Source organism: Neolamprologus brichardi, chromosome 10 (genome assembly GCF_056152115.1).
Source record: "Neolamprologus brichardi isolate AB-2024 chromosome 10, ASM5615211v1, whole genome shotgun sequence".
NCBI classification, from domain to species: domain Eukaryota; kingdom Metazoa; phylum Chordata; class Actinopteri; order Cichliformes; family Cichlidae; genus Neolamprologus; species Neolamprologus brichardi.
In genome coordinates, this window is record NC_142113.1 from 26,007,316 (window position 1) to 26,270,923 (window position 263,608).

Here is a 263,608-nt window from a genome sequence, read left to right on the forward strand (position 1 = left end):
AAGCGGTGCCCTGGGAGATGAGGGACAAACAGAAATGTGATGATATCAGCACAGCCATAAAAATACTTCATTGTCACCAGAAAACGTCTGGCGTTGGAAAGAGGGCTCGGATTAGAGGACAAAGTCTGGACTAGAATAGAGAGTATGCTCTATTACCAGCGTAGTGCAATAATGTAGCAGGAGGCCATAAACTAACAGCAGTGAGGCTTCCTGTCACAAAATGGAGCAACATGCTAGGGGAAAGCTTCGGGCTGCTGTTAATGTAATTGATAGTAGAGAGAGGGGAGAGAGGGAGGAAGAGGAGGAGGGATGCTCTACAGCTTAACAAACACAAAGCCTCCAGGGCTTAAGAGAATAGAGGAATGTCAACAATGGGACAAACAGGGCATGTCACAACTTTACTGTCCATTAAAAATAGGACAGACAGTCAGAGGGGACAGGCAAGGACTCCGTCCAGCGGGGACGAGGGTTTGTCTGTTTGTCCTACACTTTGATCAAGAGCACCACATTCCTCTTGCGGTGGTTGGCAGGGGCGTGCTCGTCTCCCCTTAAAAGATTTATCTCAACATACCCATCTTGCCTGCTGATTAAGCTGCATGAATTAGGCTTTTAAAGAAAATCTCATTATATAAGAGGAATGAATTCCAAATCAACCAAAAGAATCTCTACTTTGAAAACATGAAATAAACAGAGCTGACACACAAAAGGAATGACTATACTGTTAACACAAAGGTAAAGAGGGGGAAGGGAGAAAAGCGCACTGCTCACACCGAGAACAATTTGACAGTATTAATTATACACAGAAGAGGGTACTTTTCACACAGAGGCATACGAGACAAGGTTACCTTCCACACATTTAAGAGCATTAATTATGCGCAAAAGAGAGCGTAGTTCAAACAGAAGCAGACAAGACAATGGGGCTATTCATAAATACAGCGATTTGAAAGCACTTGTTATTTTTTATTGAGTCAAAAAATGTATTTTGCTTACACAAGAGAGAGAGATTTTGACTCATGAACAATCTTTTTTATTGTGTTGTTTTCCAGGTTTTCATATTTGTAAGATGCAATGTTTACATATTTAGGTTTATTGCATTTCCCTCTCTTTAAACTTGGCTCTCACTGTCAAACCTGCTGAATGATTGAGGTGCATACCAGGCTGGTGCGGATACCCAGAACTGCAAGACTCTCATTTCAATTTCAGGCAAGCTGCACTTTTAGTGCATCAGGATGAAAATAGGGACACAATTCCATTTTGGTCTGGAAACTCAGCCACCAGCCTCTCACCTCACTGAACAGCTGCTCCTTGAGGCCTTGCAGAGCTAGCTGAGTGAAATCAAGTCCTGGAAATGCTCTCGTCTAATTGACTGTCACCCTTAAGGACAAATGAAGAGTGACAGACAAGTGGGGAATCGATATTTGTCAAGAGAATCTGAGGCTCTTTTCTACATAGAGGTATAGCAAAACTAGAGACCAGTGCAAGGATAAAAGGAACTCAACCATCACAGTTATCAGTGAGATGAATTGTTAATGAAAATGTTCTTAAGTTAAGTAGCTCTATATCAGATAATAATTAACTTGAGTTTTAGGACGGGCACAAAAATATAGAATAAATGCCTAATCTTTGTTGGGCTTCATGGACAGCAATTCATTTTTTCAAAGAAAATATGGGTTAAATATACAGGGTGGGCCATTTATATGGATACACCGTAATAAAATGGGAATGGTTGGTGATATTAAAGTCTTGTTTGTGGCACATTAGTATATGTGAGGGGCAAACTCCTCAAGATGGGTGGTGACCATGGTGGCCATTTAGAAGTCGGCCATCTTGGATACAACTTTTGTTTTTTCAATAGGAAGAGGGCCATGTGACACATCAAACTTATTGGTAATGTCACAAGAAAAACAATGGTGTGCTTGGTTTCAACGTAACTGTATTCTTTCATGAGTAATTTACAAGTTTCTCTTTGTTCACAGCCATTGACATGTCGAAGAGGTTAACACGTGAGGAGCGGATCGAAATTGTGTTGATATCTGGTGAACACAATAACCGGGTCATTGCAGCAGATTTCAATGCAAGACACCCTACGAGACCACCCATCTCCCATGCTACAGTTAGCAAACTGCTTGCTAAGTTTCGTGAAACTGGTTCAGTGTTGGATTTGCCAAAATGTGGACACAAGAAAACTGTCACTAATGACGAAACATCAGTGGCTGTTCTAGCTTCATTCAGCAAGAGCCCACAGCGTAGCGCTCGCCGCATGTCACTGAAGAGTGGCATTAGTCGAACATCCCTTCGGCAGATATTAGCTACTCACAAATGGCACCCTTACAAACTTCAGCTGCTGCAGCATCTCAACGAGGATGACCCAGATCGTCGCACAGAATTTGCAGAATGGGCAAAACAAAAATCGGAACAGGACCCTCAGTTCATGCAGAAGATTTTGTTCAGTGATGAGGCAAACTTTTATGTGAATGGTGAAGTTAACAAACAAAACCGCTATTGGTCTGACACTAACCCACATTGGATGGATCCCTCCGAGACTGTTGGAACAACAAAAGTGATGGTTTGGTGTGGTATATGGGGTACAACAATATGGGTCCATTCTTCATCAATGGAAACCTCAAGGCCACTGGATATTTGAAATTGCTTCATGATGATGTGTTTCCCTCTTTATGCACTGAAGCCTGCACGTTCCCTGAGTTTTTCCAGCAAGATGGTGCACCACCACATTATGGGTGCCAGGTCCGAGCATTCCTAGATGAACAGTTTCCTGGAAAGTGGATTGGTCATCGTGGGCCAGTTGAATGGCTCCCAAGGTCTCCCGATCTGACCCCCTTAGACTTTTATCTTTGGGGTCATCTGAAGGCAATTGTCCATAAGGTGAAGATACGAGATGTGCAGCACCTGAAACTACGGATACTGGATGCCTGTGCTGGCATTTCTCCTGCGGTGTTGCTATCAGTGTGTAAAGAGTGGGAGAAGAGGGTTGCATTGACAATACAACACAATGGGCAGCACATTGAACACATTTTATGAGTGGTCAGAAACTTGTAAATAACTCATGAAAGAATAAAGTTATGTTGAAACCAAGCACACCATTGTTTTTCTTGTGACATTACCAATACGTTTGATGTGTCACATGGCCCTCTTCCTATTGAAAAAACAAAAGTTGTATCCAAGATGGCCGACTTCTAAATGGCCACCATGGTCACCACCCATCTTGAGGAGTTTGCCCCCTCACATATACTAATGTGCCACAAACAGGACTTTAATATCACCAACCATTCCCATGTTATTATTGTGTATCCATATAAATGGCCCACCATGTAGATAACTGTCAATTGCTCTGATATAACACTAACACATCTAACACAGTGAAGATGGTTTGTGTTACATCTAGTGTCGTCTTTGTGAGTGTGGTGACAGAGATATCCTAGTTATTGGATGGATTATGATTAATGTGCTCCAGATACTCATGGTCCCCTTGGGATGAGTTGTGACCCTCTGGTTTTACATATTGGATTTGAGCTGAGCTAATGATACAAAAACAGCATTACTGTGGTAGATATTAACACCGGTGGGCATGTTTAATGTTTATTAGTATTAAGACAAGGATGGACTCTTTCTCTGCTGAATTTGCATGTTCTTCCCATGTTTGCGTGGATTCTCTACCAGTATTCCTGCTTCCTTCCACAGTCCAAAGACATGTATGGAGTTAGGTTAAGTGGAGATTTTAAACTGCTTGAATGTGAACATTTGTTAATGTGTCTTATTGGCCCTGCAATGGGTTGGCAGCCTGTCCATGATGTACTCTACCTCTCACCATGTAGGAGCTGGGATAGGCTCCAGCCCCCTGTAGCCCTGAACTGGAGAAGCAGAAGAGAATGGATGGATGGATGGATGGATGGATGGATGGATGGATGGATGGAGTCCAATAATTCTGTGAATCCTTCTTTTTAGCTGCTCATTGATGTATTAAAAGTTTAGATGGACTGAAAGTCTGGCTGGAGTAGTGTCACCTGTTCCTGACAAATCTCATGCTAGTGCACCCATTTCCCACCAACTCATTACTAGCACATATTTCCAGATCGTTCCATCTTTTAAAACTGCTATAGACTCTGTTATGTATTCACGTATTTAACTGTTTCCCCTTCATTCACCCTACATCACCTTTAGTACCTGCTTCCCCTCGGGCTCATAATCAAACACTCACTCAGGAAAAATTATTCACCTGTGAAGGACCTCAGCAGCCTGCCCACTCTTCACCAACCCCCTTCAATATTGTGCATTCTGGTCTTGTAATAAAAACCCTAAAAGTGTGTTTGTTGTTATTCTGTCTCAGTACCTGCCTTTCTTCTAGTTTCGGCTAAAAACATAACAATATAGAGAAGAGCATCACAGATCCTCTAAAGACTGTACAAATACTAAACACAGGCACAGATCAGACTCATACCTGATTAGTTAATGACTGATTAACGAGTGATTCTCACTGTTTTTTAAAAACCAATATAGAAAGGAACCAGCAGGCGAGTCTGTAATGTTGGTATCAGCTCAAAATAAAGTAATAACCTTTTGTAAAGCACATCAGTATAATTATGAATACTTGCAATAATTCAAACATGTGAGTGAGTGCCACAGCGGTGAGGCTAAACGCGACATGGGCCAAACTAATCAGAGAATAATCAGCTAATCAAAAGCTGAGGCCAAAAGGTACGTTTTAAGTTTCACTCTAAAGGGGAGCCCTCCTGATGTCATCAGAGAAATTATTCCAGGGATTATTTAATTATTGTGAAGTATAATGAACACTGCAGCCTCCTGGGTCAGTTAACAGGGCTGTGGTCTGCTGTATTCACCACTGAAATGCACATAAGGACAATTTTATTAAGGAAGAAAATGCAACACAGAACCTGGAGTCTTTATAGCTGCCGTCGGGGGTTTGGAGCCCTATCTGCGCACTGTTCCCCTCACAGGGAAACCTCAGACTCCCGCTCCGTCAGACCACCTACCAACACTTATTCACACGTAGGAGTGTTTTAAAGTGCTCACTCCAGCTGAGCTGCATGTCTGTGTGCTGGGGGAGGAAAGTGGAGCGCCTGGAGGACTCCTACACAGACACACGGAGAACATGCAAGCCCCACGCAGAGAGCATCAGTTGCTTAGGAACAGAATTGTTCATCTGATGTGGGTGTGATCACTTTTACGTAGGGTGTGGGTTTTATTCATGCAAACTTGCGTGAAGCAGGGGTTTCATAACGCTCATAATGCCTGGAGGTGGGTGGAAAAGGTGAGCTGCTGCTTATGCGCTATCCGCCAGCTGAACAACCGGTTGCTATAACAATGCTGGTGCAAAGTGGAGAAAAGGATTGTTTTAGAAATTCAAAGCTGTATGAAATATTTATATAAACACTTTTACTGTGTGATTCACCCTTCACTGGTGCTCCCTGCTGTCATATCTTGCTAAAAAATTAGTTTCACTAAACTAAACCTGCTTCAGCCCCCTCCAGCTCAATCCTCCAGCGTTATGTGGCTCAGTTTGTGCCCAAATTAGGTACAAACTGAACCAGCTGAACTGACATAAAGGTTTTAAAATATTGCCTTTGACCACTTACCCTTATTCGTACTGATTATTTGTCATTATGTCCTGATTGAGTTGAAGTTATGTTTCTGCAAAGTGTTGTCGTCTCTGCATTGTAATTTGAATGGCAGGCAATTCAAAGAGCACACATGTGTATGGCTACCAGCTGAATAAAGTAATCCAGGGTTGCAGAAAACAGTCAAAAGTTTAGATGCTGTTAAAAAATTTTTAGAGTCTGTTAGTATCTGTGCACAGAAGGTTACCATCCAGGAATGGTGACTTTTTTTTCTGCACAGAGGATTGGTGATTTAACTGTCACACCTCACACAAACCCTGAACAGGAGCAGGTTTGGTCTGCAGCAGGACGTGAACCACCTTAATATCAGTGAAAGCTCAGGCTTAACCCTGATGTTACCTGGATAAGCCCAAACCTGCTTCCTTTATAGGTCTCCTGCTATGCTGGCATGTTATATTTTGAAGAAGCTAAATAAGTTAAATAAAGATTCTGCAAACTGTGATGTACAAGGATAAATATATTGATTTAAATTGATAAAATACAGGATGATTGCATTTACAGTGTAGATTACTTGCTGACTTGTGTAGTTTAAATGATTCGTTTTGGCATTACTCAAAAACTTTAAGTGGTATTTTTAGTGGTATTCCAGTATTCCAGAAATATCTCCCTGTATATTGTAGGTTGAGAAGTTTAACTCTAAAGGTATTATCATGAGGCGTAAAATTGCTAAATTTCGTAAAGGAATTGTATCTACATTTGTTCAGATGCATTCCTTTCTTTTTCTTTTTTGATGATGTATGATGATGATCATACATCATGATGTATGATCATTTGATGATGATGTTCACTGACAATGAATAAAGTACAAAAATACCTTCAGCTATGCTCCTTCCCATTAAAATAGTGTAGGTCCCTGCTTCAGATTTGTGCCCACACTTCCTGCCTTCCACCATTGGACTACCAGTCCAATCAATTTCCAGCCTATTTACATTAAAGCAGGGCTGCCAACTTTCCATTTGTTGCATCTGTGTTTTAAGGTGATCAGTCTAACTTTGCATCTGTAGTGCAGGAGAACATGCAGAGGGTTGGTGTGAAGAAGACGCTACGGATCGGGTGAGATTGAGGCAGGTGGTGATCAGCTGTGCAGCTCCTAAAGGGGCATAGGTTAGAGAGGAGATGGGCATAGAAAATGTGGGTGTCCTAGTGTAGCCCTGCTCTTGTCATGTGTGACCCCCTCGTCTGTCCCATTTTCTGTCCATGGACTCTAATGTGATTGGACTATTATATATCATAAATCAATGTTTGAATTTAATTTTATGTATTATGTTGTATTCATACTTTACCGGTACTATATCCAGTTGTCAAGTATGGCATTGTTTTTTCTTTCAGTAAATCTTTTTCTAACTGTTTGATTTTCTTTACACAAAAATGTGCTTAATTTAAATCCAATGTATTTATTTTGTTAACATAAGACATTATCAAGGATCAGGCAGGTATAGCTGTGTGGGAAGCAGCACCCAGAACTCAGGATATAGGGTGAGGTAATAAAGTGAGCCTTTAATATTGTGCTAAAATAACAGAAAGTCCAAGATAAACCAAAAGTTAAGCTCAAACAAGGGAAAGCACATATTAAGGAATACCATGGGGAACACGCAGCAGTGACTGATGACACAACATTGGGCAAGGAGAGACTCAGACAATATATATACACAAATACAGTTGGATTGATGATTGAGACGTCCTTAGGACATGACACTTTACCACTCTGTCAAACTCAATTTCGTCATTATCACTCTAGTCCAACAGTTTCCTCAGGCGCCATCTGCACGCCGATCAGCCTCTGTTCACTTTAAATCTGTCTGTCATTCTGCCTTTCAGAATCTCATTTGTGCGACCCGCCTCTTCCTGGTCACTCAGAGAACCTCTCCAGCTGCTCCATCGCCATCCCCACCAGCATTTACACTGCAGGCGGTCATGTTCTACTTCCTGCCATCATTGCACTCTAATTACCAGTTAGTTCATTACTCAAACTTTGTGCTTCCGTAAAGTCTGTTCATTTCCTTAATATGATCTCTTCTTATTGAAGTGCTGGCTCAGTTTTGCTTCTATAACCTGTTTTCTTTCAGTTTGACACAACTACCTAAACCTGGAGACTGCACTGGGTTTAAATTTAAGTTTAACTACAGAAGCTAGGTCTAATTTTGGTCTTTTAGAAAAGATTATTTCAGTTAAATTTCTGTTGCTCGTGGTTAAAAAGTCATCTTTTGGTTTGTTTGTTTGTTCTTTTGTTTTTGTTCTGAGCTCAGTATTTTTTTTTTCATGTTCTGTTTTCTCTTGTAAAAAAAACTCCATTTAAACCTTTTAGCTGTGAATAAAGCTTCTCCACCTGCATCCTTAATCCCGTGCTGGGATGTAACTGCTGAGCTGTGCAGATTTTGCTTAACTTGCTTGACTTTTGTTTTAAAACTGTTAAGACATTTGCTATTTGTGAAAATAATTTTCTATATTTTTCAATTCAATTGTATTTATATAGTGCCAATTTACAACAACAGTCACCTCAAGGCACTTTCTATGGTAATACAATAACACAGAGGAAGATAAGATCATTTCTCATATCCTTTGTTTCTCAAGTATGAAAAGATTAAAAAAAAAACTTTTGGATTCCACTTAAAGACTCTTTAAAGTTTTTGTAAAACTGGAGAAAACTGTAGGTGGTGAGGGCAGAAGAGCGGGCAACTTCCCAACTTCACTAACCCCTCTCAGAGACATTTATACTGGCAGACTTCAGCAGAAAGTCAGTATCATCATAATGCAACCAACATTCCTACCTCTATTTATAAACCGTATTTATTAGAATGCAACCTACCTCTAGTCCTACCTCTTACTCAGTGTGCGCTAACATTGATCACATCGCTCCCCATATTGCACCTGCTCCTTTATATGGCATATATAACTTGTACATATCTGTGTAGATACTTACGTTATTAGATACATTCCCTATGTAGGTGCCTCTTTAACTTTAAGTCTATTTTTTGGTTTCTCTTTTTTCTTTTCTTTTTTTCTTTTATTCTAAAGGAATTTCAATGTAAAAATCTACATGCTGCTAACGGAGATTTGCTAAAATGTGTTTCATTGATCTTGCAACAGTAACAGTAAAGATCTATTCTAATTCTAATTCTTAGCTGTGTTTGTCAGTAATAACACAGTAATAGTGCTCACTAGCCCAGCCCTGAACCAAACTCAGCAAATCTCAAGGTCTCCAAAATCAAAGATCAGCAAGTCAGACTCCCTTTAACAAAAACGTTAGTCTTAAGTATAATTCAAAGTTTTTGAGAAAGGATCCCCCAAACCATCAGGCCAGATAACCAACCTATCCTGGGCTTGGTTCCGGAGGAGACTTGTTCCTATTAAAAGGGAGTTCTTCCTCCCAACCATCACCAAGTCCTGCTGGCAGGGATCGTTTGATTGTCAGAGTTTTCTGTAGGGTATTTACTTTGAATTTAAATGGGTAAAACTTCCTTCTTACCAGCTTTTGTTCGCAAAGAAAAATAAACTAAGTTCATATAAGAAATCATTGTAGCTTGATTGTCTGCTCTCTTTTTTGGCGTCACTTGCTGTCTGAGTTGTCTTTGCTTCAGGACGACCTCACTTTACCTAAATGCGTCTTTCTTTTGGATCCTCAAAACAATTACCAGATTTGTCATTTGAGCGCTGGATGACTGGGCATATTTGGAGAGAACTGTCAGAGATGGTGAATTGCAAGAGGGGACAGAAGAGCTTTTGGCAGGATGAAGAGTGGGGTGACTAGCAATGCAGTGGATCTAATATAGATAGTCTACAGTATTAAATCAAAGCAGCAAATATGCAAATCCAATTAGGGAACTAATTTATTGTTGTTTTGAAGTAACAACAATAAATATAGCAACTATACACAAATGAATCACTTATTTGAATCACATATCCCAAATGCAGTCGGCATCAAATACAGGCAGACTAACTGACACTGACAGCAAAGAATCAGACTGAGGCCAGTTTTGGGCTCCAACTGGTTCAGGTGGAGCTGTATTAGTGTTGGGCAGGAAGCTGGATTTCAACACTGGTAGTATAAGTTTATGTAGAACTACAGCCTTGTAAAAGGAAAGTTTTAATGCAGTCCTGAGGGAAAAAAACAAACGCTTATTGCTTCCATAGGAAATAAGAGGGTAAACAGCAGCCAGGTGCTGCTAATCAAATGCAGCTGATTAACTGATCATCAGCAGGTGTGAGCACCTCCATAACTTTTGGACAGTTTTTTGCATTTGAACAAACCACAAGATTTCTGAATGAATCCCCTCTGGAAAGATGTGGAGTGAAGATGTTTGGCCATAATGTGCAGTTCCTTTGCTGATATGATGGGCTTGGTTGCTATAGCCAGACATGGGATCCCCAATTTGGGGTCATGTGACAGGACGATAACTCCCAAGCACAGCAAATCTACAACAGAATGGCTGAAAAGCAACAGAATCAAGGTGTTGGGGTTTATGGAGTTCAAAAATAAATATGTACAATACATTATGTTGGAAAGAAAAGGTGTTACTGATCATACTGCCAAATGCTAAAATGGTAGTAATGAAAAGCGGACTCTTAAACAAGGCCCAACAAAAGCAATTTCACAGTTCAAAAGGTTCATTTTCACAGGAAAAAGTTTCACAGGAGTGGATGCCAGCGAGGAGGGTTCCAGGAGACTGAGCGAGACTTCACTGGGAGAGAGGACAGGCAGGTTAATCCAGGTGAGTTTGTACATGGAGATTTTAGCAAGCCCTACCTACAATTCCTGAAGGTAAAAGGTTTTTAACTGCGAGCAGCAGCTTACTTTGAGGTGCCACTGGTTTGCTCTGAAGCAGTAATGGAGGTTGGAGGAGGTTGTGTTGGCAGGTGAGAGGATGCGATGATCATTTTGGTGAGCACTTCCTGAAGAAATGAACCAACTCAAAGACGATAGGTGAATTTGCCTGAGATGAAAGCCGATTCATGGCATTTAGGAAACACTGGAAGGCAGTTAAATGTACAAACTTATAGGAACACACTGTCATTACTTTAAGAAAACAGTTAGTGATTATACTGCATATCGCCTCCACACCAGCTGTAAAAAGAAACAGATTGTGCAAGTGTTCATGGTATTGTGCCCAAGCAGCCACCATAGTAATGATTCATTTTGTTTTAGCTAGCCATGATTCACATAGCCCTAAAGCATGTAAAAAGTCTATATGCATCTTCATTTTCCAGGAAAAGAAGATGCTTCCTGTCTCCACCACTACCAATACTATCCAATAAAGGCTGCATGTAATAAACCAGGACAGTTCCAAAAAGATGTGAAGTTCTTCTTTGCTACATGCTAATGTGTAGTGACAGGATCTTTTTTTTCCAAGGGGCAAAAAAACTACTTATGCATGATATTTCCCTTCTGTGTGCATGAGAGCCTCATTCATTCTTTCCCAAAGCCATTTCTGTTGTGCACAAAAAGAAAGTTGGCCTGTGTCTGTTTGTGTTTGTGTGCGCGCGTGCATGAGTGCAGGCATAGTAAACTGGCTTTTGTGCAATTCATTAGAAATTCTGCTGACAGAGACTTGCAGAGAAAGCAGTTGCGCGCGCGTGAAGGGAATAACAAGAGGACCACTCCTGCCCAGAGATGGCCTGCAGCTTTAAAGATATCAGCTCCCTCATATAAAGACTTATAACGTCTCACACACACACACACACAAACGCACAAACACTGACTGGACATCGATGTGTGGTTAGTATTCGGGCCCACAAACTTTTCTCATTACAGTTGGTATTTCTGATTAACACGGGCTGCAGTGAAAGAGAATAATGTGGCTGAATAATAGGCAGGAAAATGAGGTACAGTGTCATTAAGAAACAGAAAAATGTAGTTTGAGCCAATGTTTGGGTTTTCTGGCTGTAAAAGCATTTTATTGCAAGTTGCACAGGTGCATGGTAAATTCACAGAGGAACTTCTGGAAGGTTAATGCAGACTAGTTGAAGAAAATAAAAGAAATAAAACCAATAAAAATGTGTTTTACAATAAATTTTAAACCTAAGTGTCATGATATAATTAAATATTCAAGAATCTAGAGTTTTTATCACGTCCAAGATAAATTCATTTATTTCATTTGCAGAATCAAATCTTTCTCAGTCTTTAGATGATGATGTCCTCTAGTTATTGCTGGTATTTTTTTAAAAGAACTGAGCTCAATATTAAATATTTAAAACTGTAATAATTTTTACATTAAAAGTCAGTCACAATATATATTGTTACTTGCTGCATCAAACCCACTGAGAACGAGACAATTGTTTCAATCAGTCCTCATCTTTTCTCTTTTGATTCACTGCCTCTTCTCCTGTCAACCTTTGTTTCAGGTTACTTAGCCTGGCATTTAAAATAAAAGGGCTATAAACTACCAGATAAACACAGCAAGCATCTGAACTTAAGAGGGACACAAGTTTGTATTGATAGACACCGGAGATAAAAGTATAGAGAGAGTGTCACAAAACAAGTGACATGGCCGTGAAAAGAAGCGAGCTGCACACACAAAATGACAGTTAGTAGTTAATGAGGAATTTAAGCTAACAATGATGTGTGTGGTCGGTGTGGTTAATGCTGTGAGTGAGTGTACGAGTGCAGTGTTTTATATGAAAACAAACCAGACAGCAGCAAAACTCCAAAAGGGTGTCTCAAGGATTAGAATCACCCACAACTGAACTCTAAGGGCTTTCATAGAACACCAGTACACTGGGTCCAGGGTTGCCCGTGCTGGTTGTGGGCAAATCACATCTCCTTTCCCAATACCTGCAGAAGAGAGCGGCCACACAGGTAGCTGGAAAGAAAGGTGAATGTACACTCACCTGACACTTTTTAGGTACGTCTGTGTAATCAGCCAATCACATAGCTGTAACTGGGTGCAACTGAGCAATTAGACAAGGTCAGGACGACCTGCTGAAGTTCAAAGTGAACATCAGAATCGGAAAGAAAAATGATTGACGTCTGAGTGTAACTCCAGGACTACAGAGAATGCCCCGAAAAAAAGACAATATCCAGTGGGCAGAAGATCTCTGAGTAAAAATGCCTTGATGATTTCAGAGAAAAGTGGCCAGACTGCTTTCAGTTAATAGGACACCAACAGAAAATCAAATAACCCCTTGTTATTTGATTTTCCTTAAGACCACACTTCAGCCAGCTAAGAACAGGAAATTGAGGCAGCTATTTGCTCAGTCTCACCAATATTGGACAACAGAAGTTTGGAAAAATTGCCTGGTCTGATGAGTCCTGGTTTCTGCTGTGACATTTAGGTGGTACGGTAAGTATCTATGTAAGCCTTTGAAAGAAAGCATGGATCCATGCTGCCTTGTATCAGTGGTTCAGGCTGCTGCTGCTGGTGTAATGGTGCGGGGGATATTTTCTTGGTACACTTTTGGGTCCGTTAGTACCAACATGGCATCATTTAAACTCCACAGCCTGCCTGAGTATTGCTGCTGACCTTCCTGTCCATGCCTTAATGACCACAGTGTACCCATCTAAATGCAGAATGATGATTAGACATCACTCTGTATTGGATAATTAGTTATTATTAATCTCTGGCTCTCCTCCACAGTGTCTTTTCCCGTCTTCCTCCCTTCACTCCCAAACTGTGAGAGCGGGAAGACAGAAAAAGACTCAGGGAGGTGGCCTCTCCCTGAGCAACAAACAGTGTTGCTCATCACAAATCTGTAGCTCTGTTTCCTAAAATCTGAGCCCCCTGGCTGGGCTCCATATGGATCACCAAAGTTTCTAATCTACCCTTTTCATTGTTGTAGTTTGATAATCAAGTTACCGCACAATATTTAATTAAATTTTGACCATTTTAAAGAGTAAAAAAACAAAGCCACAGGGTTTAAATTAGGCGTTAGTCTTCCTTTATTGAAGGGGTTTTGACCAGGAAATGTAAAAATTAATACTTGGAAATAAGATGTTCTAGTGGCTATCTGATGTCTTAAACACCACAAAATACTTCACCTCGTGATTAAAGGTTTGAGGAGTCTTCCTTTTCAGACTTCAAATTGTGACTCAGTATTTTTACCTTAAAGAATAGCTGCCATAAAGAACCGTCACCAACTCTGCACTTCTACTCGGTGGCACGGAGCATCTCACCATCATCCCATTGTTGTGGTTTTATGGCTCACAAGCTCGCTGTTGTAGTTCATTCTCTCATCAGCCTCATTTCCAGCCTCAGCGGGCAGTGAAAAAACCCTGCTAAACCGACTGCTGTTTGGCATAAGGGCTGACAGCATACAGTGTGCAGAGGTGTGAAATTGGACAGGGTTTAAACTTCTCACTGGAGCTCTCTTTTCATCCATCACACAACCTCTTTTTGTGTGTACAACTGAGGGAAAACCAAAGGCTTCTAAGAGAGATGGTCTGAATGTGTGCACCGTAATCTCCATCCTTATGATTCATCAGGAGATAACAAAGGCACACAAAAGATAAAGCCAAGGCGATGCCGAGTGATTTGCACCACCCCCGAGTGAGCAGGTGTAAATGTTCCTGCCTTGAATGTGACTACATGACACTTTGTATTTGAAAAGAGACCCTCTTTCTACTCTTCTACTCCAGGATTCATTTTTTAGATTCGGTCAGCTTGACCTAGACAGCTGGGAGGAGAGGACCTGTATGAATATTAAAATAAGCGCTGTAATCACTCTCCATTTACCAGCCCACAAACATATGCCATGCTTTAAACTGTGCCTGAATAGCTGCATTAATCTTTCAGTATGCACTCATCTACTGTGAGTTCATCATCCAGGGACCCTCACTCCCTCCAAGGCCATTCATTTTTCATGGAGCCCCGACGGTGATGGAGCATGTCCACGAGTGCAACTGGGAAATTACTGTGAGAATCTTCAACACTTTGTGGCGTGAACGCATATTAAAAGAAAATCACATGGACCTTAATCTAACTAAATGTTGCTTTCTGCTTTTTTATTTTTTGTTGTTGCCACTCATCTCTGTTTTATATCCCAAGCTGCATGGGGACTGCTTGAGTTGAGGTGCAAAACATCCATTATCCATCCGTCTCTCCTTTTGAGGGTACTGGAGCCTATCCCAGGTGTCATATGGCCAAAGGCGGGGTACACCGTGGACAGGTTACCAGTCTAACACACAGAGACAGACAACCATTTGTACCTATGGGCAATTTAGATTAATCAATTAACCTATCCACACAAACTGCATGTGGTTGGACAGTGGGAGTGCTCAGAGGAAACCCACACAAACACAGGGAAAACATGCAAACTTCATACAGAAAGACCTCAGTCTAATGGTGGAATTGAACTATGCAGCAACAGTGCTAACCACCGTGCCACCGTGCTGCCACTACCATCAAATCCTGAATTTTCCTTGCACATCTCTGCTGCTTGTTTAAGACTCTTAAAGCCTGTAAGCAAGTTTCCAAACCATCGGGAACATCTGCTTTATTTATTAACCCTCTCAGGCTCAAATTAAACTTTTTGTTGCTAATGCACAACCAAGTCTTGCAGTGGTACTTCTGAGTAGAAAAAACTCATAAAATGTGTATGTGGGGTAATCAGGTTGTTAGTTTTTAACTGTTGCAAATCAGCAACGTCTGCCTCGAGAGGGTTAAATCCAGAAAGTTAATTTAATTTCAGAACAAAAGATTTATGGCTTTTCAGAAGCATTTCAAATCCTATATTTCTGATGAGGGGCTGACTCCCCAATAAATGGCTGATGAGCCTTTACAGTGTAAAAAAAACCACCCCAAAGCTCCATCGTGATTAATGATAAAAAAAAATATCGGGACATGGATATGAAACCCATTTGTTCTCATATTCATACCCAGCTCTTTTGCTTTTATGCTTGTCAAACTTTAGTGAGTATTTCTTAAAAAAAAAAAAAAAGTATAATGTTGTCAGAACCCTCGAAAGAAAAGGAGTTATGACTTGTGAAAAATACATTTATTAAGAAGGAAAATGTGAAATATCAGCTCATATCAGCTCATCAGTAATGTGTGTGGATCTGTGATCAGTGCAAAAAAAAAAAAATCAAAGCATAAAGTAAACTAAACGACTTGGAATGAATGCAATGGAGACTGATTGCAAAGGTCCTCAGTTGAACAATTAACCCAGGTGACAAACATTACTCTAAATAAGCCACACCTCTAATCCAGGTAGCCGCCACAACCTGTGAGTGGATACAGAAGCCCCATCACATTAATGTTAAATGATGTTAACATGTTTTCCCTTCTTTCAAGAGGTTTCTGAGAACTTTGGAGATTATTAAAAGTCACATTAAGCAGTGACAGCTGTGCAGTTATAACACACTCATTTCTACTTAATATCTCAGATTACTCTGCTCTTATGATATGCAGAGACCAATGCTTTCAATACAGCTGCTGTGGTTGCGTTTCAGAGAGGTGTGGGCTAAAGTGTCTGAAAATAACCAACCAACCAACTCACACCTCTAGCTCACCTCTACCTAAGGCTGTATAGGACTAAAATAGCAAGTATTCTGCACATGTAGAGCATCATTTAACCTTTAATAGGTTCTTCAAAGTGTTTCAGAGGAACGCACATGCAGCCAACTCTGCGATTAGCGAACACATGGGTCTCGGCCACCCACTTGTTGGCTCTAAGCACAGCAATTTCCTGTTGATGCTCTTATTGTTTCGTAGGCTGTGTAATATGACAATGATTTACATTCATACTGGGCAACTCAGCATCTCTTGTACTGAAGTTTAATTCCAGTGTGCAAACCCTGTGGTTACGATAATGAATCCAAACAGATTAACTCTATTCAATTCAGAACAATTTAATTTTAAATACGCAATTTTAAATCATATGTCTCTCAAATGAGGTCAGCGCTTTAAAACTAAGAGAAACCAAACAAGTCTCCAGTGAACATGGACTCAGAATTAAAACTGTCCTTTATTTGTGGAGTTTCTTTTTAGATTCACTTACAACTGGGGTGTCAAACATAAGGCCCGAGCAGGCTGAAATTACTCAAATCTGGCCTACTGGTCAGCTTTGTAAAGTCTAAAGGACATTTAAGTGTATTGTCATAGGTTTTATAGCTTTTTCTGTTAATAAAGACCTCCCCCATGGCCATTCATACTGTACCAAACGAATTAAGTAATTACTAATTAGTAAGTTATTGTAATTCCAGTGCTAAAACATTCATCTTTCCTATGAGATATGCCCTCCATACATTAAAAATAAAAAGACCAAAAATAAAAATAATAAAAATTAAATGTTGTCAAACAATAAAAACTAAACTTAAAGAAGAAAATGCACCCTGGAAACTAAACTGAATTAAAAACATATAGTCAAAGTGGAATAAAAGTAAAATCTAATTAGAAATTCCCAAACTACAACAACACTAATTTGTGGCAACCCATAGTTTTACAGACCTGCCAGATATTGCCGATCCTGCCTATTGACAGAATCGATCACCTGGTTACTGTGTTGCTCTACGACATGCTGAACCAGCAGCAGCTGACACCATCACAATCAACAAGACTCAACATGAGGAACGCTGGCTCTGTCCAGGCGGTGGGAGGGGCAGGCAGCACTGGATCTTCCAGTCTGCTTGAGGTATCACGAACAATGGCTCTCAACCCTTCGATGAATGTAGGGGCTATAAACTAGAACACATGAACTCCACAGAAGCTCCTTTTACGCTTTTCCTTATCTTTTGTCATATACCTATATACGGCTAAAATGGTGGATGCTCGTGAAACATTGTTGAAGATTCAAATAATGAGTTCAGCGTATGTAAAAGTAACCTTTGCACTCTAATTGCTCAGTTTCAGACAGAGTTTGCTACACTTGGCTTTGTATCATGTTAATGAGAAGAAATATAGTTAATATGGGGCATCACTTTAGCTCACTGGTGGCCCAGGTTCAAGTCTGACCTGCTGCCCTTTGCTGTGCGTCTTCTCTGCTTTGACCCTCCACTTCCCTGTCTAATCTTCACTAATAAAGGCAAAAAATGTTTTTAAAAAAACATACCTAATATGGTTACTTCACTCAAAGCTCCAGCTGTGAGCACAGAAGCCCCACCCACCTGCAGTTCAAACCTTCTCTTTGCAAGAAGCAGCCAATCAGAAGAAAGCTGGCTAAAAAGAAGTAACAACAACTCCTCTAACAGAGGGGACAATGATGAGTTGGATGAAGGCCTTGAATTATATAAATAAAGATTATTAAAAAATGTGTCAATCATGCAATCATGCACAGCTACTCCAGTAGAATTCAGGTATAAATATGGAGCTGGAAAATATTAATAAAGGTTCCCTTTATAAATAATAAAACATTTCATTTCCCCTATGGGGCATCCTGTTGACGTTATTAGCATCCTTAATAAAGCAGTCTGCAACACTCTGACGGCACAGATGTAATCTGAGGTCTCGAATCAAGTTTGAGTAACTGACCCCGCATCTCAAAGGTTAATGAACACCAAAGGGCTGCACAGCAGCTCCTGCTTCTTAATATTTTTTTAATCATTCCAGTAATCATTTCATCGTTCCTCTCCCTGCCTTTGAGTTGAACAGCAGACATATGGTGATTACATTGCAAAATAATGTACCAGCCTGGCAATGATATTGTAGCAAAGGCTGAGTGACTTTTAAAGATGTGTTCACACCAATTTGAGAACAGTGTGAAAAAGTGAAGCCATCTCATTCATTTGAATGACAACAGTCTAGCAACACAGGGAGGGTGTGAAGTTTATTGCCTGTTAAACCTCACAAATAGACAGCATAATGTTTACTGTGCATAAATTACCACTTTTCACACTACGAACTCAAACCCTCAAGCTGAGATACAAGGCTGCAGATTATCAGCGTTACGAAACAAAAGAAAAATGGGACTACGCTCATCATGAAATAAAATAGAAGCCCACTGTTTGCATGAGAAAGCAGTATTAGTGGCATACGGCATATTCTCACAACGCTTTAAAGTCTCAGTAGGTCGAGGTGTTCTCGTTGTAGAAGCGTCTCCTCACTTCTCCTTCACCCACACTTCTATATTTGGAGTTTGTGTCACAATGCCTGCAGTAATCTTCCAGTCAGGGAGTTGAGCTTATCTCGGTCGTGATTTCAATTAGAGGCTTTTTTTGTAAACTGTTTCTACAGTCATGTGAAAAAATAAAAATATATATTGAACTAATAAACACCTGAATTTCTTTGAAACAGTAGTAGAAGGTGTCAAAAATCAACAAAATGTTTGTTTTTTTAGTATGTAAAAGAGTTATTACATAGATAAGAGTGAACAAAAAAGCCTGACGTTTATCACAAATTCAAATGCAGAAAGTCTGAATCAAAGGTTCAAGAGTCTGCTAAACGTTTTTTATCAATAACCTCCAGACAAAATGAGCTGTGGGTGTCTTCGTGGATAAATCATTCTACCCAGTGAGGTATATGATTGTCTAATAGCACGTAAATGGCAAGAAGAATCTACCAGAAGTGATGAGCAATCCTAAATGTCTTCATGGGTTGTGCAGGTATCTCAATCAGAAAGACTGTGCACAGATTTTATTGTCGTGGGAGGCGAGCCATTAAGAAGCCCATTATGAGAGCTGGACAAAACCTGAACTGGAAAAGTGTCAGTCTCTGATTGAACTACACATTCTGCTTGAGCATAATGAGATTATATCTGTATCAAATTAAAGCTGAACCAGAAAGTGAACTTTCATCGGGATAATTATGATCCTAATTGCACTAAAAAAAAAATCCACAAAGAAATACACTCGGTAGTCACTTTTATGGTGAAAAACTTGCAAAAAAAACGTACAAAAATTGTATTACTTTATCGTAAACTTACTCTTATAGTCAATGTGAAGGCCACCAGGGGAAACGGTTTTATGTATTTGTGACACTGAGGGGCACTTTTTGTTATTGATTAGGGGGTCTTTAAATGTGCTTATTTATACACTGACTGGAAACTGTATTAGGTACGCCTTGCTAGCCTCAGTCAGGCTCCCTTCTGCCTTTACTTTTCATGCCACAGATTTAACAAGGTGCTGGAAACCTTCCTCTGAGAATTTGATTCTCTGTCATGTTCCTGGGTTTGTGAGCCAGGGTTTATGTATTTGGACAATTTGATTCCGGATTATCTAATATTCTGAAGTTCCTTTGATGTTCCTGGTTTTGGTCCTCATTGTTGTGTTTCTGCATTGTGTAGTATTTCTATATTGTGGTCTTCGTTTTGTCATCTAGTCTTTAGGTATCTGTTTCCATGTCTCCCCTGTGTTCCACGTTTAGTCGATCTTGTCTTCATGTTTGTTTATCTCTTTTCCCCTGTTTTATGTTCCCTTCTGTCTCCCCGGTCTGTTGTTTCCCCTCGTTGGGTTACTCCCAGTCCTAGTGTCAATTTCAAGTGTCTTAGTCTGTGTCTCGGTGTTCGTTCCAGTTTTACTTTGATAGTCTCCGTCTTGTGTTCAGTTTTGCTTCCTCTGTCTCGTCAATCTGATAATGTCAGTTGTGTTCCCCCTCCTCAGGCCTGTTCCCTTGTTATCCTTCATGTGTATATATTGTCTGCATTCCTCTGTTCTCCGCTGTGTTTGCCTTTATTGTAAGCAGTAGTTCTGTCTGTCTGTTTTTCTTCCTGTCAGTCAGTTTATTTTATATTTTGTGTCTGTTTAGTTGGGGCTTGGGGCTTTTACCTTTTGTCATCCCTTTTTTCAGCATTAAAGCTGTGATTTTTACTTCAGTTCTGTGTTACTGAGTCCTGCGTTTTGCCAACCACAGCGCTGCCTGCCACACACTTACACCTGCAGATATGAAATAAAATGAAACATATCTACACTATTTCAAAGAGGATAAAATGTTGGCTTATGCAGATTTTTACAAAACAATTAAATCTCCATTTAGAACTTTTCTTACATTTCTGTGGCGTTGACAAGTTTCTCTGTCAAGGACAAAAGCAAAAAAAACAGTTCAGTGGAATTTTGGTCCCTCGCCACCAAAACCTGCAATCCATATTTAGAGGGCTAACTGTACCTGGCTGTTCTAGGCTGATATAAAACTTCAGCAGTGTGAAGATCACGTATTTGCCCCCAGAACCCACACACTGAAGCAGATATTGATTTCCAAAGTGTTTACTTAGCAGAGTTACACCTGCGACGGCTTGATTTAATGAAGAGTTAAACTGATTTTCAGCTGTAGATCTGTGATAAATGCACAGAGGTGTTCTCTGAGCACAAATCCCATAAAGTCTCTGGTAACAAGTGTAGGTGTGGAGCTTTCTAGCAACTTTAGAAGCAAATGAAATCCTCACAGCATGCACAGACCTACAAATGAATGCAATTTCTGTTATTATAATGAAGCTTAAAATCTTCATAGCATGTACGTTTGCAGCATTTGACTGACCACACCCTCAGGAATGCCACTGATAGCTAATTTTCCTCCTTGTTTAGTAATCAGGATGATTAGTGTTTATTAGTTTGCTTATTGGAATGAAGCGCACGCACCGGGGTCATGTTAATACATAAATTACATCTCAGGGTGAAAAGAGGGGGGGGGACAAACAACCCTGCCAGCTGACTGGTATAGGAGACCTTTAATGCAGCTGCAGCTCTTCATTCAGATGCTGAGTGGAGCAGCGGACGGCTGGAGGAGGAGGGACGCTTTTCCAGGAAAACCAGACACAGCTCTATTCTAATCGCATTTTTGAAAAGCCCACTTTGATGCATAGTGAGGGAGTTTCCCTCTCTACCTGAGATATTTAGCTGGGGGAAAGAGCCGTCCTAGATGCAGACTGAGTGGATTGCGGCAATCAAAGCGTCCTGAATGATCGGAGCTCAGCAGCAGCAGCAGCAACAGCATCACATTGTATGAAATGCGTCACCGCGATCCAGTTTTCCCATTTACACACATCGGCTCGCCACTCACGGACCGCTTCCCGCACTGACTGTTTTATCAGGTAAGACTCCAGCATTTTTCCTCCTGCTGTTTAAATATAGCCTACCTGCCTGAGCTGATGCAGATTATTATACTCTGCGTAAAGCTGACATTCTTATCGTAAAACGCTGCTGCGTGGAGCGCAGAAAAGGGCTTCTGTTGGGGCTAAATCTCGAAGGCCTACACATTACAATAGCTGATGTATTGTCCCGACTTCTGCTGTGTCTTATATTCAAAGCAACGTCCGAATTTAATTCATTTATTTATTTTCAACCTGACCTGGGCGTATTATCTGTTAGGAGTTGGCACATTTCATCTAACACTGTGATTCAGTGCGAATCACAGTACCATCACAGTGCCACTTGCCATCTTAATTGTCTCGGTTTGGTTTTATTAATGTAGAATGGATCAGCTAATGGGGAAACTGGAGGGCGGGTTTCTAATGTTCTGCCTCCACTGGAGCTGATCAAGCGGGTCTCGTGTGTCTTCTTTTCGGTGCAGGTAACCACATGCGCGGGCCGGTGTCACCGCGCTGAGCCCGGAGAGCACGAAGGGTACAGGGGTCAGTGAGACTTGGAGTGGCCGGGATGACAGCCAGAACCGCCGAGGCCTCGGGGCTGTCGGTGCCGCTGCACCGCTGTCACGGGGGGTTCCAGGCCAGTAACGGCACCTGCGCGGAGCAGCTCAGCCTCTTTCCGCCGTTCTCCTCCACCCTCGCGCTTCTCGTGCTGGTGGCCGTGCTCGTGGGGATCGTCCTCGTTTCCCTGGCAACCTTCCACTTCCACAAGAGGAAGCTTCGGAATAGGAAGATCCAACGCGCGCAGGAGGAGTACGAGCGCGACAGTCGCAACCCCGCGCGCGCCGGGGCGAGCGGGGAGCCCGTGAGGCCGTGCGTCATCGTCCGACCAGTGAGATGTGAGGAGAAGCTCTCGTGTCAGAGCGCGGAGAGCGCGGAGAGCGGGGACGTGGAGGCGGAGGACAAACAGGCGCTGCACGAGACAGTTTCTCTTGACTGTTAACTTAGTGCAACTTCAGGGAACGAGACTGTGGAATAAACAGGAAAAGCAATAAGGCACAAAGAACTCCCACACCCCTCTCTGCTGCTTGTAGATGAATTAGGAAAAAAATGCAGAATACTGAGCAGAATAGGCCTAGAGGTAACATTTCACGGACACACAGATTAGCTGTGATGCCACACTCCTCCCTAAAACACCACTATTTAGCCAACTCCTTTTGGGACTATGTAAAGTATTTGCCTGCTTTGACTTTTGGGCCTCCCTCTTTCTCCTTTCCCTAAAATGTTGTTTAAACCTCAAATATGTTGAAACTTTAAATCCTCCCAGGGATGTGCACATGGTTGTGCTTAAATTATTGAGAGCTGGTGAGATAACACAGACCATAATGGCTCGCTGATCTTCCTTGGCATGTCCTCTGACACACTACCAGTATGTAGTTAGTCTATAATGGATGTTGTGGTGCTGTTAGGCAGTGCAAAGCTGCACATAGGCTATAGACAACGGCTTATTTGTTTGCTGTAGTATTTTTCCTTCAATCAAGTGACTTAGCATATTTGCATAAAGTACTGTCCTCCAATGTCTGTTAGACATCTGTAGGTAGCTCTAGTTAGCCTGACAGGATGCAAAACCTTTTTGCTGTAGTTATGCACATAAGATAGTTTCTTTTTTCCTTTCAAGTGTCTTTAACGTAACTCTTTGGCGCTAATACAGTATTTTAATTTTTGAGTATTTATAATGTATTCTCTGAGATGTAATAAATTGAGAAATCTTCCAAGAGAGGCTTTCAGTTGAAGCCAGTCTTTTTTCTCTCTCTCTTTGTCTCTCCTGATCCTTAATATTGTATAATAGTGGGCCTACTAGAAATTCTGTGTCATTTATTATATGAATTCACTGTAAATGTATGCCATTATGAGAGCTGGAATGTTTGCAGTAACACCATCTTTCTGGAGTTCATATAACCTGCCTTATCAAAGGAAAATGTGTAATATTCAAAGTTTCTAAATAAATACATGATATATATAAATACTTTATGTTAATCCCTTGAATGTGTCAGGACTACTTTTACTACTGAAGGAAATGTACAACTACACTGGAAACTGAATTGACAGGTACAATTTATCCTCATGATTGCAGTACTGTATAGGTGACATTATGAAAATGTTTACATTTACATTCTTACCATTGCCCAATCCTCTTGGAGTGAACAAATGACCTTCCCAAGGGTCTCTAAGAACCCATGAGTCGTGAACTACTGGTGCTGAAAGCTGTGTCTACTGAATACAAAATCACATTCACTGCATATAGGGCAATATCGTCCATACAGACCCTATCAGTCTTGTCCACAGACACACCATCGTTGAGCTCAACTTCTTTCTGCAAGCCCCATCACGTCTTCTTGGACATCGGTGGCCGTGAGTCGGCATCAGACGGCATGTTGGCTGGGTACCAGGACACCATGTTCCTAATTGTCCCCAGCAAAAATGCTTGGAAATAAGAAGCAATCTTTGGCAAGATGCCCCTTCTGGAACATGCACTGACAGCCCGCCTATCTATCTTATCTCATTGGCATAAGTGCAACAAAATGAAGCCATTTATCCTCACAGGAAAATTGGAAAAAGTTAGTAAAAGATGACTGATGCATCCTACATTTAAACATATGTTTACTTCACAGCAATTTATCGATTTGAAACCAGAAGGTCAAACGAATTATTGACATTTAAAATAAATACGTAATAATTAGAAGGATACGGTGCATTAAATGTTGCAATTCTATGTAGCTAGATCAGGCCACAACCCGCAGCAATCATACTCATAATTACCATGTGCAATTCTTGCTTCTGTTAAATGTGGATCTAAATTTTATTTATTTGGACGTGCAGGAATCTCTTGCCAACAAGGCAGGATGAGGAAGTACACTGACTTGGTGTCAGTAGCAGTGTAAGAATGAATGTGAGTGGGCATGGGCGGATGTAGATCAATGATAACTAGATTGTTTAAATGATTGAAGGTCAGTGTCTCAGAAGAGGTGGAGGGAAGTGGAACACAGTAGCTGGGGAGGGAAGTGGGTTCACCAGCCAGGACTCTATTGTGCCCAATGACTACAAATTAGTGGAGGTCTGTGGCTAAGTCTTTTATGATGATTAGTCCCTAAGAAGGGGAAGTCTGTGGCTGTCAGTTGTGGGCAATTCGTGGGAGTGTGTGTGTTGCAGGTGTAGGTTACTTGTGGGGTGCTACTACAAAAAGAATAGGGTGACTGGGCTAAGTACCCAGGTGGAAAGAAGTAGCAAAGGGTGGATAAAGGTGATTGACTAATGGTAGAGTTCAGTATCTAAGAATGGATAGAAGGCTCTGGCTATGAATGGACAGAGAAATGGAAGGAGGTCAGCTGCTATAAAATGACGAAGTATGTAAATAAGAATGAATAGAAATGCATGGGTCAAACTGTATGAAGTACTGGAAGAGCTTATCAGCTAGACTTGGCTAGGGTTGTCAAAGTTCAGTGACTAGAAATGGTTGGAAGCTTTGAATCTTTTAAAAATCTGAGTCTAGGAACTGACAGTGGAATGGTAGCTGGGGATGGATGGGAATCAATGGCTAGGAATCATTTGAGTGTCTAGGAATGGACAAATGAACGGTGGGAAGCTAGTAACCATAAATGGATGGAGGTTACTAGATAGAAATGGACAGATACATGGAAAGATATCAGTTATAGTGAAAGAATAGTGAAAGTCCATGGATACAAGTTAATAGAAGTGTCTGGCTCAAAATGTACAAGGTAATGGAAGAGCTCAACAGCTAGGTTTGGATAGAGCTGTCACTGTTCTGTGGCTAGAAATAGTTGGAAGTTAAGAATCTATTAAAAGTCAGAGTCTGGAGTTGACACTGCAATGGTAGGATGGCAGTAGCTAGGAATGGATGGAAGTCAGTGGCTGAGAATCAGTTGAGTATCTAGTAATGGACAAAGGAATGGTGGGGGGTTAGTAGACAGGAATGTGTTGAAGTTACTGGATAGTAATGGACAGACAAATGGTGAGGGATCAGCAGCTAAGAATTGATGGAGGTCAGTGGCTAGGAATTTACAGAGGAGTGGAAGGGGACACTAGGTAAAGATGGAAAACGGTTGGTGGCTAGGATGGAAGTCAACAGCTGTACAAAAGGAAATGGAAAAAGGGCAGTAGCTGTGAATTAAGTAAAGTCATTGTCAGTGCCTCCAAGTCACTGAGGGTTGTCAGTCTGGAAAGATTTAAGGAATTATGAGGTCTGTTTTGAGGAATTATTTAATCAGTGGGTTGAAATGGATAGAGATCAGTTCACGAATGTAAGCTGGAAGTCAATAACTTTGAAATGGAGGTCAGAAGCCAGTAGCCGGGAATGGATTGTGATCATAGTCAGTAATTGGGAATGGATGGCGATAAGAGGTCAATAATCAGTAATCAATTATGACAGCTATTATCTATTATCAGACATATAGCTGCATTAGAAAGGCAGAAACAGAGGGCAGACAGAGACTTTTGTGACATAAGTTCACTTTGGGAATAGCCTACTTATCGTGTATAACCTAATTTAAAATTAATGGGGCCAGTTTTCACGGTTTTGTTGTCTCAGGAGGCATGCTCATCACCGCTCCAAATAGACTCTGCAAGGTGCGCTGGTTGGCCAGTAAGTGGAAATAGGGGCTCTAGACATTGTTTAATGTCTCAATGATGGTGCCATTATGGTTGTGAGCACTGTGTATGTCACCTAAGGCAACATGCCTTCATACAGGTCTACACATCAAAGTAAAATTATCTATATTAGCTTGCACCACCTTCTCAAAGGAAATGACTGCATTTTTTTTCTTTCTTTTTTGTCTTGTGGGATGATGTCCCAGCATAATTAGTAACTAAACATAATTTAAGGCTAAGTGGATAGAGAGCGACATCATCCAAATGATGATTTATAAATTCAATTCTCAGTTGTGAAGTAAATGAACTGAAAATAATACAGTAAAACAGCTGCTAGTTTCACTTCTTTTAAAACATTAAAGTGACTCTACTAGGTCAGCAAAAGGGGCGTGGCAGTTGGTATAATCGTTGCACAGAGTGTGCGCTTGTGGATAAGTGAACTTTGTGGTGTAGGATGTAGCACTTAATGGTATAACTCAAAGATGCATGGCGGGAGAGGGGAGAGAAAGAAAAAGAGCTCTATTCAGACGAGGGTGTGTGTGTGCAAGGATTTATGGTATAGAAAGATGCAGTCGCTGGTTTGGCTTGTTTCTCTGTTCCACACTGAGACATTGTTGCAAACTGTGTAGCTTGATGTTTGAAAAGAAAACCCAGAACATAAGGAATATTACCTCTGAATTATCATGCGAAAAACAGGAATGTTTCTGCAGTGCAGGTGTAACATTGCATTGAGACAGTGTGAAGATTTGGACCTTCTCCAAGCGGTGAAAGAACTCAGCTCTGGTTGTTCCTACAAGGCCTGGCAAGTAAACTACTGGGCGTGCCAATTAATGGGCTTCCGGTTGCACTCAATATAAAACCAACGCTTCTGCCAACCTGCCTGCTGTGGAGCATCTGATTTTAAAGGGCTACACATTAACAGAAGCAGCATGAGTGGGGGATTAAAAAAAAAAAAAAATTGAGTGATAAACACTTCACAGTCCACTGCGTCAGAGATTGGAAGATTTCTCAGTCTTTGATATGCAGCAGGAATTCACTGGAATTAAAACATTTCTCAAGGTGAAGGGAAGAATTAGACACGCGTCCGGTTACAGCTTTCTCATACTGATAAGGCTTTGCCTGCGACTTTACAGCTCGCTCCGATTATTCCACTGAGCTGCATTAGCAGATTGGTTCTGGGCTCCATATCTCGGCTCAGAGTGATGACAAGTGTCAGTTCACTGTCAGGAAGAGAGGGAACCACTGCTCCCGTTCTCACCCCTGCTGTCAGGGTTTGAGGAGGATGATTTGTCACCACCAGTGTCTGTGTATATGCTTCATTACTGCGGGTTCAAGCTGTGACTGTGAGAGTACATTACCAAGAACTCAGGCAAGTACCTTCATGGCTCTGTGGGCAAAAAAGAAGGAATCGAAAATAAGATTTGTTCAAAGTGTGTATCATTTTTGATGTGCTGTACTGTTCTGCCCTCATTCTCCTGTAATTCATATAGGCCTCAGTTTAACTAGAACATTACTAACAGAGATGCAGTGGTCTCTAAGGAAATGGGTGTTTTAAATGGAAGCCTTAGAGTCATTGAAAGAGTGGAGTAGTCGCATGTATGTGTGTGAACTACAACACAGTGTTTTCTGACCATGTTAGTATGTAAGATGCTTGGTCCATAATTTGATCTAGACTAAAATATATAAACTACTGGCTACAATTGTAGCGACCAGATGATGACTCCAAATGTCTACATTGTCTCATGCAAATTATCTCTGCTGATCACAAAATGACAGGAACGCTCATGTGGTTATCAAAATATCATGCAGGGAAAAGGGCAAAAATAATCCTTATGGTCTGCATCTAGTTAAGTTCCTTAAGAGAGGTCTGTGATTTTTTTTTAATGATTAAAATATATTTTTCGCTCAAGTAAATTATATCCATCTTATAAAAATAACTTCAAGTTAAAAATCACATTCGGTGGAAAACCAAAGCCTCTTTAGTGGGAATCGAAAAATTTTTATTTTTGAGAAAAACTCAACCAGTCCAGTTAGCTTCTATCAAAAGATTGTAGGGAAAAACAAATAAACAAACCCCAAAACAATGGCCTAAAAGAGACAAAAGTTCTGCAGAGCTGTGGGATTTGTTACTATGACTGATACAGGCAGTCACGTGATCTATAGTTAGTAAATAATTCAATAACAACATGTTATTGATCCATTGTGAGCTTTTTTTTTTTTTTTGTTTCTCCTGATGTTGTGTATGGCTGTGTTCCTCTTACCTTCACCTACATAAAACTCATGATGTGTATTGATTTACTGTGTGTTCACCCTGCTTGGGTATTACAGTTGGTGCATTTTACAGCCATCGAGGCCCCACAGGACACCAGAATGTGAGTATAGGCCCGAACAGCAAATATGTTTCTCGAATGTAAAACGGCTCCAGTTGATACCCTCCACTGAATTTTCTCGCGGTGGAGAGGGGCTTTAAGATGAGATTACTGATGGATGGGGCTGCTGCCTGTTCACACTTCTGGAGATTAATGGCTGCATGGCTTCATGTCCTGTATAGTAATCCATTTGTGGGACACTGCATCATTTTCTGACAGCTGAATTAGGGTTCTGTGTGATTGCTCACCTTAGTTTACAGCACAAAGGCTTGGAACATCATATCCTGTGAAAAGGACAGTGACATTTTTCCTTATAAGACTGTTATGCAATGGATACACATTTCAGTCTACACACGGTGAAGTGAATTGTCAGAGGTTCTCCATTCCACAGACGAAATTAAACTATCCTAAAAGAAAACACAGATTATCGCGAAAAGCAGGAGTCTTTGATGATTTTCATGACCGGACTACAACCAGTAGTGAATTGGTTCCAACGCTAACGTTATGCTGAACATTTTGATGGTTTTCTTAAGTCAAAATGGATGTGCTGTTTTTTGTTTTGTTTTTTTGATTAGGGCATTAAATAATGTTAAAAATGTTCATTTATAAATATGTGCACTCTGTGACACAAATACCTCTTCTCCACTGGCACACTGCACATCTGGATCTGGTTCTAGCTTCTGAGAGTGAGCTTACAGCTACTTGTTTTTCTCCCAAATATAATTTGGCTCCTAAAAAAAGAGGCTTTGGTCTTCCCCTGAAAGAAAATCCCCAGGGCTGTGATTTATAACTGTAAGGTTGTTTTTTTTTGTCGTTGTTTTGTTTGTTTGGTTTTTATAAATGAATATCATTTACTTAAGCTTAAAAATATATTTTGTTCACCCCCCAAAAAATTCACAAATCTCTGTTAAGTCCCAAACTTAACTCTATGCAACCCAATCAAGCTTAAGTGCAAAGCTACTACCACAAAGACCCATTTTTCCAGCTGTACAAGCAGAAGCAGGGAACTACACTACCTGACCGATAAATAAATAAATAAATGAATAAATAAATTATCTGGAACTCTGGGTTCATCAACATTATGTGTCCCAAAATGAGGTCAACTAACTGCCTCCTTTTCTTCCTTTCTCCTGGTCTGTCACTTTAACCCATGACACACTTTCTTCACTACAAAAGCAGTAAATTCTTTAAAGATTTAAACGTCTTTTTAAAGTAAGGTCTTATATTGCCATGAATACAAAAACAGCACACTGTCTTATTGAATCACACTGTTGTATTAATCCCCCAGCTACAAACAGTCCCCAACAAATGCACCATTTAGTCCTGCTGGAGTAATGTTTTCGAAAACTCCAGTGCGCAGCTGTTTTAGGAAAATTATTGAACCTAATAAGCCTGGAGTACAGACATAATGGGGAAATCTCAGTGCACCAAGAAAGAAACGAACATATTTTGATGCCAGAAGAAAATCAGAACATTACCATAATGCTGATTCTTTATCTCTACATTACTCTGTGAAAGGGCTAAGTTGTAGTGATAAGCCTCAAGATTTATTAGTATCCTGCTGTTTAGTTTTTGTTCTCAAAGTCTTTTTTTTGTTTGTTTCAGCCTGAAAATCTGCTGCACACTACCTGCTCTGCACCAAACAGAAATGCAGCAAAAGAGCCCAACTTTGTGGAACAGCAAACCCAAAAGAGAGCTAAAAGAGACACAAGCTGGCCACAAAAATGTGTCCAAAGTAATGACAGTGGGGGTCCATAAGAGTAGGATGAGTTGCCAACAAGCTCATCATATTAATGAAAAAAAGGCAATGAGATGTCAAAATTGCATTCTCAACATACTTTTATAAAAATTTTACAGGTTTAAGATTATTTCACAAGCCCATGACTTTCCAGTATACAATTGGTTTGTAGATCAGCCAGTAATCAGGAGCTCCACAAACATTACGCCAACACCCCAAACCTGAACGTTTGATCCAATGCATGATGGATCCAAGCTTTCATGTTTTTCACACAAGTCCTTCCTGTTTCTTTTTAACATTTTACATACCTGAATAACAAAACTATATAACTGTTCTGAAGTGGAGGCCAAGTTGATTAACTTCCAGGAGGAAAATCACATTTATTTTTCTCATAACAGCAGTCATATACTGGGAAAAAGATAGTCTTTCTTAATTCACTTCCCAAACATTAAAAGCCTCGTAATTTGACATAGAAAGATGTGAGAACCAGAGAAAGACGAAAACAAAGAGTCTTTAAAGGAAATTACAAAAACGTTTCTGTGTCCATTTAAATAGGAGTCTCCACATTACATCTGCCCTCCTCCCTCTTTCTTCTGTTTGGGCTTCTTCTTCTTCTTCTTGGCTGCTTTGCTTTCAGACTCCGTTTTACTCTTTTTGGCTGGGTTGGGCTGTGATGCTGTCGCGCCACCATTGGGTCGTTTCTGTTTATTTTTCTTGTCTTGCTTCTTTTTGCCTTGTCCTTTCTCCGTCCCTGGTTTATCTGTGGAGGCCGTGTTGCCCGCTGCCGGCTCCAAAACAGGCTTATTGCGCTTCTTACGTTTTTTGGTTTCTGGCAGAAAACCCTTCTTCTTTGCGGGGCCCGACTCTTGTTCTGTCTCCTTCTCAGGCTTCGTTTTTTCAGCTTTAGGTTTCCTGCAACACACACAAGGTCAACATGACAGATTTTATTTTTAAAAAACAACTGCTGTGGTCAAGAAATAATTTGTTTATGTAACGGGCAAGGGGGGGGGGGGGGGGTACTTCTACTTATATGGTTGTTTTCTACTCTAACTGTGCTCTTCTTCTATGCCTTTAAGCATGGCGTGTTCAGCACCATCACCTCAGCAACAAAAAAAAGAAAAGAAAAGGACCTGGCTGTGTGTGGATTTCGTTCTCCCTGTGCCTGCCTCGTCCTCCCTCGGGTATTCAGGCTTCACCGGCAACCCCCAAAAGCAGGCAGGTTAGGTTAGCTGATGATTCTAAATGTTTGCACAGTATGAGGTAGATAAAGTGCTGTATGAATCTACAGTTAAATGTGACTCGTTGTCTAAACTGTCGTCAGCAGGACTAGAAAAGCACTACATAAACACACATTACGTATGCTAATGAATTTATGGAGTGCAACATTCGGCATCTTTCTTTAAGACACCTTGAGGTGTGGGCTGGAGTACCCAGAGATCGAACCACTGATCCTCAGATTTGCAGTCAAACTGCTCTACCTCCTGAGCATCGTAATCAAAGCACCGAAAACTGAATCATCAATCAATTTGAAACTCTATTAAAACACAGATTAACTACCCCAAACCTAAAACTTCAGAACAGTTTGTCCTTTAAATGTCCTTTACTCAGTATGTGAGGATTATGGAACTGAGGCAGGAACTTCTAACGGACATGGACAAAATTCAGAACAATCTAATCCAAAGAACGAGAAGACACTTAACATTCGTCCTTGATAAAATGCTGCTACTACTAACACTTCAAAATCCTTCCTAGTTATGACTTCCCATTTATTTTTACATTTTATTCTAGCAGAAATTACAGCAAGTCATTTATACCTGCAGCACACAAAAGAAAGGCTCAACTTCTTTGTCCTAGATTGGATCTTTGGATATTAAATACCATCACAGGCTGGCTGGTTTACATCCAGAATAACCCGAGGAGATATAGAACAGATGGAGGTTTATTTAATCAATACTGGATATTCCCTTTGAGCAAAAAAAAAGAAGAAAAAGTGGATACTTGGCTCAAGGTGTAGAAAAGGAAATAGTGTTTTATCGCTCAGACAGGAAATAGTGTTTCTATTACTCAGTCAAAGGGTTTCATAATGGCAGAGAGAAATGTGTATGCTCATCATCTGAAAGTGGAAAAGTGATTTCTCTCTCCCCGTCTCTGTGTAAAAGTGTTTTGTTCTTTCCTTTTTTTCCCAATAATGCTGGTTATTCTCATTTTTTATGCTATTAAACAAGACGTTTGTATCTTCAAATGCCTTTAAAGACATTTGAAAATAGAGCTTTAAATCACATCAAACGATACTGGGGTATATTAATAAATGAATATGAGTTTTTACTTTACCATCTTTTCCAATCTGGGCATTTGAACTGAATATCAATCTTATACAGACTCAGAAATTTAGATTGCGGATGGCTGACAACATGATCCATTTATTTCAGTGTTATTTGCTATGCTTACTATTCAGCAGCAGTGCGAGAGCTAACATAGCTTGGAGCAAGCATACCACACTGTTTTCCTTATCCTGCTGTCGTAAGTGTAAAGCGACTTGTTTCATGTCTGCTCCACTCCACACAATAAGGAAGAGAACTACTGCAACCATGATTAAGAGCAGAATGCAGGAGATACTCAGAAGTCAAGATACATTTGGTGAATAATAATGCATACATGCATGCATGCATTATTTTTACACTTTCATGCATTTATCTTCCAACAGAGATAGTAGCTGGGGGGGGTCACATCAGGAAGAGCATCTGGTGTAAATTCAGTGTCACATCAAACATGCAGAGCTACCCGCTGTGACGACCATTTGTGAATAATGGAGTAGCTGAAAGCCAGGAAAACAACTGTTATTTGAGCCTTTATTTGATACCGGATCAGTACTCGGTCATCGGTAGATAAGCTGAGCTATCAATATGAGGATCCAAATTGAAAAAGTTGGATCCCCGAAACTTTAAAGTTATCAGCATATGAAAGGAAACGATGGTGCGCAGAAAGGTTTTGTGAGGTTACAGTCAGCTAGACCTTCAAACACCAAAATGTTATCAGTTCATCTTAAACAAGGGAAGATTTTTGCCATTTATTAACAAAGACGACCCATAAATCAGAACTCCTGCCATCAGTGCAGAAGCAAAATCATCTTTAAAAAAAAATCTCTGCCACTAAATGAATCTGTGCTGTTTAATACGTGTCAGTATTACAGGTTGAGAAAGTCTGCAAACATTAAATAACTCAAGAAATACGACTTAGTGCACCGATCTTTCCCACTGAGTCCTTCTTGGGTGTTGGCAGCTATTAAGTAAAAGCCTGAGGATTACAATATGCACCCAAGCATGGTGTGATTTATACTTGTGAGCTCCTGGCACTCATGCATAGCATTTAACAGAAGAAACGAGGATCGAGAACATACCCTTACGCTGAGCTTCATTAATACGAGTTAAAATAAGCGACCCCTGGCACCAAACTGGTGTGTGTGGGCGAGGAAATCTGATTACTCACAATATCTCAAAGTCCACGGACACAAGGACTTTGCACAAACCTGATTTCTTCCTTTAATCTGATTTCTGCACAAGAATCACCTCTATAGCTCTTCATTTCAGAGATGCCGAAATAACTCACGTTACTCCAAAGTGTTTCATCACAGCCCAGTAGGTGTCTTCCAGCTTGCCGGTCTTCTTGAAAGCAATCACGCTGGTCAGGGACTGCAGGACCTGCTGGAGGGGCTCCAAATCCACAGACAGCTTCTACACATAGCATGCAACAGAGTCAGAAACTGGAAACGCGTTACCTGCTTCTTCTCATCTCAACACTCCATGCAAACCTACCTGCTGGCGAACGTGCTTGACTATAAACTGGCAGAGCTCCAGAGTTTTCACCGCCTTCTCCTTCACCACCTTGCTCTCAGCATGACCAACTTGTCGGAGACTCTAGAAAGATGATAATGGGATTAGACTCATGTCCATATTGGCCTTAACGCCTGATCCTGCTGTTTTCATTTGCTTCTGATTTGACAGCTTGGCCCATTATGTAACTACTGTTTATGGCCACTGATTTAAACCTCTCGGTAGGTGAAGATGAACCTAATCAGTCAGCGTTATCTTAACCATGTCTCCTGTGTTTATTTAAAACATGAGCTAATCACATATATACACTATACTCTGGGACCTTTTTCCTTTCAGATAATGATGAATGAAGGCAAAAAAAAAAAAAAAAAACAATCAGAGCGGTGTACCTGAGAGGACCATTTTATATTAGATCCACTCTCTTGGATCCAATAGTGGGGAAAAAACCCAGTCTGAAAGTGAGTATTTGGCACACTTGCACATGGCTTCAGTATTTGAACTCCAGCCATGATTAATAGGAGCATCTACCATTATATAGGGCAGAAATAGAGGGGAAAACAGAATAGCTCCACTCTCTCTTTAGTTTCTCAACTCGAAACTGTCTTTTTATTCTATTTCTGCCACAACAAAACACAGTACAGACTATAGAAACCACCCGCATCTCAAACCTCCCCCCACCTCCCCCTTAGAGTACCAGATGAAGGATATAAACATAATCAGACGTCATCGAGTAATATATAAAAATAAGTGGTCATTTTGTTGCAAACCTCACGTACAATAACGACATTGTGGTTGCGTGTTAATAATAGCCGCTGCAATACCTCCAACAAAGGATATAAATGGTAGGATATAATTTCCCAGCAGATCGTCTAATGGTGAATCTGATCTTTTCTAAATGAATATGACACATAACGTCTCTAACGGCCAAATGTTAGAGACAAAGAGTCCTTTTCATCTAGAAAGAAAACAGAGAAGACATCACATTCATAACACGCTCACAGTAAGAGAGATATCTAATGGGATCTATGTAGCTTTGTACATAGCCAACATATGTAACAGTGCAGCTCTGGCCCATCTGCATTCGTCACATGTAGGATCCACGTCTATCTGCATTTCTGATAACCTGACCAATAAAGACCGTGTGCAACCTCAAACTCCATTACCGCGTGTCAAAGGCATGCTGAAGACGTACATATCCTCGTACACAGACTTTTTTTTGCCAAATTGGATCTGGGATGTCTCCAGTTTCCTATTTAATTTAAAGAAACTACACTGGTGAGCTGTGCATTGAATAAACTATACATTCTGCTCAAGATTTGCTTAGAGTCAATCTGGCCTTTAAAAATCAGATCTATAACTGACATCTGAGGACATAAAGGGAATCAATCTGAATTAAATGAAACAACTCAAAAACATTTTGACCTGACTTCATCTGGACAGCTGCTTTCTGTGGCACTGAACACTTCTGCTACACTCAGTCTGGCTACATGTCACTGCCTACCCCTTCATACAGATGGAGGTGGAGCTGGAAGGTGTGCGGGGACTTCTCATGCTAGTAGTGACAAGAAAATTAGTAAGGAGGTAAAAGGACAGAGCAATGGATGGATGGATGGATGGTTGGTTGGGCCTCTTCAGTGCAGTTGTTATCACTTTTATTTGGAGCAAAGCAGCTGAAATGGACTCAAAATGGTTTCTGCTTCCAAACTGGATAGACTGATATCTCTGAATTTTAATCAACTTTGTGTTATACTCTGTCAATTGAGTGTTTCCTTAATTTATTTTAAACAGTATGCATCGTGGTACTGTGTTAGTTCAATTTTGTATTCCCCTTAAAATACACACAAGATATTCTTCCTTATCTTGTGTGTATTTATAGTCTTTGTCATGTTTTGGATTTTTGGGATTTGTTGTTTTTCACCAAAATCCACTTAAACATTCCAGAATATCCAGGTCATCATTATTCTTTTAACTGAGAATAAAAGCTAAAGACTGTATGCTGTGCCTAGAGTAACACCATTTCTCTCCTGCTGTCAGAAAATAGTTTTAAACATGTGAAGGAGGACCAAACCCTGAGCTAAAACTGGATTACTTAATGGTAGTTCAGACATCAGCTAAGCAAATAGTTTAAAACACATTATAATGTAAATGTAAACAGCTAAAAGGACATTTTAATGTTTGCTCCTGTACTTTACTATCTATCAAAATAAAAGCCGCCAAGAACAGATTGCAGAGGGTTTTAATTTAATAGACACTTATATTTGAGTACAACTGCATCATGTTCCATTACGTATTATCATAAATGTTTAAACATTACTTATAAATATTAAAACAGAGGAACAGCTGAGTTGGATAAATGAAAGCCTACACCTGCATTTTTGAAATATTGTTATTATCTGATAAATAATTCTCGATGGAAAAGAAAAGCTGGGATTTATGTGCAATTTCTTTGAAAACACTTTTTTTTCACGACTAAGTTTCTAAAGTAGTACAGCTGGTCGCGTCGTTTCGTCTGGGAGGAAAAAGACAGGAGGTGGGGTTATTTGCAGAAGACCTGCAGAAGCATGCAATTAGGCATGTCTTCACCCTCCGCTCTCTGGAGGACACACAGAGGACAGCGAGAGGAGCAGCGGCTCTAATCATCATTTATCACAGGACGATGCAATCTCATAAACCTTCTGGAATAATATAATAAAAATGCGAACAAGCCTGAAGCATGCTGGTGTATGAATGCCTCTACTTACAGTGAGGACATGATGTGCAGCTATGGCCTCATGCTGCTATACTCAAGGAAAAATGACTTTCAATCAGTTCCACAAGCAGAGGTTTACAGAATTTAAATGAGGGAAAAGGCCTGCCATCGGGTTCAGTGTCTTGCCTGGGGAGGCTTCGTCATGTGAGGGGCAGAAGATCAAATCGCTATCTGTGCGATTAATGGATAACTCGCTCTACCACCTGAGCCCCGGCTATAATGCAGGGGTGTGTTGACTCACCGCTGCCAGCTGACCTTTGACCTTCTCGCAGAGCTCGGTCCACTGAGGGCCGCTCAGCTGCTGCTGAACCTCCCTGCTCTGCATCGCCCGCAACACCAACACGCACGCTTGGCCCTGAACACACACACAACCAAACACAAACACACAATGAAGCAAGTAAGACAAAGAATTTAAAAGTTAAATTGAGCACTTTAATCAAAAATTAGCATTTATGATTTTTTATAATGTGTCCATGGAATAAAAGGCAGCTCAGACACAATGCTGCCAGAAAAATCTCACCTCATCTCATTTCGAGATAAGAATAAACATGCTGAAATGTCTTTTAGTTTATTTTAAATGTGTCAGACGCCACAGAAACACATTTCTGAGAAATTTAACAGTAAAACAGGAGTGGACAAAGGTGTGTAAATGGGAAAAAATTGCCAGCAAATGAATAACATTAAGTCTGAGGTTGTTGTTTTTTGTTTTGTTTTGTTTTTTTTTAAATCTCTTAGGATGCAGACAGTAAGTTGATGAACAAAAGCAGATTGCTGTTGTGTTTCTCTTTCGGTTACTTTGCTATTGTTGTTCTAAAAAAATGTGTTAATGGAAAAAAACATTTTGACATGACAAACAAGTAAAATGCATAAATTTGGATAACGGCTCAGTTGCTTGAATTTTTTTCTGTTGGAAAATGACTGCAAGTACTTTGCGGCAACCAACTGGTCATCAAAGGTCAAGCGTGCAAAACCGTCAACCTCTGAGGGACATATTTGGATTGCAGGGCGACTGCGCTGGTTGCTTGGTGGGAGATAATCTGTCTCCAAACAATTGCAGTCTGATGCAGACAGACTGGTGAAGTTTAACAAAATAACTTTCAATTCAGTTCAACTGTTTTTAAATAGTGCCAAATCAGATCAACAGTTGCCTCAAGGGGCTTTATATCGCAAGGTAGAGACCCTAAAATCATACTGAGAGACCCCCTTGGAGCACCAACTTGTCGACAGCGGGAAGGAAAAAGTCCCTTTTAACAGGAAAAAACCTCCGTCAGAAGCGGGCTCAGGGACGGGCAGCCATCTGCCGTGATCGGTTGGGGGTAAAAGACAGAACACGGGACAAAAAACATGCAGCTAATTTCTCACATAACTGCTGACATGTCATATAAATGCAGACAGATTGACTGATTGATGGCAGCATGTTGGCAGCCTCCACTGATGAGTGCAACTCGTTTGCAGAGAGTCCGTTTGCAATAGGGGCCTGACTTTGCAATAGGGTTCAAAACTATGGTTGCCAGCTGATTGTATTCTGGATACATTCCTATATAAAAGTAAGGTTACGCTTATGTCATTTTCTAGTTAAATCACTGTTTTACAGCTACTTTGTCACTATACTTCTCTTATCCTTAAAGGAAACTCTTTAAAGGATAACTCTGGTGATACTCTAGGAGCAAAACCAGCAATACATTTATTATAAAGCAAGTAAACCCTATATGGTATGGAGTCTGTTGGTGTATTAAAATGATTTGTGATGTCACATGCTTCTTAATGTGCATGAACATGCTGTCCTGCTGCTGTAAATACTTAGTAGAGCAATAAATGTAAATTAATGCTTGCCAAAAAAGTGCAGTTTGCTCCCAGCTGTTTCAGTCTTTATTTATTATAAATATTTGTGAGCTATTTTTTTAGTTTTATATCTCATTAAAGGAGGAAAGGCAGGGAGCTACTAAAACAGTTGACTTTATTGCTTTTATGGAATCTGTTGACAATATAATAAATACAGAATATCACCAGTGCTATGTTTTAATATTGAAACACCATATGGCACAATAAGTCAAGGATCCAAACTCATGAACAGGTCTACTTTATTCAGAGCGACGCACCAACCGAGGACTGGGCATCACAGCTTTATTTGAAACTTTACTCTAGCAGACAGCACCATATGAGCCATATGTGCTCTAATTGTTTAACTTGCTCATGTGGGAGTTTTCCCAAAGTGAAGATGATCTTAAGTTCTCAATTAGTACATGACATCATCTTTCAGTTTTATTCCCATGGCATGATGGGAGAAGAGAACTCTTTCATGTTTGTCATTCAGGATTAGGCTGCTTAACTGTTCCTATAGTAAAAAACAAAAACAAAAAACAAAACTGGGGGGGTTCAAAACTTTTTACCTGCTGATGTTCTCTGACTCCAGATGTGATGTTCTGCACTGCTGTGTCCAACAGCTTCACGCATAAAACCTGCAAATAACACACAAGTGTCAGTTACTGCTTCAGAGGCGAGCGGCTGCACTCGGACTGAGGTGTGCGTTTTTACTCACGGGGAATCTGACGAATAAGTCGATGAACATCTGAGCAGTGAGTGGGCTCTTCCTCCGGCTCATGAAGGAGCACAGAGCATCTCTGAAGATAGTGGAGACCCGATCCACGTCGACATTACCCATGAACTTCAGCTGCACACATCAAATAGCAAACAGCAGACATCGGGGTTCAGATGCTAATTTAAAGCAAAAAGAACAAGCCTAAATAATAAAATTAGTCATGGCTGGATTCCAGTTAGCTATTTGTGTTTTTACTGGTAAAGCATGTGATTATTCAAGTAGACGATCACTGCTACTCTTGCTACTACAAACACTTTACTACTACAGGGTTGGAGCTCCTTTTGCTTTGAGCACTGCTTTAATTCTTCAGCGTAGATCAGTGGTTCTTAACCTTGTTGGAGGTAACGAACCCCACCAGTTTCATATGCGAATTCATTGAACCCCTCTTTAGTGAAAAATAAAATATGATTTTTTTTCAAATTCAAGACGTAGATATGTTTTTTACTGGTGCACAAAATGAGCCGTGCATGTCACGGCGAAGGCTCTGCCCAAACCCCTGAGACCGACTCACCGAACCCCTAGGGTTCGATCGAACCCAGGTTAAGAACCACTGGCGTAGATTAAACAAGGTGGAAACATTAAATTTTAGTCGTTTTGATATGAGAGCATCACACAGTTGCTCAATATTTGTCAGCCGAGTACAGTGAACTCACTGAGTTCAAGAAACAAGTTTGAAATTAATGCTGCATCAGAAATCCAGACTCATCAGACAAGGCAACTTTTTTCTAATCTTCGATTGCCTAATTTAGGTAAGGCAGTGCAAATATTAGCCTCAGTTAGCAGCTGAAGAGAGAAGCTCCTGGTGTGGTCTTCTGCTGCAGTATCAGAGATGCTCTTCTGCATATCTAGGTTGTAACGAGTGGTTATTTGAGTTACAGCTGCCTTACTATCAGCTTGAAGTACTCTGCCCATTTTCCCCTGATCTATTGACATAAATAAGGCAATCAATAAGATGGGTATGTGGGAAAATCCCAGCAGATCAGCAGTCTGTGGAATACTCATACCCACAATGATGCCACATTCAAAGTCACTTAAATTGCCTTTCTCCCCCCACTCTGATCCTAGCAGTTGTCCAGGTGCATCTAATGAAAAGCAGTCAACTGTTTTATGTAGCCACTTGCCGCCAGACACCTCTCTCCATGACAGGAATTTGTATGCAAGCAAGACTTAAAATAAGACATGACAGCACGACTAACTGAAGCAGCTTTGCAGTACTTTGATCTTGATTATGAGCAGCTGTGTGTAGGCTGCCTACTTGAATATGAGTAACTACATTGTGCACAGGTCTGTGGAGGGAAATCTGCAAGAAAAGAAATCTGCCGGTGCTACCACGGCTAACGTTAGCCACTCAGCAAAATAATATTTGTTTAATAAAGAATGTGATTAATGGCTTCAATTAAGACTATTTTCTGAGTGCTTTAGAAAAGGTGATTAGTTAGTAGTTAGTTAGTAGGTAATTTATTCATTTTCTTAATTAGTTGCCAAGAACAACTATAATTTTCACTTTAGGTATAAATGTGAGGAAAAAGTTGTGAGGTGAAAAATGTGGTGTATAAAATGATGTCAGAAAGAGCAGTATTTCAGTGTACAGGGACAAACAAACAGAAACACACTTTCGTTTGCATGTTTTAACAGATATTTGCGCATCATTTAGATTGAAACTTGATTACTGTCGTGTCTGCTTGAATATTTGAAGAGAGAAGAGCCATCATTTAAAATGAAAGGCAAAAAAACCCCCAAACAGATTAACGGTAACACTATTTGTGGAAAAAGAACATCCACTCACTGGTGTGGAGGCGTGAAGAGACAGATATGTCAAAACTGGGACAAACAAATCCCAAACTGTCTGCTGGAACAGAAGCTTATTTAAGGAATCTTTGTCAATACACTTTTAATAACAAGTCTTATGAAAACATCTGACAGCAGCAGCATCACGCAACGCTGGCGACGTGCATGGAACATCTGGTGAATGCCCCCCACCACCACACCACCACCAATCAGCCTGTCATTAAACTGAGAATTCACAGGACTCATTTCATTATTAACAGATCATTTTCTTAATTAAAATCAATATAGACAAGTTGTTTGGATTTAATTTAACTTATTATTGTCAAGCAGTCACTGATTTCATGATGTCATCGCTACAGTTAGCACAGACAGCGCTGGCATTAATATTGGCTTTCTGTAGGGCTCATGTTCGTGCTCTTCTCCTGCTGGTTATTAGCTCTCTTGGGATAACGAAGGCTTGACTGCACAACCAAAACAGGAAGAGGAAAAATGCTTTCGTCTTCTCTGTAGCTATCAGTAGATTGATTAATGATCCCTCCTGTATCCTTTTTTACGGCACGAGCTATTACCCTCAGGGAAACAGTACAAAGCAAGCAGCTATAAAACAAACCGCTATAAGCTCTCGTTGCTCCCAGTATCTATTGCACTTTTAAATAGGACTTAGCCCAATTTAAAAGCTCTGGAGCCACATCATCGTGTAATCGAATGTTTGCTGGCGTCGTATTATGGGATTTATTGTGGGAATGCTGCTATGTTTAGCACTGTTTGTCCAAAACAAATTTTCCCACGTGGGAAAATAACGTTTATTCTTATCTTCTTATCTTAAAAGTTGAGAAAAACAGAAAATACTCAGAAGTGAGTAAGGACAAAAGTTTGTTCAAGGACGAGAGAATAATCTGGTCAAAAGGGGGCCGCGTTATCCAGGACACTCCTCTAACCCAGTAAAGTCCAGAAACAGGCCTGGAATCTGGTGCACAGCTGAGCACAACATGAGAGAAAACATAAGAACAGTACCTGCCTGTTGTGTAAATGTTTAATTACCATCTGTCTACTGACCAACTGTGTGACCCACAAGCAAAAAAAAAGAAAGAAAGCCTGTCCTGTTCTTTATGTGACTTGTTTTGGGTAAAACTGGAAGAAAAAACACAAAAAAAACAAAACGCACACATTCTGATCTAGACAGGCAACCCCCTGCGAGCAGGTAAACATGATGGTTGAAATTAGTGTGTGTGTCTGTGTACTTGTGTGTGAACATACGTCGGCCTGCTCCTCTGTGGTCTCAGCAGGAGGGGCTCCTCGCAGCACTTTTACCACATACAGAGAAGCACTGCAGGGAGAAAACAACACACTTAAAGCAAAATAACTTTCTCACACATTTAGAAATACGGTGGTGTCACATCATCTTCTCTTCAGCTCCGTAAAAAAACATCACTGCTGTACCTGAAGTAGTAAAGGGAGACTGAGGAGTCAGACAGCTTCTGGGATTTGGTGACCAGCTTCTCCAGCAGGTCATGGAGCTCCCCCTGTCTGTCACCGGCAGTCCTGCAGTAAACCTTGGACCTGCACAGGTGGTTCCTATAAAAACAGAGACATCAAACACTCAGGAGGACCTCAGGGGAAGCTGTCATTACTCATCCATTCATCCACTTTCTTAACAGCTTATCTGACTTACAGATGTGGTCAGAAGTTTACACGTACTCATCATGGGCATGAATGTTATGGGAATTTTTTTCCCTTTGAACTGTTTTTATTTTTATTCAGATGATTGTGCAGCCTACATCTTTAAGACTTTGAAAACAACAACAGGGAATTTGAATTTAATATAATTAATTTGGTCAAACGTATACATACACCCAGAAATATGTGGTTCAATGTCCCTTTGATGAGAGGTGCGCATCAACCAGATGCACCTTTGTCGGTTTCCTGGCACAGACCTGGCTTTGTGGCTGAGTTGACAAAACCAGTGAAGGCTATTCGAGAAACTTAATGTTAGCCTGCTTTATTTATTCCAAAACCAGTTTTAATGTGTTTTTGGGTGCATTGCCTTGTTGGAACACACAAATGTTTTCGAGTTTCAACCCAGCTATTCATTTGAGGTGAAACTGAATTTTAAGGTACTGCTAGTCCTTCTTCATTACTCCATTCCAGTATCACTGGCAGCAAAACAGCCACAGAGCATGACTCTACCTACACCCTGCTTGGTACAGTGGTAGATTTCTAAAGCCTCACCTTTACTCTTGTCATTGTGGCCAAACAGCTCAATCTTTATCTCATCTGACCATAAAACATTTCCTGGGTCGTTCCTGAACATCCTAACCAATTTCCTCTCATCTGAGGATGACGCAGTTTGGATCTTCTTCCATACGTTGGCAAATTGGTGAAACATAAGAATAACTTGTACTTACATACAGTTGTTTGAGCTAATGATCTTGAAATCTACAGTTGTTTTAAAAAAAAGGCTCCAAGAGACCTACCCAACTTCTGTAAATCCACATAACTCCTTAGATCACTAAGTTCCTTGAACTTTCCCATCTGAGTGTTGGTCAATCCAATGAGTGCTGTAACTGCAGGTTTGCAGGAGGGCTCGAGCAGCCATGCCAGTTCAGAACAGGGTTCAAAGACAAACACACAGAGGGCTGAAACCCTGACTGACCTGAACTTAGTACTTAGATTTAAAGACATGAGCTTGGGCCATGTTAAAATGTATCACCTTGTCTTTTAGATACAAGCTGGGTACCTGAAACCTTCAACCTACTACTTAGCAAGGTAGGGTAAGAAGTGGATGTATGCACACCCTATTAATCTGTGTGTGGTGGGTTTGGAAGCCATCTGAAACCCCAGAGCAATAAAGTAAATTTTATGAATTTGAGAAAATCTGTTTTGTCCAATTCAGCAGATTAAATTGAAATTTACCACACTGATGTTCATAAAGTCTGTTATTGTAAAATTGTTCCTCCAAACTGATTTGCTCTGCCCACGTCAGAGATCTAATACAGTTAGAGAAACTAAACGTTCAAAAGCAGCAATAGCCACTGTTGAAAGAACATAAGCTATTATCCTCTGAAATTCCTGCCATCTATGGATTTATAAATTGTCTCTCAGTTTCTCCAAATACACTCGAATCACCAGCTTTGAACTTGAAATTTTTACAAATTGCAATAAATAAAATGAAGTAATACAAGCAAAAGTGTTTTGTAGTTGATCTCCAGTGGATAAAAACGCTGACGTGAACATTTCAAATTGAACATGAGACATAAATCGCAACACCAAACATTTAAAATTAATTATGACACTAACAGTCAGCTCAGTCCACGGCTCACATGTGTTTACCTGAATATGTCTGCTGTCCGGCGGAGGAAGTCCTGCTCCTGCTGGTCACTGCCGGAGCTCATTCCTCGCTCGATAATGGCGAGCAGAGGCTCAACCAAGCCGAGGACGAGAGGGCTTCCAGCCTGCCGCGCCACAAACACTTCAATCAGGTCCAACACCTACAAGAGCAAAACAATGGGATGAGAAAGGTCTGTATTTTACTTCTCGCCGTCTCTCCTCTTAGTGTCATGCTGTGCTGGGTTAAAGATGTGTTTGACAGGACTGAGCTTAAGCTACCTTGATCTTAAACTCTCTGACCAGCGTCTTCTCCTTTTGTAGTTTTGTCTTCTCATCCTTCTTGGCCTGGAGCTTTTTCTTCTGCTCTGAGAACAGCGCTGACAGACTCTTATCCAGCTCCATCATGGCTTCATCATCCAGATCTTCATCACTGCTGGCATCCTCCTCTGTGGCCTGAATATGAAGTACAACTGTGTTACTTTGACATTGAAGCACTGAATTATAGCTCTAGCCTGAGGTCTCTGAGGTGAAACATCTTCTGTTAGGCTCCACCTAAACTTAAATTATTCTAGCTGAGCTTCAAACACATGTAGTAAAATTAATAAATGGAACTGGGAGGGAGGTGGGTTGCAAAGGGGCTTGCAGTTATGCTGCAACTGAAGCTGTGCTAAAAGAGCTTAAACAGCACACAAAATACAGAATACTTGCTCAGTTTTTATTGCATCTTTCTAAAAATTAGCTGTTAAACAAGTTACTGGTGACGTTCTGTTGCAATTTTATCTTCCTGCTTTAGGCTAAAAGATGACGATCGCATTACAAAATACAGCCCAAAATGTGGTGCTGAGGAACGCAATCTCATCATCCTAATCTCTAATGAAGAGAGAGGTGGACTAATGACAAGATGTATGATGAATATTAATTTGCAGGATTTTGCTTTTTTGTAGATTTCATGCCGGCACTGTGGACGATGCTGACTTAACGGATGTGAAATTTTAATTTTGGTCACGTTTTCTATTTATGCACATAAAATTTGCTCCCAAGATGACAAAGATTAATGCACTTAATGACCACGGTGTCTTTACACAGAACACTTTGGTGAATCCTAATGAACACTGCTGCTGTGATGAGCCTCTGCTCGGCCTTAGTGAGCTCTTTGTATTAAAAGTTCAATTGAAATCAGAGCGGACAAGCTGAAAAGCCTGAACACCCACCAGAGCATTCTTCTGTTGGAGGACCTTCATGAGCTCTATGCGGAAGTTCTGGTCCACTGGTTCCTCGTCCATCTTCTCATCTTCCCCTTCCTCCTCCTCCTCCTCCATTGCTTCATCTTCAGAGTCGTCATCATCGTCCTCGTCGCCGTCATCGTCATCATCATCATCATCATCATCATCAGATTCATCAGATTTGTCATCCTGAAGAAAAAAAACAACAAAACAAAACAAAACTGCACATTTTAGAATAACTAAAATAAACAACGTTTTGTGTCTAAAAGAATAAACTGTAACTGTAGAGATAGAAACAATTGGCATGTGAAAGATAAATAATTTATGTTTGAGTAGAATTCAGTGCATAAGACAGAAAAAGGTTGATAACAGAAAATACGTTTGACAACAACTGACCTCCATCTCCTCATCATCTTCCTCGTCATCCTCCTCATTTGTTTTCTTCTTTTGTGTTGCGTTTGAGTCATCTTCGACAACCACAGCGGCGTCCTCTTCGTCATCCTTCTCTGGGTCTAAAACCTACACATAGTACAAAATGTTGTTGTTACAAATAACACCGACTTTGTGCGGAAATCACTGATGCATTCCTTTTTTGGCTGTTTGGCAAAATTAAGCAGGAAACTCATTTTTTTAGGCAGATTTTACAAAAAATAAAAATAAAAAATTACCATGGCTAACCAACACATTACTCTTCACACAGACTGTTTACCTGCAACCAAAGCCTCCACAGGTCAATAGCACAGGTGCAAAACAATCGTAAACAAAAAGCGTCCACTACCAGAAATCTGTTGTGTTTATAGATAAAGGTATAAAATAAATTTGCTCCATGGGTTTACTTTTTCAGGTCTGTGTAATCAAAGCCAAAAATAGATATTTGGCCTAAAATTAGAATAAAATTGCTTATCTAGTTCTCTATGTAGCTATTACATAAATAAATAGCTACAGTTAAATAACTGTTTAAAAATGGTTCCATAGAAAAGGCTTGAAAACACACTAACTTCATTGCAAACACATGTTTTGATTTGGGGGGTTTATGAGCAAACTAATAACTGTAGAAAGCTGCAATCTGGCAGTTTTCCTATTAAGATGTGTATCACCACCCTGGGAATTTTTTTTCAGGGGAATTGGAGATGGTCAGATTGGAAGCATTTGCTCAGTTAATGTGGAATGAACCAAAAGTTTAACCAGGAAACCCTGAAAAATGCAGAAACCCCACAGCACTCTTGGTGTATCTTTGTCACATGACAAAAAAGTGGCCATATTTAGGTCATGTGATGAAAGAAGAACAGAAAAAAAACTTAACTAATAAAAGACCAAGCAAAGCTCTGATTAAAGTTACATTACACTGATAACCTGACTTATGTTAATTTCACGAGTGTCTACAGGGAATCCTGATAATGACCCCGTATGTGTTACTTACATCTAAGATGGCGGTGAGGGCGGCTGCAGTAACGTGGGGGCAGATGGAGGAGAAGACCGTCTTGCACACCTGTCTGATATGTCTGCTCTGCTGGGAGAGCAGCGACAACAAGATGTCCACCATCACCTCCACCCACTCGGGCTCCTCCTGTTCTGTGGCTGCATTTCAAAACATCCAACACATTCACACACTTAAAAGCAGCACTCGCTTATTCATTCTCTGGCTTCCTAAGAGAAAGCACAATAAGCTAAGGACACAAAATTCTTTTTATTTTAATTGGAATCAGCCGATTATTAAGAAATTCTGCAGAAGGTGAACAAAATTATGCAGAATAATCTGCTTTTAGCTTCGCTTATGGTCTCCACCAACTGCATGGACATTTCTATAGTGACTATAAATGAATTTAGTTGGTTAATTTGATCAAAAACGGGAGTAATTACTGATACTTTAATACGGAAGTTCAGTCTTAACTCTAGTTTAAAAAAAAAAAAAAAGGTACAGCTTACAGATCATCAAATATGACGCTAAAATATGTTTGGATTTGTAGGTTGTTCTGCTCACTTTCATTTTCTGTGAGGCATATTTCAAAAGTTTGGGCATAGCGAGGTTGTCTGTGTCCTGCTGCTTCGAGTGTAGGAAGCAGTGGGAAGGTAAGCACAGACATGAAAACAATATTGACCTTCTCATAACTCCTGGCATTGCCAAAAATGCTGAAGCATTTCTTTATATATATATGAAAAGAGATGTGATAAAAAGCAGCAGCATCACGAAGCACAAGGCCTGACCTTCTTTTTTCTTTTTCTTTTTGGCCTTCTTCTCCTGAGCCTTCTCCATACAGCTCTGCAGGTCTTTCATGATGTCCAACAGCTCCTCAGGGGCCTTTGGGAAGAAAAGTATTACAACGCTGCTCTTATTCAGCTAATTTAGGTTTAATGGGTACAAATAACCAACTGTTAACAGGCTGATGGATGCTGTACCTTGAAGAGGTGCATGCCGACCAATAGGAAGAGCTGCTGGAACGCGCTGCTCTCTGCTGTTTGGCTTTTCTTTGCCTTCTTCTTCAGGTTTGCCACAGACTCCAGCATGCTGGAAGAAAACAAATCAAAAATGGCACAGGTGAATAAGCAAAACTCCTTTAAATGTAAAGATTACGTCATATTCCAGCTTCCCTACCTGTCCCAGGCTTGTCTCTGCTCAGGGCTGAAGGGCTGGCTGCTCTGGACGTGTTTTGGCTGGTTAAGCAGGGCTTGCGCGTACTGAACCAGGTGGTAGATCCACATGGTGCCGTCAGCCGTCACACCCAGAACCCGCTTTTGGCTGACAGCTGCGCCTTCGGTTGCGTCCTCAGTGAGCGGCATATGGTGCATGGACAGGAGAAGTCTGGGTGGCGGAAAGACAGAAGACAGCTGAACAATTTTTCTTGAAGAAAAAGATCAGAGAAATAAAGTACAGCCATCAGCGGGTGATATTTAAAAGCTGCAGAGAAAATGTCGTCTCTCACCCGAAGAAAGAATTGACGAGCACGGCTCTGGTTTTATCGTCGATTGGGACAGAAAGCTTCGTCTTTGTCTCCGAGATGTCGGCCGAGGCCTTCTTGGCGCTGAAGAAAGCATGGAAAAAGACAAACCTGGGGAAAAAAAAAACACTAGTGAAAAACCTCCTCCTCATCAAACAAAGAACTTCACAGCGCTCAAACAAGTCTTACCTGGCCACATCCATGACGAGATCCTCTTGCTTCTTCACCTGGTGGTTGTCAATGATGGAGGCGAGCCGGGAAACAATCCACTTCCTCAGGCGGAATACAGATTCCTCCTTCCTGAGGAAAGATAATCAACAAGTTGCATCCATCCACTTTCCGTGCCTCTTTTGCCCTGTTCGGCACACATTCTCTGCACGATCTACCAAAAACAACAGCAGATGCACTCACTGATCTTGTCCTCCCTTGCTGTCCTTCTTCTTGTGAGTACTGATGTCCAGCAGCTTGTCCAGCTGAGGCTGCAGGAATATGTCCTTAAGCCATTCCACATAGCCCTGCAGAGCTGCAGGCTGAAGGTGCTGCACCACCTTCCACACTGACGGCACCACGGGGTAGCCTTTGTTGGTGAGGGAGGAGAAACCCACCATGACTGCCAGCTGTTTGTCTGAGTCCCGACAGCCTTCCAAGAAATCCGACACAAAGACGTCCATCTCAGGGGCCAGCTTGAAGCGGTCCGGTTTCTAAGAGTGAGAAAAGATGGAAGCGGACCTACATTAGCTTTAATATGTGTGAGCACAGCTTTAACATGGTGACTTAGCACTGATTCTACAGGGAAAAAAACCCTCATCAACAAGCTGGAAGTGCTACAGTGCTTTACAAACCAGTGATATTGCTGCTTGGTGTCAACTAAAGTAAAATGATCACATGACCTCTGTGTTCGGTGAAAGACTGTAGGTCATTTGCTGGGAAATTTTCACTTTATGAATTATAGGCATGGCAGATTTGTATTTGATTAAGATCAGAGATAACATCCGCAATTATTCTAAATTACTACAAGTACAGTAACACTAGGCTCATTTTAGCAGGTCTTGTAGCAGAAAGCATTGCAAGCAAGATTTTATTAGCTCGTCCCATTAGATGACATTGAAGAGTGGAAGCTGTTCTTTATAGTCAAGTCTAGACGGTGGCACTGACCTGAGCAGACACTACGTGTTCCCCATAGTTTATCATCACCTCTCCAGACAAGACGTCCTTCAGCTGGGCTGCGGACAGCAGAGGGAGGGCGCTGCCCAGCAGACGGAAGCTCATGTAACTGGACACAGATGGGAAAGCAGCAGAAGGGCTGAGCACAATGACATAATAAACAGGACAAATCGAAGAAAAAAGAAGAGTAAATCCTGCAGAAACAGGTGTGCTCTCTCCACCTCTGTCAAGTGTTACTAAAGCAAAGCAGCGAAGTGAGCACTAAACACAGCGACAATATAGTGTCAGATTTGCTGTTGCAGATTAAATCCTACACCCTCCTGCTCCAAGTTTGACTTTAAAATCAACACAAACTGCTGAGTTATTAATTTTCATGCTAAATTCCTGACATGAAGATGTCTGCACTTACGTCTGATACAGGATAACGAAGTCGGTGGTATTAAAAAAAGTGCTGTTTCATCTAGTGCAGCACTCAGTTGTCTACCACAGTTAGTTCACATCTGATAAAACCATTTCCAGTGAGCATAATAATATTTAATTACTTCATTTTTAAAGGACTAACTGTTCAACGGGCTGCAGGCACCCTCTAAAGCTGACAGGACTCACTGAGTTGGCCCCGGCTGTTCCTTTAACATGCCGTCTGTGATGGCTTTATTCCAGAAGAGCTCAAAGCTGTCTTCCTTCAGAGAGAGCTTCAGGAGGTCCAGGACCACTGCTGGGAGGATGCGCTCCTTCTTCACAGCGTGGGCTGCCGTCTTCAACACTTCTGTTATTCTGCCAGACATCACATTAGACAGTTCAGTCAGAAGCTGCTGATTAGCAGACCCAGAAGGGGAAAGTGGTGCATAATTATAGGATGCACTTACAGTAGTGTAGCCAGCACAGAGCGGTGCAAGTTAAAATGAACATTCAGATCAGCAGCAGAAGATGTGCGTGTTTGTGAAAGCTTCTTACTTGGGTATGTTGTCAGCGTTAATGATGGTGGAGGAGCCCAGCAACTTCTTCAGTTTCTTGGGTTTGAGGGTTTGTGGGAAGCGCTGCAGAGCTACCAGCAGCAGCTGCAGCTGCTCCGGAGTCCTGAAAGCAGATTCCAGGTCAGTCTGCAGGGCTCCCATGAGGACCTCCTCAAACACCTCCTCAGGGACCTGATGGACAGGATGACATACACTAGAGTCAGAAAACCCCTGAAAATACTTGAAAAACACTATTTTTATAGCAGTAACTAGGCTGCAGCTGTCACCTCAGTGAGGATGTCCATCATGGTCTTGGTGGGTAGGTCCTTCAGGTGTTGTTTGTGCTGACTGAGGCTCTGCAGGAGCTGCACACATCCCAACACCACCTGCGGCTCCTGCACAGAAACAAGACAGAGAGCTCAGAGACCACAACGTATTTGACAGAGCATCAGCTGTCCTGGATCTCCTCTGTCACCTGGATCTTAAATCTCTCGTGAAATTTACAACCGTACAAAGACCTGAAAGTGATGCAACCACGATCTTTTTTTTTTCCTGCTTTCCCTACGATTGGTATCCCTTAAATATTTGCAGGCATCTTCAGTATATTGTCTCAGGCACATTCTCCTCTTTAATGCAGTGAAATTTTTTCCAAGTATGCTAAAAATGTGAGAAAACTTACCTTAGAGAGGCGGTTGGACTGATGAAGGGCAAGAACACCAAACAAGTTTCCAAACATAGCATTTCTGGCAAATTTCTGAAAGACAAAAGATGAAACAAGTTCAAAGATTGCATTCATCAATTTTGGTGCTAAAAAAGACCAAACACCCAAAACTCACCTTTTTAGCTCCTTGCAAGTTGTGCTTTTCTTTGATGCTGTTGAGTATTCTCTGCAGGGAGACATCTTCAAAGGCACTCAAAACCTAAAAATAAGGGAAACTTTACTGATTAGCTCAGTTATTATAGAGCACTTTCCTAACACTAGCAGCAAAACAGCATTTGTACACACACCAAAACCCACATTATGACCAATATATTCAGTTCAATACTCATCTTAAAATAAGGCAAAACTAGCACTTTAAATTGCATGACGTCGTACAGAAGGTGATACACAAATAAAGGGAGACTGTCCATGCTAGACAGAAAGCAAAGGATGATTCATTCAGGACTTTGAAGCATAGGTAGACAGAAGGTATGTCCATGTTTGACAAGGGGGAAAAACAAATTCCAGTGTACGTAATGACACCCTGGAAACTTCTGGCTACCACCCTAATTTAAGATTAATATAAAGCTGGGCTTTACAGCTGACTGGTTAGCTTTTAACATGATCACATCTACTCCTTAGACTTTTGAATTTGCTCTTTAATGAAGAGTAACGGCAACACATCTTGACCACTTTATTAGGTATATGTGTACATGCTGATGTCATAACCTATTGCTATACAAAGCTTATAGTGACACTTTTGTACGTACAAAACTGTGCCAAAAAAAGGTGTGTATAAGTCTTTTACACACAAATCATCGCTTCTCTCTCTATCTTCTTTGTCTTCTTCATCTGCTTCTGTGACTTTGTCATTTGCCTCTTTCTCCTCATCTTTATCTTTGACATCTAAAGGTCATCACGGCACATCATCTGAACATCCCCCCCATCCCCCAGCATCTTCCTCTGTCGTGCCAACGCTCTGCAATGTCTTCCTTATCTGCACTCATGAACCTGCTCTCTGGTCTTCCTCTTTTCCTCCTGGCTGGCAGCTCCGTATTAAACATCTGCTATCCTTCCTGTCTACATCTCTAAACCATCTCAGCCTCACCTCTCTAACTCTTTAACATCTTTGGTTCTGCTACCCCCAACTCAGCTTCCTATCGTTTTGTCAGTCGAAGTCTCCAAACTATACATCATAGCAGGTCTCACAACCATCTCTTAGCACATAAAAGCCACATCCAGGAATTTTATCACTTATGAAGATAAATAAAGAGGATTTTTGTTATTAAAAGTAGTGTTGAACTCCTGCACTGTGTTTATTAACCCCAACCCTGAAACAAAGAGATGTGGCTGAAGCTGTGGATGTGTGCGCAGAGGCAGGGCTGCAGACAAAGATAGATGGGGATAAACTCCACTCACCTGCCCCAGAGCGAGGCTGAACCCAGGTCTCGCAGTCTCCCGTGTGTGAGCCAGTCCATCCACCAGCCTTTTAAAGGTGTATTCCAACTCATCCTCCTGCAAAACATGAAGAAAGATGATTTAAAACTTTGAAACTACAGACACTTTAACACTGTGTGGAATCATATATATGCTGGAATATACTTATACAAGAAATACTACATACTAAACTCAGACATTTTTTATAAGTGCACTCTTTAATTTTTTTTTTTTTTTTAAGTGTTGGGTTTAGTTTAATGAGCAACAGCAATCAGATAAAACTCTGATTCCAAGGATTTCATTACTGGTAATGGAGTTCCACAGTAAACATGCCATTAAACCTTGACCCTTGACAGTAAAATACTTTACTGTGCTTTACAGTGTTTCTAATCAAATCAAATCACTTTTGTTGTCACATCACATGTGCAGGTACACTGGTACAGTACATGTGAGTGAAATTCTTGTGTGCGAGCTTCACAAGCAACAGAGTTGTGCAAAAATACAATAACGTAAAACAAGCAAAATATAAGATGGCTAAATCTGAAACTAATAAATATATATACAATATATAATAGTATATGCATTACTGCTTGCTGTACGGTAAGAAAAGGTTTACTATATTATTAAGTCATTTTATTTAATGTTCTGATTCCTATATTGTATACAAAGTATTTTAACAAGTTTTGATAAAGTAGGTAGTTACGGTAATAGTGCCTTGTGTTAATAATATAGGCCTGACTCTGTTATATGAGTATTCAGTGTGTCAATGATATCCTGTATGATATCCAGTCATATAATCAGTTACATATGAAAACATCTCCCACCGCTCCATACGACACTATGTGTACAACTACTACTTCTAAAACTAGTAGTGGAAAACGTCTGAGGAGTACATGTGCAGTGGGACCACGCTCCGTCTCTCAGTGACACCGATCGCAGTCTGCCTCACCTTGTTGTTGGTTTTTAGGTACTGTATCAGGTTTTCCACCGCCTTCAGTCGGACCTCTTGATCCGGTTTGGCCAGGTCCCAGAAGAAGTCGAGGAAGACCCGGTTCTGCTGCAGGTTACCGGCGGGCCGGAGCGGTTCCGCCGCCTTCACTGAGAGCTCCACCATCTCTACAGACATCTGTTCCAAATGCCACCACCACCTCTACTCATGCTGCTGCAGGGGGAACACGTGCCTCACTCACGGAAACTACATCCGGGTCAACTCACCAGCCATGTTTTTTTTAAGAAGAAAAAAACTTTATTGAGCGATTCACAGAAGGGAATATAATATAATATAATATAATATAATATAATATAATATAATATAATATAATATAATATAATATAATATAATATTGTTAAAAGAGTTGTTAGAAAATGAGCATATATAGCCACATATTAGAATAATAATAATAATAAATAATAAAAATGTATCAATGCATTTATTTATTGAATTACATTTAATTAATATCATAAAACATGTTTTTGTTACCATGAGCCTTGTTTTAAGATTTCTTTCATCCAAATGGTTAAAATAAATGGTGACACTTTTTTCATTTGATTTGCCTTTATTTGTCCATCCATTACATTTTCACTAGAATTGGAACATTTTATTTTAATTTAACATTGCACTTTGTGTGCCTTTGTTTGAATATAAAATTTTCACTTTATATTTTCAATCTTTCATATTTATATTTTCAGTGTGAGTAACAAAACAATTTCCCTCTGGGATCAATAAAGTATTCTGGATCTGTTCTCCACCCTATAAACGACTTATAATTTTTTATATAAACTACTCAAGCCACACATTACACTGGATCACCCAGTTTTTCTGATTAATATAACAAGCCCATGTCTTGGTCTGAAAGACTGGAAAATAACTGATTAATGTTGTTTAAGGGAATATCATTTATTTTTTTGGTGTTGTTTTACAAAATATTCATTCTGACAGTCTTAAAAAATACTAAAAAGGGCACAGAGATTCAGGATGTCTTCTATTAAAGCTACAAAAATTAATCCAGACTACACAATTGAATTAAGATACTTAAGGCCTTATTTTATACCCAAATCCTCATACACAAGCACACTGTAATCAAATATATGCCTTTATTCAAAACAAGTTACAAATTCTGCAAATCCTGAGGATTATTTTGATATGCTTTGACTTTCTGGGGATTATAGGACACTCCAGACTTCCCCGCTACAACTCTGGAAAAAAAAAAATCTGTTTGTGAGGATCAAATACACCTTCAGTGGGCTGAGGAATAAGCTAGTTTTTCTTCCCCAGTTTCAGTGACTTTGAAGGTTATTTTTATCACTCTGACAGATCCGAAGAGGTGGTTTCACCTGTGTTTTGAAGATGCCGGACATCTTGCTCACACTTCTTTCAGTTAGTTGTACTTAAAAGGCACCTCACAATTTACGTTCTGCTCTGAAGTCAAATCCTCTTATGGTATTTGCACTGAATTGTACACCCATGTGAGAGTGCACAGGTGTCAACTGAGGCCTAATTTTTAACTCTCAATAGCAATGCCATTAGATAAAGTTTTAAGGATTTCAAAGAGGAGATTTTCAAAGATTTACTTTGGATGTAATAAGCAGAAAAGGAATTTTACTGCAACACCACCCTCTGGGAAAATATTACACTTTTAACTTTTTTCACAGCAGAAATTTTGACCTACCACAGTAGGAAAAGCAAAGGTGGACATTAACATTAGTTTGTGTTCAAAGTTTCACAGTGAGTCAGCACAGACAACACCTGGACTTGGAAATGAAGCACCCAAACCGACAGTGGCCATTAGATGTTAAAGGGACTGTTAATCTGTTCCTTTTTCCACATAGTGACTCTGAAGAACTATGAGACCAATTTCATAAACTATGACAAATCAAACACAATCACAGCACATCAAACTCAGAAGTCCAAATGTCTCAAATCAAACGAAGCACTTCCATAAAAAGATACCTTTTATTAAACTGCATGCAAATCTCATCTTCACAGTCCAGATCATTAAGAGGCAGAGGTGACTATGCAAACAAATGATTAGCAGAGTCTGACACTGTCACATTCAGAGTGTGATTTCCTGTTATTTCTGTTTAGTTGGAGGGGGCAGCGAGCACAGCGTCCAGGGCACTCTGAGCCTCTTTGATCTGCTGCTGCAGTCTCTGCTTCATGGCCTCGTTCTGAGCCTTCTTCAGCATGTCCTGCATGTCTTTGATTGCAGCCCGGTAGCCCGGAGCATTGTGAAACACTCGGATAGCCTTGTCGCCACTGCACACCAAGAAGCGTCCGTTAATGTCAAACCTAAGGTCCGTAATCTCCACGCTGTGGACGCCGTGCATCTCCTCCTCCAGCTTTCCGCTGGCAGCATCGTACATGGCCACGTTGCAGCCATCGCTGACGGCCACCACCCGGCCGTCTGGAGACAAGGCCACCCGGCTGCCTTCAGACGAGCTGCAGGGAACGGTTTTCAGGAGGTAGGGATCCTGCTGCTTTTTGTACTCCACGTCCGTGTTCCATAGCTTCCACGTGCCGTCTTTGGAGACGCTCACCATCCTGAAAAATGAAAAGAAAGTATTACTGCTTAACACAGCAGGCTTCTTTACTCTCAGCTTAACGTTTATATGCCATTTTATGTTGTCTCAGCTTATAAACAACCATTTATTTTCCATCTTAAATATTTCAGCGTATTACCTGCGAGAGTCGTTGGAAAAGGCAAATGCGTGGACTCCAGCAGAGTGGCCCTTCAGGTCAAAGGCTCGCACCACCTCTCTGAAGTCTCCTCCTTTGCCGAAGCAAATCTCCCACACCTTCACATCAGGAGTGAAGCCGCAGGATGCGACAAACCTGAGCAAATAGATGAAGCAGGATCAGAGCTCCCAAAGAGTGAAATGCAATTCAAACACTTATTTTTATTTCGATTTTTATTTTACTGAATGGAATTTAAAAGTAAAAAACAATATGAAGAAATCGTCTTACATGTGGGAAAATTACTTTTCAGACATTTACTTTTCTCAACAACAGTTTAAAGCAGAAGAACCTACAGCTCTTACTGTAAAACATCGCTTATAGACACTTTTTCTGTTTTAATGTCATGAAACAGTAAAACAATAAACTTACAGAGTAGATGTATATCATTTCTAAGCTTTCAAGTGTAAGCTGTGCAGTAAATAAGGAGTGGGACTGACCTGCCACACGGGGAGATGGCAGCATAAGAATTGGTTATCTGGTTCGTGTTGATAGAGGCCAGCACCTCTCCTTTCAGGTCCCAGATGTTGATACAGGTGTCGGTGGAAGCACTCATGATAAACTTGCCTGTGGGTGAGAAACACAATATCAGCCTCATAATCTGGTGACAAATACTGAAAAATAAATAAATCAATAAATAAGGTTTTAACAGATGTTCCCTTTTTTGACAGCTTTCTTCTCATGTGAAACTAGAGTCAACTTTTGTTGCTTGTTGGTGGGTCGATTTTTTTCTTAAAACAGGCTGTCAAGAGGCTGACTAACCCAAAGACTGCACAAATAATCAAAGAGATGGAGCAGATGAATAAAAGAAACATTGAAATGTATTTACTGATTGTTAAATACTAAATCACAAATGGTGTCACACTTTCAAAAACCCAGCTGGTGATAAAAACAAACCCAGCTGTGTTAACTGCGTTACTAGCCGATACTATAAGTAAAAACTTTAAGTTATTTCGGCATTCTGTACCTGTCTCTGCGATGCCAATGTTGAGGATGGTGGCCTTGTGCTTCTGTGGGAAATCCTCGGGAGCAGCTTTGAAGCTCATGGAGCCGTCATCCTTCTTTGTCATTTTGAAGATTCGTATGCAGTCTCCGTTGGCCAACCAGGTGATAAACGCCCTGTAGAGAAAAGGAGAAAATCAGTGAAGGAGGCGGCGCTTGTTTCTGAAGATTACCTCACCATAACTCTGGCTGTGTACAGTGCTTTGAAAAGGTATTGGTCCACTTACTGATTACTTTTCTTCATATTTTACATGCTTACATGTTTCAGATCATCAAACAAGTTACTTCACAAGTCTTTTCTAAACCTCTTTGACCTGGTTTATGTTAAACTTACACTAGCTCTTGTGTACAATTCACTTTCCTTAGGAAAGAGAAGAAATGCTTTATGTCAGTAAGTGTAGTTAAAGACCTGGAGTCAGGGCTAAACCGGACCAGCGTAGCGTGATCCAGCTCCACATTGGCTCTCAGACACTTGTGTTCGCGGTCCAGGAAGTCCTTGGTGCTCCAGATCCGAACAGTGCGGTCGTCAGCACAGGACGCCAGGTACTTCCCGTTACTGCTAAAATCGAGGCACGTCACATTTCCACTGTGGCCCTAAAAGGCACATGGAAACAAATACACACATGCTGAAAAATGGCTATGGAGAGGGTGCAAGTGAAACCTTGTTAAATTATTTCAGAACAGCTCACTGAGCTGAGCTGTATCCATACCAAAACAAAAGTAACTTGCATAACCTACAGTGACTTAAAACAAACCAAACTCCGGTCTCTTATGAAAACTCTTCCTTGTCCTCTGAGGCTTTTACAATGTGTGTGTTTGATGATTGTTTCAGTTTACCTTCAGAGAGGCTGCCAGCAGCGGATGGCTGAAAGTGTGTTGTGTAGGTTTATCCTTGCGGCCACGCTGCTTCTCCTGCTTCTGCTTCTTGGATTGGGAACCCTTCACAGCACTGGCTTCAGCTGGAAGACACACAGGAAAAACATGCTCATTGATGCCCACTAAGACTATTTTAAAAGGATATATACAAACTATTACTCAGATGGCTGTATATCAGGAGAATAAGCAGTTCTACTAATTGGAACTTTGCTGCTTTGATCACTGGCTGCCCCAGTCTGCATGCCAAAGTATCCTTGGGGAAGATAGTGAACCCCAAGTTGCTCTCCGATGGGCTCATAGAGCATAAATATTAGGTAGTAAGTAGTTAGGCATAGCAAAAAAGGGCTTGTGTTAATAAGTCTTGTAGTACAAAGCACTTACAAAACAGAACCAGTTCATTTATAATGCTATATGTTTAGCATTATATAGCATATAACATATCATATAGAATTTGTAATTTTGCACAATTTCTAACATAAATATAAACAAAATAAATATATTTGTTTTGTTTTTTAGGTTTCCATTTTATTTCTTTACTTTTTATTATAAGTTTTTCTATTATCATTATTTAATTAAGTTGTGTGGTTTGTGTGGTTGGTCTTCTGTAATTTTACTAACAATATAAGTGTATCTAACTTTTATAAGCAGTCTAACAATAACAATGTACTCTTGTGAGCTGCTATGAATCAGTTATCTCTGGGGAAAAATTATTGATGGATAGCTCTTGTTTATGGATCTTCTTCAACAAGCCTGCACATTAGCATGTATGTCAAAGCCCAGTCATAAGGAAAAGGCTAGGAACATAAAAAAAGTTTTATTTCCACACATTTCATTTTAGAATAAACTGTTGGTTATGCTATTTCTGAACATGATGTGGGTGTTATGAAGCATTAACAAACAGCTAAAAGATAATTGATGTGTAATTTTCCAATCCTTGGTATCATGACAATCCACCCCCCAACACTCTGGAAATCAGGGAATTAGCTCTGGGAAGTTTTCTATTCACTGCATGCAATAATGTTAACAGAATGTGGAAAAACACTCTCAGCATGATTATTATAGTGAACTAAAATTAAATTAAAAGCCAAGAAAATTGTGGAAATAAGCTATATGACTGGAAACTAAGAAAATGAAAAAGTAATCAAAAATTTTTTTTTTTAAAACGAATGACTTAACTTCCTCCTTGAGTATAAAGACATACACATTAGGTTAACTGGTGACTCTTAATTGGCCATAGGTGTAAATGTGAGTATGGACAGTTGTCGGTCTCTAAGTTAACCCAGCAACAGAGTGGCAACCTGTCTGGGATAAGTGGAAGAAAATGGATGGATGTGATGGATAAAATTTTAAACTAAAACATCCAAAATAACTCAAACTAACCTCAAAAGAAAAACAAAAAACAAAACCCATTTAGACAACACAAAACTATAATAAGTTACTATTAAAGTGATTAACTCCAAGGTTAGAAAAATTATGCCGAGGTACTGTATTATTAGTCAATTATAAACTTTGAATCCTATTACCTGGAGAAAAAATAATAGTCGTCTTTACTAGTCCAAAATTTAATTTAATGTAAATTCTTCTTCAAACATAGTTAAACAGACTCAACATCAGATGAATGTGCTAACCTTCCTCTGTTTTATAACTTTTAAGTACTATCTTTATACAGTGAGCTATTCTACTTTACGCTGTAAAGCGCTTTGGGGTCCTTAGGGACTAAGTAAAGCGCTATACAAATACAAGCCATTTACCATTTCCATGTATAAGAGTCTTAGTGTTGCCGTTAATTAATGTCACGTGCTACAGATACCGATTTGTCATCAATGAAGCGTTAAAAAACAGGCAGTGACTCGACAGAAAGCAGTGCACCCATTGGTCTGTTAATGTGACAGTGACAGCCAGTCAAAAGTTACCATAGCTTGTACTTCTAGCTCTGAGTTCGTGTTAATATCGTTGGCACGGAGCTCTTTTGTTGAATGAATCAATTACTGAGTAAGTGAATGAATGAATGAATGAATGAATGCAGTATGACTGACTTGCCGCCTTCTCCACAGTCTCCCCTTCTCCAGCTAGCTAGAGTTACGTTAGCCTGAGTGGCTCTTACCGGTAAACTCTGCTGCCTGCTCCGTTTCCTCTCTTATTTCTTCTTTCCGTCTGCCCACCGCTAACGCAACGAGAATAACCAGTGCACCCAGTAACAAAGTTAACGCGGCCAGAGCAGCTATCTCCATGTCGACACCCTTCTGCCACGTATTTTACAACGCTAACGTCTCCTAAACTAACCCCGCACGACTGGGGCACCGCGCATGCGTCCTAATAGTACGCTTCATCTGAGGCTGCGTTCACGTTTACGACTGCAAATAGTAAATACGAGAACCCCCAGCCCCCAAACATTTTCCATATAGTTTATTTTAAATGTATAAACATTCTGTTTCCATTCAGTTTGGCTTGCATGATTTTAACATGTCGTTAAAAGACAACTTAATCTCTTAGATTATTCGTTTTCGTTTTTTTCTTAGTTAAAACGGCGTTACCTAGCGTAACTGCCATAATTTTCACATTTCCTGTTCTGGGTGTAGTCATGAATGCAGCACAATCCGGGTATCAAACCGTCTCTAATGCCACCTAGCGGACTGGCGTGTGTGGAATGTTTGAAAACTTTTCAGGAGAAAAGTTGGAGCCATGCTTCCACGATGTTTACACCAAAATTTATATCCTACCATCTGAATGTTGCTGCAGAAATCAGGGCTCACCAGACTTTTTCAGGCAAACTTTTTCCAGTTTTTTACTGTCCATTTTCTGCGATCCCATGTGAAGTGTATCCTCTGTGTCCTTTTCTGAGCTGACAGGAGTGGCACTGATTGTGGGGTGTCTGCTGCTTTAGCCCACCTACTTCAAGGTTTAACATGCTGTGCATTCAGAGATGCTCCTCTGCATTCCTGTGTTTGTAACAAGTAATTAAATGAGTTTTCGGATCAGTTCAAAGTTGTCAGGCATTTTCACCTTTCAAAGTTTCTTAAATTACCCATCCCCATGCTCAGTTGAACTTCATTTTGACCATGTCTACAAGCCTAAATAAATGTGATTTAGATATTTGCATCAAGTATACCTGAAATATTTAAAGTAAAAGCATGTATTCTTCAGAAAAGTAGCCATTTACTGTTCCGTGGCAAGTGGTAATACTTCCAAATATGCTTTAAAATGCATTGTGATTATTTTCTGAAAAGAAATAAAATACAAAGTTTGGACTTGTATCTAGTCTGACGTTATATTGAATCTGATTTCAACTCCAGCTTTCTTGAAATTAAATCACTTAAAATTATTTATACAGTGCCCAGTAAAACACTACTTAGATCTCTCGGAGTATGTTGGATATCAATTCTTGACATTCTTGTTCTGTAAGCAGCGTGTCATTAACAAAGCATTTTTCCAATGTGTTTCATGTTTTTGGCAGGGGAGAAACCAGAATTTAGAAGAGAAACCCACAGAAGCTTGGAGAAAAAAATCCAGACTCCATAAAGAATCACTTTCCCTTCTTGCTCTGCTGTTCATCCACCATGTGAAGCCAACCCCTCTTTAAGGGGCTCTTCTGATTGGATGCCCCTCACAAAGAGAGGTGTTAAGGATTACTCCTCTCATGAAAATCATACAACCAGAAGTAGAAGAAAAAAAAAAACTACTATCAGAAACTGTGCATTTGGAGAAGTTTGACACCTGACAGGGTTTACTTGTTCATAGAGTGAACAAATTACTTGAAACTCTGGCCAAGTTTAATATGAGGACTATTGTAACAGTATATACATGACAGAAAATAAGAACAATCATAACAGGTCCTCTTTAACTTCCTGCAACATTACTAAGCAATACTTGTATATCCACTACAAAAACAGCATACTGCTAATATACAGTATGAAGTATAGCCTCCACGTCTTGAGAAGAAAATTTGGCGATCTTTAAAGGTTTAATGTGGAACATCCACAACTCACATTTTTATTTATTCAAATTTGACCATCCAAATAAAAATAAAAAAAAAGAAGAAACAAAGACAGACCCCCCCAAAAGAAAAGAAAAGAAAAGAAAGAAAAAAAAAAACCCCAACTGGTAACGGCTCACTTTTCACAATAAGAGGTGATTATTACTGAGAACAGAGATCATTTGAATAAAACAGCTGACATCAACTGCTTTACTGTCCATGTTTGCTGCACGCTCAAAAACAAAAATAATAATAATAAAAACAAAAACAAAAATCCCTGTATCGCTGTGAGAGATCCAATAGAACAGACTGTAATTTTTTAGTAAATCTGACATAAGGTAGCAGTGACATTTCTGAAGTGGGGATAATGTGTTGCTGTGCAGATATTTAAAAACTCACCATTTATCACAGTTACATGTGCATTAACAGCAGGTAGGCTGAAGGTAAAATGTAACTGATTCTAGCAGATTTGTTACGTTTCAGTGAATTAACAAGGATTCAGTGCCTGGGCGCAAAGAGAGGTAGTCTGGCACAACAAACACACACACAAGCACACTCTCATCTCAAGATTCTTTTCACAGGGAACAAGCTGAAGAGTTGGCTTTGGTTTGTCAGAGCTAGTCGAGTACTCATCCTACTCACATACTGACCTGCTAATTCAATCAGTTGGCAATCACTATCAAAAGAAGGCCATCCACAGGAGGACTCTGGGAATGCTTGCAATGACAAAGAGTACGAAACAAGAACACAAGGGTCTGCACAAACTACGTTAAGACATTTACTAAGTCACCCTTTTAAGTGCAGAAACACATTATTCATTTACAGGGTCAGAGAGCCAATTAAAAAAATAATTTAAATGCAAACTTTACATTTACACTGCAGTGTTGTGTACCTTATCTGAATTGACTGTGCATTTCATCCCATTCAGATTCAGTCAGAGAATGTACTCAAATATTCAGGTAACATACAAACCAGCGAGCGTTTCACGTAAAAAAATAAATGTCTGAGCCGCAGCTCCACCTTTAGCTCGACTCAACTTTCTCCTTAAGACGAACCAATGGGAGTGTCCGTGTACGGTAAAAGGAAAAAGAACTTTGGATATGCTTATGTTCAGCATCTATCAAATAGTCTTTTCTCTTTCTTCAAGTATAGTACATCATTGTGGTTTCTCTCTCCTTACTGCTGCATTCCCTCACTGGGTCATGGACTCAGTAGGCTAATGTGCTCTTTCTAACTCGTCTGCAAACTTCGGGCCAGCACAACCCACTGGAGGAGAAGAGGGAGGAAGCAGAGGGCATGGTGGTAGCCTGATGGGGTGGGATGTTGGGCTTAGAACAGAGCAATGTTAGCCAGGTTAGCCATAGCAGCAACAGCTGGAGTCCTCCGAATGCGTTGTTGGAACGACGTGGCAGGCTACTTCTTCCTGTTGTGTTGTCGCCTCGCCTGCAGCCTCTGCCGTGCTCCGGGTGTTTTCGATCCAGCTCCGATTGAGAAGGAAGGAGTTGCTGGAGATCCTAAACAAAATAAAAAATATGGATATGTAACAATTTCTGCTACAAAGTATCCAGTTCTTAACAGTGGCATCAAATTTTCAAACTTCAAAACTTCCTTTTAATTTCATCTAAATTAGGATCAATATCAGGTCTGACAAGGAATTCTTATAGTGAGGCAACATGCTTTTAAGTATTTGGCTCCAATAAAAATTCCCATAAGCTTGCCTCAAGCCCACCTTTAATAACAGAACCCATGTGTTTCCACTTTGGTCTCACAGCAGTAGATAAACAGGCTAAATCCCACTACATTGCAATGCACAATGCTACAGTATAGCATCCTATTACCAACAGAAGAGGTATAGAGTAATTTAACAAATTTATTAATAAAACTTTGTGATGGTGCTGCTCTCTCACTAAATAAAATCAGAAGACTAATTTGTTTAAATCACTGGGTTACAGCTCCTTGAGAGCAACAACATTTTAAACATCTAGCCACACATCCCTACTGATGCCTCACCAAACTGAACAGCATTGAAGCCTTGGAGTGGAGTTCCAGGACTTCCAAAGGGAATTGGACCTCCAGCAGCACTCTGGCCAAAAGATGGTGTTGACGTTCCTGCAGGGAAAACAGCATGCAACTTCAAACACCCAACACCTAAAATTCTGATAGACCAACATAGTAACCTAACCACAGAGATCTTTCTGTCAGTGTGGCACAGTAGGAAACCAGCAATCACACATAAGTGCAACCATACAGCGATGTAAACAAACAAAAATGCAGCCCACCCTCCCCACCACTGAGACCCGTTAATTCAACTACTGGTTATGTTTCACATACCAATCATTTCAATTAATTCATTTACTGGTAATCAAAACTAAAATTATTTTAAGATATTCGCAACAGACAAAATTAGTGTAGTGGTTAACATCTTTGCCTAACACGAGAAAGATCCCTGGCTTGAGACCAGGAGGAGACACAAAAAGGTCACCCGGAGTAAAATCTGTGCCAAATCAAATGTCTGGTGTGATAAAAACCCTTTCAAGCAAGGGAACAGCCAAAAGAAATAGCTAGCCAACATTACATTCATTGCTTGAACCGATCTACAGGTGGGCTTAAGACATAAACAAGCAAAACAACAACAGTCTTAATTCCTTACCAAAAGCTGGTTTGTCTGTAGCAGCAGCCCCAAAGTTGAAGCTTCCCATCTGTGGTGCAGGATTATTGGAAACTGGTGTTCCAAACTGAGGGCACGGCATTCCAGAGCCAAAGTTAAAACCACCGGATGCTGGCTGAGCTGGTCCAGAGGGAGCCGGCTGAGGAGCTGCACTGCCAAATCCGAAGGTGGGTGTGGAGGAGCTCTGAGCCTGGGTTGCTGCACCGAAACTTGGTGGAGCTGAGGGTGCAGCTGAGGGAGCGGCAGTGCCACCGAAAGCAAAACCAGCAGTGCTGGCTCCAAATGCTGGTTTAGCTGGGGTCCCAAAAGTGGCTGCTGTGGTGGTAGGAGTTGCCCCAAAGTTGAAAGGAGCTGGGGCAGGGTTAGAAGCAGGTGTGGATGATGCTCCACTGCCTCCAAAAGTGAATGGCTTTGGTGCTGCTGCTGTGGAGCCAAAAGTTGTCTGAGCTGCTGGGGCTTCAAAAGATGACTTTCCAAAGTTGCAGGTCGACTGTGTGGTAGCAGGAGCAGCAGTGGAAACTGTGTTGCCCATGGCAAAGCCTCCAAATGAAGCAGTGGTTGTGTTCTGATTGGGTGCTGCCTGGCCAAATGTAAATACTTTCTGGCTGGCAGCCTGAGCATCTGGCTGTGTGGCACCAAATGCAAAGGTACCCTGGCTGGAGGTTGTGGTTGAAGCAGTAGCAGGTCCTGGAGCTGGGGCCGTGGCTGCTGCTGTAGTAGTGGTAGCAGTTCCAAACTGAATTGTTCCGACAGCATTCTGAGCCTGATTCAAAGCTGAGTTGGTGGTACTTGTTGTAGATGTTGTGTTCCAGTTTCCAAAGAGGGATTTCATAGCTGGCTGTGGAGCAGGCTGTGAAGTGGGAAGGGAGCCTGTGGATGTGCCAGCTGTGGTGGTTGTGGTGGTTAAGCCAGAAAACAGAGATGGGCCAGCTGTGTTGCTGCTTGTTGATCCACCAAATACTGAGGCTGTACTGCTTGTGCTTGAAATTGTAGAGGCTGCCTTTGCACTTGCAAGGGATGGAGGCTGTCCAAAGCCAGTAGCCGCAGTGGCATCTCCAAAGATGGGTTTGAAATTCTGGACAGGTGGTTTGTTTTCTGAAGCGGATGTAGCTGAGGTGGTGGTGGTGGTGGCGGTTACAGCAAAGATGGGCTTAAAGCCTGAAGCCATTAGTGGGTTGGTGTTACTGACTGATGCAGAGATGCTGGCTGGGGCTGCAGTAACAGCAGTTGAGTTAGATGTTGAGGAAGCAGAGGAGGCGCCGACCTGGCTAGCCACCCCAAATAGGCTTGCCATAGGTGGGGTGCTGCTGGCAGCTTGGGAGACCTGACCCAGCAGGACCTGAGCAAAGGCTGAGGACTGCTGCACACCTGCAGAGGAGGACTGGGAGACTGCAGGGATTTGTGGGGAAGCCACTGTTGTTGATGCCTTCAGGATTGAAACACTGGGTTGTGCGGGTGTGGTTGATACAGACACTAAGGGCACATTGGGAGGAAAAAAACATGAGTGTACAGAACAAAGAAATTAGAGGTAGTCAAAATTAAATCAAGTGAAGAGCAGTTGTACCTGAACTTGCACTGGTAGCGGATGTGGGAGAAGGAGCGCTAGCTTTCTTCAAAGCCTCCAGCAGTGGGTTGGGGGCTGCAGGCACTGTACCGGCACTGCTCACTGGATTGGGATCCAGGTTAATGACTGGGGTGGCAGAGCTAGATGTGGGCAAGGGAGCTGCCAGAAGGCTGCTCAAGGTTGTGGTGGAAGTCGTAGCAGTAGCAGTAGAGCCAGCAGAGGGGGCAGGCAGGGTGGAAGTGGTGGCTAAGGGGGAGACAGTCTTCTCAGGCTCTGGAGCTAAAAGAAACAAGAGGGTCACAGACATGCTAGGGCTCATGTTTTCCCTCCATTTTGGTTGAAACACATTTATGTAGATTGACTTCTTTCACAATGGCTCTATAGTGATATAGATATATTTTATGTACATTTTATACATATCTCCATGCGATTTTTCTATACACATTTCTGTACATTGTTAGCTGTATATACAGACTTCAGTTGCTTATGTATATAGGACCATTTTGTGTCTTTGGTTTATATTTTATATTCCCCTTACTATAAGAGCTGTGTAACAACAAAATTTCTCATCCGTGGGATAATAAAGGTTTATTCTTTTCTATTCTATAAATAATTTTCTGGTGTTTAAATCTTTACATGTGAAGGGTTAACGATTGAACTGAATGCAACTTACCAGGTGTCTCCAGGACCTTCTGTATCTTACTTATAGCAGCCCTTTTCTCCTCATCTAGATCTTTAACAGTAACTGTATAACCCAGTTCAGGAGGTGGGGGCTGCAAGGAAGCACAAGGAGAGACTAAAAGCACTGTAATGGCTAAGCACGAGAACAGAGGTTTCTAATGAGACTGTAGTAATCCTTACCAGAGAAATGTGATCATCCCGGTTGCTGGACACCAGTTGAATCTTCCTTTTTCTTTTCCCACTACCACCAGAGTCTGACGAGGTATTGAGTTGGACCTTGGGCAATGGAGCCAGTTTGACTGGAACATCATCATATAAGGCACAATAAATAGAAAGCAATTTAATGTCTCTGAAGGTTTTTTTTTTTTTCAAGTCAACTGCATTCATGTTAAATTTTTGGGGCACACAGATTGAACACTGCACAAATCCCAACTTGTTGTTCATTCATTCAGACCCACTAAATGAACGAACATTTGCCACAAGAAAAAAAACAAACAAAAAACAAACAAACAAACAAAAAAAAAAACCTTTCTTGGGATGTTTCTGGAAACCATTTTCTTAAACCGAGTAATGAGGGGTCAAACTGGCTAATCAATTTCTCTAAAAGTAAAGAAGCAATCTGAATTAAGCACAACTGAAATGATAATGCTCAAACGCATGGGTTTGAGACCCATTTGAAAACTCTGATAATATTCTTCAACAGTCTTAAGAGTTAACTTAACAGTGGAGGGCAACTAAGATAAACCCCATGCTGGAAAATGGGTCTTTAGGGTACAAGTGAATGAGTTTCTGGGATAAGAAATGACTTTGTGTAAATAAAGTCTAACTAGCATTACCTATGATCACTTCCCAGCAAATTAGCTCTATGGATTTTTAATTAGTAGTAGAACTTTTCAGTCAGTGTTGCATAAATCTAAATAATCTGCTGCACAGAGCTGCATTTCTAAGACAGAAGAACCCCTACACAACAACAGCCACTCAAGGTATGACACTCACAAGAGACGAGTGTGTTGTCCATAGACGTGTGATCTGACTTTGCAGAGGATGCTGAGCTGGGAGACTGCGTGTCGTCCTCTCTGGAAATGAAACTTAAGGTTACAATCCGCAATACAGGATTAAATGTCAACAACTGATCAGAAACCTAGCAGAGACACACCTGGGTCTTTTTGAGATGCCCTCTGGAGTCTGACAGCGAGATGATCCAGGGCTGGACAGAGGGGAGCTGGGTGCTGACGGCTTCTTCCACTGTGAAGGGAAAACAAGATTTAGAGTGTCATAGTTCCACTGTTTCCTCTAGAATCCTGTGCGTCCTTTAATGCAGCAGAGAAGAGTTACCTGGTTGAGACCCAATGAAGAGCTGTAGGAACTCTGGATGGCATTTCTCCTGGTGCCCGGGGTTCCTCTTGGAGCATGAGCTCCACTGCCAGAGCTGATTGAGGATGTCCGAGACCTCTTCATAATGGACTCCTCAGTCACTGAAGTCATCCCTCTTTTCAAACTTCCTGGCCTGGGAAAAGGAAAGTATTTCTCTTAAAGCACAGGTAGCACCACACTATACTTCACCCTGCACCACAGGCTTTCATAAGACATGATCTAACTGCATGAAAAGTTTAACTTACTTAGGAACCAGCTGTGACGGCGTGCCATTGGGCAAAAGGGGTTCAAAAGCAGAGTGTGCACTTCCACCGCTGTCATTACGTCTTAGGGAGTAAAAAATTAATTAAAAAATAAAATGGAAAAAACCAACAACCATTTATTATTTTGAAATATAACAATAGAGAAAACCTATGTAAAATGTGCTGTGTTAGGTTTTAGTGATATTTCCAATTTTCTTGGCATCCATCAGTAACTCAAAACTGCATTTGAGCTTCGGTAATGTATTTATAGAAGACTTTAAGGCCACATTTGTATGTGTGATCTGTATCTATTCAAATTATTGGGGAAAAAAGGGAAGCAATGAATACAGCATTATAATGCAGATGTTATATGCATTCATAAGAATGCCTGGCCCCATGTGGGAGTGTATATTTTGTTGGAACATTACATTAGAAGAGTGAGCTTTCCAAGTGCACCACAAATGGACTGGGAAATGGTGTTAATAGGAAAAAGCTATTCATCCATTCTGTTTGCAGCTGTCCGTAAAGCTAAGGGAGCAAGACAACTAAAAGCATCAACAGGCTGTTTTTCTGTAGCCTTGCTAATAACCACACTATGCATTACCTACAGACTTTTTATGTCTTAGGTTTGCTGTGTGAGTACAGTAATTTCTTTTTTTCCAGTCTATTTTTTTCACAGTTATTTCAGTTTAAATGTTTTTATACCTACTTTTAGTTTACTATAATAACCTTACAGCTGTCAGACAAAAAAAAAAAGTGTCGCCAAGCTATATAAAATATATAAAGCTTGTCAGCATTCACGTGCTGCCTCATACCTTCTTTTGCTTTTCTGCTCAGTTGTAAAGCTCCTGTCCTCATCGTCCACTTCTCTCTTGCGGCTTTCCTTCAGCACCTTGAGGACACTCTCTCTGGAGCACGGATCGGCAGGCGCTCTGGGGAGAACGGCATAACTCAAATGGTCCATGCTGAAAAAAAAAGAAAGGTAAACAGCCATTACATAAGTTTTATCAAAAGGGTTTTGACATTAATGTTAGAGTTTAAAGAGATCTGACTCAAGCTGATGATCTAGATTGAAACACTGTAATGAATAGTTTGCGCAGAGACCTGGGGGAGCTGTGGTCAGGCCTGGCGATCTTCACTGTGACAGGACTGAGGGCAGCCGGGGAATTGCGAGGGCTGAGGATGTTTTTCTTTCTGAAACCATCCCATTTGACAGGAGGAAGGATTCCCACTGACGAGACACCCGGCTGCTGCAGGGGGTAGTGGCGCTGGGGTGTGATGGTGAACCTGCTCGCTGCTCCCGGTGTCTCCCTGCAGGACAGAACAATTAGAGGCCAAGGCAAAATGAAGGGTCTGAAAGTCTGCTTTTCGTCTGTGTTTTTGTAATCCCACAAATGGCCATAATAGATTTTTCTGGGAAAACCCAAACATATAATACTCACTAATATTACAGAAAACGTGAACTTTTGTTCCTGTCTCTGATATTTCATGTCAGATACCATTTGTCAGTCTCTATAATGGTTGGGGCGATAGCGGAAATAAATCCCATTATCAGGTAAAAGTCTAATGCTTTCTAAATACATTACTACATTGCCAATACAGCAAACCTGCTAAATATGCTTTTCAGCTCTAAAGTAATTTATATGGCCAACAATTCAAGTTTTCTGCCATAACTGTTCACAGATTGGAAATGCCGGTACTATATTAGTAGTAAATTACTGTAATGAGAAACTCTTGCACATGACATAACCTGTACAGATATATACGCATGGGGTTGCAGTTACGTGTAGCACATTTGGATAGCTGTGTGGAGCTACAGAGATCGCTCTGACGACTCGAAGGTTAGTCATTAAAAACCGCCAAGCTGCACCTTTAACCTTTTGAATCTCAACAACTTAACCGCCTCCATTCAAAAAGACCGGGCTGTATTACGCCGGTAAAACCGTGATGTGATTGATTTTGAACATACCCAGCAAATGAAAGCCTTCTGTTTGGAGTATAGACGGCGTGGTTGGGTCTGGCCAGCTTTTCCCGGAGCTGCTCTCGGGGATTTCTCACGGCTCTCCGCCTCCCCGAGTCGGCGGTTGGGCTCTCCGGTTTCCCGATGTAACTCCCCATGAGAAAATCCCGGGGGCTAAAAAGAAAAGACTCGCTTGATAAGGATTCCTTTCGATAAACTCCGCTTTCAGCGAGTCTTTGACTTAAGTGTCCCTCTGATTCCCGGAGCTCGGCTCTGTTGCTGCCGCTGCTCTTCGCTCTCCCCCGTGCGGGTACCGAGACGCCGGTCGCCTCCCAGCTCCACAGCCAGCGCCGCAGTACGGCCGGAACGTTTAGCCCACCCCGAGGATTCGGGCCTAACCTGGCGGGAAGCGGTTCTCCGCTATGATAATAACAGACAATACAACAAACTGCAAGAATTAAGGTCACATAAAGAAAAGTGGGAATATAATAAAAAGCGAGAGTAACTAGGCCTAGAGCAGAGAGAAGCAATAAATGTTTTTCTCTAGGAGACATGGCGGCAACGCGCCGCCGGAGGACTCTCATATCCCATCATGCTGTTCTTCCGACATTACTTCTTGGATTTATATTTGTATTCACGCGCATTAGCGCCATCTACCGATGTGGGGCTGTTAAACGCCGCCAGTGTTACTGCTCATTAAATTAATCTTCCTTTTGCTGAACCTTGGACGAATGTAATGTAAACTCTTGTGTAAAAAATATGTATGATTATTATTTTTATTTTTTGCATATTGGTCACACTTAAATGTTTCAGATCATCAATTCAATTTTAATATTAATTTAATTTATTTAGGACAGTGCATGTTAATGAACATAAATGTAAAACAATTACATGAATGTAAACATACCAGATTATAGCCAAGGGCTAATTTCCATATGTTGTCCATAAAACATAAAGACAAAGATAACTGGAGTAAACATAGCATGCAGTTTGTGAAGGGGATCCTGATAATAGTTTGGGAATGGTCAGGGATGAGTCTTTCCAGGGTCTGACGTGGGAAGTCAGTGCCACAGGTCTGTAATCCTGGGGGCCGCTGTGACGCCTTCCACACTGGGACCCTCTGCGGGCTCAGATTCACCATAAACAGTTAATGAAAGACTCCACAAAGCTGGGGGCACAGGCCTTGAGGACAAGGGGACCCCCCCTGTCTGGTCGAGTAGACTTGCCTGAGTGGAGTCTTCTCTGTTCTCTTTGAACCTGGTCACGAGCGAAAACGATAGGTGTGGGAGGGGTGTCAGGATTTTCTCAAGATTTTATGGTGCAATGTGGAGAGAGAAAGAGAGTGAGTGGCTTGGCTGTGGATTGCAGGCTAACTACAGGCAGGTCAGTAGGGGGGGTGAGCATTTACTGCAGTGCCAAATCTGTTGAAAACAAATTCAACTCATGGGATCTGCTCTCACTCAGGTGCTGAGTCTGTAACTGGGCTATGACAGAGTGCTAATGTCAAATGCAGCAGTGGGGTTAGCAGAGGGAGGAACATAAACAGCCACCAAGATTACATGGGTAAAGTCCCTGGGCAAATAATCCGGCCTGAGTCCAACAGCGCACAGTTCAAAAATCACCAAACAACGGTGGATCTTTAAATTTAGATTTGCCATGCTACTCCTCTATTCCCCTAGACAAGACCACAGACAAGTGTTTTTAGCAGAATGTTAATGATATTATTTAAACATGTTTTTTCTTGGAAGGAGTGCTGTGGGGACTTCTGGGTGGAGAAAATGAGAGTGAGAGCAGGACATATGAAGCAATGTTGGTGAATCATTAGTAAAGAGGAACTGAGGGCAGCTATGAAAAGGATGAAAGTGGAAAGCCGGATGGTCCAGATGACAACCTGTAGAGGTATGGAGATGTCTAGTAGAGCGAGCAATGGACTCTTTGACCAGACTGTTTAACAGAGAATACCTGGATGAGGTCAGATACCCGGGGTCAGCCATCCAAACCAATGGAGAGGGGACAAGAAAGGTGAAAAAAAGAGTGCATGCAAGGTAGGAGGCCAGTGTTAGGGGTGATTTGTGACAGAAGGATAGCAGCGGGAGTAAAGGGTAAGATTTACAAGATGGTAGTGAGACCTGCTATGATATATGGCTTGGAGCTGGTGTCACTGAGAAAAAGATAGGAGGCAGAACTGGAAGTGAGACAGCTGAAGATGTTAAAAATTTTCTTTGGGAGTGAGCAGAATGACAGGATTAGAAATGAGAATATCAGGGGGGCTGAGCAGTTTGGAGACAAAGTTGGAGGCAAGTCTGAGATGGTTTGGACAAATGCAGAAGAAGGGACAGTGGGTATATTGGACAAAGGATGCTGAAAATGAGGAAGCGCACAGAGAAAATGCATGCATAGGGATTGGTGTGACAGAAAAGGATGCTATGGATAGGGTGAGATGGAGGATCCACTATGGTGCCCCCAAAAAGGAACAACTAAAAGATGAAGAACAAAAAAGAGGATAAATTTTATTTTACTTGATTTAAAATAAATCAGACACCATGTTATGTCAAAACATACAACAAGGAAAACAACAGAAATTATGGCCTCCCTGAGATTTATATTCATGAATATGATTGTCATTACTTCAGAGAACGTCACAGCTGGTGTACAAAAAGAGGTATGAAAGCCATGTTTGTCTTTAAAATTTAATAGATCATTGAAAATTACTCGGTTTACCTACTTACATAGCAAAATAATTAACTTTCCACATCAAGAAAGTAGATAAAATTACTACAACTGCAGATTCTTAGTTTCCACAAATAAGACCTATTTTCAGTTTCTAAAATGTAGATTCCTCATCCTTTGCATGGCTTCTGTTTCTTGCACTGAGTGGAGACATTTCGACTTCAAAGGTTTTGTCAAACGCACTGCAGTCCACGAGGAATGCTCCTTTTTCCAGGGAAATGCACGAAGCAAATCGGTGACCCCACAGAATCTCATCCTGTGTGTAGGATGTCCTTGCCTGGCATGTCATACCTGCAGAAAAGCATCAGCGGGTTAGGAACCGGTCACTTTATTGGAAAAAGATCCAACAGATTTTATCAGGACATAACTTTATTGTGTGCAAGTTTTCATGAAAGCACATCTTTTTCTCTGCATTTATGCACTTTAGCCAGCACTGAGCCATAAGAATAAAGTTTTTTTATGAACACAAATTTGTTAATATTTTAGATAGTGAACAGTAACAGTAACCTTTTTCTTAGTTGGTTTCAGTTTGCCAACCACTCAAACAACGCCAAAAAACTACCACAAAGCAGCTTTATGAAGATCTATGCTACTGTACGTGTTACTGTAACATTACAAAAACAACCAGTAAACATCACAACAAGCAATAAAATCCCAGTTTAATAATAACACACATACTTAGCTCTTTTCAAAAATGACAAACAATCAAAGTTGTAAACGTAGCTGTATCCGTATTAAACAGCACAAGCACAACATTTCTACAAACCTGATGCCTCCACAATGCCTTCCAGGATAACGATAATCTCCAGTGTCTCCCTCTTCAAGCGCTTGGCCCCCACCTCCCAGAAGGGACTACTGTCATTGATGATATGGGCAATGGTTTGGGGCTCTACCAGGAGAAGCCTGTCTCCTCCAGTGTCATAGCCCAGATTGATCTCTGTCTGCTCCAGTGGGATGAACTCTCCCTCCTTGGTCTGCCTGGATTTGATCAGCTTGGCTCGGATCTTGGCGTCCACCATGTGGCTCTCTCGAAGGTCACCTATGCGGAAGAGCAAGCAGAGCTTCTCGTCACGCTCGCAGATGACGCAGTGTTTGCTGAAGATCAGTGTCTGGGCCCTCTGCTGTGGTCGGGAGATTTTAACGAACATACAGCCCACCATCACGGCATCGATAATGGAGCCGGTGATGGACTGGACCATCAGGAGCACCACACCCTCAGGACAATTAGCTGTTACCCTCCTGGTGCCGTACCCAATAGTCCTCTGGGTCTCCAGAGATAGCAGCAGGGCTGAGAGGTAGCTGTCCACATTTTCAAAGCATGCCTGCCACTGGGAGTCGTGGACGTGTGCAATGTCGTCACGTAGCCAAGCATCTAAGAAGTAGATTGCACCAAAGGACATCCATGTGAGGATGTAACAGGCAGTGAAGACGAGAAGGAACCAGAGATATTTAAGATCTACTAATGTGGTGAAAATATCTGAAATGAAGCGACTCTTGTCTTTAATGTGCCCCAGATTAACCCTGCACTTGCCGTCCTTGGTGACGTAACGCTGGCGCTGATTGTTGGTAGTGACACATAGAGGCTGCTCGTCTCCCAGCAGCTTGCAGCGCCTCCTGAAGCTCTTTGCACTGTGCCGCTTCTCTGTTGGAGAGAGAGCAATGTTGCCCCTGAAGGTTGATTGCCATTGAGAGCTCAAACGTTTAAAGTGTTTGTTACGATGCATGTGCAGAGATTTCGATGTGTCTTCTACTGATTCTAGAGGAGTTTCTTGGATGACGTCCTGTTGATGAACCTCATGCTCAGCTGGAGTGAACACCTGAAAGGAACTCTCAGGTGGACACTGAGGGCCCTCTTGGGATGGTGGGGGTGATGAGCAGTTAGTGATCATCATGGATCAAAGTGAATTTATCTGCAACCTGAAATTGCAGAAAATATTACATAATATTCACAATATTCCAAAAATATTGCAGAAAAATGTGGATATGGATGATGTGATGTGGCCAACAATGATTCAACATTGCACACAGTTCATGCTTTATTGTCGGGGAGAGTTAGTGGACACAGAACAGAGTGGTTGAGTAAACCAATGGCTCTAGTTGTGTAGACGTTCAGAAACCAAACCAAGCATCATAGTGAAAAAGAAAGGTAATATATGTGACTTCAGACATGACATGGTTGTTGGCTGAAACCACGGGAACGAGTGTCACAGACAGAGCACTGAGGTCAGAAAGCATTTAGTCAAAGTTTACACAGGATTTGTTACAACAATCTTTTAATACTTACAAACAGATAAGTAGGTTACTGAAAATGTTCATGTAGGTATTTTTTTAAACCAACAAGAAAGTAACTATTATTCTTTCCTGGCACGATAGATAAATAAAACATGACTCAGTGTCGGAGCTACATTTTAAACAGGGCACAAACAGGTTGTGTGGAAAAAAGAAAGGAATTGGTTTTCAGTAGCAGCAACATTTCTTCTAGTACTTCCTTAACAGCATTTTCCACAGGAGACACTTTGGCATGTCACAGTAAGAAAAGGTCATGGGTAAATGGTTAAGTAAAAGGGGTATTGAACTTAATGGATCCCTGTCACACTGTCAAGTCATAGTATGAGACTGGGACACAAAATTAATAAAACTATTGTTAACAGTAAGTGTTTGAATTGCATTATTAAGCGTGCAGTGATGCAAATGTCTACATTGGTGAGGTTACATATCCACCTCTGACTGGCTGACAAATGTATTCAGTGCAACACGTGCAGTATATTAACTTTTCACTTTGTGTATGTCGTGAAAAGTTCTCACCCCTAAACTTGTGCACTTGTTAGAAGTCTAACTTCCATTCTAAAGTAATTTAAATTAATTTAAAACACCAATCAAAATAATAAATCTGGTTCTTGTCATTCTTTTACTGAATCGAGAGAACATGACTTAGTCAAACTATTTATAATTATTTTATTTAATCATCTTCCGGAAGAGAGAGACATGCACAGCCCAAAGCCATTTTGCAGATCTCTAGCGTTAGAAACCAAAAATGGTTTGTGTTATTTTGGTCCTTTCACGTCACACATAGTTTCGTTAAAAACAACTCCTTCCGTGTTACTTAGTTCCTACTTAGTTCTGTCTGGTTTCCTGTATATGCATCTGCAGCTCTGCACTAAACTTCCTGTTTTTCAGTCTGGCTGAGCACTTGGTTTATGAGTCAAAGCTGCCTTGCTTTACAGGCCTTTATTATTAAAATACATAAAACAATATAATCTAAATAAAAAAGGACTAAGAACATATATTTATTCTTTAACTATATTTACTTATTCATGCTGCCAGGTCATCCTCTATTTATATTAAGGTGATTCACGAGGTGACCTCACATGCAGATCAGCATAACAGCAGGTTTCATCTGTCTGAAGTGGGCTGATCAGTCACCGCTGCAACTTGTTGCAAATGCAGGGATTGTCCTAATCCTTAAAATTAATCTGAACTTCACCAAAGAATACAAAGGATTTGAAAAGATTACCAACTGTATTTGCCTGAAGGCTTAAATCTAGAAAGTAGTGTCCAGATGTGGCCAAAATTCATCTTGACTACACGTGTGCCCCATCTGTGTAATACATTTACAGCTATCAACCAACATGAGTCAGGGAGACAAGATTTTACTACAAGGAAACATTCCAACACAAATAACAACTTACAATCTTAAATCTTTTTAGCCCATTTATGCTTTAGAGTTGCTTAAGGATTTTGAGCAACTAGTAGCTGTTTGTAGATGAGGGTGTCGCATATCTCACGTGTTGTATTGATAATATAAACACACTTAGCAAGATTTTTGTTTTAAAAATAAGCATCAGCCATATGTGATAATTGTTAAATAAGATGTAGTCTATAAATAAAAAGTAAACTATTATAAAATATAGTTTATATAGTTTAACAATGATAAAAAAAAAAAAATACTGTGTTACAATAGCCAGTTGCATAGAAAATGCAAAAAGTGCCAACCTCAATAAATCAATATAATTTAATATGAAGCTTAATTATGAACTCAGTCCAGACATTTTGTAAGGTGCAACAGTGTAAACAAGTATGGTGGTAATACAGATTGATATTCAATTAGTATTATCTTCTACAACTTTGTAACTTTAGAGGTTTTATATAAACAATAGTCATTTCCATACATGTTGAACTGTTGTGGATGGGTTTTAGTTTTTTTTCTTCCTTTTTTGTTTCATTTTCAATGTAACCAGTCCTTGTGATGTTTTTTGTAACTACATTTACAATACGTTAATACTTAGTCAAAAAATATTTTGAGTAAAAAAAAATTACATTGCCAAATATTCCATGTTATGCTAAGCTGACCTCATGGTACACTCAGACTGACAGCTACTCCAGGCAATGAAAACCTGAAGTAAGTCGACAAGTACAGTATGCATGTATTATAAAAAATTTAATGAGTTATGTATATGTAGCGTAGTTTAATCAATAAGGGTACTGCCAGAAAATAATTCACCCACATTAGACTGGTTTTTTGTTGTTGGTTTTGACAGGTAATCTTTGATGTTTCCCTCAATTTTCACTTTTTTTTTTTTTTTTTACATTTTCCATATCCAATCAGTTAACCAAATTAATCCAAATGTATCATCATGAATAAAAATTAATTTAATTTAGATTCCTGTGAAAACAAGCATTACAACGTTATACCACACAACAGTGTATCAGTTTTCTATTGCTTAAAATACAGGACAAGTAACTGAGTAAGTTTAGATAAAGAAAGCAAAGACAGTAGTAATGTCTTATAGATTGAGTTCACATGTTCAGATTTATTTACTGAAAATGTGAAAACCCCACATACCTCTGCAAAGCATGTCTTAAGATGAACGCTGCTGCTGGTATAATGTAACTTCCTTCAGCTCATCGGGGTAATCAAATGGAGGAGGAGAGAGTTTAGAGTGAAGAGCTGCTGCTGTGGAGCTATGCAGCTGTTTGTCTCCTCCCCCTCAATCATTCAGACCACAAACACTGACAACAAAATGTTTTTTCATTCTTACAGTCTGCTTTCACAAACGTAATATGATTCACAGTGCATTCAAAAGCCTGCAACAGTTTTTGGAACATTTCAGCCCAGATACTCTCACCCTAGTCAGATAATTTAATCAGCCTTGAACACAATAAAACCTGGGTGTATTCTTTAACTTTTGTAAAGCGATTTGTTGAAATGAAGCTGGAAAAAGTTCCACAAAAGCATGGACACTTAAGGCTGTTTTATAGGTAATCTATCAGTGGTGGCAGCTGTAAATGAAACACAGACCTGACCGAATACAATACAGGGATCAAATTAACAAATATAACTTACAAAAATAAGCTGCTACTATATTCTCTGCATACTGAGCATTATGAAGTTGCATGATGGCAAGACCTATCACCAAGAACGCTCATCATTTCTATTCATCAAGAACAGCCTGGACAAGGTCTCGAAAAAATTGAGTGTTTTGGTTTATTTGGTTAAGTTATATCAGAACACACAGACACACATGGAAAAATTCAGTTTCACTGCTCGAACAAGAAAATTTGCAATACTAAGTCCAAGATCCAGAGCAGGTCTTTCACAACATAATGGTCCTTTAGAGGCGCTTAGGTTCAAACAAATAAACTCCTGAAATCACATCAGTAAGTTTGATTAATGAAGTGCAGCAAAGTTACCCTGAATACGGCATCATGTGTCAACGGAGGACAAGTTTCTGGTTACACAACCTCAGGGGGCTGGGGAGTAATAAATCCCCAGTGACAACACCTCAACCATTTCTGTGATGAGCTGTTCAGCCTGTATACATGTAAATGTTTATATTTTATGCAAATAACAGAAAATAGAAATGAATAAAGGCAAAGAGTCCTTATTTTCCACAGTGGAAAAGTGCTCAGGTATCTTGTTGGGATTTTTTTCTTTCCAAGAATCTATTTGATTTTGGCCAAAGCTGCAGCTCTCCTCTCCGTATTCTGAAACAAAGCTCGGATCAGATTCTTCACCTCCGAACTGGAGAACTCCAAAGCCAGCGGACCTTTACTGTCAGCCCACCTATGGAGACGAATCAGAGACAAGTCAGACAGCCACACACAAGAGAAAAATATAGTAAGATAGTTAGATCTTCCAGTCAAAGACTATTAATGGTCCCACAAAGTCATTTTAAGACCGGGGGGATAAATCCTTTAGAACTGTGGCCCCCTCCAGCTTTAAGAAGCAGCTGAAGAGTCATTTATTCAGACTGGTTTAACTAGTTTTAGGCAGTATGATGTTTTATGTATGCCGTTATACATATTATGTGTTTATCTTCTGTGCTTTTTTTTTTTTAATATGCCAGTTTTTACTGTAAAGCACTGTGGATCCCCCCCATGAAAGCTACTGGATAGATAAATAAATAAATAAATATGCATGCATGCATGCATGTAAAAGCAGACTTATAAAAATTTATTGATGGAGAAATATCACTGTAAATTCCTACATACTAACTTTTTTTTATAGCTATAAAAATATGACACCATCACACTTACAAACAAGCCATTAATTTAAAGGCTGAATGGATTAAAAGTAATGACAAGCCACTGTTACACCACACCTTTCTGTTATTTTCTGTGTTGTGAAGTTTCTTTCTTACCTGTCAACGATCTCCTGCAGATTGGCCTGCAGCACGATGACGAGCTCCTTGAAGGTGCCCCACTTCTTCACATAGAGGGGCACTTCCTCCTGATATTTCTTATTCTTCTTTTCCTCAGCCAGAGGGATAAAGACCAGCGGGCCTTCATCAATTATAGTTTGGCACAAAGTCTGGAGATGGTTCCCATCCTCAGAGGAAATGTCCTATAGTGACAAATACAATCCTTATTAAAGATTAAATACGTCAACTCTGAGCATGTAACACACTAGTATTAGAACCTGAATATCATATTTCATCAACCAAAGACAGCATCTTATTAGGGCTTTATTATGACAAATGTTTATTTGCTTGATTCGTCAACTTTAATTTCAGTAACACAAACCTCTAGCATCATGACTTTGGCAGTAACTTCTGTGATGGCTGTGTTGAGGAGGTTGCCCATGGCTTTACAATAGATGCTGACCGGAAGGACATCCTGCCAGACTGTACCCAACTGCTTCAACTGATGAATAACCTGCAATCAAACAAACAGATGAGTGGAGCATGAGTAAAAAGCACTGCACAGCCTTAGGGGTGAAAATAGAAATGGACTAACATGTATGTAGTGCTTTCCTAGTCTTACTGACCACTCAAAGGACTTTGAATCATTATTTACATTATACTCATTAACTATTTAATAAGGATATCAATTAAGAAAGCATTTCAACTGCCCCGCATGGCTCTGATGGAATTGATCCCCCCATTTAGACACCCCCATTTACCACAGTCTTTGAAAAGCCTTATTGGAAGGTGTAACTTAACCTCATACGCCTCTTTTCCACTAGCACCTATCTGGCTCAACTCAACTCCTAGTGTTTTCTATCAGGTGGTACTACCTGGAACCGGGTACTTTTTAGTACCACTCGGCCGGGGTTCCAAGCACCCAGGAGTCGAGCCGAATGGCTCTCTTCTTTTTCCTTAAGCCAAAGACCCAGCAGCAGACATTCCTCAGTGTCCTCCATCGTTGTGTTGCATTTGTGTCACATACAAATAAGGTCACGGGCCTCCTTGCTCTAATGACCCCAGCTACACTGAGGTTATACTCAATTATAGTTCTTAAACTACAAAACCGAGTTTAGTCGCGTAAGAACAAGTGGAAAAGAGGCCTGATGTTGATATACTTCTATTCAAACCTTCTTCTAACAACAGTGCTAACCACCACACCAGCTCGGTGCCCAAACTCTTTTTATATAATGAGCATTTCTCCCCACTCACCTGCCGTACTGCTTTGCTAGCTGCAGTGTAGTTATCTTCATCATCCAGGTTGCAGAAATTGTGAGCAGTGGAAAGTCGCTCCAGCAGTTCAGCTCTCTGAACATTCAGCTGGGCTAAGAAGCATTGGGCACCTGCAAGAAAAAGAACAAAAAGGGATAAATGTTTTTGGAGAGTTAAGTGTGCTCATATTTCAAAGCAAACTGTAGATTGAATGCTGGTCCTTGGTAGGAAACTTTTGCCCCGATTTTGCCATAAAACCCCTTTCTCTCTTTGGTCCAGCGTGACAGAAACTTGAAATCAAATCTTGAGTATCTGAATCATTAATAAATTGCATCTGGCAACAACAGAGGGCAGTTCATAGTACAACAATTCATGACAGAATGCTTACCCAGTTTCCTGAATCCTGGCACCATGTCAACAAAAGTTGCGACGCCCTCGCTGAGAGGCTGCGGCAGGTGGTTTCTGAAATGGTGACCCAGGGTGAGTAGATGATGGGCCAGGTACATGCAGTTGTTGTGCTGGATGGCAGCTAGGTGAGGAAATTTGAGCAGGTTTTCCCTGAGTAACAGAGAAACAACAGTTACTCATTTACATTTTCGCAGTACATCTACTGCTTTTGTCCGTCACATGTTACGTGATGGAAACAGCCTTACTTGTGGTACGTTGGCACAACATCGTAGAACAGCTGGAAAATGTTTCTCACAGTGAAGAAGAGCTGCAAAGCACTGCAAAGAAGAACAGTTTTCAAATTGAGTGCGTAAAGAATCAACCTTCCCTGTGCAGTGTATAGTCTATATATAAATAAAAGGATATTTTGACCTATTTTGGACAGAGGTATTGAAATCACACTGAAGCGGCTACAGCTAAGGGACAGTCTTAGATTTCTCATTGTAGAAAAGCACAGAAGGATTATTATCAGGACTCAAGCATACATCAACACAAAACACAGTGAGCTCTCTCAGAACTGTAACAGACCTTTGTGTTGAGCTCCCAACAGCTTCACACAGAGTGTCGAGTGCCAGCTCCATCAGCTGCTGCACTGACTCACTGATGCGACAGGCTGGCAGCCTCAGACTCCACGCAGACAGCTGCTTTGAGTTCTCCATTGTCACCTCCTCCTTTAAGCTCTCTGGCTTGACCTTGCCCTCTGAACTTGGAGCTGGCAGCTTGGGGAGGCGAAGTTTTGAGTCTGGTGTGATCTATTAGATAAAGTTTGTAAGAAGGAAATAATTTGCAGCAGGGGTAATTACAAGGGTAATCACACATGCATGTAATTTTGTACAACTCAAGTGGAATAGTTATTTAAATGCATCTTCACACAACAGTTTTTGTAGCATATTTAGGAGGTGGCCTGATGAAAACCATTTAATCATTTTTACACAAAGATCTTAATAATAAGGAAAACTTCACAATATTAGCTAAAAATTACAATATAATTCCCTTTTTGACGTTCTGTGGAATGTTTTTCACATTATGATAAGAGAACACACAGACACTCAGCCTCACATACTTTGACTGTGTTATGCATCTTTGAGGTCATGAGTTTACGGGCTGCTACAATGACGTCCTTGCACTTCTTGCTGGCAAAGTGACAGTTAACATCTCTGGCATATTTGAGCAGGTCTGTGGAATCACCCTGCAGATACTCCATCTCCTTTAGAGACTTCTCAAACTCCTCTGTTTCCTTTATCACCTTCAACACGAAAAGAGAACAAATACATAGTAAAAATGTAGTTGCGTGTATTATAATATTATTATACTAGACAAAGAGCTGTTAGGTCCATACAGTGTTGTATTTCTCCAGCTGGCTGCTGTTGGTGGGAATGGAGTGGACCAGGCACTCATGTATGATGGTGTGGGACATTTCCTCCCAAATCAGCTCCCCCAAGATAGCGGACAACTTTTTATCACCAATCGACACGTCTGGAAAATAATAAACAAGTGACTTGCCTCTTCAACAAGACTCAGATGCAATATTTCAGGTTAGCATGGATAATTTCTCCTCATATTCAGTCTGTCATTGCTTTCTATGTAACGACCCCAAAAGATGTAAAACCCAGTATGTATTTTACAACCAGTACGTGCAGCCATACTGTACCTAGGAGGTGTAAATGAAGCGTCTTGAGCACCAGCAGCAGCTTGTTGTAGACCTTTGAAGGTGCGCATCGCTCCTCGTCGCTCTCCTCCAAACACTGCAGGGCCAACGTGGTTCCCTCACCCTGCTGCTCAGTCACTCTCACAGACAGAGACGCGTACATCACCAACGGCTTCAACATGTTCTTCAAAAGCACCTGACCTGAGTATCAACAGAAAGCATAAGTGAGCGGGGTTCTGACCTCAGGTACATTGTGCTTCAGAGCTAAATAGATTAACCTGGCTGACTCACTTGAGAAACATTTTTAACAAGGAAAATTATGTTATAAAAATTGCAGCGCTGTACCACAAATATGGTATAGAACAGTCACACATTTACCATAAATATTTTAAATGAAATAAAGTACATACAAGGTATTATACACATTTTAAAAGAACACAAAAGCACTGCTGCTTTTTCTTACTGAAGAGTTTGATCTTGTGCTGAAGGTCTCCTTGGATGGCCAGAGCTTGCAGGACAGAGCTCAGTAATGTAGGTGGTTTCAGTTCGCCATCCTTACTGCAAGCACTGCTCAGTTTCAGCTCCACCTTCAAGAAAGACATCTCCCCTGCAGGCTCTGGTAACACACACCCAAAAGCTACAGCTCAAGTATACTTTAAGATTTGCTTATAAAATCTAACTAATGTGTTCAAGCCTTTTAGGCACAATCGTGGATAACTTTCTCACCTGGAAAAAGGTGAGAGCTAGTTAGCAGTAGAGCTTGGCTTATTTATTTAGCACATGAAATGTGGAAAAGAGCTCACACAAAGAGTGGTACCCTGTTCTTTCAGGATGTCTTACCCTTTGTGGATGGTAACTTCCAGATGACGAGGCGCTTCCATTCATCTCCCAGGTGGTAAATGAGGTTCTCTCTCTGCACTGTCAACTCAGAGCTGAGAGCACTGAGGAGCGGCAGCTCAGAAGTCTTCCAGCGCTTCAGTGACCCCACACTTTTCCTTGCCTTCAATAAAAATATGACCCATGAATTAGTCTGTTTATGTCCACTCAGCTACCGAGAGAAAGCATCTTACACAGGCAACAAGACAACAACTGTGGAACAGTAACCAGGTCACTTTAGGGCAACATTTCCCCTCTTCTTCATTTAAAAGAGTCACATGTACGCAGGAGGCATTTCAGCCATTTCTTTCAGTCTATTTAACACAGTTGTTTGGGGTTCTCTTTTTGTATAACTGAACAGCATTGTTAGTGCAGTGTATCCGGTCACAGCAACTGACACACACAAAGACCCCAAAGGAACTAAAAAAATCTTTTAACAATGGCCCATTTTATCATGGTATTTGTGTGATTGTAATTGTTCTGCCTCATCTTTACTGACACAGTCATGCCTTTTCTTTTTTTTTTACTTTAGTTTTCCAGCTGTACTTCACTTAGCTTAAAACCACTGTATAGGCTCACTGGGGTGAATTGCACATTGGATTAGTTATGTCACAAAAATACCATTGAGTGAAAAGGCCAAACATAGCTACCTCTGTTTGAATTAACTACAAACAGCATACAACACTGACTGGTAGTGCTTTGTTCTTTTTGGAACAGCTTTTATTATAATCACATTTATTTCAGATATATTGTAAGTGAACTTTCTGAGGAAGCAGGTAAATATGATTAAGTCATTACACCAGTTTTCAGTCACCCTCTGCTTTTTTCACCTCCACATTTTGTATCACTAAATATTTTAACTTGTTTTTTAAACATTAAAACAAATTTCTGTTTATCAAAATGAAAGGAAATGAAAGAACTTGTTAAGTAAGGTAACACAGTTTTATTACCTTAACAGTAAGTAGAATAAATTAAATAGTACTGGACTGATGGTTAATGATTGCCTTTCTAGTAAGTTGAGCACTCAAAAAGTCTCAGAAGCTCACATTTATCTATGCCTAAGCACCAAACTCCAATGGATGCTATTCACAACTCAAGGTTTGGGATCTTGCTCAAGGACACTTTGGCATGCGAACTGGAGGAGTCCGCGACTAAACCTCTAACCTGCTTTACCAACTAACCTGGGGCTCATGTGTGCAGTCACCTTAAAAAGACCAATTTTTGAGGCAGATAAATGCTGGTTTAGCGCTGAGTATTGTTTAAAGTAACCTAAGGCTGTGTGGACATGAATGAAGCAGCTCTTACCCTTTCCAGCCGGTTGGCAGCATCCACATACTTCTTCTCCAGTAAAGCCTTGTTGAATTCTTCCATTGCACTGTGAAACTGAGTCACACGGCAGATACGTCAGTCACAGAAACATCTATACCGCCTTACAAACAAACAAAACCACACACACGCACACAAAAAACTGGATCTTTGCTAATAAAACATTCTGTCAAGTGACAGAAAAGCTGGCCAGTTCACCAAGTTGTTCAGGATAATTTACAATTATAACTCATTGTTATTATTTTTTATCATTCTTATTATTATTATTATTATTATTATTATTGCTGTTGTTGTATGAAAATACATATATGAAATCCAGGAACTGTTAAAAACAAAAACACTACATAGAAAAACAGAACACACAAATTCTCAAAAATTATAAACACAAAACATACAAGAGAATTAAAAACGAACATACAAGCAATTAAAAACCGATAAGAGATGATTAAAGGATCACGAAAAGAACACAAACGAGAGAAGCAGAAACGCTATCACATCAAAGCAAATAATTAAAAATGTGTTTTCCGAAGTTTCATGAGGAAAAATTGATTTTGCAAGTCTCAGCTCGTCATGCAGGATTGTTCCACGCCAAGGGGTCCTATTACATTTAAGTGATGCTAAAACTAGTAAGAAGATGAACTTCTGCATTTTGAAACAGTTGGTGTGCTTTTCTCTTTATATAAAAAAAACAAACAAAAAAACAAGAACAGTAGTAAAGTATCCTAGAGCAATAGAGACCTTTATTATGGGAGCTGTTTGGAGAAAGGACTGGTTGGAAGCATCCATACAATTATTTGACTTTAATATAAAAACTCAAGAATAGTGTACCTCTTTTAGGTGTCCAAGCATTGTTATGATGACTGTATTTTTCTCCAGCTGTTGCTTCAGCTTTGTATATTCAGCCACGGCTACATGGACGTTCTGCACCTACGTCCACATCAATAAATACTTTAAAAGCATGCTACTAAGTTATACCACAAGAAAAACCTACTTCATGAAACAGAATGAGACCTGGTTCAACTTTCACTACATACTTCATTCTCAATGCAGTTTTTTAGAGTGTCCATTTCTTTGGAGACTGCATCAACCTGTAGCATCAGCTCCTCTGATGACTGGAGACTGGGCAGGAAATCGTTGTATCGCTTATTTATCATGTCGCACACTTCTTCCTGGAGAAAACACATAAAGACAAACGAGTCATTTATTTCATAGTAATAATTATGAGACAACCATTTAACTTTTACTCATCTATAACCTGCTGAATAAGCTCAGATAGCACATTTTTGAAGTTTCTTAACGATTATAATTATTTGTGTGTTGTTGAAAATAAGCCTGAGGCTTAGTGTGTAGTGTAACTCCTAATAAACTATCAAAACACACAACAGTTGATATAAATACACTATGGTGGAAATCATGCAAAACCCAAATAAGAGCAGTTAAATTAATTTAATGCGGCAGACAAACGTGGAAGAAGGCTGTCAGAGCTGGCTAAAACTTCAGCAGGTGTCCTGAAATCCTGTTAACTACAGCCTATTTATTACTATAAGCAAAGATATTAGGCCTAAAAAAAAAAGTCACCTGGTGTTTGTATCACCTACGATGCCCAGCCAGAAACATTAAGCCTGTTTAATCACGGCACGGCAACTCACATCATTCATTATAAGATCTGCATCAGACCAAAAGTCGTCTCTAAATCTAGAGAAAGCATAACTTATTTCTTAAGCTTACACACCTTCTCCCGTTGTACAGTAATATTTACAAGCCACGTAACCTAGGTGTCAGTACTGAGTCTGTACCACAGATAGCTTAGTCCAAATCTTGCTAAACAAACGAAGTTAACTCGCTTTGAGCTTTACTGACAGTCTGCATGTATTATCAGATTTTCTGGTTAATTTCTACATGCAGCTGAGTGTAACTTCAGGTAGTAAAGTTAAAGCAATGACGGGGAACTAACAGTAAACCCGCTAACAGCTAAGAGTTGGTTCAAACTTTGCGTAGCGCGACGTTAGCTGATGCTATGACGCTAGTCGGTGGTTACCTTTGTGTCCTCCACTTTTCGCGACATCTTGCTTATTTTTCCAGACAGATCCTCCTTCTCCAGTTTGCCAGAGCTGGCTAGAACTTCAGTCACAAACGACGCCATGCTTTTTAGTAACGTTATATTGTCCTAGCAAAACTGTGACAGGTCAGCACAACAGCAGCAGCTCAGGACCCGCCGACCGCTCTGATTGGTCCTCACTGTCGTCTTTCATTACGCCTGCAAACTGCTACGAGATCAAACCACTACCGCCCCCAGGTGTTCCCGCGGGGTAGATGTAAATATTTTGAAAAAAAGAAGAAGCTGACGCAAAAAGACAGTCATAAAAAAATCTTGTTAGTCTTTCATCATTATTAAATTAATCTTTAATCTTTTCTCGTTTTAATTTTAATAAACTTTTAAAAACTGTTTTAAACAATTTTAATTGTTTAAAACATATATAAAATACACACAAAAATACTGTCTGAAGCTCAAATTGTCTGGTTTATATGTGGAAATTTTGACTCGATTTTAACTTTATTTTATCCATGTAATGTTTTCTTTTTCATTTACCTTTGGTCAATGAGCTGGTTTCAGTTTTTGTGCAAATGTACTGTTTATAAAGTTGGGGGATCCTGCAGTCAGGTGAGACTGAAAAAGTCACTTGGATGAGTGACGAAACGTTTCTCCTATTGAAAACGCTATGTCCAGATCAACACTTGTTTTGTTTCTTTAATTACCCTGCGGGCAGGGCAAACAAATCTTATTTGATTAACTTACTTATCTTAATGGTTAAATTTCATATTCATAAATCCAAATTTTCTAACGCAAAACCATACTTTCAATGCTTTTTAAATGAAACCAAACTATATGTTAAAACTATGCAACTTTCCCAAAATATAAAAGCTTTTAAAACCATAAACTAATGCTTCCTGTTAAATATTATGTGATTTTTTTTCTTGACTGTATCTATTTGTTTTTACACTAAACCCCCTGACATTATGTTTTGTTCATTTATATATTTACTTTGTGTTTTGTCAATAAAGTCTATTTAAAAAAAAACAACAAAAAACGTCCAGATGAACAGACTCAACGCTTTGGAGCTTTGGTCCATAGGTGGCGATAATGCTGCTGTAATCTGGTGTTCAAACCGCAAAAAACTAGAAGAAGAAGAACATCGTTTATCTCTATGGCAACGACAACTACCAATTTGCCTCGCTTTGTCCACAAGTGTTTCGATTTATATTTTTATACACATATATATATACATTTTTACTGCTTACATTTACACCTTTGACTAATGGCTTTCTTTACGAAATGAAAGTATCTGCACAAAGGCGTGTGTGTGTGTGCTAACTGCAGCTAATAAAAAGTGCTACGGGAGTAGCTAACATCTCACCGCTAAATAGTCATGACAGATTGCTGGAACACAGACACCGGAGAAGCTGTCTATCGGTCCCGGGATGCTATCAAAAACTTGAAAATAAAGTAAGTAGCCTATGGTTGTATTAGATCTTATTTTATACGAGTATTGAAGGACAACTCATAAAGAAAATGAGTATTACTGAGACCGAGATGAGAAATTTTTGAGCTGTTTTTTTCACCAAACTATTCCGCTACTTTCACTGTTTTAAGGAAAGAATGTGAAGATTAGAAATCTACGTCTACAAACATATGTGTTAACGTCAAGACACGATGTTTCCACGCTTTATTTCCATTTGTTCACGTCCTTTAGGGTGCGCATAGAGAGAGTGACCTCCACATCAGCTCTCACACAGCATCTCCAGCAGCAGTTTCTGTCCCGGCAAGACAGAGGAGCAATTGAACTGGAAACACTGTCATCACAAGGCCAGACAGGTAAAATTACAGTGAGAAACTACTTATTTTTTGCTTGGTTAGTGTTGAGTCAACGTGTGATTTCCGGCTTTCCAGCTTGGTTTTAAAATTTATGTTCAAGCTGTGATCATTTGCAGGCCTTGAAGTTTACTGAGGATGTTGCACGAGTTATTATGGCTACACAGCTCAAACCTCTAGCCAGTTTAAAGCTGGTATAAAGGTGGACTTTGCATGAAATAAAAAAGAGTGCTACATTTAAATTGGCAGTTAGTCGCCCTGAGTAAACTTTAATACTACAGCCTGTTCTGCACCAGTCCAAGCTGTTCTACAATACTTCCAACTACCCCATTAAGCCTTCAAGCTTAGCCCATAAATAACAACACAACATTATTATCATTCTTTCTGTGTTTCAATGTCATTTGCTGAACAGTCCTTGGTGTTGAAAATGATCAGTCATCTTTCCTCATTTTCTCTTTCCTGTCCTCTTGTTCTTAAATTCTGAGAACAAAGTTCTCTTATTTTTCCTCAGAAACTGGCTGTACCTGCAAAAAAGTATAACTAAATAGTATTCCAACCATAACTTAATTCACATTCTGCATGTATTAATAGCATAAGTTGTCTGGAAGCAACCTCAGGCTGCAGCACCTGAAAAATTGACATAATTGATACAATTTCTTCATTAAAGCCTCTATTATAATTAATAATTTATTTATTAATGGTGTTCTGAACTGGGGCGTGGCACTTGTATTTGCCCATATTAGGATGGCTCTTTCCTTTGAGGCTTATTTTAATATCTTGACATTTATGCTACTCTGACATCAGGTGATAATGAAGAGGAGCTGGTGGTTGGCTGGCAGGAGAAATTCTTCAGTCAGGTAGAATTTTGAATATTTAACATCCTACTCTCACTGCAAATTATATTGAAAACAATTGAAATGTTTACTATTTAAAACTGGACACTGGACATTATTACTTTACATTTCTGTGACTGTCTGTAATTCCAGTATGAAATGGAGCTGTTCCAGAACGAAGCAGCATGTCAGACCCCTCTGGACCGTCAGTACCACACAGAAGTCAAAGCCCTCAACAGGGGCAAAGGTCGACGCAATCGCAGAATTTTCACATACACCGATCATGACCGCTACACCAGCTGCCTTCCAGTACATCAGCTGGTAGGTTGCACTGTATTCTCACTGTATTTGTCCAACACGACAAGCATATTTGCAGAGGTATTCCAAAAGTAATGTTTTTTTTTTTACAAATATATTTAAATGGAACACACTAAAGGCTAGATTTGGACCAAAAACATGTTGTAGGTTTAGAAGCAGTTACAGTATTTATCACCTATGAGTGTATCCCTTTATCATGTGACCAAATGGATGTGTTTACTGTAAAGGCTTTTTGCAGTCCTCTGTGTGTTGTGCTTGGTATTTGTGGCATAGTGCAGTCTAGCTATCCTTAAAAACCTTACAAAGATCTATCAAGTAAAGTTTTGTGGATCATCACGTCTCATAAGACATGCCTGCCAGCAAAGTTCAAAAGCAATCCTTTTAACCACTCATTTAGTGGCCACATTAGGCCCTATCATGATTGTTTTTGAACTTTTTCTGCCCAATAATGGCCATAATTTCAAATTTGCAGGGAACATGCAACACATTAAATATAAAAATGTAGTGCAGTGTATCCAAAGTGCAGGTGTACCTATCTTTAAGGTGTATTTTTAGTACAAGGACGTATAGAGTACATCATACAGTTCATAATGCAGTTCATAGTGCAAATGAATGATACATCCATATAGTTTCAGTGCATAATGGTGCATAATTGCTCATACTTACTGAGCAGGTGATGTTGAGGGTGGGAGAGGTTAGTGATGATGATGCTGGCAGCCTTCCTCATGATTCTGGTGGCATATTGTGACGATATGGAGGGCAGACTGCAACCAGTGTTCTTGAAGGTTCTCCATAATACTTCTCAAGCTGCTGTTTGTCCTGACTGTTTTACCGTACCTGTCAGGTCTTTCTCAGAGTTTTTTGATAACTCTGATAACTCTGATAGTTTGACACCTTATTTGCTACACATGGTCTAGACCAGGGGTCGGCAACCTGCGGCTCCAGAGCCTCATGCGGCTCTTTAGTCCTTATACTGCGGCTCCGCGTGGTTTGGGAAAATAAATTAGTATTTAGCTGAAGTGTATTTTATTTGTGTTTAGTTCTTTTTTTAACTTGTAGTTCTAAATTGGAAGATTATTGTGATATTGAAATATAAAAATAAAATTATATTCTATTATTTTTTCATCGCTCAAAATAAGAGTCACACTCGCGGAAGCCGGTATACCCGCCGAAACGCCGTGCATTTATCGAGACTTTCAACCCCAGGTAGGCCAATTATGGATCTTCGGATCCACATTATGTCAGCAGCTATTCTCCACCATGAACTATGTTAAAGACAAACACCGCTCACGCCTGACAGATGACAGCTTACAGTCCTGCGTAAACTGACTTTGTACAGCCCCGATTAGCAGATGCTGTGCGCAGAGGTTCGGGACCATAAGTCTTATTGTAAACATATCACGGCAGACCGGCGATGTTTGCATGAACACGCTTTTCAGCATCTCTTTATTGACCACTTTTCACACACGTTTGCTGTACGCATACAGCCGGCTATAGCTTTTCACCTCACAGCCCGACATACACCACCAACACCACAACAGCACAGATAGCGCAGACGTAAAGGCAGCGAGGCGTGATTGCGGGTGTGGCTCAGGTGCGTCCGCCTCCCCTGCAGCAGCGCTGCAGACCACGCCCCACCGCACGCATTAACCTGGTAAAATACATATTTAGGCAGAATTTTGCAAATATCTATTTTTAATTTTTCAGCAGCATAGTGCTTTTTTACCAATTATTTTTTAAAAGTCAGGTCAAGGCTCCAACAGCCCAAAGGCGATATAAGGGTGGTGGCTGACAACAGTTTTTGTTTGCTACATGGATCATTTTAGTTCAGGTTGGTGTCTTTCCTTTTGTTATATTTCTTTAAGAGTTCAAAATGTATTGATTACATAAATAAAATGTAATTTTCTCTGTAGCACTTCATGGATTTCATAAGCAACACACCTTAGTTGTTCACACAAAGCATAAAGGTAAAAAACAATATATACAGTGTTATCTTCATTTTAGATGTCAAAAAGTATTTGCGGCTCCCAGTGTTTTTCTTTTGCGTGGAAACCGGGTCCAAATGGCTCTTTGGGTGTAAAAGGTTGCAGACCCCTGGTCTAGACTTTTCTCTCCAAAAGCAACCAGCTTTGCAGATTTCTAATTTTTATTTATTTGTGCAAAATAAATCTAAAACTGTGCAGTTCCAGCTTCTCTAACTGTGTTTGTGTGTTTCTTTTAACCTTGTGGCCCTCGCAGCAGCATGCTACCGACATATTCACCACCAAATCCAACCCAACCTTCCTGGCTGAGAGGATGGCCAGTGTGAGACACAGACGTCAAGAAAGACGCACCATGTGGGTGAAACTATGTTTTCAGATTGATTAAAAGCCTACTTTGTCTTTCCTCATTACATTCTGTGTATTATTTTCTATTTATCTTCCTGTCTAAATCCATTATAATCCACCTAACGATTCTTTTCCTAATAAGTCAAGACATAAAAATAGGATATAAGCCTAACTCTAGGTATAAACATGTAAAAAGTAATGCTATATTATTGGCTGGCATGCTTTGCAGGGATTCCAGTGTCCCAAAGTCAAAAATCATCAACTGGGAGCCAACAGAGGAGTTTGTGAGGAACAGGCATGTGGTCAATAATGTCATGCAGACCATGCACATCATGGGGGACCTGGGCGCCAGTGGAAGGTAAGGGAGTTGGCTTTGTTCACACTTTTGATCTCTCATAGAAAATGCAGAAAAAGTTAGTCTTCATTTATTAGGCTTCACTTTCTTAGAACATGTAGTCTGTACTCTGTGTTGGTGACTTTGCTGTCTCTCAGATCTTGAAGCACAAAGTGAAGGAGTTAGGAAAACTTTCAGTCTGTCAGGCATATTTCTTCTTGTTCTCCTATTACTAGGGTTGATTTATTCAGTGTTTCTTATGTGATTTTTCTGTTTGTGTTTTTTGTTTCCTCAGGCTGGGCCAGAAAGAAAATGAATGTTTGCTGGCAACTATAAAAACCGATGGCTGTGGAACAGTGATTGTAAAACCTGATTTTAACAAAGGCAAAGAGCCCTACAGGTAAGTCTTCAGCATCAGTGGAGATGCGTAGCTCAAGTTCTCACTGATAAATTATTATTATGTTTGATACTAACTGAAAAGACAGCAAAAGATCATGTCAGAAGGTGATGAATTAAATGCAAAGCTGGTGTGATGTTTGTGTTGTTGTGCAGGATTGTAACAGAGGGGGAGAGGAGAGAAGTTTGGCATCTCACTGTTGAGAATGTATCGGCATCTATGAAACCTGAGGACAAGGTCAGGGAGCAGAACATGTACAAAGATGTGAGTTCATCTTCATGCTTATTTTTTTCAGGCTTCAGAAAAAGTATAGTCAAATAACAGGTCTAATCACACAAATACATCAACCTTTCTCTCTTTGTAGCTGTACATAAGGCACAAGGAGTACTTAAATAGCCTCGTGGGACAGGACTTTGAAATGGTAAGACACCTACGGTCAAAGGATATAGTCACAAATTGTCTTTGTTCTTACTAGATTTTATTCCCGTAGCCTCCTCTAGGTATTCTGCGTTACATGACGAATGGAGAGATAGGTGAGTAGAAATACCGTGCCCATTTTTACAGATACTTTAGGAAACTAACAGACTTCATCATTCAAATGTCTTTTTTTTGTTCTTCTCTCTGCCCAGTCTCAGCTCAAGGCTTTGAATATGATAACTTGTACATCCACTTCTTTATGGAACTCCCCAACAGTGAGTAACATGTGATACTTCCAGTATGCAGATGCACTGTGCACTTTATAATGAATTCATTGCATTTAATTTGCCAATTCAGCCTAAATTATTATTATTATTATTATTATTATTATTATTATTATTATTATTATTATTATTATTATTATTATTATTATTATTATTTATTTATTTATTTATTTTATTTTATTTTTTTATTTAAGATTGGTCCAGTCGGCCATTCCAGTCTATGTCAGGGGTTACCCAGACCTGTCGGACTAAAACATTAGGGAAGGTGTGTATTGAAAAGATTTGTTCAATATATTGACAGCATGGCTGTTTGATGAGATATGTATAACTCTGTATGTTCTTTCGGCTAACAGGAAAACATAGCTTTCTTTAGCTACCCCTTCAACTTCGAGGCTTTCTACATGACCGAAAAAGAGAGTGACCGTTAGTATCAGTAACAGATAATTGTCTTTAGGTGATTCACTGTTTTAAAAGGTTAAACTGACACAAGTTTCTTGTTTCTAATTTCAGACTCAGTCCCTCAGTGGCCAGTGCTCTACTTCAAGGTTCTTTCACTGGACTCCTGGCAGCGTTATCGAACTGAAGGCTATGGCCATCTGCTGTTTCCTGCCATGCCTGGTATGCTATGTGTACTGGAAAACTGATGGATTGAAATTAGGGAAGAAAATATATTAATAATTTCTCATATCCTAAGATTACACATTCAGAATAAACGGCAGTCCCAAACCCAGTTCAGTTAATTTACCCTATATTATAAATATGCATGCCCTTTGTATGTAGCATTTTTGCTTAGAAATTACTAAAATGAATAATCTTTGGTTAAGATGTCCTGTTCATCAACTTTAATCAGCCAAATGTTGGAGCTTAAGTTAACATTTAGAAAATATATTTTTCCAATTATTACAATTTTACATTTTAAATATTTTATTTCAGATAAAAATGATTTGATTAGTTATAAAAATTACAACTTTTTATTGTCCTGCATTATGTTTTGTCTGCATTTACGTGTGTGCACGCCAGGTAAACACACGGTGACGTGCCACACATGGAGACCCCTTCAGATGGGGACGGTTTCTGCGCTCAGGCGCTTCTTTATTGGAGGTTCTCCAGAGCTTGAGGACCACAGCTACGTCAGAATACCAGGGACATTCAAGGTAGGGTCAAAACTCTGCTGAGGCTCTATGGATCTGACAAATGTTTACACATAATTTAAGTGTATGATTTTTCTGTTTTGCTTAAAGAGGATTAGATTTAAAGATTTTTATTTTTTTTAAATTTTTTTTATGAATAAAAAAGTGCAGAACTTAACAGCTGCTTAAAATGCCACACTGGATTATAAAGAAAATACTTAAACATTGATTAGAATGTTTGCCTATTCAAAACATATTCTAATTCTTGATTTAATAATTAAATTATTTACATAATACAATTAATAAACCCAGTAAGCTTACTGCATTACTTAATTAAACAGGGAATGACTTATTTGTTAAACTACAATTTGTTAAACATTTAAATGTACCGTACAACAGCTTAACATAAGTTCTGGTTACATTTATTCTTTATCAAAAGCAATGTGTGCATACATGAGACCTTACAAATGCAGTGGATAAATTTAACTTCTGGTACAATTATGAAGGCATTCTTTAACCTTCTAGTTTTATATACATGTTTTATGTTATGTTAAATATGATCATTTTTATTTTATTTTAGTTTTAACATTTTTTAACATGTCTGTATGTCTGTGTGTGGCTGCAGGGGGAGAGGCTGAGTCGCTTTGGCTTCTGTACTGAAACCACAGGAAGTGTCACTTTTAATCTTAACTGTATTCAGCAAGCCAGGTAAGTAAAGCCTGGCTTCAAAAAAGTAGCCATGCATAGAGTGCCTAACAAATTTATTACACCACCACACAATGTAAGGTTTATGCCACAGCTGCCCTAAATGAACTGTATTGGTAATTACCAAGATCTTTCTAATGTTTTGTAATGGTTAACCACCAATTTACGTGAGCTATTTAATTGAAATTGAAAATAGTAAAGCACACTATTATTGTTATCATTATTATTATTATTATTATTATTATTATTATTATTATTATTATTATTATGAATGAATGAAATGAAAACACAAATTCCAGTCTAATAAAAAGGAATTTGATTTTTAGTTTTAAACAAGTGTTTGACTGATTTCTAAAATATTTGTTTTCTTGTATTTATGACAAGTAGTCTAATAAACTTGTTAAGTATTGTTCCGAACATTTAATAGAAATATATGTACTACTTATATGGTTGGTATGCTCTACATTATCTGCATTGTTATAGATTATCACATTTCTTCAGTGGCTAGACTTTATTAGTTTCAACACAGCAGCAAATCTACAACTTCACAACTGTCTCCTATTTCACAGTCCCACAATACACTGTAATTTTATTTTTATGTTAGTGCAGGTGTGGAAAATATAAACTTCTGTTTGTTTGCATTCAGATGATCATCAGTGATAACATGAAATATTTTAATTTCATGTGCAGGGCCTTTGTTGATACTGCCATGTTGAAGAAGAGGAGACAGAGAGTTTTTGACCAGCTGGGAGGATTTAGTCAGCAAGGAGCTGTTTGCACCATCCTGGGTAAGAAGTCTGGATTTTCAGGACCCACTGAGCTTAGGCTATTAGTTTGAAAGCTAAACCCTGTGGGAGATCAACTCGCTGAGATACAAGTTTCTTTCAGCACTTCAGTCTGACATATGTGAGATATGGATGGATTGGTTATAGCTTGGTTTGTTTTCTGAGCTATAAAATGTAGCGTATTATTTCAGACCAGTTATATGTAAAATCAAGAAAACAGTTAACCTTTTTTTTCTTTGTTATTTCTGTTTGTATTCGTTATAAATTGCTATGTAAGCCTTCTCTGTATGTGTGTAGTATTCAACTGGTACTTTTTTCCTTTTGCAGAGGCCTTTCAGAGGGCCAGGAAAAAGATGCAAGAAGCCCGAAAAAGTCTTCCACAAGACCTGATCAGCAGCGCTTCCCAGCTACAAATCGAATCCTCTGCTTAAGTCTGAAAAATGGAGTAGGGCTGTTACTGTTATTTTTTGAAGTTTAGATTATAGATTATCACTGGCTGTAATATAAGTGAGTTTTTCCTCACAAAGAGGAAAACCATGTCTGAATGTTTTAATCTTTGTATTTATGGCTAACATAGTGGATGGTGTACTAATGAAGTTACAATATGAGTGAAGCTGGTAGTTAATAGAGAGCAGAGCCATTATACCTGCTATGTATGGTTGTACCTGGCAATGCATTTTTTATAGTCACTGTTTATATTTGATTTCAATAAACGGTCCGATTGTTGGCGATAACTGAGGCTTTTAAAAACTTGTGAATATAAAGTAACGTTTTGAAAGTTTGGTTTTATATTTTCAGTTGGTTACTTCAGATATCAATGTAGTTGTCATATTTGTTGTAATATAAACATTTTATATCAACTATTACAATTATCTTTAAATACTTAAAAAAACATCTAAATCTTTTTTCTTCATGCACTATATTTTATATTTGGTATATGATATTTAGGGGGATTCATACAGTAGTTTAAAGATGTTCACACAGTCTAGGTTGTATGCAAAAGTAGGTTTGTTTGTTTTTCCACTGAAGCACAGGTTTTGCTTAGTGCAGTTCAGTTAAGATCAGCATCTTAACTGATGCTGAATATAGGATTTCATGCTTTCATTACTCAACCTTAGTTATCTGTAAGGTTTAGATCAGGTGTTGGAAATAAGCAGGACAGCAGCCCTCGAGGCCTGGAGTTTGACACCTGCGCTTGAGATAGTGGAATTGTAAAATCTCCTTCGAGCCGGAGTTGAACCAGCGACCTAAGGATTTCTGTTCCCATACACCTACAGTCCTCCGCTCTACCAACTGAGCTATCGAAGGGATCACATGTGCACTAGCTGGTTTGTTGAACCATCGGATACATGGTACCTAACAGAGTCTGTGTTTTGCAAGAATTCCATGTTGCAAGGACATGGACTTGAACATAACAAAACTGTATCTGTCTGACTCTACATGTTCCTTCATGCCTGAGGCACAAAACATATTTCACATCAACATGAGTTTCCTTCCTTTTTCCAACTCTTGGGCTGCGTTCAGACGCAGGCGAGTACAGGGAGCAATTTTGAGAAATTGATACTAGAGCATAGGACTGTTTTTTTGAATGTCACTTACCTTACTGTTGGTAGATCCAATGCTGTTGGACCATGGGATTGCACCCAACGTTTTCTGTGAAAATTGTCCTAACCTGTCTGGAACATGTCTTATGTTCGCTGTGTGTTACACTGTATGGGCACCCATAGCTACTGACTTAGAAGCCCTCACCTTATCAAGTCAAAGGGAGTACTTGGCCCTACTTTCTGACTGAAAACTAGAGTAAAGTGGGAGGAAACATGTCTTCTTCCAACACACAGAGAAGTCTTTGCTTTTCCAACTGATCAATCAAAGGAGTACAGCGATACTATGAAATGGTAGTAAACGCCATTGCAATTAAGTTTTGTTTTTAGCTGCGTTCAATCAGTACAGACAGAAGGTATTGTAAAATCTCCTCCGAGCCGGAGTTGAACCAGCGACCTAAGGATTCCTGTTCCCATACACCTACAGTCCTCCGCTCTACCAACTGAGCTATCGAAGGGATCACATGTGCACTAGCTGGTTTGATGAACCATCGGATACATGGTACCTAATTGAGTGTGTTTTGCAAGAATTCCATGTTGCAAGGACTTGAACATAACAAAACTGTATCTGTCTGACTCTACATGTTCCTTCATGCCTGAGGCACTGAACGTATTCACATTAACATGAGTATCCTTCCTTTTTCCAACTCTTGGGCTGCGTCCAGACCCAGGGGAGTACTTTACAGCCCCTGATTTGAAACTGCTTTGAAAAAGTCAGGACTGTACAGTGAAGGTGAAACGCTGATGTTATGGAATTCTTTTCCTGGCTGTGAGGACACGGCGAGATCCCTACCAAAAGTTCCCTCCAGTGTTGCATTCATCGTCATAGGAAACCGTGGCGTCATATAGAGCCATTTATTATGTAATGTAAATTTCCCCTTTAAATACAAAAGTTTGCACTTATTTATATTTGCCTGTAAATCCAATTATAAAGAAAATATAAACCATACAGACCGATTTGTACACATGACCTCGAAACCGTGTGGTGTCATTGCCGTTGGTGGTTTCCTGGATTTGCATATACATTTTATATAATACATCATTTATATTCGCAGATCTTAACTATACAAACATCTACTAACAGCCGTTATAAAATCAACCAAATGTGTTCGCTGCAACAACGCATCCTGGTATTCTTTACCTCAGGAGGGAAGTTGTCCAGTTTCCGATGAGTGTGAATGCACCATCGTTATCCTGGTTCTCCATCTTCCTCCAAACAGACGAAGGAGCACCCTGCGTCTGACACCCAGTGGAATATTTTTCTCTTCTCACGTATACTCAGTAAGGTATGGGCGATATTATACAATACGGGACCTTCTTTTAACCTTGCTGTCATTGTGGTGTGATTTTGCATCGACTGTATTTTTGCAGGGCTGCTCATCGTTTAGCTACCGTAAAGGCAGCTCCTGGAAACTGGGCCGCTGCTCACGTTTCTATTTTGACTCCAGATTTAACATAACGAAATCTTGTCATATCGGACTGTAAACCCAGGTTGATGTTAGAAGTTGTCTGCGTTTGGAGTTTGTTGTTAATATTTGTGGTATCGTAGGAGGGAGCGGATGTATTTAGCATTTAGCTAACGCTAGCTAAGTGGAAGTGCTGTGCCTCCCGGTTAATTAAAGCTAACCTGATGTTTGTTGAGAGGTCAAACGTCGTCACACCCAGAAACACAAAGCAGTTAATGTCACAGTTAGATTACAGTAGGTAGGTTCCTCTTCACCATACAGATGAAGAAAATGGTTAATGCCGGCTAAAGTAAAGGTTTAATTGTTTAAGATGTAACGCTAAGTGCGTTTTCTTCAATGTAATAGCATGTTTTGGCTAGGGCTGTACAGATACACAAATGTGTGGTCACAGGTTTACATACAGCCATTATGGACATCGATATCATATGTCTGTGCTTTTAATGATTGCTCCGAACTTCGAATTCTTTTCCAGGTTTACATGATTGTAGAGCTTACATCATTAATAACTCTGCAAAAGTTTGAAATTATGTTGGATTTTCTCTCATCCACACAGATTCAAATATATACATAAACCCCCATTCATATTTGGTTAAGTGTCCCTTAGTAGGTTGCATCTTCCCCAGATGCTTTTGGTAGCGATCAACAAGCTTCAGCCATAATTCTTGACCACTCTTGGTAAATAAATCTACCACCACCGTGCTTTACAGCTGGCACTCTGTTCTTAGATTTGATAGCCCTGCCATCATTCCTCTAAACATATCTCTTGTCACTGTGGTCAGATAGCTCAATCTTTGTCTCATCTGACCATAAAACCTTTCTCCAAAAGGCATTTTGCTTGACTATGTTTCAAATTGCAGTTGAGCTTGAAGCAAGGGAGCAGGTGAAAGAGAGCCTGGAGAGGCGGAGATATGCTCTAGTGGCACTGACAAAAAAGATGGAAGGCCGAGCTGGAGCTGTCAAAGCACAATATGCTTGGACCACACTGGACAGGATTAGAAATAAGTACAGAGGGACAGCACAGGTTGAGTAGTTTGGAGACAAAGTTACAGAGGCAAGGCTGAGATTGTTTGGACATGTGCAGAGGAGGGATAGTGGAAATACCAGACAAACAATGTTGAATAGGAAACTGCCAGACAGGAGGAAAAGAGGAAGACTGCAAAGAAAATAAAAAAATAAAATCCATGCATTTAACAAAGGAGGGCATGCAGAGGATTGGTGTGATAGAGGAGGATGCGAGGGATAGGATGGCAGATGATCCTTTGTGGCGACCCCTAAAGGAATCATCTGAAAGAAGAAGAAAGGGGAATGAATAATAACAAAATCAAAAATTAAACATAATAAAATTGCATTCTGTGCTTCCCTAGTGTGGTGCATTATGATAAAATTAAGTTGCCTATTTCAGAGTTTACTAGAGCTTCATATAGTCTGTAAAACAGTTGGGAGTGTATAATTCAAACATAAATGGTTCTTCTAACCTGTGCCAAACCCAGGATCCTCCATTACAATTCCTGAAAATAAAGCCATATTAATGAATCCAGACTATGCGATTTCAGTGCTCTGTAGTCCACTGGTTGTGTTTAACACCACTCCAGCTAATATTTGGTATTTTGCTTGGGGCTCATAGGCTTTCATTTCCACATCACCATGCAAACCAGTGTCATGAAGCCACTCTATTAGCATTTGCTATACTGCTGTACGGATTTTGCTCAGTTATTTATTGAAAGGGGTGTTCTCCATACTTGTAGTGTAACCTTGTATATTTGTAAGGCAGTTATTCATACATTCATTTAGAAACTAAACACATCAGGTTGGTCTGTCATAGAAGAAACCTGTAACATTTTTAGATTGGTTACTGGCTGTTGCAGTGTACTATGTTGGAGGCAAACCTGATGACTGAATTTCATTGAACTACTTTGTGGCTTGTCACCACGCCACTTAGTCATATGGCAGCCTCACTGAATAATTATGTAAAAAATTTTTTAAATGTATTTATCTATTTCTTTTTTACAGAACTAAGGACCACAGTCATGACGGACTCCAAATATTTTACAACAAACAAAAAAGGTGAGTATGATAGAGAAATTGTTTTTGTTCATTTAGGCATGTTAGAGATTGGAAATTTATGGCAGTGTATATATAAACAGTACTGCTGTCAACTCTTCATCTGATTCATCTTTCAGGGGAGATCTTTGAACTGAAGGCAGAGCTGAACAATGAGAAGAAGGAGAAGAGGAAAGAGGCAGTGAAGAAGGTCATTGCTGCCATGACTGTTGGCAAAGATGTCAGGTACACTGTATTTATGACATGCGCCACACAGGTCTATAATTATAACAGTGTGATAAGATAAGCAAATCAAAGTGACGTGGCTTCTGTGATTTCTCAGTTGCATTATGTGTTGGCACCAATTATCTTAAACAAGAAGAAAATTGTGTTGTGCTCACTGACCAACAGACAATTGGATTAAAGTCCTTCACTCTCCTAAGTAATTCAGCTGCTGATATTTAACTCTGAGTTTTGCTTTTGGAAAGCTGATTAGTCTCATCCTCAGTAGACTGATGTGTGGTCATTGTTTCTGGCTCTGCTTTTGTTTCCGCTGCTCTCTGCCAACTCCCAGGATATGTTCCTGGAACTGTCAGTGCTGCTAAGAGAGTAATAGTAAATAAAAGTCTCAGTATTGTTCAGGGGGCTCACTGCTTTGCTATTGATTGCCATCGGTCAAGGAAATCAGTCATTGCAAATGAAGAGAACACAGTAGCAGAGATTAAAAAATAGGAGAGAGCAGTTGCTAAGGTACTTGGAACTCTGGCCATTTTCACTCTTTTTATATATCTGACTAGTAGCCTCAGAAATCAGGGGGTAAAAGTGTGAATGAAAGGACGTTTTTACTACTTTCAGGCTATTCAGACATCATTATTGGACTTTTGGGATGATCACTTTGCACACATTGTTTTTTCACAGTGTGCTAAAGCTTTACAGACATTAAGTAGTCATACTACAGTTGTATGATATGTCCGTTAAGCCGATTTGTACTGATGTGAGTTCAGCACAGTTACTCATGCAGTAAATTCACAGCTAGTGTGAGAGAACATGACAGTGTCGCAGCATTGTCTGGTACTCATTTTTGAAGTCAATTTGCTTTGCTCTCAGTTCTTTGTTCCCAGATGTAGTCAACTGCATGCAGACTGACAACCTGGAGCTGAAGAAGTTGGTGTACCTCTACTTGATGAACTACGCCAAGAGCCAGCCTGATATGGCTATAATGGCCGTTAACAGCTTCGTCAAGGCAAGACAGAGAATGAACTGTTGATTAACGGCATCCTGCACTAATCTGCACTAAGGCAGTTAAATCTAAAAATACTTTTTATTGCTTTCCTGCTACCATACTTTGCCCATGCTGTTTCACAGGATCGATCCATGGGTTTCTTACATGCCAATAGGGATTAAGATTTTTGTACAGTTTTCAGATGTGTCTTGCACACAAGCTCATGATTTGCTCCAAATTACAAAGTGAGTTCATTTTTTAACTTTGACGCCCATTGTACCTATGTAAAATCTTTCTTTGCCTATTCCTCCTATTCCTTAGGACTGTGAGGACCCCAATCCTCTGATCAGGGCTCTTGCCGTCCGCACCATGGGTTGCATTCGGGTGGACAAGATCACAGAGTACTTGTGTGAGCCACTGAGAAAGTGCTTGAAGGATGAGGACCCATATGTGAGGAAGACTGCAGCTGTTTGTGTAGCTAAACTTCATGACATCAATGCCCAGATGGTGGAAGACCAGGGCTTCCTGGACTCCCTGAGAGATCTTATTGCTGACTCCAATCCCATGGTAGGTCTCAGTACTTTACACCTCTATCTGTATCTTTTCCAAAGTTGCGTTAGTGCTTTAAAATGCTGTTAGTTTCCTTTGGATTACTATTAAAGAATAATTAAGTTAATATAGAGTTAATTATTGTTGAAATCATTATTGTTTCATATCTTGCGTTCTAGGTTGTGGCCAATGCAGTTGCTGCGTTATCAGAGATCAGTGAGTCTCACCCCAACAGCAACCTGCTGGACCTCAATCCACAGAATATCAACAAGCTGCTAACAGCCCTCAACGAGTGCACAGAGTGGGGACAGACCTTCATCCTGGACTGCCTGTCCAACTACAACCCCAAAGATGAGCGTGAGGCTCAAAGGTAGCAGTCCTGTCCACTTTTACTTAAAACTACACCATTTGTGATATTAACTAGAGTTACAAAAATCCTTTTAAGACCAGAGATAAGCCCAACATTATCACTACATGACACCACTGAAAATGATGGGATTTCTGCTTCTTCTCCTCAAAGCATCTGTGAGCGTGTCACCCCCCGGCTGTCTCATGCCAACTCAGCGGTGGTGCTGTCAGCTGTGAAGGTACTGATGAAGTTCTTGGAGCTGCTGCCCAAGGATTCTGACTACTACAACACTTTGCTGAAGAAGTTATCTCCCCCACTGGTCACCTTGCTCTCCGGGGAGCCAGAGGTCCAGTATGTGGCTCTGAGGAACATCAACCTCATCGTCCAGAAGAGGTATATTGTCAGAAAGGACAGAGAAAGGTTCAAGTTGAGCTGCTGGGTTTAATATTAACTCTAAAAACATTTTTAATCTATAGATTTAGAAATTTGGTTATTTTCTTATTGTAATTTCTTCATATTTTACTGTGTTTGTTTGTTTACACACTCTTATGACAAGCAATTGGAAGCTGGGAAAGACAGATTTCTATTTTTTGTGTGTACACACTGAACTGAACCTTAGCACACACACAGGATAAACCTTCTTGTCTAGCAGCTTAAGGGCTATAGCAGCCTACATTACTCTATGACTGACACTTACATGCTTAGTTACCTGCAACTTAAAAAGCATTAAATCCCTTTGTGGGATTTTTCTTTTGGACTAGGTGCCACACTATAATGTGTCATGTATTGATTTTGTGCAGGCCTGAGATCCTGAAGCAGGAGATCAAGGTGTTCTTTGTCAAATACAATGACCCCATCTATGTGAAACTGGAGAAACTGGACATCATGATCCGTTTGGCTTCTCAGGCCAACATTGCCCAGGTACTTCACAGAAAACAAGACTAAAAGTATATTGTAGCAATTAATTGTTCGAAAATCTTTAACATTATTTATAGAAAGTAGTTTTAAAATGATTCACTTCTGTTCTGTGATTTGCAGGTTTTGGCTGAATTGAAGGAGTATGCCACAGAGGTAGATGTGGACTTTGTGCGTAAAGCTGTACGAGCCATCGGACGCTGTGCCATCAAAGTTGAGGTGAGAATTATGGGCCCACTGAGCTAAAATAATGATGTGTCATTAGAAATTTAAAACTCTTTTCTGGTAGTAAAGGTGACAGATGTTTCTGTCCTGTTTCCCTTCAGCAATCGGCAGAGCGCTGTGTCAGCACTCTGCTGGACCTGATCCAGACTAAGGTCAACTATGTGGTTCAGGAGGCTATTGTGGTCATCAGGGACATCTTCCGCAAGTACCCCAACAAGTAGGTTTCTCATTGAATGCGTGAAAAGTGTTTATCAAGTAACTATCCAGTGCTCTATATAAACCTTTTTTAAAAATTGATGGACTGTGTAGCTCACATGTGTACATGTCATTTCATGTGATGTGTAGTGTGTAGTCCGATTCTGACCTTAGAGATATGGTGTTCTTTAGGTATGAAAGCATCATTGCCACACTCTGTGAGAACCTGGATTCCCTGGATGAGCCTGACGCTCGAGCTGCCATGATCTGGATTGTTGGCGAGTATGCTGAGCGGATTGACAACGCTGATGAGTTGCTGGAGAGCTTTCTTGAGGGCTTCCATGATGAGAGCACTCAGGTAAGTTTATTTAAAAAAAAAATACACATGTAAGATAAAATACACGGATTACGATACAATATACGAGAGCAGCATTACATATTTCAGAAAGGCTAGTCTTACTTACAAAAAAACATTGAGTTGAATTTTAACAGTTTATCTAGAATAATAAAATGTTTTCATGTATTTTTTTATTTTGACTTTTTTAACAATGTCAACAATGTTCCTATGATTTGTAATTATATTGTGTATTGTTATGAATTAAATAAGAAAGGTTTCAATAATCTTATGTTTCTGTAAATATCTATGTGTTTTAGTCGGGGATCGACTGTTTCAAATATTTTTTGACCTACCATAGCTTTGATGAGGGGTTAGACTTTTAAAGGCATTGCATATAAAACACAGCCATATTGCAATGGTGTGTGTGTGCTCGGACTTGCAGGTCCAGCTTACTCTGTTGACCGCCATTGTCAAGCTGTTCCTTAAGAAGCCATCAGAGACTCAGGAGCTGGTGCAGCAAGTCCTCAGCTTGGCCACTCAAGTGAGTCGTATATTTCATTCTGAAGAAGCTTTGCATGATTTTGATGACTTGTTCGGTTTCCCTCTCTCTCTGAGAAGTGTTTCTTTCTCTAACATATATGAAAGTATTATTCTCAGATATGTAGCTTTCTTAGCTGCCACTTTTGTAACGACTTGTGAAACTGTGGTCCTCACAATCTTCTAGTATGTGATTTCTGCCTATGTTGAGTATAACTTACACAACATGTTGACCTCCTATGCAGGACTCTGACAACCCTGACCTGCGTGACAGAGGCTACATTTATTGGCGCCTGTTGTCCACTGACCCCGTAACCGCTAAAGAGGTGGTGTTGTCAGAGAAACCCCTAATCTCAGAGGAGACCGACCTAATAGAGCCCACCCTACTGGATGAGCTTATATGCCACATTGGTTCTCTGGCCTCTGTGTATCACAAGCCCCCCAGCGCCTTTGTGGAGGGAAGCCATGGAATCCACCGGAAGCACCTTCCTGTTCAGCACAGCAGGTCAGACACTGTTTTTAGTGCCATACCAGTTCTACACAATGTCACGTCAGCTGTTTTTACCAGCTGTTGTTCTGGGTGCAGGACGCCATCATGCAAAACTTTTAGTGCTTTCACTACTAGTCCATTGTACTAATACATAGAGCTCATACTTTAATATATGGCTTTTTGAACATGATGGCCTGAAAGATCAGTGTAATAAAACGGTTGAATTTTTGAAATTCTTGAAAGGAGCTTAACTTTAATAATCACACTGGCGTAAACTGATTATATTCAGATATTTCATATTGGTCGCACTTTGCTTTGCTTCCATTTTCCATATATAAGAGGAAGTATTTATCCCTTCAGTAGTTCAGTTCTGTTGCATGGCAAATTTGCAAATTGGCCAGGAAGGTCAGTTCATGAAAATGTGTCTATGTCGAAATTGTGAGATAAAATCACACAACCTGTTATTGTTGAGGAGTAGATTTTGCTTGATCCCTGGTGTTTATAAGCAGAAACACTATAGTGGCTATCGTTGTACTTGTACCACTTCATAATTTCCAGGAATGTGGCCATGTTGATCTGTTTGACAACAAGCAGCTGAGTCTAAAGTCTAAACTGTTAAAATTAGTGCTACTTTAAAAAAAAGTAATTGGTTTGAGTGGTTTGATGTTTTTTCCACATAAAAAATTAAGATAAAGACAGAGTTTCTTTATTCATCCAGCAGTTTAAAATGCAGTCTTCTGGTCTCAAAGCATTTGGTTTGGTATCAAGAAAATGTTGGATAATACTTATTAATGTGATATTGTGTATTGTATATGTGAGCTGAGAACTCTTCAATTTGTTAATCATAGCTCAGTTTATGCTTTACACTAGTTTCGAAAACAGGACATTGCCCAACTCTTAAGATATTGCCTCATGCCCCAATGATGTTGAAGAGTCAGGCAAAATCTTGTGTGAAAGAAGAATCTACAACAGGAAGTTGAGGACTTTTAGATGAATTTCCGTTGAAGTGGATGTACTGTATTTATCCCAGTTTAATAAGGAAATGTATTTACATAATGGAAACAAGTTTTATGATATAAAAAAATTGACATTTCTGTTTATTCCTCTTTTAAACTCACTACGTCCAACACAGTGCTGTAGCACAAGGCCCTGTCTAGCAGTGTGCTTGTTTGCTGCCAGTTTAGCTCACAAGGTGAGATGGAAATCTCATGCAGCAGTCTGGACCCAATGGCCCTTTACTGCTCATCTTTGCCCACCTGCCTTCTTGTCTACTCTCCAGTAAATCTACTAAATGCAATAAAAACCTCCCCCAAATATAATGTTTAACCTCCTAGGACCTGGCGTCCACATATGTGGACATCACATTTTGGGTTATTTCGACCAAAATACTTAATTTTGCTCTACAAGGGACTGACATCCACCTACGAGGACATTATACTGCCACTGTTCTATCAAAAATATAAACGAATATCCTCATATGTGGCTCTCATTTTTCTTAAAAACAAAAATCCGATAAAAAAAAACAAAAACAACAATAACTGGTAATTCTTTGTTTTTACATTCATTGGGTCCCAATATGCCCAAATATCAAAGTTAAATTAAAAATGTATGCCATGGAAGAGCTCAGGTCTTAGGAGGTTAAAGAAAGTTGTTGCCGTGCTTCATAACTAAAGATTCTACTATTTTGCATTCTTTCATAATTTTCCAGTGATCTGTGATACTTTTGGAGCTCTTAGGATTTGAGTTTCCAAGTACATTTCATTTACCAGTCTACTGTTTTGCCTTACGACAGCATCGACACAGGTGAGAGCCCAGTGAGCGGTGGGCCAGCAGCAGCCATGGACCAGCCACATGTCATTCCCAGTCAGGGTGACCTGTTGGGTGATCTGCTGAACCTGGACCTGGGTCCTCCAGTCAATGTGCCCCAGGTCTCCTCCATGCAGATGGGTGCGGTGGACCTTCTGGGAGGAGGCCTTGACAGTTTGGTGAGCATGAGCATATTTATGCACACTTACTTTACTAAATTTGGGTAAAGATCCACTGAGCGATTGCACTTTATTGTCATTGCAGCAATGGGTCTTACGTGTTTGGCACATTGTATGGAATAATAATAGACGTTTATAGTGTATTCAAGCTTTGACTCCCATTAGATCCTTCTATAGTTTACCAGTGGTGGTTACGTGATGCTACCTGGTGGTTATTACCATTCATTTTAATGACTCTGCCATCACATTAAGGAGGAAAGAGGCTGTGCAGGCAGTTGTAAAACATCTGGAAAGCTGAAATTTTCCCAAAAGAAATGGGTATATGATGAAAAGTTAGTTTTTCTTTGTTCCTCCTTGAGATTGTTATAGTTGAAGAAGACCTGTTCAGATCTTGTACCTGCTGACACCATTTTCTTTTCTACTGGGTTTTATGTGTTCATGCAAGTGTGCTTGTGACAAAAAGTAACTGTTATGCTCATATGCTGTATCTTGCTGTAACACAAATTTAAAATGTTTTAATACCGTAACATTGGCTCATAAACATGTTACTAGGTATTTGTCTTCTATTACCACTTCTCCGAGCTGCTGGAATATCTGGATTTCTTCATAATCTCCTTGCAGAGTGATTTTTTTTTTTAATGTCTAACCTACAATGCAGAGATTAATATTTCCCAGAAAGTGAGGGCTCCTCTTGATGGGTTATGGTTGCTAAGAAAGTCTCTGTCTCTGTCTTTGTGTCTTTGGTCTGTCGGTAATGTTTGGATGCTGTCTTTGGTGGCCTCTCCTCTCTCCTGTAGCTGGGGGGAGACCTGGGCGGAGGTGTTGGGGGAAGTCCAGCAGTAAGTCAAGCCCTTCTGTTTGGCCGTCTGCATGCTGCATGCTTCCTGAATTTAACCCACCACACTCGTCTTACTCACGCATTTTTCAACAAGATGACCACATGGATGTTTTGAATGTTTTTGCCCATTTAAGTCTTTGATGGGACACACAGAGGCATACAGGGGCAAACTGAAAGCCCTCTCCTTCCCTCAGACATCAGGATGAATACATCACTTAGTTCTCTTTCTCACTTCCTATTAAGACCTTTCTTAAATATTCATAGTGTGGGAATGCAGTAGACATTATATTTATGGTCATTTTTGGGGGTGGGGGGTGGTGGTGACATGGCCACTGACACCATTTATAGGCTTTAAAGAAAGGAAGAGGTCATAATTCTGTAGTAATGAGGACACAACAGATTATGAAAATAGTAGATTTTCATATTTTCCATCAATATCAATTTCAATATATCATAATTTTTTCCATCAATTTGAACATATAAAAATATACACAGAACTGATATATTTGTTTATGCCCTCTTTTCCATACTCTTGTATGATTTTATACATTGTAAGAGGCTTAGTTAATATGATGTTAATTTGGACTTCTAAAGTATTTTTTTATATATATATATAACAAATGGGCCCAAACAGGCAAAACAAAATTTTTACTCTTTTAAATTAATCTCACATTTGATTTTTTTGATTTGGCTAATCGTGATTTTGATGTGATTGAAATCTTGTTTTTGTTTTTTTCTTCATAATCACAAAGACCTAAATCAGTTGCTTCTTCCGTTGTTCTGGTCTAAAATTTTATTTTCTGTGTGACCCGTTTAGTAGATTTTAGTAAATTTCTCAAGTCTTCTGCGATACTTCATAAAATTATACTTTATTAGATTGTGTTTTGTGTGTGTTTTTGTTGTGATTTTTGTTGCAGGTGGGACAAAATTTTATCCCGTCATCAGTCCCCAACACTTTTGCTCCTTCACCTACACCTGCACCTCCTGCCACCAGCAGTGGCCTCAACGACTTATTTGAGCTTTCCACAGGCATGGCCATCACCACAGGAGGCTATGCAGTCCCCAAAGCAGTGAGTTCACGCAACTTTTTCCTGGAAGGTGTAATGTAAGTAAAACACTGTCTGTGTTATTGACTGCAGTTGTACTTTTTACCAGGTATGGCTTCCTGCAGTGAAAGCTAAAGGGCTCGAGATCTCTGGAACATTCTCTCGCCGCCAGGGTCACATGTACATGGACATGACTTTCACCAACAAAGCCCTACAACACATGACCGACTTTGCTATCCAGTTTAACAAGAACAGGTCAGTGATCTGACTCAACAGGAATGTCGTGTCATTGCTTATTGCACTCTTTCAGAAACGTTTTAAAACTAACTTTAATATTAATATATGTTTCTGCAGTTTTGGGGTGATCCCCACCAGTCCTCTGCCCGTTCATACTCCACTGATGCCCAATCAGAGTATTGAGATCTCTTTGCCTCTTAACACAATTGGGCCAGTTATGAAGATGGACCCTCTCAATAATCTTCAGGTACAGCAGCACACAGTGGCCACACATTTTATCAGCAGTGGAACACATTTAAAGACCTGGCCAGGGACAGGTGTCTTGCTCTTTCTGTCTCTCTGAAATGTGTGTTTTGTTTTGTTTGTTTGTTTTTAATTATTATTTAGTGTGACATGGCCATTAGTTCAGAAATAATTTCTTAGCGTCTTGCAAAAAATGAAAATTCCAGTACAAGAATTGGAAACTGAGAAAAACAGCTAGCCCTCATAAAATATATTTAGGAAACTGATGTTTAGTTTACAGTTTTATCCTGATTAAATGCAAATGTTGGTATATTGCTTGTTATACTCAAGATGTCGAACTCACCATGTTCTCTTGTCTTTCCTATAGGTGGCTGTAAAGAACAGCATTGATGTGTTCTACTTCAGCGTACTCATCCCTCTCAATGTATTCTTTGTTGAGGATGGAAAAATGGGTAAAATTCTTAAAACCTTTTAAAACAGCAACACCAGTGTGGTACTATTCCTTAAATGGCTAATTATATTCCTCACAGCTATTGAAGCTTGACAAACATTGCTGTTACTTGGGAAATGTATATTCAGTCTGCTTTTGGGCTGTAAAAGTATGTTATAGGCAACTGAAACCTACCTTATTGTGAAGTGTAATTTCTATAGAAGAAAATAATTCCTTCATCCCTAATAATAGATCTGAATAGAATCAAACAAAAAACAGTAAATCGTTTAAAGGGCTTTGAATTTTCAATGTCAGTGGTTTGAAACATCCAACACTTTCTACATCACCGCTGTCGGATATTTTGTTTTTTCTTCTTCAGAGCGACAGGTGTTCCTGGCTACTTGGAAAGACATCCCCAATGAGAATGAGCTACAGTATCAGATAAAGGACTGCCACCTTAATGCAGGTAGACAAATTTGTCAAAAATCTCATGAGCATGTTAAATTATTTTTACCTGCTTGTTTATTGTTTTCTTTGGCTCTATACTTCTTTATTTGGTAGTTTCTCTAACATATCAAAATATTAGACAATGCTTTTACTCGTGCAAAATATGGCGCATGGCACAATGATGCATTTTTCAAGTAGTTGTTCTTTGTTTCAATGATTGAATACAATTTAAGCTAACCATATCATCAGCGTGGTTGCATTAAATATATAGATGACTGATTAACACATTCTCAGCTCAGTATTTAAAAACCTCTGTTATTTTTAAAACATCAAAAATACTCCAACTTATCCAAAAAGCCTTATTTCTCTCTGTTTTCTTTCTCCACCCGCATGCTTATCTTTGGATACTCTTTCTTTTTAACCAATGCTGAACATCTCCTTTCCTTTAAAGAAGTTCACAATATTTTTGCCACTATAATCCTAGCATTCTGATAGCTAAAAGTTGACCAAAGCAGCACTACTTTCAGAATATCTGTCCAGCTTTACTGACATCTGAAGGTTGAAGTTGATTAAAATCCTCACAAACCTAGTTTACCCTTTGCCAGTAGTGGACTTTGTATTAGCTCATGCATACATTAGTGTGAGTTCCTTTAAGTGATTATGGTTCCAGTAGTGATAGCACCCTCTTGTGTGTGTTTTGATGTGGCTTCTGAAATGTGAGTGAGGTGTAATCATAATCTGAGAAACCTTCCGGTCTTGCAGACACAGTTTCAGGGAAGCTGCAGAATAACAATATCTACACCATTGCCAAGAGAAATGTAGAAGGCCAAGACATGCTGTACCAGTCACTGAAGCTAACCAATGGCATCTGGATCCTGGCTGAGCTCCGCATTCAACCTGGCAACCCCAACTACACGGTATAGCATCACAAGATTTACATTTTGACACGCTGTTCTGGGTTTTAAAAAGTAATGAGGAAAGTTTCACCTTTGCTTACAAAGATTTTCTTGTTTTAGCTGACCACCAGTTAAAAGTTTAAAGTAACTATAAATACAGTGAAAATCAGTAAGTCATGGTATAGAAGATAGTGAATCCAGAAAATAACCAGTATTTATTTATTTTTTTAACTTGTACTACTAAAGCAGCCAATGATTTTCAAATAATGACCGGTTATTTGTGTTAATGAGCTGATCATTTCAGTTGTGGACAAAAAGTGAGAATGCTGTAATAAAATGGTAAGGGAATACAAGTATACAGCACTACCCTACTTCAGTAGGGGAAGCACGCTACAATACTCATACAAGATCCTGACCCACATGTTAGCCTTCCTTGTACACAGCACAAATCCTCAAAGTAAAATGGGAAAAGCACTGTCAGTAACATCCCTCGTTCCAGTTTTACTCCTTTATTCCTCAGCTGGTCAGTATAAGCAGCGTAAACAGAGCTGTAATTGAGCATCTTTATAAATGTGTGAGTGAGTACATTTATAATTGCTCTCCTTTTGTCCACAGCTCTCTCTGAAGTGTCGGGCTCCAGAAGTGTCTCAGTACGTCTACCAGATGTACGATTCTGTGCTGAAGAATTGACGCACTTCACCACTTGCCGACTCTGCTTCACCCTGACAACAAACCGCAGTGTTTTTTTGTTTTTGTTTTTGTTTTGTTTTTTTGTATGTGCAGCTGACTGCCAAAACAAGAGAATCCAAACAGTAAAAGATGGATAGTAAGCAATTTTGGAGGTTGTGTTTTTCCTCGAAGTGATCAACAGGGTAAATGTGAGATGAGACAAAGGGTATTGGGAGTGATTATCAAGCGTGCTGTTGACATTTCCTTTATTTTGGCAGTTGAAAGCATCATTAAAATCCTCTTAATTCTACCCCCTATTTTTACGTCTCAGTGAAAACCATTCCATCCTTAACATTACGTCTTATTGTTGTGAAGATGTGATTAATGATGAAATTGTCCTGAGTGGGGACTTGCTTTGTTCAGCTCACACTTCTTTTAATTTAGATCCACTTTTGACGCTTTCTTTGCTTCAGTTGTACCTCCAGAGTCACAGCAGTATTCTGTTGTTTTGAGACCAGAAACGTCTGTCTGACTGCTTCTGCCACATCTGGTGGGATCACTTACAATTTGTGCAATTTGTTTAGAAACAAATGTCAACTTTTCTCCCCTTACTGTGAAGCATTGTACACTTAATGAGAAACTTAGCGATAAGTTAGCAACCCTATAATTGAAAAATCCAGGCATTTCATTGTTTCCTTATGCCGTTTATGGTCTTTCTGGCAGAGACGTTTACAGCCATCCGGTCTTCACAAAGCTCTAAATCCTTTTAATGACACTCCACCTTCTCCTTTTCTTGTTAAATCGTTCGTAAGCAGTTTGCTGTGCTGGTTCTGATATTAAATGACTTCAATATAACATTTTATGAAGTGCTCTTCAAAAATTAAATCCATAAGCAAAGGAAAAGTTACGCTGTTTAGAGTCTTCTGATGAGCAAGTGGCATAAAGGACATTGATGGGTTTAAATTCTTAAAGTTTTACAACCACTACACAAGCCACAGCAGCCAATTTTGTGTTCACACTCCAGTGCCACTCTGTTTCCGGTTATTTGCTTGACATGATTTTTTTTTCTTCTCCTCTTCCTCCTTTCTGAAACGGTCCCATTTACTGCAGCCACACGTTTCACAACTATATTTTCATTCCTATTTATTGTGCATCTACCTCTGTGTGTTTTCTTTTCACAGGTGTTATTGTTGCATTAGTTTCATTTCCTTGATGTGCTTTACATGTCATTTGAATGCCAGTGTTTTTATTTTTTATTTTCTTGGGGGGATTTTCATGTAATGCTAAACTGTGGGAAATCCGCCAAATCAGACTCACAGGACCACACATTTACAAAATGAATTGCCAAGTTTATTTTTATTACTCTCAAAAGAATCCTTATAAAGTTGGCATAGTGTGAGCTATATGAACATTAGAGTACATATACCCAAACCCCCAGAGTTGTACTGTAGGCCAGTAATGGTGTAGTAAGAAAATGTTTAGTAACTATGTATAAAAATGAAGCGAAAATGCTTTCTCCCTATCCCAGTGTGTCAGTTGTGTTGGTGACGTACATGAGATGAGAACATTAATGTGCCTGCATGAGCTCGCTGTCATTTTACCCTTTCTTAATTTCAGCTGTGGATTTCCTCAAGTCTGAAATTCTGCTCCTAACCTACGTTTCATTGTAGATCCCATTAGTTTTTTGTTTATTTGTTTGTTTTTTCTAAACACAGCATCGTCTTAAACACACTCCTGCAAATAGAAATGTTTCCAGCAGCACAGAATGTGGGCCGAGGTCGGTCACGGCATCTTATGAAATGGAAAAGTTTGTGTCATTGCTGTAAGCTTGTTGTAAATGATTTGTTACTGTCACAGTACCACATCTTGTGTCAATAAATCGTCAAACCCTTGGTGGTGGTGCATGGTTGTTTTTTTTATTTTTATTTGTGTGTTTTGTAAGTCATATGCAGCAGAGCAGACCTGAGACAGGGGGTGACTGGTACAGAGGACTGCAGGTGGAAGATAAAGGGTATCCTTTCGTTACCTTTCATCTCCATGTTGAGGGAGTTGCCTTGGCTTTCTGTTTGTCAGAAACATGAGAGCAAAGAGGGCTGCAGCTCTACTGTGCTGTGGATTCTTGCTCAATGCTAAGAGACTTAATCACACTCAAAAGTCTCCCAGAATTAAATAGTTGCCCCAAAAGTACACTATTATTAACCTTTGCCTACATGACCGGTTGCAGCAGATATCCGCCCCTCCGTCAGCCTTCCTGGTAAAAGGAAGTTTTTCCTTCCCACTGTCGCCAAAGGCTTTCTCATATGGGGTCATATGATTGTTGGCTTTTTCTCTACCTATTATTCTTTGATTTGCTGTACAATATAAAATGCCTTCAGGCAACTGTTGTTGGGATTTGGGGCTATTTAAATAAAGTTGAATTTAATTAAATTCACCTTGGAAATATCAAAACAGCTTCCTGTACTCCCTTTGACTTAAGGTTCTAATTCAGTAGCTATAGGTGCCCATACAGTGTAACACACAGCGAACATAAGACATGTTCCAGACAGGTTAGGACAATTTTCACAGAAAACGTTGGGTGCAATCCCATGGTCCAACAGCGTTGGATCTACCAACAGTAAGGTAAGTGACATTCAAAAAAACAGTCCTATGCTCTTGTATCAATTTCTCAAAATTGCTCCCTGTACTCCCCTGCGTCTGAACGCAGCCCAAGAGTTGGAAAAAGGAAGGAAACTCATGTTGATGTGAAATATGTTTTGTGCCTCAGGCATGAAGGAACATGTAGAGTCAGACAGATACAGTTTTGTTATGTTCAAGTCCTTGCAACATGGAATTCTTGCAAAACACAGACTCTTTTAGGTACCATGTATCTGATGGTCCAACAAACCAGACACTGCACATGTGATTCCTTTGATAGCTCAGTTGGTAGAGCGGAGGACTGTAGGTGTATGGGAACAGGAATCCTTAGGTCGCTGGTTCAACTCCGGCTCGGAGGAGATTTTACAATACCTTCTGTCTGTACTGATTGAACGCAGCTAAAAACAAAACTTAATTGCAATGGCGTTTACTACCATTTCATAGTATCGCTGTACTCCTTTGAGTGATCAGTTGGAAAAGCAAAGACTTCTCTGTGTGTTGGAAGAAGACTTTACTCTAGTTTTCAGTCAGAAAGTAGGGCCAAGTCCTTAGGTCAAAAAAGACTCATCTACATTAAAGGTCGCTGACATTAAACCCCCACCGTCCTACAATCAAGTATACATTTGAGGGACACTGTAGGTGTATGGGAAATATCAAAACAGCTTCCTGTACTCCCTTTGACTTGATAAGGTGAAGGGTTCTAAGTCAGTAGCTATAGGTGCCCATACAGTGTAACACACAGCGAACATAAGACATGTTCCAGACAGGTTAGGACAATTTTCACAGAAAACGTTGGGTGCAATCCCATGGTCCAACAGATAAATATATTGAGAAGCATAATCTCCTAAGTGATAACCAATATGGCTTTAGAGTGAAAAGGTCCACTTCGATGGCAGTGATGGAACTTGTAGAAGGGATATCTAATGCTATAGATAATAAGGAATATACTGTTGGTGTTTTTATAGACTTAAAAAAGGCGTTTGATACGATTGATCATTCTATATTAATGAATAAACTAGAGAGATATGGCATAAGAGGGTTAGCATACAAGTGGATGAAAAGTTACCTGGATGACAGATATCAATATGTCGAATTCAATAATGTAAAATCTAAGCAGTTGAAGGTAACTTGTGGTGTTCCTCAGGGCTCTGTGCTGGGCCCTAAATTACTTTATATTATACATAAATGACATATGTAGCATTTCCAAACTGTTAAAATGTGTATTGTTTGCTGATGATACCACTCTGTATTGCTCAGGTAAAAACCTAGAACAGCTTCTGACTACAGCGGAAAAAGAGTTAAATATATTAAAAAACTGGTTTGATGTAAATAAGTTATCATTAAATATAAAGAAAACAAAATTGATTATTTTTGGCACTAGACAAATGAAAAATGTATCTAAAATCAGGGTTAATGGAATTGAAATTGAAAGAGTGTACGAAAATAAATTTCTTGGAGTGATAATTGATGATAAGCTGAGTTGGAAGTCTCATATAAACCATGTGAAAACAAAAATGTCAAAAACCATTGCTATTCTCTATAAAACAAAGCATGTCCTGAACAAAAAATCATTATACACACTCTATTGTACTCTGTTGCTTCCATATATGACTTACTGTCTGGAGATATGGGGTAATGCATATAAAACGAACACTCTTCCTATTTTCAAGTTGCAAAAAAGAGCTATAAGAATTATAAACCAATCAAACTATATAGAACCAACTAACATTTTGTTTATTAATCTGAATACCCTGAAATTTTATGATTTAGTTGAAGATAAAATGGCACAGATAATGTATAAAGCACAAAATAACTTGCTTTGCCCCAGTACTCAGAAGCTGTTCAAAGTCAGAGAGAGTCAATATGACTTAAGGGGAACAGATTTCTTTAAAAAAAACAAGATAAGGACAAATATAAAGCAGAGATGTGTTTCTGTTAGAGGAGTTAACCTGTGGAATAGTTATGACAGTGATTTAAAAAGGTGTAGTTCATTTTCCTTGTTTAAAAATATGTTTAAAAATAGAGTATTAGAAAAATATATATATCAAGAATGAAAAGAGCAAAAAAAAAAAAACAAAAACAAAAAACAGAAAACCTCTTGATTCTTTTGCTTTGATGTAGTTACCTACTAAGGTGGTGGTGTTTTTTCTTGTTTGTTTGTTTGTTTGTTTTGTTTTTGCTTTGTTTGCCTTCTCTCACCCCAACCGGTCGCAGCAGATGGCCGCCCCTCCCTGAGCCGGGTTCTGCCGGAGGTTTCTTCCTCTTAAAAGGGAGTTTTTCCTTCCCACTGTCGCCAAAGTGCTTGCTCATAGGGGGTCATATGATTGTTGGGCTTTTCTCTCTGTATCTATGAAGTGCCTTGAGGCGACATTTGTTGTGATTTGGCGCCATATAAATGAAATTGAATTGAATTGAATTTTATTATTTGCTTCGAGCCCTGTGTACAGGAGCTGCATGCTAAAAGATCTTTTGTTAAAAGGGTTGGCGTAATAAGCAAATGCTTCAGCCAATACCTTTTGATTAGCCTTGTCTCATGCTTTCTTGCTTTGTGGTAAATCTTTGTTCTGTCTTCACTGAGATATTTGAATGCTAATCAATAAACATAAACATAATAATAATAATAATAATAATAATAATAACAGCGTTGGATCTACCAACAGTAAGGTAAGTGACATTCAAAAAAACAGTCCTATGCTCTAGTATCAATTTCTCAAAATTGCTCCCTGTACTCCCCTGCGTCTGAACGCAGCCCAAGAGTTGGAAAAAGGAAGGAAACTCATGTTGATGTGAAATATGTTTTGTGCCTCAGGCATGAAGGAACATGTAGAGTCAGACAGATACAGTTTTGTTATGTTCAAGTCCTTGCAACATGGAATTCTTGCAAAACACAGACTCTGTTAGGTACCATGTATCCGATGGTCCAACAAACCAGACACTGCACATGCGATCCCTTCGATAGCTCAGTTGGTAGAGCGGAGGACTGTAGGTGTATGGGAACAGGAATCCTTAGGTCGCTGGTTCAACTCCGGCTCGGAGGAGATTTTACAATACCTTCTGTCTGTACTGATTGAACGCAGCTAAAAACAAAACTTAATTGCAATGGCGTTTACTACCATTTCATAGTATCGCTGTACTCCTTTGAGTGATCAGTTGGAAAAGCAAAGACTTCTCTATGTGTTGGAAGAAGACTTTACTCTAGTTTTCAGTCAGAAAGTAGGGCCAAGTCCTTAGGTCAAAAAAGACTCATCTACATTAATGGTCGCTGACATTAAACCCCCACCGTCCTACAATCAAGTATACATTTGAGGGACACTGTAGGTGTATGGGAAATATCAAAACAGCTTCCTGTACTCCCTTTGACTTGATAAGGTGAAGGGTTCTAAGTCAGTAGCTATAGGTGCCCATACAGTATAACACACAGCGAACATGAAACATGTTCCAGACAGGTTAGGACAATTTTCACAGAAAAATTTGGGTGCAAACCCATGGTCCAACAGCGTTGGATCTACCAACAGTAAGGTAAGTGACATTCAAAAAAGCACAGTCCTATGTTCTAGTATCAGTTTCTCAAAATTGCTCCCTGTACTCCCCTGCGTCTGAACGCAGCCCAAGAGTAGGAAAAAGGAAGGAAACTCATGTTGATGTGAAATATGTTTTGTGCCTCAGGCATGAAGGAACATGTAGAGTCAGACAGATACAGTTTTGTTATGTTCAAGTCCTTGCAACATGGAATTCTTGCAAAACACAGACTCTGTGAGGTACCATGTATCCGATGGTCCAACAAACCAGACACTGCACATGCGATCCCTTCGATAGCTCACTTGGTAGAGCGGAGGACTGTAGGTGTATGGGAAGAGGAATCCTTAGGTCGCTGGTTCAACTCCGGCTCGGAGGAGATTTTACAATACCTTCTGTCTGTACTGATTGAACGCAGCTAAAAACAAAACTTAATTGCAATGGCGTTTACTACCATTTCATAGTATCGCTGTACTCCTTTGAGTGATCAGTTGGAAAACCAAAGACTTCTCTGTGTGTTGGAAGAAGACTTTACTCTAGTTTTCAGTCAGAAAGTAGGGCCAAGTCCTTAGGTCAAAAAAGACTCATCTACATTAAAGGTCGCTGACATTAAACCCCCACCGTCCTACAATCAAGTATACATTTGAGGGACACTGTAGGTGTGTGGGAAATATCAAAACAGCTTCCTGTACTCCCTTTGACTTGATAAGGTGAAGGGTTCTAAGTCAGTAGCTATAGGTGCCCATACAGTGTAACACACAGCGAACATAAGACATGTTCCAGACAGGTTAGGACAATTTTCACAGAAAACGTTGGGTGCAATCCCATGGTCCAACAGCGTTGGATCTACCAACAGTAAGGTAAGTGACATTCAAAAAAACAGTCCTATGCTCTAGTATCAATTTCTCAAAATTGCTCCCTGTACTCCCCTGCGTCTGAACGCAGCCCAAGAGTTGGAAAAAGGAAGGAAACTCATGTTGATGTGAAATATGTTTTGTGCCTCAGGCATGAAGGAACACGTAGAGTCAGACAGATACAGTTTTGTTATGTTCAAGTCCTTGCAACATGGAATTCTTGCAAAACACAGACTCTTTTAGGTACCATGTATCCGATGGTCCAACAAACCAGACACTGCACATGTGATCCATTCGATAGCTCAGTTGGTAGAGCGGAGGACTGTAGGTGTATGGGAACAGGAATCCTTAGGTCGCTGGTTCAACTCCGGCTCGGAGGAGATCTTACAATACCTTCTGTCTGTACTGATTGAACGCAGCTAAAAACAAAACTTAATTGCAATGGCGTTTACTACCATTTCATAGTATCGCTGTACTCCTTTGAGTGATCAGTTGGAAAACCAAAGACTTTTCTGTGTGTTGGAAGAAGACATGTTTCCTCCCACTTTACTCTAGTTTTCAGTCAGAAAGTAGGGCCAAGTCCTTAGGTCAAAAAAGACTCATCTACATTAATGGTCGCTGACATTAAACCCCCACCGTCCTACAATCAAGTATACATTTGAGGGACACTGTAGGTGTATGGGAAATATCAAAACCGCTTCCTGTACTCCCTTTGACTTGATAAGGTGAAGGGTTCTAAGTCAGTAGCTATAGGTGCCCATACAGTGTAACACACAGCGAACATAAGACATGTTCCAGACAGGTTAGGACAATTTTCACAGAAAACGTTGGGTGCAATCCCATGGTCCAACAGCGTTGGATATACCAACAGTAAGGTAAGTGACATTCAAAAAAACAGTCCTATGCTCTAGTATCAATTTCTCAAAATTGCTCCCTGTACTCCCCTGCGTCTGAACGCAGCCCAAGAGTTGGAAAAAGGAAGGAAACTCATGTTGATGTGAAATATGTTTTGTGCCTCAGACATGAAGGAACATGTAGAGTCAGACAGATACAGTTTTGTTATGTTCAAGTCCTTGCAACATGGAATTCTTGCAAAACACAGACTCTGTTAGGTACCATGTATCCGATGGTCCAACAAACCAGACACTGCACTTGTGATCCCTTCGATAGCTCAGTTGGTAGAGCGGAGTACTGTAGGTGTATGGGAACAGGAATCCTTAGGTCGCTGGTTCAACTCCGGCTCGGAGGAGATTTTACAATACCTTCTGTCTGTACTGATTGAACACAGCTAAAAACAAAACTTAATTGCAATGGCGTTTACTACCATTTCATAGTATCGCTGTACTCCTTTGAGTGATCAGTTGGAAAAGCAAAGACTTCTCTGTGTGTTGGAAGAAGACTTTACTCTAGTTTTCAGTCAGAAAGTAGGGCCAAGTCCTTAGGTCAAAAAAGACTCATCTACATTAAAGGTCGCTGACATTAAACCCCCACCGTCCTACAATCAAGTATACATTTGAGGGACACTGTAGGTGTATGGGAAATATCAAAACAGCTTCCTGTACTCCCTTTGACTTGATAAGGTGAAGGGTTCTAAGTCAGTAGCTATAGGTGCCCATACAGTGTAACACACAGCAAACATAAGACATGTTCCAGACAGGTTAGGACAATTTTCACAGAAAACGTTGGGTGCAATCCCATGGTCCAACAGCGTTGGATCTACCAACAGTAAGGTAAGTGACATTCAAAAAAACAGTCCTATGCTCTAGTATCAATTTCTCAAAATTGCTCCCTGTACTCCCCTGCGTCTGAACGCAGCCCAAGAGTTGGAAAAAGGAAGGAAACTCATGTTGATGTGAAATATGTTTTGTGCCTCAGGCATGAAGGAACATGTAGAGTCAGACAGATACAGTTTTGTTATGTTCAAGTCCTTGCAACATGGAATTCTTGCAAAACACAGACTCTGTTAGGTACCATGTATCCGATGGTCCAACAAACCAGACACTGCACATGTGATCCCTTCGATAGCTCAGTTGGTAGAGCGGAGGACTGTAGGTGTATGGGAACAGGAATCCTTAGGTCGCTGGTTCAACTCCGGCTCGGAGGAGATTTTACAATACCTTCTGTCTGTACTGATTGAACGCAGCTAAAAACAAAACTTAATTGCAATGGCGTTTACTACCATTTCATAGTATCGCTGTACTCCTTTGAGTGATCAGTTGGAAAAGCAAAGACTTCTCTATGTGTTGGAAGAAGACTTTACTCTAGTTTTCAGTCAGAAAGTAGGGCCAAGTCCTTAGGTCAAAAAAGACTCATCTACATTAATGGTCGCTGACATTAAACCCCCACCGTCCTACAATCAAGTATACATTTGAGGGACACTGTAGGTGTATGGGAAATATCAAAACAGCTTCCTGTACTCCCTTTGACTTGATAAGGTGAAGGGTTCTAAGTCAGTAGCTATAGGTGCCCATACAGTATAACACACAGCGAACATGAAACATGTTCCAGACAGGTTAGGACAATTTTCACAGAAAAATTTGGGTGCAAACCCATGGTCCAACAGCGTTGGATCTACCAACAGTAAGGTAAGTGACATTCAAAAAAGCACAGTCCTATGTTCTAGTATCAGTTTCTCAAAATTGCTCCCTGTACTCCCCTGCGTCTGAACGCAGCCCAAGAGTAGGAAAAAGGAAGGAAACTCATGTTGATGTGAAATATGTTTTGTGCCTCAGGCATGAAGGAACATGTAGAGTCAGACAGATACAGTTTTGTTATGTTCAAGTCCTTGCAACATGGAATTCTTGCAAAACACAGACTCTGTGAGGTACCATGTATCCGATGGTCCAACAAACCAGACACTGCACATGCGATCCCTTCGATAGCTCACTTGGTAGAGCGGAGGACTGTAGGTGTATGGGAAGAGGAATCCTTAGGTCGCTGGTTCAACTCCGGCTCGGAGGAGATTTTACAATACCTTCTGTCTGTACTGATTGAACGCAGCTAAAAACAAAACTTAATTGCAATGGCGTTTACTACCATTTCATAGTATCGCTGTACTCCTTTGAGTGATCAGTTGGAAAACCAAAGACTTCTCTGTGTGTTGGAAGAAGACTTTACTCTAGTTTTCAGTCAGAAAGTAGGGCCAAGTCCTTAGGTCAAAAAAGACTCATCTACATTAAAGGTCGCTGACATTAAACCCCCACCGTCCTACAATCAAGTATACATTTGAGGGACACTGTAGGTGTGTGGGAAATATCAAAACAGCTTCCTGTACTCCCTTTGACTTGATAAGGTGAAGGGTTCTAAGTCAGTAGCTATAGGTGCCCATACAGTGTAACACACAGCGAACATAAGACATGTTCCAGACAGGTTAGGACAATTTTCACAGAAAACGTTGGGTGCAATCCCATGGTCCAACAGCGTTGGATCTACCAACAGTAAGGTAAGTGACATTCAAAAAAACAGTCCTATGCTCTAGTATCAATTTCTCAAAATTGCTCCCTGTACTCCCCTGCGTCTGAACGCAGCCCAAGAGTTGGAAAAAGGAAGGAAACTCATGTTGATGTGAAATATGTTTTGTGCCTCAGGCATGAAGGAACACGTAGAGTCAGACAGATACAGTTTTGTTATGTTCAAGTCCTTGCAACATGGAATTCTTGCAAAACACAGACTCTTTTAGGTACCATGTATCCGATGGTCCAACAAACCAGACACTGCACATGTGATCCATTCGATAGCTCAGTTGGTAGAGCGGAGGACTGTAGGTGTATGGGAACAGGAATCCTTAGGTCGCTGGTTCAACTCCGGCTCGGAGGAGATCTTACAATACCTTCTGTCTGTACTGATTGAACGCAGCTAAAAACAAAACTTAATTGCAATGGCGTTTACTACCATTTCATAGTATCGCTGTACTCCTTTGAGTGATCAGTTGGAAAACCAAAGACTTTTCTGTGTGTTGGAAGAAGACATGTTTCCTCCCACTTTACTCTAGTTTTCAGTCAGAAAGTAGGGCCAAGTCCTTAGGTCAAAAAAGACTCATCTACATTAATGGTCGCTGACATTAAACCCCCACCGTCCTACAATCAAGTATACATTTGAGGGACACTGTAGGTGTATGGGAAATATCAAAACCGCTTCCTGTACTCCCTTTGACTTGATAAGGTGAAGGGTTCTAAGTCAGTAGCTATAGGTGCCCATACAGTGTAACACACAGCGAACATAAGACATGTTCCAGACAGGTTAGGACAATTTTCACAGAAAACGTTGGGTGCAATCCCATGGTCCAACAGCGTTGGATATACCAACAGTAAGGTAAGTGACATTCAAAAAAACAGTCCTATGCTCTAGTATCAATTTCTCAAAATTGCTCCCTGTACTCCCCTGCGTCTGAACGCAGCCCAAGAGTTGGAAAAAGGAAGGAAACTCATGTTGATGTGAAATATGTTTTGTGCCTCAGACATGAAGGAACATGTAGAGTCAGACAGATACAGTTTTGTTATGTTCAAGTCCTTGCAACATGGAATTCTTGCAAAACACAGACTCTGTTAGGTACCATGTATCCGATGGTCCAACAAACCAGACACTGCACTTGTGATCCCTTCGATAGCTCAGTTGGTAGAGCGGAGTACTGTAGGTGTATGGGAACAGGAATCCTTAGGTCGCTGGTTCAACTCCGGCTCGGAGGAGATTTTACAATACCTTCTGTCTGTACTGATTGAACACAGCTAAAAACAAAACTTAATTGCAATGGCGTTTACTACCATTTCATAGTATCGCTGTACTCCTTTGAGTGATCAGTTGGAAAAGCAAAGACTTCTCTGTGTGTTGGAAGAAGACTTTACTCTAGTTTTCAGTCAGAAAGTAGGGCCAAGTCCTTAGGTCAAAAAAGACTCATCTACATTAAAGGTCGCTGACATTAAACCCCCACCGTCCTACAATCAAGTATACATTTGAGGGACACTGTAGGTGTATGGGAAATATCAAAACAGCTTCCTGTACTCCCTTTGACTTGATAAGGTGAAGGGTTCTAAGTCAGTAGCTATAGGTGCCCATACAGTGTAACACACAGCAAACATAAGACATGTTCCAGACAGGTTAGGACAATTTTCACAGAAAACGTTGGGTGCAATCCCATGGTCCAACAGCGTTGGATCTACCAACAGTAAGGTAAGTGACATTCAAAAAAACAGTCCTATGCTCTAGTATCAATTTCTCAAAATTGCTCCCTGTACTCCCCTGCGTCTGAACGCAGCCCAAGAGTTGGAAAAAGGAAGGAAACTCATGTTGATGTGAAATATGTTTTGTGCCTCAGGCATGAAGGAACATGTAGAGTCAGACAGATACAGTTTTGTTATGTTCAAGTCCTTGCAACATGGAATTCTTGCAAAACACAGACTCTGTGAGGTACCATGTATCCGATGGTCCAACAAACCAGACACTGCACATGTGATCCCTTCGATAGCTCAGTTGGTAGAGCGGAGGACTGTAGGTGTATGGGAACAGGAATCCTAAGGTCGCTGGTTCAACTCCGGCTCGGAGGAGATTTTACAATACCTTCTGTCTGTACTGATTGAACGCAGCTAAAAACAAAACCTAATTGCAATGGCGTTTACTACCATTTCATAGTATCGCTGTTCTCCTTTGACTGATCAGTTGGAAAAGTAAATACTTCTCTGTGTGTTGGAAGAAGACTTTACTCTAGTTTTCAGTCAGAAAGTAGGGCCAAGTCCTTAGGTCAAAAAAGACTCATCTACATTAAAGGTCGCTGACATTAAACCCCCACCGTCCTACAATCAAGTATACATTTGAGGGACACTGTAGGTGTATGGGAAATATCAAAACAGCTTCCTGTACTCCCTTTGACTTGATAAGGTGAAGGGTTCTAAGTCAGTAGCTGTAGGTGCCCATACAGTGTAACACACAGCGAACATAAGACATGTCCCAGACAGGTTAGGACAATTTTCACAGAAAACGTTGGGTGCAATCCCATGGTCCAACAGCGTTGGATCTACCAACAGTAAGGTAAGTGACATTCAAAAAAACAGTCCTATGCTCTAGTATCAATTTCTCAAAATTGCTCCCTGTACTCCCCTGCGTCTGAACGCAGCCCAAGAGTTGGAAAAAGGAAGGAAACTCATGTTGATGTGAAATATGTTTTGTGCCTCAGGCATGAAGGAACATGTAGAGTCAGACAGATACAGTTTTGTTATGTTCAAGTCCTTGCAACATGGAATTCTTGCAAAACACAGACTCTGTTAGGTACCATGTATCCGATGGTCCAACAAACCAGACACTGCACATGTGATCCCTTCGATAGCTCAGTTGGTAGAGCGGAGGACTGTAGGTGTATGGGAACAGGAATCCTTAGGTCGCTGGTTCAACTCCGGCTCGGAGGAGATTTTACAATACCTTCTGTCTGTACTGATTGAACGCAGCTAAAAACAAAACTTAATTGCAATGGCGTTTACTACCATTTCATAGTATCGCTGTACTCCTTTGAGTGATCAGTTGGAAAAGCAAAGACTTCTCTATGTGTTGGAAGAAGACTTTACTCTAGTTTTCAGTCAGAAAGTAGGGCCAAGTCCTTAGGTCAAAAAAGACTCATCTACATTAATGGTCGCTGACATTAAACCCCCACCGTCCTACAATCAAGTATACATTTGAGGGACACTGTAGGTGTATGGGAAATATCAAAACAGCTTCCTGTACTCCCTTTGACTTGATAAGGTGAAGGGTTCTAAGTCAGTAGCTATAGGTGCCCATACAGTATAACACACAGCGAACATGAAACATGTTCCAGACAGGTTAGGACAATTTTCACAGAAAAATTTGGGTGCAAACCCATGGTCCAACAGCGTTGGATCTACCAACAGTAAGGTAAGTGACATTCAAAAAAGCACAGTCCTATGTTCTAGTATCAGTTTCTCAAAATTGCTCCCTGTACTCCCCTGCGTCTGAACGCAGCCCAAGAGTAGGAAAAAGGAAGGAAACTCATGTTGATGTGAAATATGTTTTGTGCCTCAGGCATGAAGGAACATGTAGAGTCAGACAGATACAGTTTTGTTATGTTCAAGTCCTTGCAACATGGAATTCTTGCAAAACACAGACTCTGTGAGGTACCATGTATCCGATGGTCCAACAAACCAGACACTGCACATGTGATCCCTTCGATAGCTCAGTTGGTAGAGCGGAGGACTGTAGGTGTATGGGAACAGGAATCCTAAGGTCGCTGGTTCAACTCCGGCTCGGAGGAGATTTTACAATACCTTCTGTCTGTACTGATTGAACGCAGCTAAAAACAAAACCTAATTGCAATGGCGTTTACTACCATTTCATAGTATCGCTGTTCTCCTTTGACTGATCAGTTGGAAAAGTAAATACTTCTCTGTGTGTTGGAAGAAGACTTTACTCTAGTTTTCAGTCAGAAAGTAGGGCCAAGTCCTTAGGTCAAAAAAGACTCATCTACATTAAAGGTCGCTGACATTAAACCCCCACCGTCCTACAATCAAGTATACATTTGAGGGACACTGTAGGTGTATGGGAAATATCAAAACAGCTTCCTGTACTCCCTTTGACTTGATAAGGTGAAGGGTTCTAAGTCAGTAGCTGTAGGTGCCCATACAGTGTAACACACAGCGAACATAAGACATGTCCCAGACAGGTTAGGACAATTTTCACAGAAAACGTTGGGTGCAATCCCATGGTCCAACAGCGTTGGATCTACCAACAGTAAGGTAAGTGACATTCAAAAAAACAGTCCTATGCTCTAGTATCAATTTCTCAAAATTGCTCCCTGTACTCCCCTGCGTCTGAACGCAGCCCAAGAGTTGGAAAAAGGAAGGAAACTCATGTTGATGTGAAATATGTTTTGTGCCTCAGGCATGAAGGAACATGTAGAGTCAGACAGATACAGTTTTGTTATGTTCAAGTCCTTGCAACATGGAATTCTTGCAAAACACAGACTCTGCGAGGTACCATGTATCCGATGGTCCAACAAACCAGACACTGCACATGTGATCCCTTCGATAGCTCAGTTGGTAGAGCGGAGGACTGTAGGTGTATGGGAACAGGAATCCTTAGGTCGCTGGTTCAACTCCGGCTCGGAGGAGATTTTACAACACCTTCTGTCTGTACTGATTGAACGCAGCTAAAAACAAAACTTAATTGCAATGGCGTTTACTACCATTTCATAGTATCGCTGTACTCCTTTGAGTGATCAGTTGGAAAAGCAAAGACTTCTCTGTGTGTTGGAAGAAGACTTTACTCTAGTTTTCAGTCAGAAAGTAGGGCCAAGTCCTTAGGTCAAAAAAGACTCATCTACATTAAAGGTCGCTGACATTAAACCCCCACCGTCCTACAATCAAGTATACATTTGAGGGACACTGTAGGTGTATGGGAAATATCAAAACAGCTTCCTGTACTCCCTTTGACTTGATAAGGTGAAGGGTTCTAAGTCAGTAGCTATAGGTGCCCAGACAGGTTAGGAAAAGTTTCAGAGAAAAAGTTGGGTGCAAACCCAAGGTCCAACAGCGTTGGATCTACCAACAGTAAGGTAAGGGACATTCAAAAAAGCACAGTCCTATGTTCTAGTATCAATTTCTCAAAATTGCTCGATGTACTCCCCTGCGTCTGAATGCAGCCACAGAGTTGGAAAAAGGAAGGAAACTCATGTTGATGTGAAATATGTTTTGTGCCTCAGGCATGAAGGAACATGTAGAGTCAGACAGATACAGTTTTGTTATGTTCAAGTCCTTGCAACATGGAATTCTTGCAAAACACAGACTCTGTGAGGTACCATGTATCCGATAGTCCAACAAACCAGACACTGCACATGTGATCCCTTCGATAGCTCAGTTGGTAGAGCGGAGGACTGTAGGTGTATGGGAACAGGAATCCTTAGGTCGCTGGTTCAACTCCGGCTCGGAGAAGATTTTACAGTACCTTCTGTCTGTACTGATTGAACGCAGCTAAAAAGAAAACTTAATTGCAATGGCGTTTACTACCATTTCATAGTATCGCTGTACTCCTTTGAGTGATCAGTTGGAAAAGCAAAGACTTCTCTGTGTGTTGGAAGAAGACTTTACTCTAGTTTTCAGTCAGAAAGTAGGGCCAAGTCCTTAGGTCAAAAAAGACTCATCTACATTAATGGTCGCTGACATTAAACCCCCACCGTCCTACAATCAAGTATACATTTGAGGGACACTGTAGGTGTATGGGAAATATCAAAACAGCTTCCTGTACTCCCTTTGACTTGATAAGGTGAAGGGTTCTAAGTCAGTAGCTATAGGTGCCCATACAGTATAACACACAGCGAACATGAAACATGTTCCAGACAGGTTAGGACAATTTTCACAGAAAAATTTGGGTGCAAACCCATGGTCCAACAGCGTTGGATCTACCAACAGTAAGGTAAGTGACATTCAAAAAAACAGTCCTATGCTCTAGTATCAATTTCTCAAAATTGCTCCCTGTACTCCCCTGCGTCTGAACGCAGCCCAAGAGTTGGAAAAAGGAAGGAAACTCATGTTGATGTGAAATATGTTTTGTGCCTCAGGCAAAAAGGAACATGTAGAGTCAGACAGATACAGTTTTGTTATGTTCAAGTCCTTGCAACATGGAATTTTTGCAAAACACAGACTCTGTGAGGTACCATGTATCCGATAGTCCAACAAACCAGACACTGCACGTGTAATCCCTTCGATAGCTCAGTTGGTAGAGCGGAGGACTGTAGGTGTATTGGAAGAGGAATCCTTAGGTCGCTGGTTCAACTCCTGCTTGGAGGAGATTTTACAATGCCTTCTGTCTGTACTGATTGAACGCAGCTAAAAAAAAAACTTAATTGCAATGGCGTTTACTACCATTTCATAGTATCGCTGTACTCCTTTGAGTGATCAGTTGGAAAAGCAGAGACTTCTCTGTGTGTTGGAAGAAGACTTTAATCTAGTTTTCAGTCAGAAAGTAGGGCCAAGTCCTTAGGTCAAAAAAGACTCATCTACATTAAAGGTCGCTGACATTAAACCCCCACCGTCCTACAATCAAGTATACATTTGAGGGACACTAAAGGTGTATAGGAAATATCAAAACAGCTTCCTGTACTGCCTTTGACTTGATAAGGTGAAGGGTTCTAAGTCAGTAGCTATAGGTGCCCATACAGTGTAACACACAGCGAACATAAGACATGTTCCAGACAGGTTAGGATAATCTTCACAGAAAACGTTGGGTGCAATCCCATGGTCCAACAGCGTTGGATCTACCAACAGTAAGGTAAGTGACATTCAAAAAAACAGTCCTATGCTCTTGTATCAATTTCTCAAAATTGCTCCCTGTACTCCCCTGCGTCTGAACGCAGCCCAAGAGTTGGAAAAAGGAAGGAAACTCATGTTGTTGTGAAATATGTTTTGTGCCTCAGGCATGAAGGAACATGTAGAGTCAGACAGATACAGTTTTGTTATGTTCAAGTCCTTGCAACATGGAATTCTTGCAAAACACAGACTCTGTTAGGTACCATGTACCCGATGGTCCAACAAACCAGACACTGCACATGTGATCCCTTCGATAGCTCAGTTGGTAGAGCGGAGGACTGTAGGTGTATGGGAACAGGAATCCTTAGGTCGCTGGTTCAACTCCGGCTCGGAGGAGATTTTACAATACCTTCTGTCTGTACTGATTGAACGCAGCTAAAAACAAAACTTAATTGCAATGGCGTTTACTACCATTTCATAGTATCGCTGTACTCCTTTGAGTGATCAGTTGGAAAAGCAAAGACTTCTCTGTGTGTTGGAAGAAGACTTTACTCTAGTTTTCAGTCAGAAAGTACGGCCAAGTCCTTAGGTCAAAAAAGACTCATCTACATTAAAGGTCGCTGACATTAAACCCCCACCGTCCTACAATCAAGTATACATTTGAGGGACACTGTAGGTGTATGGGAAATATCAAAACAGCTTCCTGTACTCCCTTTGACTTGATAAGGTGAAGGGTTCTAAGTCAGTAGCTATAGGTGCCCAGACAGGTTAGGACAATTTTCAGAGAAAAAGTTGGGTGCAAACCCAAGGTCCAACAGCGTTGGATCTACCAACAGTAAGGTAAGGGACATTCAAAAAAGCACAGTCCTATGTTCTAGTATCAATTTCTCAAAATTGCTCGATGTACTCCCCTGCGTCTGAATGCAGCCACAGAGTTGGAAAAAGGAAGGAAACTCATGTTGATGTGAAATATGTTTTGTGCCTCAGGCATGAAGGAACATGTAGAGTCAGACAGATACAGTTTTGTTATGTTCAAGTCCTTGCAACATGGAATTCTTGCAAAACACAGACTCTGTGAGGTACCATGTATCCGATAGTCCAACAAACCAGACACTGCACATGTGATCCCTTCGATACCTCAGTTGGTAGAGCGGAGGACTGTAGGTGTATGGGAACAGGAATCCTTAGGTCGCTGGTTCAACTCCGGCTCGGAGGAGATTTTACAATACCTTCTGTCTGTACTGATTGAACGCAGCTAAAAAAAAAACTTAATTGCAATGGCGTTTACTACCATTTCATAGTATCGCTGTACTCCTTTGAGTGATCAGTTGGAAAAACAAAGACTTCTCTGTGTGTTGGAAGAAGACTTTACTCTAGTTTTCAGTCAGAAAGTAGGGCCAAGTCCTTAGGTCAAAAAAGACTCATCTACATTAATGGTCGCTGACATTAAACCCCCACCGTCCTACAATCAAGTATACATTTGAGGGACACTGTAGGTGTATGGGAAATATCAAAACAGCTTCCTGTACTCCCTTTGACTTGATAAGGTGAAGGGTTCTAAGTCAGTAGCTATAGGTGCCCATACAGTATAACACACAGCGAACATGAAACATGTTCCAGACAGGTTAGGACAATTTTCACAGAAAAATTTGGGTGCAAACCCATGGTCCAACAGCGTTGGATCTACCAACAGTAAGGTAAGTGACATTCAAAAAAGCACAGTCCTATGTTCTAGTATCAGTTTCTCAAAATTGCTCCCTGTACTCCCCTGCGTCTGAACGCAGCCCAAGAGTAGGAAAAAGGAAGGAAACTCATGTTGATGTGAAATATGTTTTGTGCCTCAGGCATGAAGGAACATGTAGAGTCAGACAGATACAGTTTTGTTATGTTCAAGTCCTTGCAACATGGAATTCTTGCAAAACACAGACTCTGTGAGGTACCATGTATCCGATGGTCCAACAAACCAGACACAGCACATGTGATCCCTGCGATAGCTCAGTTGGTAGAGCGGAGGACTGTAGGTGTATGGGAACAGGAATCCTTACGTCGCTGGTTCAACTCCGGCTCGGAGGAGATTTTACAATACCTTCTGTCTGTACTGATTGAACGCAGCTAAAAACAAAACTTAATTGCAATGGCGTTTACTACCATTTCATAGTATCGCTGTACTCCCTTGAGTGATCAGTTGGAAAAGCAAAGACTTCTCTGTGTGTTGGAAGAAGACTTTACTCTAGTTTTCAGTCAGAAAGTAGGGCCAAGTCCTTAGGTCAAAAAAGACTCATCTACATTAAAGGTCGCTGACATTAAACCCCCACCGTCCTACAATCAAGTATACATTTGAGGGACACTGTAGGTGTGTGGGAAATATCAAAACAGCTTCCTGTACTCCCTTTGACTTGATAAGGTGAAGGGTTCTAAGTCAGTAGCTATAGGTGCCCAGACAGGTTAGGACAATTTTCAGAGAAAAAGTTGGGTGCAAACCCAAGGTCCAACAGCGTTGGATCTACCAACAGTAAGGTAAGGGACATTCAAAAAAGCACAGTCCTATGTTCTAGTATCAATTTCTCAAAATTGCTCGATGTACTCCCCTGCGTCTGAATGCAGCCACAGAGTTGGAAAAAGGAAGGAAACTCATGTTGATGTGAAATATGTTTTGTGCCTCAGGCATGAAGGAACATGTAGAGTCAGACAGATACAGTTTTGTTATGTTCAAGTCCTTGCAACATGGAATTCTTGCAAAACACAGACTCTGTGAGGTACCATGTATCCGATAGTCCAACAAACCAGACACTGCACATGTGATCCCTTCGATAGCTCAGTTGGTAGAGCGGAGGACTGTAGGTGTATGGGAACAGGAATCCTTAGGTCGCTGGTTCAACTCCGGCTCGGAGGAGATTTTACAATACCTTCTGTCTGTACTGATTGAACGCAGCTAAAAACAAAACTTAATTGCAATGGCGTTTACTACCATTTCATAGTATCGCTGTACTCCTTTGAGTGATCAGTTGGAAAAGCAAAGACTTCTCTGTGTGTTGGAAGAAGACTTTACTCTAGTTTTCAGTCAGAAAGTAGGGCCAAGTCCTTAGGTCAAAAAAGACTCATCTACATTAATGGTCGCTGACATTAAACCCCCACCGTCCTACAATCAAGTATACATTTGAGGGACACTGTAGGTGTATGGGAAATATCAAAACAGCTTCCTGTACTCCCTTTGACTTGATAAGGTGAAGGGTTCTAAGTCAGTAGCTATAGGTGCCCATACAGTATAACACACAGCGAACATGAAACATGTTCCAGACAGGTTAGGACAATTTTCACAGAAAAATTTGGGTGCAAACCCATGGTCCAACAGCGTTGGATCTACCAACAGTAAGGTAAGTGACATTCAAAAAAGCACAGTCCTATGTTCTAGTATCAGTTTCTCAAAATTGCTCCCTGTACTCCCCTGCGTCTGAACGCAGCCCAAGAGTAGGAAAAAGGAAGGAAACTCATGTTGATGTGAAATATGTTTTGTGCCTCAGGCATGAAGGAACATGTAGAGTCAGACAGATACAGTTTTGTTATGTTCAAGTCCTTGCAACATGGAATTCTTGCAAAACACAGACTCTGTGAGGTACCATGTATCCGATGGTCCAACAAACCAGACACTGCACATGTGATCCCTTCGATAGCTCACTTGGTAGAGCGGAGGACTGTAGGGGAACAGGAATCCTTAGGTCGCTGGTTCAACTCCGGCTCGGAGGAGATTTTACAATACCTTCTGTCTGTACTGATTGAACGCAGCTAAAAACAAAACTTAATTGCAATGGCGTTTACTACCATTTCATAGTATCGCTGTACTCCTTTGAGTGATCAGTTGGAAAAGCAAAGACTTCTCTGTGTGTTGGAAGAAGACTTTACTCTAGTTTTCAGTCAGAAAGTAGGGCCAAGTCCTTAGGTCAAAAAAGACTCATCTACATTAAAGGTCGCTGACATTAAACCCCCACCGTCCTACAATCAAGTATACATTTGAGGGACACTGTAGGTGTATGGGAAATATCAAAACAGCTTCCTGTACTCCCTTTGACTTGATAAGGTGAAGGGTTCTAAGTCAGTAGCTATAGGTGTCCATACAGTGTAACACACAGCGAACATAAGACATGTTCCAGACAGGTTAGGACAATCTTCACAGAAAACGTTGGGTGCAATCCCATGGTCCAACAGCGTTGGATCTACCAACAGTAAGGTAAGTGACATTCAAAAAAACAGTCCTATGCTCTAGTATCAATTTCTCAAAATTGCTCCCTGTACTCCCCTGCGTCTGAACGCAGCCCAAGAGTTGGAAAAAGGAAGGAAACTCATGTTGATGTGAAATATGTTTTGTGCCTCAGGCATGAAGGAACATGTAGAGTCAGACAGATACAGTTTTGTTATGTTCAAGTCCTTGCAACATGGAATTCTTGCAAAACACAGACTCTGTGAGGTACCATGTATCCGATGGTCCAACAAACCAGACACTGCATATGTGATCCCTTCGATAGCTCAGTTGGTAGAGCGGAGGACTGTAGGTGTATTGGAAGAGGAATCCTTAGGTCGCTGGTTCAACTCTGGCTCGGAGGAGATTTTACAATACCTTCTGTCTGTACTGATTGAACGCAGCTAAAAACAAAACTTAATTGCAATGGCGTTTACTACCATTTCATAGTATCGCTGTACTCCTTTGAGTGATCAGTTGGAAAAGCAAAGACTTCTCTGTGTGTTGGAAGAAGACTTTACTCTAGTTTTCAGTCAGAAAGTAGGGCCAAGTCCTTAGGTCAAAAAAGACTCATCTACATTAATGGTCGCTGACATTAAACCCCCACCGTCCTACAATCAAGTATACATTTGAGGGACACTGTAGGTGTATGGGAAATATCAAAACAGCTTCCTGTACTCCCTTTGACTTGATAAGGTGAAGGGTTCTAAGTCAGTAGCTATAGGTGCCCATACAGTATAACACACAGCGAACATGAAACATGTTCCAGACAGGTTAGGACAATTTTCACAGAAAAATTTGGGTGCAAACCCATGGTCCAACAGCGTTGGATCTACCAACAGTAAGGTAAGTGACATTCAAAAAAGCACAGTCCTATGTTCTAGTATCAGTTTCTCAAAATTGCTCCCTGTACTCCCCTGCGTCTGAACGCAGCCCAAGAGTAGGAAAAAGGAAGGAAACTCATGTTGATGTGAAATATGTTTTGTGCCTCAGGCATGAAGGAACATGTAGAGTCAGACAGATACAGTTTTGTTATGTTCAAGTCCTTGCAACATGGAATTCTTGCAAAACACAGACTCTGTGAGGTACCATGTATCCGATGGTCCAACAAACCAGACACTGCACATGTGATCCCTTCGATAGCTCACTTGGTAGAGCGGAGGACTGTAGGGGAACAGGAATCCTTAGGTCGCTGGTTCAACTCCGGCTCGGAGGAGATTTTACAATACCTTCTGTCTGTACTGATTGAACGCAGCTAAAAACAAAACTTAATTGCAATGGCGTTTACTACCATTTCATAGTATCGCTGTACTCCTTTGAGTGATCAGTTGGAAAAGCAAAGACTTCTCTGTGTGTTGGAAGAAGACTTTACTCTAGTTTTCAGTCAGAAAGTAGGGCCAAGTCCTTAGGTCAAAAAAGACTCATCTACATTAAAGGTCGCTGACATTAAACCCCCACCGTCCTACAATCAAGTATACATTTGAGGGACACTGTAGGTGTATGGGAAATATCAAAACAGCTTCCTGTACTCCCTTTGACTTGATAAGGTGAAGGGTTCTAAGTCAGTAGCTATAGGTGTCCATACAGTGTAACACACAGCGAACATAAGACATGTTCCAGACAGGTTAGGACAATCTTCACAGAAAACGTTGGGTGCAATCCCATGGTCCAACAGCGTTGGATCTACCAACAGTAAGGTAAGTGACATTCAAAAAAACAGTCCTATGCTCTAGTATCAATTTCTCAAAATTGCTCCCTGTACTCCCCTGCGTCTGAACGCAGCCCAAGAGTTGGAAAAAGGAAGGAAACTCATGTTGATGTGAAATATGTTTTGTGCCTCAGGCATGAAGGAACATGTAGAGTCAGACAGATACAGTTTTGTTATGTTCAAGTCCTTGCAACATGGAATTCTTGCAAAACACAGACTCTGTGAGGTACCATGTATCCGATGGTCCAACAAACCAGACACTGCATATGTGATCCCTTCGATAGCTCAGTTGGTAGAGCGGAGGACTGTAGGTGTATTGGAAGAGGAATCCTTAGGTCGCTGGTTCAACTCCGGCTCGGAGGAGATTTTACAATACCTTCTGTCTGTACTGATTGAACGCAGCTAAAAACAAAACTTAATTGCAATGGCGTTTACTACCATTTCATAGTATCGCTGTACTCCTTTGAGTGATCAGTTGGAAAAGCAAAGACTTCTCTGTGTGTTGGAAGAAGACTTTACTCTAGTTTTCAGTCAGAAAGTAGGGCCAAGTCCTTAGGTCAAAAAAGACTCATCTACATTAATGGTCGCTGACATTAAACCCCCACCGTCCTACAATCAAGTATACATTTGAGGGACACTGTAGGTGTATGGGAAATATCAAAACAGCTTCCTGTACTCCCTTTGACTTGATAAGGTGAAGGGTTCTAAGTCAGTAGCTATAGGTGCCCAGACAGGTTAGGACAATTTTCAGAGAAAAAGTTGGGTGCAAACCCAAGGTCCAACAGCGTTGGATCTACCAACAGTAAGGTAAGTGACATTCAAAAAAAGTCCTATGTTCTAGTATCAATTTCTCAAAATTGCTCCCTGTACTCCCCTGCGTCTGAACGCAGCCCAAGAGTTGGAAAAAGGAAGGATACTCTCGTTGATACGTAATATGTTCAGTGCCTTAGGCATGAAGGAACATGGCATAAATTACACCATTTCTTTATGTATAAAGAAAGCAAAACTGTTAAAAATACCACATTTTTCCTCATCCTGCCCATGCTGAACATTTGAATTTTACCTCTGTAACAAGGCCTAGGTTCTTCAAGACCGATTAGTATAGACTTGCAAGTAAAAATTAGACACCCATGTCCTAAAATGGGAAGATGGTTATGATGAAAACTTCTTTTTGATCAGCGGTAGTGGACATCAATGACAGTTGTGTCACTGTCATCTGATGGGATCTTCCCTGTTTTCTCTGTATTATTGTAGAGGTTTTACCTTACAATATAAAGCAGCTTGAGGCAAATGTTGTTGTTAAAAATTAAATCTACTAATCTATCTATGATAAATGACAAGCAAACAAGGACGCTACTTGTTCAAGTCAACTGGCACAGGTCAGTCTTTCCAAAATACCACAAAGACAAATTTCTGATAATTCTACATTTTTATTAAAGTATGTATAAAATTCAAATACCATGGCCCCCTATCCTACCCCAACATGGTTTCGTCACTGTATACACATAAATTAAGCAATCTAGTAGAACTAAAATACTAATTTACATTATTTCACGAAGTAATCTGTATTTTTATGTATACAGAAAATTTCACATAGCAGAGAGACAACAAGTCAGTTATATGTCTGGAATTGTCTGGAATTGAATGTAACAAACTGCAATGGTGTTGAGTAACAAACCAAATAAAAATTTTAAATCATAAAAACTGAAACATTTTGACTCTAATGTCAAACTGTCCTCATATTTCATTCCAGGCTGTGCTACTAAACTTTAAAACAACTGTTATTTAAGTTACAGTGTTTAATTCACAGCATTTTCTTCACTTTACGACACTCTCCAGGATGTCTAGAGTACTTTGCATTTTGGAGCAGTAGAATGTAGAGCATGTAACCTTCTGTTTGTTGTATTGTGGACTGTTTAAACCGATGACCCATCAGGTATGCTTACGGGAGATGCGAGCAGGGGAGCCAGCAGTAAGAGTAATAGGATCAGTATATGTGGGGGAAGTGGTGTAGCATGGTGGGTTGTCAAGTTCAGATGGAGATCCAATACTGTTGCTGGAGGAGTCATCTGTGGAAGGGTCCTGCAAAACACAGTGACATGAGCCCAACTTCACTCGCCAAAAGTAATATTTTACTTTTATTAAATTTCATTGTGGCTATTTGTGTAGATGGCTCTCAGATTACCTAATAGCGAAACTCACTGGTTTCAGTATACTGAGCTTAGCCTGTGAGACTGATAAACTGCTATTAAATGACCAAAAAGATTTGGATAGCTTGGTTTTGAAGTATCTGCAGCTAATGAGACAGTTTATAATGAGCACCTTATAGCTGGTCTGTCTGTCCATGCAGCTATTAAACTGGCTAGCCTTGAGTTTTATAAACGTTCCTTAGTACTTTTTTGCCAGAACATAATGTTGCATGTATTCCTTGTAGTGACTTGTGGGTTTTATGCCTAAAGATTATACAATAGAAGACAAAATTTGTTAGATGATAGTTTCAGATTGCTTTAGATTTGTTGTGGTGTTATTCACGACTCACAGAATGTAATAAAATAAGACTGTTAATGAAAAGTGTTACCTTTTGCTGGAGGATGTAAAGTGAAGTTACTGCATTTGTCCCATTGTGCTGTGGCATTTTTGGAAGCACACAATCTGTGATGAAGTAAAAAAAAAAAAAAAAAAAAATTGTATTCAAATTTATTATTATTTGAATAAAAATTCACACTTCGTTTTCACATTTCATAACTGTCATCACAGCTATACTTTACCTGTGTGATTGATTGGTGTTTGGTGAGAGCGCTTATAAAACCTGGAGAGGTGCTTTCTAGGGGGCTGTCTTGGTCTGTGTAGACAAAATATTTGATCAGTTTTGTGATACTTGGCATTGAATTCAATTATTTAATAGCCAGTCTTACTTTTTAGAAGGTGTCCAGCAGGCACATATAGTCACCAAGGTGATCAAAAGAAAGATGCCTCCAGTAGAAAGGATGATATAAAGGGAACTTCTTTCTGGTTAGAATGTACAAGATTACAATTAATGAACAACACAGGCACTAACAAAACAAAATGTGCAACTAGAGCTAATGGTATTACACACAGTATTCCTTCTCTTTATGCCCATGTGACACACATATACCTTCTGGGTCTTTTTCACTATTTTTGTACTAGTTTGTACCAGCCTTTCACATCACTATCACATTATCATTGATGAGCAATTTATATGTTGTCAACCCTGCTTAAACTTGATCTTTTTAAAAAAAACAGTCAACTGTGGCCTAGCACCGTTCATGTAGTGTTTTTTTTATATTACTTTCCTGCTCCTCCAGAGATCTGAGTCATGAGATGTTATTTATTTACTGAGCTGTGTCTTTGACGACCTGCTCCATGCCTCATGTGTCTGCTGCGAATGGCAGATACGCAATGCATTATGCAGGTCTTTCAAAGACACCTTTCTTTGGCTTTCAAAAACCTCAGACTTTTCCTCCATCCCTACCAGAAGACAGACATTTGTAATTTCTGAGAGAAATCTGTCAAAAGATTTAGGGAAAATTTAGCAATGTAGAAAAGCATCCTCTCTGATCAACTGAAGGAACTATTTTCGTTACTTTATGTTGACCTGCTGTGTTCTTACAGCTGCATAGTTATATAAGTTATGTCACCCTCAGGACAGCCTGAACCAGTCTTTCAAATGAGCTATTAAACTGTTAACGGAACAAAAACTAAACACCTGAAATTATACAACTGAATTTAATATTTTAGGCAGTGCACTGCAATACTTTGTAGTCAAAATCACCACCTTTATTAAATTATGCAATTATTTATAGGCCTTGAGATGAAACTTGTTTTGAACTGAGGCTATAAAAATAAAACTGAATTCAACTGAAATCTGCTGCCCATGTCTCTGTGTCTACCATGATGTTTTTAACCCTTGTTGACATTGCAATAACTAACTAAGGCAGTGTTACTTACTGTACACAGTCAGTCTAATTGGCAGACTTGTCATATTTCCCACCGGATTCTCCACTGTGCAGCTGTAGACATCATCATCTGCCATCAACACCCGCTTGATGGTCAAAAGCTTCTGATCAGGAGAAAACACGAACCTTGTCTCATTGGTCAGGAGTTTTCCGCCTTTGAACCACCTGTATGTAGTCCTGGTTCCATTGTCATGAGAGCAGTTGAGGACAACATTTTCGCTAAGCTCCAGTAATGATGAAGACTCCATGTTGATATAAGGCCTGGATATAGGTTCTGGGTACAAGAGACAGTAGATACAATAGTTCAGGATATGTTAGCAGATAAAAACAATAAACATGCTGCTGTCCTTTTTTGAAGTTGTGTCTTTCTTGTAGTCTTTACACATGCAAGAAACACTGAAGGAACTTTTGAAATAAATTATGCCAAGAATATTAGTTTTTTTCTACAGGGTGGGCCATTTATATGGATACACCGTAATAAAATTGGAATGGTTGGTGATATTAAAGTCCTGTTTGTGGCACATTAGTATATGAGAGGGGGAAAACTCCTCAAGCCATTTAGAAGTCGGCCATCTTGGATACAACTTTTGTTTTTTCAATAGGAAGAGGGCCATGTGACACATCAAACTTATTGGTAATGTCACAATAAAAACAATGGTGTGCTTGGTTTCAAGAAGTAGGTCTATTACTTATAATTTCTCAGGGAATAACTTCTATCATAACATCAGACAATATATTAATCTTCTCCTTTTGCATGGTCCCTTTAGGGGTCGCCACAGCCTCACACTATCCCTTTTCCACTAAAGGCACAAATCTTCTTTGTGGTCTAAATAATAATAATAATAATAATGATAATAATAATGGATTGGATTTATATAGCGCTTTTCAAGGCACCCAAAGCGCTTTACAATGCCATTATTCATTCATTCATTCATTCATTCACTCTCGCATTCACACTTTGCCTCCTGCCTGGCAACTTTAATATCCTTTGTGCAATATATCCACTATCCCTCATTTTGCACATGTTCAAACCACCTCAGCCTTGCCTCTTCAACTTTGTCTGCAAACTGCTCAACCTGAGCTGATGTGAATGTCTCTGCTGGCCACACCTATACTCACTATTATATATTTGTTTTACATACACAGATAAAAGGTTTGGTGTGCATTCATTTAGTTTGGTTGACCTCTCCATTCCTGTTATCGTCACCTTTTACTGTGAGATAAATTAAGTCTTTTATCAGTTTATATAAGTGTTTTCCAAAACCTGACAAGAACTATCCATCCATCTTCATGCGCTTTATCCGTGGCCGGGTCACAGGGGCAGCAGCCTAAGCAGAGAAACCCAGACCTCCCTCTCCCCAGCCACCTCCTCCAGCTTATCCGGGGGAACACCAAGGCGTTCCCAGGCCAGCCAAGAGATATAATCTCTCCAGCGTGTCCTGGGTCTGCCCCGGGGCCTCCTCCCGGTGGGACATGCCCGGAACACCAACCCCAGGAGGCGCCCAGGAGGCATCCTTGTCAGATGCCCGAACCACCTCAGCTGGCTCCTTTCGATGTGGAGGAGCAGCGGCTCTACTCTGAGCCCCTCCCGGATGGCCGAACTTCTCACCCTCTCTCTTTTTTCTTTATTCAAATCAGGCAACAAAGTATGTATCTCATTTACAGTGACATAGTTTTTGTTTTTTCTTCCCTTCCCCTCTCTTTCCCCCTCCCTTCCTTCCTCTCCCTGTCCTTTTTACATAAAATATAATTACCATTATATAAACAATCATATATCTATGTCTATACATACACATTTATATACCTAAATAAGTATATGCAGAGGAGGGGGAGAGGAGAAGAAAAAAACAAACAAACCAAAAACCCCAAAACACCCCCCCCCCCCCAAAAAAAAACAAACAAACAAACAAACAAAAAAAAACAAAAACAAAAAACAATACACCTGCCCAGACCAATGTATATAATCTTGGAGCAGATATGGGAGGAGGCCATACCTCCCAGTTTTACTTATTAAAGTAATCTATAAAGGGTTGCCAAATTAGGTAAAACTGTTTAACATTATCTCTCAATGAAAATTTAATTTTCTCCAACTGTAAATGATACATTGTGTCTCTTAACAAAGCAGAATAAGTTGGGGGGGGGGGGCTTTGTTTTTCCAATTTAGAAGTATAAGGCGTCTTGCAAGCAATGTTATAAAACTCAGAGCACGAATTTGTTTATTATTTAAGTATTTAACTGTAGCTACACCAAATAGTGCCATTACTGGGTCTGGGGGGAGCTGTTATTAAAAAATATCAGACAAAGTTTTAAATATTTTAGACAAGTAGGTAGCGATATTAGGACATGTCCAAAACATATGTGACAATGAGGCAGAATTCTGGCCACATCGATCACCCTATCTCTAAGGGAGAGGCCAGCCACCCTTTGGAGGAAGCTAATTTCCGCCGCTTGTATCTGCGATCTCGTTCTTTCGGTCACTACCCACAGCTCGTGGCCATAGGTGAGAGTAGGGACGTAGATCAACCGGTAAATCGAGAGCTTCGCTTTTACACTCAGCTCCCTCTTCACCACGACGGACCGGTGCAGCATCCGCATCACTGCAGCCGCCGCACCAATCCGTCTGTCGATCTCCGACTCCCTTCTCCCATCACTCGCGAACAAAACCCAGAGATACTTGAACTCCTCCACTTAGGGCAGGAACTCATCCCCGAAAAGGGTGGGCACTCCACCCTTTTCCGGCTAAGAACCATGGCCTCAGATTTGGAGGTGCTAATCCTCATTCCTGCTGAACTCTCCTTTCCAGCACCCTGGCATAGACTTTCCCAGGGAGGCTGAGGAGTGTGATCCCCCTGTAGTTGGAACACACCCTCCGGTCCCCCTTCTTAAAGATGGGGACCACCACCCCGGTCTGCCAGTCCAGGGGTACTGCCCCTGATCTCCACGCAACATTGTAGAGGCGTGTCAACCAGGCCAGGACAGCCCTACAACGTCCAGAGCCTTCAGGAACTCGGGGCGGACCTCATCAACACCAGGGGCTCTGCCACCAGGAAGTTGTTTAACTGCCTCAGTGACCTCGCCACCGGAACTATTTATTTATTTTGTTTATGCCAGTGGTTTGCACTCCATTTAAATTCAACAAGCAAAACAGCACTTGCTGCTCATGCCAGCTCAAACTATTGTGGAAAAAGTTTGAGCTGGCATGAGCATGTGCATTTGCATGCTCATCTTAAATAATATAGATGAAAAAGTCTCAACAAAATGTCTCAACAGAGCCTAAAAAGTAAAGAAAAAATAAAGTTAAAGTTAATTATTGTTCCATAAAATTATGCTAATAAAAATTAGATGAATTACATCTGTGTGCCTGTCTGCTAACACCCGACATATCAGTACAGCCAAATAATTCATGGAGTGACTTCATGAGATTCCCGGCATTCTTTCAGCCACCTACAACTTGAACAGTAGCCCAATCAGGCAAAGAGAAAAACATGTGGATGTGTAAGGACTTTAAAACTGTCCGGAAAGAAAGCTGATTACAAAGCGTGAACAGTGCAGTACAGTTTAATAAAATCCTTTTGCATTGTGGGATAAAATGTTTGCAGAAGCGCCTGAGTGTTTGAGTACGTCTGAAACACACAATGATTCAGAAACCTGAACTCAGAGCAAGACTAATGGTGTGCAAGATGAACAAAGAGCCACAAAGACTCATAGGCAGCTTAGCAGGAGGAAAGAAAGATAAATATGAGTGTTAAATTATAGTTCAGCAGGTTTAGCTCCAAATTTTCATGCTGAACAGATCACTAATGGCTTTTTTATAGTCTAGGTAAGTGTTTTGAATCATCATGGTTTAAACTTATAGTTCAGACAATAAACACATCTCTCTATATATATTAAAACTGATAGTGTTGCATTCTGCAACAGCAGACAAAGGTTAATAAAATGTGCTTTTACACCTGAAAACATTACAGAATTGTACAAATGGACATGTCCTCCTACCATCCACAGTGAGTGTGATGCTGCCCTCTCCTGGAAAGGTATCATCTGTGATGGAGATCTCTACGTCATATGTTCCATCATCAGCAAATCTGAGGTTGTGGAGAAGCAGAGTCCCATTCCCAAATACCAGGATACGATCCCGGTACTCGGGCCTCAGCGTCCCAATGATGTCCGTTCCAATCGACTGGACAACCGTGACAGATTTTTCTCTTTTAAGTAGCCACTTGATAACTGGCAGGTCTAAGCTGAAACTATCATAGCGGACTGACAGAAGGGCCTCCCCTCCTAATTTCCCTCTAATGAGAGTATTTGGGATAGTCATATTCACTGCCAACACTCCACCTGCACAGAAACAAAGAAGAAAGGTCCCTGAGAAGTTTCTTTTCCATTTTAAACAAATTGTAAAAGTTAACTGATACTACAGAGTTTTAAGATGACTGGTTTTTTGGGGTGCCAGATTTTGGGGAACAATGTTTTTCCATCAAATATTTCTAATGCACTTTACAACAACTACACTGGCATGAAAAATAGCATCATGCAGCTCTACACCAATGACTGTAGAAAACAGTCATTGCTCTACACCAACACTCTCCACCATTAATTACAGGCGCCTACACCCAGATGATCAGAACTCAATCAGCAACTCTGAAAAAAGGTAAAACTTTTTCATCTTGTTTGAAAATCTTTTTTAATAATAATATTTTAATAATATATAAGTATAGTTAATAAACTGGTAACTGAATACAGAAATGTTGTGTAGGCTACTTTAAAATCATCCCACTCCACTATTTCATAGCCATGAATTTCAACAGTGAATACTTTAAATACTCTAAACACTTCAAAGACTACAAGAGTTTCTTGTTAGTTTTAGGTCATCTGCTTAAGAGAACAAATTTCGAATGATTGGGTTTATCTGGGCAGCATTATCAGCAGTTTAAGTTAGTTGAACAACAACTAATCATGTAAAGCATCATAAAACAGATTATGTGACTGCGCTTGTTGCCACACCTCCGTAACTGGTCCTGTAGTTTCCTCTGTTGTAACTGCAAGCAGCGCAACCTGTAAATGGGCTTCCCCCCAAATAAAGACTGGAGGTTGCATAACTGGTATGATATTCCAGTCACAACTAGATGTGAGAATCTTTCTAATGTTTGATGCTTTTCAAATATTTCAGTGAAGGTTTTTGCTTCAACATGTAATTTTTAGACTTCTTTCTTTATGCTATTCTTTTGTCTGCTTACTTCCCTTGGCTGCCCTTCTTTAGCTTGGTGGTTGAGATACTGTTGCCTCCTAACGTTTCCCAGAGAGTTATTTATATGACCCTGAATTCATATCTACAACAATGTAAGGTTGACCTTACAACATAAAATGCTACAAGACTGCTTTGTGATTTGGTCGTATAAGATTAAAATTCTATTTAAAGTTTAAGATTTTTTTTGTGGCTACTTTACATTTGTACCATAAAAAGAAAAAAAATGTTTTTAGTGTTTTTTTTTTTTACTTAAAATGTCTTTTTAAAATAGTTGAAGTTATTTTTCTGCTGCTGTGAGTTTCCTGAATTTTACTGATTAAAATAAAGATAATGAAGCTTTAAGTTGAAAATCTTAGAAATATGGTACCAGATTCTTGCTCTGGATGGCATTACCTTGGCCCCCAGTAACACTGTGAGGAACCTTCATAATTCATTTGACCAGGATATGTCCTTCAATGCACATATTAAACAAATATGTAAGACTGTGTTCTTCCATTTGCGCAACATCTCTAAAATTAGAAACATCCTGTCTCAGAGTGACACTGAAAAACTAGCTCATGCATTTATTACTTCTAGGCTGGACTGCTGCAATTCTCGATTATCAGGATTTCCTAAAAACTCCCTGAAAAGCCTTCAGTTAATCCAAAATGCTGCAGCAAGAGTACTGACAGGGACTAGAAAGAGAGAGCATATTTCTCCTGTATTGGCTTCCCTTCAATGGCTCCCTTTTAAATCCAGAATTGAATTTAAAATCCTTCTCCTCACATACAAGGTCTTAAATAATCAGGCCCCATCTTATCTTAATGACCTTGTAGTACCATATCACCCCATTAGAGTACTTCGCTCTCGCACTGCAGGCTTACTTGTTGTTCCTAGAGTATTTAAAAGTAGAATGGGAGGCAGAGCCTTCAGTTTTCAGGCCACTCTTCTATGGAAGCAGCTTCCAGTTTGGATTCGGGAGACAGACACTATCTCTACTTTTAAGATTAGGCCTAAAACTTTCCTTTTTGCTAAAGCATATAGTTTGGGCTGGATCAGGCGACCCTGAATCCTCCCTTAGTTATCCTGCAATAGGCATAGGCTGCCGGTGGATTCCCATGATGCATTGAGTTTTTCCTTTTCAGTCACCTTTTTCACTCACTATGTGTTAATAGACCTCTCTGCTGATATTAATCTCTGTCTCTCTTCCACAGCATGTCTTTATCCTGCCTTCCTTCTTTCACCCCAACCGGTCGCAGCAGATGGCCGCCCTCCCTGAGCCTGGTTCTGCCGGAGGTTTTTTCCTGTTAAAAGGGAATTTTTCCTTCCCATTGTCGTCAAAGTGCTTGCTCATAGGGGGTCATATGATTGTTGGGTTTTTCTCTGTATGTATTATTGTAGGGTCTACCTCACAATATAAAGCGCCTTGAGGCGACTGTTGTGATTTGGCGCTATATAAATAACATTGAATTGACCCTAATTTAACTAAAAAAAAATGATACTCTTGAGATAAGAAATGTTCTGAAGCAAATGCATGAACCTAGAAAAAGTAAGTAGAAAATTAACACAAAAGAATAGCGAGGCTATGCATAATCTTAAAATATACATTTATATTATATCTATGAATCAGACAGAGTTATCTTAACTTTTTACACTCCAGGTTGCTGAAAAATGTAAATTCTGCAAACTATAAATATGTAATATTCATATAACCAGCAGTATTTAAAGAGGAAGTGCTGCCACTGGACAGTCCTGAAAGCCTAGTGACTTTTTTTAAGACATAAAAAACCTTAATACACCTTCCAGCTTGACAAAGTTGACAATGAATGTATTGTTTACAGTTGGAAAGCTTCAATGATTTAAAAGTAACTACACATCCATGCCTTTTTGAATATTCTACCTATCTGAATAGAATAAGGGCCCAACTAATCTACTGCCAATGAAGAATTTGTGCACAATTAAATAATTTATATAAATATATTATAATTTATCAGTATTTTAACTTTGGGAAGTGATACAGTGGTTAGATGAAGACCAAATACTTTATCATTGTGGGAAAGCGGGCACTGCACCCCGTCACTGTTGTATACTGGAAGCCTTTGCATGACAGATCTATATTACCATGGTGATGGCTTTTAGACTTTGGGATGGGCCAGCATGAACCAACAAAAGTGAGGATTGTTTGTTGAAATTTCCTTCTTGGCAGTTCATGAAAAGAGCAATGGGAGCAATCCAGACACCACGCTAGCTCTGCAGAAACAGAGCAGCTCAGTAACTCTGTTGCTAACCACAACAATGGCAGGACAGTGATGACACCCAGCCACAGCTGAAAACAGCTGAAAACACTGGCTCTAGTCTGTGAGCCCTTATTACTTAGAAGAATGGGCACAAAACACCTCCAGAACCTCATGTAATCAAATTTAAATCTATATTCTCTGAAGCCGTACTTTTTGTAACACCATTGAAACATTAAAATAGGCAAAATGTTGCAAAAATGATCAGAAACTAGTGATCATACCATATTTCTCAATACTATTTCTAATTAGATCAAAGTACGCAACCGTATCTGGAGCTGTTGTTGCCATTTCCATCCACGCCACAGCTAGCAATTATAAAAACTCCACCTGCTCCTATAATTCAGTTATTCTGAAATGTGTCTGTTAATTTGCAAAATCTACTAGAAGCATCTGTTCATTTAATGACTTGGTGATGCAATAACATGAAAAATTACATTAAAAAAAGAAGCAAATTTCAGTTTTCTAAAGATTTGCAAATGTCAGCGGTACATGTAGACAAATGTATCTGCTACACACTGTTTTATGCACAAATCCTAATAATCCAGTACATTAAGAATATATAGACTTGTACTAGGCAAGTATTTGCTCTTCTGGAGAATAAGATTCAAGCACCCATATAAAAGAACAAGTAACATACCTGAATTGTAGAAACCAAAACACACAAGCAAAAAAATCTGGTAAATTATTTTGTTTTTCAATGGAGCACCCTTCTCTTCCTTCATCTTGGGTCTCAAGCTTTGTTTTCCTCCCAGACGAGCAGCATGATTTGTGCTTCTGGGCTGGACGGAGGACACAGTCATTCATTCAGGCTCTGCTGGAACTGAGTACATGTTGTTCACAAAAGCCACTGTAGAAAGAGGACAAAAGCGTGTGTGTGTGTGTGTGTGTGTGTGTGTGTGTGTGTGTGTGTGTGTGTGTGTGTATAGATGGGTCTACATTTTTATTGGGAAAAACAAATTTCATATCAACAATGCTTCACTGTGGTGAGATTTCAGAGTTCATAAATTAACAAAATACAAACATTGAGATTAGGCATCCTGGACCAAACATTTATCATTGACAAAGCGCCCAATGTGTAGCCTAGACAATTTTATCCATTGTAATCTGCTTCCATCGAAACTTTTAAAGACAATGCACATATAATCTACAATCATACTAACATACACTATTTTTAGACAGAAAGATACCAGTGGTTTAAAAGAGAAGTAAATAAATAAACAGAGGTGCTTTCTGTTTTATGAGAAAATGCTGCATTGTGTAAAATCCTGAAACTCCTTTTCCAGTCATAGTCACATTAGTCATGTGTTACAACCTGTGTGGGGGCCAGGAATTGACCACAAGAAGGCAACCACTTCTTGACCATGTCAACCACTGAGAAAAACCATAGTTGCATTTATTACTCAAAAAAAAAAAAGAAAAAAAAGAATCCTGAACAAATAAACTGGTTTTTCGGTTCAGTTCAGTGCAGCACCGTCTGCTGGCTTGTGTGTTTAAGTTTTAGATAAAGGGTGACTCATCGTCCGTGTGTGTGTGTGTGTGTGTATGTATGATTGATATTCCTTGGTTTTGTATCGGTTGGTTGTTGTGTTTATGTTACTGTTCCGTCCCTATTTGACTGTGTTTTGGGGTTAAAAGAATATTTAGTTTAGGTTCTCTGAGTGGTTTATGTTAGGCTGTTTAGTGCCTTGCCGTTTCTGATCATGTTTTACCTCCCTAAGTGTCTAGTCGGGTCTTGTATTTTGTGAGTCTTGTCTCTGTTTCATTCCTCCAGTCCCGAGTGTTAAGCTTACATGTCTTGAGTTCAGCCTGTGTGCTTCCTTTCTTACTTTGATAATCCCTGTCCTTTGTCAGCATGTTCTGCTTTGCTTCCTTGGTCTCGTTATGTGTAATTAGTTGTTTCTGTTTCTCACTCCCTCATTACCACCTGTGTATTTAAGCCCTCCCCCCCGCTTGTTGCTGGTCCACCTGTGTATAATTCTTTGCGTCATCGTGTTCTAGCTGCAGGTTTGTTTAGCTAGCTTTCCCAGTTTAGGTTTTTCTAAGTTTCGGTCCTTGCCATTTCCGCTTGTTCGAATTGTCACTATTTGAAAATAAAAGTTCACTCGCAGTAAAGCCAGTGCCAGCACTTGGATCCTTCTCTTGTAACTCCACACATCTGTTGCTGCAGCTGTGACAAAGGGTGGGTAATTGTATGATCATTATTAGTTTCATTGCATTGTCTTTTCTTTCATTATCTTGTATTCTGTTTTCCCCCCCTCATTGTGCTTTAACAGTTGCAATATAGCATACTGATTACATTGGTGGGCCCAAGGAAAAATATCTTTACTTTTGCAGTGGCTTAAACCACTTAAAGTCACTCTTTAATATATTGTAATCTATTTGGAATAAAATGATGTAATACATAGTGGAAACTAAAATCAACCATTGGAATTTAAAAATGACCAATAGATAATTAAAAACCGTTATCACTATGGAGCCTGAAGACATTACAATAGTCAGTCTGGCAACCTAAAAAGAGATGAACAGAAACTAACCTGAAACTTTTAAATTCAATCATGATCAAAAGGCATTGCACAAAAGCCTCACCCTGCTCCAATTCCCTGAAAAGGATTACGGAAAGTGTGAACAGAACCCTGTAATCACTCATGCTAATGAGCCACCTGACTAATCAGGTAGGCTGAGCAGTCGCTAGCAATGCAGACAATGGCTACAGGTCACTATAAATTCAGGGTCATCTGTAGTCTACCTTTATTTCAACAAACAGCACCATGGCACCACAGAACACATCAGTCAAGCTCTGCAAGGCAACCAAAAGGAAGGCCAGTTCTGAACAGGCCTTCAGCAAAAAGACAAGGCTGTCAGAGTCTGTGACAAGCAGGGGAGTTGGTGAGGGGCCTTTGGACTACAAGGAGAATGATCCAACTTCATCCTCGGTGAACACTGGCGGAGGTATGCTTGAAATTCTGAATCCCTCAAACCACATTTTGTGCTTAATTTAACACTCAAATACTTAATCTTAGACATTCCCTTATGTTAGAGTTCAGGTAACACTGGTACCATATAATCATTGTCCTTTCTCACACGTTATGAAACCAAATTGGTTCTTGTGTCCGTTCAGCTGAATTTGAAGCCAGATACGTCCAGGAGCATCAACTTGGTGAAGGAGGATTTGGATCCGTGTTTGCTGGCTATCGTAAAGCAGACAATTTACCGGTAAGGATCGTTACATGCTTTTCATGAACAGAATGCAAACTATATCATCCTGAAGCGCTAAAATCCTGTTTGTTTCTTGTAGGTGGCCATAAAACACATTCCAAAAAACAAGATTTTTTGGGAAAACAAGGTAAGTGAGCAACACCAGTTACTACTACTGATTCATCACTGAAATAACTGATGTTTATTCATGAGTTTGAGTTTCTGTAACACTCAAATCTTTTGATTTGGTGGCGATACAGGCTGAGGATGGAAAGTGCCTTTCAGTGGAGGTGGCCATTATGTTGGAACTCCAGGATGGAAAAACTGGACAGCTGCTGAACTCGACATCTGTGTCCTTGCTGGATTGGTACAATCTACAGGAGGAGCAAATTCTGGTGCTTGAGCGACCAATCCCTGCACAGGACCTCTTTCAATTCATTGAGGTCAGTGGAGGTTGTGTAAAGGAGGGCGTGGCCAAGGTAAGATGATTGGGGGTCTTTATAAGTGTGTATTAAACACTTCTATTGCCGATACTAAATTGCCTGTAACCTTTCACCATTTCTATTTTGAAGGCCTCAGACAAAATTTACCTATAATTCAGCTATGCTGAGGAGGAGAATTAAAAAGTTATTCACCTCCTGAGCACCTAAACAAAGTGTGAAATTGGCAACATGTCCTGCAGTTTTCATTTTAGTCCTGTAAATGCCATCTTTATACAAGTAATTACAGTAATAGGACTGCCTTGTGGGGATGGCAGTATGGTACTTTGAACTAGCAATGCATAGAAACCCCCCAATCCTTACACAGCATGTTTATTTGCCTCTTTCAGATCATACTGAAACAGCTGGTCGCTGGAGCATTGGCGTTTGAGGACAAGAACATTTTTCACCGTGATATTAAGGTGGAAAATGTTCTAATAGAGACTGGCTCAGCTGTTCCACGTGTTTGGCTGATTGACTTTGGCCTTAGCTGTTTTGTGCAGGAAGACTCCTTCAAAGTGTTCCGTGGTACGTTGTCCTGCTTCAGCCTACCTATTTGTTTACCAGTTTACCCATTTGCTTTAATCCTTTTCTTAATGAGGTCTAATTCCTGTATTTTGCAGGCACAGTTGCTCACGCTCCTCCTGAGTGGTACAGCTGTTGCAGCTACAGTGCTGGTCCTACAACAGTGTGGCAGCTGGGAGTGCTACTTTATGAAAGCCTCCACAGAAAACAGTTTGAGACCCAAGAGTTTATCAGGCACAAACTAAAGATCAGCAACAGGCTCTCAAAAAGTAAGAAACACACTCTTGCATGATGAACTGTCAGCACAGGTCTGGTGTAGTTCACCTTCTTAAATCACTGTAGATCTCACCACATTTCCTTTGGTTGCTCCTCAGATTGCCGTCATTTCTTGAGAACTTGTCTAAATCAAGTTCCTGAGCAACGTCCCACTCTGAAGCAACTCTATCAGCACCCGTGGCTCTCAAACTGAAATGGTAACACACACACTATAATATTGAACAGAGTTATTAATTTTTAGCTTTCTGTTAAGGTGACGTGTAATATAAGCTAGACAGTCTCTTATGTTCTTTCCCCATGTTTCTGTGACCATCAGGTAAAATGGGTAGAGTGGTACATTCCATTCACCTGCGGCACTGGTTCTGCTACGGTGTGGAGAGGACTGAATACAATCACCAGATGGAGTACAGCGAGCAGAGAAGGCCCAGAGTCTGGAGACCAGGTTTGGGCCAATAGATTAAACCAGTTCTTTAACAGGTTTGACTCAGAAGCCCTTCCCTCCCCCATCCAAAGCTTTTCACAACTCCCCACAACCTCAGTCTGGAAAGGGTCCTCAGTCTATGGAAAACCTCCTGCATGGTGCCAGTTCCAAAGACAACGTATACAAAGGAACCGAATCACTTCAGAACTGTTGCCCTGACTTCACACTTAAAAAAGACACCTGATATAAGAGTCATGTTTGTAATTTCTCCAGTGCCTTCAAAACAATCCAGCCCGCAGTGCTTAGGGGGAAGCTGCAGGGAGTGCAAGTGGACCATCTGTTGTCCACATGGATTGTTAACTACCTTACTTACTAGTAGACCCCAGTATGTGAGGCTGTGGGACTGAGTGTCTGAGGTGGTAGTCTGTTACACAGGGGTCCCACAAGGAACAGTACTTGCCCCTTTTCTCTTCACTGCGGACTTCAGTTATAACACAGACACTTGCCATCTCCGGAAGTTTTCAGACGACACCGCCATTGTGGGTCGGGTGTCAAAGGGAAACTAACTGGAATACATGGAGTCATTAATGACGTTCTCAGCTGGTGTGAACAGAACCATCTTTGCATTAAGCCAGCAAGACAAAAGAGCAGGTGATTGACTCCAGCAAGAAGTCATCCCCTATTACACCAGTGAACATCCAGGGTTTGGACATTGAAATGGTGGGGGAGTACAAATACCTGGGTGTTTACCTCAATAACAAACTAGATTGCTCCATGAATACAAATGCTCTTTACAAAAAGGGTTTAAGTCGTCTTCGCCTGCTACGGCGGCTGACATCCTTTGAGGTGAACAAGACTTCTAGGGACGTTTTACGACACTGTTGTGGCATCTGCCTTTTTTATTATTATTATTAAATGCTGTTGTCTGGAATGGCAGAGAGGGACTGGGGAAACTAAGCTAATATCCATCATGGACAACACCTCCCATCCCCTGCATGAGACTGTATGAGCAGCTCGTTCAGCAGTAAACCCACAGTGAAGGAAGGAGCGCTACTGCAGGTCATTCTTGCCAGCAGCTGTTAGACTACCAGTTTAACATGGTTACTCATCATCGGTTTAATTGTTGCCACTCATTGCATCTTGTTTGTACACTGTATATTTCACCAGTATTCATACATTCTCTCCCCCCCCCCCCCCCCCCACACACACACACACACACACACACACGTGTACATATCTGAACACTTATTTATGCATATGACTTTCAGTTGCTTATGTCTATATTCCTCTTGCTATAAAAGCTATGTAACACCCAAATTTCTCATTCGTGGGATAATAAAGGTTTATTCTAACTGAAGGTGGCCCTGTTTGAAAATCTCTACAAAATTGATGGTTTGACACAATCACTCATCTCAATCTGAAGAGGTACTGCATGAATTGTATACAACTGATAAGGCTGTAGTGATTAAAGATGTCTGTACAAACTGCCTTTCTTCCCTTTCAGGAGCAGCAGGACTTCTTGATATTTAACGGTCTCCTGATGGAGCAGCTCCAGTATCATAGCCCAACCTAGACACAAAAATAAGAAATCATCCAACTTAGTCGTGTAAACTTAAGTAGATTTCTATTGATACCTCCACCCCAATTAGACTCTGCTTTCTGTTTGCCTTCCACAGGTTTCATACTGGCCTATTTGTCTTCATTGCTTGCATAAGGAGAAACTACTGAAGGAAAAATAAAAAAAAAAAAACAACCCATATCTGTGCTTTTTACACCCATGTTCCACATGTCTTGCTGATTGACTTTGTCTGAGCAGTTTTGTGCAGCTTCCATAGCATGATGCGTTAACTGGTATTTTACCAATTTATTTCCCTCTCTGTTGCTCTTATGGGTAGAGCCATTGTGGAACTGAGTGCAGCAGGTACTTTGATAGAACAGATCTTCTAGTTCCAAATTACTTTATATTCTTTGAGAGATACGATAGACCAATTTGTCAGATTTTAGGTCAAGTCATTTGTAACAGTTTAAAGTCTCAACTTTTTGACACAACACCATCACTTACGGCTATGAATGGACGTCATGGTCCTGAGTCTGAGGACTCTGTGTTTTTTGTTTCTTTATATTCTTCTATATTCTTGTTTATTCTGCCTTGTCTTTTGTTTAGGTTTGCTATGTGCCAGTGTGTGTGTTGCATGCCTGCCTGTGTTCCCTCTGTCTGTCCATGCTTCTGTGTCTGTTAGTTTCCTGTTTTATTCTGAAAGTTCATGTCTTATGTCAATGTGTTCAGTTTTACCTTTCTCCTGTCTCGTTAACCTAATTTCTCCCAGCTGTGTCTCCCTCCTGTTGTCCATTTCCTAATTACTCCCCTGTGTATTTAAGCCCTGTGTTTTCCTGTGCTCCCTGTCGCGTCGTACCCTCAACTTGCTGTGTGTTCATGATTTCCAGTCCTCCTGCACCTCAGTTTAGAGTTTTGTTTGCTTTTGTGAGTTTTATTTTATGTTGAAGTTTTGTTCCAGCAATAAAGCTGCATTTTCAGTTGAAACCTCGTTTCCTAAGAGTCCTGCATTTTGGGTCCACCACTCCTGCCTGCCTGCCATACAGCCAACCATAACAACAAGCACTCCTGATACAACTGGTCAAATCAGATTCAGAATTTATAAGAGTGCCATCTGTCAGAAAGTGACATTGCAGGCAACTGTCAGTATGGGACATTTAAGGTAGAGTAAAGGGACAAACCAATTTTGCTCATTATACAGGATGTCCTGCTAAAACAGAAGAGTTCACAACCTTCGAAACAGCCCAGCATGCCTCTCTTGCACCACCATTTCAGCATGAATAAACTGTCCAGATTTCTAGAAATGAGAGCTACTCCATCCAAAGTAGGATGAATGCCATCTCTCCTAACAAGACTAGGTTCCCCAATCTATAAAGGCCATGTCTTTTTAGACACCACTCAGACTGCAATATGAGAACATTCAACTAAACATGTCACTCCTGGTCCGATTTGGGAGGGGACAAAAAAAAAAAAAAAAAAATCCTGAACATATAAACTGGTTTTTCGGTTCAGTTCAGTGCAGCACCGTCTGCTGGCTTGAGTGTTTTAAGTTTTAGATAAAGGGTGTCATGGTTCTGGGTCCGGTGACCCAGTGTCCGTGTATGATTGATATTCCTTGGTTTTGTATCAGTTGGTTGTGTTTATGTTACTGTTCCGTCCCTATTTGACTGTGTTTTGGGGTTAAAAGAATATTTAGTTTAGGTTCTCTGAGTGGTTTTTGTTAGGTTGTTTAGTTCCTTGCTGTTAGTGATCATGTTTTACCTCCCCAAGTGTCTAGTCGGGTCTTGTATTTTGTGAGTCTTGTCTCTGTTTCATTCCTCCAGTCCCAAGTGTTAAGCTTACATGTCTTGAGTTCAGCCTGTGTGTTTCCTGTCTTACTTTGATAATCCCTGTCCCTTCGTCAGCATGTTCTGCTTTGCTTCCTTGGTCTCGTTATGTGTAATTAGTTGTTTCTGTTTCTCACTCCCTCGTTACCACCTGTGTATTTAAGCCATTTTTCCCCCTCTGCTTGTTGCTGGTCCACCTGTGTATAATTCTTTGCGTCATCGTGTTCTAGCTGCAGGTTTGTTTAGCTAGCTTTCCCAGTTTAGGTTTTTCTAAGTTTCGGTCCTTGCCATTTCCGCTTCTGTTTGAATTGTCACCATTTGAAAATAAAAGTTCACTCGCAGTAAAGCCAGTGCCAGCACTTGGATCCTTCTCTTATAACTCCACACATCTGTTGCTGCAGCTGTGACAAAGGGTGGGTAATTGTATGGATGATCATTAGTTTCATTGCATGTCTTTTCTTTATCTTGTATTCTGTTTTTCCCCTCATTGTGCTTTAACAGTTGCAATATAGCATACTGATTACATTGGTGAGCCCAAGGAAAAATCTTTACTTTTGCAGTGGCTTAATCCACTTAGAGTCACCATGTCATTATCTTTGAGCAGTTTAAGTTCACCTATTCAATCCTTTGTGTTCTAATCATTTGTATAATGGCCAGCTACATCAATTATTCATGTGTACGTTAAGCCGCCAACTGATTGGTAAACACATGGAACTCAAAGCTGAGTCTTGCACTCAAGAGTTTTTTTTTTTTTTTTTAAAAAGTCATTTAAATGAAGATAATACTTAAATATTTGCGATAAATTGAAAATCTTTAATATATTGTTTAAGGAGCTCGGAAAGAAAAGCATCTGGACTTCTTTAAGTTGGTCGAAGATGTTTCACCTCTCATTCGAGAAGCTTCTTCAGTTCTGAAGAAGACTTTTGCAGTGGCTTAAACCACATAAAGTCACTCTTTAATATATTGTAATCTATTTGGAATAAAATGATGTAATACATAGTGGAAACTAAAATCAACCATTGGAATTTAAAAATGACCAATAGATAATTAAAAACCGTTATCACTACATAGAGCCTGAAGACATTACAATAGTCAGTCTGGCAACCTAAAAAGAGATGAACAGAAACTAACCTGAAACTTATAAATTCAATCATGATCAAAAGGCATTGCACAAAAGCCTCACCCTGCTCCAATTCCCTGAAAAGGATTACGGTAAGTGTGAACAGAACCCTGTAATCACTCATGCTAATGAGCCACCTGACTAATCAGGTAGGCTGAGCAGTCGCTAGCAATGCAGACAATGGCTACAGGTCACTATAAATTCAGGGTCATCTGTAGTCTGCCTTTATTTCAACAAACAGCACAATGGCACCACAGAACACATCAGTCAAGCTCTGCAAGGCAACCAAAAGGAAGGCCAGTTCTGAACAGGCCTCCAGCAAAAAGACAAGGCTGTCAGAGTCTGTGACAAGCAGGGGAGTTGGCGAGGGGCCTTTGGACTACAAGGAGAATGATCCAACTTCATCCTCGGTGAACACTGGCAGAGGTATGCTTGAAATTCTGAATCCCTCAAACCACATTTTGTGCTTAATTTAACACTCAAATACTTAATCTTAGACATTCCCTTATGTTAGAGTTCAGGTAACACTGGTACCTTTCTCACACGTCAAATTGGTTCTTGATTGTGTCCGTTCAGCTGAATTTGAAGCCAGATACGTCCAGGAGCATCAACTTGGTGAAGGAAGATTTGGATCCGTGTTTGCTGGCTATCGTAAAGCAGACAATTTACCGGTAAGGATCGTTACATGCTTTTCATGAACAGAATGCAAACTATATCATCCTGAAGCGCTAACCAAAATCCTGTTTGTTTCTTGTAGGTGGCCATAAAACACATTCCAAAAAACAAGATTTTTTGGGAAAACAAGGTAAGTGAGCAACACCAGTTACTACTACTGATTCATCACTGAAATAACTGATGTTTATTCATGAGTTTGAGTTTCTGTAACACTCTAATCTTTTGATTTGGTGGTGATACAGGCTGAGCATGGAAAGTGCCTTTCAGTGGAGGTGGCCATTATGTTGGAACTCCAGGATGGAAAAACTGGACAGCTGCTGAACTCGACATCTGTGTCCTTGCTGGATTGGTACAATCTACAGGAGGAGCAAATTCTGGTGCTTGAGCGACCAATCCCTGCACAGGACCTCTTTCAGTTCATTGTGGTCAATGGAGGTTGTGTAAAGGAGGGCGTGGCCAAGGTAAGATGATTGGGGGTCTTTATAAGTGTGTATTAAACACTTCTATTGCCGATACTAAATTGCCTGTAACCTTTCACAATTTCTATTTTGAAGGCCTCAGACAAAATTTACCTATAATTCAGCTATGCTGAGGAGGAGAAGTAAAAAGTTATTCACCTCCTGAGCACCTAAACAAAGTGTGGAATTGGCAACATGTCCTGCAGTTTTCATTTTAGTCCTGCAGTTTTCATTTTAGTCCTGTAAATGCCATCTTTATACAAGTAATTACAGTAATAGGACTGCCTTGTGGGGATGGCAGTATGGTACTTTGAACTAGCAATGCATAGAAACCCCCCCCAATCCTTACACAGCATGTTTATTTGCCTCTTTCAGATCATACTGAAACGCTGGTCGCTGGAGCATTGGCGTTTGAGGACAAGAACATCTTTCACCGTGATATTAAGGTGGAAAATGTTCTAATAGAGACCGGCTCAGCTGTTCCACGTGTTTGGCTGATTGACTTTGGCCTTAGCTGTTTTGTGCAGGAAGACTCCTTCAAAGTGTTCCGTGGTACGTTGTCCTGCTTCAGCCTACCTATTTGTTTACCAGTTTACCCATTTGCTTTAATCAGTTTCTTAATGAGGTCTAATTCCTGTATTTTGCAGGCACAGTTGCTCACGCTCCTCCTGAGTGGTACAGCTGTTGCAGCTACAGTGCTGGTCCTACAACAGTGTGGCAGCTGGGAGTGCTACTTTATGAAAGCCTCCACAGAAAACAGTTTGAGACCCAAGAGTTTATCAGGCACAAACTAAAGATCAGCAACAGGCTCTCAAAAAGTAAGAAACACACTCTTGCATGATGAACTGTCAGCACAGGTCTGGTGTAGTTCACCTTCTTAAATCACTGTAGATCTCACCACATTTCCTTTGGTTGCTCCTCAGATTGCCGTCATTTCTTGAGAACTTGTCTAAATCAAGTTCCTGAGCAACGTCCCACTCTGAAGCAACTCTATCAGCACCCGTGGCTCTCAAACTGAAATGGTAACACACACACACTATAATATTGAACAGAGTTATTAATTTTTAGCTTTCTGTTAAGGTGACGTGTAATATAAGCTGGACAGTTTCTTATGATCTTTCCCCATGTTTCTGTGACCATCAGGTAAAATGGGTACAGAGTGGTACATTCCATTCACCTGCGGCACTGGTTCTGCTACGGTGTGGAGAGGACTGAATACAATCACCAGATGGAGTACAGCGAGCAGAGAAGGCCCAGAGTCTGGAGACCAGGTTTGGGCTAATAGATTAAACCAGTTCTTTAACAGGTTTGACTCAGAAGCCCTTCCCTCCCCCATCCAAAGCTCTTCACAACTCCCCGCAACCTCAGTCTGGAGAGGGTCCTCAGTCTATGGAAAACCTCCTGCATGGTGCCAGTTCCAAAGACAACGTACACAAAGGAACCGAATCACTTCAGAACTGTTGCCCTGACTTCACACCTAATAAAGACACCTGATATAAGAGTCATGTTTGTAATTTCTCCAGTGCCTTCAACACAATCCAGCCCGCAGTGCTTAGGGGGAAGCTGCAGGGAGTGCAAGTGGACCATCTGTTGTCCACATGGATTGTTAACTACCTTACTTACTAGTAGACCCCAGTATGTGAGGCTGTGGGACTGAGTGTCTGAGGTGGTAGTCTGTTACACAGGGGTCCCACAAGGAACAGTACTTGCCCCTTTTCTCTTCACTGCAGACTTCAGTTATAACACAGACATTTGCCATCTCCAGAAGTTTCCAGACGACACCGCCATTGTGGGTCGGGTGTCAAAGGGAAACTAACTGGAATACAGGGAGTCATTAATGACGTTCTCAGCTGGTGTGAACAGAACCATCTTTGCATTAAGCCAGCAAGACAAAAGAGCAGGTGATTGACTCCAGCAAGAAGTCATCCCCTATTACACCAGTGAACATCCAGGGTTTGGACATTGAAATGGTGGGGGAGTACAAATACCTGGGTGTTCACCTCAATAACAAACTAGATTGCTCCATGAATACAAATGCTCTTTACAAAAAGGGTTTAAGTCATCTTCACCTGCTACGGCGGCTGACATCCTTTGAGGTGAACAGGACTTCTAGGGACGTTTTACGACACAGTCGTGGCATCTGTTTTTTATTATTAAATGCTGTGGTCTGGATTGGCAGAGAGGGACTGGGGAAACTAAGCTAATATCCATCATGGACAACACCACCCATCTCCTGCATGAGACTGTATGAGCAGCTTGTTCAGCAGTAAACCCACAGTGAAGGAAGGAGCGCTACCGCAGGTCATTCTTGCCAGCAGCTGTTAGACTACCAGTTTAACATGGTTACTCATCATCGGTTTAATTGCTGCTACTCATTGCATCTTGTTTGTACACTGTATATTTCACCAGTATTCATACATTCTCTCCCCCCCCCCCCCCACACACACACACACACACACACACGTGTACATATCTGAACACTTATTTATGCATATGACTTTCAGTTGCTTATGTCTATATTCCTCTTGCTATAAAAGCTATGTAACACCCAAATTTCTCATTCGTGGGATAATAAAGGCTTATTCTAAATGAAGGTGGCCCTGTTTGAAAATCTCTACAAAATTGATGGTTTGACACAATCACTCATCTCAATCTGAAGAGGTACTGCATGAATTGTATACAACTGATAAGGCTGTAGTGATTAAAGATGTCTGTACAAACTGCCTTTCTTCCCTTTCAGGAGCAGCAGGACTTCTTGATATTTAACGGTCTCCTGATGGAGCAGCTCCAGTATCATAGCCCAACCTAGACACAAAAATAAGAAATCATCCAACTTAGTCGTGTAAACTTAAGTAGATTTCTATTGATACCTCCACCCCAATTAGACTCTGCTTTCTGATGTGAAGATGGGGTTTTTGTTTGCCTTACACAGGTTTCATACTGGCCTATTTGTCTTAATTGCTTGTGTAAGGAGAGAAGGGAAAAAAAAAAAAAAAAAAAAAACAACTGCTTTTTACACCCATGTTCCACATGTCTTGCTGATTGACTTTGTCTGAGCAGTTTTGTGCAGCTTCCATAGCATGATGCATTAACTGGTATTTTACCAATTTATTCCCCTCTCTGCTGCCCTTATGGGTAGAGCCATTGTGGAACTGAGTGCAGCAGGTACTTTGATAGAACAGATCTTCTAGTTCCAAATTACTTTATATTCTTTGAGAGATACGATAGACCAATTTGTCAGATTTTAGGTCAAGTCATTTGTAACAGTTTAAAGTCTCAACTTTTTGACACAACACCATCACTTACGGCTATGACTGGACACAAGCACTCCTGATACAACTGCGGTCAAATCAGATTTAGAATTTATAAGAGTGCCATCTGTTGTCAGAAAGTGACATTGCAGGCAACTGTCAGTATGGGACATTTAAGGTAGAGTAAAGGGACAAACCAATTTTGCTCATTATACAGGATGTCCTGCTAAAACAGAAGAGTTCACAACCTTCGAAACAGCCCAGCATGCCTCTCTTGCACCACCATTTCAGCATGAATAAACTGTCCAGATTTCTAGAAATGAGAGCTACTCTATCCAAAGTAGGATGAATGCCATCTCTCCCAACAAGACTAGGTTCCCCAATCTATAAAGGCCATGTGTTTTTAGACACCACTCAGACTGCAATACGAGAACATTCAACTAAACATGTCACTCCTGGTCTGATTTGGGAGGGGACCAAAAAACAAAAACAAACAAACAAACAAAAAAAAAAAAAAAACACCACGAAAGTCCAACAGCGTTTGGCAATGTCACACTTAGATTCAATATTAAATTTGGTGAATTCCAAATGACATAACCAGGTGTCATTACTGCAGCTACATGCAGTGTCTGCAATGCAGACAATGGCTACAGGTCACTATAAATTCAGGGTCATCTGTAGTCTGCCTTTATTTCAACAAACAGCACAATGGCACCACAGAACACATCAGTCAAGCTCTGCAAGGCAACCAAAAGGAAGGCCAGTTCTGAACAGGCCTTCAGCAAAAAGACAAGGCTGTCAGAGTCTGTGACAAGCAGGGGAGTTGGCGAGGGGCCTTTGGAATACAAGGAGAATGATCCAACTTCATCCTCGGTGAACACTGGCAGAGGTATGCTTGAAATTCTGAATCTCTCAAACCACATTTTGTGCTTAATTTAACACTCATTAAATACTTAATCTTAGACATTCCCTTATGTTAGAGTTCAGGTAACACTGGTACCATATAACAATTGTCCTTTCTCACACGTTATGAAACCAAATTGGTTCTTGATTGTGTCCATTCAGCTGAATTTGAAGCCAGATACATCCAGGAGCATCAACTTTGTGATGGAGGATTTGGATCAGTGTTTGCTGGCTATCGTAACGCAGACAATTTAGCAGTAAGGATCGGCACATGCTTTTCATGAACAGAATGCAAACTAGATCATCCTGAAGCGCTAACAAAATCCTGTTTCTTGTAGGTGGCCATAAAACACATTCCAAAAAACAAGATTTTTTGGGAAAACAAGGCAAGTGAGCAACACCAGTTACTACTACTCGGATTCATCACTGAAGTTTATTTATGAGTTTGAGTAAAGCTCATCCTATCTTGATTTGGTGGTGATACAGGCTGAGGATGGAAAGTGCCTTTCAGTGGAGGTGGCCATTATATTGGAAACTATCAAAAAAAGGAATTACAAAAACAAACCCCCCCCCCCCCCAAAAAAGTTTTATATATCACCCTGGGTCAACAAAACTGAATCAGTAAACGTGGTCATCCCAGCTGGACATTTGTCAAATCTGGGAAGGCGCTTAAAGCACCAGGCAATCAGGGAGAGAAGGACAACTGGTGCCCAAGCGAAAACCCCTTGTGATCCGTTGTGTCAGGAGTATCAGAACAGTTGAGACATTTTTTCTCAACACAATGTCTTTGTGCCTTTTAAACTCCAAAACACACTGCACCAAAAATTGGTCCACCCCAAGGATCAGGTCCCCCAGTACAAACAGTAATGTAGTGTACGCTGTTAAGTGCCAGGAGGATTGCCATGATCGGGGAAGCCAAACAACCTCTGGCAAAGCAGATAGCACAAGACAGAAAAACGAACTCGTCAGGCCAAGACTCTGCAGTCTATTTAGACAGCGGCCACTGGACAATTCTTTCGATGAGGATGTACACATCCTGGACAGAGGAATGTTAGTTTGAGCAGGGAGTCAATGAGGCCACTTATGTGAAAAGGGAAAGACCATCTCTGAATCGAGGATGGTGCCTAAGGGTACATCTGTCAACATCTTACAATGCTGTGATTGCAGCCATTTTAACTCTGAATGGTACTCATGGCCACTGATCAATGGTATTTGATCAATGTCATGACAGTTTGCATGTTAATGATCAAGGAGTTGACCTCTCAGCCCATTGTTCATTTAGTGGGCTAGTTGTGCAAATGTACTGTTTATAAGGTTGGGAAAGCCTTCAGTCAGCGAGACTAAAGTAGTCACTTAGATGACTGAAGAAACATTTCTCTCACTGAGAACACCCGTCCAGATGAACAGAATCAACCTTTTGAGAGTCATAAATGAACAAGTGGACTTGTATTGAATGAAAGCCTTTCCCTTCACCTATCCCTGCCAGCCGAGCTAGAGGCTCTTGTTTGACTTCCATAGGTTTCACACATTTTCAAACTTAACAAAATAAATAAATAATAAAAATCACCTTAGTGGGCAAGTCTTTGGATCAGTGTTTTAATTTGCATGCATGCTTATAATTTGATTTTTTGAAAAAAAAAAATCGTAGGGATTATTAAAATATTCTAAAATAAGCAGTATATCCATGTTTAATTCTGAAATAGTGTGTCAATTTGAATGTAATAAAAAGGCCAATATGTCAACCAATATGAAATTTCTATTTCTACCTTGCAAGCATGTTTTGCTAGTTTTTTGTTTTTGTTTTAAATAGGAGACTTAAGATTTTGATGAATTTGTTTATCAGGGTAACAAAAAACCAAACACAATTACCCCCCACAAAGGATAAGCAAGCATGATGGCAAAAAACTGAGCACTAATGATCCACATTGACCTGATAAAATTTGATATCAGACCTGTGTTCTGCATTCTCTTGAACACCGAGAATAGAACATCCAACCAGCATAATGGCACCTATCAAGGTTTGCAAGGACACCAAACCAAAAGGCCGAACTGAATTATAGAATTTAACATTCTAAATTTTAGAAAGGAACAGTAAAAGTGCAGGAGTCAACCAGCATGCAGCCCATTTCAGTTGTCCCCGTTGTCTCTCCACACTTTAACTTCTTATTTTTCCTTTGTTACTTTATTTTAACAGCCTTCTCTCAAACAGGTGGGTTGACAGATTTTGTTCTTGGTGCAGTGGCACTGTTACTGTCATCTAGGAACGGGACCATGGCACAATAATTTAAAAAAAAAAAAAGTATTTATTTTTATATTTAATATCATTAATTTAGTTCAGTCGGTTACTGTTCTTATTGTAACTATCACCACATGATTAATAAAGTATTCTGTTCAAATGCAGGTTAAACAAAGCTAGCCTTAGAGAACAGCAGTGATCCATAATGTGCAATTTAATTAGAGCTCTCCCACTGACTGCTTACCAAGAAACTAACTAATCTCAACCCTAGTCTTCATGCAGTTACTTGCAGTGGGTATTTATGCACTGAAAACCACAAGAGTGAGAAAGGCAACTGTATAAACAGCAACCCCCTCGAGTCTAGGGATGTGCCCCCGAGACAACTGCTCTGACCACTTTCACTGCAACACTACCAAGAGTTTATGAATGAATCCCAAAGGAGAAACATTCCTTCATCCTACCAGGGAAAGCTCCAATTCCTACCTGTGCACACCAGACAATCCATGCCATCATTGTGGTATTAAAATCACCAAGTCTTAAGGGAAGAGGCAGAGATAAGGTAGGGTTGCTTTTTGCCTTCTAAGATCAGCATTGTTTTTAGGAAATATAGAAGGACGGTGAGCAACATAGGAGTTGCTTTGAATCACGTTAACATCTCAAAGAATAAAAATCCCTCTCAATTTCTTATTAATTGCCCCTCATAATTTTAACAGCAGTGTTAGCTGAAATGGCACCAATATTTGCCACTTAGCAAGCTTAGAGGGTAAATGAACGTTTACCCTCAATTTTAATAGTCCAGAAATGTTTTAGAAAGATTTCCAAACGTCACTCCAAACAAGTATATTGCAGAAGGATTCGTAAGACTTCTCAACACACTGATGTTAAGTGAAAGCAAGAAATAGACATTTTAAGATTAGCTAACAGATTAGCTAACACTTAACTTCAGATTAAAGGGAGAAACTCTTCTTTCTAAATGCCTTTGTATGGACTCTGTTTGCATTTGTACTTTGGGAAATCATTAAAAAAGCTAGTCGGTGAAGCTAAGATACTGTTAAGCTACTATTACAATAGATGTTTAAGTCCTTAATTTTTTCTAGAAATAACATACAGAGACAGATAACTAAGAGTCATTAAAAACACTTAACTCTTCCTGGGTTAAGCATTTCCCCAAGGGTCAGCGGTTCAACGGACTCCCAAAACAGTGGAATCAGGATGCAACTAGAACACGTCTCCCAAAATTAAAAGTAAAATAGGCTGCAGCATGCTTGGCTGAGTCACGAGCTACACTCACCAGCTTCCTCACTCCAGAACAATACACGCCTGTTCACTGAGCTCCTTTAAATACTTTCAGGCTCTCCCTCCCACAGGTGCAGTCACTTACCGTTCTACACTGCAGAATCTACATCATCGCCAACGCCCAATGAGCGATAACGCTGAATTGCTTAGCGACAGAACCCATACAAAAAAAGCGGAAGCGGACGTGCTACTTGTATCTGCGTTTACCTGGCCGGTCAAGCTTTTCGGATCTCTTGCAGACATTAGTTTTCCAGTTCAGTGTTTTCTTGTTATAGCTGTCCGTGTGATGGCTAAAATCGTGATGTGTGAGACGCTTGAGCTCTACAATATCCTCAATCAGTGCCGACGTGTGCCCAGACTCGCAGAGATCAACTACCTGTGTTTGATTGGTAAGAGAAAATTGGCCAGTACCAACATTTGTCTGGTTAGATAAGTCCTATCCTTAATTACTCTATGTGCTTGTCTATGGGTATGAGTGCTATAGCACATGCTTTTTGTTTCTTTAGGAGACTCATTCTCACAACTTTCTGTGCAGATCTGAAAATAGTAACAAAGTCTCAGAGAGCAAAAGATATTATACCCAATTTTGTTCTGGATGATTTTATACTTTTATCAAAACCTTGCCCATTAGCGCAAAAAACAAAACAAACCCGCAGGCTTGATTTAGAGTAAAATGTAAAAAGTGTTCAAACACAAACATGACACTTAATGGATTTACTTGTAACTTTATACAATATTATATTTTGCAAAATAATTTATTTTCTTATTTCACCTGCTCCCTTTAGCAGGGGCGCCTCCAGTCTTTTTATAGTGGTGGCCATATGGGGGCCAACAAAAATATTGGGGTGGCACATTAAAAAACGGAATTTCCAGTTTTATTATGTTGTTGTCAAATATAGGCAAAATTACATATATCTCAAAAAAAAAAGAGAGAAAGAAAAGAATTGATAATGATTGACAAATACAAAAGTTGATATCACTAAAAATATGAAAACCAAATAAGATTGTGAGATTGATAATAATCTGTTTTAATTGATTGATTAATTGATTGATAAACTTGATTCCGTTAGTTGTAACTTTGTTGAGTGTTGTATGTCTCTGTTCCAGATGCTAATGAAGCCAAAGATTACTACAGGAGTCACATCATAACTGCTAAAAATGCTAAAATGGTATGGCTATCATTGGGTCCACAGTTGACATGTGTCTGTCTGTGTGTGTGTGCAAAAACCCAGAGCTCAAACTACAAATTTCTCCTGTACATTTAGTCAGGCTTTAACCTTTCCTCTAAACTTTTTGCACACGACTGTACCAAAACTTTCAAATTGACTTTTTCAAGGACTCAGAGGGGACATTCCTTCTTCCAGAGCTGGTGGAGGTTGAAAGTATGCGGCATGTGGTGGTCTACGACAACAACACAAGCTCTTTACAGGAGCAAGGTTAGAGTGGTATATAAGAGAGATTTCTTCAGAGCAAGTCCACTTTTATGCATTTTATTTGCATTGTTGTGCCAAAAGAAAACAACTGGTTTCCTGCAAACAAACAAAAATAAATAAATAAAAGCTGTATTTCAGCCTTAAAAGCAATGCTTATTGTTGCTCTCTCCCTGTGATTACAGGCAGAGCAACTTCATGTGCCCAAGTGTTCGCTAAGGCTAGCCTCAATCCAGTCAAGATATTGAGAGGAGGCTTTCAGAGATTCTCAGCTCAATACCCTTTTTTGAGGACTGAGAAAATCCTGAACACCATCATGGTAGAACTCTCCTAAAACACAAACATTCCTGCCATCATTTTTTTTTCTCACTTTTTTTCATCAATTTAAGATTATGTTGACACCTATATACAAATCTTCCATCAACATTCCATTAATTGCCAAATTACATATGTTGCAATATAAGGTAACATAAGGCCAGTGTTTAGCGGCTACAGGGCAGTTTCTTACTCATATGTGTTCCCACATATCCAGCTAAAGTGAACTGATTCCAGTTTCTGCCTAATAAATATAAAATGTGTCAGGTAATTATTGCACTGCCACCTTGCATGCAATAAGTTTCCTGTTTGACACCTACTGGTTAACCTGGATGTTTACCCTTTTCCCAAAGTACTCCAGTTTCCTGTCATGGTCCAAAGACATGCATGTTATGTTAACCGGTGATTATAAATTGGCCTTCAGTGTGGATGGTACCATTGAGTATTTCTGTTAGCCCCATAACAGCTGAGATAGGCTCCAGTCTAAGCAGTTTGGAGAATTGTTGTAATTGATTGTATATATCTGTGGGCTACCTCAGGAGCTGGAAAGCCTTAAGATTTACCCAGTGGAGATCTTAGCAGGACTGCTGTACATGGGTGATGAGAAGCAATCCATGGACTCCACTCTTCTCAAAGACCTGAAAATCGGTGCTATCGTCAGCATCTCAGAGAGTAACACTCTCGAGTAAGGCTGGGCTGGATATTGAGTATTAGAGAGAATAATTAACATATTGCTTTATAGATCTTATTTGTTGTTGTTTTTTACTCTTTTAAATTCCTTCAAATCAAGGTTCATGAAGGAGATCCATACCTTGCTTATCACCCCTGTGGCTGACTCAGTGCGGTCTGATTTATATTCAAGCTTTGAAAGGATCTGCAATTTTGTTAGTAAGTTGTTCCTTTGCTTTCATTAACAAGACGTTTAAAAATCTGAATTTTATAATTTAATTCATAGAAGTCAGAAACCAGTGAATTATAGGTGTCTGAATTTCTTCAGTTGGGCAAACTCGAGAAGGAGAACAGAAATAATTATATAAAATGCAGTTGGCTGTCTTAGTTCAGGTAAAAATTTCAAGATCTCAAACTAAAAAACTGATTGCATATTACTCAAATTCTGAATTATTTTGTTATTAATATGTAAAAATGCAACAGCTTCAAGACTGTCCATCTGAAAGACATGCATCATGTATCATGAATCCAGAAGTCATAGCTTTAACTTAAAATCACAGAGTGTAACGTTAACTTACTGAATGTATTTTAAAAAGAAAATTATTATTTGAGGCAATGTGTATTATGCAATGCAATCCATCCACCACAAATTGTAATGAGTGATTTCAGATTTTTCTAATTTCTGTCTTTTGTTGCTATAAATGTAGTAAGTGTTGCACAGAACAGGTGTTGCAGAGGACTTTCTTATTATCTCCTGCTTTCAGGTTCCCACATCAACATGGGCTCTCGTGTCCTGATAGTTTCCAGGCAAGGCAGAAGCCGCGCCAGCGCAGTGGCCATTGCATTTCTCATCCATAACCTCAAATACACACTAAAGGCAAGTTTGTTTCGTTCAGTTTAGTGGCAGTGTGTGCACAAAGTGTGGCTCTTGTGTCCTCAAATGGCAAGAAAAATCTGATATTTTCCAAAATGGCACCAAGAAAGAACTGATCCTAGTTATAGAAAGTACAGTAAATACAGTGCATAATGATGTTGGTTTAACTTTTTCAGGAGGCCTGGACGCATATGCTCAAATGTAAACCCATCATGAGGCCAAACACAGGTTTTCTGCAGCAGTTGTCCAACTGGGAGCTTCACACTTTGGGAACAACAACGACTGATTTTGTCTCGATCACATTTTTAACAAAAGAAGAATTTTTTTTAGTCATCTGAACTCTGGATTCTGTATATGTGGCCCATGTAACATTTAAAATATCTGATATACCTACATTGACTGCATGTAAGTCTGTAACTTCACAGGACCTTGGTTTTTAATCCATCCATCCCTTCTCTTCCGCTTATCTGCGGGGAGGTCGTGGGTGCAGCAGACTAAGCAGAGAGGCCCAGACCTCCCTCTCCCTGGCCAGCTTGTCTAGGGGAACACAAAAGCGTTCCTAGGGCAACCAAGAGGTATAATCTCTCCCGCATGTCATGGGTCTGCTCCAGGGCCTCGTCCTGGTGGGGCATGCCCAGAACACCTCACCCAGGAGGCGCTCAGAAGGAATCCTTGTCAGATGCCCAAACCACCTCAACTGCAAAGCACAGGCAGCATCAAAGCAAACTCCAGACTGGAACAAGGTCAAGACCCTCTCCAGGAGACTGGTTCGAGAGACCAAGCTGTGCGTTGAGGTCAGCCCGACTATATCTAGCCAGTACCTCTCAACTTCACGCACTAGCTCAGCCTCCTTCACCACCAGAGAGGTGACATTCCATATCCCAATTGTTCGGTAGCCCGGTGATTGTTCTTTCAGGGTCTCCGCCCCTGCACACACTGCACCCTACCCCATAGCACCTCCTGTGGGTGGTGTCCCCTCTTTGGGCTGTGCCTCCACCACTACCACCACTACCATTACCACCGGGGCTGGCTCCAGGGCAGGGCCCCAGTAACCCTGTAACTCTATCCTGGGCAGGGTGAACTGTTCCCTAGATTTCACACTCACAGGGGTTTTTCAATCGCTCTTTGTCTGGTCACTCACCCAGGAACAATTTGCCATGGTAAACCCTACCAGGGGGCAAAAGCCCCCTGACAACATAGCCCCTGGGATCCCTTGGACACAAAAACCCTCTACCAAAATAAGGCAGCAATTCAAGGAGGGGACAGGGGAATTGTATTTTAATTAAGATACAAATTAGGTTCATTCAGTATTAGTTCATATTGGATTGAACTGTTTAAATAAATACACTGAGATTTATTGGAAATGTTGAAAGTATTGAAATGGCCAGTGACTTTAAGTAGAAATTTGATCCAAAGCAATAAAATCTCCAAACATTCCCTTTCATCACAAAATTTAGAGTGTAATTTAAAGGATCAATTTCAAGTAAATTACTTTCTTTCCTTTTAAAACTGCTCATTTAAACAGTTCAGAAATGGTTAATAAAACTGTGTTTAAATAAACTTTTCTAAATAATGAATTTCTCCATTCATTATTCATTATTGCCTTAAATGCAAACATAACCTTTTCACCATTTTTATGGATTTTTAAGGTTAAAAAGCAAACATTTCAATTTCAGGTGTTGATATAGTTTTACAATACACAAGGATTTTAAAAAAAAAATCTTCTTTTTTTTTGTTTTTTGCTTTCTTTCTTTTTTTTTTTCTTTTTTTTGTATTTTGCAGAATTTAAAGGACCTGGTTTGTATTGACAAAGGTTTTGTTGATTTAGGTTCTTAAATGGCCCTGCCAGAGGCGCTTACATTATTGACGGTAACACTTTCCCCTATTTGCACAGTTGCACAACGTCACCTCTAAAAATACAGGCCACAGGCCAAGTGGTGTGCAATTTATAACCCTGGATTTTACCTTTCTGGTGAGAGAGTGCCTTCTCTGTAAAATCCCAACTGAATAGTAACATATAATATTATTATCTGTGTTTCTGTAGTTTCTAGCATGGCTAGGATTAGATGACAGTTTAGGGTAATGTGGCAAACCCGGCTTATTAGCTTGGTTAGTTTGGATGGATAAAAAGCTGTTGTATTGCCTGAAAGATATAACTCAGGGCACTATTTCCTGATGTGACAAAGCGGCTCTAAAGATGCTAGAGCTGATTGGCTGAAAGGGGAAACCGAAATGCCAGCCTGACATCTGATTGGGGTAACTAGTTACAAGCCTATGATTAACCGGATGGGACATAAAAAAAATAAAAGCATACATTTTTAATCCTTGAAATTAAATAGTACTGTTGTTAGTGTAAAGTGGTTTTGGAGTGAACACAGTAATATATTTGGACTTTATAGGATTACTGCTATCTATACTATTTGAAAAAAAGATATATATGAAATTATTCTGTAAGCCACCATTCGAATACATTATGTTCATAACAGAGCAGCAATGAAATAAGTAAATGAAATTACAAATGAAGTTAAATTAAATTAAAACAAAATCATGTTAAAATAATAGACTTACAAATAATGGTGGTTTAAGCCAAAATCAGACAAACACACAGACACACACACACTATAATTACTGTGTTTACATAATGTGTGTCCTTCTACCTTCTGTTTTTATTTATTTATTTATTATTTTTTATTTATTTATTGGGGGGGGGGGGGGGGGGGTTGGACCATCGGTGTCAGTAACAAAAACTCACTGAAAGTACCCCATAAATCACTTATTCATTGGAAACTAAAACATAAATTAATAAAATATTAAACCGCAATTAGTTACATCACATTTGTAATTATGTTTAACTAATGCCAATTTACGTATTTTATTAATCATCCGTTTTGAACTGGGAACGTTAAAATACCTCGAGACCTTTATTTTGAAGGTGCTTGCAGGAAGTAGCGCTTGTTTATCTGTTAAGCTTTAATTCTGTCTGGTGGTACAACTGTTGCTCACTCGAGTGTGATTATTGACCAACTCCGCGAGGTTTCCTGATGCCAGAGGGAAAAATGTTGTTCAGTCCAGGTGGTTTATCTGAGTGCTTACACGAATGGGAGGATTTAGAGAAGGACTACCAACAGATTCAGGTATTTTAAGTAAATGGTGTGTCCACCCCTGGTTACCCCTAAGCTAACAGTCGGGGGTAGGTGGGGGAAACTCACAGGCTACAGAATGAGGGGCTCGCCTTCAGCAGCTCAAGATAACTGTCTTGTGACAGCCAAGAGATGCAGAAAATGTCATTGAAACTTAAGCTTAATTCCTGCGAGGACAACAGCCTCTTTTTTTCCTCCACCGTGACAGCTGTCACACTGTTAAAGGAAGAACCTCGGGCTATGGGTGTTGGTTTGTTGTTATCGTTGAGAGCTTAGATCCGTTACAGTGCGCATATATTGATATAGGCCTGGTTAGTTGTCGTTTATAGGTGTGGTGTTAATATATAACTAAATGGCAGGCACTGAAATACGTATGTCACTTGTCAAAGGAAGTGTTCAGGTCCTAAACCAGCATCAAGGAAAGAAAAACTACATTTAAAAACACAATTGTTGGAGCAATATACTGAATGTGAATTTTGGTGTAACTGGAAATTTTACATTTTAAAAAGGCGAGCATTTTAACTGCAAGACAATGATGCAAACACATAAAATAGATTTTATATATTCAGTGTGTCTTTGCTAAGATTAATACATTGAGACAGAGTTTTTTGAGTAGGTCTGTTTATGCTAGTAAATGTAGCACAATACACAAATATTTTTCTAGGTAACTTGTCTTACCATGTCAATTTACACATCATATTAGAGCAGCTGTGGCTTGGGTGGTACAGTGGGTTGTCTACTAACTGGAAGGTTGTTGGATCAATTCCTTTCAAAGTATCCTTGAGTGGGATACTGAATGCCAGATTGCCCTCTATCAATATGTGTGTGTGAATAGTAAAATGCAAAGTAGTAACTGCTGTCTGCAGTTGTAAATTCTGCGTAAAATTGCATCACTTTCCGTCATATACAAGAGGGCACAACCATTTCTCTGTCTCTTGTGCAATTCTAATTGCTCAGTTCTGGGAATTTGCCACAATATGAAGCCAAGGGGGAACATTTTTATTCCTGTGCCCAACTTTTACAGAATCAGTTTACAGAAAAAATTGGCAGTTAAAAGTGTCTCAAACTTGTACAAACTGTGATAACCAGTCACATGTTTTCTGGAAAGCAACATACTGATTATACCTACCTCAAATATATAGTTAAATAATTAAGGTACAATAACTTATTTAAATGCTTTGGAAGACAGATTTTCTCATGTAATAATTTAAAATATCTATGAAATGCCAAGAATCCATTAACAATAAATCAATGATTATTACATGATAACCCATTTAGTAGCCTGTATTACCATTAAAGAAAAAAATGCAACAGCATCAGAGTCTTTGGTTAATTGTTAATTGTCCCTTGGGGATAAATAAAGTCTTTCTGATTCTGATTCTGATTGGTTAAAGCTTTGGTTGGTTTTTATCTTTTTGTGCCCTTCCTACCTCGCAGATTTCATCATAATTAAAACTTTTGCATTACACCATACATATTTATATTATCCTCTGGATTTTTTTTCTTTTTAACCCCAGGACACCCATCGTCTATATAAACAGAAACTTGAGGACGTGACCAAACTGCAAGACAGCTGCTCAAACGCTATCGCACGTCAGAGGAAGAAACTGAAAGAGCTCACTGTGTCCCTAGAAGAGTAAGTATTGATCAGAAATGAGACAAGATAACTTGTGTGTGTGATGTTTTTGTAAAAGCATTTGTGTCATCAGCTCATTCAGGATACAGAAGCCCAGATTGTTGCTGGGACAAAAAATGAATTGGGTAGGAATTTATTCTGGCTTTTTAGTAGCTGGTTGTTTTCAGGGACTTTTTTCCATTTTCTCCAATATTACCAGACATGCTTTTTAAAGAGTAACTGCAGCTTTTTATGTTTAGTTTTGCAGTTCAGTATTAATTGGCATTTAAAGAAGCTTTGTTTCTTTTTAAAAAACTTCAGCTGGGTGTTGGAAGACTTTGTGCTCTACAAAAAAACATGAACTTAGTATGACAGATATGGTCAGTGGGAGTATAAATACAAAAAAATGTGAGGACTTTAAAAGTCAAGTAAGAGTTATATTTGAATGTACTTCACATAATACTTTCTTCAGATACTAAGGGTTCATAATTCAGACTTTTTAAGTTCATGGATATATCATTGTTTGATTTGACACGCTCATAACATGGAGAGTGTTACTATTAAAGCTGGGATAGGTAGTCATTTTTGCCATCACTGAGCAAAAAATTTATAATCTTTCAACATATTATAATCATGAGTGCTAAGGAGGAAATTAGACTCCTGCACCTCCACTGAGTTCTCAATCTAGCCTGCAATAGGAGGATCTGACCAATTGCAGGCATTTTCCAAAGGAGGGCATTATTATGGATTATAACTGCCACAACAGAATCACAACCTACCTCGTCCACAAACTGGATCTAAAATCAAAAGTGACTCTGTGAACATCTCCTTACATGCATGAAACCTAACAATTGGCCTAACAATTTTTTTTTTTCCATTAGATGCAAATCAAATTCTTCAACAGCCAAATTAAGTCCAGAGGAGAAGGATGCCATCGCAGAAATCGAGGACTCCATCAAAGACAGAGCACATACTTTCTTTGAGATGGAAGCATTTCTCCCCAAGAGGAATGGGTATGATTCTAAATGAGAATGATAAATAGCTACAATTTTTTGTCCAAATGGAAGTAAACAAGGAAAATGTTTAAAGTAGAGATGGCCCGATATCACTTTTTTATGTCCGATACCGATATCATAAATTTGGATATCTGCCGATACCGATATGAATCCGATATAGTGCATTATTTAATCAATAAAACAATAAAAAAAGAGAGACGGACTCGCGACAGAAAAGCCAATCAGCTGATCATTAAGCAGTTTCATGATTGAAGTAGCAACAGGAGAGGGAGAGAGAGGCAGTCGCTCCTTATATCGGTTGTTAAGCTTAGCATGGGAATGCTCCGACGTGCTACGGTTATGGGCCGAGTTACGCCGTGTCGTAAGTTTTGTGAGGTGCTTTTTTGATATTTAATGGATCGGATTACATTTTTTATTTCTCCGATATCCGATCCAGTAATTTCCGTCAGTATCGGATCGGTCCATCTCTAGTTTAAAGTGGATGAGTTTTGCGTTTTAAAAACAAAACATATTTATATAAGATTTGAGGACATTTTGGATAACTAATACCTTTTCCTGTTTAGGTTATATCTCAATCTTGTTTTAGGAAATGTCAATGTAACACTCCTCAACAAACAGTCAAAGTAAGTCATAAGGGTCTTTTTCTTCTTCTTTCAAACCTAAAAATGCCTCTTAAAGTGCGGCCACATGAGCACCACAATAATAATCTTTTCTATTTTTTCATGAAACAGATTTGCCTACAAAGACGAATATGAGAAGTTCAAACTGGTCCTCACTGTCATCCTCTTTGTATTCTCTTTTACGTGTCGCTTTTTGTTAAGCTACAGGTATGATTTCCCACACCTTATTATTGTTTTGTTTCTTTTGAGTTGGTTTTCATGAAACTTGTGGATGATGTTGTCAGCTCGCTCATTATTGGCAAATGTTTGTAGCAGCAAGTAGTAAATGTTGAATTATCTGCAAATCCACTACAGGTCCCATGTTAATGTATAAAGGAAGATAATCATCATCATGTTTGTTGTTTTTAGAGTCCTAGACGCCCTGTTCAACTTCCTGTTGGTGTGGTACTACTGCACTCTCACCATCCGGGAGAGTATCCTCATCAGCAACGGCTCTAGGTCTGTGACCGTTTTATTTCCTCTGTCTCCACTGTTTTTGTTTTAATGATAATAGGAGATTATATGCAAAGGCTTTGTAATAAAGCAGGGCACTGTGAACTACAGAAAGCCTTATTCTTAAGCCTTCCTGTAACTACTGTATGTGACCAGTTATAATGACTATTATTTATTTATTTATTTTGGTTTATCTTATTTATGAGATGTTATTTTCTTGTTGGTATCCCGTCTGTAATCCTTCAATCTTCCAAATTGTTTCAGGATCAAAGGCTGGTGGGTTTTCCATCACTATGTGTCAACCTTCTTGTCTGGAGTCATGCTCACTTGGTGAGTGATGTTTTTGCACTTTTATCACAGTTTTAAATTATTCAATAATACAATAACTGTTTGCATCCCTGCTATCGAAATCCTTTCCTTTTTAAATGACATACATATTATGTGGGTGTGCTTTGTTTTTATGTCCTTGTTGACAGGCCTGAAGGTGCACTCTACCAGATGTTTAGGAACCAGTTTCTAAGTTACTGCTTATACCAAAGTAAGAGACTGCCCCTGTTTCATTGACATGCTTGCAGTATGAGTTGTCAGGTGATGATTTTGTCTTGCAAACTCTTAAAATGAAGCTGAGCCTTCCTAGCAGAACTGCATATTTCAATTTAAGGATTCATTCAGGCCTAAATTATCCAATAATTTACAACTAATGCAAACAAAAACTGAAAAAAAAAGAAAAGCATAGAAAGCATATTTTTCCTATAGTTATTTAAATATCTTGTGGGGACTCGATTCTCATCATGGGAAGCATCATAAAAGTGCATAAAAGCTGTATCTGTCTCTGTGCTAGTATAGAGACCGAAACATTAGATCAGGCACCTGGAATGTGGAAATGAATGCACTTTAATAAAGAATTTTATACAGTTAGGGCTATATGCACAAGCCTCAATCAGGAAAGCTATATGAATGTACTCATTCTGATGTGTTTCCTGCATGCATGTCACTCTTACACGGTTAAAGTGTGTAAACTGTTGATAATATTCAAAGTAAGCAAGTCTGTTTGTGGTTTGTCCTCGTCTCACTTGTGTCACTGATATCTTGCCCAACAATGAAGTCATACATGCACTTCTCTTTCTTTTAGGTTTCATTCAGTTCCTCCAGTACTACTACCAAAGTGGCTGTTTGTACAGACTCAGAGCACTGGGAGAGAGACATAATATGGACCTTACAGTGGGTGAGTACACCAGCTTGTTATTTATATTCATAAATGACTTCGAAATAACGCAAGCCGAAGAGGAAGGTAGTACAGAACAAGATAAAGCATGATATATTTGTCTGGCTGATCTTGGCATCTGACTTCAGGGTGTTACAGGTGGTACATTTGGTAATTTGCTAATAAATTTACTGAATGATAAAGGTATGTCTGAGGCAATGGAAACAGTTGAGATTACATTTTAGCATCACCACCAGGTTGGTTATGCTGCCTGACTAAAAAGTTTAAGCCAGAAACTGAAGTTCCCGGACTGGCCACTTGAGGCAGGTTTCAAAAGCAAGTTTTCACAAAAAACCCCTTTGTTCTTTATGGATTAGTGCCTTTTATCAGATAAATAAGGAGTTTTGCTTCAGTTTAGGCAAGTGAAATTCTCTATGTTTACATTTATTTTTGCATTGTAGTGTTTAACTTTTATCAATGCAGTTTACTTGCTTTAACAGATAACTTATCAGGGTACCCTCACATAAAAAGACAGTCATCTCTTGATCCTAAAAAAGCTAGCTTTAAGACTTCACAGTGTAGAGTCCAGAAACAAAGGGGTGATTTGATTGGCATGTTGGGAACTTCCATCGTTGATATACAGTCTGTGATCTAGATGTGTATTTTCTGCACCAGCAGCTGGTTTATAGTTAGACTTGTTCAAATGTAAAATGTTTAACTTGGCACAAACAATATTCTGATCCCTGTACTATCATGTTTGTACATGATAAGTATTTTTAAATCCCAGTGTCTCATTTACATATTAACATCTTATTTTATGTCAGCTGTGTACTATGTCAATATTCCTCCTACACACATGCATCGTCTCAGCGTCTCTCTTAAACGAGTGCCTCTCTTCTCTCCCCTCTTTGTGTTCAGAAGGTTTCCAGTCCTGGATGTGGAGAGGCTTGACCTTCCTCCTGCCCTTTTTGTTCTTTTATCATGTAAGTGGCTCTTTTCTGTAATACTGTGAACTCTTTACTAGATTTTTCTTTTTTTAAACACTAGATACTAAATTAGAAAATTCTTGCAGGAACATGTTTTAGGACATTTTTGACTGTTAACTATTTGTTCTGTTACAGTTTTGGCAGCTTTACAACAGCATAACACTCTTCAGGATGTTTCAGCTCCCAGAATGTAAAGAGTGGCAGGTTTGTACACCAGAGCTTTCACAAGTTTGTTTTTTATTTATTTATTTATTTATTTTATAAATGAGGTCATTAAGCAAAAATCATAAAAGGCATACATTTTCTGTATTTAGAATTATTTGTGTGTATTATTTTTGTTTATCTTGCTAGGTTTTCATGTGCGGCTGCTCTTACTTGGTCCTCTTCATGGGAAACGTCTTCACCACGCTGGCAGTGGTTTACCAGAAATACATGAACAACCAGGACAAGTCTAAAAACGTGTAAGACAGTAATCCTTAATGAGACGGCTTCTCCAATTCTCCAAAACTCCGTCCTATATATGGAACGGTAAATTCATATAATTACAATCACTTTAATGTTTTCTTAGGAGGAGCACGTGGTCTCTATTATTGCCCATGTGTTTACATATACAGCTTCTTCTATTAATTTGCATCTGATTTGTAGTCCCTTTCATTTCATATTTCTCCAAATGTTGGTCAGACCACCATGTTAAAGTATTGTCACAATGACTTACTTAAAAAGAAGTAATCAGATACTTTGGTGGTCTTAATAAGTTACACTGTGAGATCGTTGAGGCAGAATTATCTGTCTCTCTTGGTTAAACAGCTTCTTATTTACATTGTATTTATTTAGGAAGCTCTAAAGTTTCTCAATCCTGAGCTGCTTTGTATCTTAGCCTTAAAGAAAGTGCATTGCTGAATAAAAAACACTCCGCCATCCTCCACGTGTTTTGGGTTTTAGTACTATGCAGGGCTCATAACACACAGTGAAATATTAACTCTTTATTATGCTGCACTATTGTCTCTGTGTACATACGTGCCTCTAACGTGTCTTAGGTACAATTTCATCCTGTAGTTCTGTTTCTGACATGTACTTTTAAACATTTTAATGTTTTTAATTTAGCATTTTAATTGTAACAAGTTTAAAGGTTTTATCACTTAAGTTAGGTGCATTTTTTTTCCTTGAATGATTTATATGACAGTGTTAAGTCACTTAACAAACAAAGAATGAAAGTGATCAAGTGCAAGGTACAAATAACATTTTCAGAAAGCTTGGAGAACTATTGCTCACAAACACTTAAAGAATAAAACCATCTGGCTCCTGGAAGCAAAAAACGAAGGATGGTTCAAGACTGTTGCAAATTTCTGTATGCTATAAAGCAAAAGGAAGCTCTCTTACCTGAAAATTGAAACAGATTGCACATTTTAATATGGTGACAGCAATGGTAATGTTAAAGTGTACAGCTGTTGTTTGAGAAGTTTTGTTTGGTACTGCAATACCTAAACTGACCACAAGATGGAAGCACTGAATTACACTAACTGATGGTGAACACACTGGACCCAGCTGCAAAAAGACTGCATACATTATTTTATTTTATTTTTATCTTCTTTTTTTTTTTAAATTTGGACAACACACCCATCTTTTGAGGTGTGATCTTTCTGTGCCTTCTGGGGCTGAAGTGTTGTTTAGGTGCTGTCAACACAGGCACATTGTTCAGAATCAGTGCTTTAGGTGTAACACTGGACTCAGAGATAAAGAGTAATGTCGACAGTAGACTGAGGACTCTTTTCATCATTAGTCTGGCTTCTTTAATGCTAGTCACATAAAGATCCTCACTGATAATGCTCCTTTTCAGGCAAAGGTCATGCTGTGAGTTCACCTGTGGTGAACTCTGACGATTTGATCTAGATTTGGATCTTATCCTTGATTTTGAAAATGGAAAAATGGAGTGGTTCAATAAAAAAACATGTTCTGTCATTAATATATATATATATATATATATATATATATATATTATTATTATTATTATTATTATTATTATTATTATTATATATATTTTTTTTTTTTTTTTTTTTTTTTTTTTTTTTTTTTTTTTTTTTTTTAATCCAGAGTATACTGATTATTTTTAATGTAGGGACATTTAGAAAACCCTGAAATCCCAAAAAACGATATTGTAACCAAAAATAAAAAAAATTAAAAAGTAGTAGAGCCACACTTTTCCATTGCTTTATGATTAAAACATGTCCACAGCAGAACCAAAGAGCCAGGGCACGAGAAATAAAGGCTGGAAAGAAATTTGCACGTAAGATCAGAGGGAATAATACCTGAAATTTTAAAAGAAACTACCCTTGTTCCTGATTTATCACAGTAAAACTTCCCCCACCCCAGTAAAAAGTCTTAGATGAGTTAATGCTGGAGGGCCAGTGAGCGCGAGGTTGTACTGAACAAATGGGACGAGGAGCAAAGTGAATGGGGTGGTAGAAGGAGATGAGGGGAGGAGGGTTGGGTATTCTCCCAGCCTGCATTTCTTTCATCTTTCTCATTAAAGCTGAAGCAGTAGGGGCCATCAAGAATGAGCCCAGGGACATGGGGATTGGGGACTGAGCCTGAGCCTCACATCAGGAGGTGGAGGAGGTGGGAGGAAACAGCCAGCGCAAGCAGACGGCGGCCATGTCAAACCTTCACCTTAAACTTAACCTGCCTTCCTTTGGGGCCCAGATAAAGACCTCTTATCTGTGCTCACCTTCTCTCCCGGCCTGGGAATGGCTGGCAGCTGCAGAGAGGCCGAGGGGGCGTCTCTGGTTGAGTAGGTCCGAAATGCACAAGCTTTCTCTCAGGGACTGTATATGAAAGAGGAGGGCAGCCTTGATGAGCCTCCATCTGGGAAAGACTGATTAAAAGAGAGGCGAGGAGAGGAAGTAGTTCATGACAGAAGGGTTGATTCTGAAGAAAAAGGCTGATCCACATGGGGTCTTTAACTGGAGCGTTTCCAGTGATACTCCCATGTTTAGGTTTATGGTGTTTAAAGCCTGTTTTTTTGTTGTTGTTGTATTTTCTCCCACAAAGCTTATTTCAGGTTATAGTTTAGTTTAGCTGTATAGAATTTATAGTTGCAGATGTTTGATGCTGCCAAGAAAGTAGTTTAAGTTTAGCTAGCAACAGGCCACCATCACCAAGACTTTAGAGAATAATCACTTCCAGCCAAGCAGAAAGTCTGGTTTTGAAAAATGGAAGTGGCTAAAACCAAAGTTCCTGCAAAGGCCACTGGAGGCTAGTGAAAATGAGCCAGCCCCCACTTACTCACTTTCATGGTAAAATGCCCAACTTTAGCCATGCAATATATTTTTATATCCTGGTTCAAGAAACGTTCATGGACTTGTCTATTTTCCTCCTGTGTACTTTACAGAGGTGGATTTTATACCTTATCCATTTGGAAATTGTTAAGGCCAATGCGGTAGATAGGTGTTCTGACACATACAAATAATACTCTACAGATACTATGAATGGGGAAACTATCGATAAAACAGAGGTGTTCTGTCAGGGCAAGCAAGGCAAGCAGTGCTTGTCCAGTTAAATCTGAAAGTGAAATAAAAGTCAAAGTGAAAGTGATCTCTCTCTCTTTACGTTTGAAACACTGTTCCATTCCAAAAGATTCTCTCATTACATTCAATCATTTTGTGGCAGCAGTTAGCAGTTATTGTAGCTGGAAGAGAACTTAACTCTGCTTCTCTATGATTCCACTGAAATCTGTAGTTGCTGGAATTGTCCAAGTCCTACCAAAGGCTTGAGCTGGACAAGCTAAATGGTCGACAGTTTGTTCTGGTTATTTGCGCATGCACAGTATAGACAAGCATCTGATCTTGAAGACTAGTGTGTTACAGCTCTGCTTTTACTGCTCTGAGAACAGTTACAATCTACACATTTTGCAGAAACTGAGCTAGAATTAACAAATAAAATGCCCCCTGTTTTAACATCACAAAATATAAGTTTTCTGTTACTAATCAGTTTGACCAACATGTGTAATGTAAGAAACTTTAATAATTTCTTTAGCATGTTAGGAAGGAAAGCTTTGGTGATAGGAAGGAAACATAAGGCTCCTGCTTTTACCAGTTAAATAAATAGACAGAAAAATACATGCAAGTTGAACTGGTGCAGGCTCAGCCAGCACCAGAATGTACATCTGTGAGAAATCACTTGGTTGACTGAATGGTTCAATTTTTTTTATTGTTTTTAATCCCCTTGTAGATTTTATCAGTTAACAATTTCATACACTGCTCAAGATTGTTTATTCAACAGTTATTTTATTTTAATATAATTTTGTTAGTCATAACTTAATCCTGTTATAGCCTATATAGCTCATGTCAGCCACCACAAACATATGATTTTGTAGAATATGATGCATTACTGGAGATTAAATAGAATGTAAAGTATTTAAAATTTGTTCCTTTTTAAACATCTGCACCAGTAATATTGATCCATATAACTCTGAAAATGGGTAACATTTTTAAGTACTTTACTAGTACTTAGCTAGTAGTACAACTATCAGTGAATATTCTAATGATAAATATAGAACTAATAACATTTAACAATTCTTCAGCCATGCCGAGTACAGCATTAATAAAAGCAAACAAAGGACTGGTAGAGGTTTGGTTTCTGCTTGGCTTTCTGTAACTGCACACCGCTGAAGACCAAAAACATTTATTAGTCTGTTAGTACTAATTGCCAGGTATCTGTGTCTTCACCCTGCACCCCTACATCCTATGGATGGAGCTTGGTAACCAAGCGTGCTAGCGTTAGCTGATAATAAAACTACAACCTCTCTTCTAAATAATGGCCACTAATTATCACTCCAAAATAACAAGTCCATCAAATTCATAACAGGTTAACAAAGACAGGTATCTCACCAATTTCAGTTCATTTACGTTTTTAGAGGTGTGTTTATATTGTTTTCCCTAGTTAATTCCACATCTATGGGAATCACCATCAAGACTAAGAACAGCCAGCAGTCTGTCAAAGATTTTCATTATACCTGCATATGGATGGCATTATATAGCCAATCAGAGGAGAAGGTGAAAGACATGTAGATCTTCTAAGTGGATCAACAACTAAATCAGCAAATTAAGACTTTTGTAGAAACTCCAGCCTTATGTTCTTACACTTATAAGATTCAGCTCTTTCCCCTCTTCATTAGTAAATTAAGCCCCATGACAGCAACTCCTTCACCTCTTGAAATATGAACTGAGAGACAAATTAAACATGCATATTTAATAGGAGGGGAACAGGATTGCATCCACTTGTTAAATGAGAGCATGAGCACTGAGGAAATCTGACTGAGAGAAAGAGGCTGAGTTTTATGGCCTGCAGAGTTTGAAAGAAAAAAGAGAATTCATCTTTATTTCAGCACGGCTCTTTGGGAGCAACCCTAGCAGGACTCCCCCTGCCTCCTCTCTGTAGCGCTGATTACATACATTCTGCCTTTCTGGGGGTTTGGACTGCATGTTTCCATAGCAACCGCAAAAAGCAGACAGTGAGGAGGAGACTGCCTTGCCATGCGCCTTTACTACCTCTTGAACCTTCAAACAGCATTTTGGAACAGGCTCTGCGCTGCCAAGTGTCTACTTCTGCTCAAGTCAGACCTTAAAATCCAGCCAATGCATTGCTGATAAAAAAGAATATCTTACTTAAAGTATCATATATTTAGTACAGAGTCAAGATGTAGGCCTGTTTTGATGAGTGTGTGACAGTAAATTATTTTATTCTGCATAAATAAAATCCTTTTCAGCATCCAGGAGTACCCAGTAATCTCAGGAAATTGTATTAAATTTGTCTCAGTTCCGGGTTCTCGTTTAGTGTTTGCTGAGTTTTGGTTACTGATTGGTTCCACCTGTGTCTTCCTTTCATTGTTTTCACCAGTGCCCTACAATCAGTCCTCTTTGTATATAGGGTATAATGTAATATTTCTTTTTGTGAGTTCATCTATTTGCACGCATGAGTCTTCTTCTCAGGCTTCATGCACCTCTATGTGGGTTCCCTGCAGCCCTACTTTTTATTTATTTTTGCCTGTTTTTCTGTCCAGTGTTTGGGTATTCCCTTTGCCTCCTACCTGCAGGATTACAATATACCATCACTGTAAAACTTTATTGGGTACAGCTTGCATTAGGAAGTTGGATCCACTATCAGTTCTGCTTTAATTGTTTTTTACTTAATTCAACAAGGAGCTGGAAACAATCCCCAGAGATTTTGGTCCATATTGACATGATAGCATCACATGGTTGCTGTAGATTGTCTGCTACAGGTCCTTGATGGAAATCTCCCGTTTCACAATATCCACATAGAGTTGGCGGTTTACACTTTGCTGTAAATTGCACATTTAAACAACAAAAACAGGTCTGATTTTGCACCCCATATGTGTATGATGAGTCCACTCCTGGCTGAAGTACAGCACTACAGGTCTGATGTAGACAGTTTATCACAGTGAATGTCAGTGTTATTGCAAAGAGATTGCATGTAAGTGCCAACTTGACCCCATTAAACTGAAAACCGAATCACTCCCTCTTGCTGCTGTTTTATCCCGTTTTGTTGCCGTCTTGACGCACCAATGTCAGATTGATAGCAACTGACTGCAGCTGATCTTAGACCAGGTCCCCTTTTTGAAGCGGCCATTTCAAAGGCAAGAACATGCAAGTTGATTGCAACCAACCAGCCACTGTTTTCCCCTTTGACTTTAGCCTAAGGTGTTCCTTTAGTGCAAAATTATGTTTTCTTTTTCACAGAATTTCAGACACTATTTCTGTGGTGTCATACTGGATTAGGGATACTACAACATTAATTTCATATAAGTTTCTGATCAAACCATTTTTTAAATCAGAGAATCGGGCCCAGGCTTTGCAAAGTAGTCTCTGCAGAGTAGAATAGAAATCTTAAGGTACCGTTCCAAATAAGTCCTAGTTCTTGATTACCCTTGTTACACCTTATTGTGAGAAAGGGAAAACATTGTGGGTTTTTTTACTTCCTCCAACCTAATCATGTGACATTTCTTCAAAAAGCTAACAAATTCCTTTAAGTCACAGAACAAAGACAAATCTATATTTCAAACTAAACAGAAACAATTCAAAGCTATCTGCAGTTCTTTACACAGCAACATAAAGATGGGAGTGTTTACATACACCATCATAACCGCATCCCACAGAGTCCTTGACCCACATATTGAAAACAATTGGCCCTGAGGGTCAAAAGAATAAGCAGTGAAGTGGGTCAATAGGTCCACTCCTACACACTCTGTGTTTTCTTGCAAGCCAGATGGCCAATTTGGTTGGAGCCATGAGAAGATTAATCATAACACATTTTGTCCACCATCTGATTGAATTCAATCAGCACACACCCTGCAGAATAAACACCCTGCAGCCTCCCGCGGTGCACGCAGCAGTCGAGTGCCACGTACTCACTGTACAATTACATACACAGCAGTCTATGGTGAACCACGGGTGGAGTCCCCTCCACCCGTGGTTCACCATATATTGTATTATCAGTGGCGCTCATTAGTTTGTAATTTGGTGTTCTAGTGGTTTTGTGTACTATTTGCCTAAACATGGCCCACAAAGCTTTACACGAGCCAGTTATTTACAAAAACGGCTTTTGCTGAAACTTGATGTTGCGATTGAGGTTTCACCCGAGGCTGATTCTGGTCATTATTGCAGCTAATGTCATTGTGTTTTGGTCCTGACACTTTTTCTAACGAATTCACTATAAAATAGAAAAGAAATCCAGTTGTTCTAATATAAACAAACATCGGCGAATTAAAACAATTTGCATGCAGCCTACTAATGTCTGACAAACCATAAAGTGTTTGGTTTGTAAGATGTTGGCATATGATTGTGTCCCCATAATGACTTTGGAGCTCCTTGGAACATCAAAACAGTTTCCACATTTGGCATTTTGATGATGTCTCCCATAGGTGTGCTGCAGTGTTTCTGCGAAATGTTCTCCTTTATATTTATTCACTGAATTGGTTAATTATGTTTTCTTAAAGTTCATTTCTCCCGTGATGGTCTAAAGTCATCATCATCTCCTCACTGCCAGGAATATAATTGTGTTTCAGACTTTATTAAATTTTAATTAAATTTAATAGTCTTTGCCTAAAGACTGTGAAATTTGAAGATAACAAGTCTGAAAGAAAAATTGCTGTCAGCACATTCTTTTTTTGTGTAATGTAATACTGTCCTGAGGTCATTAAAGCCCTCATATTTCCAGAAAAAATAAAGGACTATAATAAAGGACGTGACCTTGCTGTCACTTCCAAAAAATGTGGGATGTTGATTAATTTGTTGCTTTGCAGTACACTGAACCCGAGAAGCTGCTTGTACACAGAAATAACTTAGAGCAGGTATTAAGGAACCAAGAGGCTGAAATGCTCCCATTACTTACACACAAATCTCAGCCTGACAGCTTTAGAATATCACATCACTGCTTGTTGAAAGGGCTTTCTTCACAACCTCTAGTTTATTCCCTTTACTTCAATCTATTTTCAGTAAAAAGCCACCTAAAGCCCTTATTTCCCTCCGCTGTCATTGTTATGCTCAGTGCGGCCATTGTCAGTGAGTGCTGTTACTGCTATTTTCAGTTTCCCCTGGTTACCATTTCCATTTTAAACCAATAGCACCCTCCCCAAACTGAAGTGAGGTGTAAACAAGCAAATAAAACAAACCTGACAATACACATATTAGCAACAGAGGTCTGAATAAATACAAATGATGCTTCACTTATTTTCTTATACCTGCACTCACTGTGCAGATATAACCAGGAGTGATTGTGTCCTTTTGCAAGATACTAAACCACTAATTTCCCCTAATGCATGTATGTGATAGTTAGAAAGCACTTAAAGGCACAGAATAAAGTGATATTCTTGTAGTAGGAAGCACTTTAAGTGCTCAGTTAGAGAAGAACAGCGTTATATGAGAACCGCAGAGGAATGGATATATTCTGCAGGTTTTAGTTGTTATTGACATGATGACATCACTCAGGTGCTGCAATTTGTCAGCTGCACATCCATGATCTGAGGCTCTTGTTCCACTACATACCAGAGGCACTCTATTCAATTGAGATCTGGTGACTGTGGAGATTATTTGAGTAGAGAAAACTAAATGTCATATTCCAGAAACATGGCACAGTAACCTACTAGAAGCAAACATCAGAAGATGGGTCCACTGTGATACAGGGATGGATATGGTCAACAAAAATACTCAGGTAGGCTATGATATTTAAACGATACTCAGCTGGTGAAGTGTGCCAAGAAAATATCCCCCACATCCTTACACCATCATCAGTCTGAACAGTGGATCCATGCTTTCATGTTGTTTATATGAAAGCATGGATCTGACCGTACCATCTGAATGTCACAGCAATTATCCAGGCTCATGAGAACAGGCAATGTTTTTGGTGAGCATGTGTGAATTGTAGCAGTTTTCTGTTCTTAGTTGACAGGAGTGGCACCTGGTCTGATCCTTTGCCGCTGTAGCCCACGTCAAGGTTCAACATGTTCAGCGATTCTCTTCTGCATACTTTGGTTGTAACGAGTTGTTACATAAATTACTGTCGGCTTTCTATCTGCTTTAAGCAGTTTGCCAAGTCACCTTTAACCTTTAAAATCAATAAGGCATTTTCACCCAAGGATATTTTCCCTTTTTTGGACCATTTTTTTTAACCCTAGAGATGCTTATGTGGGATAATCCCCGGAGATCACCAGCTCGTCTGGTACCAACCAACAAGAACAAAGTCTTCTTCCTCATTGTGATGCTCAGGTTTGACTTCAGTGAGTAATCTTGACAATGTCTTCATGCTTAAATACACTGAGTAGCTGCCATTACATTTAATGATAATGAGTATTTGAAGTGGAAAGTAACAACATCTCACATTCATGGATGGCGGTGCCCAAAATGGAAAGAGTTCAGGACTTAATAATGCAAATGTCATTCATAAGTTTCATGTCTATCTGCCTGTTAAGACTTGAACTTTCTCACAAAAGTGTTTTTCTTGTCCTGAGTACAGGTCAGGGGAAATGTAATCTCTGGCAAAATGTAATTACTGTAGCAAATTTGTGCTGCAAATGTGCTGACTTATCTTGTTCTGGATAAGATTTAAGTACTGGATAGAGAGAACAACCAGTCAAGAACACCAGTATTAGATCATTCTGCAACATGCTATATTCAGAGTTTCCATTGTCAGCACTGCTTTCTACATTGTCTCTGTCTTATTGTATACACTGTTGCTGAGTTAACAGGAAGATTGTGGAGGCAGTAAATAAACTGTGGTTAAGTTTAAGCAAGAAAAACATTTAGTCATAGTTACGGAAGGACGACGTAGGTCAGTAATTGCATTTTCTTTTTAATTGCAAGCTTGTGAATCTGCTATACCAATTAGACAACCTCCAGCCCATCACTTTCCACTTTGCAATATAAACTGTACAACACTCCCTGCGCTGGTGTTGAATGTTGTGAGACAACTGTTTGATAGACCGATACTGTCTGGCACTGTCTTTAAAATCCAATGCTTGGAATGCAAAATTGAGTAAATTTAAAGAACACAAGCAAACTTAATGATGTTAAATTACACATTGCAATTCAGGCATTACTCACTTTCCACAAATGAAACATCAAGCAAACACTAAATGGCTGGCAGCTGCAAGACACGTCACACTATAAAAAGCCACCCCAGACAATAGAGTTGAATGCTGTGTCACAGCTGCCTGTGGTGCACAGGAGGGGCAAGAAAACAGTGCCACATCACTTAACAACACTGCAATAAACCAGCAAAAAACAATGGGATCGCAACTAAGACACCAGTCAAAAATAACAGGGAGACCTCTTTCAGCTAACCCAGTATTAAAAGGTCAAAAAGAGAATCTAAATGCAACAGGAACCCAAATCAAAAGAACATAAAATAACTACACGTAAGTACTGCTAAGAAAACAAGCCTACTAAAAAGATGATGAGAATAAAACCTGCTAGCCCTTTGCACCGAAACAGACCTGCTGCCCTTCTGAGCACTGGGAATAACACCACTGGGAATACTAAACACTTGACTTTTTATGTGATTGGATAATTTAATGTTTTAAGGTTAATGGTGTTAGCAAACACACTTGGGGTTGTCATTCAAGTAACAGGAGGCCAGTTTCGAGGGGCCCGTCTTGGCCCTCTATATGCCCTTCAGTGCATAAACAAGGAATAGTAGCTCCCATTAGTCCTGTGAAGTGTTAAGAGGTCTGTCGCCAGGTCTCCTCAAGACTTTGCTTACATTTTCTCATTTCGGTTTAGAAGTGCATGCGTCAGTCAGTGAGATACCTGAGAAAAGTGCATTAAAGCTCCCATTTCTTCTGTGTAAAGCTGTAAACAGCTAAAAGGGCAGAGCAAGGAGCGGTTAAAGCTTGTTATCAGAGCTGCCCGAAGGCTTAAACTCACCAATTCAAACCCTGTTTTCTTAGTTGTTTTTTAGTAAATTAAATTCAACAGGATTACTCAACAGGAGCAAATATAATTTGAGCTGCTCCGTGTAATGTTAGGGGGGGAGAAATGCTAAGAAGGATTTGAACTATTGTGTTCAGGATGAGGAGTTTGTTGTGAGTGTGAGTCACTACATATTTATAAATCTGGGAGAAATCCTTTAGGTTTACATGAACTGCAGCACTAAACCCGCTGAAGAAGACAGCGCTGTTCCTCCGCTGCAAAAACACAATGTAAACTGTATATCTAGTAAAAGATGGATATCTCTTCTGGATCTGTAAGGTGACACCAATCCAATCCAATCCAGTTTTATTTATAAAGCATTTTAAAATACCCAGCACAGGACCAAAGTGCTGTACAGAAAATAAGTTAAAAACAGTAGAATAACAGAAAACAGCAAAAATAACTAAATAAAACACATAATACATAAAAATTAAAACAGCCTTATATTAAGAAAAACAAGATAAAACAGCACAGAGTCAACTAAAAACCATTAAAATAAAAATAAAAATAAAAGCCAACATCTCACGTGGTGTCAAAGGTCAGGGTAAAGATGTGGGTTTTCAGGAGTGATTGAAAAATAGGTAGAGAAGAAGCCCCTAAAATAGGGGAAATGTGCTCGAACTTTTGAGTACCGGTTAAAAGACAAGCTGCGGCATTTTGCACCCTCTGTAGATGAGTAATGCATGATGCACTGATCCCAATATAAAATGCATTACAGTAATCCAGCTGAGTGCTAGCTATATGAAAAAGATATATATAAATCTTGTAAAGTTTGTATCTGTCTTGTGTGAAACTTGTATGAAAAGCATACAAGAGTGAAAACAGATATAAGATCCCTTGAAAAATTATATAAATGAAACTTGTATGAAAAGCATACAAGAGTGAAAACAGATATAAGATCCCTTGAAAAATTATATAAATGAAACTTGTATGTTTTGGATACTTACTAAAACAATATATGAAAGTAATGAGAAAGTGGCCACTTTCATGAGTAAATCATATAAGCCTTATATGATTCACTATATGAAGTTGGCCACATCTTATGCAAGTCTTTTTATGCAAGTTTTTACTATTTCTTTTCCATATGGGTAAGAAAGGCGTGGATAACTGTCTCAAAGTGCTGCCATGAAAGAACCAATGCAGAAGCATCTTAAAATTGCAGTCTTTCTGTTAGCCAGCAGGTGGCGACACCACTGGCTGCAGAAATAAGTCCATTTATATTGAAATCTATGAGATAATCACTTTACTTCTCCCCTAATTTTCGACTTCAGTAAAGACTTTAAAAATGATTTTCTGGTCTCAGTCACTAGTTTCGGGTCTTTTTCAAGATGGCATGAAGCAAATTTTGTAAATTATGGTCATATTTATTTTATATTTAGCAGGAAATACTTTACTGTGTTGCTATTTTTTATTGGAAAGTAGCTACTGTGTGAGTATCTTCTGTTTCTCAGTCAGACCATCCCCTCACTCATTATGTCGGGTTAAGAAAAAAAGCATGGCGACAACCAAAATGCTGAATCTTCAAGACTGGAGTTCATATGCCAGTCAGTGACATCATAGTGTCTGCATCTACTGTTTATATACAATCTAAGCTCCCATCAAACCCCATGATTTAAAACCCAAATGACGACGGCATCTGTAGGCAACTTTTCTGAAGTCTTGCTAAGACGGATAACATTACTTATACTTTAAGAAGGTAATCAGAGCCAGAGGAGAGGCTTCCCAACTCGAGCGCTCGGCATGTGTCCTTAATCCGCTGCTTTTGATGTGGCTGTATGAGCTCTGCTTACTTCTACGGCAATCTGTGGTTTGGGAGGGATATGTGTGATTTAATTGTGTCCCGACAAACAGTTTATCCACCCACCAAGTAATTCGTTGTAGCGTTTACAGTTGCCATTGGTGCCAAACCTGGCAACCTGACTGCCATAACGGAACTTAAGGATACAGAGTGACTGCACCTGCCTGATGTTGCCCCTTTATTCATAGAGACCAGGTGTAAGGTGAGGTAGATTTTCCTACCTCAGATTCAAGTCGTTATCCTGAACTTGACTGATTATCTCCTCATACCACAGCAATGTCATCTCGTACTTAGTAAGTAAAAAACATACAATTACTTCCCAAAATGCTAAACTCTTCCTTAATACTGGATTGACATCATGGGATATAACAACTAAACGCACTCAAAAAAATAATTCATTGGATGAACGTAATTTTATCTTGCCACTTATATTCCATCTAAACAAATCATGTTATAGTAATCCATCTTGATTGTGTTGTGTCAACACGATATATGTGTGTAGGTTTAACATAATATTAACATTAACATTCAATTAATTTGACTTTTGTTCAATCAACATGTTTGCACCACGTTAGTCTAATTAAATTTATTTAAATCCATCTTATATTGTTTAAACACTTTGGCACATCAAAAATCAGTCTTCTTACATGAACTAGTAAAATATTTGTTTGTTACACCAATGATGATCTTGTTGAATGAATGAAATGTAACTTATGTCTGTGGTATATGTTGTATTCATATTAAGTAATGTTCAACAAAAAAAAAAAAATCAATGGATTTACAGCAACTTCCAATCCACCCATCTTCTTATCTTTATCTGGGCTGCGGAAGTGATAGGGCAAGACGGACAGGGTACATCCTGGACAGGTCGCCAGTCTATCATACAGAGACAAACAATCATTTGCACTTTAACACCTTTGGGTAATTTAGTATAACCAGTTATCCTTACAACTGCATGACTTTTAACTGTGGAGGAAACCAGAGTACGCAGAGAGAACCCACTGCAAACTTCGCCACATTGTGGATTTGAACCCAGGACCTTCTTGCTCTGAGGCAACAGCACAAACCACCATGGCATTAATCTGTCAATACAGACTTAACAAAAGTAGGAAAGCTATGCTTGATGATGCTTTATGTTGTTGTCCTTGACAAGTTAAACCATAAGAAATAGTAACAGCATACACGTGGTGTGGTTGTCTGCCTCTTGTAACCCCACTGATTTTCCTGTGGTTTGACATCTAATGTGATCTTGTGAATTTCGTGAGTCGACTCACAAAAATGAAATTGGGTGGTTGTTACATGCATAAGATCCAAACTTGTAATTTGAACTAAATAATTCCATGTTTCCATGGAAACATGGAAACATGGAATTACACACAAACACACACGCATGTTTCTCTTACTAGATTGTACGATGTCATCTCAACAAGAACAAATTAAGTTGCTGAATTTCATGCAGATGCTACATGATTTAATTACGTTCACCATGGAAACATGGAATTATTTAGTTCAAATTACAAGTTTGGATCTTATGCATGTAACAACCACCCAATTTCATTTTTTTGAGTGCGGTCTTGTTTTTTTACATAATGTAATTCAGTGCAAACAAAAGAGGTTTCAGTCTCTCCATTATGTGAAGAAAAAATAGATGACATGCTCCTAGACGCCTTGTTAATGTAATCAGAGAAGAATGAATGAGAAGTGTGCTTTCTGCAGATGATTAAGAGCTCCCCCTGACCAAATTCTGATTCAGTAAATTTACGAACAATTGGCCACCTGGGTCCCCAAGTCTGCTTCAAGCAAACCCTCTTATTGAGTCAGTGCGGAGGCCTGACCGCACCCCTCCGCTCCCTCCCACCGTGCCCTCAACAAGACACTGATGCGTCTGAGCTGAGGTGTGCCAGAGTGATTCATTAGTTCATTAAGGCGTCTTGTGGCCATGGCAACAATCTTTCTAACGGGGTCACCGGTAACATGACAGTCTCCTTCAGGGCGAACCCTGTCACACGATCTGAGTAATGGCAGGAGGTACAATCAGTTGCCCCACCCCCAAAACATCATGAGGTCCCCTAACCCATTTATGCCCTCAGCTTTAGAAGAAAAAAAACAAACCTACGTATACACACTCACGCAGATAGCCTCAACACACAATGCTCCGGCTATGATCTAATCAGAAATTCTGGGTAGTGTCTCTGTATAGTTCCAGTGTGCCTGTGGTCGGGCAAAATTCACCGCAGCTAATGGAGGTGAAAGCACATGGATCTCTTTTTGTGTGTGTGTGTGTGTGTTATCCAGAATCTGCTCTGACTGTAAGCTCAATTTATTCAGTGTTTCCAGTGCACGAGTGCCGTACAAGATATGTTAAATAATGTTTGTTTTTTAAGAAAGAAAGAAAGAAATGTAAACAATGGGTTATTCATTTATTTGATTTGTATTATGAACATTACATACCAAGAATTCAAGTTAAGAAGTCAATCTCGGGTCAACTTTTTAGTGCAAAATTGTGTTTTCCTCTATTACCAAGAAATGTGCTGTGTATTTAGTTTATTTAGCATGCTTACCAATACGTATTATATAAACAGATAACCTGGTAACCAGAGAAGCTTAACCCTAAACCAAACACGACTTCAGGAAGAAACACTGGAACAAAAAGACCATTATAGCAATAAATATAAACAATCTGTTATATAATTTAATGCCCAGCCTGGCAGTTTCCATCACTCTTTTCTTCTGCCTCCTCCAGCCTAATGTTTTCATTCTGTCTTCCTGGGTGATGCTGCAGGATGAGCTTTGCTTTGAAACTCAAACTGCAATGTGCAGTGCAAGATTTCCAGTCTGAATACTAAGCAGTTAAGTCAATACACACAAGAATCCTCTGTCTAATTATGTCGTTTCTGGCCCAGCGGTCCTCCCGTTCCCATTTGTAAGATTGTTAGTTTGATTGCTGCAATTTTCTTTAAGACATCACAGACATAAATCTTTTCCCCCTGGTCAACACAGGCAAGGTTTTGCAATCCATTGCTTGAACAGGGAAGCGTGCCCTTAAAGCCCCCTGGCATTTTTTTTTTTTTTTTTTAGTGAATGGTGTCCTTTCTTTCCCACCCCTTCCTCTGTAAGTGTCTGTCTGCTCAAACCATCGGCCCTTGACTTTGTCTGGCACTCCTGTGGTGAAACACTCTGCTCCCAATCTGTGTGAGCGGAGCAGCCAGTGTGTGGGCTCACTCCAGGCTACGGACATCAAGATGATGATGATGATGATGATGATTAAGTACCATGTCCTTTCTTACTGTAAAGAGTTCTTAAGCCATTAGGTGATTACGTTTTTATGTTGGTGCACGAAAGTGTACAGCTATCATCTCGTGGGAACAGCTCAAGAGACTGGAGCTGTTTGATATATTTACCATATATATATATATATATATATATATATATATATATATACATATATATGCATATAGTGAATTGCTTAGTTATTCTGTTTTGAATACTTGGTTAGTTTTGGTAAATGGTCTGACCATGTAGTGCTTTTCCAGTATTTTAGTAAAATCCACATTGACTCTTCATGCAAGTGAAGCACAGCTGCATGAGGTTTTTTTCCTTCTTTTCTTTTTTTTTGATTAATCCAAAACACTGCAGCAGAACAGCTAATAACTCATGTTACAGTGCAGCCAAACAAACTTGCATCTAAACCCCACCCAGAATAATCCACCGTACTTCCTCTACCTGCTCTTACAGCTTCCTGTTTGACCCCTGGATCTGCAGAAAACCAGTTCAGTTGTAGCAAAACCTCCAAATAAAGAAACTCACCAGTCTCATGTGGGTGTGTTGTCCTTCCATAGTTAATAATTGTAATTTTAATTTTGTAAATCTACTATGTTAGTTTACTAGTTTTAAGTTCGGGAGGCAGTTATTTAATGATTACACTGAAATGAGAAATTCATGCAATCTTAATTGATGATGTTTATCAGCATCCCCTGCTGTATCACACAGTGTTCAACCAGAAAAATCTGCACCATCGATTAATCTAAATCAATATAAGTACCAAATAACAGAAAATACAAAGCTGTTATCACCCTGTTTATACTTGCAGTCGTTTCCAAGGGCTATCTCACCTTTTGCCCTATGACAGTTGGCTCTGAAACCCCACATGACCCATGGATAAGCAGCTAGGAGGATGGATGGATGTCACCATTATCTTTTGTATTACAACCAAAATGCTCTTTTCAAAGTACAACCCCGCATCTTAATCCATTGAGTAAGTATCTCTTTAGGACTTCAAATATTTTAAACCTTATATACTCAAAATTAAACCCAATCATTTTTAAAGTACATTCAAATCTCTGAGCGCTTAAAACCCATGGCACATTAGTCTTTAAACCATCTTATAATTTATCTTCCACCACATCCCTTATCTGCTGTATACAAGCTCAAAACAAAGAATGGCACAGTGATGTGCAATCTGAGTATAACTGGCTTTAATAGTAATGAGAAACCAGGGCTTGTGTTGACATTTCTTTAGTTATTGGAAGACATCAGAGATTTTTTTTCAACATGTTGAATTTAATATGTGGCACATGTTTGGCTAGAAAACAAAATGGTTAAATTAGGATTCTTGTTTACACTTATACAGTTAGAGGTCTATAAGTTCTCACCTGAGCCTTGAGTCAGACAGTCCTATCAAGATAAAAATGTGTTTGTTTTAGCAACAATATTTGGGGTTCCAACATCCAAAGATTTCTGTTGGCTCGGTAAAAAAACACCATGAAACATTTAACTTGACATTTACAGTTTTTTGTTTGTTGTCATTTAAAAGCTCACCTTACCGAGTTAACAGGGATATCAGTTTTATGGCTCATGCCAGGTTATGTGTACACAAACATTAAATCTTCAGTTCCACACACTAACGGGTGACAGCTGACACATGGCTTCTCCCTCCGCCCTCTCCCGTCTTGCTTTCCAGCCACTCCTCGGCGCCACGGATGACTGCAATAAAGATAAGTATGGAAAAAGGTGAGAGGCAGGAATATGACAAAGAGGCCGAGTTGATTTAAAATACAGCAGAGGAAAGATTTGGCAGAGGGGAATCATCTTTCTTTCTGACTCCCCCCAGCTCCATTATGGGAGGGAAATGAAGGATTTTCGATCAGGGTTGGGATTTCTGCCCACTTCAAAGACCTTTTCTCACAAGTCTCTCGCTGTCTTTTCATTGTTATATAAAACAGACTTCATTTCTATGGGTGAGGGATGTTTGTGTGGCCCTCCACTTATGTCTGTGAACCAAGAACTAAAGAGACAAATATAGATTTTTTAGTGTATTATCAACCCACCCCGGTCTCTCTGACTCCAGTACTTTTCTCTCACTTTAGTGCCGCGCGTGTTGAATCAAAATCCTGTCTCAGGAATGTGCACTTTAGTTACTGACTACAATCTGGCAACGCTGATACTTTGTCAACTCCACGCAGGAGCCTAGTTCAGTCATCACATTAAACTGATATGTTAGCCTGGCTAATGATCTGTCCACAGCAAAACTCTAATTATTTTTACTAAAAGCCTGAGGTCAAGGTGATATGTCTAGCTGTGGTCTTACTTCCCAAACCATTCACTGCTAGTTTTTCAACAGCACCCATACCGGCCAACCCCAAGAAAACTATGAAATCTCTTTGCCCAATGACAATAATGGATTGGATTTATATAGCGCTTTTCAAGGCACCCAAAGCGCTTTACAATTCCACTATTCATTCACTCTCACATTCACACACTGGTGGAGGCAGCTACAGTTGTAGCCACAGCTGCCCTGGGGCAGACTGACAGAGGCGAGGCTGCCATATCGCGCCATCGGCCCCTCTGGCCAACACCAGTAGGCAGCAGGGTAAAGTGTCTTGCCCAAGGACACAACGACCAGGACAGAGAACCCGGGGATCGAACCGGCGACCTGCCGGTTACAGATGCGCTTCCCAACCCCCTGAGCCACGGTCATCCCAAAAATTGTAATAGTTCTTAATTGATGGATAGTTTTATGCTGTAAATGAACTTTTACTGCTGATTGATTGTTGCTTTCAGAGTCTAGACAAAGCAACAACAGCTTTCATCTAATGGGCTTGATTTAGGCACACACCTTTACATCAGTGAAAAGAAGTTACGGGTACCATAAAGAAGCCTTTTAACTCAAATACAATAATGCTAATAAACCCTTTAATGTAATTTTACTTTACTTAATGCATGCAGTAATTGGTAGCATTAGCAGCCCACTCAGGCTACTATTCTCTGAAAGCTGAAGACTTCATCCAAAATCAGTTGAAACTCAGTCATTGTTGACCGTGTAACAAGGCTGAGAGCTCTGCATAGATTCAGAATCCTGATTTAAAGTGATGCAGAAGCCCAAGGCAGCAGTAAACTTTATAAAGTCTGAATGTTTCTAAACCATTTTTGCCAGTCGTAGCTGAACATCCTGCATAAGCTTACCTCAGTTACCTATCAGGTCAAGTGGGGTAATAGATGGTGTGATGACACACATTATGGGTAAATAATCAAATTAGTTACCATGTTTAATTTCACTAAAACCTTTGTATACATTCTTTTTTCCCAGTCACCAGCAGACACTGACCCTCTCTGGTTGTTTTTCAAAGTCCTTTCACTTTCTGATTTACCAAGAAGACACTTATAACATCAGCGCTTTATTAGGCATGTAATCATCAATAGTTTCTCTGGCTATTCTTCACTATAAGTATAGTAATACAAGTATAAACCATCCATGACACCACTACCTTACTGTTAACTGATCAATCATACATTTCATGTTTTTTTTATCGATTTTTAAGGTGCCTTAGACTGCCTTAAACTTGTCAGAATTACTTCTCAGTTTAATCTCTCTCTTTCTTTCTGGCTGGTGTTTTCCTCATGGCTCTCCAGTCCTGGTTTGGTTGATAACTCAGGCAGAGATACTGAGAAATCTGATACTGGAGAGGGATGTTTAATCTCTGTGACAGCCTTCGTGTGTGGCTTTTCTGCACCAAACGGGACTCTGGCTGGACAGAGGCTCTGTTTTCTGCATATTTTTGATTGATTCTACACATCTCACCTCATACTACTAATAAAAAAATACAAACTATTTCTACTACTACTCCTCACAGTGATTTAAGTTGTAGCTATGTTCAAAAACTAGTGAAGTGTCTCACGAGTAGGCAAAGAAATGATTAAACGAACACTGAAAAGCAGGTCAGATTCATTCGATTATTTCAAAAAGCTTTTACAGAGATGCTTAACTTTCTTTGTTGCCTCCTGGCAAAAAGTTCACGAGCTCCAGTCAAAGTTGAGTTATGAGAGCACATGCTTTGTTGGGCCGCCTGCACAGAGGGGGGGCTGTGAACTAGAGGGGATAGCAAAAACCTCAGGCATGTTATGCTCTTCTGATGGAGCTCCCCTCTCATGGCAGGTGAAAAGAAGTGGGCTGTCCATACCATCTGTCATGCATGTAGCACATGCCTGTACACACCCTTCCCCGGACAACAGAAGTGATAGTAAAATGACTGCAGAGCAAAGGGAATTGGGCTCTAAATTAGAAGAAGAAAAAAGTTCATGAACAGACATTGCAGATATTTAACTGAGGCTCATCTGGATTTAACACTGTTTTTGATAAATGAAAGATATAGCAAGCTTTAATATAAAGCCACATTCTCTGAAAAGGGAAGATACTATATGTTGATATACTAACATACAGGTAATCACCATTTACTTCCTGTTTTCTGCCAACACTGGTTCCTTTAACCATGTTAAATTATTCCTAGACCTCAAACAAATAGTTTCTCTTTTAAGCACATAAACAAGATTCCCCAATCTTAACAAAGTAGATCATTTACACACAGCAACCACAGTATCTCTTTTTTAAAGGCTACATTTAACTAACCGTCAACCACAGCATCAACACATCAAAACACAGTTTTAATTTTGAAAAGTTGACTCTGTTCAAACTTTGGAACTATGTCATTCTGTATGCATGTCATGGTCATAAATGAGCTAACATTTAACAGAACACGAGTTATAATAATATTGCATTTGTAATTTCAAGAGAGAGTAATAATAGTTGCTTCAAAGCAAAGATGAGGAAATGCACATGCTTTAAAGCATGAGTCAGGTACATGATGCTTGTTGTGTCTACACTAAAGTTATCAGATCCTCTAGCTGAAGGTCTCCAAAACATTCATGAGGAAAACCATTACATTCTCCTTCTTCTGACTGGATTTACACAGATGTGCTGGCAAAAAGTTTATATATAGTTTATATCTGGTACCAAGTGGAGCAGACACCCCTTTAGCCTTCGCTCTGTTCCCCTTCCAATCACTTTATTTCTGCAAAAGAAAAGCTGCAACTATAGCAATACAAACTATGTAAACATCACAATTTAGTTCTCCAGACATTTTTTTCTGTTGTTGGACAATGCATAAATTTAAAATAATGACTCTAAGACAAATGAATCAGTGAGCCCAATAATCACAACACTATTTAGTGCTGCATAGAGTCATCAGATGCCAGAAATGTCACAGATAATGGCAACAGCTGTCGCTGATTGTGGCTATTTCTGTATTCAAACTAAGTGATAAAAGACAGGGCTTTTAAGATGACCACTACACAGCACCAGATTGTGTCTGAGAAGGTATGTGTCACCATGTTTGTAAAGGTGTTTTACTCCTTACCAACACTGCAGTGTTAAACTGATGGTTTCAGACATCTCACTTTGTTATGCACTAACAAGCATTTAAAAGTCCACAAATTTTAAATGGGAAAACTTTTGCATAAGTTTGGATCACAGCTCAAAATGTGAAGCGGTTGAATATGAGCACAATTTGGTGCAAAGCTAAAAATGATGGAAAAACACATGCAGGTTGGGTAAGTACTGACTAAACATGAAGAGACACAGCCTGCAGGGAAATAAAGGAAAGACATGGCGTGACTGGCTGGTTTTGAAGACATAAGACATCTCCGTGCCATTTGCAGTCAAATTCATGCATATAAAGCAAAACATTTATTTCACTTTCTATCTGAATACAGTGTTTTGAAGCAACTCTCATGCATCTCAAAGTACGATAAATTATTAAATAAATTCTCTTAAAGTTTTCAGCTGAAATACTGTTGCAAGGCTTCGCCCTCAAAGGGAGGTCTAAGCTTATATTCATCAGTAATGCGGGTAACTAGGTCAGACTGAGGTGGAAGAAGACGAGAGATACCGAGCCTCTGGTATTAACAAAGGAGAAAATGTGTAGGCCGAGAGTTGGAAAAAAAAACTCCCTTTTTAGAGAAGCCTGGTGAGAATCATTTCAGGAGTAAGGGGTAGGTACATGTGAGAAAGATTTCCTACAGAAAAGCTGGCTTCTATTCAAACCAAATATTTTCTGATGTGAGGCGCAATATACGCTTTTACACTGCGTGCAGCTGCTGCTATCCCCTTTTCAGCATGAAGCATTAGGTTTATTTTGAGTTGACAACGCTGACTGAGTAATGACTCATTTAAGTGTATCCCCAGTGCAAAATCAAGAAATAGGTGTTTGTCAGACTAGATTGTTTATTCTTTGAGTTCAAATATACTGATCTTTAATGCAGCCCCCCTGTTCTTGCACTATCCAAAAGTATCCAAAATACTTTCTTCTGATTGGCTGCCCTTTGTGTGGCTTCCAAAAATATGATAATTTTGTGAGCACTGACTGGTGTAAATCTACTAAAAAATCATTTTCTTGTTCTTGAATATTTTTTTTTAATCCATGTACATTTTTAAACAGCTGTTAAATTCATGATTCAGAATATTAAAGTGGATGGCACCAAAAACCAGCAGCAACAAAGGTTACAACAGGAAATCTTAGAGTGATGAACTGAGCATTAACGTTCCTCTGCACCTGTCCAAACCTTCCCAGTCTTGTCTCTCTAACTTTAACCTGAGCTGTCCTTCTGCACTCTCTTCTTCTCTAGTGCCCTGTCTGTTATTTGGATGGCTGACCCCAGGTATTTAATCTCATCCACCTTCACTACCGCTACCCATTGCAACTTTATCTGTCCATTTCCTGTTTTGCTTCTACTAACTTTCATTCTCCAGGCTCCAGGCTCCCCTCCACCTGTTTACTACAAATCACAGTGTCATCTGCAAACATAGACTCCACAGAGACTCCGGCCTAACTTCATCTGTCAGTCTGACCATTGGTAACAGCCACCACTGTAACATATGACAGACAAATTAGGACAAACATAATAACGTCACTATTTTTCACATTCCTAATACTCCAAGTTTCTAATTCTAGCTAATCCAGTTTATTTAAAAAAAAAAATGCAGTCATACAATTAAGTGTGTAACATGTAAAATTCATGCTTAAATGAAGCAGAACATCTGTTTGCATTTGTTTTGAATGGTCAGATGATTTATGACTGGATTGGTCAATATAAAGCAACAAAACATTCATTTTATTGTAATTATTGCTATAACATCACTACAGACAAGTCATAGTGTAACAGTTTCACGATAAAAGTCTCAAATGTGAGCAAAGTAGGTGTAGGTTGAGTCAGTTTGCTGACTAAACATACAGAGAAGGGGAATAACAGAAAGACATGGTGTGACTGGTGGGTTTTAAAGAGACAAACACCTTCCCACAGCACTCCATACAGCAGCCAAATCCATGTAAATAAAGCAAAACATTGTTTAGTGTTAGGAATCTTGTGTGTAAGTATGGCAAATTATTAAAGAATTCATTCAAAGTTTTCGGCTACAATGCTGCTGCAAGGTTTTATACCTTAAAGGAAGGTCGTACTTATCAGTAGCATAATTAATTAGGTCAGACTGAGGTAGAAAGAGGCAAGAGATAGTGAGCTTCTAACAAAGGAGAAAATCTGTGCGCCGATCACTGCCATGCTTGGAAGCTCTTTCTGTTTTACCTATAGGGGTTTTTAAGTGTTTTGTGCAAAGTGGCTTTTGTTTCCAGGCCTAATGCCTGCATCGTGCCCATAGCTGTAATTTCACTTATGATGGGGGTCGAACAACTGGGTGACCAACTCCAGGAAACTTTTCTGCTGCAGCTGTTAGCCAAGGTGACCCCACATGCAGTGATTAAAAACACTGGGAGCTGCTGTATTGGAAGCAGTCCAGTGTGTCTAAACTTTGCTCAGTTTGCACACTGAAACTCGCAAAACTAAATATATGTTGGTGAAACTTACAGTGATGATAAATTTGTTAACCTCCATCAAGCAAAAAAACATTTAAATACAGGATTCATTCAATAATTCAAGGTGAGGAAGACATATGAGCAAAACTGCTTGACATAAAGATAGAAAAGTCTTTTTTACCAGGTGTCTTACTACAAACCCCTTTTGTGGGTTATGTGATTTTTGGACAAAACTCCAAAGTTCTAAGACTTGAGTAAGGTAGACCCACATGTCCCTCAGTCTGAAGACAAAAGACAAACAGATGAAAAGACTACATACCTAGACAGGTGTCTGACAACCATGCATAGATGCAATAATCAGTAAATTCACTGTGTCTTTGAGTAATTATGAGCATATATTCTACTCAGCAGTGGATAACTGGAATAACCGTGAAAAGCTTTTGATTTAAAGGGACTGTTTTTTTAGTAGTAAAGTCGTAAAAGCTGGTTCTAGAATTGCAGTTTTACATTAGCAGCTGCTGCATGAGTAACTCAGAGATTAAAGACGATAGGGTTTTTCAACTAGCTGCTGCCTCAGACATCAGTAACAAGCAAGCAAACACTAAGTGTCTGTCTCTGAAATCACAGTCTAGTGTTAACACTTTTATCTATCTGAGGTGAAAACAACACATCATTGAATTCAAACTGCACCACAAGGTGGTTTGAACCTTCAAGTTTGCTTTACTGATCGAATGTAAATCAGATGTTTCCATGTACTGTGGAAGAGGTCCCTCCCAGTGTAGGCAAATTTAGTTTAGGTCAAAGATTTCAAACAGAGGAAAAAATAACATAGTTCATTAATGAACCAAGGCCATTCAAAACATGTGAGAGCCCAGAAGAGCTTATGTCTATGTTGGCTTCGTACCTTCCTAAACATAGTTTGCTCCATATCCTTTTTACTGTATCTAAGAGTGACAATTTGTATCTTTCATCCGTGTTATAAATGGTGTATAGTGAGGACAAGTTAGAGAAAATAAAGTGTCTTTGCAAGGTGCTGAGCTACTATTTGCCAAAACAAATAGTGGTGTGCTGGAACAATCTGGAAGATTGTTCCTTCAGAATACATTTCCCCATTGGATGTTCTAATGATGGAAGTGGACAATGCCAGGGTTATGGATGGGCCTCGGGAGTCCAGGCCAGCCCAGTGAAGTCACTGTCATCCTCAGATGAATTCTTCCGATACACTTTGACTATAAATTACACTGATTCATGCAGTTTGGCAGTGAAAAAGTTTGAAATTTAAAGGCTAAGTTATTGCAGTTTAGTAGTTTACAGTGCTTCTTCTAAATTTGTGGTGGGCAGCATGACTAAAGACTGGATGGCTTTGTGCAGAAAAACAAATAAAAACTATAAGTGGAAATGTGACCACAGGTAAAAAGCAATTTTAAACAGATGGGCTTTAAAGTGGAAATTCCAAAGGTGGTGGTTAATCAATATTTATGACCCAAATAGGTAGGATTTAAACCAGTCACGTAGAGTGTGAGTGATACCAATGGAAGATAATCTTTTGGGAAGGGTGATATGACTGATAGTGTCAAAGGCCGCACTGAAGTCAAGAAGGATGAGAATAGTAAGTAAACTGAAATCAGCTGCCATGTAATTGGCAATTTTTGTAAGTGCAGTCTCTGAATTATGAACAAAGCAAAAGCCAGACTGAAATCGTTCACACAACATGTTATGAGATAAGAGTGAATGAAGTTGAATTGCAAAAAGAATTTTGGAAATGAAAAGTTAATTAGAAAGGAAGTTGGTAGGATCAGCACCAGTTTTTTTCAGAATCCGGTTTATTGCAGCAGTTTTGATAGAGATGAGAGGGACCAGAGAGAGGAGGCAACTTCTAAAGAGGACTCGATGAGGGTCCAGGTTACAAGTAGATGGCTTGGAGTTACGAATCAGGTCTGAAATATCTGAGGAGTTGGGGAGCTTGAAAGAAGGGAATGAGTAAGTGGGTGAAGTAAGTTCAGATGAGATAGTTGAGGAATATAGAACAATATTCTGATGAATCTTCTGAATATTTCAATTAAAGAAAGGCATAATATGATTACACAAAACTTCTGCACTTAAAGAAATTTTCTCTCCTGTTTGTCTTGTTTGCATTCTGTGTTGTATCTTCAATCTAAGACAAATATTTTGACATTTTTTTTAACTGTGAAGGCATTTCTCTGTGAGTGTCCTATGCATATATTATTGTAAATATGCACTTCTTGTGTTGTTGTTTATATTTTGAAAAGCAAGGTGACTAGAGGCAAATGTCCTTGTCAAAGTTGATTGCACATCCAGTTCATAAGGTCTGCTGCCAACCGTGTAGGTGGATAGTGCTGTCTAAACTGTAATCTCCCATAAGTGTGTTGATAATTTGAACTCTGGTGACTGTGAAAATCCTCATCTTTCATGCCCTATGACTGTGGGCACTGTCATCAGTATCTCTAATTACAATAAAAAGATTTCCCCTTGCAGAGTAAAACAGCTTTGTTTTTATTTGGAGTGGCACTTCTTCCTTGAAAAGGCAAAGGGAGCCAAACCATACCAGCCAAATGTCCTCCACATCTTAACAGAACCATCTGGTTCTTCAGATGCACAAGTCAAGGGTTGAGGTTTTCCTCTAACCCTGAATATTTTTTAAAATCACTGTCTGGCTTAAAAACAGGCTTTACTGGCCTCTCAGTAGTCTTAAGTTTGGCACACTCATTTCAGCAGTCTTAACCACCAGAAAACACAACAGAAAAAACCAAACAAACCTCCATCTATGAATCTTTTTAATCAATACACGTCAGCTTATTTTAATTTTACAATCTGCACATGATGTGATAAGTCAGAGGCTAAGATATGGTGTAATCTAGTTCATATGAGAGCATTTTATTCCCCCTTTACACGTATTTCCTGTATGTAGGCTATTAAACAAGATATATAATCTTAATTGGTGAGCTTCATAAATGCTGGTAGGCATATTTTTGTTAAGCTGTCATTCAGAATTTATGCTAAACGAGGCTAACTGCCTGCTGGCTCTAGATATGTGGCATCACTCTCATCTGGACAGCTTATTAGCATATTTTACAAAAATCTACAGCCCGGTAGCTCCTAAATTAAATTTCAGACTCCTGTATAAATAAACTTTTAACCTTGATCTAGCATTAGCGCAAAGTTAAACTGAATACAGCCAACAGGCCATGCGATTTGGCCTCAAAGGTGCGGAGGCGTGATAAGGTGGGCATATTAAACAGTGACCTTGAGGACTTTCCACCAAGAAGGAATCTATGCAGCGTGAATTTGCAGCAGAAGAAAACACCGATAAGCTCTGTGCCTCTGCCACACACGTTAAGGCCCCACAATACGAGATCCCAGCCGCACTGAGACTTTAATTGAACTCCCTCCCCTCTCTTCTCCTCCACCCTCCCCCCCTCCTCTTCTCTCCTCCGTCTCCAGCGGGCTGCTAACTTCTCGTCGACGCACCACTTGGCTTCAGTTTGTTTTGGAGTGGATACGGACAAGCAGCAAAAGACATGGCTTTCCTCCGTAGAGCGTTTCTGCTGCTGTTTCTTCAGGTCTGCCTGTTGCACGTGAGCGGTGAGTTAAAAAAAAATCGAGAAGTAAAAGAGCACGGTTTATTTTTGTTTTTGGTTTTTTTTGCGCGTTTTTATCAAAGAATAAAGTTTCGTGGAGGAGTGCAGAGTTTGAATGAGAATTGGATGCGGCGACAATTTTCGGAGCGTTTGTTTTGTTAGCTCGAGACGTTGACGTGTTTTTGTGTCGCGTGCTTCTGAGGAGTTCATTATCTTATTCCGTTAACAAGCTTTTGGCTTTTGTGTTGAAATTTCATCCTCATTTTAATATAGTAAAATACGAACCTCCTGGTGTTGACTTCTACACGTTTTACATGTTTTGTTTTTTTAAGTTGCTTGTCGTCTTCGTGAAATGTCGCCTTTAAAGGTGTGTTTAATTACTGCGTAATTGATACTAATTAAGCACCAAATGCGTAGCTGTAGCCCGTAGAGCTGAGCGCGTGCACGCGGGCATGCGTCGAGCGTCTGAGGAGCTCGTGTGTTATAAAACTCTTCTCGGTCTGCGAAGAAAGTTGGTAAAGGTTTAATGCGACTGCTGTGAACATCTAAAGAACCACAACACTTTATGTAGACCACAGCACCCAATTTAGAAGAGGGTTGAGTTTTCAAGGCAGGGGCATTTTGTTTTTCTTTAGTTAAAGGATGGGATAGATAAGCATAGAGCAGTGCAATGTGTGTGTTTGTTTGCCTCTGTGTCTGTATATCCTCAGCTTGTGTCATTTTAAGAGCCAGTCTGAGTTTACCTTTTGTGAATATTTTTGCAAAGGCGTGACTCATTGCCTTAGGGAGCTGTGGAGGTTAGAAGCTGTTTATAGATGTTTTTAGTTGGGGCTCCTATGAACAATTTTCTTTGATTCTCTTGACCAGATTGGCTAAAATTGAGAAAAAATACTATAGTTTCCCGGTAGTGAAAGGTCTTGTGTTCTCGTGTATTGTTTGTCTGGTCTGTCTGAGTACAAAATAAGACAGAGAAAAGCAGTATGCCTTAAGGACTTGGGGCTCATCAAACCTATTCACAGGTAAGCAAACATTAGTTTAAGGTTTGAGGCTTGTTGAATAATCAATCTGCAAAAAAGTACAATACTGAATGCTTTTGTAATAACTGCAAATTCTTCCTTTTATGCCCTTTTAAGTTACATGACATATTAAAAAACAAGGTGGGTGGACTGAAACATTTCAATTTAAATATTTTGACTTTTTTTCAAAGGTTCAAAACAATCTGAACCTTTTTGGGTTGTTTGGTTTTGTACTGTATGACAATTTTGGCTATTTTAAGCTTTTCCCTTGAGCTGTGGAAAATTATGATGATTATTTTCACAATTCTTTATGGAATTTTGTAGAAGTAGTAGGTTAACTGGGGAAATATTTGAAGTTTTTGGATAGCTAACTGCAACTCTACCATTTATCTAACCAGTGTAGGGTAATGGCACCATGCACCTTCTCATTTTTTACATTTTTTTTTTGGCCTGTCCCATTTGGTTCTTTAGCCATCAGAATTGTTGTCTGAAGACCAACAAGGATACCCAATGGATTTATTTTGCCAAATGGATCATCATGGCATTGCCGTATTGGTCCATTTGATCGACCTTTGTTTTTATTTATTTTATTTTATTTTCAGTTGTTACAGACGGGACAGACATGAGTGAGGGATAGGAAAGGGAGAAAGAAAGAGGAAGGAAAAGAAAAACAGAGAGGGACAGTGAGAAAGGGGGAAAAAATCTCCTGGATCACCTGTTGAAAGAGAAAGAATAGAAAACAAGCAAAAAAAAACCAAAGCAACATACTAAACACAACACCATCGCATTAATCTAGCTAAGTGTAAACAGCAGTAAGTACTAAATATTGAATGTTGTTGTGCAGCACGCAGGACAAACAGCGCACAATGTGCTTTGAAGTAGTAGCCAAGAAAGGTGTAATTTAAGTCTACGAACAGGGAACACCCATGTGCACACCTGTGTGGATCAGCGCGCTTGTATTCAAATGGTTTCCCCATGCACCTTCTCATTTTGAAGGACGTGATCAACTAGAGTGTGTTGTATATCGACGATACAGCTGTGTGCTTTCAACTTTATATTGGACTGTTAAATGCTGTACTGCTTTCATTACAGTGGCTGATCCTTTTAAATGAACATAAAAAATGAAGAAAGATAAATTATTCACCTGATATGGGTGTCTTTAAATTTTTATTAGAATCATATTTGCAAAACACACTAATCAAAACTCATTAAGTCAGTTTCCCCACCCAAACCATCCTCCCTCTTGCAACTCACTTTGTCCTGACCTTATCCCTGTTTTTTTCCTTAAATCCATGTTTTTTTTTTACTCCATCAGCCTTGTCTTAATTGGGTTATCTCTATTTAATCCTCATCTCCCCTCTACCTCCTCTAGAGACCAAGTAAAGCTGTCTGTTTTTGGATTAGGTCATTAGCCTTTGGTAGAGACCCCGGACCTCTAAAGAGCTTCTAAACCAGCCCCTGTCAAAACTGACCCACTCCCTAATGGACCTTGAAGGGCACTTACTCGAATACAATTTGTGGCTAAAAGCATTTCTGCTGCATGGAAATGAACCCATCCCGAGCATGAGAAGAAACCCAAACATGAAGCTTTGTTGATGCACTGTATACAACCCACTATTGATTTCAGAGTCCAATGTTCATCAATATGATCATCACGTTCTGTTAAAAGAATGGGCAAGTGGTCCGGGAATGGCGGTGGAGCAGTAAATCTGAGCAGTGGCTGAGCTTTTACGATGACATTTACAGAACAGAGAGTAGGGAAAGCAGACAGGCCTTTTTAGTTAATGCTGTTATGAAATATTTCTAACCAAACAAGGTTTTATCCATCGGTGCATTTGGAGGCTCGGAGGGATCCACTCTGAGTTTGTGTGTGTAAAATGCCTCTTGCATTCAGAAAACTGGCAGATGCTTTTATATAATATATGTTAGTGTAACAACAACATGTGAGTACCGCAGACTTTAGTAAGAAACTGCTGCAACTTACCTGAATAAATATTTCTTTGTGATGTTAAAATGAGTAGCTGTTTCGTAGTGTACCGCCAACTGTGACAGTGTGCTTTGTTGACAAAGTCAGTTATTTAGCGTACCTGCTAAAAGATAGGTGCTGGTTTACTGTTGCATCAACTGGTTAGTTTGTTTGTGTTGTTATTTGACTTGTTAGTTTAGAACTGGATTAACCTGTTAAAAAAAAGGTCAAACAGTGGTAGACCAGCAACTTTGCAGGGTGAAATGGCGATTTTTGTCAAAGAAGTCTGTTGTGTTTAAGGAGTATCGTTGTCATAATAATACAGATACTGGGAAATTCCTCAATCCTCCTCACTATTTTGGATACCACAAGAGGTAAAAAATGACAGAAAATCAGTTAAAAGTGAGGAGTCGGTAAAAAAAAAGAAGAAAGAACAGCGATGGCACTATCATGCAAAAAAGGTTTTAACATAATTGCAGGGTGTATTTATGACAAATATTTTAAGATTGTCTTGGGGACTGCTAACAAAAAAAAGTCAGTATTTTTAGGTTTTCTGAGGTAGTGCTGTGCTTCTGGTGAATTGGCTCCATACTTTGTTTGCTGATGAAACACAGTTGTTAAGGTAGTCTGCCACAATTTCTGTTTGGTTGCTGGTAGACTTTTCTTAGCTTCAGTTAGAAGAAACATAATGATTTTTAGACCCAAATAGTTCTGTTATCCTGGTAAATTAACATCGTCTATTATAATGTTACAGACGTGCAGGGCTGATAACGTTCACATCCCACCTGCAAAGTTTAGCCATGACTGTTACCTTAATGATAATTAACAGTCAGCTAATGTGGCTGTTACATAAATGCACCTTCAGGCTTGGGATGGGCACTAGGAGTACACTACCTTGTGACTCCCTGAGTCTGGGTTTGTAGCTATTGGGTAAATTGCTAATGCCTTGATTATACTCTGCTGCAGACAGGGACAGCTGGAGACTCAACAGATGAGTAGACATTCCCGTTACGCCTCTTTGAAGTCTGTTACTTGGATCGCATTGTAATTCAAATTTTCTACAAGTCCATACTGTCACAAAAAACAGGTAGGTAGACAGATGTCCACACAGACCATCGCAAGCTGAAATTTACCTCACTGGGATCCGAACAGACCCACGGATAGTGTAATTAAGACTCATTGTTAAGCAATTAATGTTGCAACTGGAGCTTTATTGGCTTCTCGAAATTCCTCTTAAAGTGTTGTTAAGTGTTGTGAATGTCAACTACTGCAGATGCTAGTGAGGGGAGGGGCTGTATGAAGTTATGTGTCAACTGGATGAGATAAAAACAGGACTGCTGCTATTAATACTGATGCAAATGAGTACCTAATCCAGTGGTCAGTATCTGAGAATCAGTGTTTTTTGCAGCCCTAATAAGAAAAGCAATTTCTTTCTAAGTACAGTGTTTCCACAAATCACCACCTACTGTGGACACCCATGCAGTTATAACATATGCCTTCAACCTTGGAGATATTATTTATTGTTGGACCATAAAGAAGTTGAACCAAGTGTCAAAAGCAAGCTATATCAATACAATTGGTAATGTCTCAACTTATATCCTGTTTGGAAATATAACAAGAAAGCAAAGAAAAACATTGATATACTGCCCAGCTGTACCGTGAACTCGCATTGTTGTTGAAAATGATTAAGGGCACCTTCTAGAAAATGCTAAAGTCGTAAAGTTAGCCCCAAATCCCAGTTTTACTGGTCTTAGAGACACTTTTCACTTGGAGGTAAACTTGAAAGTTTTCCTACAGAGCAGCTCACTCCAGCTCTAAAGAAAATTCAGTATCCAAACACGCGCGAGAACAATTCAGCTGCCTGTTAGGGAGTGACTCCTGATAATAGCCCTATAGTATGGGTGTATCGGATAGCCGCATACTATAGGGGGTAGGTTGATGTTTAAATAGCGGTTGTATTGACATAATTTGATCAGTTTTAACATCACTTGGGGAAAAAAATCTGTTGAAGTATTAAAAGTATGATGCTTAATCAAAAACAATACCATGTTGCTGGTGTTATGTGTGTTGAAGTGTTAAATGACATTAAGGTTTCCCTTTTATTTCCCTTTCATATGCTTACCCACATTCAGACTTTCTTAAATTCTTTTGGCTTTAAGCATTTTTGATAGAATTAATACACATCTGAAGGACTTTGTAATTTGTTATTTATGTGAAATATAATGAATAGAGAGCAGTGGCAATTTGTCTAGCACAACTGCTGGACCAGCTCTAGTTTCAAACCCTGAAATGTAAGCGTTTCCTGGTTGTCATCATATATCATATTTTAATATCCGTGGACAGTAAGCCAATCAATCAAGCTTTCTAAAGATGTCGCCTTTAAATATTTCTCGAATTGTTGAGTTATGAAAATAATGTCATTTTTAGACAATAAGTGATGACCATGCAGTCCTCTACAATGTTATTTATATTTCATTGTGGTTTATATACATTTATTTGTATTCTAAATATATCAGACTGTTGAATTATTAAACAGTCAATCCTGTAATTGAGACATTCAAATTCATGTTGACTCCAAGGTCATATTGAAAAATACTTGAAAATGAAAATAAATTCATAGAGATATAAATATGCTATTTAAAAAAGTTGTGTGCGATGTATTTGCTGTAAATCTGCAGGTCTTTATTCGACTTCTAAGAAAATATTTTTTGCAGCATGTAGAAAAATAAAAAAACAGTGAGTCAGTCTTCTCTAGTAAATAATGGCTGGTCTCCCTGACCTCCTCTTCATCCGTCTCCGTGGCTGAGTGCCTGGGAATGCCTGCGCTTTGCTGCTGGGCTTGTCTGGATGTGGCAGGAAGTGTGCAGCTGTTGGCTGCAGTTGTCCATGTGGGATTAGTGCATTTGCCTGAGTGATAGCTAGGCATGACAGCCATATAATCTAATGTATTGGCTCATTGTTTTCATTAAAGAGAGTGTGCTGTTTGATCCCTGTAGTATTATAATGGTGACTTGCTGTAGCATTAGGCATATGTAAGCTAATTCGGCTAACATGTAGGTCAGCACAGTGGACAATTAAATAAATACAAGCAATTACATTAACTTTTTTCATTACTTTAGCTGATCATTCAAACTTAAAAGCTTCTAAATAGATTACAGGATACCTTGTGTGTTATTCCAGACTTTTAAGACGTGGGGTTTGCATGTTTTGATTTAGACTATTGAAATGTTAGTAAATGTTAGGATTTTTTACGACAGTTTGGACAGAAAGACTGGCACTTTCTTTAAACCTGAGTGGTTTAATTTGACTTGATATAGCTTTAGAAGTTATGAGGGGATATTGTATATGACAGTAAACCAAGCATTTTCCTTTGTTGTCGAAGAAAAAGATGATCTAAGTGGCATAGTTTCCCAGAGAACATAACTATTTTTTTCATTTTGAATGTGTGCCAGCACCAAGACAGCAGGCTTGATACCTTTTGTTTTAAAAAGTGCTCAACCTGGCTGCTTCTCTGCTGCAAATCGACTGGAACAAAAAAAAGAAGCATTTTGCTTGAGCGCTCATTGGTGTTTGTTGTTTCAGTTTGTGGTTTGAAGCCAGTGCATGCTCTGAAGATCCAAGACATGTTTTGGGAAATCAAAGCCCTAGCTGTTTAGCTGGCAGGAACAGAGCTGACATCACCCTTAAGCCTAAATTGAAAGGTTTTTCAAGGGCCTTGTCTTGCATGTGTAGTGGATGGTTGATGTTTGAGTGGGATTTTATTTCCAACAGCTGCCTCTGTAGTTTGATCCCTGTCCTTCTGGGAGGGACTCTCCTGTATCGACTACCTTTCTGGTGCTTCAGAGCTGCCCCAAAACATCCTCGCCTGGTATGTTATTCAAAGCACATCATTCACCACACTGAGAAATCCATAAAGTGAACAATCACCTCAGAAAAGATAGGACCTCTTTTAAGAGCTAGAGACGGTTGTCTAAGCAGACTCAGTCAGGGTGAAGGATGCAGGAAATTACTCATGAGACTTAAGAAGATATGTGTCCATTCAGGAGGTAAAGAATTTGTCATACGGTTGCTTCAGAGCGTTAAACTGTTATCACACAGTGTCAGAAACATGAAAAATCTCCCCAGAAACACATTAAGTTCATTTTTTAATACTTGTTCCCTTAAAAGGCATTGCAGAATTCAGTTTTTTTCAGGAATCTTGCAGGTTCAGGTTTTTTTCGTCTTGTTGGGAGAGTGCTCAGGGGCTTTTTTCATCACACTTCTTTGACTCACAAATATTGGATTTGGCTGCATTGCTCGCACAGGATTGATTATTTCTACCCAGTACTGTAAGAGCAGCGTGAAGTAAAGTAGAGGTATATTTTACCCTGCTGGATTGGCTGTGCGGATGATGTCAGCACAGTCAGAGCATAACAGTTACACCTTAAGAGTTACAGTGCCCTTGCACTGTAAATCATTTCCTTATATCCTTCATGTCCACTGCAGCGTAGCACCCACAGAACTCACAAAGTAGCATTATAATTTTGCAGCGGCTTGGACTGCATTGCAAGAGTAAAAATAATAACACAGGGCAATGATGTGGTTTATGCTTTGCTAGTTGTTTTGTTAACTTTGGCAAACTGTGCTTTGTTGGTGGTGATATTTGGGAGGAGTAGTCTTCCTTCTTGTGGGATGCTGCCGGCATATTTGGATATTCATCCAGGAGTATTTACCATCTCAGCTTGTGTGCGTGACATCCCTATCACTCACAGCATTGGTTATCATGTTCATTTCACCTCACTGTTGCCAACTTAGCAATTTTTAATAGCTCTTTGGGGACTTTTTTAAAAGCGCCATTCTCTCTCTTCTTTTCTGTTCAGCAGTGGGGAACTGAAAAATTTTTTCTACTGCTCGTAAATTTGTCTGTTAGTAGGCATCTGACTTGTAAATGTAGCAAAAATGATAGCAGAGACCATTTCTTTAACATTTGTGTACCGTGGCAATGTGAGACAGCATCAGAGTAACAAACTTGCCATACCTTGACATGTTCACATTTCTGTTCGTGGCTCTCTGGGGTCCTGCAAATATAGTATTAAGAACAACACTAGTCACAAGTTTAATCAGTCAGGGTCAAGTCCCAGCAAGAAGTCTTTCAGAGACATTCAGAAGCACCTTGCCCTGAAAAGCTGCTTCTTTTATCCCTTGAAAACGGTGCTGAAAGGCATCCTACAGGGGGAAAATTTCTTTGGTTTGAATGAGCACAAAGGAGTCTTAAACTGCCTGAGAATTTCTGCAGTGGAAAATGATGATAAAGAAACAACATGCAGCCTGAAATGTTGACAGTAGTCTAAATATTTGCTTAAAATTTCCATTCACCAAGAAATGTGTGATTATTTGTGACTCTCCTCCCGTGTCTTCTATAATTATGAATGTTATGTAGAATCCTCAGGATTTGATAATCATAGATGCTGCATACTGTTAATAGAATTAGTTGTAATTATAAAATAACAACTAAAAGTTTAAAATGTATCTTTTTCATAAGTAAAATATCTAAGTATTATTGAAAAAGCACTACAGGGAGTACCATAACAACTACTGGGTTCTTTGTCTTAAAATAAGACAAATTTGTAGTATTTCAGTCTTCAGCAGATTTGGCCATTTGTCTTTGAGCTGTGCCCAGGCAAAATTGGCCATCTGTACATTATGTCCCTTCATATTTAGAAGGCCCATCTGTGGGACACATGGCACTGTCTTGGGCCACAGTCCAAGTCCTGGCAGCAGTCCCTTGAGTGCCAGGGCGAGAGACAAAAAAACCCTCCAGTATTGCCTTCATTGAGAAGTCTTTCATTTCTCCTTTTCCCTCTTCTCTCCCTTTTTGGTCCACAAACAGAGCTTAAAGAGCAGCTGCACACACCTGACGCCAGTACATCGGACAAGGCACAATCTGCCGTGGGGCAACAAGCAGGGGCTCATGTTACAGAGAAATTTTACACCACCATGGTCTTTGCCTCCTTCCCGCCTTTTTCTGAGCCATCTCCCCCCCACACCCTGTGCTCTGCACACCTCTCTCATGCCCTCTTCTTTGCTTTGTTTTTTTATATTTGCCAGAGCCTGGGATTATTTGCTTTGCTGTTATTGAAATCAACAGTTCTCTCAGGAGCACACACAAAGGGATGGAATTTATTCCATACTGTGCTGCATACGTTGGTTATAGAGCTTAGTTTAATTTTCAGTTTACTCTTATCTGAGTTAATCAGTAAAATCTTATGTCGGATTTTTAAAGAAATTATACTTTGGCATTAATTTGTGGTAGTAGAATCTGATGCAAGCTAGTATATTTTATATTTCCTAGAGTTAAGTTGAGAAATTAAGATGCTTAATTTTGGATGTTGATATTAAGATTTTTGTCTTTCTGCAGCCAGCAACTTTAAAGCTTACCATCATGTCCAAATGAAGTTGGATTGTGCAGAAACTGAAGCAATATTTATATATATATTTTTTTTCTACTGTTAGCACCATTAGGTTAGTACTTAATTATTTTATAATAGTACCTCAAGCAGCAGGCACTAAAAAAGGGATTGAGTGCCACATCTCTGGGCCAGAATTTACCCATTAATTACGAACATTGTTTCTTACGATTTGTTACAAAAGGGTCCATAAATTATTACTCCTGGAAAGTGGGAAGCAGAGATTCCCCTTGCCATCCTGCGGGGTTCAGGTGTTTGTGAAATGTGACCACAGCACTATGTCATTGGTTTTTCTGTTGTTTTTGTAATGGATATGAGATATAATTCTTCTTTGAACAATGCAGATGTCATTAAGCTTCTTAAGTATTTGCTCAAGGCTTCCCCTCAGACCATGCCATTGTCCTAGTGAATGCCATGTCCTCTGATTTCTTTTGTTCTTTGACTTTATGTCAAACTGTCAATGCAGTCGATGTGTCTGTGGGGAAATATATTTAGAGTAACATTTAGCCCATAACCAGGATTAAGTTGCAAAGTGATATTGGCACTATATATGAGGAAAGTAACAAAATAGTAAATACATGTTACTGACAATACCTGCTGTAAGACACAAAGAGGACAAAGGCTTATGGGTTACTGATTATTGTGTCAGATACCAAAAATAAAGTGACAGTTTGACTGCTTCAGGGTGTTCATGGGTTAGTAAAGCAAGGGTAGGGACGGGTCATGGGGTCAACGGGGGTTTTCCTGCTTCCCTCTTTTTTCAGAAGCAAATCAATAAGACAGTCATTCTCCCTTGTTGCTTCACGGCTAAGAAACAAGTTGTCTTCAATTTGATTAACTTTACTTGTCCGTCCTCTGCTTTCGTTTTTTATGTATTTGCTTTTTTGTATGTCATGACTTTTAGCTAACGGGACATCTTGCCATGTCGGGGCAGGTTGTCCTGTTGGCTGTTTTTTCCTCTAATATCATATCTGATATCATTATTTCTGCCTGTAGGAAACAAAGACTTGTCATAGATTTTGACAGTGTCATAACCATCAGGAAGGATGAAAAAAATAACCCGCCAAATGCATTTACCATTACATTATTAGCTGTACTGCCTTTCCTTATTCATCTTCCTCCAGATAAAATGATGAGGCTCATTATGTCTGGCACTGTGCCAGTCAGTTGTCTGCCACATAAACCTGCATTCACATCTGCTAAATTAAAATGAAACCAGTCTGAATCCAGACTGACTTTGATGGTGAAAAGAAATCTCTGTGTTCAGTGTGTGCATGTGCAGATGAATATTCATGAGGACCCCAGGGCTAACCAGACAGTCTTTCATGGTTTTCGCTTCAATCTAATGGGCTGTGCCATGCCATGGATATAGCATGCATCTGGCAGTGTTGCTGTTTCTTAGGGGCTGGTTTTGACCGCCTTTTGTAACTTGTCAAAATTTCAGGGTTTCTTCTTGAATTGTTAGCGTGAAATTTGCACATTAGTGTAAACTAACATAATAAAACACCCCCAACATTATATGCTTTGCAAAATAAAGTTTGTCTGAAGGTGTGGAGGCATGTCTGCACATGATTCTATGCATAGGGGATGAACAACATTAGAGAGTCCTGTGTCAGTCATGTCTTTTAATGTTATTCTGGCCCCTAAGGCTCAACCATCAGTGCAGAGGTAAAGTGTCTGATTTAACTCACATTTCATGCTTTGAGTGGGTCTCTCCCCTTTAGCTGACTTGTAGTGCAGGCTAATTATTTTGGTCTTTTTTGGTTGTTCAGTAAGTGGTTGCGGGGCATTTGTGGCATTTGTGTGATTGATTCCCCAGAGGGCTGATCTCTTTGTTTAAGTGTCCCTCAGGAAGCGCAAGAGAGGCAGAAAATTAAGCAATTAAGGAAAACCAACAACTACTGTTGATCGGACAGAGGAATTTGTCTAAAATGTTTCTCTACATCATTTTAACATCAGGGCCAAAATATTTACTCGCTTTCACTACCAGTTCTTCAGATTAATACTTGGTGTTTTTTTTATTTCTGCATTTAAAATTTTCTTTAAAAGGTCGATTGCCTCACCAAACTAATAGTTTGTATTTCTTAAGCCTTGAGAAAATATATCTGATTTTGGTACTAAAGAGGTTGTTTTTTTCAAGAATGAAAAACTTTTGCATTTTAAATGCGGACTTGCAAATGTTAAATGTTGGCTAAACAAAAGACTCTTTATCTTTCCTTTAATGATTTTCCTGAAATGACTCATTTGTATTACTGGAAATGAGATTCTTGTATCTTTTTACAATCTGTGTGTGCACACTATGTGTACAGCCGACAGAAGTCATGGGGCAAATGTGTGGGAGGATTTGTAGACAGATGCCTTGCAGTGAGTGAGATGAGCTGAATTCGATTTGGAAAGGATCTAAAAATATGTATTCGAACTGAAAAGAGTGCCTTCCCACAATATGAAGATGGATTAATATGAGTTTATTCGGATGAGATGTGTAGATATAACAAGAGTATTTAGGCTTTTGTTGGAACATCTTCCTGGTCTTGCTGTGGGCTGTGACAACTGGCTGTATTCACAGATAAGAATCAGATGCTGAAGGGTGATAACTAAATCACAGACAGGATTTATTAAAGAGACATGATGCAGAGTTGACTTTAGGGGCGATTTGGTCGCTGCCAGACACAGGGAATAGCTTTTAAAGACGTGTCTGATGAGAGCTGTAATGTGATCTACCTTTGCAGCTCAAGTTCAGCGTTTGGAATCTGCCTTCAGGGGGTCTTCTTCTACAAGTGCAATTTAAGTGTAAAGGCATGTCAAGACTCCAGGTGTACACTGTCCCTTGCAATGTGAAAACTGGACTGAAGACTCTGAAATAGCTTTAGTTCAGGACAATAAAGATAAAACCTGTGGTTAGCTGTTGGCAGGCACCGTCCTGTTCAACCAAAGATGCAGATTTGACACAGTTTTTGCTAGTATTTCTTGTGGTGTATTTATTTTTTAAAAGGTTTTATTTGTTTTCCAAAATGTATTATGACAAACAGACTTTTCTCTTCGTACAAATAAAAATCATGTTAGTGATTTATTTTGTCCCTGGAAAGGACTCAATTTAATAAAGAACTTGAATCAATACCAAATGAAGACATCATGCTTACTGCACTGGATTATCTTGCTTCATAGCAGTCATTAATTTGCTCCAAACATATTAAAGTGAATGTTTGTCACAGACAAATGGTAACCACCCAGAGGGGTTTCTGTAAATTATGCGATGGCTGATAATGATTTAGAGATTTCTTTTCCTTTGGCTTTTGGCAAAATGTCTTGGGGGGGACAATTTTTATCTTGATATTGAAAGAACAGTTTTCATTTTAAGATACATTCATTTAACATTATGTAAAGATGCCATATTTGATGTTTCATAAAGCAGTGAAAAAGTAAAAGATGAAGGCAGACTGACAGGTATTGCAGAAAGGTACTTTAATTAATACTGGGGGAAAAAGAAAACATGCTGTACCGTGATGGCAGGAAACCCTGAAGTACTAAGAAGGTCAAAAATATGAAGAATGGAGCAAATTCAACAGAGCCCACTGGGGAGACAGCAATACGGGAACAAAGGGGAGACCATATGGTGATCTGACATAGGTAGAAAATAAAGATTAAATACACAAACCAGAAAAATGGGTAATAAGGCACAAGTGAATTCAATCATGACAGTAACAAGGTCAGAAAAGGAACAAGGGAGGGAGGTAAAAGCACAAAGTCACAGGAGGAACTAACTTTCAAAATAAAACAGGAGACAACTGAAAGCCGTACAAAGAATAAACTCATAAAGCCAAGACAATAAGACACAGAGAACGTAGAACACATTTAGAAAAGGAACGAACATTCAAAAACACACTGCAAGATAGATTAATGATTACAATAGAAACCACAGATAACAGAAAAACTCAAACAGATGCAGTGGACAAAGTGAGGTCCCTAGGTGACTTCTGGCTCTCAGGCTTTTACAAACCGCTGAACTTCGGAGAAAACTGTAACAATCTTTGTGTGTGGTAAGTGGTTTTGTCTCTCTAAATGCACTTCTCAGCTTTGAGAGGAGATGGAGCAGCAGCAAAACTGCCCATTTCCCCTCGAGGCAAAGCGAAAACATGACTCTCATCTTAGCCAAAGTCTCCCTGTAGTTCCTCTAACATTAGTGGGTGGCAGGAGAAGAATTTAGTGTCAAACTGCAGTTTCTCCATTTTGAGAGGAGTCATCCAAGGTGGTTTGGGCATCTGGTGGAGATGCCCTGATGGAGGCAGACAAGCCTGGAAGCCATTGCTGTCCTTGACCTGTTGTTAAAGTGACTGTGAACTTAATATGTGACTCAAAATGGATGCAATAAACAGGTTTTTATGCAGTTATACTTAGTGAACATGCAGTCTCTTAACTTTAAGGTTTAATTCAGTGCACTTATATTTTATTTTGTTGCATTTATATGAAAGATAGGTAAGGTAAAGTAACAGATCCACCTTTTTCTCCTCTGCTCAGTCTTCCTGGAAGTACATACACCACATTACCCCACAAAAAATGTCCAGCTTGAAGACCCAGTTGGAGGTGTTTAAGTTGCAACATGTCATACTAATCTAATATGCAGTCAAATTGATATAACAGACCCCATGCAGGCTCCCATTTAATAAATTATGGCTCCTGAAGTGTTACACAGTCATTAGCTGCTTGATTCAGTTTAAGCTCCTTTTCCATATACGCTGTCGCATAGTTACAGACACAAGGAGGGGAAAAAAAAGCTTGGTAATGGCGACTAGATTTTTGGAAACCATGCCAGACAGTATCCAAGTATGGTTAACAAGCATAAAACCTGCCGAAGAAGACTCTGACTAGGCAAAGCCCCCTGCAGGGCCGGAGGAGTCAGAACACCATGGGCTTCCGCCACCTCCAGCCAGCTTGGCATCTGCTGCCCAGCAGAGACCAGGAACACTGATATCGACAGGCCTGAAAAAAACACTGCTGCTTGTTAAAGGGTACAGCGCACAGAGCCAATTGTTATGGAGGAGTAAGCAATGCTTTAGAGAGTTCCAAGACAAATGTCCATGATGTTTGATTTAATGGTATTTTAACCAGAAATCAGACAGCCAGTTTATTGTGTCATCCTTTATTGAGATTATCTGCAAGACCGGTGGTTCTTTACAACTTGGTCACAACCATGCAGGGCCTATTACCCAGTGACAAAGATGTTATCTGATTATCATCCATCATCTCCACTTCCCCTTCTGCTAGTCTGTGCAAGATCTAATGATGTGTGTTGTAAGGTCATTTTGACACAGAGGCTATAGTCAGCAGTTTTCCAACACTAATTCTTGCTTTGAGAATTTCTGAATTTGCTTTCTTCAGGATTAATAAATGTTTAGTGATCTAATGTGTGTTTTGCTTCAGTGCAGTGAATCGTAATCATTTGCTTTACTGATGCACTTCTTTTAATGGCTTTAGACAGCAGTTGAAGTCTTTGGAAGATTGGAATAAGCTGTAAAATTGTTCGGTTTCATCTGTTGACTTCTTTTGGTGACAATAAGAAAAAATATCTGTATTTTTTTAACTAATGAAAAAAAAGGCTGTAGCCATATATTCAATTATTCATGTGATGAGGATCAGTTTAGACCTTATTTTGTTTTCAGTTTCAGAGTTGGGGTTATTTTAATGCGGGATAGTAGACCAATACAATACTCCTTTCTAATAACAGCAGTAGTGTTCATTAGTTCATTAGTTAGTTAATTTTTACCAACTTAACACATTTATCACAAGATTGTGTCTTTATTTACTTTTTGTAAAAAGTACCTAGTGAGAAATGTATTGACAGTTTTGTTTAGTGGTGGAGAGTCTTTATCTCCCACAAGAATTTTGTTTTGTAGAGTGAGGCACTACTCTCGGCCCTCAGGGAGGCTGTGCACTGTGCACGAAAAAAATACAAGACATTCTGTTGCTTTTAAAGGTCTTTCTGTGCAAGATGAGTTATTTTTAAAGCCACTATTTACACTTTGAATATTTTCTGTTTGACTAGCACCAGAAAATGCCCAGAAATTTGCGCTCAGGACAATCCTGCTATAAAGTTAGAGCACTTGTGATAGGCTGGTAACAAAAATGTGAATGTTAACTTCGAAGCAGCAGAGAGCATTAGTTTCTTTACATGGATCAAACTCTGGAAATATTTCCCACACGTCCCATGAATTCTTTCTGACTGGTTCTTCCAATGCCTCAGCCCGAGTTTAAATTGTTTCTTTCTTAAAGTTTCTTAAAAAACTGAGTCCTCCAAGCCCAAGCTGAGATGACATTATCTGGGTCTTTTCAGCTACTTCAGAGCCAGAGATGGTGTATAACCATTTCTGCAGGTTTGGTAATTCTCTCCATGGCTAGTGCACAGATTCTCTTGTGTAAAATCAGTGGTTCGCCCCTTTAATAAGAAGCAGTCATGCTTTACACAGTGCTGACGTGTTCATAGCGATAGATGTACCTTAACCTTAAAAAACTCTGAGGTGTTGAATACTTTGAAACTGAATTGACTTTAACCTACTTTCAAACTTTTTAAACTTCACTGAATGAACTGAATCTTTAATTTTGCAACTTTATTCATCTCCAATTCAGCATTTTCAGTGCTATATTACCTTGGTGTTCTAACATTAATCCCCTTATCTTTTTCATATGTGAACAAATTATGGACTCAGTCTGCCAGAAGCATTTGCTCTAATCGTTTGATCACCTTGTCTTTCTGATCTCACCTGTACGTGTCTTAACTGAGCTGAATCATTTTTTTAAATGCTTTACATGGCGAGAGCTGAGCTTCAAAGATGGGTCTTGATAACAAAGCAGTCACTATTACACTGATAGAAATGGATGATAAATAAAATATGATCTGTCAAGTTCAAGAAAGGTTTTGTATGCACTCAGTAACTCTCTGCAAAAACTCAAAAAATAGTTTTTGCACCTTGCATTGCTTATAAATGTTCAGACACATGTAAATGTTAAACTTGAAAGAACTATGAGGGTGATGGAAGTGAAAAATGTTATACTGGCACAAACAAAGGCAACTTTGGTGCCGCAAGACCAATGAAACAACAATAAGATGGAGTCAGTTTGTGGCTGAATGGTGTTAAGTTTACATGCAAACAGTGTCACGGTCCTGGGCCTGTGGCCCAGTGTTTTGATTCTATATTATTGTTTATTGGTCTGTTTTCCTTTTGGTTCTTGGCTTATGACTACTGGTGTTTTGGTTTCTGTTCTATATTTCTTAGCTCGTGTATTCCTTTGCCCCTGATGTCACTCTGACCACTGTACTGTGTTCCTTCTGTTCTTGGTCAGAGTTATCTGTGTTCATCTGTGGATTTTCTGTTTTATTTTGAAGGTTCATATCTTATGTCACTGTTTCTAGTTTCGCTTCCTCTGTCTCATTTAGTCTAATTTCTCCCAGCTGTGTTCCCACCTGTTCCTCGTTCCCTCATGTTCCTGCCCGGGTATTTATGGTGTGTGTCCTCCATTGTTCTGTGTCGCGTTGTTAACGTCAGTTCTCTCTCGTGCTGGGTCTCTTCTGATGTTTTCTTGTGTATTTTAGTTCTAGCTTTCCACTTTAGGTTTTCTGTTTGGTTTTCCTTTGGTCAGCATTAAAGCTGCTTTCAAGTTCACGTTTTGCCTCCGTGAGTCCTGCATTTTGGGTTCAATTCCTGCCTGCCACACAGCCAACCATAACAAACAGTTTGTTTTAATGCAGTGATTAACTGTGAACACTGGTGCAAATAACATCGGCTTCTTTTTGAGTTCAGATTTAAGTTCATGCCAACAACTTGCAGAAATGAATGACAAAGCAATGTGACAGAAATCATGGTTCAACCAATTGGCATCCAGCTGATCTGAGAAATGTCATGTTTGAGTTCCGTTCATTGATGCAGACTAACTCAGATTGATTGCAACATGTTTACAATCTGTCTGTGTCTATAAATTGGACAGCAGCTATTTGCAAACCTTCGCCAGTCTGTCTGGGAGAGATTGCGGTCAGCCCAAGTCGGAACCTGATTGTTTTGGAGGCAGGGTGCTCTCACGAGACAGTGGACTTGCGATTAAAAGTGGTCGCTCAGAAGTTAACAGCAGCTGTTTGCCATCGGTTGCAAGATGCAAAAAAATTAAATGCAAGGCAGGTCCAGATTTTATCTAGTCATAGGGGGGCTGCCTTTCTGTGTTTTTTCTCTCATGAGCCATGAAATCAGGTTCAGTGTGCATCATGCTTTGTTTGGCTTTGGATGAACTGGCAGTAATTTATTAACTAACACTGGCACCCTGCTTAAAACTAAAGGTCAGCGTATCACTTCTTTTCATTACAGACATCAAAATCTTCTTTTTGTTTGTCTTTAAAAATTCCACTAACTGAAGATACACTGTGGGATTATGAGAGTCTGCCTGGGAAAGTTTCCTAATTGAATCAGTTCTATTTGATTAGAGTAGGCTCAGACATCCAGTGAGCATTTCCTTGCAAAGAAAACACAGCTTTGGTTTGATTTAGACGGTCCGACTGAGCACGAGGCGCAAACATCAAAAGCCTATTTACTGGTTTTAATGTAATCAGAGTTAATAACACTCCATGTGTACTGTTTTGCTACTCGCCGTGAAGCCGTCGTGTGATGATGGTTAGGAGTTGCTGGGTAGTTCTCTGGGTCGTCTTAGCTCACAGATCAAGGCTGCTGGTCTGGATCTTTGAACTTGACATTTCAAAAGGAAGAGGATAAAGAGATGCTTAAATATCAAATCCTCCCCCACGCCCTCAGCCCTGATATTGGACGCTGTTAAAAGATCAACCGCCTAATCAAAGAGCAGTGTTCTGAGCAGAGGATTTTCCCGGTGTGCTCATCTGTGGAACTTAATTTATACATGTTTCAGCATAAAATTGGGTTATCTAACTTTTGTCTTACAGGCACTTGTGAGAGTGGATTCTTCTGCTATTGTGAGCCACTGTTCTTTCCACACTTATTAAATAATGGATGTTCAGTTTTTTAGTTTATTAATTAAAAGCACTCTAACAATGAAACCATATAAATCTCTGGTGGTCACATCATGTTATTTTTGAGTTTATCAGATCCTTTTTCCACTGAAAGTGGCAAACTGCTGCTGCTTTTGGAAGCACTTATGATGAGAGCGGTTAAATAAACCAAAATATACACCATAGACAAGAAATAATGCACTGATAATAAAATACAACACACTGACTTTATTACTATTGATGAGCTGGACTTTGTAATAGTCATAATTTTCTTTCTGTTCGCTAAATGGTTGGAATTAGTTTGAGAGTAAATCTCTGGGAACATTAGAGCCAGGCTGAATGCTTTACATTATATTTACACTGTGTTAAGTCCAGCTGTAAGAATAGAGTAGATAGTGCTCTGACTAGCTTTCTGTTTGTCTCTGAATGGATAAACTGTGCCAGAGTCATTTTTCTTTGGGGACTTTTAAGCTTAGGTGGTACCTGAGTAAAAATGTAGAAACAGCTCAATATTGGATAGGAGTAGGACAAAGTGCAATAAGATCACAGCATTTTATTGATGCCACTGCCATGGTTCAGGATCTTCAGGATCAGTGGAGCTATTTTATTATCCTTTTAGTCTGAGCCCAGAATGGAAACGGAGCACAAAGACACGCATGTGGCTCAGGTGTGGAAAATTTCTGGTGCTATGACATCAGCGTTTTGTAGTCTGCAGGTGTGAGAAAAACATGCCCTAGTTGATAAAATAAATCAATAAGCTTGCAGGCATGCAGTTTAATTGCTTTCCGGCCAGTTCAGCTGGATTCTGCTGTTTTCCACTCCAAGTGTAGTTTGAGGAAGTGAAGCCTTTTTAAAGTTGCACAGGTGTGTGTGTAAGAGCGGAAATCAACAGGCATGACATTGTGTGTGGTCCTGTGATAATACTCTACAAAGTTAACCCACCCATCCTCCATTCACACACACATACACACACCCCTATTTGCCCTCCGTCCTCTGTTCTCACTCTGCCCCACAAATCACTTGACAAATGGGCTGCCCACAGGTGTTGCTGCCCCCCCCCCCCAACTTCCCCGTCCCCTGCAGCATGGGAATGTGGGCGACTTTCCTATTATTCACAGCTGCTTGTGTCAACGTGAACCCCGCCGCCCCCATCCTCCCCAGCCCAGCAGGACACATTGCCACCCGACGACTGGGAATCCAGTCATAACCATGGCCCTGGCTCAAGGTTTTGGCATGCTGCGGCCCACTGAATAAAACAAGTGGTGGATATTGTCTGCTGAGCTCTGAGAACTGGAGTCTCCCAGTCTGGAGATCAAGATAAAGTAGGCGCTGAGCTGCTCACTACTTTCATATCAAACAATGCGGCTGGTTATGAGTTTTGAACACAGATATATCATTGTGTTTGACATTGTGTCTGACCGACTGCACGCATCTGACTCCTGTTAGAGAAAAAGGAGAAAGTGTTTATTACTTCCCGGAGGCAAGGTCTGTGTTTTGATGTGAAATACAGGGCAGGTTTGTTGTGAAAATAGACGACTTTTAGGTCTCGGAAATTTGTCAATGAGGCTGCTGGAAGGTGAAGGTGAAGATGTTTTCAATCACTGAAATAAAGTGTCTTAGGATACCCTGGGGATTGTAAGACATTCTAAAACCGGTTAATTTATGTGAGATGTTGCTGTCTTGGGATTTGTGATTCATCGCCAGCAATTACTTAGAAGTTGTGAAGCATAAACATATTTTCAGCTATAGAAAAAGCATTGTAATTGCTTGTGCAGCATTTCTGAATGCTTGCTGTTATCTAGTAGCAGTAAAACCCACATGTTCTTTGTTTGCTTCTTGCTCTGCCCTCCACCACAAGTTTCCCTCCCCCGTCTCTGAGTGTTTACCGGTATCTCAGCTGCACACCCCCTAACCACCAAGTAATGCAAGTTCACCCAGCCACAGAAGACCTGCAAAGCGCAACAAACAAATGATCTACTGATTAACTAGACAAAACACTAACATTCAAAAAATAAACAAATTATATTTATTTTGGGCTTCTTTTGGAGCTGATGTGATCGTCTAGTCTAGCTGCTGAAGAGTTGGAGCTGGTTGATGTGGTTGATAAAATTCCAGTGCAGGAGTGTAGATGCATGTATTCAGATCCTCTTATAACTTCTTTCTCATCTTCATCTTTTCACTGCAGAACTGAATGTGTGTTTGTTCAAACCTGGCTTGAGATGTAAAAAACAAGCATGCTTGATCTCAGCAAAACATAGATGGCCTAAATGGGTGCTTGGCGGAGCCACAGCCAATGTAGCTGCACCTAAATGTTCTCTCTTTATCACTTTTCTGTTCACAAATTTTCATGAAATTCAGCTTGGGAGTTTTGTGTAATCTTGCTGACAAGCAGACAACCGCAGCTCTCTCCTTGGAAGAGGAATAACCAGATTTACTTGAGCAAGCACTGTTTCTGCAAGTCATCTCTTATTCTTTTATATTATTGACTGTGACATAATAGCATAACAGCATAGTGGTTGTTACTGCTAACAGATTTTCAGTTTCCGTTGTTAAAAAAAAACAAAAAAGTTTTGGCAACCAGTTCCAAAGTCTTTTTGGATTTACTTGGATTAATTAACAGATGACATGTTTCATTTTGTTACGAAGTGCAATTAAAAGGATTTCTTAAGTTAGTCAGATTTAAGATTTAGATGTAATTGTATGCTTAAGGTCTACACAAGCCTAGAGATCAGTCAGTAAACCTGGATAACAAAAAAACTGACATACAAGTTTTTTTTTTCCTCCCTTTTTTGGGTTTCCTCCGAATCTGGTGTGATCCCTGCCACAGTTCTTCACTTTGTGTGAGTGTGTGATCACAAAGAGCAGTTGGAAGATGTGGTTGATAACATTCTGGTACAACCAGACAGATATACTCAAACCCTCTTATCATTGTATTCTCATCTTCCCCTTTTCTCTTCTTCTGAACTGAATGCATGTTTGCTCAAATGTTGCTTCAAATGTGAAAAGCAGGCATGACTGATCTCTGTGAAACATATATGGCCTAGATGTGTGCTTGGGGAGTCCTGAACCACAGCTAATGTCCTGTTTGAAAATTTGTAAAGCAAGAGAACCAACATTTGCTGGTTCCATGAGGTTTGGTTGTTTTTGCATAATCTCGCTGACAATCAGACAACCTCAGCTCTGTCCTTGAGTGAGTAAGGATTGAAATGACGTTAGAAAACAATGCTTCTCCAAGCCATCTCTTGTTCTTTGTATTATTGGCCATGGTGTAAAAGCAAAATGGCAGTTACTGTTAGAAATCTGATTATTTTAAAAGTCTATTAGTTACAATTTAAAGAAAAAAAAAAGAGAGAAATGTGGATAAGAAACTACTTGAACCAGCTAGATTTTTGTATTTACTTAACATGTGATATGTATATTCAGATAATAGGTTTAATGAAAGTGAAATGTTAAGTCTGTCCATTTAACATTTAGGTTTACTCGTGCTCATGACAAATTGAATTTCAGTTGAAATTTTTGGTTGAAATCGTCTTCAATATATAGTGAGGAGGACAGGAGAGAGGTGTAAACATGAGGGCAAGCAACTTTCTGTAAAACACGGTAGAGGCTCTGTCATGGTTTGAGCTACGTTTCAACCAGTGGTGTTGAGGATCTTCAGAATCAGAATACTTTATTAATCTCTAAGGAAATTATGTGGCCGCAGTTGCTCCAAGACAATAAGAGCAGTAACAATGTGAACTAAATTCAATAATACAATATATTACAAAGTTACAAAATATAAGAAAGAAATAGCTCTAATGTATATACAAATAGCTCAATTATAAATATCCTGAATATTACAGAGATTAAATATATAAGATTGATATTTCACTCTAACCACTTATCAAGATTGAGGGAGTTATGAACACAGGAAAGCATTGATCTACAAAGCATCTGATGACAGTGAATTCAAAAATGCAGCCGATACGATAAAGGTGATGTTTTAAACCTAAGAACGCTGTACCAGCTCAGCCATGGTGGTGGTAGCATCATGCTGTGGGATTGTTTTACTGTCAGTGGTACTGGTACATTGCGCAACGTGAATGGAATGAGGACTACCTCCAAATTCAAATCAACAGCTTTAAGAAAACTAGATATAGTTGGGTTTTGAAAGAGGATAATTATCCCAAATACACATCAGAGATGACATTAAGGCTACGTTCACACTGCAGGTCTTAATGCTCAATTCCGATTTTTTTTGTCTGCGTGTTCACACTACAAATAAAATGCGACAGCAAACGCGCTCTAGTGTGAACGCTCAAAGCGGCCCACATGCGCAAAAGAAGACGCCACACACAACGCGCTCTGTTTAGACCCAGAGCAAACAATATTGTTTGACTGATGGCCCTTAATATAAAGACTTCGGACTTTACGCTTCCCAATTTTTGCTTTAAGTTATTTTGTTATTTACATAATAATGTAAATAACCTAATATTGATCCTTATTGCTGTTTTAGAGGAGCGGTGCTTCAAAGGATAGTTGCAGATTTCTGTCAGAATCTGCAGATTATACAGTACAAATAAAATCTTCACGTTTCTCCAACGTTGTCTTCCCAACAGTTTCACTAACATCTACACTGGATGGCCAGGAAGCGTTCGCGATGTCTTCTCCGGCGCTGATAATTGGCATCTGTCTTGTGTCAGTGATGTAAAAGACGGATTTAATGCAACATGACCGTTCAAACAGCAGTCGCTTTCTAAAACATCAGATATGTATTGGATTTGTCATGGCTGTGTACCGACAGGCAAGGAGGAAGGACCCAAAATGCAGGATTCAGTGAGGCGAAGTTGAACTCAAAGTAAACAGCTTTATTTGCAGGTTGCAGATGAACAGCGGACTAACTACACTGGGAAAATATAAACTAACAGGCAGATAAACAGGACCGAAACACAGAGCATAGACTGAGGGTGAGTAGACATTAACGACGCGACAGAGAACAAAGGAAACACAGGGCTAATATACACACGGCAGTAATCAAGGGATGAGAAACAGGAGGGGAACACACCTGGGAGAAATCACAGCTGATGAGACAGGGGAAACGTAAACCGAACACACTGACACCAGACACGAACCTCCAAAGTAAAACGGGATACAAGAAACAATTTACAAGGAGGTAGACAGACACTGAACTTAATCTAGAATAATAATCAATACTTTAGAAATATACCAAAATATAAAAAACTGAAAAAGCTGGGTCAAAATGACCCAGAACCGTGACAGGATTGAGTACCACATACGAAAGTGACCCAGATCGGATTTTAAAATATCCGATTTGTGCTGTTCACACTGTCAGACCATGATCAGATATGGGTCGCGTAGGGTCCAAAAAATCGGATTTGATGCGCTTTCGCCTGCAGTGTGAACGTAGCCCGACCCCAAGCCTATATCAACCTAAATTTGACTTTGCCAAGACTGGTCAAATATTCAGCTTGAATTATGCTAGAACCTCTCGATGGCTACCAAACATATCAAGGTGCAACTTGCTAAGGAACATTTACCCAGGTATTAGTGAGTGTGTATGTATATATTCGAGCTAGTATTTATACACTTGACCCCCTATGGGTTAGAGAAAATCCAAAATGATTCAAATGTGTGCATCCAATTTTTGTTTTTAGGCATTAAAGATGTATCCTGTACAGTCATCCCATTTAAAAAAAAAGTTACCCATGATGAGTGTATGTAAGCTTCTGACTACAACTGTATTTACTGAGAACTTTAAATGAAAACATGTATTAAACTCCCCACAATCAACCCTGTGTTAAATTAAGTGTTGGACCACTCATTTCAGTCTTTTTGCAAAAAATTGGCGTTTTAAATTGGTGTTGAACACCATTCTTCCACAAAATGTTCCTTTGTTGTCTCCCTTTTCCATTTATTTATGTCAAATTATTTGGCTTGTATCTGTATCTGATTAACGGTTCTCTCAGTCTTCCCGGAAATGGTTAGTTCAGTGGCAAATATGATGATTTGTGAAAACTGAAACCAGATTTTCTGAAGAGATTGTGGCCAATTCTCAAACTGCCCTGTCGCCAGTGAAATCGGGCGTGGTTGTTGGACTGTTGGCTACAGATATTTTCTTGATGGGAGTGTGCTATGAGAATTAAGATTATTTTTTAATAATACCAAAACAGCATTGGTTTTGGGTTATGCTTTTGTGAATGTTGGAGGGTACGACTGGCCTGGGCACAGGGAGTAGCCTTTTCTCCTCATTAACACAGCAGTGCACCTGTGATCACTATGATATTCTCTTTGAGAGCATTAGGATTCTCAGCGTGGGATTTGGGGGGGCTGGGGTTCAGCATTTTGATCCCGGTGAATTGGGTGTGGCACGCCTGCCCGACAGCTCCCCTCATGTCTGGGTGATGGGATAAAAGGAGAGCGAAAGCACAATTAGGCCTTTGTTGTAGCACAGGCCTGCCTGAATACTAATACACACATAAAAACAGACACAGATGCACAAAACAATCCACAAAAGTTCAAACACATGGAAGCTCATAAGCACAGAAACAAGTGTTTATGTGAGCGACTTTGTGTGTCACATCGCATGTAATCACCATTAAAGATAAATGTGTACGTTTTTTTTTTCTGTAAAAACTCGGCTGACAAATCAGTGTGTGGCTGTATCAGAGAACATCCCACTAAATAGATTTGACCTGTTTGCATACATGATTATGTAGTTGGAATTAATCATTCCTCTTTTTTTTGGGGGGGGGCTTTCTTGGTTACAGTGCTCCAATGAGAGTGTATGTTAGTTGGTTTGATTTGTTTTATACCATCTACTTAACTTTTAAAGAAAAAGGTCGGCAATTTTGAGGTTAGCAGAAAAGAGGGACTTTAGTGATTAGAATCTATTGATGTTGAACATCTTTAAGCCTTAGTCTGTTTGACGGTAAGATATAGGACCTGTGTCCTCAGAGAGATTAAAACCAGCAGCTACATGTTGAGTGTGCAAAATGTGCAACAACATGATTGTGGTGGATAACGTAGGTTTACACTAGTGAGTTTGATTTCTGAAGGAATAACATAATTGCATTGGTATTGAAAGAATAACATATAATCAGCTTGGAAGATCCCGAAGAAGGGATATAAATCTTGTAGCAATAAACTTCCTGCAAACACATCACACTCAAAGAAAACAGGACTGCAGAAATCCTGCTAATGTCCTGTTGATTGAAATGTAAAATATAATGAGTTTTATTCAAGCCAGTTACTCTTGTTTCATGTCATAACATACAACATCTGCATGTTTTCTGTTTGTAAATACTCTGCCAACGATGAAGTAAAGCCAAAAATGCCAAAAAAATATAGATTATATTGCTGCTTTTGTTCTTTAATAACTTTTTGAATTCAAAGTTAGCAGAGCTCTTGGCTCCTGGGGACTTTAATTCATCCCAGGCCTTTCTGCTGTGTGGTTGAGGGAAAGCTGATTTAGTTGGCACCTAGTTTGTAGCTTTCAAGGATATTCAGCACTGTGATGATGACCACAGGGGCTGGGATAAGAAGGCCTTTGTTGGAGTAGAGCAGCAAGTCAGTGTGCTGTCGTCAGAGGTTTGATTGGAAAGAAGGTCTCCTATTTATAGTGTTAGGATAACAGCCAAAGCCTCATATTTGGCCCCTTTTACCTTAATGTCTCGTCTTTCACACACGTTAATATGAGATGAAGAAGGAATCGCTGTCATTTCCAGATTCTGTCTACCTCAGAAATCATTTTTGCCTACCTTTCACAGAGCAGGATCGCATGACCTGCTTTTGAAAACTAAATTAATTAATGGAAAGGGTTTTTAAACATGTCGTTATAGGTCAGAACCTTCTTTGAACTTGTGGTTAATATTTTATCCAACCTATCCATTTAGTAGAGGGAAACCATGCCATTTATTCTTGAATTTATATTTATGTTTAAAGAGAAAACCAAATAGCAGTAGCAACATTGTGGTCAGGGGTATTTCTGGATTGCTGAGCTGCATTTGCTCTTGTTCCCAGTCTGACTTCAGTTACTGTTACTGACATTTAGGAACTATAAAATCATATATCCAGTTGTTACACTGGATTAAACCAGTGTTGAGAGGAATTATTGTGTAATATATTGGTTGTATTTCCATGTTTTTAGCTGGTGGCTTTGTAGTTTCCACCCCTACGCAACATATGTCTAATTTTGCTTTTGCTTTTAGCGAAATGACTTCCCATAGGCTTATTTTCCAGATGTTTTTGTTCTCTCTCATAGTAAAAGGAACCCCCCATAATGTTGATACAGTGTTTAGCCTATTGACCTTTAATTATCCATCCTGTGGCTGTGGAGCAGCCTGCGTGCCAGAGCCCAGCAGCTCTGTAGGGGATCTATTGATGGATAGTAGATACCGAGGAACAAGCGGCACTCAGTGCTGAACATCAGATACAAGCATAAATAAAACATTCATGTTGCTTCTTTAATGAAGTTTCACCCACCGGGTGTGATGATTAAAAATGTATGCAGCTGCTGAAGAAGTTACTAACCAGCGGGAATGATTAGTAATTCCTCAAAAGCCAAAAATGGCAGTGTTTTTGTTGGTGATTGGAAGATGTGGTGAAACAGTTGAGAAAAGATGAGAAACATTCCCAGTATGTGTCTGTAAGCCATCTCCAGGTATGTGAGCAGAGGTTTGAGTGGTAAGGTGGATAAGAGTTAAACAAGAGCAGTCATGCATACCTCTACCATGGTTGAAATTTTATCCCATAATCATGCATGAACTAAGCCCCCAAATCCTGCAGGATATCTGGATGTTTGCAAAGACCATCATGAGAATATTAAAACAATGTCTCTCAGATGTTCTTATTGAAAATTTATATATATTTATGGAAATACACTGTGACATGTACAGTTTTTACCCTTTACCTCAGGGTTAAAGAATCCTTCCGAAAAATTCCTGGATCCAAATGTTGATTTAAATGAACTTGAAAAATGTGTAGTTGGGCTAAGCCCCATTTGCCAGCCAAACAGACGGACAGTCAGACATACTTGAACCGACTCGCAACCTTTTTGGCTGAGGTAGTGATAAAGAAAATAATAAAAGACAAAGAGAGACCTGGTGTGTTATAAGCTTTGCCAAAGTACATTCAAAACCAGTGCAGCAAAGCTGACATTTAAATAGTTTTAATTTCAAATAAGTAATGTTTCTGTGGGCAGCCTGCCACTTTCAACTCACTCATAGACCAAGGAACATGGTCAGGAGATGTAAAAGTCTAGTAAGCAAATGACAAAAACAATAACTCAGCACGTTGATGACATGCAGACACATCATTAGTGAGAATGTAGCTTTTAACCATTTTTTTTTCTAATTTGAGGTATAGGTAAGCATTGTTCTGACAGAAAACAATCAGTCACCTTCATTTAGTGCAAAACCTCCATAAGGCTGATCCCATTGGACTTGTAAATGTTTTGGGGTTTTTTGCAGTGCTATCATATAAGATTAAAGTTAATATGCAACATTTGAAGTTGAGAATCCTTCACAGTCAAAGAACTGCAAAAGATGTGCAAAGCAAATTGGTCACATAGTTTAAAAATGCTTTGCAACCAAGTTTAAAGGGTGCACTGTCGTGAATCTGAGAGAGTTCACCTCGGCATTGATCATGGAGGACTGTTTGAGGTCTTGACCTGAAGCTGTGATATGCTTTACTGCATGAAAGGAGAGATCACACATGCATAAAGAGGTGGCTTTAAGGAGATTTGCAGCACTTCCTTATCTGTCTGTGTAAAAGAATAGAGCATGGGTGACAGTTGCTGCACCAACGGGAAAGGGGCTGCTGGGAGATTTGTGCCAGATGCTGCTTCTGAAAGAACAGCCACATTGGGAGGACAAGGAGCGCTCTTCTTCACTGTATGCTTTCACTATGTGTGTGTGTGCTCTTTGATGTCAGGCGGTACACAGTGTCCCGCAGGTGTTCAGCACCAAACCAGGGTTGCATATTGAGAAATCCTCCACCCTGTCATCCACACTTACATGCTAGCTTTTTACACCCTTCACTCTCCAAGGGGACACTCAGTGCCTGCATACAGCTTTTATTCCGGGCGTTTCCAGGTCTCTGAAATTTTGAAAGGCTAATCTTCTCATACATTTTCTCTAAAGTAGCTTAAATAAATAACATTAAATGTGCTGATTTAACTATATCTGAATATTCCAAAATATATCTTAACCAATTTGATTTTCATTCAGTAAAATTCCTGTTCTAATAGGCTCTCAGTCCTATTTCACGGGTCACCAGGCATGTGCAGGATTACAGATTTGTGATGTCAGAGTTGATTTGGACTCTTATCGGCGGCAGAGCTGCAGATCTGCTAAAGGCCTAAGCTTGCAGCCTTAATGGGATGGAGATTGCAGTAATGGCAGTTCACTTAGTTAGCATGTGAGGATACTGTCTGAGTATTGTCCGACGTGCATAATGAGTGACTGTACACAGATGCTATCCTGGAACTATCCCCTTATAATGTATATTATTGTCTTATTAGTATTGTGAGAGCGTGTGAGTCTTACCCAGACATCAGACAATGTCTGTGGATTCTCTTACTTTTCCAGTCTTCCCCTTCTTCTCTCATCTCACCTTATCCCTAGCATCCTCCTTTGTCACACCAGCCCTCTGAATGTCTTACTTCACTGCATCTGTGAATCTTTTCTATGTTTTCCTCTTTTCCTCCTGCCTGGCAGCTTGACAATCAACGTCCTGTGTCCAGTATCCCTCCTCTGCAGATGTCCAAACCATCTCAGCCACCTCAGCCCTTGCTCTCCAGTGCTCTTTCTTTTCCTATATCTTATTAAAAATAGTCACAAGTCTGTATAAATACATTAGGACTGTCAGGGATCATTGTAGCACAAAATGAAAATTGCTATTTATCCCAAAAAGGACATCAGTGTTTGAACCTCACCGTGCTCAGTTTAGTGGGAATCATAAACATCTGTATACAGTTCAATGCTAATTCAGCTTCTGGGTGCAAAGATATATAAGAGAATAAGTAAAACAATTTCTTAAGTGAATGTGAAGGAATCACTGAGCAGAACATTGAGAGCAATCCACTGAAACTTTCTAACAAATTCAATTCCAGACTGGATCAACAGAACGGACTAAACATCCCTAGTCTGGGTAATATTGTATCAAGGCAGTTAATAAATTTGTGCATACTTAACACAGCAGCCTTTATCATTTGAGATGTTAATTAAGAATCTTAATTGTCTTCATCTACACACTACATAGACACTTGTATTGAAGGCATTTACATGACACAGTGACGTGTATTCCCAGACCGGTTGGTGAGTGGTTGATGTAAAATTGGTCACAAAAAGGTGCGGCACCAAAGATTGCTACAGTCTCTGGTAGTTTTCATGGAGGACACCAACATGTCTGCTTAGAACAACTGTGATTGTTTTTGGTCTTTGAATGCAAAGACATTGGAGAACATGTTTTGAAAACTAAAACAGCCACATGTTCAGACAATATTCTTAGTGATATTTAAACAAAAGAGGAAAATTAAGTTTTTATAATGAAAACTTATTGCTAAACAAATAAATATTAGTATTAGAAATGTGAATTTTCTCTGTATTATTGTAGGCTCTTTACCTTAGGCACCTTGAGGTGACTGTTGTTGCTAAATAAGTAAAATTCAATTCATTTGAATAAACTAAATTGTTATTTTAAACATTGGTATCAGAAATAATCAGTCAGCGCTTCCTTAGATGAACTCTTCTTTCAGTTCAAGCCTGAACTATGATCATTTGAGAAAGTGCAGTTTTAGTCACTTGGTTTGTTTGGCTTCATGTTTCAACCACGCCTGGTTCCTTGTTTCTAGCATGGTGGTTTCATTTGCTTTACTGCTGTCATTATGGGAAATTGACTGAATAATGGATTATATTTAATATTTTATTTTATAATTTTGCGTTGTAACCGGTCTTTCTTCCAGTCCTCCTATATTGTCCTCTTGACAGGCCACTCAGTTAAGGTCCACTCAGAGCCCTCATGCTGTCAACACATCCAAATATTCTGGAGTAGTGTTTTTTTTCCTGAATTAATTAGCTCTATATCATCCAGACACAGACAGCAGACTGCCACAAATGTATGCGCATTCACACCCACAGGCAGCAGTTTCGGTTGTCAGGCTCCATAGATCATGGGTCATGTGTGCTTGTCCTTTAGTCCATGCTGCATAAAGTCACAACAGGAACAGATAAGACTGGTCCCAGGTTGGCTTGCGAAGCTAAGCCCCCCCCAGTGCTAATCGGATTAGCTGAAAAGTTAGCAGCATGGCCCCAAAGAGACACAACATTTTTTACACTGACTTCTGTGACATATTTTGCTCTTCAGTGCCCGTAATCTGTTTCTTGTCTCAAAGCCGTTTCACGTCATCTTTGTCACAGTAAACAATGTATTCAGTACATGATGAACTGTTCCTAACCTTTGCTTTGGATGAAAATAACACTTTTTGGCTGACTGGTGTGTGGGATTTTTATTTATGTGTGCAAGGGGGGATTTGGTCCACCCAGGTGGGGGAACAATAGTTCGCCCGTTGTCTTAAAGAAATGGTTGGCTGAGCATAGCCCCACGCAGAGGAGGGAGGGACAGAAAGAAAAAATGAGTTGCGAAAATGATTGGTGCCGAGGAAGGGGGGCTTGACAAGATGGTAATGGGGAGCAGCCGGCAGAATGGGGGCAGCAGGGTGGCAACTGGACTCTTAATGCTCCTTTCATGCTTGATCGGTTTCAACCAACGCTGAAAACATACTTGAGGGCACCATGGTGTAGCTCTGACTCATTATTTTTATTTTTGTTTTAGAAACCATTGGTATAAAAAAAAATTGCGATGCAATTTGTTTCCCCCCATCTCTATGTAGTAATTATTAATAGACTTAAAGGAATATCTATGAATAATTCCCTGGACTAAATAAATCTTATAAGATGTGTTGAAACTGCTCTGGGAATCGGCCCGTAAAACTCTACAAACTAACTTGATTTAAATTTGGCTGACCTCGCATTCAGTGTGTAAAAACAGCAAATCTTTAACTTGATATTCATTTTGTGTAAGTACACAAAGTCAGAGGAGTATCTGGAAGTAGGGCAGATTACGAATCAAGATTGTGATGATTGAGATTGAAAGAAATTGCGGTGGATGATGGCACACCCAACAGATCGGCTATTTCTGCAGCTATCTGCTCAATACAAAAGTTGACCTAAGCTAAATCAGTGTGAAAGAGAGGTTGGTATTTGCTGTCTGGGTACACAAGTGCAACTGTTCATACAAGTTCTATCTGTTCTATCCTGTGATTGCTTGACTTGTGAATGAAAATATACGAGCTGCTGTAATGGTTATCGCATGGTGACGCCTGACAGTGTAAGAAGGTGGGGGTATCTTGTGCCATTTTGCAAAGTAACTCCAAACAAGATTAAGCAGAGAAAATACACGTTATTGTGTTTTTTCATCACTGTGTGAGTGGGCCCCTCTAGAACAGCAGCCAAGCCCAACATGGCTGAAAAAGCTCTTGGCTCTCTGAATCAACAGCACAGTGTCAAACTGGCTAGTCTTTTTCTTGCCTGCATTCTCCCAACGGCGCCTAGGGAACTACATTTCTGGCCAAGATGTTTTTGTGGGTTTTTTTGTTACAGTCGGTCAGGCAGAAGGGAGATTAAAATTATGCCATGCGGACAGGAAGCCTTTTCTTCTTTGTTGTGCTAACAGGGCAGCCTAGCTTCAGTTTGGCTTGAGAAGACAGTCAATCATCTGTCAAGCGCAATGCTTTAAGAAGTAAAACATATTTTAAGAATTAAAGTTTGGTAGGGATGAATATATCCAGTCAATTTCACTGGACAATGCTCTCTGGATTTACACGATTCCTGAATAATGCTTGATAACCATGTAGTGCTTACAGGAAGCATAAAGTTGATTTATGCGCATGTATTTCTGTCTTTTTCAGTGTTGGCCAAGGTAGAGCTGTCTATGAATGAGACCGTGGATGTGTACATCGGTGACATGGCTGAGATCCTTTGCCAGTACACCTCTACGAACAGTGACAGCAAGCCCAGATTTTTGATCCAGTGGTTTGTGGTGAGTGAAAATTGACACTCAGACTATCTGAAACTATCAACTGCTGTTATATGAAGTCTTAAAGTCAAGCAATTACCTCGCCATTAGGGAGCCCTGAGCTCCATTTTTTTGTTGCAACGTCAAACTTTTGTGTCATTTCCAGAGATTTCTTAAAGTGCTCTATTTGTGAAGTAACATGCAATCCTAAGTCTTTGAGGCTCTCATTCATTTTAGATTTAGTTTTGATTCATGCAGATCTGTTCACAGAGCAGGGTTTCTTATGTAAATAGGGTTCAAATGTGCAGTTTTTGTTTTTTATAAATCCAAGCTTCTTAAGTGAGTTCTATTCAATTCAGTTTTATTTATACCACCAAATCACAGCAAAGGTTGGCTCAAGGAACTTGAGGTAAGTTAAATTAAGGTAGATTAAGAAAACCCGCTGATCAGACTCCGTATGAGCAAGAACTTGGTGACAGTGGGAAGGAAAAACTTGCTTTTAAACAGGCAGAACCAGGTTCAGGGAGCTGCAACCATCTGCCACGGATGGTTGGGGGCGAGGATGAACTCCAACTTGGCCATTTTGGACGTTTTGTTTCGGATGCCAGTGCTTGTTATGATTTTCTAGCTCAGAGGGACATGAGCCAGCCAGTAGGAATAGCTGTTTAGCAACAGCTAAGCTTTCAAAATAAAAGCCAGGGAATTGCCCATTAGGCAAACTCTTTTTCTGTGTAGGAAAAACTGAGTTGACTGAAAAAGAGTGATTGAACTTTAAATATGGCATGTTCTTACTGTATGTCCTTCTCTACTAGGCTGAACGTGGTGGCTCACGGTCACGGCTCTATTACGCTGATGCCAATCAAGAACTGATTGATAGCGGCACAGATTACACCGACCGCATTAACGTGGTTACAGACGAGAAAGGAACTCGACTCTCAATCCAGGACATCAGACTGTCTGACGAGAGGGAATTCTACTGCCATGTTAATGGGCTGGCTGCTGGGAGCGGGGTGCGCAAGACACACCTCAGAGTATTTGGTAAGAAAGCACCGAAAACAAGCAAATCAATCTAAAGGAACATTTAGAATGTCACTGAGCTCTATCTTTATTTATGATAAACCACAACAATTGTTTTTTGTTTTTTATTCAGCTCCTCCAGATGTTCCAGAGATTGAGAGTGTCACTACTGGAATATCTGTCACTAAAGACACACCATCTAAGGTGAGCCATTCAATTTTAGATAAATATTCTTTGAGATGGCAATGTGAAGGAGGCATCTGAAAGTCACTAAAACAAATAAATTAACAAGTTAAAGACAGCAAAGATTTCTCTATGTGACCTTTAACCCAGGTTGCATCATGTGAGACACGAAACGGCTTCCCTAAACCTAACATCACCTGGTACAGGGACGGCGAGCCACTGATGAACGAATCAGGACGTGAGTACAAACTGCAGATGGATCATATAAGAAATAAATCTCACTTTGTTTAAAATTCACTTTTCTCCTGTTTTATTATAGTTTTCTCAAACACACCCCACAGGACTAGAACAGAAAATCCTTTTTGCACATACCAGCTAGGAAATGATAAAATGCATACGTGTAGTTATCTAAAAGAATGCTGTCATACTGGATCAGTACATCCATCACCTTCAGTAAATATTTCTCTATGTAGGCTGCTTTTGACAATGTCCAGCACTAGAGGAAAAACTGCCTGCAAGCTATACTAAAAGCTAGAATGAAATTGTAACTATGGTAACTACTACATATTAAATGTCTGTGTTTTTACCTTGTGATCATGTTAGCATGGGAACACAATATTAGCCTAGTGTAACTCTGTAACTGTTCCCATGAACAAGGACTCAAACAGGAGCAAAATATGTGCACTTTGTTCAGATCAGCTGATTGCATGATGTTTTATTTAAGATGTGATTTAGAGAGAACTGCATTGTGCATATCGCAATTAAATCGCATAATGGTGTTGGTCGATGCATGTTCACATTTAGTCTTGTCCAATTTCCAGGTGTAAACATAGTGATCCTGAGCTCTCGGATGTCCAGTGACCTCTACAGCGTCCAGAGCACTCTGGAATACAAGGTGGAAAAGGAGGACAAGGATGCCCGTTTCTCCTGTGAAGTCAGCTTCTTTGTCCCGGACGGTATCAGGACAATCGAGTCCCCAAGCGTCAACATCACTGTCCACTGTGAGTTAACACTCAGGGTTTTTATATTGTCATGTAAACTTAAGAAAATAAGTGTACTAAGTAAATATATAACCCAAGATTCAGTAGCTTATAGAAGCATCTTTAGAAGCAATAACGTCAAGCAATTATTTCTTTATGACTTTATTAGTCTTTCATCAAGTTAGGGTAGTTTTGGCCTTTCTTTATAAACTTTTAGTTTATTCAGGTTAACTGGGTTTGTGGGAATTTGTTTACATTTCACAACCTTATTTCTAGTATTCAAACATCACATTAACCTGTGAGTTGTGATGTATCACGAGCTGAACTGTAGCTAACATTCTGGTCTGTTTTATAGCATTTGTTGTTAATTGATTCTCACTTTTTTATATGTAGTGTCATAACAGAGCATAACGTAACAGAAATATTAACACCTTGGATATATATGAAATCCTTTTCCTTTGTTTTGTATTTGGGTAACTAGCTTCATCCTCAAAGGAAGCTGCTTGTGTTTCATTTTACTGTAATAGATGCTAATTCGTTTGAACTTGCTCACAGTCGGTGGAATATTCATAAGACACACATCAAAGGAGCGGCGGTGATTACTTGTTAACGTTTACGCTTGTTGTATCGAAAAGTACAAAAAGGTGTTTTTGAAGCTATAGCTATTATTGCTCACCATTTTTAACCATGCTGGTTTAGCTTATTCTGTAAGAATGAAAAACAAAAGCCATCAAAACAGAGACAATATCACACAAATCCTAAAATAAGTCACTTGTCTTTCACAGCATCTGTCCATACCAGCAACTCATCCTAAGATGGTGTTTACAGTAGTTTCTTCTTTGGGCCCCAACTTTTTAAAAATGTCCTCAACTCATAAAATGACCTTGTTTCACTAAAAATAAATATCAAAACAAATATCATTTCAGTTTCCGTCACCTATAAGAATTTTAACAGCCTCATTATCTCCTCTTTCCTTCATTGGCAGGCAGAGCCAAATGCAGTCTCTGCTGTCAGCAATATGGAAATGGCGTTATAAACTGACTTTAACAGCTCGCTGAATAAGCCTGCTTAATTTGATTTTGTGTGTGCGTACAGACCCCACCACCATGGTGGAGCTTTGGAAGGAGTCGCCCCAGGGCTTGGTCAAAGAGGGGGATACTGTGGAGCTGCGTTGCCAGGGTGATGGCAACCCCCCACCGCACTTCATTTTCAACAAAGTAGAAGTAAGAATGGACGGCCTTTTCTCACCCTGCAAGTCCCAGAGTGAGAATGGGTGACACACAAGAGACATGTAGGGAATGTTTTTGATATGCATAGCTCACAGGGACCCATGTAGACATGAGTGTGCAAGGTCTATGAAGACCCTGTCAGCTCTGACCCTGCAGGTCCAGGCTGGGGTCTGAGACCAGAGGCCACAATGACAGGGCTCATGGGTAGGACTCATTCCCATGTCAGACACGCACTCATTGTACGTATAGACAATGCAAAACCTCAGCTCAGCTGAATTAAGAAAAGTTGAAGTGGCAGTTAGGGTTTTTTATTCCCGTTGTTGACTTAGGCACATAAGAGTAATTGGAAAAGATTTTTTTTCTGAGAAAATAAAGAAAAGTTCTCCATTTTGTTAAGTCATCATCGAGGTTACATGATTTATTCACACAGTAACAGCTAAAAACTCAGACAAGATGGTAAAAACATGATGTCAGTCAAGCCGTTTGAAGTGTGGAACATCCATTGAATGATAAATAGACCACTCTTTTGTTACAAGATCCTTACTGCACTGTCCTGATCATACTAGTATTTAAGAAGATGAAACAAAAATTTGTGTTCTTGACTCTAGATTTCTGGAATTTCAGATCAAATGATCTTAAAAAGTTTTAATAACTCCCCCCATCACTTTTTAATGTCCATAAGACCTTTCATGATGCATTAACAGTTGTATTATAGCTGTATACAGAACGTTTTTGCACTGTAATGAATAATGCAACAGACATTATGTGCCTTTTAGTTTTGCTTTCTCGTACGTACACTTGGTAATTGTCTGGCCATATGTGCCTATTATTAATGGACTCACACAAAATAGTGGGTGACTTTGTTGTTGTCCCTTCAGAAGATTTTGGTGAAGTTGGACAAAAAAAATCTAACTCTTTGTTGTAAGTGGCTGTCAGTCTAAGATAGCAGGTTACAAGAAAGAATCTGCTTTTAATTCATCAAATATTTGTGTTTAAAGTTACTAATTTTGAGTCTGTCTTTGGTCGTTCTCTAATAGGACACAAAAGATTACTTGATTCACTAGAGGATTGAGGAAACTCTTTGCCAACCACAGATTCTGTTTTTGATAGATAAAAGTCAATTACTGCTTTTTTGCTTCCTGCCAATAATATTTTCAATTATGTATTTATCTTTTTTTTTTAAATCAAGCCCAAATATGTTACAGTGAAGTCAAAGGCAAACTATTATTACCTGTTATTGCTTTTACACCAAAGTAAAATGTATTTAGATGAAAATTAAAATGAAAGTATTTGTTGCAGGAGCCTGATGTGAATTTCGAGAGCAGTAGGGATATGTTGATCCTGTCATCAGTGTCACGGAAAGATAGCGGCACCTACCAATGTCACCCTCTGAAAGACGACGGCGTCATGGAAGTCAAAGGAGAAGTGGAGCTCAAAGTGCATTGTAAGGAGCAACTTGATATGAATGGCATACATACTTACATATAGGAGGAAACAGCTTTGTACAAATGAAAGTTTACTAATAATTCTCAGGTTTCCCTCTAAACGTAAAGACTTTCTTTCTCTAATTTTAAATATTTTTTTCTTATATTATAGTAAGAAGCTCTGATGTTGATTTAAACTCGACATATCCTGTATTTACCACAAAGTAAATCTTTCTGCTTCTGCTAGAAAAAAGGCTTTTATTTTTAATTCTGTGTATTTTGTTCTACATGTTTTCTTCATTGCTGTTTTGGGGTTTTTTGGGGGGATGTTAAGCTGCTGTTACTATTAAAACTTCAAAGCTGCCCAACAGCTCAATGGACGTAATTCCTGCCTGTCAATGCAGCCTTTTGAGTTTTGCATTTCTGTTAATTGGCAAGATTGGCTTGCATATTTTTTGGTTCAAAACCAAGTTTAATTCACAGATTCTTTTACTCTGTTAATTACAGCCTGTTTTAAACTGTGTTTTCAAATATCTTGTTTTGTCTCTTTTTCTTGTGTCCAGATTTGGATACAGCCGTTGTGGTACCAAAAGATGAAGAGTTAATGCACAAAGGAGAAGATCTGACTGCAACCTGCAATGCTCTGTCCTCCCGCTCAACATCTACTGTCTGGTACAAGGTATGAACCTTTAAAACACAACACTGAGTTTACAGCTGCTTCCTTTGATCAGAGTAAAAAAGAAAGAAACAGAAGTCAGTAAACATCACTCCTGTTCTAGTTCTCCTTGAAGGGAAGATACATTTCTGCGACTGTTCCAGTCTATTTAATAGATGAGATGATGTTTCTGTAGTAGCCACAGTGGATTGACCAGCTATCATAGCCTTTTGTATGTTTGTGCACCTTTTCTGTGGATATGTATAGGATGGGAAGGTGGTGGGTCGAGGGAACACGTTCCACCTGCAGAATGCCACCTATGAAAGAAGTGGGGTGTATAAATGTGAGGTGACGGTCCCCTCCCTGCCTAACCTGAAAACCAACGGTTTTGTTAAAATCATCGTCCAAGGTTAGTAATCCACTGCACCGCTTGAACAACTTCCCATCACTTTTACTTGCAAGGAAATCTTTTTTCTTTTTTTTCTCCAATTTGATGTATATGTGTCTAATGTATATGTGTGTGTGTGTGTATGTATGTATGTATATATATATATATATATATATATATATATATATATATATATATATATATATATATATATATATATATATATATTAGGGGTGCAACGATACACAAAATTCACGGTTCAATACTTTGGTGTCACAGTTCGATATTTTTTCGATACAAAAAATGTTCATGCCTTTTTAATTTGTCATTTATTAAAATTATAAATATATATTTTAACTCAAAAGAACAGTTTTTAAATTTAATGTTGCTGAAATAACAAAATAATAAAAATAAATAAATCTATCTGATCGAGAAATCACTCATCTTTGGAAAAGAGTTTATTACAGAGAAATGGCTCTTTCCAAAATAAAAGCTATACTATACGCTTCTTCTGGGCTATATTCTCAGCAGCATATTAAACATATCAGGTCCCCATAAGGAGAATCATGTGCTAACGCTTGTCTAAATGACTCGGGTAAAGTTTGTAGCATGCGTGCTTGTTGTTTTTGTCTGCTTCCACTTGTCTTTGCACTAGGATGATGTCGGCGTAAATGTGCAGTCATATTCGTTGTGTTCCCACTAGTGCTGTCAGCGTTAATCTCGTTAAAATGACATTAACGCCATAACGCGGCAAATCTCCGGTAACGAGTTACCGCGGATCGCCCCGTGCGTGGGGCTGGACGGCGTCAACACGTTAACAAGCTAACTGCGCTAACGCAGTAGTTCCCACCAATTGAGCATTGCGTGGCACATCCGACATACTGTTTTACTTTTGTCCATGACGCGCTTACCTTCAGGGTCATACTTCATATGAAAACCAAGATAGTTCCAAACGCCAGATCTGAATGAGGGTGGGGGAGGTTCAGTTTCGGGTAGCGTTGAGGAAGTTGCCATGTTGCAACGAGCTTAGCTTCTGTCTTGCTAGCTTGCGCCGCGCTCAGTGGATGTGCTCTCGACAGTGCAGCCTAGGCGGAGTAGTCGAACGCAGATCCACTGAGCTCTCAACACAGACAGCATCGTCAGAAGAAAAGTTGATAAAATAAATTAAAAATTTTGTATTGTTTGATACATATGCGTACCAAACCGAAAGCACTGTATCGAACGGTTCAATATCGATACGTGGCACATCCGACATACTGTTTTACTTTTGTCCATGACGCGCTTACCTTCAGGGTCATACTTCACATGAAAACCAAAATAGTTCCAAACGCCAGATCTGAATGAGGGTGGGGGAGGTTCAATTTACCATGTTGCAACAAGAGCTTAACTTCTGTCTTGCTAGCTTGCCCTGCGCTCAGTGAATCTGCGTTCGACTACTCCGCCTAGGCTGCACTGTCGAGCGCAGATCCACTAAGCGCTCAACACAGACAGCATCGTCAGAAGAAAAGTTGATCAAATAAATTTTGTATTGTTCGATACACATGCGTACCGAACCGAAAGCACTGTATCGAACGGTTCAATATCGATACGAGCATTGTTGCACCCCTAATATATATATATATATATATATATATATATATATATATATATATATATATATATATATATGTGTGTGTGTGTGTGTGTAAAAAGAGCAAAGTGCTTTATTGGGGTGATATCGTACTATTAGGTCTTCAAGATAAGAGTTTGTGTGAAATCTTTGTACACACTGCCCGTCGCTGCTACTGGTTGGATGGTTTAGTGCGGTCCACAGATTGGGTCCCAGTGGAGAGCCAAGAAAATAATGAAACGTGACTAAAAAGAAGAAAATAAATAAATAATAACGACAAGCCAATGGGAAATAAACAATATTAGAGTGAAAATTAGGTGAGGTTGGAAAATTGTAATAAAGATAAATCAAAGTAGCTTAGTTTCTCTCAGAAGACATGTTTGGTTGAGGGCGTCTTTCACACTTGGTTGGCACCATGCTAGTGTTAGAGAACGTCTACTGACAGATGAAGTGCTTGTACTGAGGGCTGTTGACATCCAGCTGAAGTCACAAGACAAGCTTATGCAAGACTTCCTGTGCTTTTTTTCTTCTTTTCTTTAGATGGTGGTTTGCTCCACTCAAAAAAAGTTATAATTTCCCCCCATTTAACCAACTTGCTGCTATTCATGGGCCTTGACTGTGTCACACTCATAATTTCCACCATCCTGCAACTGCATGAATTGACTCAAAGGTTCAGTTTTAAGGTTTTTGAAAAGAGTGTACAAAATACTACTGTAGTTATTTAGCAATTGTTTCTTAGCATTTTGTGCAGTTATATATTGCAGTAATAATGGATGGTTACTGTTGGTAACTGGTAACTGTTAGTCAGTCAGCCCGTAGTTGAAAGCAGAACTAAAGCGAGTGAAAATCAACTTAAATAGTAAACTATTCACTTTAAAAACTGTGACCTCTTGGGTGACAATTGTGCAACTTCAACTTCACCATCCCTGCAACCTCGTAATGTGGATGTTGTTGGTTTCTAAAACAGGACCCTTATCTCCGTGCCTGAGAATCAAGGCATATGTGAACTTCACAGCACAACAGTGAGCTTTTACACACCATTTATAAAATACTCGAGAAATGACCCGAGGAGCTCCATTCTAGATTGCAAATGTGCAAATCACTCAGACAACACATTAAAGTTTTTCCCCATTTGTTTGGGTAGAGCAGATAATTATGCGGAGAATTCACAGCAGTCATGTGTTCTGCCTTTGGCATGCTCTAGTCAGACACCACCCTGCAGCGTGCAGAATGCATCGAGCTTTCTGTGTTCTGTGTCCTGCATCTGTTGGATTTGAGAAAAGAGTGCTTTGGGCAATTTCAGACTTGATTTGCATTCTTCAGAGTTCACATATCAAGTCATGTCAATTTTATTCATATAATGCATTTTATAACTATTAGTTGACCCCAAGTGTTCTCCAAAAAAAGAACAATTTCAGAATGAGTCAAAAATAAAAATAAATATATACATAATAATAATAATACATTTTATTTATAGGTGCCTTTAAGACCCTCAAGGTCTCCTTACAATAACACAAGAACAATAGCAGCAATAAAATATAATAAACATGGCAAAATAAAATTTAGACATAGGGTTAAAAAACCCACAAACTCTAATAGTAGTGGAAAAACTGTTGAAATTGAAGAGCGACAAATGTTTGACTAAAATAAGCAGTTTTGAGGTTTTAGAGGTGACGTACAAGCGTCATTGATTGCACAGGTTGTTACATGGGCTGGCAGACTACTCTAGAGTCTGGGGGCAATAACAGCAAAGTCCTTTAGTTTCTCAGGTGATAATGTGCCACTGAGAGAAGTTATTGAGAGGAGGACCTATGTGACCTGGAGGGAAAAAATGAATTGTGAAAACAGCATTAGATATGTGGACATGTTTTTGTTGCACTCTCTTTATTGGTCATGAATTGCTCCCTCTGTTTTTACATCCCTCAAGCTGATTTGCCCTGAAAACTAATTACAGTAAATGTCAGCCAAGTGATGGGATTTGAGGTGATTCTTAGAACTTAAACTAGAAAGACTTCATTAAGGCTGTGAGAGTTTGACATGTCACTGACATGTAATGATCTTCATTTCTTTATGTGTGCTTCTAGGTGGTCCTGAACTGGTGGGTTCGGAGGAGGAGGTCCAGCTAGATGAAGTGGAGGGCAGGGTGGTGAACCTGAGCTGTGAGGCTCTGGGCAATCCACTGCCAAGCATCTCCTGGAACATCACTGGCAGCCAGGTACTTAGTCTGCCTCACAGCGCAAACTTACTTCACAGTGGGAGATGACATTTATCCCACAATGTTCATGTTCAAAGCTAGCTCGATTTGTTGTGATTGTTTACGTGTCCCGATGATGCTAGCATTTATTACAGTATTCTCAAACAGCTTTAGTCCAGCTTTAGTTAGTGTGTTTGTGTGTCTCCACAGAGCTGGCATGAAGTGGATAAAAAAACACATAAGCACATGACTCACAGCGTGGTATCGGTCAAAGTCACCTCGGACATCACCGCTGAGTGCAACGTTTCCAGTGACAGGGGCTCTGGCGTCAAGATTTTCAAAATCAAAGCCAGTAAGAGCCTCTCTCTCACTTACACCAGAACACTATAACTATGACTTCATTTACATATATGTTTTCTCAATGCCATCCTTTGCTTCAACATGCTAGTTTGGAAACTCTCGGTGCTAAAGAGTTTTACAAGTTTTCTTTCATCTTTTAGCTCGTTTAATTCTAGCTTGCATTCCCATTTGACAGGACTGTTACACACAGTACCACAACTCTTGCACAATATTTGGCTCCTGGCTAATTAAGGGAGTTAAAAAGTACAGCTATGAAGAGGACAGAATTTTCTGACCTCTTCCAGGCAGCATCAGTGCTGAAACTTAAAACTTATTTTGCTTTTCAAGTCTAAATGAATGAACATCATTAGCTTGCCCTGGTTCTAACATTAAATCTTCAAATACATTTTCCATTTACTTACTAGCCGCCTGCTCTGTAATAACTGTGCAAAAGGAAAGATTGGAAACATGGTTTTTCCAGAAAACATTTCTTTTCCTAAATCTAATCAGAAGTCATTTGCTCAGTATTCATAATGCTGATTCCTTTTATCCGTGCAGTTGGAGAAATGAAACGTTTTGTAGAGGCACTGCTGGTGTGTTGATTATGCTTTGTGAATTCACATGCGGAGAAAGCCCTCAAACATCATCTTCATACTTTTTCTTAATCATTAGTAACGTCCCAGTGCACAACGTTAGTGTCTGATTTCCTTCGCATTGCTCATTGAAAATACACGACTTTCAAAAACAGGCTGGACTTTCAACATGAATATTATTAATAAAAAACAACAAAATAAGCAATATAGAGAAAATGTGGTACAAATATATGTGGTGATGTTTGCATGCATACATGTCTGCAAAGAAGAGTCTCAGGGTACCGTGAGATTATATAAAACAAGCAGATGACTTTTCAGTATTAAATAGATTAAATGCATTTCTCAGGCACTTTGAGGACACACCAAAAAATTGATTGTCACATTTTAACCAAACATCACTACTTTTCATGCACTATAATTGTAACTCAGCGTGGGTCATTCTTATTTGATGAACTTATTGCAGCCCCCAAATCATTCAAGGTTTGGTGAACTTTCCCTCCTCCTCAGCTCAAGAAGCCTGGGCCTAACATGTCTTCTGTTTTTTTGTTTGTTTGTTTTTTTCAGAAGACCCGTTAGGCCAGAATGCATTCATGAGGTGAAGCTATTAACTCCTCCATCCATAAAAAAATCAAAAAAACACACCTGCTTTAAATTTGACCAATCTCACCTTTAAAGTCATTCCTTGGGCAGAACTTCCCAAATCCCTTCCTTCCCTCTTTAAAATCTCTCTCTGGAAATTAAGTTTGAAGGACAAAGTTACAGGGACTCGAGTAAGTGATGACTGAAAATGGCTTAGAGTCGTGCACACCACTTGCTCACGTGGTTTCCTCGTGAAGTTTGGTTTTTATAATCCTACCCTTAGCAATTAATTCATATTGCAAATGAATGTGCTGAGCACGCTCCTGGTCATGCTCCTGACTGAAGGCTTGTACTAATCTGCTCCAGAGCAGGTTAGTTCTAGATTAGGGATAAACAAAGTCAGACTTCTATGCACAGATAGCAAAAGGGTTTAAAATTTTACAGTAGCATCTAAAGTCTCTGTCTGTGTCTCCTTCTGTAAGAAATATAGATGCAGCTCTATTCCTTGGCAGAATAAAGCTTTCTTTTGTTTTATTGTCCGGTCCACCTCGACGGTCTCTGTGATAGTAAAATGTGTCCTCTTAAGGTACTTGCGGATGTTACATGACATTTGTGACACGGATGTCACACAAAGGCTTTATGATGACACCTCGTATCAGACTTAATTTGAATGAATGTCAGTGGTAATGATTGTTAAGAGGTTTAGACCACAGAAAATACATCACACCTTAATTTATCACATAAATGCAGTGATTCTTACCTATTTTGGCCTCTCAGAAAATTACACGTCTCCCTATGTTTACTGATGAAAAGGTTCTCATGGATTCTTGGATATCATGGATATTTTCAAACATCTTTGAAAAACCAAAGTATTTCTTTCTTTCTTTTTTTAACATCTCTAAGTCTTGTGATTGCTTGAAGGCTGCTGCATTAAACCTCAGATTTAGATCGAAGTAAAAGAAAAAAAAAAAAGCAGATTCAGTTGAATAAAACAAAAGAAGCCTGCAGCTACCAAACTGAACTCAATAATTGGTAGCTATGTTTTAAACAATATCTGAAACTTTTCCTTGTTCCAGCTAATAAACTGATCTTTGTTTAAATGATCAAATATCTAACAAGTGAAAAATCCCTGCTCCGGTCCAAGGAGGAGACACAAATCCCTCGGGGTTTGTGTCGAGAAGGGCATCTGGCGTAAAAGTCCGCTAAATCAAATATGTGGAGCTACCCGCTGTGGCAACCCCTTGTGAATAAGGGCGCATGTGAAAGTAGCTTTTTGAACATCTTTGAGTGACTCGTTATTGATTCTTTGAAAAGTGCTTTGCATGCTTCAGAAACTTGTGTTACACAGTGCAAGTAGATTTTTATAATAAATGAAAAGAATCCAGTTGAGTGTCTGTGTGTGCTCTGCGGATGTTGGTAGACATGAACAGCTACCCGCTCTAAGTTTTGTTCTACTTGTTCACAGTTCCCAGGGTCACCACAACTGCTCCCTTCACTCCTGGTAAGATTATTGCCCTTCAGTCTCTTCTTGTTAAAGACGCCTATTTTTCTTTCGTTCAGTTTCTATCAACTTGTGTCTCAGTTTTCACGCTTTTGACTTAAGTTTTGTGTGTGACAGTGAAGGGTTGGATGAGTCCATACATTATTTATCAATCCTTTTCAGGGACTCGATACGAGTCCTGTCTTTGGTTCGCTGGCAGATCTTTGGGATGGCCTGTGGGCACATTAAATATTCTGTTTGATATAGACTAAAAAATTGTAACACCAGCAAATTCAAGCACAGCAGAAGCTAGAATGGTACGTAGACCAAACACTCTGCCCTGGTACAAATACTATTTATTTATACCAGAATTTTTAAAACAAATAAAATTACTTATTAAACACTAAAAACAGACACTGTCTCACTTTTACTGACTTTTCCAGACACCCCTCTTGTTTTACAGCAGATTTTTACATACCTGGAAAATTAGCACTTATTTGTGGCGAGGGGCATTAAAGTAATTTTCTGACTTTATCTGAGCAGTCACTGTTAAATCTTCATCGGCCCTATGGGCCATACAAAGGAACCAAAACAACAGTAAAAAACCCAGTGTGTGCTCCATTTAGGGTAGAGTGCTCATAGGAAGTAAATTCTTGTTTACTTTTATTTACTGCGTTATCGGGAGCTGTAGTTATCTCACAGGGAGATTGGCTGGACTCAAAATACTGCAGTTATGTGTATTTTTAGAGTGAATTAACACTATGCACCGTGTTTGGTGTGCTTCTCAATTTTTATATGGATTTAGGACACTCGTGGATATTTCAGTGGATGAAATGCAAAAAAATATCATGACCTTTGAATTCTGACTGTGAAGTGTGAAGTGTGTCCACGGGTATAAAAACACCTGAAGAAGCCCTCAAAACTAACTTCTTAGTAGTTCTCCCTTACATTGGATGGCTTTGGATGCATCTTTCTCTAGGAAAGCAGAATAGAAAGATAATAGTATCACTTTATTCTAATCCTTCTGCCCATGTCACCTCTCTGTCCATGTCTTTGAACGCTGAGTGTCTCATTCACATTGTTTGTGTAAAATTATGTTTCAGTGCCAAAGTTTATATAGCCTCTCATCCCACACACCTATGCAAAGGTTAAGAATTCTATTAAAGAGGCTATTAAGCCACTTGGTTAAATTTGTAGTTTTTACGTTGTCGTAGATGTTGTTGTTGTTGTTGTTGTCGTTGTTGTTTGGAGATGAACGTGACACAAAGAGCTGTCATCTTTATTGCATAGAGTACATATTCAGAAGGCTTAGAGCAGTGCAGTCGAGGGAATTTATACAAACTACAAAATTTATTTGAGATTTAAACTGAGAAATTTGGAGTTAGATTTGGGAACACATGACTGTGGAAGCGTTTAATTGCTTTTTATTTTATTAAAAGAACAGAAAATGCAGATCAGTTTATAACCACCTGGCCTTGTTGCTAGTTTTGTAGTCATAGAAGACCCGGACAATACAATGAACTGACACAGAGAGACTACACAGATATACCAGTGGCTGTATGACATGTAGCAAAAGGTTTTTTAAAGACTTTTGATTAAAATGAAAGGATGTAAGCTTTTGTATTACATATTTATGCATCAGATAACGATTGTTGCTATTGTGAGTTACAAATACACTAAAATGAATGAGTAACAGGGCTGTATGATGCCAGTGATGGCATGGTGCCTCTGTTTCTGATGCCTTCAGTGCCCACTGATTGGACTATGCCTGCCTTCACTTTTATTTCAGCTACTAAACCGGTAAAGTTTTATCACTGCATCACTATTCCATTGACAGGATTAGTCACAGACAGACCAGCATATAAACACCCCCCAAAGTACTTAAAACAACATTTGTGATAGTTACCTCTACAGGAGGTGTCTAAGACATTTTTTGATGATGGCATGCAACCAAGCAAGTCTTATGAGGTGAGAAAAAGCCATCAAGGAATGCTATTTCAGACTTGAAAAGACATATTGAGTCAAAATACAATATTACCCTGGGAGAATTTGTTTTTCCTTTAAAATATTTGTATTATTTCCCACCAGTCTATTACTTCTTACAAATGCTGTTCCAGCAGACTATGACATGATAATACAGCTCCTCTACATTCTGGATGGATAATGCAATTCAAAGGAAGTCAATTATTAGGGCTACGGGTCACAGATGCTGAGCAAAATAAATGATGATTATAAATGAATGAATAAAGGATTTTTCATACAGTCCTGCTGCACTGCAGCGTCCACTGCCAGTTAAATGATAGAGACAATATAATAGACATAATTTCACAGTCGGTTAATTATTTCTTACGCGTAAAGAGAAGAACTTTGTTAAATAAACTACTTTGTAGCAGAGCAGCAAGTAATGCAGTATGTAAATACATCCCGTTATACTTCCTTATAGTTACAGGGTTTTGCAAGAGATAAGTTAAAGAGAAGAATAGTAGAAAACGCTGCCATTGCAATAATGTTTACACTTTAAGTCCCTGGTAGAGCTTTAAAATTCACAACACCACACATGTCTTTCTGTTTCATATTCATGTTGTTAAAGTCTAAGCTGAACAAGCTCCTCCGGCGACTGCAGTGATGTTATGAAACAGGCACGAAAGCACTGAGTGATTTAAAGTAAACCATGTATCTTCAGTGAAGTGGGATTGCTATGTGCAGGTTGAACCAGTAAACAGAAACGTTATTGATAAAGTTAACTAGGTTAACCTGATTAACCTTTTAGATTAACCTATGATCGGTGCGTCCTCTGTCTGTGTTTTTGTGACGCAGAGGGCAGTGGGGTGATCATTGTTGTGATCATAGTGTGTCTGCTGCTGCTGGCCTTCCTTGGCAGTGTAATCTACTTCCTGCACAAGAAGGGAAAAATCCCCTGTGGACGCTCTGGCAAGCAGGAGATGTAAGTATTGTCTCTACTCATTCTGCTTAAAGGTGACCGATTGTGCTCATTCTTACACTTAAACTTTCTAACTTGCTGCCCATGGCAAACAAAATGTAAGGTGGAGCTTCTGTGCTCACGGGCATCACATGTCCCTGATATTAGTATATTAGCAACGTCTGCATCATAGAGATAAAAGAGTTGAAAAAACAGGCTGAAACAGGCTATCTAGAGCAGTCTGAAGCCTCCAGCTACTCTGTAAGGGCCAGATTTACTAAATAGGCCCTAAAGAGCGTTGACAGGTGTGGCTAGTTTTCTGGGTGATTTATAAAAGTTGTGCTGCTTTCTAACACACAGGCGCAGTCAGTTTGTTTCTTTATCAATATAAAGCACAAAACATGCTTTTTCTGTGTTTAATATTAACTCAATTAGGAGTAAATTGCACATCGTAGATGTTTGTAAATCAGTTTGTGCACTTTATTTAAATATTTTTCTCCCTATATTTTGCATCTTGAAAAGGGAACTGACAGGGATACATTTGCGACAGGGTCACAGTCACGCAATCGTGCCACTACGCTGCCAACAATATTTTTTACGCCTGCACCCAGTTTGCACTGTTGCAACGTGTTAGTAAATCTGGGCCTAAGATGTGTACACTATATATTTTTTATTATATATTTTTGGGTTTACACTCTCGCCATTTATCTAGCCATCCATCCATTTTTTCTTCCCAATGATTAAGTAACACTGTGATTTTGGCTCTCTAAAACACATGCATGCGAGGTTAATCAGCGATTCTGAATTGGCTGTAAAGTGAAGTGCTTCAAGTGTAAAAAATAAAGGTCGATTTGTAGTCTAAGTTACTTTGAGTCGTGTGTAAGATTAGTATGGTCTATAAAAGAAGGAAAAACGGAATTACTGAGTCTATGAAACCAGAGGTAAACTGTCTAAATTGGAATTTGCCATCATACCAAGCCCCAGCACTGATGCCTGGGCCTTTAGCCATGTCATTCATGTCCCAACATCTCTTTCTGTCGTCAGCACCAAAGAGAAGACCACCAAAGATGAGATTGTTGTGGAGATGAAGACCAACACAAAGAACGAGGAAGCCATCCTCCTAAAGGCTGTCAACGGAGACAAAAAGGGCCCTAATGACCAGGTAACTATTGTTGTGGATGAACAGTCACAATTTACGCTCAACTTCTATGTATAGCCAGTAATTTTGTGTGAACCATGACTGCAGTTTTCATTTCATCAAACACCAACAACAATTTTTGTAGTGACAGCATTTTTAAAACTGCCATCAAATGCCTTTATTCTGTGAAGATTTAACTCAACTGCCAAGGCTGTGAAAGTTGAAAATTGTCTATATTGTGGTTAGTTTCACATGTTCGGTAGCTGTTCAGTTAAACTTAAATGTTTGATCCAAGTTAGACATTTGTGCCGTCGCATTCTGGGTAACATTCAAGGCTGCACTGAATGTGTGATAAATATAGAATAACAGTCATGTAGTGCATGCAGCTGGAAACAGGATTTATTCAGTGTGATCACTGGACTGAGAGGAGTATCTGAGAAGCTGACGCTCTCCTCTTTGTCTCCGGTGAAGCCCCTGTGAAGATGTGCAGCAGACAGCAGGATAAATGAAGCCGGCAGTGGGTGTGTGTTGGAACAGCAGAGGCAGGAGACGCTCCCACTGACCTGATACCTGCAGAGTAACACCACCTCACAGTCTGGACGTTCGACCCACCGTGCTTTGTTCACAGCAGTATTCAGATGATCGACACAGAACCGCAACCATACACGCACATTACACTCACACACGCACACACATTAGCACACACATTAGCACACACAGGTATGTACATAGAGATCTGTATTTTCTTTTGAGTGAATGTTTTCTTCCATTCATTAGTTCTTGTACTACTTCCTGAAACTGTGTTCAGCTCTTTGCTGTTGTTCAGTGTGTATGATGGCGTCTTACGTGCATCATGTTATTTTATTTTTTGTTTTTATCAAAGTGTATATATTATATATATTTTGTTATTTAAGGAATTTGGCACTCAGATTTTCATTTCATGGCAGCGTCTGGGTCTTGTGCATGTTGATCCGTGTTCATGGTTCCAGGTGATGTTTAAGGCAGGACGTGTTGTCAGAGACCAAATGATACAGTCATACTGAGAGGTTTGTCAGTGTGTTTGAATTTAAGAAAAGGACGAGTAATTTCAGCTCGAATCGATGATCATCAGTAGGTTTATCCCAACACTAATTTGAGCCTCAAAAGGACGCAACACACTGGCAGCTTCTTTGGAAACTGCTGTCAAGCCCGTGTACTGTTTGTAAATACATGTTTGTACAGACTTGCTAGTGGTGGCCTTGAACTATTACTGAAGGTGAAAAGGTCAAAGGTTAGAGATCTGCTGTGCCTATGTTTTTGAGAATGCATCATACACTGAATTTGTTTGTTTGCTGTTTGCTTTGTGTTTCCACTGAGAGCTAGTTGCCTGAAAAGGTGTCCCAGTGTTTTTGCATGTTTGAGTCCAGACAACACACATGCTGCAGATACTGTTTTCCAGTCTGGCTGCAGGCTTTGAGCTTTTTTCCTCCCTCAGGCAGCCACACTATTTGTTTTTGTAGACTCTGAGAAATTATATGCGAAGACCTGAGATTTGAACATTTAGTTTTCTGGTCAAAGGAACAGCATTGTGCCAGACCGATTAAAACAATCTTGGCTTGGCATTACCATTAAACTATCACAAACCTTCAACAAAAATAAATTACAGACATTAAGATTTCTGTTATGGACTGCCAAACTAAAGCAAGTGCTTTTTTTCAAACCTTGAAATATCAGTCTAGTCATTTTGGAGGCTTGAACAATCTTCAGCAAACCCAGAAGTCTGAAAACTAAACATTACTGATTTTCTTAACATATTTGGAAGACTCTTCTCACAGTGTTTAAAAAACAATATCCAGAAATGATGAGTTGGTTCTCCTCGACTCATTTGTACAATGTAAACAAGAATTTATGCCTCCATTCTTCTGTATTGGAGGCAGGCTTCTGTACACGTTGATTTGTTTCTTAAAAATTATCTTCAAAGCTTTTTGAAACACCTTCAACGATTTATATTTCAGTAAGTGCTCAACTCTGTTACTCCCATGTAATTATAGTACATGAGGCAGAAACTGTGGCTAACCTTAAACACTGTACAAATGCAGTCCGGCTGCCTGATGAGGGAAAAGAGGCAAAAATATTGGTGCGCTCCTTTTTTTAGCCCAGTGTTGTGAATATTGCTCACTGTGTACATCATTGTGAAAAAGATACACTTTGTTGCTGAGAGCGCTACATTGCCCCGATGACTTGCAACATTAACAAAGTAGTGATGTGTTTTCTGTTATCTGCTTTTGGTTTGTGTCTTTTTTTTTTGTTCCACTGAGCTGAAGTTGGAAGAAATATCCAGGTACAGGTTGTCCTCAGGCAATAACTGTCATTATGGTTTAGAAAAGCTGCACGAAGCCATAACACCGACAGTGTCCTGTGTGCAGTGAAACATTTCTGATTCTTTGTTTTGTTGCTCTGGATTTTTTTCACTGGTGGGGAAAAAAAATGTTGTGTTCTTTCTTTTTCTCTACGTGTGTGTAAATTGAGTACTGTACATGTGATTCTTTGAGCTTGCATTTTTTTATATTTTTCGCAAGAAAATAAAGCCAAATAAAGTTTCATTTAAAGTTTTCATTTAAAGTGTTATTACTTTTGCAGAGGTATAAGGGAGCTCTGAAGTGAGAGCCCAGAGGCTAAATATGAACCTCAGCAACTGTGAGCTCAGTGTGCTCTGTTAGCTCTGCACAGTCCCACAGTGAGAAGACAGGAAGGAGTGCAGCCTCCAAACCGCTGTCAGCACGAACTGGAAGTGACTCCAACAGTAGCTCAGATTTCCAGCTGGAGTCTGGAAGGAGGCCGGTCAGAAAACAAAGCTCACATCTGCAATGAATTCAGGCAGCGTTAGCTCATGTAGCTGCAAATCAAATCAGCCATTCTCTCTTCATTTAGTGTAAAGCCTCCAAAGGAGACGCCCCCACCATGATTACAACTCGGTACTTTGGCTTTGTCTTGCATTTACGCTGCTTGGATGGATTGCTGCATGTGACGTTTTTTTTTTTTTGAGGGAAAAGAGCAAAAGTACATCATATTTTCTACACTGAAGGTTTGTGCTTTAAGCGTTTAGTGTTTATTTAACAGTGGGGGAACAACACATAGGAACCCAGTGAGCTGGTTTGTTTCAGAGGTTCTTAATAGGTTTGATGTCTGAGTGTAAATTCAGAACCCAAACCAGATATAAATTACGTGTGATTGAGTGCCTCACGGGAAAAATGCACACTGAACATTTTAAGCACAGTGTTAGTTCAGGCTGTGATGGCTCAGCCGACACCCTTTTACACATCCAATAGGCATCTCTCACACAGACTGCAGTATTTAACCTGCTCAAAGCAAGCTACTTTGCAACCCACATCCCACGTCAGCTCCTCTGTTTCTCAAATACAGTTGAAGATCTAAAACAAACACCTTTTCTCAATCTTAGCCATACTTACGTGATGGCAGAAGATTCATCATGCAATTTTTTTTCCCCATTTTTCCCAGAGTTATCCCCGCAGTGTACAACGTTGACAGGTCAACAACAGAGATAAAGCCATTTGCACATGAGCAATGTAGAATCACTACTTAACATAACCCACTAAGTGGATATCTTTGGGAAGCTAGAGTACTCAGAACCCCTGCAGACATGAGGAGAACCTGCAAACTCCATGCAGAATGGCCGTGGCCAGATGGTGGATTTAAACCAACCCGTGGAGTACAAAAGAAACTGAATGAATGAAATGTGCAGCCGTTGTCATGCAACTTTATACACATGTAGGCTGCTGGGTATAATGTTACAGGAACGTTTTCTAATGCAAAAAACTGACAAAGCCGTATTATAACTTAGTCTAGATAATAAGCAGGAGGCAGGTGTTACTCATGGAAAAAGACTTAATGTTATTTAAGATAAATCTCAGAACCTCGACGAGTAAAACCAAAACTGTCTGCATGCAGAAACAGTGGAACTTGTGTTTAAACATGTGAGAACCTAACTTTTAAAACATGTATTCACCTCCAGTGTCCCATAACTGTAACGTAATTCATAGCACAGTGGTCGCAGCACACCTTTAGATTAATAAGTTGCCTGCAGTGACTCTACAGTCGCCTTCAACTCTGCTGAACCCTTTTTGATCTTTTAATTTGTCCAGTACACTCTCATTAACCTCGCTTCAGGCAGAATTGTTCAGTAATTGAGTCTGATAAAAGCAGACAAACCAAGTTCTCTCGCAGTAAACAAAGAAAAAATAGCAGCTCCTCCTGGAGTTTGTGGAGAACGTTGGCTTTACTTTCAGCATGTAGCCAGAAACACAACCGCTAATGAATGCAGAATAATGCAGCAGTAAATGTTTGGAAACCCACTACGTTTACAAAATGTGATGCACTGCAGATGACAGTCTTGCAGCATACTGTGTCAAGTCTTAAAATTGTTATTGCAGCATCATTTCATTAGCGTGTCCCATAAAGTTTGATAAATGCAAATAACCTGATGCTCAAACACATTAATAGAGAATCTGTTTGCTTCTGTTTAGTGACAAACCACACAGATCAAAGGTTAAAGAAAATACAGTTTAATTAAAAATCTTAATGGCTTAGGCATGAAAACATTGTAACACAATGAATGCCGAGGATATTAAAAACACAATAAATAAAATATCTACATAGACAATAATAAAGCAATGAAGACAGTTTTTTTTAGTAGGCAAGTTCCTGTCGAGAAGGCTAGTTAACATGAATAAAGCGCACGCACACACTCCTTGTTAATCAGCGGATCAGAACCAACACACCGGCCGAGGTTACCGGCGACACTGAGAGAAAGCGTGTGAGACGGAGGAGCCTCTGGCAGTGATTCAGCAGGACAATGAGCCTTGAGTGCGTCATCACACGTCAGGACTACAACAGTCCTGGAGTTAGTGCCATTTAGTTAGTTGCCTTGGTACAAAACGCCAAGACTGAGTGAAAACAAAGCTGAGGGGACTGAAGACACATTCGTGGTCTCTGTTCTGGGGCGACTCGAGGAAGATGAGGAGGAGGAGGAGCAGCGCACGCACACGTTTTAAGATTCTTTTGGTTTGGGGCGATTAAAGCTGCAACATTTTTGTGGCATCACAGACAGCCAGGAAACAGCAGGACAACTCCAGGGTATTCTGGGTTCTTAACAGGATTTACTGTTTTTTTCCCTCCCCCTTAGCATCAGATTACATTTAGAAATTTAGTAACATTTCTTTTCATTTAGTTCCGTTTGAAGTATTAGGTTTTTGCACTGTCTCCAAATCCAGCAGCACATTTATTGGGGGAAAAAAGAAAAAAAAAAAGAGGGGGTGGGGGGGATCTTAGTGTCCGATAATTACGAGAAACATTTTTCAGATAAAGTTCATGTTTAATATAAGTCAATCACCCTTTGCCCTTTCACCCAAATCAGGGGTAAAGTTTGTTATTTTGACTGTAAAAAGTGGAGCTCTCTCTATTCTGAAACACTTTTAAGTCAGTTAATTTTTTTTAAATCTAAAAAGGTAAATTTGCATAAACTGTAGTTCTGATATAGTGTTACCATGGTGAAATCAAGAGAGCGCTTGACCTGAAAACAACCTGCAGTAGTTTCCAACACATTTAAATGGTGAATGTGGAGGGGTTATTTTGGCTTGCCTGCTGGCATGTGCAAGTTGTGGTGGACAGAAGGCACGTTTACTGTACATGTCGCTGCGGAGGAATGAAAAGGTGACCAGCTGACAGTGAGCTTCCTTTCACCGTCAGGCTCATTTGATTAAACTGGGTTCTTGTTATCTACCTTTAGGACTTGTAAGAACAACAACAACAAAAATCAGCCTAGGGTTTAAATAATATTCATGCAGAACAACATAAATGTTTCAGATGTTGCGACTCTTTTTGTGTTGTGTTTGGATTCAGATCAGACCACTGTTCTCCTTTAATGTCTTCAATCTGAATCTTTCTTTAATTTCTTAAGTAGACAAACCAACAGCCCTCATGCAGGCATGACGCTGAATACCACCGATGGGCTCATCTCAGACGGTATAGGTGTGGTGCCTGGAAGTGGCAGCTACTGAATTTTTTGGTCCATTGACAAGAAAATATAACCTGAGAGAAATCCAAACCTTTAAAGGGCTTTTTACATGTCAATTTGGATATTTTATTGGCGCGTTAAGGACCTAAGGTCTCTGTGCACTGAAAAGCAGCAGTTCATAAAAGTATGTATGGGAAGAGTGTTGATCTCACCAGATGGTTACTTCTTAGCAGCTTTTAAAGAGGAGAAAAGGGGAGTAAAACTACAGAGCAGCGTACATGAATCAGCGAAGCTGCACATGGTCACAGCAGGAATTTGGAGAAAGTCCCGTATCGTCAACTCAGACATTTTACAGGAAAGCTAGTATTTGTAATGAATTGCAACACTACAAGTATTACAATCTAAGTTCATCCTTAGTGGTGGTACCAGAGTTTTGGTGTGATGAAGAGCACGCGTGCTTGAAATTTCATGTGAAAAAGTTAACGTGTTCGTAAAATTGGAGCAGATGTTGATTTCTTTGTTTTTTGTACCAAAGTTAAAATAGAAGTCAGAATCTACGAGTCCCTGTTCAAAGGTTTTGCAACAATTTCAAGCCAATTTATTCTGGGCATGATTGTAAAATTAATTTGTATAATTTAGATATATTTAGAGCCCGACCCATATAGGATAAAACAAAACTGATATTTAGTGATTTAAAAATCTGATATCAACAGTTTTTGTTTTTCTTTCAGCAGCCGAAATAAACAAATTTGTTATGCATAGTTATTTCTGAGTCTATACACACAAATACAGACAATACATGTCATGGATTTACTCCTGTTGCCAACAGGGAAGTTACAGAGTGCCCTCTGGTGGAAAACTACGAAACATCACGGATAAATCTTTGAAGGATGTTTCGCTCATCTAGTCTTTTCGTTTTAATTTTCATTTAGTAGCAGTTATATAGTACCAAGAGTGAAAT

The 263,608-nt window shown here is 39.8% G+C and overlaps 14 protein-coding genes and 25 non-coding genes across 43 annotated transcripts; 31 read left to right on the forward strand and 8 right to left on the reverse strand.

Moving 5' to 3' along the window:
- The first annotated feature begins 20,813 nt into the window (after positions 1-20,813).
- Positions 20,814-23,562, forward strand: LOC102782403 (uncharacterized protein C11orf87 homolog). Its single transcript, XM_006785071.3, has 2 exons — positions 20,814-21,542; positions 22,022-23,562. Exon 2 carries the CDS (start codon positions 22,108-22,110, stop codon positions 22,537-22,539), a length of 432 nt encoding a protein of 143 aa, XP_006785134.1. The 5' UTR covers positions 20,814-21,542; positions 22,022-22,107; the 3' UTR covers positions 22,540-23,562.
- Positions 23,563-30,391: 6,829 nt separating this feature from the next.
- Positions 30,392-54,186, reverse strand: mybbp1a (MYB binding protein (P160) 1a). The gene is made up of 27 exons (XM_087847455.1): positions 53,964-54,186; positions 52,997-53,092; positions 51,714-51,797; positions 51,557-51,631; positions 51,165-51,272; positions 50,879-51,069; positions 50,531-50,698; positions 49,916-50,033; positions 49,172-49,461; positions 48,950-49,060; positions 48,746-48,871; positions 48,418-48,624; positions 48,222-48,330; positions 48,030-48,123; positions 47,245-47,402; positions 46,221-46,343; positions 45,813-46,013; positions 44,881-45,054; positions 44,605-44,762; positions 42,715-42,849; positions 42,532-42,601; positions 39,427-39,558; positions 39,278-39,346; positions 37,129-37,242; positions 34,121-34,222; positions 33,915-34,039; positions 30,392-31,220 (listed from the first exon to the last, which is right to left on the reverse strand). Exons 1-27 carry the CDS (start codon positions 54,138-54,140, stop codon positions 30,875-30,877), a joined length of 3,861 nt encoding a protein of 1,286 aa, XP_087703581.1. The 5' UTR covers positions 54,141-54,186; the 3' UTR covers positions 30,392-30,874.
- A 364-nt stretch (positions 54,187-54,550) lies between these two features.
- On the reverse strand, positions 54,551-60,926 carry tbl2 (transducin beta like 2). The gene is made up of 7 exons (XM_006785072.3): positions 60,730-60,926; positions 58,587-58,708; positions 58,159-58,343; positions 57,715-57,866; positions 57,188-57,314; positions 56,694-56,846; positions 54,551-56,555 (listed from the first exon to the last, which is right to left on the reverse strand). Exons 1-7 carry the CDS (start codon positions 60,854-60,856, stop codon positions 56,096-56,098), a joined length of 1,326 nt encoding a protein of 441 aa, XP_006785135.2. The 5' UTR covers positions 60,857-60,926; the 3' UTR covers positions 54,551-56,095.
- A 1,430-nt stretch (positions 60,927-62,356) lies between these two features.
- Positions 62,357-71,701, reverse strand: pom121 (POM121 transmembrane nucleoporin). Its single transcript, XM_087847456.1, has 13 exons — positions 71,097-71,701; positions 70,232-70,438; positions 69,943-70,092; positions 69,131-69,211; positions 68,847-69,018; positions 68,668-68,756; positions 68,508-68,587; positions 67,692-67,810; positions 67,504-67,603; positions 66,831-67,109; positions 65,249-66,739; positions 64,609-64,707; positions 62,357-64,112 (listed from the first exon to the last, which is right to left on the reverse strand). Exons 1-13 carry the CDS (start codon positions 71,669-71,671, stop codon positions 64,012-64,014), a joined length of 3,543 nt encoding a protein of 1,180 aa, XP_087703582.1. The 5' UTR covers positions 71,672-71,701; the 3' UTR covers positions 62,357-64,011.
- A 1,958-nt stretch (positions 71,702-73,659) lies between these two features.
- On the reverse strand, positions 73,660-78,822 carry LOC102782983 (G protein-activated inward rectifier potassium channel 3-like). The gene is made up of 3 exons (XM_006785073.3): positions 78,661-78,822; positions 74,584-75,734; positions 73,660-74,108 (listed from the first exon to the last, which is right to left on the reverse strand). The coding sequence occupies exons 2-3, from the start codon at positions 75,707-75,709 to the stop codon at positions 73,912-73,914; spliced, it is 1,323 nt and encodes a 440-aa protein (XP_006785136.2). The 5' UTR covers positions 75,710-75,734; positions 78,661-78,822; the 3' UTR covers positions 73,660-73,911.
- Positions 78,823-79,279: 457 nt separating this feature from the next.
- zw10 (zw10 kinetochore protein) lies at positions 79,280-88,234 on the reverse strand. The gene is made up of 16 exons (XM_006785074.3): positions 88,048-88,234; positions 87,044-87,178; positions 86,838-86,936; positions 85,989-86,066; positions 84,648-84,807; positions 84,271-84,423; positions 83,811-84,008; positions 83,499-83,635; positions 83,223-83,405; positions 82,688-82,911; positions 82,366-82,437; positions 82,101-82,270; positions 81,713-81,843; positions 80,841-80,972; positions 80,459-80,661; positions 79,280-79,881 (listed from the first exon to the last, which is right to left on the reverse strand). Exons 1-16 carry the CDS (start codon positions 88,150-88,152, stop codon positions 79,761-79,763), a joined length of 2,301 nt encoding a protein of 766 aa, XP_006785137.2. The 5' UTR covers positions 88,153-88,234; the 3' UTR covers positions 79,280-79,760.
- A 973-nt stretch (positions 88,235-89,207) lies between these two features.
- On the forward strand, positions 89,208-98,145 carry mks1 (MKS transition zone complex subunit 1). The gene is made up of 18 exons (XM_006785075.2): positions 89,208-89,514; positions 89,762-89,883; positions 90,685-90,737; positions 90,867-91,034; positions 93,270-93,367; positions 93,588-93,716; positions 93,988-94,092; positions 94,245-94,353; positions 94,454-94,510; positions 94,580-94,622; positions 94,719-94,781; positions 94,985-95,055; positions 95,144-95,213; positions 95,301-95,408; positions 95,811-95,944; positions 96,546-96,628; positions 97,316-97,413; positions 97,738-98,145. The coding sequence occupies exons 1-18, from the start codon at positions 89,438-89,440 to the stop codon at positions 97,839-97,841; spliced, it is 1,692 nt and encodes a 563-aa protein (XP_006785138.2). The 5' UTR covers positions 89,208-89,437; the 3' UTR covers positions 97,842-98,145.
- Positions 98,146-98,629: 484 nt separating this feature from the next.
- trnay-gua (transfer RNA tyrosine (anticodon GUA)) lies at positions 98,630-98,718 on the reverse strand. The gene is given in 2 exon segments: positions 98,630-98,665; positions 98,682-98,718. It is a non-coding gene; the product is annotated as a tRNA-Tyr (tRNA).
- Positions 98,719-99,380: 662 nt separating this feature from the next.
- trnay-gua (transfer RNA tyrosine (anticodon GUA)) lies at positions 99,381-99,469 on the reverse strand. Its single transcript is given in 2 exon segments — positions 99,381-99,416; positions 99,433-99,469. It is a non-coding gene; the product is annotated as a tRNA-Tyr (tRNA).
- Positions 99,470-100,174: 705 nt separating this feature from the next.
- On the forward strand, positions 100,175-116,019 carry ap2b1 (adaptor related protein complex 2 subunit beta 1). 2 transcript variants are annotated; one of them, XM_006785077.3, is made up of 22 exons: positions 100,175-100,297; positions 102,488-102,541; positions 102,658-102,763; positions 103,625-103,760; positions 104,061-104,306; positions 104,468-104,658; positions 104,809-105,030; positions 105,438-105,558; positions 105,676-105,771; positions 105,879-105,994; positions 106,165-106,330; positions 106,752-106,850; positions 107,092-107,351; positions 109,129-109,321; positions 110,119-110,160; positions 111,077-111,229; positions 111,315-111,460; positions 111,560-111,689; positions 112,053-112,137; positions 112,495-112,581; positions 113,325-113,479; positions 114,074-116,019. In XM_006785077.3, the coding sequence occupies exons 2-22, from the start codon at positions 102,505-102,507 to the stop codon at positions 114,146-114,148; spliced, it is 2,862 nt and encodes a 953-aa protein (XP_006785140.1). In that variant the 5' UTR covers positions 100,175-100,297; positions 102,488-102,504; the 3' UTR covers positions 114,149-116,019. The 2 variants fall into 2 exon arrangements, with proteins under 2 accessions (XP_006785140.1, XP_035761200.1); XM_035905307.2 differs by lacking the exon at positions 110,119-110,160.
- Positions 116,020-117,031: 1,012 nt separating this feature from the next.
- On the forward strand, positions 117,032-117,120 carry trnay-gua (transfer RNA tyrosine (anticodon GUA)). Its single transcript is given in 2 exon segments — positions 117,032-117,068; positions 117,085-117,120. It is a non-coding gene; the product is annotated as a tRNA-Tyr (tRNA).
- Positions 117,121-119,710: 2,590 nt separating this feature from the next.
- On the forward strand, positions 119,711-119,799 carry trnay-gua (transfer RNA tyrosine (anticodon GUA)). Its single transcript is given in 2 exon segments — positions 119,711-119,747; positions 119,764-119,799. It is a non-coding gene; the product is annotated as a tRNA-Tyr (tRNA).
- Positions 119,800-120,567: 768 nt separating this feature from the next.
- On the forward strand, positions 120,568-120,656 carry trnay-gua (transfer RNA tyrosine (anticodon GUA)). The gene is given in 2 exon segments: positions 120,568-120,604; positions 120,621-120,656. It is a non-coding gene; the product is annotated as a tRNA-Tyr (tRNA).
- A 765-nt stretch (positions 120,657-121,421) lies between these two features.
- trnay-gua (transfer RNA tyrosine (anticodon GUA)) lies at positions 121,422-121,511 on the forward strand. Its single transcript is given in 2 exon segments — positions 121,422-121,459; positions 121,476-121,511. It is a non-coding gene; the product is annotated as a tRNA-Tyr (tRNA).
- Positions 121,512-122,291: 780 nt separating this feature from the next.
- trnay-gua (transfer RNA tyrosine (anticodon GUA)) lies at positions 122,292-122,380 on the forward strand. The gene is given in 2 exon segments: positions 122,292-122,328; positions 122,345-122,380. It is a non-coding gene; the product is annotated as a tRNA-Tyr (tRNA).
- A 766-nt stretch (positions 122,381-123,146) lies between these two features.
- Positions 123,147-123,235, forward strand: trnay-gua (transfer RNA tyrosine (anticodon GUA)). The gene is given in 2 exon segments: positions 123,147-123,183; positions 123,200-123,235. It is a non-coding gene; the product is annotated as a tRNA-Tyr (tRNA).
- Positions 123,236-124,003: 768 nt separating this feature from the next.
- trnay-gua (transfer RNA tyrosine (anticodon GUA)) lies at positions 124,004-124,092 on the forward strand. The gene is given in 2 exon segments: positions 124,004-124,040; positions 124,057-124,092. It is a non-coding gene; the product is annotated as a tRNA-Tyr (tRNA).
- A 765-nt stretch (positions 124,093-124,857) lies between these two features.
- trnay-gua (transfer RNA tyrosine (anticodon GUA)) lies at positions 124,858-124,947 on the forward strand. Its single transcript is given in 2 exon segments — positions 124,858-124,895; positions 124,912-124,947. It is a non-coding gene; the product is annotated as a tRNA-Tyr (tRNA).
- Positions 124,948-125,727: 780 nt separating this feature from the next.
- Positions 125,728-125,816, forward strand: trnay-gua (transfer RNA tyrosine (anticodon GUA)). The gene is given in 2 exon segments: positions 125,728-125,764; positions 125,781-125,816. It is a non-coding gene; the product is annotated as a tRNA-Tyr (tRNA).
- A 766-nt stretch (positions 125,817-126,582) lies between these two features.
- Positions 126,583-126,671, forward strand: trnay-gua (transfer RNA tyrosine (anticodon GUA)). The gene is given in 2 exon segments: positions 126,583-126,619; positions 126,636-126,671. It is a non-coding gene; the product is annotated as a tRNA-Tyr (tRNA).
- A 766-nt stretch (positions 126,672-127,437) lies between these two features.
- On the forward strand, positions 127,438-127,526 carry trnay-gua (transfer RNA tyrosine (anticodon GUA)). The gene is given in 2 exon segments: positions 127,438-127,474; positions 127,491-127,526. It is a non-coding gene; the product is annotated as a tRNA-Tyr (tRNA).
- Positions 127,527-128,294: 768 nt separating this feature from the next.
- trnay-gua (transfer RNA tyrosine (anticodon GUA)) lies at positions 128,295-128,383 on the forward strand. The gene is given in 2 exon segments: positions 128,295-128,331; positions 128,348-128,383. It is a non-coding gene; the product is annotated as a tRNA-Tyr (tRNA).
- A 766-nt stretch (positions 128,384-129,149) lies between these two features.
- trnay-gua (transfer RNA tyrosine (anticodon GUA)) lies at positions 129,150-129,238 on the forward strand. The gene is given in 2 exon segments: positions 129,150-129,186; positions 129,203-129,238. It is a non-coding gene; the product is annotated as a tRNA-Tyr (tRNA).
- Positions 129,239-129,969: 731 nt separating this feature from the next.
- trnay-gua (transfer RNA tyrosine (anticodon GUA)) lies at positions 129,970-130,058 on the forward strand. The gene is given in 2 exon segments: positions 129,970-130,006; positions 130,023-130,058. It is a non-coding gene; the product is annotated as a tRNA-Tyr (tRNA).
- A 766-nt stretch (positions 130,059-130,824) lies between these two features.
- Positions 130,825-130,913, forward strand: trnay-gua (transfer RNA tyrosine (anticodon GUA)). Its single transcript is given in 2 exon segments — positions 130,825-130,861; positions 130,878-130,913. It is a non-coding gene; the product is annotated as a tRNA-Tyr (tRNA).
- Positions 130,914-131,679: 766 nt separating this feature from the next.
- trnay-gua (transfer RNA tyrosine (anticodon GUA)) lies at positions 131,680-131,768 on the forward strand. Its single transcript is given in 2 exon segments — positions 131,680-131,716; positions 131,733-131,768. It is a non-coding gene; the product is annotated as a tRNA-Tyr (tRNA).
- Positions 131,769-132,499: 731 nt separating this feature from the next.
- Positions 132,500-132,588, forward strand: trnay-gua (transfer RNA tyrosine (anticodon GUA)). The gene is given in 2 exon segments: positions 132,500-132,536; positions 132,553-132,588. It is a non-coding gene; the product is annotated as a tRNA-Tyr (tRNA).
- A 768-nt stretch (positions 132,589-133,356) lies between these two features.
- On the forward strand, positions 133,357-133,445 carry trnay-gua (transfer RNA tyrosine (anticodon GUA)). Its single transcript is given in 2 exon segments — positions 133,357-133,393; positions 133,410-133,445. It is a non-coding gene; the product is annotated as a tRNA-Tyr (tRNA).
- A 731-nt stretch (positions 133,446-134,176) lies between these two features.
- On the forward strand, positions 134,177-134,265 carry trnay-gua (transfer RNA tyrosine (anticodon GUA)). The gene is given in 2 exon segments: positions 134,177-134,213; positions 134,230-134,265. It is a non-coding gene; the product is annotated as a tRNA-Tyr (tRNA).
- A 768-nt stretch (positions 134,266-135,033) lies between these two features.
- trnay-gua (transfer RNA tyrosine (anticodon GUA)) lies at positions 135,034-135,116 on the forward strand. Its single transcript is given in 2 exon segments — positions 135,034-135,070; positions 135,081-135,116. It is a non-coding gene; the product is annotated as a tRNA-Tyr (tRNA).
- Positions 135,117-135,882: 766 nt separating this feature from the next.
- Positions 135,883-135,971, forward strand: trnay-gua (transfer RNA tyrosine (anticodon GUA)). The gene is given in 2 exon segments: positions 135,883-135,919; positions 135,936-135,971. It is a non-coding gene; the product is annotated as a tRNA-Tyr (tRNA).
- Positions 135,972-136,739: 768 nt separating this feature from the next.
- trnay-gua (transfer RNA tyrosine (anticodon GUA)) lies at positions 136,740-136,822 on the forward strand. Its single transcript is given in 2 exon segments — positions 136,740-136,776; positions 136,787-136,822. It is a non-coding gene; the product is annotated as a tRNA-Tyr (tRNA).
- Positions 136,823-137,588: 766 nt separating this feature from the next.
- On the forward strand, positions 137,589-137,677 carry trnay-gua (transfer RNA tyrosine (anticodon GUA)). The gene is given in 2 exon segments: positions 137,589-137,625; positions 137,642-137,677. It is a non-coding gene; the product is annotated as a tRNA-Tyr (tRNA).
- Positions 137,678-139,178: 1,501 nt separating this feature from the next.
- On the reverse strand, positions 139,179-149,691 carry LOC102784315 (hepatic and glial cell adhesion molecule-like). Its single transcript, XM_006785078.3, has 7 exons — positions 149,450-149,691; positions 145,285-145,626; positions 141,284-141,565; positions 140,230-140,323; positions 140,083-140,156; positions 139,893-139,966; positions 139,179-139,396 (listed from the first exon to the last, which is right to left on the reverse strand). Exons 1-7 carry the CDS (start codon positions 149,610-149,612, stop codon positions 139,247-139,249), a joined length of 1,179 nt encoding a protein of 392 aa, XP_006785141.2. The 5' UTR covers positions 149,613-149,691; the 3' UTR covers positions 139,179-139,246.
- Positions 148,237-153,480, forward strand: LOC148100977 (serine/threonine-protein kinase pim-2-like). Of its 2 annotated transcripts, XM_087847457.1 has the most exons (7): positions 151,581-151,761; positions 151,931-152,025; positions 152,108-152,155; positions 152,268-152,486; positions 152,837-153,014; positions 153,110-153,280; positions 153,386-153,480. In XM_087847457.1, exons 1-7 carry the CDS (start codon positions 151,581-151,583, stop codon positions 153,478-153,480), a joined length of 987 nt encoding a protein of 328 aa, XP_087703583.1. The 2 variants fall into 2 exon arrangements, with proteins under 2 accessions (XP_087703584.1, XP_087703583.1); XM_087847458.1 differs by lacking the exons at positions 151,581-151,761; positions 151,931-152,025; positions 152,108-152,155 and adding an exon at positions 148,237-148,248 and having other exon boundaries at positions 152,274-152,486.
- Positions 153,481-158,454: 4,974 nt separating this feature from the next.
- LOC148100978 (serine/threonine-protein kinase pim-1-like) lies at positions 158,455-160,360 on the forward strand. Its single transcript, XM_087846911.1, has 7 exons — positions 158,455-158,635; positions 158,786-158,880; positions 158,967-159,014; positions 159,127-159,353; positions 159,725-159,894; positions 159,990-160,160; positions 160,266-160,360. Exons 1-7 carry the CDS (start codon positions 158,455-158,457, stop codon positions 160,358-160,360), a joined length of 987 nt encoding a protein of 328 aa, XP_087703037.1.
- A 6,792-nt stretch (positions 160,361-167,152) lies between these two features.
- Positions 167,153-171,881, forward strand: styxl1 (serine/threonine/tyrosine interacting-like 1). Its single transcript, XM_087846912.1, has 8 exons — positions 167,153-167,417; positions 168,136-168,197; positions 168,365-168,464; positions 168,644-168,777; positions 169,313-169,458; positions 169,564-169,661; positions 170,207-170,319; positions 170,493-171,881. Exons 1-8 carry the CDS (start codon positions 167,153-167,155, stop codon positions 170,652-170,654), a joined length of 1,080 nt encoding a protein of 359 aa, XP_087703038.1. The 3' UTR covers positions 170,655-171,881.
- A 1,394-nt stretch (positions 171,882-173,275) lies between these two features.
- On the forward strand, positions 173,276-180,309 carry tmem120aa (transmembrane protein 120Aa). Its single transcript, XM_006785079.3, has 12 exons — positions 173,276-173,450; positions 174,974-175,092; positions 175,953-176,084; positions 176,651-176,710; positions 176,819-176,914; positions 177,116-177,205; positions 177,464-177,529; positions 177,676-177,737; positions 178,332-178,424; positions 179,322-179,386; positions 179,525-179,593; positions 179,741-180,309. Exons 1-12 carry the CDS (start codon positions 173,358-173,360, stop codon positions 179,852-179,854), a joined length of 1,059 nt encoding a protein of 352 aa, XP_006785142.2. The 5' UTR covers positions 173,276-173,357; the 3' UTR covers positions 179,855-180,309.
- A 26,861-nt stretch (positions 180,310-207,170) lies between these two features.
- On the forward strand, positions 207,171-257,335 carry mcama (melanoma cell adhesion molecule a). Of its 3 annotated transcripts, none has more exons than XM_087847459.1 (16): positions 207,172-207,408; positions 239,800-239,930; positions 240,719-240,944; positions 241,057-241,127; positions 241,257-241,344; positions 241,928-242,107; positions 243,182-243,309; positions 244,615-244,759; positions 245,303-245,418; positions 245,662-245,803; positions 249,476-249,606; positions 249,796-249,937; positions 252,562-252,597; positions 255,394-255,520; positions 256,541-256,658; positions 257,106-257,335. In XM_087847459.1, exons 1-16 carry the CDS (start codon positions 207,345-207,347, stop codon positions 257,112-257,114), a joined length of 1,854 nt encoding a protein of 617 aa, XP_087703585.1. In that variant the 5' UTR covers positions 207,172-207,344; the 3' UTR covers positions 257,115-257,335. The 3 variants fall into 3 exon arrangements, with proteins under 3 accessions (XP_087703586.1, XP_087703585.1, XP_087703587.1); XM_087847461.1 differs by lacking the exon at positions 207,172-207,408 and adding an exon at positions 208,256-208,423; XM_087847460.1 differs by lacking the exon at positions 252,562-252,597 and having other exon boundaries at positions 207,171-207,408.
- The last annotated feature ends 6,273 nt before the right edge of the window (positions 257,336-263,608 follow it).

What these genes read in the sequence shown, in the direction of transcription:
- mybbp1a (XM_087847455.1), bottom strand. Translation starts at nt 54,140, where the DNA reads ATGTCTGTAGAGATGGTGGAGCTCTCAGTGAAGGCGGCGGAACCGCTC. An exon ending in TCGGCATGCACCTCTTCAAG is followed by an intron (nt 48,124 to 48,221) that starts GTACAGCATCCA and finishes TTCTTCCCAAAG; the next exon opens with GCCCCTGAGGAGCTGTTGGA. An exon ending in TCAGAGAGTTTAAGATCAAG is followed by an intron (nt 44,763 to 44,880) that starts GTAGCTTAAGCT and finishes TTGCTCTTGTAG; the next exon opens with GTGTTGGACCTGATTGAAGT.
- styxl1 (XM_087846912.1), top strand. Translation starts at nt 167,153, where the DNA reads ATGAGCGATAACGCTGAATTGCTTAGCGACAGAACCCATACAAAAAAA. An exon ending in AAGCTCTTTACAGGAGCAAG is followed by an intron (nt 168,465 to 168,643) that starts GTTAGAGTGGTA and finishes CTGTGATTACAG; the next exon opens with GCAGAGCAACTTCATGTGCC. An exon ending in AAATCCTGAACACCATCATG is followed by an intron (nt 168,778 to 169,312) that starts GTAGAACTCTCC and finishes GGGCTACCTCAG; the next exon opens with GAGCTGGAAAGCCTTAAGAT.
- mcama (XM_087847459.1), top strand. Translation starts at nt 207,345, where the DNA reads ATGGCTTTCCTCCGTAGAGCGTTTCTGCTGCTGTTTCTTCAGGTCTGC. An exon ending in TTTTGATCCAGTGGTTTGTG is followed by an intron (nt 239,931 to 240,718) that starts GTGAGTGAAAAT and finishes CTTCTCTACTAG; the next exon opens with GCTGAACGTGGTGGCTCACG. An exon ending in CTAAAGACACACCATCTAAG is followed by an intron (nt 241,128 to 241,256) that starts GTGAGCCATTCA and finishes CCTTTAACCCAG; the next exon opens with GTTGCATCATGTGAGACACG.
- tbl2 (XM_006785072.3), bottom strand. Translation starts at nt 60,856, where the DNA reads ATGGAGATAGCTGCTCTGGCCGCGTTAACTTTGTTACTGGGTGCACTG. An exon ending in GCAGGCAGCAGAGTTTACCG is followed by an intron (nt 58,709 to 60,729) that starts GTAAGAGCCACT and finishes TGTGTCTTCCAG; the next exon opens with CTGAAGCCAGTGCTGTGAAG. An exon ending in TGCTGGCAGCCTCTCTGAAG is followed by an intron (nt 58,344 to 58,586) that starts GTAAACTGAAAC and finishes TGTGCCTTTTAG; the next exon opens with GGCCACAGTGGAAATGTGAC.
- LOC148100977 (XM_087847457.1), top strand. Translation starts at nt 151,581, where the DNA reads ATGGCACCACAGAACACATCAGTCAAGCTCTGCAAGGCAACCAAAAGG. An exon ending in CTCGGTGAACACTGGCGGAG is followed by an intron (nt 151,762 to 151,930) that starts GTATGCTTGAAA and finishes GTGTCCGTTCAG; the next exon opens with CTGAATTTGAAGCCAGATAC. An exon ending in AGATTTTTTGGGAAAACAAG is followed by an intron (nt 152,156 to 152,267) that starts GTAAGTGAGCAA and finishes GTGGCGATACAG; the next exon opens with GCTGAGGATGGAAAGTGCCT.
- LOC148100978 (XM_087846911.1), top strand. Translation starts at nt 158,455, where the DNA reads ATGGCACCACAGAACACATCAGTCAAGCTCTGCAAGGCAACCAAAAGG. An exon ending in CTCGGTGAACACTGGCAGAG is followed by an intron (nt 158,636 to 158,785) that starts GTATGCTTGAAA and finishes GTGTCCGTTCAG; the next exon opens with CTGAATTTGAAGCCAGATAC. An exon ending in AGATTTTTTGGGAAAACAAG is followed by an intron (nt 159,015 to 159,126) that starts GTAAGTGAGCAA and finishes GTGGTGATACAG; the next exon opens with GCTGAGCATGGAAAGTGCCT.
- mks1 (XM_006785075.2), top strand. Translation starts at nt 89,438, where the DNA reads ATGACAGATTGCTGGAACACAGACACCGGAGAAGCTGTCTATCGGTCC. An exon ending in AAAGGCAAAGAGCCCTACAG is followed by an intron (nt 94,093 to 94,244) that starts GTAAGTCTTCAG and finishes GTTGTTGTGCAG; the next exon opens with GATTGTAACAGAGGGGGAGA. An exon ending in AACTGTATTCAGCAAGCCAG is followed by an intron (nt 96,629 to 97,315) that starts GTAAGTAAAGCC and finishes TTTCATGTGCAG; the next exon opens with GGCCTTTGTTGATACTGCCA.
- tmem120aa (XM_006785079.3), top strand. Translation starts at nt 173,358, where the DNA reads ATGCCAGAGGGAAAAATGTTGTTCAGTCCAGGTGGTTTATCTGAGTGC. An exon ending in AGGACTACCAACAGATTCAG is followed by an intron (nt 173,451 to 174,973) that starts GTATTTTAAGTA and finishes TTTTAACCCCAG; the next exon opens with GACACCCATCGTCTATATAA. An exon ending in CTCCTCAACAAACAGTCAAA is followed by an intron (nt 176,711 to 176,818) that starts GTAAGTCATAAG and finishes TTCATGAAACAG; the next exon opens with ATTTGCCTACAAAGACGAAT.
- LOC102782403 (XM_006785071.3), top strand. Translation starts at nt 22,108, where the DNA reads ATGACAGCCAGAACCGCCGAGGCCTCGGGGCTGTCGGTGCCGCTGCAC.
- pom121 (XM_087847456.1), bottom strand. Translation starts at nt 71,671, where the DNA reads ATGAGAGTCCTCCGGCGGCGCGTTGCCGCCATGTCTCCTAGAGAAAAA. An exon ending in GGGATGATCACATTTCTCTG is followed by an intron (nt 67,604 to 67,691) that starts GTAAGGATTACT and finishes GCTTCCTTGCAG; the next exon opens with CCCCCACCTCCTGAACTGGG. An exon ending in GAAGGTCCTGGAGACACCTG is followed by an intron (nt 67,110 to 67,503) that starts GTAAGTTGCATT and finishes TGTTTCTTTTAG; the next exon opens with CTCCAGAGCCTGAGAAGACT.
- zw10 (XM_006785074.3), bottom strand. Translation starts at nt 88,152, where the DNA reads ATGGCGTCGTTTGTGACTGAAGTTCTAGCCAGCTCTGGCAAACTGGAG. An exon ending in GAAAAGTGGAGGACACAAAG is followed by an intron (nt 87,179 to 88,047) that starts GTAACCACCGAC and finishes TGTTTTCTCCAG; the next exon opens with GAAGAAGTGTGCGACATGAT. An exon ending in GCACAAGATCAAACTCTTCA is followed by an intron (nt 84,009 to 84,270) that starts GTAAGAAAAAGC and finishes GTTGATACTCAG; the next exon opens with GTCAGGTGCTTTTGAAGAAC.
- LOC102784315 (XM_006785078.3), bottom strand. Translation starts at nt 149,612, where the DNA reads ATGACTGTGTCCTCCGTCCAGCCCAGAAGCACAAATCATGCTGCTCGT. An exon ending in TGCTGGACACCTTCTAAAAA is followed by an intron (nt 140,157 to 140,229) that starts GTAAGACTGGCT and finishes TTGTCTACACAG; the next exon opens with ACCAAGACAGCCCCCTAGAA. An exon ending in AACACCAATCAATCACACAG is followed by an intron (nt 139,967 to 140,082) that starts GTAAAGTATAGC and finishes ACTTCATCACAG; the next exon opens with ATTGTGTGCTTCCAAAAATG.
- ap2b1 (XM_006785077.3), top strand. Translation starts at nt 102,505, where the DNA reads ATGACGGACTCCAAATATTTTACAACAAACAAAAAAG. An exon ending in TTCCGCAAGTACCCCAACAA is followed by an intron (nt 105,995 to 106,164) that starts GTAGGTTTCTCA and finishes GGTGTTCTTTAG; the next exon opens with GTATGAAAGCATCATTGCCA. An exon ending in TCCATGATGAGAGCACTCAG is followed by an intron (nt 106,331 to 106,751) that starts GTAAGTTTATTT and finishes TCGGACTTGCAG; the next exon opens with GTCCAGCTTACTCTGTTGAC.
- LOC102782983 (XM_006785073.3), bottom strand. Translation starts at nt 75,709, where the DNA reads ATGATGATCACTAACTGCTCATCACCCCCACCATCCCAAGAGGGCCCT. An exon ending in AGGCATTGTGGAGGCATCAG is followed by an intron (nt 74,109 to 74,583) that starts GTTTGTAGAAAT and finishes GCTTTTCTGCAG; the next exon opens with GTATGACATGCCAGGCAAGG.